Genomic DNA, 288,358 nt, shown 5'->3' on the forward strand with positions numbered 1-288,358 from the left:
GGCCTCTGTGACAGTCTGACCCTCGCACCATGGCCTGGCAGCAGGACGCACGGGGACACAGGTGCTTTCTGAGGGGTATGGGTCCTCGAGCTCGTCCCAAGCTCCTGCCGAGGCACCAGCATCCTGCTCTCTCAGCTCTGCCAGCCCCGCACAGAGCTGCCAACAGGGCTTTTGCTTTATGCAATGTTGAGACTTTTTGGTAGTGAATTTAATTCCAGACAAAGGAAAGGACATACCCTGTCCCAGCCCAGGCCTCCTCTGCCCCCCGCCCTCACCCCTGCGTGCCCAGGGCCGGGCCTATGGCCCATTCCTCACCAAGCCTTTACAGCACCTCCTGCCCACTGAGCGCTAGGACCCACTCAGTCTACACCACAGAATGTATCTCTTCATCCCGTCTGCCTTTGAGCTCCCAGGAAGGCCCGCCCCAGCCTGGTGAGGAGCCCCACCAGAGCAGATTCCCTCCGGTAAGAGCAGGGTCTGCGCTGGGCCGGGGGCTGCTGTGGGCGTGGGCGGTGGCTTTGCTCAGGTGACAGGTGCTAAGGCTTTTCTTACATCCCCCCCGCCTCCCAAGGGCAGGACGCACTCTAGGCTCCAGCCTCCAGAAGCTTGGCGGGGCTGACCTTCTCCTGCATCTGGGTGCTTCCCTTGGCACCCAAAAGCTCCCCTCCCTGGATTCCAGGCCCTTGGGACTGCCCGGCAGACAGCTGCAGGGCCCCGGCCCAGAACCACAGCCATCGGGTCTTCAAACCCTGCACGACCCTGACCGCCCACACGCGAAGGCTCTACGGGGGGCATTCTCCCCTGTTCCAGCCTCCACTCTCCCCAGCAAGGCTGTGGTCCTCCCAGGCCACCTGATCACCAGCTCCCTGTTCCTCCATCCTGAAAGGTCCTTCAGCTGGGAGCCAGTGTTTCCGAGCATTACACTTTTCCGCCAGATACTTCGTAAAGGGGCCAAGGCTTTTGAGCTTATTTTGTTTGTTTGTTGCCCTGAAAAGTCCTCAGCTGCTTCAGACAAGGTGCTTCCTTCATGGGTTCACCTTCTCCCCACGCTGATGGGCTGAGCGGCTTGGGGAGACCACAGCCCCGAGGGGGAGAGAGAGCTTCACCGAGCACACGTCATGCTCTCAGTCGCCAGCCTGGGCACACTCTGCCGTCCGAGTCAACCCTCCTGACACCCCTGGGGGGGCAGGTGCTCTCGGCCCTCTGCAGGGAGCGGGAGCGATGGGGTTGATGATGTGTCCAAGACCGCATGGCTATTCACAACCAGCTTTAGCCTGTTCTCGGCCGCTGGTGTTTCCCGCAGCGTTGGAGGGCCTTGAACAATCTGGTCATTCATTTGCTCATTTCACACTCGATGCCTGATGTGAACAAAACAACTGGCGAGGTGCTGGGGTATTTTGGGGGCTGAAACAATGCACAGAATGAACACTACAGGGCATGCCTCATGGAGCCCTTGCAGCGTCCTGTCCAGCCTAGCGCGCTGGCGGATTCTGTCAACAAGAGGAGCTGAGACAGGCTGGAGGCTGCCCTGTGTGATCGTGACCTCTGAGCCTCACTTGGTGCCTCTGGCCCGTGCTCTCTCCTGCACGATCAGGCACCTGGGTGATGAGGCTGCCAGGGCCTCAAGCTCTCACCGCTACATCATGGCTTCTCCTCGGAGGCTGCTCTGTGTCACAGGGTGGAGGAGCAGGGCTCGCCCAGCTTTGGGAAGAATGGGGAAGGGAGCCCTGCTTCTGTCCCCGCCCCTCGGGAGATCAGTCCCTCCTGGTCCCCAGGCCAGCTTTCTAAGGGAGACTCCAGCCGTGGAAGGATGTGTGCTCACCTCCGGCAGCCCTGCGCTCTCCCTGAGCACTTCTTCACGTGTAGGGATGGATGTGAGGGCCTGTGCCTGGGCCCTCTCTGGGCCCCTGGGGACCACAGATATATTCACCCGTCTTTACTGGGACCTGCCACCGCCGGCCGTGTGCCCCGTGCTGGGAGGGGGCTGCTGGGGCTGACGGTACGACCGATCGAGGGGCGCGGGGACAGGCATTCACTCTGAGATCAGCCAGACGCTCCTCCACCACGTCCCACGTTTTCTTGAGCCCCTTCATGGTCACGTGTCTTCTGAAAAGCATGTTGTTCTCTATCTCCAAACTCCTAAAATATTCTGAGATATTCAGAGTCTACCCACCCAGGTAAATAGATCCTAACCCTAAGCTTGCCCTGAACTCCGGGAGCCAAGGTCAGTTCTCCTTCGGGTTCAGATCCCCCCGGTGGGGAATGAGGAGTGGGCGCCGGGTGGTCATCTGGGTCTCAACTGTGACACACGCCGGCAGTCAGCTGGGCACCTGCCTCCCAGCTGGGTCTGTGCCGCTCGGGACCAGGAAGCCTGGGGGTCGGGTCCTGCATGGGAATCTCTTCTCCAGGCCTGGGCCGGATTGCTTCCCTCTGAGGAAAGTTCTAGATGGCCTTGGAGATGGGTTATATGGACTCCAACTATTTGGAGATAACCATTGCACTGGTATTCTGATGGTTTTTCTTCCTCCCTGATAAGGTTTTGAAAGTAATAAAGGAAGGTGCCCCGAGGAACAAGATAATGGGATTAAAGTGGAGGAAGACACGGACAGCCGGGCAATGTTTCAGAGATGCCCCTGATGACCTGCAGGAAAATCCTTCCTTTTAATTGTCACTAAAGGGATGATACAATTCCCTGCTCAGATGTGAATGTTGTGACCAGTAGCACCTAATTAAAGCGCATTCCGAAGGGAAAGCTGGCGGCTCAGGCAGGCCTCGGAGAGCCCGCCAGGGGAACAATCCCATTTGCGCTCTCTGGCGGCATCCTTATCGGCGGGCTGGGAGACCCAGCCGGGGCCTCGGGACTAGGAGTAATTAAAATACCTTTAATTGGGAGATTCTGTAATGCCTTCTGCAGAGCGGAGCATGATTACCAGTCTGCTCCCTCGGCCTTCTGTGGGGAGCCACTGAGAACACCGAAGCTCTTCTCAGCTGGGAGACGGGTTTGCAAGATGGAGCGGACGGTGGCTGTGTCTACACTCACGGCCGAGCCCGAGAGGCGATGGGTGGGAAGGCAGGGCAGTGGCCTGAAGGTGGAGAAGCACAGCCCGGCCGGTGGGGACACTGACGGTGTTCGGAGGTTGCACTGAGATCTCACTGTTGCTGTAAGAAATGTCCACAAGGGAGTGGTTTGAAACAACACATCGATCGTCTTACAACTCCAGAGAGCGACGTCCAGACTGGGCGGGCAGGGCTGCGCCCCTTTTGAAGCGCTCGGGAGGAATACTCTCCTGCTTTTGTTCCTGGCTCCCAGAGGCACCTGCTTGGGCGTGGGGACCTTGCTGTGTCTTCAAAGCCAGCCGTGTGGCACCTTCCAGTGTGTCTCAAAGCATCCAACTTGTGCATCTGTTGTCATGCCTTCTCTGACCCTCCAGACAGCAAGACCCTCTTTTAGGGATGCTGATGTTGACCTTGGACCCACTGATAATCCAGGATTATCTCTCACTTCAGACCCTCAGCCACATCTGCAGAGTCCCTTTTACCAGGTAAGGTGACACTTGCAGGTTTTGGGCATTAGGATGTGGACATCTTTGGGGGGATGTCAGAACTCAGAACAGAGTTTAGAGGGAAACTCTGGGATGGAGGAAGAAGGAAATACCACCAGAGCCCCGCTGTGTTCCTTTTTAAAGTCTGTGGCAAAACACACGTAACCTAAAATTTAAGATATTGACCAATTTAAGCAGGCTTAATTCAGTGCCACTAAGTACATTCATTCACAATGTTGTGCAACCATCGGCAATATTAGGTTCAGAATATTTTCCTCTCTCCGAAAAGGAATGCATGCCCAGTAAACCCTCCTCCTCACCCTCCCCTCCCCCAGCCCCTGGTGACCACCCACCCACTCTCGGTCCCCACGGATTTGTCTATTCTGAGCATTCCACATGCATGAAGTCATACGGTACGTGGCCTTTTGTGTGTGGTTTCTTTCACTTCGCATGACCCTTTCAGTGCTCATCTGTGGTGTGCATGAGTCAGGCCTTCACTCCTTTTGTGGCTGAACAATATTCCACTGTGTGGTTGGGCCCCGTTGTGTTTATCCATTCATCCATTGTGGACACATGAGCTGCTTCCACCTTTTGGCTTCTGTGAATGTTGCTGCCGTGATCAATCCTGAGCAAGTGTTTGCTTGAATATCTGCCTGCATTTCTCCCGTGTATACCTGGAGGTGTATTGCTGGGTCCTATGGTGACTCTGTGTTTGACATACTATGAGAACTTTGTTGTTCTCAGAACAGCCCTACGAGGTGAGTGTGGTTGTCCCTGACGTTTGGATGTTTCCCCACAGGGTGGCTGCCGGAGGATGGCAGGTCCCGTGCAGAACAGCAGGTACTGATGCTTCTTCCCAAGGACCAGCTGATCTGAGGTGGGAACAGCAGGACGAGGAAGGAGTCCACTCTGATGCGGGCAGGAGGGAGGCCCAGGAGTGGGGGTCCTTGCTCTGTTCCCCTGCTGACCCCATTGCAAACCTGAGGATTTTGATCACGAATCTACCCTCCTTCCAAGGGACCATGATGGTTCGGTGTTATCTGTTGAGAGCCTGGGCTGTACCCGGGGTGGCCTGGCTAGAGACAGCACAGTAGTAAGAACCACGAGGTGGACCCCGCTGGCCCCGCACAGGACGAGGACAAGCATAGCTGGGATCGTGACGATGATATCGGCATTCCTGGATTCTCTGACGGCAGGGACTATGGACCACATCACCCAGAGTCAACAGGAGGTGTCCCGCGTCCAGCAAGGTCACTGCTCATAGCCACCGAGAAAGCCGCCAGGGACCACCCAGGGCCTATGATTCAGTTTATTAAAATCACACTTAAAAATAACTTTTTTATCCCTTTAGATTCAACTTTGATTAATGTTTGATCTTATTTATAAACTGAGATGATTATATTCCCTTAAGTATTTTACATGGAATTAATGTATTGAATATATTTGATTTTCTTTCTTCCTTCCTTTCTTTTTTTTTTTTTTTTTTGGATTTAAAGTGTCTGACTAGCAAACAAACCTCTCAAGCATTTAAATAGTGCATGTAAAGCTAATAAGCTAAGCTAACAACTTCGGAGCATCTTTGATTCTCTGTTTCAATATACTTTGTCCACTTGGTAACATTGTCTTATTTCTCTTAAGAGAATCTTTTTTTTTGAATTGGAGACTAACGTTGAACAGTGCCATTTAAAGTACCACATACACTGGTGTTGCCAACGCAGAGACAGCGTGACCACCCATGACTCCCCCGTGGCCCTCCTGGCTCTGCCCCCAACTGCTACTGTTACTTCTTTCGGTGCAGGCTTTGCCCCTGAGTTTATGGAAGTGTGTCACAGCGTGGGTGCTGGAGTCCCACAAGGTGCACACAGCGCTATGGCTGGGACATTCGTCCGCGTTGCTCCATGTGCCCCCGGCTCTTCCCACCCCAGAGTCTCTGTGGCGGCCCGGCACACACTGTCACCTGTTCTATTGCTGGTGGACATTGGGCTGTTGCCAGTAACTGGCCATGAGATCGCCGCCCTGCTGGCGTCCGGTCTTGCGGGCCACGTGTGCACACGTTTCTGAGGGGTGTGCGCACCTCACGGGAAGATGGCTGGGCTCCGCAGTGTGCACGCGTTCATTTTTGGTAGATGATGTCCAACAGCTCTCTGAAGCTCCGTACCAGTCTCCACTTCCAACGGCGCTGTCTGAGAGTGTCCGCCGGCCCCCATCTTCTCTAACACTTGGTTCAGTCCGTTTTCAAAATTTTGCTATGTAAGCGATGAATCACTAAATTCTACACCTGAAACCAATTTTACCATATGCATTAACTAACTAGAATTTAAATAAAAACTTGAAATAAGAAAAAAAAGGAAGGAAAAAATTTATTTGATTACTTGATGACTAATGAAATGGACATTTCTTCATATTTATTGGCCATTTTGATACACTATTTTGTGTGGTATCCATTCCAGTCTTCTCCCCTCTTTTTATTGGCTGTCTTACTCTATCAAGAAATTGGTTAGACTCATTTTTATATACTGGCCATAGGTTACAACATCCTGCAAACACTTCTTCCTTGTCTGTGATTTATCCCTTTACCCTTTTAAAGTTATTCTTTGATTAAAGAGGTTCTTAATTTGATCCTTGGAAGTCTTTAATTTTAGTGAAGCCCCAGCTTAATTACCTTTATGGTTAGTAATTTTTGTGTCCTGGTTATCACACTAATTTTAATTTATACCAGCTTATCACCAACCACAGGAAACTCTACTCCTATATAGGTCTGTCCCCAACCCTTTCAGTCTGATGGCACAAAATCACATTGTTTTACATTGTGTGTCCAAAAACAGACTAGCAATTGTGTTTTAATGCATTGCGCTCTTGGATTAGATCGCAAACCATGGATTGCCCTTTCCGGAGACCTTTATTTCCCTGCGTGGCTGGGAAGGGCTGCTGGTGCCCTTCGCTTCTCCCGCAAGACTCCCAGAGCGCTGGGCGGGGCACGGCTTCCGTGCAGCTGTGAACACCCAAATTTCCCCACTTCTGAAGCAGTTAGGGCTCCTGGTTGGCTGTCTTCCCTTGGGCACCAGCAACGGTTCAGCCCCCGGCCATCCGCTCCTTCCTCTCTATTGCTCTAACTCGGCTATCACGGGCGATGCCCCACTTGGTCTTACAATGACCACATCAGCCCTCCATGGATTAGTGTTGGGTGATGCATCGTTTCCCAGTATTTTGTATTCAACCTCCACCTGTCCGGATCTTTAATACACATCCTTCCTGAGTGGTATATGTCTGGGTTTCGCGTCGTCACTGAGTCTGACAATTTTGTCCCTTATTTAGAGAACAGTTAGTACAATCCTGGATGTACTTCTACAATTACGTTCATGTAACCACTTGTTTTCTACTTTGTTCCATTTGTTGTTTCTTGGTTTTATGGTTCACATGCCTGTTCAACTGCAGTCACAGTAGTTCAGCAACGGTCATTGTTCCCCTCGGGCTGTGTTTGGGTTTCCTCACACATTCCTTCTTGTTCTTCATCGGTTACGCTGCGGTTAGTGCATTAGAGAAATGACTTCAAGTCAGGACTTCCAGGACAATGGGCGGGTGTGATGTGGCTGGATCTGCCCAACAACAGTGTGGACAGATATGTGGATAGATATGTGGACATGTGTGTGGATGACTGTGGACAGGTATGTGGACAAGAATGTGGATGACAGTGTGGACAGGTGTGTGGATGACAGTGTGGATGACAGTGTGGACAGGTGTGTGGATGACAATGTGGACAGGTATTGGACAGGTGTGTGGACAACTGTGTGGAGAACAGTCTGTGTGGATGTGTGGATGGTCCAGGCCAGCCTGTCCATCTCTGCTCAGCATCTCCTCTCCTGTCCGTAGCTGGCAGATGTGTTTCTGCTGGCCTGGCTCTCCCACCTGGACCAGGACCCCTCATCGGGAGCTCTTCACGAAGGGTATCATTTGCTCCTCACATTATTTCCAGGAGACAGGCCTAATTATCTTGTCAAAGCAAGTGGGCACCACTCAGAGAAACACTGAAGCCAAAAGCCGGGAGTATTTCTCACTAAATAAGGGAGAGTGTTGCCAAGAACAGAGTGACCACTCACGGCGCATGGGGCTAGGGCAGCCAGGCACTTGGGGATTGGCGGACACGAGAAGAGGGAGGATTTGGGGACTGGGTGACCTCGGCTGTGGATGCCTGGTTAGCAGAATGAGGCTGACACTGGAAGCTGTCACTCAGAGGTGTGCCGCTGAGGGGAACTGTCCTCGATTTGGGGACCGGCTTGCATGTTTGGACTTTTGGACGTTACCTAAGAGCCATCCATCTGCCTTCTCTTTCTCGAATTTGGAGCGCAGGACTTTTGTTCTCATTTTCAACACACTCTTGAGAAAACCGAGGCTCAGATGAGTGATTTTCCTGAGGTTGAACCTTGACCAGGAGGCATCCTAAAGTCTTGGACTCTGGTCCATCCCAAGTATCTGCTTTTACTCATATGTTTTTGGTTGGCCATGTGCCCCACACCTTGGTCTCCATCTCCATCATCCCCTATAGCCTCTCCATTGTTTGATTCTTCATCCTAGTTCCTGACTCCCATCCTCCCCTTTCCCACTGAATAGAGTCACTTTTTCTAACATACTTTTACCTATCCTTAAATATTTGTGCAGCTGGGAAAACCTAATTTTTAAGAGTTATGTATTTATCTTAAATTTTCATTATGTCTTAATTTTTTTTTTCTCTCAATACTATGCTTTATAAATGCGTCTACATTTCTGCACGGACCTCTAACCTTTCATTCATATTTGCATCCAGCACCTCTTACTTATTTCCTCCCTCCTGCTAAAGATGCCTGGGTGGTCTCTGGGCTCCCCATGACCACCTGCAAACACTGCGCCTTCCTCATGCTTGAGCCTCTATGGTTTTGCTGGGTTTTCTCCAGCAGGGACTCCACTAGGGACGCTGTCTCTCTCCCTCCCTGGGCTGCCGCGGCAGGCTGCATCCCCACCAGCACTACACGGGGCTTCCTTGTGCCGTGTCCTCGCTGACACTTCCATACTCTGGAAGCTTTGCCAGTCAGAGGGCTGGGTGCGAAATGCCACATCATCTTTGTGTTGACTTGCGCCCCCACCATCCCTGATGACGTCGCCACCTCTCCACACGCAGCATCACTGAGGGTTCCCTTTCTATGAAGTGCCTGTCACTACGCCACATTGGTTTTAAAATCTGTTGTCTTCGCCTTGCTGCTTTTCAACAATCCTATTCTAGATGTCAGGTTCTTGTTTTATTTTTTTTTAAAGAGGCAACTTTTCCCCCAATCTGTTACCCATCTGTTCACGCTGATGGTGCCATTCTACCCTGAACCCCAGTCTTTCAGGTTGTAACCCTGACATCCATTTATTTTTGCCGTAGACGTTATACTTTTTTAGTATTCTGTAAGAAGCCCATATTCAATTCAAGACAAAGTTTTCTCCTACAATTTATCTTGTTAGCCTTATTATTATACTCTTTGCATTTAGGTTTTTAACCAACCTAGAGATCATTGTTCTTACTTAGCATGTGAGGAAGAGTTCCAACTTTGTTTTACCCACAAGATGGGCCAGTCACACTTGATATCACCTATTCACAATTGAGCACTTTCTCACTGATATGTGATGTCACCCCGGACATGCACGGGTCTGTTGTTGAACTTTCTGACTTCTTCCATGTATGTAGTTAATATTTCTATACCGACACAACACCACATGGTTTTAAAACTATCATTTTGTCAAGTTGTTTCATATCTTTTGGTTAGGTCCTTTTACCTTCTCTCTTTTCCCAAAATTGATTTATTTATTTTTTTTCACAGATCTTTTTGCTTCCATGTAAGTGTTAGAATAAGATTGTTGAAGTTTACAAAAACTGAAAAATTTTATTGGAAGCTCATTAAAATATGGCTTTTGCCCAGAAGTAGAATTACCATCTCCCCAAATGTGGATCTATCCCATTATTGGATGTGGAATATTTTCCCTCCATCTTATCTTCCTTTGTATCCTTTAAATGATTTAAAAGCTTTCTTTATAAAGGTTTAGTGAATTCTTTCTTAGACTTATTCTTGTAGTTTTTCTAGCTGTTGTGTTACATTGTTTTTTTTTAATGATATGTTTTAGTTACAAATTCCCAGTGTGAAAAAACACATCACACCATTGGAACTGCACCTCTCAATTTCGTAGAACTTTTGTTAATTCCAATAGTTTGACTATGGATTCTGATGAGTTTTCTATCCAGGTGATCATATCATCTGCAAGTAAGGATGCTTCCACTCTTCTCGCTATGTTCTTCCATCTCTTGTAGATCTGTCTTTTCACTGTTCCCTTGGCCCAGGAATTGCCGGGAGAGATGAGAACAGGTGTGTTTCTCTTGTTCCAGTCTTCAAGGAAGCATGTCTCAAACTAGTCCACTGAATATGGTGTGTGCCATAGAGCACAAACACAGAGCTATCTGTCAGGTGAAGAAAGTCCCCCTTTACTTCCAGCTTTCTGAGATTTCATTTAAAAATATGTAGGGTTATTTCCAAGTGTATTTTTTTCTGCTTCTACTGACCTAGTCAATACTTTTTTTCTTCTTTATTTAACTTAGTATCTTGAGGAGGTAAGTTACATTCATGGGTTTTCTGATGCTAAAACTTGTTTTCATTCCTTTGGTAAAGTTCATTTGTAATGATATATTATTTTTAACACAATGTTAAAGGCAATTAGCGAATATGTAAATAAGACTATAAGTGAAATGAGCCTATCCTTTGCTTTTTGAAGTATTTCTAGCCAGCTTTGAAATCACTATAACACTAGACATTTAAAATTAAAGGACCCACTTTCTCTCTTTCATTATGAGGAACAGCTTGCTGCTTGTGTGGACAGGAATTCTCTCTTCTTTGAACCTTTGCTGTAACTTTCCTGTGGAGTTTTTAGGCCTGATTTTGTTGTTTTGTTTTGCTTTGTCTCATGTCTCCTTGGGGGAGGTTTAATTACCCTTGCAAATTTTAAATTTAAAATTGCCCACTTCTTGCTCCAATTAGGAGTATTATGCTTTTCAAGAAATTTATCCATTTTACCTCTGTTTTCAAATGTAAGCCTCTATTTTTAAAAATTCAGTCGTGTATGTAGTTATCTCCTCTTTTGGATTCTGTATTTTGTAAATCCCCATCTTCCCCTCATTCTATTGATCAGATTTGCCAGAAGTATGTATATCTTACTAATCTTTTAAAAAGAAAACTTCTGATTTTTTAAATTTTCTCTATTTCATTGATTTTTGTCCTTATCTGTGTATTTCCTTCCTTCTTATTTTCTTCTTGAACTGAATGCATGCTCATTTCTTTCATTTTTTCCTACTTTCTGATAATATATTTAAACATGTCCCACTGTCACTATAATGTGGTCCCATTGTTTTGTATTTCTCTTACACTTCAGTCTCTATCCTAAGGTCTTTTTAGCAGAATGATGTTTTTGTTTTGGGACATATGGCATTTTATTTATTTTTAATCATCTTTTGTTACTGATTTCTAATCTTATTGCATTATGCCCGGAGAATATATTACGCCTGGATGCATTGTCAGGGCTGTATCAGAGTTCCCGATCTGGGCGAGGGTCTGTGGCTGTGAGAGCCCCTCCACACACACACACACAAACACGCACGCACGCGCGCACACGCGTGCATATATTTTTGCTTTGAGCTTTTTATTAATCTTGTCATTCAAATTTTATATGTATTTATACTTCTTTGTTTTTTACTTTTTTTCTTTTTCTGTCCCTCTGCTCTACCAGTTTCTAAGAGGGCTTTGGTAAGATCTTGGGCAATAAATTTTGTTGTCTCTATTTTCCCTCATAATTCTGTCACTTGCTACTTTATATATTGTGATGTGATATTTTAAAGGGTATATATATCCACAGCTCCTATATCTGCTTGATCTATTATTCTGCTTTGTCAGTGTACAATACTGTTCTTTGTCATTATGATGCTTTTTGCCGTAAAATCTATTTAGTCTAATAATGGAAAGCATTACCTTGCATTTTTACAAATTTCTCATTGGAACAACCTTTGCAGACTATCCATACGCCTACCTCTTAATGAACTCATTCATCAGCTTACGTAGGTTGCTGTGTCCACTTTGGTTTCTCATTATCAATCAGTAAATCAGGAAGGTCAATTGTATGGTGGTGGATAACAATTAGACTCTTAGGAGTGATCACTTGGCAGCACACACACATGTTGAATTATGATGTTGTACACCTGAAACTTATATAATGTTATAAATCAATTTTACTTCAACTAAAAAAAAAAAAAACAAAACAGCATCTTGTACTTATTCTTGGAATGGAGAGTTTTTCCTTCAGGAAAAGAGCCCCCTGTCTTTCCCCCTAGGGGCCATGTGACATGAATGTCTTTCTCCCCTCCCTCCCTCCCAGCCCCCCTTCCCTCTTTCCCTCCCTCCCTCTACCCTCCCTCCTTTGCCTCCCTTCTTTTCCCCCTCCCTCCTTCCCTTTTCTCTCTCTTCCATTCCTTACTTGAGTTTACCTTTTTCTCCTGAATTATAAAACAGATCCATAGTGAGGGGCACAGAGCCTATGCACCAGTTGGTGAGCCAGGAAAGAGGGGCTCCCCTGTAGCCAGTACCCGGTCATGAACTAGATACCTCCAGCAGCCTGGAGCCCCCATGTGCCTCTGCAGTCATGCCCCTCATTCTAGGTAACATGATCTTGACCTTTGTGACGCTCATGTCCTTGTTCTGTTGTTTTATCACCGTTGTTTGGTTCTGCCTCTGCTGAGGTTCATATGAATGGGGTCATCACATGAATCCTACACGGATGGAGTCATCTCCCTCTTCTGATTTTGCTGCAAGTTATGTTTTGGAGTTTTCATTCCTGCTTTTTCATGCATCGTGCTTCACCCATTTCAGCCAGACTAGTCGTCATTTTGTGCTCACGCTGCATTTATCCATCTCCAGTGGAGGCCACGTCGGCTTCCGCTTCCGGGCATTGCAGGCTGGGTTGCTTTGGGCGGTCTTGCCCTGCGCCCTGGCAGACACGCCCACGAGCGCTTCCCAGTGTGCGCGCAGCCGCTGTCGTTGGGTCATCGGGCATGGCCTGTGCACCCGCAGCCTTGCCTGGGGGGTCACATGCCCTCAGGAGCTGGCATCCTGATGATCGTCCACCCAGAGTCTGCACGCGGTTATGGCCCCACCACTGCAGTGCCACTGGTACCACTGACAGCATCCGTCAGTTATGTCCATACTTCCCCACTTGCTTTTCAATCTGGTGTGCATGTGTTGGCAAGGTTTTATTTTGCATTTCCTTGGTTACTAATGAGAGGATATATGTCATGTGTTTGTTAGCGATTTTGGTTCTGTCTTGCAAACTCTCTCCCTCCCTTGTGTCTCATTTTCACCCTCATAGTGATGAACATAGTGATGAACAGAAGCTCCTAATTCCAGTGTGGTCAAGTTCATCAATCTTTTTATATGCCCGAGAAAACCTTATCTTGTCCTAGCACTAAATCATAGATCAGCTTGACACAATATTCTGGGCATAATTTTCCCTTACATATTTAAAAATTGTTGCCCTACTGTGTTGTTTGTAGTGTTGACAGGCATGATACCGACTTAACTCTTATTCATATTTAGAGAGAAATATTTCTTTTCTAGAAGCTGTTAGATTTTTCTGCTGTATTTTGATGTTTTAAAATTTATTTTAATTTTGTCTAGTTTTGTTTTTTTTCCATATTTGTAATTCTTGTTTGCTTTGAGTTCTTTCAATTCATGGTTTTACATATTATTTCTATTTCTTGCTAATTTTTTCTTGTGATTTTTTTAAAGCATTTTCTCCCCTCCATCACCTTCCCGGATACTGGGTGTGGAGGAGACAGCTCTTGGAGGGACCTCCAGTGTCTCCTTATGTATTATGCCCTTGCACTGTGTTTTAAAAAGCTTCCTGTCTTGATGCTAACAATCTAACCCTGCAGGAGTGGAGAGAGGCATGGGAGAGGTTCCCCTGGGACCAGCAGGTCCATGAACATCTGTGGCTCATTGGACGGGCTCCCCACTGCATAGCTCTTCTTTTCCTACCTACTTGTGGTGCCCAGGCTTGGATGCATTGGGAATGAGTAAAGGTGGAAGCTAAAATGTTACTTTCACCGCAGGTGCTCGTTAGAGCAGAGGTCCTCAGATGGAGAGCAGATGGACAGACTTGCAGCATTACTGGGGAGCTTCAAGCTCCCAAGAGGTCACGGCAGGTGAGCCATGCCCCTGGGTAACCAGGGAGTTTGTGGGTGACCTACAACCTAAGAGAAAAGAGGTTCCCTTGGCCACCTGCTGCTTCACCAGGTCCCTTTTGTATCACAGAGGGTTTTCTGTTCCAACAATCTCCCGCCTGGGATGAGGAGGGACAGCCCAGTGCTGTGGGAGGACTGTGGAGAGGGGCCAGCCGACCTGGCTCCCAGCCCGACCCCAGCTCTCCTACCTGCACGGTTTGTGGCCAGGGTCCGTGTCTCCATGCTTCCTCGCTGGAAAACTCACCCCGGCGAGGTATCTGTGCACGGCAGCTTTGGGCCCCCCGCCAGGTCCCCAGAGCAGGTCCTGCCTGTGCCTTCCTCCCAGCCAACAGAATGATGCCCACTTTGTGGGCATCCGTCCTAATCAGCGGTAGTTTCTGAACATCCATGGTTCCAGGTTGTGCTGTTGTGGGAGAAACAAACCCAAGACGTAGATGGAAATGCAGACCAGCTTTGTTCCATCTATTTCTCTCGCCCAGAGTTAGGGGTCAGCCTTTGTCATCAGATGTGAAGAACTCGCTCCACTCTTCGGGGAAGGAGGTTCTAGGATGCAAAGTCACTGCCGTCAGTTTGTAACGCGACTCCCCAGCCCCACACCACGCAGCCCGAGCCTTGGTCATGCTTTCGCAGAGGCATCCAAGATGGCCCCATGGGCGTTGTGGTTCTGCCTCCTCTGCAGCCTCGTGCTCCCGTCTGTGAGGGAGAGGGGGAGAGAGAGACAGGGAAGGAGGGACAGATGAGGGAGAGGCAGAGGGAAGGAGTCCTCCGTTGTAAGCTCTGCCCCTCTCTCAAGGAGCTGAGTGGTGGGGAAGGTTCCTCTCTGCTCTTTCCTTCAGTTCTGCACCCATGTCTCTTGGATGACAGAGCCATGCCCCGTCAGGACGAGCAGGAGAAGCCCGAAGGCAATTTTAGGTAAAACTCCAGACTGATGTGAAGCAGGTCAGAGTTGCACCCAAGCACGCTGGGGAGCTGGGCGACGCGCACGGGGTCTCCCTTTGCTGCTCAGGCGCGCTCTGATCCTCGGTGGTCCCTTCGGCTCTGCCAGGCCAGTGCCTTGTGGGCAGGGGAAGCCACGGCTGTGCCACGGCCTGTCACTCACTCCTCGGAGGCACTGAAATAGCCACCAGGCAAGACCCCGCCCTGCGGTTCAGCGTTATCCATGCTCAGGCGCGCGCCCACACACCTCTGTTTATCCTCACTTGTTTGCATAAAACACCGCAAGGCTCTCCATGTCTAGATGCTGCCCTCCCCAACCTGGCAAATAAAGTCCTTTACCCTTTGCCCTCCCCTGACCTCTTGAAACCCAACCTCCCGCAGGCCCTCTGTCTTCATGCTCCAAGAATCCTAAGCCACACACAAGTTCCCAAACCCCGTGTTCTTCCAGACATCTGTGTCTGGTCCATGTTCTCCCCAGACGCTTACTTACATCCCAAATCGCGCCCAAACATGACCCGCTTCACAGTGTTCTTGGACCCACAGAGGCGCAGGCCCTAGACAGCCCCCCTCCGCCCCGACCGCACCCCTGCAGAAAGCTGCCATCAGATCATAGATCATCCGAAAGTTGCCCTAGATTATCAGTGATCGCTACTCCACGGTGGTGGTCAGGAGCCTCTCCTGAGAAGCGGGCTGGCCTTCTCCATGCAGGGCCTGGCTCAGGAAGCGGCCTGCTCTGTTCCAGGACGAGCCCCAGAGCTGTGGGCAGGCCTGGCCAGTGGGGACGGTTGAGGGGGGGTTCCTGGCAGGAAGGCCACACCTGACACTGGTTTTTTTCCAGCAGGCTCCCAGCCTGACTCTTTGCAGAGCATTATTGTGAATGCAGGGAGGGTTTCTTACATATTTATTCCCCTTTAAATCTCAGCGGCTGCAAAAGAAGGTGTTTATTTTAAAATTTAAATTGTAGTTGGCAGAGTGTTGCTGTGACTCACTTAATCACTCCACAGGTCCCCCTGGTTTTGCATTTATTTTTCTGTTGCTTCCAGTTCAAACATTTCCTTGTCGGTCAGGTTCTCCTCCATCAGGTGATAGACAGATGGTCTAGCTGTTTGGGCCACTACTGCTAAATCACTGATTCTCGGAGATTAAAAGGCAAAAATAACACACACAACACACACATGCACACACAAACTTCCCCAACTGGAGAAACGCAGGGAACTCCTTTCCTTACCACCGGCCTGGTGTGGGTGAAACATGCTGGCTACCGGAGGTCTCCCTTACAACCCCCTCCACCCCGGGAGAGAAATCCCAGCGCTTCCCACTCCCCGGCTGGCTCTGGGCTCAGGCAGGGCTCTGCAGAACCAGGGGCAGGAGGCAGAAGATGCAGCGGAGGACGGCTCCTTGGCTCCAAGGAGGCGATTCCTGATGTGCTGCGCTTTGACCACGCGGCCCGCACATGGCCATCGACTCTGGGAAACCTTGCTGACTGGTCCTCAGCCCAGTGTCCCTCCTCCATGCTCCTCCGCCCGGCGCATCCTCCACACCATCACCAGAATCATCTGAAAGGCAGATCTGATGGGGTCCACTCTGCTGGAAACTCTGCAGTGGCCCGCGTGGCCCCAGCCCGGCTCCTGCCCGCCTCATCCCGGCTCATCCCCGCCGTCCTGCCCGTGGCGCTCCATCTCCCCCCCGATGGCGCCATTTGTGCCTTTCTCCTCATTGATGGTGGAGGAACGGCTGTTTCCTGTTCATCCCAGACAGTATTTTTGAAAATTACGGCAAAAAGAAATTACTTAAAAAATGAAATCAAAAGGCGTGCAAAGCAGACTCCACGCTTGTATTATTAATTTCAACAGACACGGAATTACTCTGTCAATTTTCTACAAACATTTCTAAATGCTTGCTCACGATTTTTGTTTTCTTCTCATCGTGGGCTGTGGCAGCCAGTCGGGACGGCCACGCCTGGCAGGCAACTCCGAGGGGAGCACTAATGGAGAGCCTGCACAACCCCCCTCACTCTCTCCAGCCAGAGGGATGCTCACGCCGTGCCCGCTGCTGAGGACCGGCTCACGCACCCTAGACACCCTGACTCTCACTCCCTTCCTGGACCCCTTGTCCACGTCCAGTGCCCTTCCTCTGCGTGTGTTCACAGCAGCTGACCCCTGCCCGATCCTGGCGTATACTGTCGGCGCTCGTAGTGTGTTTCCTAAGGGAATGGATGCATGCTTGAGCCAGAAGGATTCAGCTCGTCAGAGTGCAAGCCACGGGGCTGCCGGTGAGTTTTACCACTTGGGGTTCAAGACGCTCTGCTGTAAGGGAATTCTTCCGTGTTGTGACCCGCCCCCCCGGGAAGGACGCGGCTTTTGCTTGTGAGAGTCCATGAGATCATTTACAAAGACATGTGGCACGTGACAGGAAGCTGTGTTGTGCTTTTGGTGTCCATTTGTTGACTCTAATGAAAAACATTAATGTGATGTCCCTTAGCATATGGCAGACATGACATTAAAACAGTTCTTATAACTGCAATCCATATGCTGAAAAAGTTACATGGAAGCAGGGAAGACATAAAACAGACCCAAATTAAACTTCTAGAGATGGAAAGACAATGGAAGGCATGAAGAGCCGGTCAGTCATCACGGTAGACAGTATTCGCTTGAAGGCGTTTCTACAGAAACCATCCGAATGGAAATGGCGGGAGACGAGAGCAAACTCTGGGATGGGTTGATTACTGAGCAGTATTCCACTCTTCCGATACATGACATTTTGTTTGTCGGTCCAGCAGCTGATGGACGTCTGGGCTGTTCCCAGCTTTGGCTACTAAGTGTATTAGCTGCCCTGAAGTTCTGGGTGCAAGTGTTGGTGTAGGAAGATGCTTTCAATTCTTTTGGGTCAATTTTGACATGTAGGGTGGCTGGGATCTGGTAAGTTTATGTTGAATTTTTTAAGAGATTGCCAGTTTTTGTAAAATGACTGTACCTTTTCACAGTCCCACCCATTATAGATGAGGGTCCCGAGTCTCCCTCCGCTCCAATACCTGGTCATGCGCCTCTCATTGATCATAGCTATGGGGTGGGTGTGAAGGGCTCCCTCACTGGGGTATCAATATGCATTTTTAATACCTAATGATGATGCACCTCTTTTCATGTGCATGTCTTCACTGATGAAGTGTCTATTCAGATTTTGACCCATTTAAAAAAATGCGTTGTCTTGTTTTTGAGTTGTAAAGATTCTTTACATATTCTAGACATAAGTTCTTCCCCAGATAAATGATTTGCATATATTTTCCCGATTCTTTGGCTTGTCTTTTAATTTTCTTAATGGTTTCTGTCCAAGAGCACAAGTTTTTAGTTTTGATAGAACCCAATTTACCAAATTCATTTTCATGGATCATGCTTTTGGTGTCATATTTGAGAAATTTTTGCCTCGTCAGAGATCACAGATTTTCTCCTATGTTTTCTTCTTGAAGTTTTAAAATTGTAATGATTACAATCAAGTCTATGATACATTTTGAGTTAATTTTGCATATAGCGTGAGGTAAAGGTCTAGGTTTTCTTCCTCTTCTTCCTCCTCCCTCTTCCTCCTCCTCTTCCCCTCCTCCTCCTTCCTCCTTCTCCTCTTCTTCTGCATATATCCAGAATAGTGCTTTAGCACTATTTCTTGAAAATAAAAATCTTTTCCTCATTTAAATATCTTGGCACCTATTTTGAAAATCAATTGACCATAAGTGTTAGGATTTGTTTCTGGACTCTCAATTCTGTTCCAATTATCTACATGTCTACCCTTCTGCCAACACCACATGTTCTTGATTACTATGGGTTTTGACTAAGTTTTGAAATTGGAAGTGTAAGTCCTTCAACTTTCTTCTTTTTCAAAGTGACTCTTGCTGTTCCAAGACATCTACATTTGCATATATGTTTTGGGATCAGCATATCATAATATAAAGAAAAGCCTGGGAGTATTTTTTTTGGAATTGCATTGGATCTGTGAAACAATTTGAGGGAGAATTACCATCTTAACATTATTGAGCCTTCCAATCTATGAACATGGAATATCTTTTTGGTTATTTAGATCTTTAATTTATTTCAGCAGCTTTATAGACTTTAGTGTACACATTCAGCACTTTTTGTTAAATTTATTCTTAAGTATTTTATTCTTTTTGATGCTTCTTTCAGTGTGATTGTTTTCTTAATTTCATTTTCAGTTAGGTCATTACTGAGATATAGAAGTAAAGTTAACTTTTGTATATGGAAATTATATTTTGTGACCAGCTGAATTCATTTATTTGTTCTATTAGGTTTTTGATAACTCCTTAGTATTTACTACACATAGAATCATACTGTTTTGAATTGTATACATGAAACAGAAATTGGCAATACTAAAGGGAAAAATAGATAGATCCACAATCAGAGGTAGAGATTTTAACACCCATATTTCCATATGATTGAACAAACAGATACAAACTCATTAAGGATAGAGAAGATAAAAAAAATCAACAAACCTGATCTGATATTTATAAAACACTATATTCAATAATATAGTGAATATTGCAGGATACATATTCTTTTCTTCTGCAAAAGTTCACCATGATAGAATGACCACATGCTATGGCATAATATAAGTCTCAGTAAATTTTGTAGGATTGAAATAATAAAAACATGTTCTCTGGTCATAATACAATTAAATAAATGAAGAGGAAAATACTTTACAAAACATTTTATGATGCTAATGTAACCATGGTACCAAAACCTGATTAAGACATTACAATTACATTAGAAATTCATAACAGTAAAATACCCAAATAGTTGGCAATTAAGGTACACACTTATAAAATAACGCACAAGTCAAAGAACAAATCACAATGAAAATTAGAAAATACTTTTAAATGAATGAAAATGAAAGCACCACATAACAAAATTTATGAACTGAGGTTAAATCTATGTTTAGAAAGAAATTTATAAATTTAAATGCATAATTAAAAGGGAAGAAAATTTTAAAGTTAATGATATACCTTGAAAAGCTAGAAAAATAAGAGCAAATTAATCCCAAAGAAAGTAATATAATAAAAATGATAAAGGTTAGAGTAGAATTAAATGAAATAGAAAACCTGCAATTAAGAAAATAACAATGTGAAAAAAAAACTTTTTGAAAAAGTTGACAAAATTGGTAAAACCTTAGCAAAACAGATAATAAAGTACACACATGTGCACACACATGTGGTGGGAGGGCAGAGAGAAGCTGCAAATGATCAATATCAGAATGAGAGCAAGGGTTGGGGCGCCTGGGTGGCTCAGTCGTTAAGCGTCTGCCTTCGGCTCAGGTCATGATTCCAGGTCCTGGGATCGAGCCCCACATTGGGCTCCCTGCTCCGCGGGAAGCCTGCTTCTCCCTCTCCCACTCCCCCTGCTTGTGTTCCCTCCCTCACTGTGTGTCTCTCTCTCTGTCAAATAAATAAATAAATAAAATCTTAAAAAAAAAAAAAAAAGAATGAGAGCAAGGGTCACAAAAGGGTCTACAGATGTTCAGTGGATCGTAAGAGAATATCATGACCGTCCTTATGCTGATAGTTTTCTGAACTTAAATATAATGGACAAATTTCTTGAAGAAATGTAACTTATTACAAATAGAAGAAATAGAAAATCTGAATAGCCCTATATCTTTAATAACATTGAATTCATAACTGAATACTCTTTTATAATGAAAACTCTAGACCAGGGTAGCCTAAATGATGAATTTAACATTAGAATAAGAAGTATTAGCAATCTCACATTATTTCAAAATACAGAGGAAGAAAGAATATATTGCAATTCATTGCATGACAGCAGCATAACCCTGATACTAAAACTTAACAAAGATATTGCAAAAAAATTAAGCTATGGACCAATATCCCTTATCAATATAGACACAGAAATCCTAAACAAGACCTTAGCAAATACAAAGAATGCAGTAATACATAGAAGTATGATATGCCCTGACTAAATGGGGTTTATCCTAATAATGCAATGTTTGTTTAATATTCAAAAATCAATCTGTGTAATTCATCACATTAACAGATAAAGGGTGTTTTTGAAAAACCTACAGCTAACATCATTCAATGGTGAAACACTGAATGCCTTTACCCTAAAGTCGGGAATGAGGAAAAAAGTCTGTTTTTATCATTCCGATCTAACACTATACTGCAAGTCCTAGCCTGAGCTGGGACACAAGAAAAATATAAATGGGTAAATATTTGAAGGGAAAAAGTAGGGGTTCCTGGGTGGCTCAGTCAATTAAGTGTCTGCATTTGGCTAAGGTCATGATCTCATGGGTCCTGGGATTGAGTCCCACATTGAGCTCCACATCAAGCCCCATGTTGAGCCCTATTTTGGGCTCCACACTCAGCAGGGAGTCTGCTTCTCCTCTCCCTCTGCCCCTCCCCTCCCCCCACCCCCCCCACCCCTGGTTTGTGCTCTCCCTTTCTCTCTCTAATAAATAAATAAAATCTTTAAAAAAAAAGGAAAAAGTAAAGCTATCTAAGTCCACAAACAGCATTATTGTCTACATAGAAAGTTCTTTCTTTCTTTTTTTTTTTTAGATTTTATTTTTAATAATCTCTACACCCAAAGTGCGGCTTGAACTTACAACCCCAAGATCAAGAGTTGCGTGCTCTACTGACTGAGCTAGTCAGATGCCCCAACATAAAAAGTTCTTAAGCAATCTAAAAAACACAAAAACCAAAACAAAAAACTAACAGTTTATTAAGTACACTTAACATGGTCACAGGAAACACATGAACATAAAATCCCTTTTCTCTATATAATCAGTTGGGAATGATTTTTTTAAAATAATTTAATGTATGAAAATAAATACAATACTTAAGGATAACTTAATGAAAAAATGTCACCTTTTCATGTGAAAAATACAAATATGGCTTATAAAATTGAAGATGAGCTAAATAAATGCAGAGATATACCATGTTCATAGATCGGGGGAATCAATATTATTAATATGTCAGTTCTTTCCAAACTGATCTATAGAATAAGTGCAATTACATCCAAAATCCAGTCTCTGTCTCTCTACCCCCTCTCGTAATTAGTAGTAAATGACTAAAAAAGAAGCAAGAATAAAGTATTTTTAAGAAACCAAGTTGAATGATTAATAACTGATATCTGATATCAATACTTACTATAAATTACAATAAATACAGCAGTGTGTTGTCATTTGTTGGCATATATTTAGGTACATAGATCAATGGAAAATAATAGAAAGTCCAGATGGACTCTCAAATATAAAGTCACTTGCTTTTTGACAAAGATGTCAAGGTAATTCAATGGAGAAAGAAGAGTCTTTTTAAACAAACGGTATTCTAACAACTGGATACCCATATAGGAAAAAAAATGAAACTCAAATCCTATTTCACACCCTTCCCAAAAATTAATTGAAATTATGGCCCCACATGTAAAATCTATAACTATAAAAGTTTAGAAGAAAACCAAAGAATCTAATTGTGATTTTGGAGCAGGCAAGTTTTCTTAGCAAGATATGAAAAGCCAGATTCATAAAAGAAAATAAAATGACAATTTGAGCTTCCTCAAAATTAAAAGCTTTATCTCATCAAAAGAGCTTTTAAGAAAATGAAAAGTCAAGCCAGAGATTGGGAGAAAATATTGGCAGTACAATATGACAATACAGTACAAACTTTTGTCCCAAGACAAGCGGCTTATTTTATAGAATATATAAGGGTATCCTTTAAGTCAGTTATAAAAGGTCAAGAAAAAGTAGTACAAAATGATGAAAGACTTACACAGTTACTTCACAAAAGAAGATATACCAATATGTGTGAATATGCACATGAAAAAGGGTTAAAAACTTCAGTAATTAAGAAAACATAAATTAAAACCACCATGAAATACCACCTCACATTCAGTAGGATGGCCATTTTAAAGACTGACAACATCAAATATTGTCAAGAATGTAGATTTATGAGAATTCCCATATGTTGCTGGTGGAATTGAAAACTGATATCATCATTTTGGATAGCTATTGTCCATTTCTTGTAAATGTTAATGTATACCTACCCTATGATTTGGCAATTTTTGCTCCAACAGGGATAAAAACATACTTTCTCAGAAAACTGGCAAATGAGTGCTACACTAGCTATATTCACGGTAGCCCCAAATTGTGAACAACCCAAATAGCCATCAACTAGAGAATGAACATGCAATTTATGGAATATTAATGCAATGGTATACTACTTAGAAACGAAAATCATAAACTGTTGCTACATGGAACAACATGGGTGAATCTCAAAACCATTATGGTGAGTGAAAGAAGTCAGGCCCAAAAGAGCACACACTGTGTGACTACATTTATACAAAGTTTGAGAAGAGGCAAAGCTAATCAATGATGATGAAAATTAGAATAATGGTTGCCTACAATGGGGAGGGAGAGGTGGGCTGCTTGAGGAAACTCTTTGAGGTGATGAAAATGTTCTAAATCTTTTTTTTTTTTTTAAAGATTTTATTTATTTATTTTGACAGAGTGAGAGACACAGCGAGAGAGGGAACACAAGCAGGGGGAGTGGGAGAGGGAGAAGCAGGCTTCCCGCGGAGCAGGGAGCCCGACATGGGGCTCGATCCCAGGACCCTGAGACCATGACATGAGCTGAAGGCAGACGCCTAACAACTGAGCCACCCAGGTGCCCCGAAAATGTTCTAAATCTTGATAGGTGTGTATATGTCAACATTTCCCCAACTGTATAGTCAAGATCTGTGCATTTCATTGCATGTCAATTTTACCTCCAATTGTTGAAAAAATAAAATGTGAATAGGCTGACATAACTAACTCATAACGAGCCTATATTTTTTTTCAATTTTCATTATACATTTCCCTTTGAAACTACCGTAGATCATAAACTACTGTCCTTCCTTGACCCCAGTAAAAATCTCCATAAAATAAGGACCTGGTTCTTTTCCTTTGATGATCTCTTCAGTTTTCTCTGTCCCACTCCTCTGATAATCACTGTGGCATAAGGAGGGCTGCTCTTTTGTACTCATTCTCCAGGGGGAACCCCAAACCACAGTGGTGACCACTTCAACCCAAGTTCCTTACTGCTCCTGGAACCAGTGGAAGAGTCTAATAACAGATATCTAGATACCTTGTTTTTTCCAATGCTGGAGGAAGAATCAATAAACTCTCACTTGAAAGTGATGCTACTGTCTTAGGAGGAAAGTTTCTTTAAAATGCAAATGCCATTCTTTACTCCACAGTGAAGAAGTAGGGATCCATGGCTCATTCTCCCAATTCCACCTGAGCTGTTCTGGTTGCTCACCTGGACAGGTCCTATCCTTATGGGGAGCAGCTCTATAGGAACCCTTCATATGTCAAGTGAGTTAACTGACATTAGTAGTGGAAAACAAGGATGAGCCAACGTGCTCTTTTAGTGGAAGGCAAACTTTTACATAAAGGTACAAAGATTACATTTTTAAATAACGTAAATTGAATGAACAGAAGACATACCCTCATGATTCCTTCTTCTGTAAATTCTTCCCACTTTTTCAAAAGTTTTTTTTCTCCTTCTCCCTCTTTTTCTCCATGTGGCAGTCATGAAAATGGGCCACTCTCCTCCCTGGGGGATCATAATTGATTCATATACCCAGATGGTGCCCCTCTGGATGCACCACCATTTGTGACCCCATGCTTTCTCACAGTTTGCTCTAGCCAATGGCTGAGACCACAGAGGTGCTAATTCAGGGCCATTCATGGAAGGCAGGACACTCATTTGATGGACAACTTTGACTGGAGGACTCACCTATCAGACTGACCAAAACTTTCTAGAACTGTGCTACAGCCAGGGACCCTTTCTGTCTAGTCCTCTTTCCTTCCTTTTCTCCTTCATGGGTGTTTGAACTACATCATGGTCTGAAGGCTCTCCTCGCCTTCTCCTGCCCTCTCCTCTTTACCCTTTCCAGGTATTTGTGCAATAAATCTCTTGCATGTCAAATCCAGTCTCGGGCTCTAGTTCTTAGCAGATACAACCTCACGCATTCCTCCTTATCCTCATCCTTCTTGTCTCTCCTCTCCATCCACCTCGTGTTCCTCTAGTTCCTGCTTCTCTTCCTTTAGTTCTTCGTTGTCTTGCTTTGGGTTTTTGCTGTGTTTGCCCCTACTTGGCTATCTGTGGAATTTGCCTTCCAGAGATACAGGAAATCAAACTGTCCGTCGGATGGAATGTGGCCTGTGTGATTACAGAGTAGAGTTGACAATTTTACCTCTTCTAGCTTGCATCAATAAACACGTGTTTAGTTAGAAGTCTAGTAACCATGAAGACGAGGAAAACTGGGGAAGGTGAACCAAGAGGTAAGAAACACCCGGGTGGAGTTTGGAAGAGCAGGAGTTTGTTAGAGTGCACAAAAGTTCCAGGGGAATGGAAGTCACATAGAAGACTGTTTTGACTTAAGATAAGAAAAAGTGTAGGGTAGCAAAAGAAAGTTATACATCAACAAAATAGCTGTCTTAGAAAGCTGTCAGTTCCCCGTTAGCAGGAGTTTTCACATTTAGAATGGATTCAGGTTTTTAAAATATGAAACATGTTTAATTGCAAATGAGTTCTAGGGGGGAAATGTGAGCTCCAAAGCCTCCAAGCTGGAAAGTTCTTTCCCTGTCTTCTGCTGGAAATGGAAGTCCACAATCACCAAGGAAACCTAGATATTTTATAAACCATCTTCATGAATCAGCAAGTGGGTATGTCAAAATATTCTTTGGCCAGGTTGCTTTGAGTGAGGAAACAACAGAAGTGGTTATAATAACCACAAACTTTCTAACTAATGTCACTGATATAAGAAACAATGGCTCAGCTTGGTCTTCTACAGGAAATCATGGTGTGCAACCTACGAAGTAGTGACAGTTTAGAATCTTTAATGAGAAGTGACATGTATGCAGATACATTGCTATTCAACATTGTTTTTCTGAATATCTTGCCCGATGCAATAAGACAAGAAAAGAAGTTATACATAATAAGGAAGAAATAGGCCATCATTTTTTGCATATGTTTGTATAGTTAAAAGCACTAGATATAAGAAAACAATAGAACAACTGAAATATATTTTCATGATAAAAGAGCTCAGTGAAGGGGCTTGATAAAAGATCAGCATTAAAAAAAAAAAAAGGTTTCCTTGGGGCACCTCAGTGGCTCAGGTGGTTAAGAATGCAACTCTTGATATTGGCTCAGGTCATGACCTCAGGATCATGGGATCGAGCCCCAAGTCTAGCTCCATGTTGGGCTTAAGATTCTCTCTCTCTCCCTCTGCCCCTCCTCCTGCTCATGCACTCTCCCCATCCCCTCAAAAAATTAAAAAAATAGAAAATAAATAAAATTAAATTAAATTAAACACAATTAATAAAATGGTTTCCTTACACACAAATCCCCAGATACTTCCTTGAAATCTAGACTCATGTATATACAATGTCTGCTCAGTAGCACTACTCAGACTTCCTCCTTCCTTCTTTCTTCCTTATTTTATCACACAGACATCTACCAGCCCTTACTATCTGCCAGGCCTCTGAGTCATTGCAGAAAGACTATGACAGGAGAGAGAGAGACCCCTGCCCACTATAGTGTGGATCTCCCACCATGAAAACAAACATTGCATACAGCATATTAGATAGTGAGAGGTGCTAAGGAAGAAATAAGGCAAGAGGAAAGAAAGGGAGTGTTGATGGGGAGGGGCTGAATTTCCGGATGGGGTGCCAGGGAAGGCTCGTGGAGAGGGAGCTGGAGTTGTAGGTACCGGCCAGAGAGTGCTGCAGACAGAAGCAGAGAAATGCAGGGACCCAGGGCTCTCCAGAGATTTCCCATCAAAGTCCTTAACCTTTTAAAGAAATAAAAGATCTTGCCTCTGCTGCCTTCCTTCCTTCCTCTCTTCCCATTTACGCCTGGCTCACTCCACTTAGGAATCACTGGCTGCCTTCTGTCTTGCAAATATCCCAAAACATTCCCCTCTTTAAAACCAATGCACTTTCTGTTTTCTCTGCATGGAATGTTCTTTCCCATGATTCATGAGCTCATTTAATTCCAGGTTCACTTCCTGACCGATATCCACAGAGGACACCATCTCATCCATTTGAGTATTGGGAGACTCCTCTCTGTAAACTGGGCTCAAGTTTGTTCCTCATCAGCTGGTTGGGGGTAAGCGAAACCCTGGGAGCCTTGAGGCCATGCTCAAGGAGCTGCTGCAACAAGCATCGGTGCTGGTGGGTCCGGGCACCTGCTCATGTTACCTGTACCGAACACACCCGCCCAGACCCGCTCCTTACATCCATTTGCCCTTGGCAGTGGACCGCTGCTGTCCACACCCAGTCAACGCCGAGCTGACAGTGGAGTGTCTGCCGGCAGGTTGGAGGCATCTGTACTCTGTGCAATCCTTCAGGGTGTTCTAGCCTGGCACTTACTCCGTGAGTCTGTCCACTGTTGTTTAAGACTTAAGTAAGTCTTAAACCCAGCATGAACTCGGGCTAGAAGCCACTCCTTAGAACCCAGAAAAGGACTAATAGGAAGATTTCCCCAGAGGTTCGCAGGCAAGTGTCTGAAAACTTGTCCCTGGTGAAAACTCTGCATGACAAAGAATTTTCTTGCTATTGAAGTATAACCTATATTAGGTCAGACCCTCATTTAAATGCTGCAGTCACTTCCCAATACCAGCCACAGGGTGTGTCCTGACAGGGCTTCCGTATCCCCAATCTGCCCCACCCACTCCACCTCTCCCTTCCCCTGCAGTGGGCTGCCCATCCCCATCCTGGAGGGGACAGATAAGAACGTAAGTAATCAGAGCACCAGGGAGCCACCGTGTTGTGTCTAAGAGAGGCACAGAGTGGGAGCACAAGGACGGAGGGTCAGCTTCTGGCCGGGGACCAACGGGAGGCCACGGGAGGGGGTGGCCTTGAAGAGAGGGAGGGGTGGGGTGGGCCGGTAGAGCCACAGAGGGGGTGCAGGGAGCTGGGAATTGTGGGGCCTGCCAGTGGGCTGCCGGGGTGGGGGGGCTTCTGTCTGCGTCAGAGTGTTCCCTCATTCATCGTTCCCTCCTTTGCTTCTTCAGCGGGTATTTGCTGAGGGCCTGTCTGCCTGAGCCCCGTGCTGGGCGGGCCCCAGGGAACGGTGAGTAAGGTCAGCACAGCCTCGAGGAGTTTACACTCCAGAAGGATGCTGCTTCTGAGAATCACAGAGCTCGCCGGTGAGAGCCATGGGGTGGAGCTACCTGGGGCGTTTGGAAGTGAGGGACTCTCAGAAGTGACAGCAATTTGGAAGCAGACGGACTTGGGTTTGTAATCTGGCTCGTCCACCTACCAGCTCTGCAATCCTGGCAGGCACTTTGTGGGCTTGTCTGGTGGAAGTCCGTGGGGAGGATACCTAAGTGCAGGGAGGGCTCCCGGAGGTAATGCGTGTCCCGTGTCTGGCCCCAGGCGCCACCCTGATGGTAACGCTTCCCTTTTGCGGCTGTGTGAGCGTTCCTCTTGGTCTTAGTGGAAGGACACTTTCCTGCCTGCTTTCTTGTAAGGGAGTCAGACATTCAGATGGGGGGGAGTTAAAAATAGAAAAAAAATAACTTACCTCTGATGGGAATTAATCAACCTTCTTTGGATTCAGCCCATGCTTTCCTTGGAGGGTCCGGGAGGTGTCGAGGTGAAGCGGGGTCTGGGGAGGGCTGGGGACCTGCGGGAGGCTCAGCACCATGCGTGCACGGTGTCAGGTGGGGCGCAGGGGTGGGCGGGGCTCAGCCTGCACAGAGGACGGCAGGTCCCTCAGAAGATGGGGCTGGAGCTCAGTCTCCAAGGATGAAAAGCTCTTTTCCAGGTAGAGGCGGGATGTCACGCTGGACGGCACGCATGTCGCAAAGGCCGGGAGGAAGGCTGGCGCTGGTTCACTTTTTCCTCACACCTAAGACCTGGCTGCAAAGTCTGGACAACGAGGGCCGGAAGGTGGAGAGGTCTATTAAATCGTCATGATTTGCACCCTTAGATGCGAGTGTGATTTTCAGGACCTGGGGCTGGAGAATCGGTTCGGGTCGGCTCGGACAGTTGGGCTCACCGCGAAGTGGTCAACCCAGGGGCGTGTGTGATCCTTCAACTGCAATTTGACTACAATCTTATAGGGGCGAGTCCGCGGCCGCCTGGACCCTCCCTGCCGGCCTCTGGTTGTCAGCGGCTCCGTCTGAGACGGACCCTCCCTCCCGCCGCACTGGCTTCAAGCCTCGGCGACAGGCAGACCGCGAGGTGAGTTCCTGAGGTGTTGACAGAAAAACGCCCACTCCTGCTACCCCCTGAGGATCCAAGACAAACAGAAGCTTCCATCTGTGCTCAGAGACTTCGGAATATGAGTGTTCTCATCCTCAATCACCCTGAGTGATGTCCTCCCCCGAGAGCCAAATGAGGCATCTGTCAGCCTCCTTTTTTCCAAGCAGGGACAGAGAAGTGCCCGTTAATAACGGTCCAGGAGTAAGGATAACATGCTCTTCCAGGCGGCTCCAATCACTGGGCCATTGGCTCTAAATAGGTTCTCAGTCTCCTCTCAGAGTAAGAGTGATTTCACAGAAATTTGCTTGGTGGGTGCCCCGTCCGGGCCACGGCTCCTGTGGGGGCGCGCCGAGCCATGCCCTCCTTCTCTGGGCCGCATCCCGGCGCCAGGACTCCGAGGACAGGTGGGGGAGCCATTTTCCCTGCTGCGGTGCGGACGGGCCCTGAGCTCTGCTAGTTATTTCTGGGTGAGTCAGGACCTGAGGGGCAAGTCCCTGTAATGTGAGCACAATTTACTGGTGGCATGAGTCACCACTGGGTTGCATTTAGGGGAAGAAAACTGGATGGGGAAAATCGAATTCATTTGCTAGGCTGCTCAGTTAAAGCAGAGGGAGGCTCGGAGGGAGGTGGGCTGGGTGCCCTCGGGGCAGGTGGGGCTCGAGGCCAGAGTGAGCGCAGGCCACCCGGCGAGGTCATGAGGACAACAGGCCCAGAGTTTCGGCAGAGCTTCGGTTCACCGCGGCCCCACAACAAGCCTCACCGGATCCAGAAGGTGAGAGTCATATTTCCGGATCATTCCGGGCCCTTTGCTGCGTGTTTCCATGTTCGATGGCTCATCTTTGCCACAGTGCCTCAGTGTGGACATTATTAATCTCTCTTTGGAGACAAGGCAACGGAGGGAGAGAGGAAGTAGCCTCAGAGCCTGAGCTCTTCACACACCCCAGCAGGTGCATTGTCTCTGTCTCTCCGTCTGTCTGTCTCTCCGCACTCCCAGAGCATTTGTGTAGACATCGCGTTGGAGTCTTTTTGCATCTGGCCCTCAGAATGACCTCTGCAATGGTTCTGGATATGACCGTGTCTCTCTGCCTGTTCTCCGGAGCGGGCACTGGGCTCATGCGCCCCTGCCTCCCCTCCTCCAGCCCTCAGTGTGGCAGAAACACACCGCCAACAGTTTTGCTAAAGGGATGTCCACTTCTGCGCTTGTAACGGACCACTCTCGTTGGCCGTCTAGGCTGGCCAAGGATCACAGGGGTGGGGGAGTGTCGTGGGCCGCTTTTCCGTGCCTCTGGACGCGGCAGAGGGCACAGAACCTCGGACCTCAGCTGGGATTCTGGGGGAGAAAGCGTCTTGATTTAGCCCTGGTCACACGCATATGCGGGCCTTGCTTCCCCCGGGGGCGTAAACTCACGCTGGAGGATGGCATTCGGCATTCGTTAGCGTTGGTTTTAATCTGTGTCCCTGTTGGCGCTCACCGAGTGGGCTTTCGTGAAAGGGTATGTAGACCTACGTGGTGTGGGTGCTGGGCCCCAGGCAGACGACGGGCTGAGAGGCACCCCTCACCCTGTCCTCTGAGCCCGCATTTACCGACAGCACGGTACAATTGTCCCATATCACAGTGCGAAAAGTATTTTTAAATGTACAGGTGAGGAATACAATTGTCATTCAGAAATAGTCCATTTTTCCCCTTGAAAGACTGCCATGAACATGGTGAGTTATTTTCCTGATCTTTTTCAGTAAATCAAAGGTTTCACCGTCTTGTAAACCCCTGGGCGACAGAGTCTCACCTGCTCCCCCGATATTGTTCTATGAGATTCCGATGCTATCTTGTTACCAGCAGACCTGACAAAGACGAATTGCGGATGGTTAGCTCCCAGGTGAGATCAGATTGAACCCTCCTTATCACTTCATTGTCTGCTCATCACTCCAGCAGAGGCGCTGTGGTGAGACACTCAGGTTGTTGCTGTTCTTAAAGAGAACTCTCTGCCTGTGCCCTGAAGATCTGGCAGCTGGTGGTCACCCGCCCCTTGACGGGAAGCGAGAGGGACCCATCGCTCAGGGGGCGGCTTGTGTTTGCTGGTGACCTGCTTTTCTCTTGCCCTCAGCTTCCTCAGCAGGGACAGGACATCTCTGGCCAGAGCAGGCGGCCACCAGGTTACTTTACTAGCTGGACTCAGAGAGGGGGATGAGGCAGTAAACGGGTCCCCTGGGATGTCCATCGGATCCTTTCATGTCCTGATGCTGTTGTCTCCCTTCTGGGTGAGGGCCCTCCAGGCACTGGAGCTGCTCCAAGTGGTCACAGATCCTAAAGCAAGGCTGTGAGCATTTTGCAAACCCTTCTGCCTTTCATGCCCTGAGCTCCGACCTGCTTTTGTTGGGACGGGGACACAGGAAGAACAGGGAGCGGGGACTCTGAGTGGTTTGGTGGCTGCCTCGTGCCCTGGGCGCTTCGGGGCGTTCATGATTCCCCCGGGGAATCACGGGAAAATGCTGAATGTAGGGCTCAGGCGGGGGGTTTGGGTCTCATCATTTCCAGCCCACATGCAACCACGCTGCGAGGAGCAGGTCAAGAGGCTTTCTGTGAGCAGACATCACCCAGAACGCCGTTCTCGTGGTGTTTATGTATCCCACACACGCAGAAATTCTCAGGGGACTGGGCCACCGGGAGGAAGGGACAGTTGTGTGGTCTGGGGGTGAGCCGATTCCAGCCGTCTCTCAGTCTCCTTCCTCTGTCCCGGGTTCTGAGTCCCTGTGAGTGGCGGAGTTTTGTCACTCCTAGTGAGAGGGACGCCTTTTGGGAGGGTCCCAGCAGGGCACCAGGGGCGGGGGCACAAGGCGGGCAGGCTGGACGCCTGAGCTCCCCTCCTATTGAACTGTCATCAGATTCCCAAAGTTGGGTTCCTGCTTCTCCTGCTCAGGATGCAGGGAGGGCCCAGGGGTTGGAGCAATTTTCCAAAATGCAGAGTCCTGGTCAGATGCCTGAGATTCTGCACAGCCAAGCTGCCCCCCAGTGTGGTCGCTGCTGCTGGCTGGAGGACCTCTCGTGGCCAGTGAGGCTTTCCATGTGCCAGGCAGGGGCAGGGCCAGGGGTCAGTCCCAGTCCCCACTTCCGGAAGCTCCTTCTCTTCTGCCCCAGGCCACTCTCTGCTGGATCCCTGCTCTGAGCTTTCTGGCTCTTTCTGAATCATAAGTCTGGGCATGTCAAGTCCAGCTCAACATGGCAGCCCGCTCCTGTGCCCTCCACCCCTCAGCTCGGTCCCTCCCGGAGCCATCTGCCCGGGTGGTTCCCTAAGCGAGCCAGCCTCCGTGGCTTTCTCCCTTCACTCCCGTCCTTGCCGTCCTTCATGTTTCCTCACTGGGCCGGTTCCTTTCCTGCGAGGAGGAGATCTTTCCTGAGCACTTCCTATGGGCCAGGCCCCAACCAGACACTTGGGAAACAGTGGGGTCAGTGCTCACCAGCCTGAATGCTCCGTATCTCCCAGGCCACCATCCCTGCTGCAGGCTGTCGGCATCCTCTGTCTCCCTCCCGCAGAGAGGAGGGCGGATGGGAGGCCCTCCAGGAGGGGCGCAGGGCCGAGCTGTGTCTGCAGCCAGCCGTGTGGAGGGCAGGCTGGGAAGGTGGCCAGGACCCGTCCCCCGAGGAAAGGGGACATTTAGCACAGGGAGCTGTGCGTGCGTGCGTGTGTGTGTGTGTGCGTGAAGGCACACACATGCATGCGAGCCCTCTCCCACCAGCACCTGTGTTGGAAAATCTCCCAGGAACTTACAAGCGTCTTTCATTTCCTGCTCTGCTGACTAAGATTCAATCAACATCCATGGCCAAATAGAGAGATGCAGTCTCCTTCCTCCCCTCCTTCCCTCCTTCCTGCCTTCCCTCCGAGTTTCATAGTCTGCTGGTTTACTTATTGCTACTCTGCTTGTTTATCCTAGCCAAAATGCATTTCCTGTGCTTTTCGCCATTCCCATTAACTGTGATTTATACGAACCTGAGCGTTTTCCACCGTAGCATTTTTATGTGGAAGCTGTGAATTTCAGAAAGTAACTTTCGCTCAGGATACACAGGCATGCACACACCACACCCACACCCATACGTGTGCGCACATGAATGCACGCAAGCACACACACACACACACACACCCCACCCTGCAGGCCCCACTGGATCCCAAAGCTGAGTCTGGGGCCGCAGTCTTGCTCCCGACCCCCCAGATGGATGGTGAGGCTCTGAGCGGCAGTGGTCCCGCAAGGCGGGACCCTTCCTGCCGGGTCCTTGCTGTTGTTCTCCGCCCAGAAACCTGCCCAAGGACTGAAGGCCGATGCATGGCCTCCAGCTGACAAACGAGGTCCCGCCTTTTCCCTCTCGGTTCCTCGAGGGCCGTTACTGTAACTTAGGGGAAGATAACGCACTTCTGTCCACACAGAAGATTTGAGGGGACACTGGTGGAGGAACCAGGGGGAGTAGCAGGCTGGCCTCGTCATCCCCCCTCGCACCCTGACCGCCACTTTGCAGGGGTGGAAAGAGGCCCAGGAGGCTGCGGGTTTTCTTGTTCCCGCACAGCTGACTGTCACGGGGCAGTTGCTCAGGGCGGGACCCAGGTGCACGCTGCTCTGGAGCCCTTGTCCTTTGAGTCCGAGCCTTCGGAGCCTCTGGGGTGGGGCCTGGCGCTGGCCTTTCCCTCCCACGTCCAGCCTGGTGGGCACGGGCTTCTGCAGAGAAAGCCTGGCTGGCGGGCTCCCACCTGCTGCTGGTGGTCCTGCTTCCCTCAGAGCCCACGCTGGGCTGCCTCTCTCACAAAGAAACTCCCAGCAACCCGTCAGAGGGGCCTCTCCTCCAAGAACCTTCTCTCCCCATCCTTGGGACACGTGTGACCTGCTCTGCTGTGCATTTATTAGCCCCCGCTGTCTGTACTATGAGCTCCCAGACAGTGGTGCCTGAGCCCCCCAGGGCCTGCAAAGCTTGGCAGAGCTGCTGTGAAGAGCAAATGAGTGTGTCCTTCAGGTTCTGCCGAGAAACAGAGGCTCGGGGATGCCTATGTGAATATACACCTGTTGAGATGGAGAAGGATTTATTTTAAGCAGTTGGCTCATGTGATTGCAGGGCAGGTGAGTCTTAGATCCGCAGGGCAGGACAGCCAGCTGGACACTGGGCGGGGCTCTGTGTTCAGCCTAGAGGAAGAATTCCATCTTCAGGAAACTTTAGTCTTTGCTCCTAAGCCTTCAGCTGATTAGATGAGGCCCACCCACATTATGGAAGGTGATCTGTTTCCCTGGAAGTCTACTGATTATAGATGTGAATCATAGCTAAAAAAAAATACCTTTACAGCCACATCTCGGCAGGTGTGTGACCAGCCAATGGGCACCATGGCCCCGCCAATCTGACATAAAATGAACCATCACTATTCTTCCCACAGTGCCTGGCTAATAGGGCACAGTCAAGACTGTGAGTGAGTTTGGTTAGCTATCACCAAGTGAAGGCTCATTTTTTTTCTTTTTTTTTTATTATGTTATGTTAATCACCATACATTACATCATTAGTTTTTGATGTAGTGTTCCATGATTCATTGTTTGTGTATAACACCCAGTGCTCCATGCAGAACGTGCCCTCTTTAATACCCATCACCAGGCTAACCCATCCTCCCACCCCCTCCCCTCTAGAACCCTCAGTTTGTTTTTCAGAGTCCATCGTCTCTCATGGTTCGTCTCCCCCTCCGATCTGCCCCCCCTTCATTCTTCCCCTCCTGCTATCTTCTTCTTCTTCAGTCTTGCACAATTCACAGCACTCACCATAGCACATACCCTCCCAATGTCTATCACCCAGCCACCCCATTCCTCCCACCCCATCCCCCACTCCAGCAACCCTCAGTTTGTTTCCTGAGATTAAGAATTCCTCATATCAGTGAGGTCATATGATACATGTCTTTCTCTGATTGACTTATTTCGCTCAGCATAACACCCTCCAGTTCCAACCACGTCGTTGCAAATGGCAAGATCTCATTCCTTTTGATGGCTGCATAATATTCCATTGTATATATATACCACATCTTCTTTATCCATTCATCTGTCGATGGACATCTTGGCTCTTTCCACAGTTTGGCTATTGTGGACATTGCTGCTATAAACATCGGGGTGCACGTACCCAAGTGAAGGCTCATTTGAATGCTTACTGAATTGTGTAAGAGATTTAATAGACTTTAAAGGTATTCAAGGAATTTGGTCATTGACCCTGAGAACCTAATAAAACTGTACACACTGTTGTGTAGTATTTCAGGGCATTCAAAGTGCCCCTGAGCAGCAGGATTTTTGTCTGGATGAAGCACTCACTAAGGTGCTTCCTGGTTCTAATTTCTATGATGTTATTATTATATGAGGCTTTTAAGGCTAAAATGGCTTTTGTTTTTATAACAAGAAAAGTAAAGCCTAGAAACCAATTGGATTATAAACACATTTGAGGATTTCCAGTTGGAATCATTATAAAAATGTGTGCTTTAATTTGAAAGTGGGCTGGAGGTCCATCCTCATAAGCAGTTGGATGGACTTTCTGTGACGATGAGCAGAAAAAGTTGCCTAGAGAAATCCTCTTCTTCTATAATCCAATTCTTCACAGAGCTTGTGCTTTCAGACAGATAAAATAATTACCAGTGAAATGGGTGGGGAGTCTTGTGATTTTCTCTTTTCTGTTTCCAGGCTCTTAAAAAGGTTGAAAAAAATCACCAATATCGATATATTTCTTATATTCTTCTCTCCTATTTGTTCAGAGAAAATACTTTTTTTTCTTAAACCAGATTATAGCATGGGTAAATTTCTACACCAGACTTTTACTAACCAAGTGTGATATCAATGTATTCTAGCACAGCCGTGTTTCTTCGCACGAGCTGTCGACGGCACTTGGAAGTTGGTATGGTAGATGCGGACATTTCTAACCAGTCAGACGGGCCTTCAGAAAACACAAAGGATTTTGGAATTACGTATTATTGTTGCTGAAATTGCATGTACTTTGAATAAACAAATGTTTGCTTACATTGAACAGAATGGACTTAACATTTTTTCACTAGTCATTTGCACAAATTCCACAAATATACCTCACACATTTAAACAACTTCAAATTATGTTCCTTGACTCCAGGTGAGGGGATATGACACTTTCATCACTCTAAAAGTTCCCTTGTAGAACGGATGGAAGTTCACCGTTACACTTTGGAAGACTTCTCTGATTCCTCGGGCGTGAGCCAAAGTGAGCAGGCTCCTGCCTTCTTTCAGAACACGGGTCAAAGAGTGAGTAAACACAGTGAGAAATGTTCCCGGTAAAGCTTGAACCGAAGAGATGTGAAATCCCTACAAACTACATGTTTGTGCTAAATGAGTCCTAGTCCTAAGCCCCTAAATCTTTCTTGAGCCCTTTTTCTTCTCTTTACACCACTGCCACCTGCTTTGGTCTGAGCAACCAGGGCTTCTCACCTGGGCTTTTAATTGCCTGGGCTTCTACTCACCTGGGCTCCTACTCACCTGGGCTGCTTCTCACCTGGGTTGTATCTCACTTGGGCTTCTGCTTACCTGGGCTTTTAATTGCCTGGGCTTCTACTCACCTGGGCTCCTACTCACCTGGGCTGCTTCTCACCTGGGTTGTATCTCACTTGGGCTTCTGCTTACCTGGGCTTCTACTCACCTGGGCTCCTATTCACCTGAGCTCCTGGTTACCTGAGCTGCTTATTCACTTGAGCTTCTATTCACCTGGGTTTCTACTCACCTGGACTCCTACTCACCTGGGCAGCTTATTGCCTCAACTCCTGCTCTCCTCCAGTGTATTTTCTACGATACAGCCAGAATGACCTTTTTAAAAATACAATTCAACAACTCTGACCATGCTGTAATCCTTCTAGGGCTTCCCATTACCTCTCAGTTAAATTTAAGATTCGTAATCTGGCCCCAGCTGAACTCTCCTCCATTCTGCTCTGGGTTTCCTCCTAACCGACCTTCCCTTTCCCTGACCGAGTGGCTCCTCCCAGCCTCAGATCCCTTGTGTGTGCCCGTCATCTGCTTGTAAAGAACCCTGCCACGCTTCACCTCCCTAGCAGGACTCAGTTGCCAGGTCCCCATCCTTCAGAGAAACATCTCAGACCTCAGGCCATGACAGGCCTTCTGACATGCTCTTTTGTCTCATCATCTACTTAAGACAACTGCTGTTAAAAGCTACAGGCAGGAGTTTTGATTGAAGTCTTTCCTTTGCTTGGATGGTCAACTCCATAGGGACAGCAACCGTATGTAACTTTTGTTATCATTTAACTCTAGAGTTTAAGACCATGATTGTATGTGAGAGTGTTGGCTGTGTACTTTTTATTTCATATTTGAGGACTTAAAACAGGACCATAGGGAGATACCGTCCAGGCTAGAAAGTCTGTGTCTCATCTGCATGCGACCTCCCAAGGTAAGCAAGACCAGATTTCAAAACCGAATCTCTTCATTGTGTTTTGAGGTTTCATCCTTCGCAGTTGTCTGATGATCTATGGGAGGCAGCAGAGCCAGTGGTAAGAACGAGGATCTGGAGTCAGATTGCCTCAGTCCAGGCAGGTCCTTGCTCTGCTAATTGCTAACTGTGTGACCTTAAGGATACTTCTTAACTTCTCTGTGCCTCATTTCCTTCACATGTAAAATGAGGGTAACAACAATATCTACACCACAGGCTTGCTGTGAGGAGGAAATAATTAATGGGTATAAAATATTTAGTAGTAAACTTGACATATATTAATTGGCTAATACATGTTAGTTACTACTGTTGTAATAATTATTGTGATTAATATTACTATAATACCTACCAAACTTACAAATAACTGTGTAAATCAGAATGCCAATGTATTAAATCAAAATGAGAAATACAACTATCATGGAAGCTGGAAGCAGTATCTGTTATCTGTGTAAATCTAAATTACAATAGTAAAATTTCATTCAAGGTTTTGATTTTGAAATAGTATCATTAAAAATTAATGGAAGTCATCATCACAGTAGCAGTTTTTAAAAATTTTTTTTTTTTAAGATTTTATTTATTTGCGAGAGAGAGAATGAGAGACAGAGAGCATGAGAGGGAGGAGGGTCAGAGGGAGAAGCAGACTCCCCGCTGAGCAGGGAGCCTGATGCGGGACTCGATTCCGGGACTCCAGGATCATGACCTGAGCCGAAGGCAGTCGCTTAACCAACTGAGCCACCCAGGCGCCCCACAGTAGCAGTTTTTTATTATTTTAATCCTATTTTGGTTCTTGCCAAATACTTCCTGTACAGAGTTCTCTGAACCGAATCACTTTTGCTTCCCTGATTTTACTGTCACAGACCCAGAGAGGGAAGAATCCCACCTCCAGCTATGGCAGAGTGGTGTTCCTCCCACTGAGAAAGCTTGAAAATGTGGATGCAATAAAAAAAAAAAAATGTTGGAAGGTGTTGGAGAGACAGATCTGAGGGGCCCAGGTCCCAGAGAGAAAGAATGTTTAGACAAGTAAAACTAACACTTAGGATGATTTTCCCCAAGGCATTTGCCCAATGTGAAGTGGCAGATTGACAACAGTAGAAAGACTGAGGGCTGAGAGGAGGTCATGCCGTCACACTGTGTTGGCAAACAGAGCCGGGTATTGAGGACACGCCCAGAGGGGAAGACCCTGCCAGACACCCCAGGCTGTCAGCTGACCTTGAAGGATCACCTAATGCTGAAGACGACAGAGGTAGCCTCGGTGAAGAAAAGCTCGAACTGTAGTCTCCAATCAGGCCAGAGCCTGATTTAACTGAGGTGTTCTGCCTCCACTCACATTGCTTGTGAGGTAGGATAACATGAAACTTTTCGGGGGAAGGTACCATTATAAGGAATCTCTAAAATTTTCACACACATGGCTGGAGCCAATTGAAAAACCAGTAAGCATATCAGAACATAGAAGCTAGAGATAAAACTGTCAAAAGAATCAGACCCACGGGTGACCCACATGTTGGAGGTATCAGATGGATTTAAAGTAACAAAGGAAATAATGAAAAAACACAAAGTATCAAGAATATACATGAGCATGTGTTGCAGAAGAGTCAGGACACCCAAATTCTTGTTTCAACCTTGTTTTCCATAAGTCTTATGAAAGTGGGCAGTTTAGTTACCCTCCAAAAACTTCAGTTACTTACCAGTAAACTATGGACAATAGCCTTTCACCTACCATGGGGGGTGGGGATGAAAGGAGATCATGAGAATTGCACTCTCCAAACATAAGTTACTGCTGGTGTTGTGACCCGGGGACCTCTAGGCATCTTTGGGCTCACACATGATTTACTAGCTCCTGTTTTTAAGTAATAGCAGATATTCATTTAGGGCATCCCTATCATGACTGTTCAGGCTTGTTACATGCTTGTCTAGTGTACACGATGAGCACTTAATAAAAGTTTATAAATTAACTGATTTTGATATGGGAACTTCTACTTTCTTATATGAGCTCAGGCTCCCTACTTTTGGTTCTAGAATTTTATATATATGTTTATGTACTCATTTATTTATTTTGATTGGATGTCTATATCCAAATGCATATTGGTAATAAATAAAAAAAAAACCATTTTGATAATTCTAAAACCGTTTTTAAAGATTCCCTTTTTTTTTTTAAGATTTTATTTATTTATTTGACAGAGAGAGACACAGTGTGAGAGGGAACACAAGCAGGGGGAGTGGGAGGGGGAGAAGCAGGCTCCGGGGCCTGATGCGGGGCTCGATCCCAGGACCCTGGGATCATGACCTGAGCCGAAGGCAGTCGCCCAACGACTGAGCCACCCAGGCGCCCCATAAAGATTTGGTTTAGTATCTGACTTTGGTAAGTATCTGACTCTTGATTTTAGCTCAGGTCATGATCTCAGGGTCATGCTTGGGATTTTCTCTCTCCCTCTTTTTTGATTGATAACTACTCATTCCAGAAAGAGTTATGAAATGAGTGGATGAGGGTTTTGCTATATGTCAAAAGAAACACCTGAAAGCCTCAGGTTAAGCTAGATGTTCAGAATCTGACTCTGGCCTCCGGTAGTTTTACATTCAAAATAGATTCCCTATTTTTATGCATTGCCCAAAGCTTCTATGGTAATTCCTTTTGTTTCTAAAGAGTTAAGCAATGAAATGTAAATTGATATACTAGTATACCAACTCTGGATTTAATTTTTTTTAATTTTTGTTTTTTTAATTTAAATTCAATTAGCGAACATATAGTACATCATTAGTTTTTGATGTAATGTTCAATGATTCATTAGTTGCTTATAACACCCAGTGCTCATCACATCACGTGCCCTCCTTAATACCCATCAGCCAGTTACCCCATCCCCCCACCCACCTCCCTTTCTGGCACTCTCAGTTTGTTTCCCAGAGTCAAGACTCTCTCATGTTTTGTCTCCCTCTCTGATTTCTTCCCATTCAGTCTTCCCTCCCTGTCCCCATAATCCTCTGTGCTATTCCTTATATTCCACAAATGAGTGAAACCATATGATAATCGTCTTTCTCTGACTGACTTATTTCGCTTAGCATAATACCCTCCAGTTCCATCCATCTAGAGAGAAAGCAGAATTTAGTTGCAAATTTTAGAGAATTTTGAGAAGTAAATAAACCTTAAATCGAATATTTTTTTTCTCCTGTCGAATATATGCTAATTATTTTCGTGCTAAAAAAACGCATGTACTTCTATTTTATTCTGTTGTAGTTAGTCTTCATGTTACTACTACTAATATTTTACTTGCAGGAAGATTTCTAGTTTGTACTCCCCTTGCAGGATGTTAGAGTATGGTGACTTCAGTGGTCACCTGTATGGCACTGGTGGGGATGCTGTGCAAGCAAGTTCTTGATTAAAGAAGGGTCTGTGTTATGAACATAGAGCCTCAGATGAGTCTGTGGGGGAGGCACCAAGCCCTGAGTGGATGATCTTTTGGGATGTCTCACCCAGAGAGGAAAGGAAATGCATATATATATGAGTAAGGGGGTGACTTTAGTGATTATACTATTGTTGGTAAAAATAAGCACTGTCTTCTTCCACAGCTTGCCCTCTTCTCCTTCCCAGGAAGAAATACACTTTCCTGTATCATTAATATTAGACCTGGCCATCCACCTTCCTTTGGCCACTGGAATATGGGTGGAGGTGACATCACACAGTTCCTAACAAAATTTTAAGAGACATTACAGGGGGCACCTGGGTGGCTCAGCTGGTTAAGTATCTGACTCTTGATTTTAGCTCAGGTCATGATCTCAGGGTCATGCTTGGGATTTTCTCTCTCCCTCTGCCCCTCCCCACCACTTGCATGCATGGGTACTCTCTTTCTCTCAAAAAAAAAAAAAAAAAAAAAAAAAAGAGAGAGAGAGAGAGAAGCTCCCATGATACTTTTGTGCTCCATCCTCCTCCAGGACGATATCACAGCCCAGAGAGTGTGTGATCCTCTGGCCTAGGATTGGAATGAGACAATCTACCTAGAGCATAGCTGAACCTCACATCTGAGCTTTTAGTATGAAATAAACATGTGCTGTTTCAAGCTGCTGAGATATTGGGGGGATATTTGTTAAGCAACATTATTACAACAAAAGCTGCGTAATGCAGGTAGATTAAACAAAAATTGGCATTGATGAGATTGGATAGTTGGAAGGGATAATCTTCACTTAACACTGTGCCCCAAGTTTACATGTACATTAAATATGCAACATGCTTAAAGTAAACAAAACTATAAATAAAATATGGGTGCAAATGGTCAACTGACATCAGAACAGGTAAGGACCTTATAGGAATAAATTAATCAAAGAATTCACACAAAAAAATTCAAATAGATTTGACTCTATCAAATATTTCTGTAGATCATGAAAAGAATCAGTAACATTTCAATTCACAAATTGTGGAAAAAAAATCTATGAAGTAAGTATCATTTCATCCATACTTTCCAAATGGAAAAATGAGGATTGGTGCGGTGAAGTGACTTGCAGAAGTGTGTGCACAGGGTGGATAGACATGAAACCAAAGCCCGCAAGGGGACCCCAGACACGGGCTGGCAGTATGATGATGAGGTGCCTACTACCTAGAGACTGGTCCTCCTCCCTCTGGCTTTTTGGTTCCAGCACAATTTCACATAAGTTCCCAATGGATTAGGCACTTTCTTTTGTCAGGGAGTCTGAGTTACCATGTATTAAATTCCACATACACAATTGACTGCCCAGTGCAAATTATATCTTTCAGAAATGTTATTCAGCTGAATAGCTACTCCCAGGATGGAAGATAGAAAGATTTGTTATTATAGACAAACAGAGATTGAAAAACAAAAGCTTGTGAAATTAAGTTTGAGCCTTAGGTTGTTTAAGCATGGCAAGGACCATTCCGGAAATCTCATTTATGGTCATCCCCATTCTACTTTCAACAGAGTCTAAATAAGAACCAACAGCAAGTACACACTTAGTTACCTCTGACTTGAACTAAACAGAATGTTCTGAACAATGAACCTGGGGGACATATCTGTGGACTATTTGAGAACCTTTCATACTGTGGTTGATGACTTTGGAGAACATGATGTAGCCAGCACTGCTCTACTTTGTTTAGATCAGGCCAGAGGCTTACTCCCATAGGGCTCAAGCATGTGACACTGGCCCCCCGCCATCCAATGAGGGCCCTGGCCCATTTACACTTCTATCTAAGACAGATGACACATGGGCCAAGGCACGCGGGATTCCATGAGATGAAGGGAATGAGAAGGGGAGGCAGACTGACCGTAGGGTGGCCCGAGTTCCCACCTCCTGGCAATCATGCCTTTGTATCATCCCCTCCAATCAAGTGTGGGTGGGATCTGCAGGTGCCACCAGCAATGGGACAGGGCAAGGGTGATGGGATGTCACTCCCACAATTCCAACACTTTACATATGACTTCATTTTGCTTTCTCTAGACACTCTCTCCAGACACTCCCTTTGCTGGTGTGGGGATCTTTGTGGCCGTGCTGGGAAAGCCTGTGTGGTAGGAGCTGTGGGTGGCCTCTAGTGGCTGAGAGTGGTCTCCAGCTTACTGTCAGCAAGGGTCCATGGCCCTCAGTTTTGCTGTTGTATGAAAACAAGTCCTCCAGCCATCCAAGGGGGCTGGAAACAGACTGCTCATTATTTGATCCTCCAGATGAGACCCCAGACCTAGCCAATACATTGACTGCAGCATTTTGAGACCCTCAGTAGAACACCTACTTAGGTCACACCAGACTCCTGATCCTTGGAAACTGTGAAATAGTGTGTGCTGTCTTAAGCCATGAAGTGTGGGGTACATGATTCCACAGCAATGGATAGCTATTACCAAGGGGAGAAAAGCAGGACACACAGCCAGTGAGGGAGGCAAGGGTGGGCCTGGTGAACCGAAGGGCCTTCCCGGCAGTGCTCACGACTTGGTTTTGAGTGAACATGGAGTGGTGGTTTATTTTATGTGTCAACATGGATTTGGGATGCCAGATATGTGGTTAAACATTTCTTCTGAACGTGTCTGCATGTTTCCAGAGGAGATTAGCATGAAAATTGGTGGATGAATAAATCAGATTGCCCTCCCCACTGTGGGCCAGTCTTATCCAATCCATCAAGGGCCTGAAAAGAACAAAAAAGGGAAGGAAGGGAGGATTTGCGCTCTTTTCCTGACAGCTTGAACTGAGATACCCATCTTCTGCCTTTGGTGGTGCTGCCCCAAGCCTTCGAGCTGCACCACTGGCCCTCCCGTGTTTCCAGGTGTGGATGGCAAATCTTGGTGCTTCTCAGCCTCTAATACTGCTTGAACTGAGTCCTCATGACAAATCTCCTTCTAGATATCTCTCTCTATCTTATCGGTTCTGTTTGGGGTTCTCTGGAGAACCCAGACTCCTACAGGGTCTGCTACCAAGAATCATTCTAGAGGAATGGAATTTTAAGGATGAAGATTTTTTTTTTTTTAGTTCTGTGGTTTCTGGAATTGGCTCTGTAATCTGATTGATTTAAAGATGGGGAATGACCCTATTTCCAGGAGTAAAGAGAGTTCTGATGGTCTGTGGTGTGGACTAGCAATAGAGAAATGCCAGATGGCTACACCGGGTACTCCTAATCCACCACGTACAAGAAGCCAGGAGCTAGGTGCCACCATATATACTTTCAAATATTTTTGGAAAACTAACGAGTATAATGGTCAGTTGCTCCTAATGTTGCTAGGAAACACAGGGAAACAAAAGGAGGAGCTCAGGGATTCGATTTCCCAGCTCAGGCACAGGGTGAAGTATCTGGAAACTCCTCTGTGTGTGTCCTGAAGGAGACCTTTCTCTGCTGTAGGAGCCAATGTAGGGTTTTGTGCAGAGGGTGAAATGATCTGATTTCTAATTGTTAAAAAGACTGCTGGTCTGCCCAGAAAGGACCGTAGGAAACCAGGTCAGAGAGCCCAGCAGTGGTTCAGGTAGGGGCTGTGGTGGCTGGGCTGAGGCACCACGGGCTGAGTTACAGGTGGAAGAAAGTCTGGGAGTCTGGATCCATCATGAAGAGCGAGCTGACAGTACTTGTCCATGGGTTGGTCTTGGGGTGCGAAAGAAAGCAGTTATGGATGATTCAGGGTTTCAGTGTGAGCCACTGCATGGGAGGATGCATCTGCCTCTTACCACTGTGGTGAAGTCATTTGGGGGAAATGGGTCGAGAACCCTGTGTTGGTCATAGTGAGTCTGCAACGGCTGTATGTCATCCCAGCAGAGATCACAGCTCGGTGGACCCACTGTCATATAAGCCCAGGGTTGCAGGGGAGACATGACTGTGGATCCCCTGAGCAGAGGTGATATCTAAAGGCAAGATGAAATCAGCACGGGAGAAGTGTGAGCGTGAGCGTGAAAGTCAGGTCAGAGCTTCTAGGATGACCTCAGAAAAGGTGGAATGTAATCTCAGATCTGTACCTCTGAAACAAATAATGCGATATATGTTAAGAAAGAAAAAAAGAAGAAGAAGAATGTAGCAGGAGGGGAAGAATGAAGGGGGGGAAATCGGAGGGGGAGAAGAACCATGAGAGACAATGGACTCTGAAAAACAAACTGAGGGTTCTAGAGGGGAGGGGGTTGGGAGGATGGGTTAGCCTGGTGATGGGTATTGAGGAGGGCACGTTCTGCATGGAGCACTGGGTGTTATGCACAAACAATGAATCATGGAACACTATATCTAAAACTAATGATGTAATGTATGGGGATTAACATAATAATAAAAAATTTAAATTAAAAAAAAAAAAAAAAGAAAAGGTGGAATGTGCCCAGCCACAAAGTTGAGTTGGAGAAGAAGTCCTGCGCATTCTGTTGGTCATGGTGGGTCTCTGTCTCTGGGGGTAACTGGAAGGGTGTCTCCATGCACTGCCATCTTTGAAAATCCCAGCCTTGGTTTTATGTACCAGATATGGCCCCTCTCCCCATGGCAACCTTCTTGCTGGGAGGAAGGTTTCGGGGGGGCAGCCAGGAGCTCAGAGATTGTCGATAAAGGGAGGGATATCACTCTTAGGCAGACGGAGGGAAAGCAAAGAGAAAAGATGCTCTTGTTACCGAGTGCTTTGCATAGCCTTCCATCTGAGGAGACGTGTGTCTTTAAATCCCCATCTTCAAATCAGTCACTGGCTGCCAGCATGCTTCCGTACGCAGTCAGTTACCGTGAGATGCGTCTGAGAACAGGCTGTGCTGACCAGTCATGACTCTTACATAAGATTTAGGACTGTCTCGGGCCACCTGTCAGGCTGAACTGGGGCAGCTCCTCGGTGATGGACTTCCAGCCAAATGAGAGACGACTGCCCAGGAACAGGGAGAATGCACCTCCTCGGGTGGGGACTTGGCGCTCCCCCCGAGGAGGCTCCTGTTAGTCTTCATGCTCTGTCACAGCTACCAGACGGGCTCGTGCCCAGTCAGCTGCAAGGTCAGCAGGCAGCACCAGAGGGCAGACGCCCACCGAGTCCAGCTGGCTGGGCTGGTTAGCCGAGCAAGGGGCTGCCCCCGGCCTCATCCTGTACTGGGCTATGCTGGGCTATGCTCACCCAGTGGGGTGACTCACTCCTTCCAGCAAGAGAAGAATTGGCAGGTCGGGGTGGTGAACCCCACGCACCTCGCCAACCGGGACAAGAGACTTAGACCTTTGCCAACCCGAAGATGTGTCCGGTCTTGGATGATTTTGGCTACACTCACTTATGCATGCACCTGTGTTCGGCTGTGGGTGGCTGGAGGCTGCACAGGTTAGGGTGGACGTGGTTGGTGTGTGCAAGAGACTTAGACCTTTGCCAACCCAAAGTCTAGAGGAGGCTAGGCTGGGACTGGCAAAGCCTCTGTAGGAAGCCATGGTCCACCCTGTCGGTCACCAGGCCGCGGGAGTCCTCTTGTGGGTGTTCCCTGTGCCAGCACCGGGCTGGGCATTGCCAAGGGCAGGTGGGCCAGAGCCATCTCCTCACCACACTGGAGTTCAGCACCAAGTGAGTGGCCCCATCAGCTCGGCCCTGACTTCTGCACTTCTCTATCAGGGCTCCGTGGGGTCTTCCTCCAGGAACTGTTGGATGGATCTGTCCAAGTGCAATGCAAATCACATCCCCACTTCCATGGGGGCAGGGGTAGGGGTGGGGGCTCTGAGCCCCATGCCTTCTCCATGACCAGGCCCCATTCCACACCTGCTTGCCTCCACATCCTCAGTGTGCCCATCCCCACCTTCCTCTCCAAGCCCACATTCCAAACACCTGGGCTCCCTGAGTGAATCTGCTTTCTTTTGCCTTCCTTCCTTCCTGAGGGGCCCTATCTTTGAGCCTTAGTTTTCTTTTCTCTCTACTGGGGTGATGGTGATTACCTTCCAGGCTCTTCTATGGTGTGGATTAGAAATGGTGGCCGTGGATGCGGTCTAGCCCGGTGCTTGGCATATAACAGGTGCTCAAAGAGAGTCATTCTAGCCTGCCGAACCTCCCTTTCTGCTTTATCTAGCTGTTTCCTCATTTGTCCTTTAGAACTTGGCTTAAATGACTCCTTGTACAGGAAGCCCCCTCTGATTTCATGGGGTAGACATAGAAGCCTCCCCCAGCTGCTATGCTTACTCTCACAGAGTCCTTGTTCTTTTATTAGCATGTCTAACTTCTCACTGTGGGTAATTTGAGAGCAGGGAAGATTCCTTTTGACACTGTGCAGCACACAGATCAGTTACAAAATTTGTTTGTTGAATGAATAAAAAAAACACGGCTAGCTCTCTCCCATCTGGTAGGCGGCTCGCTGGCTCACCTGTCCCCTGTGCATGACTTCTGAGGGTTTATCCCCAACTCTGGATGTAGAGCACAGTTCCCTGGCCCCAGGGGGTACCTGATTCCTACTGTAACAAATGTGCTAGTAACTGGTTGATCCGTCAGGGGCTGGGGACTTAATTTATCAAGACTTTCTTTTAGAGTGAGACCATTTGAGGTGACAGAATTGACTTTTTGTATCCTGTTTGGGTGTTTCCTTCACTCATTCAGCAAACATCTACAGAACATAAAATATGGGTCCATATGGTGTCCAGCACCGAGGGGGTATCCAGTGAATTCTGACAGAGTCCAACTCATTCCTGCATCTCTAATTTTCCTCTGTTTACTTCCTTTGTCAATATTATGTCATTTAGCTATTGTTGTATAACAAACCACCCCAAAATGCTTAACAAACAGCCATTTATTATTTCTCACAAGTCTGTGGCTCAGCTGAGTGGCTCTTTGATGTGTCCGGTCTTGGATGATTTTGGCTACACTCACTTATGCATGCACCTGTGCTTGGCTGTGGGTGGCCGGAGGCTGCACGGTTTAGGGTGGACGTGGTTGGTGTGTGCAAGCTCTGTCCTGCAGGGCCCCCTCCCCAGCAGGCTAGCCTACACCTGTCCTCCAGATTCTGGGACACGCAGAGCAAGTGCACACGACCTCTGGAGGCCTGGACTGGGGACTGACCAGGGTTGCAGTCAGCACCGTCTAATCAAGAAGATCGGCCAGATTCAAGGAGACTCCGGACTCCATTGCTTAAGGAGAGGGTCTGAGGGTCTGCACGGTCATACTGTAAGGGGAGTGGAAAAGAGAGGGGTGGAGAACAGGGACCGGGTTTCAGTGAGTCTGCCGCCATTGTGATTTACCGCTGACCGAGTTTATACTCTGTGCAGACGGCCCTTCTTCTTTCACTGTCTTTCACTAGTCCATTGTCATCCACCAAGCTATGCTTTCATTAGGGACAAAGCCTGTGTCTTTCTTAACAGACTGTGAAGAGCTGCATGGTAAGGTCATGCACCAGGTGTGCTCCTTCTCAGGTGAGTGCCCTGGCTCATGGTGCCTCCTGCCCCATCCCACGCTTCTGGAATGCCCCTCCCACGAATATGAACACAACTGTTAGACTTTTCAGTCCCCATCCAAGGAAGTAAAGATGGAGCTGCTGGTTCCCGCGTGCACTGGCCAAGATATCCCTCCCTCCTCTGTGTCCACACCTCCATCAGCAGAATGAAATGAGCACTGCATCACTGAGTGCATTTATGGTGAACCCTCATCCCTTGCTTCGTCCCAAACACCAATGACCTCACCCTCCCTCCTGCCTTCAGGCCTCCAGGACTGACCTGCCTGGGTTCTCTACCCTTGTTTTCCTTACTCAGCACCAGACCCCGTAAGGCTCTATCATCCGCTTGGCTGATTCGATCCCACTGCTCTGTGTTCCTGAAACACATCCTCCTGCTCCTGGGTTCTACTTACAGGAATCAGCCATTCCCTCACACCCTAAGCTCCTCTCTGAATACTGCTCAGAGCCGGCTCCTGTCTATGAGGCCCGCCCAGCTCTCACTCGGTGTCTCCTCACTGCCCTCTCCTACATGCCTGTCTCCATCCCTCCTCTTCTGCAAACCACCAGGGACATTCCTGCCCCTGGGCCTTTGGACTTGCAGCTCCTCTGCTGGGGGAGAGCCCTGCCCTCTTTTTCCGTGAGGATTCCCTCACCTTCCCACCTTTTTTGGCTTTAAAAACATTGTATATGTAGTTCATGTACCACAGAAGTCACCATTTTGAAGTGTGAAATTCAGTGTTCTCTCGTAGACTCACGAGGTTTTACACCTATCAGCACCACCTACTTCCAGACGTTTCCATCAGCCCAGAAAGTAACCTCATACTCGTCTGCAGTCAGTCCCCACCCAGCACTCTGCCAGCTCCCGGCACCCACCAACCTGCTCTGTCTCTGTGGACTTGCCTTCCTTGACATTTCATGCACGTGGGGTCGTTCATGATGTGGCCTCTGTGTCTGTCATTTCACCAAGCTCGCTGTTCCCGGGTTCATCCACGCTGTGGCCTGTGTCCATGCGTCACTCCCTTCTACGGCTGAATGCTGCCCCTGTATGGAGAGACCGCATTTTCTCTGTCTGCTCACCAGTTGATGGGCATTTGGGTTGCTCCTGCTTTTTGGCTATTATGAGTAATGCTGCTATCAGTGTTTGTGTGTAAGTCTTTATGGGAGCATATGTTTTCACTTCTCGGGGGTGTGTGGATATATATAGCAGTGTAATTTCTGGGTCACACGGTAACGCGGTGTTGAACATTTCCAGGAATTCCTAGAGCGGCTGCCCCATTGCGTATCCCCAACAAAAATGTACGTCTTTGCCAACACGTTCTATTTCTTGGTGTATGTGTGTGTGTGTGTGTGTGTGTGTGTGTGTGTGAGTGGTGGGGGTGTGAGGTGCCATCTAACTGTGGCTTTGGTGGCCACCCTGTGATGCATGATAAATTTTCCCTAACCCCTCTCCCAGATCGATGATTTCTGCAGAGCACGCGTTACCTTCTTACTTTGCGTATCTGCTCACTTGTCTGTCTACGTGTGTGTATGCACTTCACCTATGTGTGTGTATATACAACACACACCATGTATGTTGGCTTTTCTCCCGGGCTGTCAGGAGCCTTTTCCCCTGGCACCCTCCTCACCACGTCGTGTTCACCTCCACCTTGACTTTCCCACCCCCAGTACCCTCTCTGAGTCCATCCTTGCCCCTCTAGCCTGTAAACCCCTGCTTATCCTTTCCTGTTGCAGTCCAGCCTCCATGACATGGGGTCTGAACCCCTGAAGGCAGGGACAGAGGGAGGAGGTCCAGATGTTTGTAGATTATCTGCATCCAGCCCAACCCGCTGTGGATGAAGCATAAGCTGGGGTATAGTGGGAACTTCAATCATACTCAATCTTTAGGATCTTGCTGGTAAAGGGTTAACATGTGTCCACCTGATCTAGGCAGGTGTCCTACAGTGGCAGGTGCACTGGGCCTGAACAGTGAGTGCGTCTTTAAGGAATTTATGCCTGGTTGCGGCACCCCTGAGAAAGGTGGGGACAAACATGGGGAATGCTGCAGATGGTTGGAGGCTATTAGGGAGAAGGTGTAGCCTGGCCAAGCTGGGAAGGTGTAGGACTACAGGTGAGGTCTTACCACTTAGGCTTGAGGCCACAGGTCATCAGTCTTCCAGAATGTTCTGAGGTCAGGCTGCCACGTCCTCAGGCCCCACGCAGATTGTCTCGCTGACACCATTCTCTTTTCCAACATGCATGTTACCATAAGGCAGAGGCTCCCATTTCTTTGGGTTTTTTAAAAATTAAATTCATCTCTTGTGATTTATTGATTTTCTTAAAAGAAAAGTAAATCCATTTTTTATTTTTCCCAGCTTATTACCAGACACTTGGGTCTGGGACACACTGAGCAAGAATTCTATTAAAAGTGTTCAAAAATATTTTTGAATCAAAATCAATAAAACTACATGGGTATATTTTTTAATGCTACAAAGGAAAAGATGTAGAAAATTTCATCAAGACATGCTATCTGATGCCAACAGGTACCAGTGCTCAGCCCTGGTTGGAACAGACACTATAAGCCACGATGACTGAATAGAAGAACTTAAGAAAAATCGTGTAAGTGTCTCTGTTGCAAAACCAAGCAGACTCAGCTCTGAATCTGGGTTGTTGGATTAAGCACACTCCTCCTTGACTCTCCTGCTGACTGCATTGTAAAAGCTGCACAGGATATGTGGGGAGACGATTTGAAGACCCTGGAAGGTGAGTAGTAGCAGATGCTTTGGGAAGGACCTCCAAAATTCCATGTGTGGTGAGTAAAGCTTAGCGTTTCTCCCACTCTGGTCTCTTCCAGCTCTTTAATGCATTGGAAACCCAGAAATGAGCAGCTACAGAGAGCTCCAGGAGACACTCTGGTTATACCTCAAGGACCAGGAAAGAGAACCCAAAACGCAGAGAAAATTCAGAAACCCCCCATTTTCTTTCCTATTTTTAAATTCTCTATTCTCTTGTGCCCCAATCTCTTGACCAGTGACTTGGAGGCAATACTAGCAGCCAGAAACAAGCGTCCACAGGGACCACAGCTTAGAGACGGGGGGATCACCCTCCCTGCATGGCAGACCTGATGTCCCAAGAGGGGGAGACCAACCCCACATGCTTCTCTTCCTTCTCTATTCCCGTGCTGCTTGACCATGAATGAGAGTGTGATTGCAGCCGTGTGCAGCAGAGCAGGTAATTAATGTCTCAGTTTTCTGGCAGAGGAACTTGGGAAAGTGACCCCATAGGATTGCTTATGAATTCTTGGGCTCAGCACCTCCCTGCTGTGAACACATGGATATTACCCGTTAGAGCATTCCAAACACTCTGAGGACCAAGACCACAGACCAGGCCCTAGATTGGCCACTGAGTGACCATGTGTGGGGCAGATGTGAACAGAATTGCTAAGGCTCAGAAAATTGAACTGACCATGCACCACTGCCAGCCCTGAATATAAGCAGGTCAACTGCCTGCATAAACAAAAACATGACATTCTCCACTGGATGTAAGCAAGACCCAGAGCCTCATAACACAATGTTCAAAATGTCCAGGATGTGATCTAAAATTGCTTAGCATGTGAAGAACCAGGAAAATCTCAATTCTTCTGGGAGGAGACAATCAACAGACCAATACTGAGACCATACAGATATTAGGATCACCTGGCAGAGACTTTAAAGCAGCTATTATTAAAATATCCCAGTGAGCAATCACATGTTTGAAATCAATCAAAAATTAGAAAATGGAAATGTAAGTTCTGACAAAAGGCAGATAAAATTTAAAAAAAAAAGACTCACAGAAAGGCTCAATAGCAGAATGGGGGTGACAGGGAAGAGAGTCACTGAACTCAAAGACAGATCAATAGAAACTATCTGAACAAAAGAGAAAAGGATTTTGAAACATGGACTGACCCTCAGGCTACCTCTGGGACAATAACAAAAGGCTTAACATTTGTGTCATCAGAATCAAGGAAAGGAGAAAGAGCATGCTGCTGAAAAAAATATTGATGAAAACTTTCTAAATTTAGAAAAATGCATAAACCAACAGAATCAAGAAGCTCAGCAAACCCCAAAGAGAATAAACTCGAAGAAATATCAGACATATCACAATCAAACTATAAAAACTAGATACACACAAAATTCTGAAAGCAGCAGAAATTGCCTACAGTAGATAAGCCATGGGAAAGGTTGGGTTTTCTCATTTGAAACCCTGGAGCCAAGATGGAAACTGCATCGCATTGTTCAAGCACCAAAAGAAGAGAATTGTCAGCCCAGAATATGTATCCAGAGAAAATACCTGCAGGAATAAAGACAACATGAAGATGTTCTCAGCAGAAGGAAAATTAGAACATTAGAAATGAGGAAAACACCAGAAATGGTAAATATATGGGTAAAGGTAATAGACTATTTTCTGTTCTGAGTTCTTTAAAATATGTGTTAGTGGAAAGTAAAAAATTGTGTCATTGTCTGGTGAGATTTTTAATGTGTGTAGTATAACGCATAAGATGATGATCACATAAAGGGAGAGAAGTGATAATAGTTCCTCTACGTAAATCATGAGAAGTGAAGTGTGTACATAGCAATCCTTAGAATAACCAGTTTGAAAAATTAATCTATATTAAGAAAAGTAGTAAAAAACAATAGATAATACTTAAGATGTTTAAATACCACCACCCCCCTCCCAAGAAAAATCAGGAAGCTAGAAACAGAAATGAAATGGAGGGAACAAACAGAAAGCAAATAATAAAATGGTAGAACTAAATCTAAATATATCCATTATAATAGTAAGCAAAAATGGTCTGCATATACTATTCAAAGATAGGGTTTGCATAACACAACAGGAATTACCTATATGCAGCCTACAAGAGACTCATTTCAAATAGAATGATCCAAGTAGATTCAAAGTTTAGAAAAAATTATCTATGGGAACGTTAATCAGAAAAGTGGATTAGCTATATTAATATTAAAAATAGACCTCAAGGCAAACAAATCTACCAGGGGTAAAGTAAGACATTACATAATTATTAAAGGTTAATTCACCAAGAAAACATAGCAGTCCTAAATGTGTGTGCATGTAACTAAAGAGTTTCAAAATATATGAAGCAAAACCTGAGGAAGCTGAAAGAGGAAAGAAAGAAATCCACATGAAAGTTGTGGATTAATTTAACTCTCCTCTGTCAGTAAGATATGGAACCAGCAGATAAAAAACCCAGTGAGGATAGAGGAGTGAACAATACCAGCAAACCACTGTGTCTAATTGACATTTAAGAACACTATACTCAACAAGAAAGAATATACATACTTTCAAGTCCACATGGGACATCAAGGAAGATCATTGTAATACTATCAAGTATGTTTTCTGATCATAATGAAATTCAACCAGAAATCAATAACAGAAAGCTAACAAGAAAATCTCCAAACACTTAGAAATTTTACACTTTAAAATAATCATTAGGTCAAAGAGGAAGTCTCCAGGGAAATTAGAAAATACTTTTAACTGAACAACAGTGAAAATACAACATATCCATATCATCCCCACTTACGGGAAGTAGTTAAAGCAGTCCTGAAATGGAAATTTAAAACATTAAATGTATATGTTAGAAAAGAATGAAGTTCTCAGATGGACAATCTAAGCTTCACCTTAGGAAACAAAATGAAGAGCAAAGTAAACCTACAGCAAGCAAAAGAAACGCATTGTAAAAATAAGAGCAGAAATCAAACTGGAAACAAAACCAATGGAGAAACTCAAAAGCTGGTTCTTTGTATAGATGAATAAAATTGAGAGCCTCTGGCAAGGCTGATAAAAAAATAGGAGAGAAGTTAAAATTACCAATTCAGAATTGGAAGTGTGTTTGTTTGTTTTTTAAAACCAGATCCTGCAGACATCAAAAGGACAAGAAGGAAATACTACAACCAACTCTACACATATAAATTCAAGAAGTTATATGAAATAGACAAAATCCTTAAAAAACACAAGCTACCAAAACTCACCAAGATGAAAGTGATGCTCTAAATAGTCCTATCCCTGTTAAAGAAATTAGATTTGTAGTTAAAATTTTCTGGTCAATGAATATCCAAACCCAGATTATTTCCCTGGTAAATTCTACCAAATATTTAAAATAGAAATAGTACCAACTCTACTCAATCTCCTGAGGAGACAGAAATACTTTGTACCTCATTTTATGAGGTAAGCATCATCCTGACACCTAACCCAGACAGAAACAGGACACGAAAAGACATCGACAGACCGATATTGTTCATGAACATACATGCAAATATTCCCCACTAACTAATAGCAAATTGACTCTGGCAATATAGAAAAAGATTAAAACATGACAATCTACTGGGGTTTATTTTAGGAATTCAAACCTGGGTCAATATTTAAAAAAATGTTTCAGTGTAATCTATATGAACTATTTGAAAAGTAATACCACATGGTTGTATTGGTTGGTGCAGAGTAGGCATTTGACAAAACTCAGAGTCCATTCATAATGAAAAGCAAACCTTTCAAAACAAACTTCTATAAGTAAAATTCCTCAACCTGACGAAGGGCATTTACAAAAAGTTACAGCTAACATCTGAATGGTCAAAGACATACTGATTTCCCCCTAAAGTTAAGGATAAAGCTAGGAAGTCCCCTCCCATGAGTCCTATTTGGCATGACAATGAAATTCTAGCCTTTATAATAAGGCAAGAAAAAAAAAACATACAGATTGAAAGGAAAAGACAAAACTTTTTCATAGACAACATGATTGTCTATATAGATAATTTCAAATAATACACAAAAAGCCTTCTAGAACCAAGAAGTGAATTTATCGAGCTTGTGGGATAAAAGGTCAATACACACACACACACACAGATCAATAGATTTCTCCATATTAGTAATAAATAATTTGAAAGTCAAACAAATTTTTAAATATAGCCTTTGAAATAGCTCAAGAAAGTGAAATATGTAAGTATAAATCTTATGTGTGCAGAATTTAAATGCTGGAAAGTATGAGATATGGTTGAGAGCTTTCAATAAAGACCCGAATCGGTGCACCTGGGTGGCTCAGTCGATTAAGCATCTGCCTTCAGCTCAGGTCATGATCTCAGGGTCCTGGGATTGAGCCCCAACATTGGGCTCTCCGCTTGGTGGAGAGTCTGCTTCTCACTCTTCCTGTGTGCTCTCTCTCTCTCAAACAAATAAAATCTTAAAAAAAAATAAAGAAAAACAATAAAGACCTAAATGAATGAATGTCCACACTATACTCATGGCACCAACATGGTGAAGAGGTCAATTCTTCACAAACTGACCCATGGATTCAAAATAATTCCAATTCTAATCACAGCAGGATTTTTTTGTAGCTATAGACAAGATACTTCCAGAATTTGTATGGAATGTCAAAGGAATTAGAATAGGCAAAAACAAATTTGAATAAAATAAAGTTGGGAATTACACTATCCCGTTTTAAGACTACCCTAAAAGAGTATGGTATTGGCAAAGTGACAGACATATGAACCAACCGATGTTATATAATCCAGATATAGATCCACACAAATATGACTATTGGACTTTTTATAATGATGCAAAGATAATTCAGTGGTGAAGGAATAGTGTTTTCAACAAATGGTACTGGAACTGTTGGTCATTCATATGCCAGATGCATGATCCTTAACCTAAATAGCACATTTAGAATGTATCGCTGATCTCAAAGCAAAATACGAATCACTAAAACTTTGGAAAGAAAAACAGGAGACCAGCCATTGGGCAAAGCCTTCTTAGACAGGACATGATACCAAAAACATGATCCATGAAAGAGAAAAAAATTGATAAATTAGACTTCATCAAAATTAAAAGTTTTTGCTGTGAATGACCCTGAAGAGGATGAAAAGGCATGTGTAATGGGTTGAATTATGCTGCTCCATAATTTGTATGTTGAAGTCCTAACCCTGAGGGACTCAAAATATGGCTTTATTTGGATGTAGGGTCTTTACAGAGGTAATCCAGTTGAAATAAGATCAATAGAGTGGGTTCTAATCCAGCATGAATGGTGTCCTTCTACAGGGGAACATTAAACCCACAGACAGACGTGCACAGGGAGGGGGCAATGTGAAGAGACAGGGAGCAGAGGGGCCTGGAACGGTGCTTGCCTCCAGCCCTTGCAGGGGGCCAACCTGGCTGGCACCTTGCTCTCAGAACCAGCCTCCAGAGTCGTGCAAGAATAAATTTCTGTCATTTCAGCCACCCCATGAGTGGTGCTTTGTTACAGCAACCCTAGGACCCTTACACAGCCAATCGCAGACTGGGATAAAATATTTCATATTTGTGAACCACATATTTAACAAAATACTTGTATCCAGAATATGTTCTTTAATAAATTTTCAAAACTCAACAGTAAGAAAATAAATAGCCCAATTTAAAAAGGGGCAAAAGACTTAAACAGACATATCAACTGAAGAGAACATAGGATTGGGAAAAAAATCACATGAAAACGTTTCTAGATCATCGGCACCCAATAAAGCGCAAACTAAAGCCACAATGAGATACCCCATACACACCTGTTGGAAAGTCCAAAATAAAAGGTAGTGATAATCACAAGTTCCAGACAGACTGTGACTGGGTCTCTCCTCATTGCTATGGGCATGCAAGATGACAAGGCCACTCTGAAACACAGTGTGGCAGCTTCTCGTGTGATTACACGGCTAGTCACCTACCGTTTGACCGTGTTGTCCTGCTCCTAGAGGACAGAAGCTTATATTTGCACACATGCAGGTTTCCACAGCAACTTTATCAGTAGCCATCCGAGCTGCAAATAACCCAAATGTCCTTCAGCAGGTGAATGGATAAGCAAACTGATACACCCATGCACTGGGATACTGCTCAGTGTAAAAGGGAACCTCTTATAGACGTAACAACTTGGATAAACGTCAAAGACGTTATGTCAAAAGAAGGAAGGTGATCTTGAAACCTTATATTCTTTATGCGTTCACTTATATGAAACTCTCAAAAGGTTTTCTGTGTATATCCATAGTTCACGGGGGCGTGTTTTGGGTGACTGATCTGGGCTGTATCTTGATGGTCATGGCGCTGACATTGTCACGACAGGTGTTAAAATAAATAATATAAAACAAAGAACCATTGGAAACGAGATACCACTACATACCTATCAGAACGGCCAATATCGGATCCCCGACAGCGCCCAGTGCTGGCAAGGACACGCGGCAGCCGGAACGCGCATCCGTGGCTGGTGGGCACGCAGAAGGGTGCAGCCGCTGTGGGGGACGGTGGCTTCTTCCAAAGGCCGACATACTCTTAACCATGTGACCCAGCAGCTGCTCTCCGTGGTACTGACCCAACGGAGTGGAAAATTTATGTCCACGCAGAAACCTGCAGGTGAGGGTTCATTCATAATTTCCAAAACTTGGAGCCTGCCAAGATGGCCTTCAGTGGATGAATGGAGAAACACAAGTGGTCCATCCAGACCGTGGAATATTACCCAGCGCTAGAAAGCAGGGAGCTACCAAGCCCTGAAGAGACATGAGCAACCTTACACGCACATCAGTCAGTGACAGAGGCCAGCGTGAAAGGCCACACGCCATACGATTCCAGCTCCACGGCATCTGGAAAAGCAAACCGTGCCGACAGTCAAAGGACCGTGGTGGCAGGGGTGAGGGGGCGGGAGGATGAGCAGGGGGAGCCCAGAGGGGGTTCAGGGCAGTGAAACTCCCCGCCTGGTGTTACAGGGGCGGCCACACGTCACCACACATCTGTCCAAGCCCATGGCACGTACAACGTCCGGAGAGGGTCCTGCTGTCAGACCGCGGACTCTGGGGCATGTGACGTATCGATGTAGGTTCGTGGATTTTTATAGATGTCCCTGGTGGGACTCTGGTGGGGGATGTCGATCGTGGGGGAGGCTGATTGTGGGGGGCTGGGGGTAGGTGGGAACTCTCTATACCTTCTGCTCAATTTTGCTATAGACCTAAAACTGCACTAAAATATCAAGTCTATTCTAAAAAAAAGCAAAGAATGACGTGTCTCTTTGGTGGTGCTGGGGCCTCGGGGGTGGTATTTGAGTGTGTACCTCTGAGCCCTGGGGAAGCCCAGAGAGTGTGACAGTGCCTGGAATCGCCCCCCATGCAGAGCATGAGGTGACAGTGTCAGGCCACGTGGTCTTCCCGGAGACGTTCCTCCGGAACAGGAGAGCGGCAGGGTGGCCGTCTCCCTGTGGGCCCCTGCCACCACCGTCACCTGGCCTGTCCTTGTCACAGCCCTCGAACTGGCTGCCCGCCCCCACCTCTCACCCTCCAGCCCACCTCCATCCCTGCAACTGACATGGCCGATCGTACGCGTGCCTCTGAGTCCATCACACCCAGAATTAAATGTGTCCTTCTCTTCTAAAGTCGGGTCCAGATCTCATTTGCTTAACATGCAAAGTCCTCACAGTCCAACCACATGGCCAAAGCGGCCCACAAACCACATGCTCAGGGCACAACGATCTAGGGCATAGGAGAGGCCACGGAGCCGGTCGAAGCTGCTTCAACCCGGATTCCCCCACTTACTGCCGTGCGCGGTGAGCCAGCCGCCGGCCACCCCAGCCCTGCTCATCCTCACCGTCCCCCGATGGGACGCTCGGAACAGCACATCCCAGAGTCATCCTCAGGGGAGACCACGCGATTCCATGCTTCCCAGAACGTAAAGGCCCTTGCTATTTTCTCAGGCAGGGCTATTCTAGAACGGCTGTGGTCGTGAAAACAGGCCCAGACACCCGACGCATCCTCTGCCTTTGTCTCTGAGAACACGGGCTCTGGGTTCACATGCTGATTCTTCCAAGCGCTTAGGACTCTTGCTGTTACAAGAAAGGAAATGGAATTTAAATTGCCTTAAGCAGCCATGAAATGTATTAGCTCATGTGGCTGGACAGTCCAAGGGATGGTTGGCCTCAGGCACGGTTTGATCCAGAATCACTCATGACATTATCGGGGCTCTGGTTTTACATATTTTTTTTTTTTTTTAAAGATTTTATTTATTTGACAGAGAGAGAGACAGCGAGAGCAGGAACACAAGCATGGGGAGTGGGAGAGGGAGAAGCAGGCTTCCCGCCGAGCAGGGAGCCCGATGTGGGACTCGATCCCGGGACCCCGGGATCATGACCTGAGCCGAAGGCAGACGCTTAACGACTGAGCCACCCAGGCGCCCTGGTTTTACATATTTTATTCCTCCACGGGGCCTGCTTGATTTTGTCTGGTCTCATCTTTAGAGCGCTGCATGGGGCAACACCATGTCTGGCAGCTACATTTGCAAAAAGGGACAACAGTTCCCAGGAGCCTGTTAAGAGAGCCGAGGGAGAGTCCTGCTCGGGCCCCCTGCCCACCTGTCCCTGCACCGGGTCATTTTCTCAGGGATCTCGAGTCCTTGTCCATGAGCTGACTGTCCAGGCTGAGGTCACGTGGACACCTCTGTGGCCTGACATCAGGGTGGGGACGTCGGCGGCATTTAAATGTGGAGGAACGGGCAGAGCCAGGATTCGTCATCGTGGTGCTGCCGTGCTGTGGGTTTCTGAGAGTGGAGGGTCCGCTATCAGCAGGGATGGATGGGCTGCCGGACAGACAAACGGCCATAGCTGGTGTGCAGCTGCGTGTCCTGGGGCGGACGGTGTCTAAGCGTGGGTGCGTGGGGAGCCGCGGTGCCTCCGCACAGGGTGGTGGGAGCCCTGGGAAGATAAGGGCACGTGAGGAATCCCTCGAGGCCTGTGCACCGTGAGGACCAGGCAGCGTCCACGGCTGTGTTGCTATCGTCGTGCGCAATTGCTTTTGTATTGCCCAGAATGTCACAGCCACAGCGAGAGCGAATGAAGTCAGCTCCTTCGTGTGCAGCCCTACAGACGTCCCGGGCGCTGTTAAGTCAGTGTGTCTGCTTATTCATTCCTTCGCCGGGGAGGCTCCTGCCCGACCTCAGATGAACCTGTGTGCGGCTAGTACCACAGCTTGAACGGCGTCTGTGGAGGTCTTCCTGCCCTCGGGTCGGCATCACCATCGCCACGCGAGCAGAGGCCCGGCTCTCTTCCTACACACGTGACACACGGGGGCCACCGTCCAGTGGGGAGGGCGGCCTGCCTGGCATGACAGGGCCTGCTAACCCTGTCTGAGTCGGCTCCCAGGGCCCCAGAGGGTAAGACCCAGGGCCCATCCATCACTGTGTCTCGAGAGCTTGGTGCACTGCGGAGGCTCCCAGGAAATCCCCCCATGACGCCGGCCACGAGCTAACACACAGCACAGGAAGCAGGGGCAGGGTGCCCACAGCAGTGGTGACGGTTACCTTCTCTGCTTCACGTCAGTGCGACAGACAGAGAGGCGGAGTCCGCTGGGAAGGCATGGGTCAGAGGAAATCACGGGGTCGGCTCGGCAGCTCCTCAGCGCCTGCGCCGCCCCTGCCTGGGGGTCTTGTGGCCGTCATGGTTCCCTTGAGTCCGTAGATCACTCCCTGGTTCATCCCAGTGATCCCGAGCGCCTCAGGACAGCTGAGAAGTGGACTCGCCGTGCCGGGGGCCTCAGCACAGGTCAAGGGGTAGCGTCGGCAGCTGAGGAAGGGGGTGGCAGAGGCCCTTTTAGGATGCTTCATGAGGGAAATCCTTCAAAATCAATCATTGTCTCTTTTCTTCCCTTCCAGGATGCCTTGCAGTTCCAGGCTCCACAGACAGACGAGTCCTGCTTTGGACCAGAAATGCGGTGTCACTTCTCTGAGCTTCCGTCTCTCATCCATCACACACGGGTAACATTTCCTGAGGATTTAATACAACTGAATGAGAAAGAAGCATATAAACTTGATTTTTATATTTCTTGGAATACAAACGGTACTTAAAAATTGCAATGCTTTTTTTTTTTTTAATCCTGAAAAGGTAGAATACTTCCTCCTGCCCTGAATAGCACTAAGGATGACATGCAAAAATTCAAATATAATAATGAAAGGAAAAATGAATTGAATGTATTATACCAGCTCAGCAGCTGTGTGTCCATTGCTTGAGCCGGATGGATGCTGACACTCAGAGCAGATTCCTCACGGTCTCTGCCGAGCCAAGCCATGTCCACACTGCAACCAAGCGGTCACTGGAAACGCACAGCCGACTGTCCCCCTTTGTTTCAACCTTTGGGTGGCTCCCCATGGCCGTGGTGCTCATGGCATTGTCCCCTTAGGACTCCCAGCTTTCTGGGATCTGGTCCCAGCCACTGCTTCTGCCTTGTAAGATTTTTCTTTTCCTCCAAAAAATAAGACTAAAAGAAGCAAGTAAAAACATTTTTCCACTACTGTTGGCAAGAACGGCCAGAAGGATGGAAGGCGCATTCAACTCAGTTATGCAGGGAAAATGTGCCCTTTGGAGGGAACGGTGACCCCGCTCCCTCAGCCCAAGGCACAAGGGCAGCAAGCAGAGAGTTCGGCCCTGGGGATTTTGCGACGGGAACTTGTGGCCAGTTTTCTGTGCCTGGGAAGGAGCTGGCCTGGGACGAGCAGTCTGCGGGGAGGAGAGAGAAGATGCTGTTCTCCTATGGAGACGCTGCAAGAGCCCCTGCAGACTCGGAGCGACAAGGAGCTTACAGCCGGCACTTGCCGTTTGATCAAGTTGCCATCTGTGGGATTTGCTGACTTTGAGCAAGACTCGGGGATATCTCTGTGCCACAGCCCAGTCGGGACGGAGCAGGCATGCTTTATCTGATCCTCCGGGAAATCATTTTCTGAGTAAGCCAAGCCATGATGGCTTCTGAGGGCTGCCAACTCCCCGCGGCGGAAAGCTCAGTGAATCTTCCGCCAAAAAGGAATAATTGTGGGAGGAACTCTGCACGGCACCTGCCACTTCTGAGTTTCAGAGGGTGCTTGCGATATCACACGGTAAGAACTGGAGAGGGTGGAGGGTGGCGTCTGCGTCCCACGGGGAGACATCTCAGGATAGTGCAAGCTCTTCGGGGCTGGGCTGGGTCCCCTGTCCCCCAGGACGGAGCCTACGCCCTGTGGAGCTGTCGTTTTGCCGTGGGGGCCGTGCTGCTCGCCAGGCGCCATGGTCTCGGGGATGAGGTCGTCACCTGGGGTTGGCCGGCAGCCGCCATGGGCTCTGCTCGGTCAGACACAGACGGACAGCTCACGGGAGGCAGGTGTGTCACCCACCGCTAGCAACTCCCAGCGCTGCCCAGCTTGCCCTTGACCATCCACCGCAGGCTCATTCCATGTGGGGTTCTCTCTTCACCAGCTGGGTGAATTCCTGGCTCTGGATTGTACCAGGCGGGGCTGAGCAGGGCCCTGATTTGAGCTGAGGCGTGAGTGGGCAGGAGCACCTGCCCGGGGCGCTGCAGACACGGCGAGGAACGACAGACAATAAACATTGCCAGCCACCCGTGCTGGTCCGCGGGGGCCTCGGGGCTCCGAGGGAGCACTCACAGGGGTCACAGGAGTTGCTCACCGTCCTCCAAAGCGGACGTGGGCCCGGCCGCCACGAAGGAGCCTCACGTGCTCTGATGTGGTTCACGAGGCCGGGGCATCAGGGCATCTCCTGAACGCCGGGCACCCCGGCCCCGGTTCCCCTCGCAGCGTTGAGTCCAGGGGCAGATCTGGCAGCCGCCCGCCCGTGCCCCCGAGGGCCGCAGGCCTGGGCGCTGGCACTCCAGCCGTTGTCCCTGGCAGAGGCTGAGCCAGTCTTCCTGGGTTTGTGGCCGTGCCCGCCCCGAGCTGCGGCTCCCTGTCTGGGGTCGGAGTTGGAGCCGGCCCATCCGTGAGCACCCTCCCACTCCCTGACGTGGCCAGAGGCAGGGGCACTGAGAAGGAGCGCACCGTGCGGGAAGATGTTCCTTTACTTGGACATGGAATAGTGAAGGGCCTGGTCTCTGGCTCCCGGCCAGGCGGGGCTACGGGTGCAGGAGACAGCGGGGCATGTCTTGCCCCCATGAATTCTTGATCAATCAGAGGATGGGAGACGTGCTGCGAAGGGCAGGGCGGTGCCTGTCACACGGCTGGTGACAGAGGCAGTTGCTGAATGCGCGAACGCCCACGTGAGCGCACAGGTGCATGAATGATACACGCAGAGTGGACACACGGACGCACACGTGAATGACACGAGTCCAACGAGAGCCGGGGTCATAGCAGATGCCCTAGCAGAGGCGACATTGGGCTTGGGCCTGACATGATGAGAATAGCCGTGCAAGAAATTGCAGAGCAAACCGCACCGGGGCTTATCACGGTACCTGTTCTATGCACCGGAACGGACACAGAAACCGCAGGGTCATGTAGGTGGGAAGCTGAGATGTGACCACTGGCCTGTGTTGCTCAAAGCAGAGGAACTCTGGGGCAGACGTCTGCGGGGTGGGGAGGCGGTTCTGTGTCTCTGGGGTGTGCGGGATGCTGGTCAGGGACGCAGGCGAGGATCCCAGCAAAGCTCACCGTGACTCGCCAGGGAGGGGGGTAACTTAGCTGTGGGGTCCGCCAGGACAATGGACATTCCTCCTCAAATGCCCCTCCTCTCTGGCATTCTGGGTGAATGCTTCTGATTGCTGTTTGGCCTCAGTCTCCCAGTTTACTCCAGTCAAGCTCCGTAAATCCTCAAGAGGATTCCTGTGGCCATGCCCTGGGGACATAGGGCAATGAGACACAGCCCCTCCTCTGCAAGTGCCCATTGCCCAGTGGGGACACAGGCATGCGCACAGTGTGGGCAGAGGTGCCTGGGTGAGGAGCCCCCTCTGAGAGCACTGAGCTGTCCTGGAAGCCCCTGGCCCAGGCTGCTCCCCACCCCTGTCCAGTGTGGCTGAGCCAGAGCCACTGAGAGAGTCTCAGCAGCCTCAGAGACCCCTCCCCATGCAGGGCCTTCCTTGGAGATGGCAGCTCCCACTGAATCACCCCCTCCCCACCCTCAGCACTGGGGGAGGGCATCAGGACCACCAGGGAGCTCTCAGAGGTGGGACAGACCAGGTATGCTTGCCCCAGGGAGGACCCGGAGCCCAGGGCAAGGGGACGCAGGTGGACTAGAGCACCCTGCAGCTGTGGCCGGGCCTCAGGCTATTGGAAGGGAGGGTTTGAGACCCAGACCCCTGAAGCTGTGGTGTAGACACTGTGTGACCCCCCAGGGCCACCATCTTCCCCAGTTCCAGACTGGGAACGCTCAAGGCTTGAAGAGAGAGGTCACTCTCTGTGGTTCCCACGCTGACCTGGGGTCTGGTCACTCTCTAGGATGGGGATGTTGGGGTCTGGGGCATGAGGCTCTCCTAGGACGGCCAGCTGGGCACGGTTGCTGGGAGTGCTGAGTCCCCGCTCAGACGTCCCGTGTGTGGTAGAGGGGGGCTGAACCCCGGTTCTGCGTCACTCCCAAAGCTGAAGGACTCATGGCTGCCCCACTGAGCTGTAGCAGTGCCACGGAAGGATGGGGGTGACCCTGCGCCACCTCCCCAGTCTCTAAGGCCGAGCATAGGACTCCAGGTCCCCAGGAACCCCGGAAGCCAGCAGAGAAAGCAGGGCAGTGGCCGTGGGCAATCTGCCCCGGGGCGGTGGGGGGAAACGGTCTGGTCTCCTGGCTCCTGGAGAGACTCTGCTGGACAATGAAAGGACGTGGCTGGGATTCTGCCTTCTTGACCACACGAGGCCCTCTGCAGCGCTGCCCCCGCGGTCCGGGGAATCCCCCCTGCTGGGGTGAGCCCCCCGAAAGTAACGGGGAAGTGCAAGGAGTCCGACTGGGGCCAACTTGCCCAGCGGTGCCGCCGTAAACAGCAGAGGCCTTGGGCACTGATGCAGGACTGATGACCATCACAGAGGATGAGATGGCCAACCCTGCGTTGGGAGGGCTGCCCCCTGTTGGAGCCAGAGTCTTAGTAGCAAAGGGACCCAGAACAACTTGGAGGCCATCGGGGCCAATAATGTACACGGGAACCCTCATAGCTCCTCCCAAGGTCATGAGGGCGCTGCAGTGCAAACTCCGCTTCATTCTCGGAGTGAGTGGCCAGTTCAACAGTCCCACCATGCCTCTCCTGAGTGTCCCCTCGCTGTCCCTTAGATAGCCCATTGGTCTGGATTCTCCACCATTGGGAAGCAGCCATTGGACCCTTCCCCTCCTGACCGCCCCCGGCCATCGGCATCAGTGCTGGGCTTCCAGAAGTTCAGGCCGATGCGTGGGTGGTGTGTGGGTGGCCCTGGCACAGAGCAGCTCTGGGAAGGGCGTGCTCCCTTCTCCTGTCCGCTCTGCAAAGGAGAACCCACGGTGCAGTGAGAATTTGCTGGAAGATGAGTGTCTCCTGGAGGGATGCCCATTGGGAGCCGGGCTCAGAGGCTTTTTTCTAACCTCGTTCCTTAAATCCCCGATGCACAGCAGTGAGGGAGCCCGGAGTGGGTGCCAGGTTGCCGAGCAGAAGCTGAGAGACTCAGACACAAGTCTGTGAACCATGGGAGCTAGTCTGGGTTTTCAATCTTTAATTTGCTTTATTAGCGGGCTTCAGTGATCTAACAAGATACACATGTTTTCTCACACAAGAGGATAATTCTTCCAATCCCAGGAGGGAAAACACATCCCTGGTCCTGAGACAGACAGTATTTTTTATGGCTTTTTTTAATACTTTTGAGTATTAAACTTTTATAGTGTTTTTAAAAATTCAAGAAGGAACTTGAAAACTCCATGCATCCTGTGGCCTGCGGAGAGTCGGCACTCTGGGGGGAGCAGGGAGACACGGGGACTGTGGAATCACATGGCCCTGGATTCGATCCAGCCCCACCTCTGGCCAGTTCTTGTGCTCTCTGAGCCTCCGATTCCGCGCCAACAAAGCGGGCTTAGTGAGGATTGTGTCTGTGTGGCTCATAGAAGTGCAAATGGCACTCACCTTACGATCCCACTGATAGAGCTCAGTGGATGCATCAGTGATTGGTGGGTCAATGGATGTACAAGAACCAACTCAGAGGCCGTGACCTCCCAGCACCTGCCACTCCTCCCCTCACACACCTGCAGCAGGGAGGTCTGGGCCTTGGCATAGCCGAACTCAGACCCAGGCTCCAGGGTGGCGGCGGTGGCTGGGGGGGTCCCGGCCTACCCCCCTCGGAGGAGAATCACACCCGTGTAGTTCCTTTGGGACCATGCTCCCTGCACTGAAGACATGATGAGCTACTGTTCTTTCTCTGGCATTTTCCAGGGGCCAAGAGGGGACAGCAACACATCATCATCTTTGCTCAAATGGCTCACCCGTGGGCCGAGGGCGGAAGGAGCTCTGCACGGCTGAAAAATAGCAATTACGGAGAGGTCCGGTCCAGTGCCGCGGAGCTGCAGCCCTTCAGGGTGGAGACGCTCGTGCAGCATGTGGGGGCACAGGCCTCATGCAAGGGGCCTTCAGGCAGCCCCTGGTTCAGAGACCCGAGTGTGCCGGCCAGCTCTCGTGGACCACTGGAACGGGAGGGGCAGGAGCAGGGCTAGGAGGGGCTGTGTTCATCCCGAGGCAAGTTTCCCAAGCATTTACCACATACCACGCTCTCCATTACTTTTTGGAGACGGTCACAATGCAATCCTAAATCCCCACGCCCAGGAGTGAGTCACGGGCTGGGGTGAAATAAAGGTCCACGAGGAGATGATTATAATAAAATGCAAAAGCTGCTATGACAGAAGCAAGAAGAAGTCGACAGGCGTACCCAGGGTGGGAACGTACGTGCTGGACGGGGCACGTGTCACCGAGGAGGGAGCTGGCATTCCACAAAGTGGGCGCCTACTGCATGTACCTCCTGACTCTGGCGATCGTGGGGCAAAGACAGGGGATGTATGATCCCTGCCCTTTCAGAGGTGGGAAGTCTGGAAAAAGCAGAAAGACCCCAGTGGCCAATAGCAGCACAGTATGGGAGACGCGCCGGCGGCTCTCCGGCTCGTCTCGGGCACAGGGGACGTAAGTGCAGGCCGCGCAGGCCGACATGGGGGATGGTGTGCAGCCTGGGAGAGCACTGCAGTGGAGGAGGCTGGCTGGGCCCTCCAGGGTCCCCGGCGGCAGACACCAGCATCAGCAAGGAACCTGCAGGGCTCCGTAAGGAGGCAACGGTGCGTTGGAAAGACGGCTTTATTGGACCAGAGTGGCCCACCAAGCAGCGCAATCCCTTCTCCTTCCATGAGAAATGCCATAAACATGACAGAATAGGACAGAACAGATGAGAATGAGGGCACGAGAGCAATGAGAACCAGGAAGAGATGTCATGGCAAGAGAAGTGTGGCGGGATTTCTGCAGACAGCAGACAGCACCAGATGGATGGAGACACCAGGGCAAGCCATCCATGAAAATGAGCAGGCGCTTTCTCCCGCAGAGACCAGAGCATCCCCCTCCCAGCCAGAGCCCTGAGCCCAAGCAGAGCGGGGAGCATGGGAGCCACCTCCAGGGCAATCTGGATAAATTGGCGCAGGAAAGACCATCTGAAACTCCTTTCTGAACAAAGCCAGGGGCTGTCAAGTCTCTGCAGCATCACAGTGGGGTCTGCTTTGGATCTGCTTTCCATTCTGAACGCTCGCTCGGCCCCAGGTTCCTACAAAATGGGAATCCTGAGAGCATCCAAGTCCACGTGTCTGGCACGTTCAGCATCAGCCGATGTTGGTTTTCATCGGGCTTGCGTTGGGGGAGATCGGTGACCTGAGGTCCTATAATTCTGTGAGGCTGCAGAAGGAAGCAGTTTAGGGCCCCACAAAGGCCAGAGGGCTCTGCTTACGCAGGTGCCCTCCAACTAAATCTTTAGGAAGCTGGCAACCCTGGGTTCTATTCAGGGGAGATTCCCAGATTACACCCTAGGAAACAAGAATAAGAAGAAAAATCATCAATAAGAATTAGCAGTGTTCTTGGACATTTGATTAAATTAAAAAAAAAAAAACACCTCAAAAGATGGCCAAATAGCAGAATGGCCATAGCCAAATATGAGATTATTCATCCAGGTGATTGGGTTATGGATTTTCACAAGAAAAGACTGGAAAAGGGGAAAGGACAGTTTAATGGGAGAGGGAATGCTCACAGATGAAAAGAAGAATTTGTTCCTGTGCTGAGAAAAGCCATGGTCTTTTAGATTTGAAAGAATCAACTGTGGGACAAAATAGACTAAGAAAAAAATGCAAGCACTTGGATACACTCTGGATAAATGCCAGAACTCCAAAAATTAGGAAACTGTCCAAAAATCGTTAGTAGCATCCCAACAACAAAGGCGGACTCCTGGAACGGAACACGAATCTTCTTGGTGGCAAGTTTCTAACGGCAACACCACACCCTGTGAGAAAATGTCTTTAAAGATCAGAAAGTATTTTGGTTCTGTAATTCTATCCCAGGAAAACGATTACTCAAGCAGAAGACCAAAATAAAGTGATTTTTGTGCATGAGAAAACTCAGAAAATTAAATTTACCTTCTATGGGCTCTTTTTGAAAAGTAACTTGAATATATACCTAAACAAAAGGAAAGGAAATGAAAACCAGGAATCCAGTAAGGAGGACACAGGGTAAAGAATAATGGTAAAGAAGAAACCGGTAAATCTCATAGTTGATTTTAAATTGACTTTTAAGTATCATATTTAAAAAAATGAGAAAGTAATATTTTATTTATTTTCTTTGTTAATAATAATTGCATATATTTAAGATGTACATGGTGATTTGATACATATGCACTTAGTGAAATAATTACTATAGTCCAGCTAATTAATATATCATCTACCCACAGACTTACCACTTTTTTTGTGATGAGAACACCTGAAATCTGCTCTTTTAACACATTTCCAGTATTCAATACGGTATTGTTAACTAGAGTTCTCGTGCTGTAGCTACTTCCCTAGACTTATTCATCCTGCGTGATTGTAACTTTGTATCCATCTCCCCATTCATGTATTTGTGTCTTTATGCATTCTGAACTTCCATGGATGGACACTTAGGTTGTTTTCATATTTCTGTTATTTTAAAGATGGTGCAATGAACATGAACCTCTTTGAGGAACCGATTTTATTTCCCTAGGGTATAGACCCAGAGGAGGGATTACTGAATGATATGGCTGTTGTAGTTTTAAGTTTCTGAGGACCCTCCGTATTGTTTTCCACAGTGGCTGCACCAGCTTGCATTCCCACCAACAGTGCACAAGGGCTCCCCTTTCTCCACATCTTCGCCGACACCTGTTGCTTCTTGTATTTTTGATAATAGCCATTCTGACAGGTGTGAGGTGACATCTCACTGTGGTTTTATTTGCGTTTCTCTGATGAGTAGTGATGTTGAGCACCTTTTCATAAAGCTGTTGGCCATCCGTATGTCTTCTCTGGGAAAATGTCTGTTCAGGTCCTTTGTCTACTTTGTAATTAGGCTGTTTATTTTTTGCTGTTGAGTTACAGGAATTCTTTATATTTTTTTGGATATTAACTCCTTATTGGATATATGGTTTGCAAATATTTTCTCCAAGTCCATAGTTGCCTTTTATTATATTGACGGTTTCCTGTGCTGGGCAGAAGCTTTTTAGTTTGATGCAATTCCACTTATTTATTTTTGCTTTTGTTGCCATATCCCAAAAATTCATTGCCAAGACTGATGTCAAGGAGTTTTTTTGCCTATGTTTTCTTCTAGTGGTTTTATGGTTTCAGGTCTTTAAGTCTTTAACTTAAACTGCTTTGAGGTGATTTTTGTGTGGGGTGTAAGATAAGGGTCCAAATTTCTTTCTTTTACATGTGGCTGTCCAGTTTTCCCAACACAATTTATTGAAGAGATTGTCCTTTTCCCTTTGGGTATTCTTGGAACCTTTGCCAAAAATTAGTTGACTCCTTATGCTTGCACCTATTTCTGGGCTCTATTCTGTCCTTTGGTCTATGTGTCCGTTACTATGCCAATACCATACTTTGTTGATTACCATAGCCTTGTAATATAATTTGAAATCAGAAACTGTGAAGCCTTTAACTCTGTTGTTTCTCAAGATTGCTTTGGCTATTTGGAGTCTTTTGTGATTCCATATGAATTTTAGAATCATCTTTCCTATCTTTGCGAAAAAGTGCCATTGGGATTTTGATAGGGATTGCACTGAATGTGTGTATCACTTTGGGGAGTATGGACATTCTAACAATATTAATTCTTCCAGCCCAGGAATATGGATTTTTTTCATTTATGTATTCTTGAATTTCTTTTATCAGTGTCCTATAGTTTTCAGTGTGTAGAACTTTCTTCACCTTCTTGGTCAAATTTATTCCTAAGTATTATATTCTTTTTGATGCTATCATAAATGAGATTGTTTTCTTGATTTCAGCTAGATCATTGTTATTGCAAAGAGACACAACTGATTTTTGTGTGTTGAGTTTGTATCCTGCCACTTTGCTGAATTTGTTTACTCACGTGTGGAGTCTTTAGGGTTTTCTATGTATAGGATCAAAGCAAATTCGACAGCATATGAAAGAGATTATACACCATGACCAAGTGGGATTTGTCCCTAGGCTGCAAGGTCCTTACATACAAAATCAATCAGTGTGATGGACCACATTAACAGAATGAAGGATAGAAGCCACATGAGCCTCTCAGTAAATGCAGAAAAGGTATTTGACAAAGTTCTGCATTCATTCATGATAAAGGCAGTTAGCAAAATCGGTATCAAAGGAAGTTTCCTCAACATAATAAGAACACTTATGAAGAGGCTACAGTTAGCATCATAATCAATGGGAAAATGAGAACTTTTACCTCGAAGGTCCAGAAGAAGACAAGGATGCCCTCTTTCACAGCTTCTATTCAGCATATACTGAAGGACCAGCAAGAGAAATCAGGAACAAGGAAAAGGCATAAAAGGCATTTCAATTAGAAAGGAAGAAGCAAAATAATCTGTTTGCAGATTATGGGGTCCTATATTGAGAGCACAATAACTGAAATATGAAAAAAGAGGATCTCCACAAGGCTATATTGAGAACCTGGTGAAGGGGAGAAGAGGGGAGAAGGTAGGAGCACGCTGAAGGTCTCATTTCCTTCAACAAAAGGATAGAACAGTCTTGTATGACTTTTAGAAACATATTAGGCTGAATATATGTGCTAAAAAATTGATGGTTTCTGTCTCTTTGTCAATTGGATGCCCGCATTTAAAAAGAAAAAAAAAAAAGGAGAATCTTAAGAACTACTTTGCACCATACTCAAAAAATCAATTTGGTTAGATTGTAGATCTAAAGTTTAAAGTTAAAAATATAAATCTTTTAGAAGAAGCATTGGAAAATATCTTCATAGACTTTGGGTAGGCGGAGTAAAGAGTAATCATTATCATAGTATAAAGACTACTTAAAGAGGCATATTTAAAACAAAATGAAACAGACAGAAAATATTTGAATGGACGAATATATCAGGTAAATGTACATACTTGTAAAATATAAACCAGGTATGTTAATATTAATGCCACACAATGGAAAAATCAAGACAAAATCATAAAGCACTAGTTTATCAGTCACGCTTTATTTTTTTTTAAAAATAGGAAGTAAAAAGAAAAATGTCTTGGACGTTCAACCCAATCAGTTGGCCGAACAAACATTAGTCTGAGAACACAATTACACGCACCTCTCAGAACAGAACAAAATCCAGAAGAAAAGATTACAAAACTAAAAGCAGAAGTTAATAAAATATTAAAAATAGAGAAACTCAAGAAAACCAAAAGAAGGGTGGGGGTAGGGCTGGGAGGATGAGTAATCCAAACTGGAGAGGAAGAACCCAAGTTGTCCTTATCTGCAGACTGGATGAGTGTTTACACAGAGCAGGTCATGGAGAGAATGGACAGAACAAACGCTTAGAATCGATAAGAAAACTCATCGAGATGGTGAGGACCGACATTTGATTGAAATGATGGATGAAACGGAACTTGGGGGGCAGTGGAAAGTAAAATATGGAGCAACAGTATGGATAGAAATATCACAGATAAAACATCTCAGAGCTACAATGAAGTTTGAAAATATAAGGGAATACTGTCTTAGAGCCAATTTTGTGCCCATAAATTTAATATCTATGATTAAATGGAAATTTTATAGGAAACTATAAAATACCAACGTTTTCTAGAGGAGGAAAACATTCCAGAAAGATCTATAACCATTTTATAAATTGCAACATTACTCAGAAATCTTTCTGTTACTTTTCTCCACCACCCCAAGTTCCACTGAGGCACCAGGAAGGGAGGATTTGATAGTAAGTTTCCCAAGACCTTAAAGGAACAAACAATCACTTTCCAATACGGGGAGGGGGAAGGTGAGAACACTTCCCAGTTCTCTTTATAAAACTGAGATGTCCTTGATACCAAAAATGGACAAAGACAATACAAAGAATAAAATTATAGGTAAATTTCCATTGTGAAAATAGATGCAAAAGTCCTAAGTAAAATAAATTGAATTCAGCAGTATATGAAAAATTGCATATGTGGCCAGGTAGTATTTACCCCAAGTTTATTTCAAGAATGCATTGGTTTTTATGACATTAGAAAAAAAATCCATTAATGCAATTTATCATATTAAGAAATTTAAAAAGAAAAATACATATCACAATTCACAAAGAAAGGATATTTAACAAAACTGTAACTCTCTAATATTTAAAACCAAGTAACCAACCAGTGCATAACAATACCAATACCCGAATGCTTAGCAGATTAGGAATAAAAGTGAAAACACTGAATCCAAAAACATTTTTCTATCCAACCATCCAAATATCATATCTCTGGTGAAGCTACAGACCAGGTAGTTCCCTTTATAGATAGGAGCCTGGTAAGAATTGTCCCTTCAACACTGTCTAGAGGGTGGGGGTAGGGCTGGGAGGATGAGTAATCCAAACTGGAGAGGAAGAACCCAAGTTGTCCTTATCTGCAGACTGGATGAGTGTTTACACAGGGCAGGTCATGGAGAGAATGGACAGAACAAACGCTTAGAATCGATAAAAAAACTCATCGAGATGGTGAGGACCGGCATAAATGAGTTCACCATAACCCCAATAAGCAATCAGCATAATGGTCACTTTATGTGTCACTGTGACGGGCTAAGGGAGGCCCAGATGACCGATAAACATTATATCTGGGTGTGTGTGAGGGTTTCCAGAGAAGGTCGGCATCTGAATTACAGTAAAGAAGGTCCGCCTTCCCCAGTGCCAGCTACCATCACTCAAGCCTTGGAGGGCTGGACAGAAGGAACAGATGGAGGAAGGGCGAATTCTCTCTTTCTTTTATGAGCTGGGACACACATCTTCTCCTGCCCCTGGACATCCGAGCTCCTGTTCTCAGGTCTTCAGACTGGGACCAAGTTGCACCGGTGGCCATCCTGGTCTCCAGCTGGTGGACACAGATGCTGGGACTTCTCAGCCTCCATGACCATGTGGGCCATTTCCTATAATAAATCTCTTGTACATATCTCCATGTACCTACGGGTTCTGTTTCTCCAGAGAACTCTGGCTAATACAATCAGAAATTATAATAATCATTAAGCAATAAAAACCATGTTACTTAGTAATCAACCTACCAAAATTAATAAGGGTTTTTTTTTTATTTTTTAAAGGAAGAAAATACACTTCTGTTGATAAACTTAAAGGAGGACTTAAATTCTAGACGTGCACCGTATTTTTGGGTGGTTATTCCCAATATCTTAAAGATGACAATTCTCCCCAAATAGAGAGTATCAATTCAATGGTGTCCAATCAAACTTGTAACAAAATTATTCATGTCAGAGAACAAATTGATCCTAAAATCTGAACAGAAAGTAAATGACAAAAAAAAAATAGACAATATTAAATAAAAATAAGAAAGGGGGATTTATCATATGATAATATATACTAAAAAGCTGTAGGAAGTTAACAGCATGGCGTTCGCTCAGAGTGGACATACAGACCACGCATAGTGGGAAACAGAGCCCATGACGAGTGGGGTACAGCCAACTGGCTTTCCGTGTAGAAAATAAAGAAATTCCTTTGGTGGGAAAAGCCGCCATGAAACACCATGAAGTCCCAAAGAGCCTTTATTTGCCTGTGGTTTCCTGGACATTGATGTGACTCGCTGCAGGTGCCGAGATGCTGCTGAAGGACCTCACCCGGCACAGGGCAAACGCACCCTGTTCCCTTTCTAGAAGATTCTGACTCTGGAATGCATCTGCTCTGAGGGTTCAGGTAGGACGCTGTGGACCTGTGTGAGGGCTTGAACAGTGGTGGTGTGAATGATGATTCTCGGTGCTGTGCATCCCGGGACAGAGTGAGACCAGCCTCCAGAGACCATTCCATTCGTAAGACAACAGAGCACGAGAGCAGAGTTTGGGTCTCCTTGAAGGAAAGATGCAAAGTGCATTTCAGAAATGAAGGACCCTGGTGCATTTGCCTGCCCCCTCCTCCTCCCCCCACCTCCTGCAAACTCAGGCTGAGGCATGAAGCTCCTTGCTCAGAGGGAGAGGCGGCCCTACAGCCTCCTCCCTGATGCTACCTAGGAGACCATCCCTGGGAGCCACCATTTCCATGGGTCTCTCCAGCAAAGGCGAGATTTAGTGCATCCATCAAAGCCCCCCTTCTCTCCATGGGGAGCCCATGCTGCAGAGGTGAGTGCTCCATCTTCAGAGGTGGTAGGATGCCCCTGAGAGTGACATGTTGGGGCTGCACACGGGGCAGCTGCTTTCTTCGCCCAGAAGTGGAAAGGGCTACCAGGGCCTTGGGCAGGAGAACAAAGGGGACAGAAAGAACCCGTCTGTGACAGTCCTATCCCACAAGGCCCCCATCAGCTCTGGGACAGCACTATGCCTGTCTCCCACCTCCTGCCCCCCAGCCACACTTCCCTTCCCTCCTCCCTCAGCAGCCCGGGTTCTTAAACCCTGACTCTGGGGTCTGGGCTTGGATGGGACCACCAGGACAAAATGGCCTGGGACCCATGAGGCAGGGCCCCTCTGGATCTTGTAGGATGCCCTCTGGATCTGGAGGGACATGACGGGTCTAAGCCAATGGGAGCAGATCACAGAGCTGCAAAGGACAGATCAAATCCCACAGTGACTCCCTAGAGGAGACACATGCCGTGTAGGAGACCCCAGTGGTAAGTGTCTTCATTGGTGGGGACAGAGGATAATGTAGAGGACGGACCCCTTTGAAAAAATTTGCCACGTGGCAGAAAAAGTGGTCCACCCCATCTGCTCCCTGCCCAGATGAACACCCCCAATAACAAGGGGGCAGAGTCCCGCCACCGCCTCGCACAGCAGTGAGGGGCAGGGGCTCCCACAGATGGAGCCCATCATTCCTCCCTGCAAACAGCTCTGGTGCTAGAAGGGCCAGGCAGAGACAGCGTTTCATTACCGTTCCCGGCCCCGTGATGCACTGCTCCATTGTCGGCTAAGCGGGGAGGCGCACAGCCAGGATCACACTGAGCTCAGCTCCCAGGACGCAGGATATTAAATCCATCAAACTAAATTAAAAGCTTTGGCCATCTCTTGAACTCAGGGTTGAGAGGCAGCCCTTTCTTCTTATTCCAACTGCTTCCCGGGAGGACGCCCAGCCTGTGGGGATCTGCAAGGATTCAGTGTTTGAATTATTTAAAGATGGAGCAGGGCCGGGATATGGGAAGGCATTTTGCCATAGAAACACTGCGACAGCTTCCCTGCAGGGCTGTGGGGACGCCCCGCTGGTGGGGAGAACAAAGTGTATGTGTGGAGGCATCTGGATGCACTTGTCTGTCCCATGCTGGGGGTCCCAGCTCGGGAGACCCCGCTCAGCAGCAAAGGGGCTGTGGAATCTTGCCCCCAGGACTCAGGCAGCCCTTCCACTGGGGCCCTGAAGGAGCCCTGCTCCGAGGAGCCAGATGTGGTCAGAGCTGTGGGTTCACCTCTTGGCCCCAGTCCTTGGAGCTGCATGGATCACACTGGGGAAGTGGGTTAGACTCTGAGGACCTCCCCCACTGTGAATGACATGCACTGTGCTGGGATCTGCTCCCCTAGACCCCACACCCCACTCCTTCAGTCACCCAAGCACAGAAGTGGAGGGGCTGCTGTGTCCTTTGCCCTGAGGGTCACAGCAGGGAAACAGAGCAGACCACACCCCTGCTCTCAGGAAGCTGCCTCCTAGTGACAGATCCATCACAATGGTGCGGTTCCATGAAGGAAGCAAGCAGGGTGTGTGATAAAAAGTGGGATGAGATCATTAGGGGGGCTGCTTGGACAAAGGGGGCTGAGACCCATGGAACCAGGAGCTGCCTAGGCATGGAGCCAGAGGAATTGCACCCTGAGAGAGGAGAAGGGTGCGGGCCTGGAGGTGGACCCTAGCATGGGTCAGGGAGAGAGAGGGCTGGCCAGGTAGCTGGAGCTCAGAGAAGGAGGGCAAGGGTCACAGAAGGGCCACTAAATGGGCAGGGCCGGATCCCGCAGGCCTTGTGGGTCACTGCAAAGCCAGGACTGGGGTTCCAGGCAGTGGTGCCAGGATCCAGTCTCCCTTGTAATGGGTCCCTTGGCTGCTGTAGCCACAGGCATCTGTCAGCCTTCCCCCTCGCTGTCCCCACTGCCTTCAGCTCCACCAGCAGGTGTCTAGGTGGCTTCCCCCTCAGCTCTCACACCTGTTGAGTCAACATCCTGAAAGGCCATTTCTAACCACCTCAGTTAAAACTGAAGCACCTCATTGCATGATGATAAAGAGGTCAATTCTCCAAGATGTAACAGTCCTTAATGTGTATGCACCTAACAGCAGAGGGTCAAACTATGTGAGGCAAAAATGGATAGCACAGCAAGAGGGAAGAGGTAAACCCACTGTTATAGTTGGAGGTTTCAGCACTCTCTGTCAGGAATGGGCAGATCCAGCAGGGGAGCTTAGTGGCACCACCAACTGGGTCTAATAGGCCTGTGTAGGCCACTTTCTCCAACAACAGCAGAACAAACATTCTTCTCAAGGTGGGATGGAACTTCCACAAAGATAAACCACTCTGGGCCATGAAACACACCTTAACAAATGTTTAAAGATTTATTTATTTATTTTTTGGGGGGTAGAGCAGGAACAGCCCTTTTTTTTTTTTTTTTTTAAAGATTTTATTTATTTGAGAGAGAGAGAGAGAAAGCATGAGCAGGCAGAGGGAGAGGGAGAAGTGACTCCCCGCTGAGCAAGGTGCCAGGTGTGAGACTCGATCCCAGGACCCTGGGATCATGACCTGAGTCAAAGGCAGACACTTAACTGACTGAGCCCCCAGGCGCCCCTAGGAAAGTCTTAAGCAGACTCTGCACTGCGCACAGAGCCCACACCTTGACAAGTTTTTAAAAGTAAATATCAAATCAAGTCTGCTTTCAGGCAATAATGAAATTGAAATTAGAAATCAAGAAGAGGGAGACAGCTGGGAAATTCCAAAAGCACTCAGGGAATTAAACAACACACCTCTAAATGACACGTGTCAAAGAAGACATCTCAAGAGAAAGTTAAAAATATTTTCAATTAAATGAAAGGGAAAATAGAACTTTTGAAAATGTGTGGGATGCAGCAAAAGCAGTGCTTGGAGGGAAATTTATAACACTGAGGAAGAAAAATTTAAAATCAATCATCCAAGCTTCCACCTTAAGAAATTACAAAAGGAAGAGCAAATTGAATGCAAAGTAAACAGAAGAAAAGAGACCAAAAAGAAAAAAAAGAAGAAAGAAATGGAGCAGAAATCATTGAAATTGAAAAAACAGGAACTCCATAGAGAAAACAAGAAAAACTGAAAGCTGATTCTTTGAGAAGACCAATAAAATTGATAAGCCTCCAGCCAGACTAAGAAAGAAAAAGATGACACAAGTTACAAATATCAGAAATGAAAGAGGGGATATTCCTGTAGTTCTCACAAACGTTAAAAGGATAATGCAGGATCACGATGAAAAAGTCTGTGTGCAAATATTAGATAATCTCGATGAAAGGGATCAGTTCCTTGAAAGATACAACCTGCCCAGGCTCACCAAGAAAAAACAGATGATCTGAATAGGCCTATATTGATCAGAGAAAAGAATCAATACTTAATAACCTTCTAAAGCAGAAAGCCCCAGGCCCAGATGGGTTCACTGGTGAATTCTGCCAAATATTTAAGGAAGACATTATGCCAATTCTCTTCAATCTCTTTCAGAGGACAGAAGCAGAGGGACATTTCCTCTCAGCCTAGGAGGCCAGCATTGGCCTGAAACCAAAACCAGACAAAGACACTGCCAGAAACTACAGCTATAACCCAGTATCTCCCACAGACACAGGTACAAAAATCCCCAACAAAATATTAGCAGATCAAGCCCGACCACCTGTAGAAGGACTCATACACTCATCCATCACAGCCAAGTGGGAGTTATCTGAGTTGTGCAAGGCTGGCCCCACACTGGACTCCGGGTGATGAGGATGTGTTCATGCATTAATTGTAATAGATGTCTCACTCTGGGGGGGTGTCCACAGGGAGGGTGTGTGTGTGTGTGTGTTCAGGGAGTATATGGGAAATGTCTACTTTCTACTCAGTTTTGCTGTGAACCTAAAACTGCTCTAAAACTTGAAGTCCTTTTAAAGGAAAGAAGTCAGTCCTACAGCACACCCCCTCCCTGAAGCCCCTTCTCTTCCTTCCGCCCCCACCATGACCCTTACCTCCTCTTCCACCCCACCTGCATATTCATCCCCCCCTTGTTTGTACCTGTTTCCACCACTGCGAGATACGTCCTTCAGTTATGGAGACTTTACCTGTTTGCTCACGTTTGTATCGCCAGTGCCTGGGACGGTGGTTGGCATATGGTAGGTGCTCCGTATGCACCAAATAAATGGATGAGTGGATGAACAGATGGGTCAGTGTTTTCCACAACCACACACAGGATAAGTGCTGCGGACCCTTGTTTCGTGAACGGAGCCTGGCGTGCGTGCCCACCCTCCCAGGCAGGCCTGAGGGTTAGGTGAGCTCACTCCGTGAAAGGCTCACATCAACACGTGAGGCCCATGGGCAACACCTCCTCCAGTCAGGGGTTCAGTCAGTCCTGGGGTCCAGGTGGGCATTCGGGGACCTGTGCCCAAGCAGGGATAAAATGGGTAAAATCAGTCACCTTGATAGGATTCTTCTGCTCTTAGGAAGTGTCTAAACTTCTGCCATTATATGTGGAGCCGGGGTGGGGTGCTGAGTGGGTGGGGGTTCTAAGACTGAAGGCCAAGCTCTTCTTTGAAGTCAAACACTTCCACATGTATCACCATCCTGCTCACCCATATGCTTGGCCCTGCCATGCCCAGCGCCACCCAGCTGTCCCCACCAGGACATAGTCCTGTCCTGTGTTGAAACGAGCGCTGACTGAATTGGGGTGCATATGGACACCCCCACACTGGCCGGGGTCCCCCCAGCCCTAGGTCTCCCATTCAGGGCTCCCATATCAGTCTATCTCATCTCCTTCTTGCCAGTCTGACCTGGAACATGGTGTAGGGCTCTTCCGGGGGGGCTCACTCTGAGCTTTTGTCCTGGTCTCTGGCTCCTGGACCTGACCCACGGCCCTGCCGGGGTGCACGTACCAGGATGGGCTGTGCTTGGCCATGACAGAGCTGCACACCCCTGGCCTGGCCCCTACCTCCCATCCTCCCCTGGCTCATGTCTGCTGTTGGCAGGAGCAAGCATGACTGCTCTCCTGTCTACAGCCACAACGGGCCCTTAATAACAAACCGGGCCGGGCTCCCCCGTTTTCCTGCCCGTGATTCCCTGATGTATCTTGCTGGGCAGTGCTGGCCTCTTGGGATGGGCCAAGCTGGACCCGGGCCCAGAGATGAGCTGATCCAGGAGTCACTGGGCACCCTCAGACTCTTGCAGGCTGTGGGCCACGGACTCTTGCCTCCGTCCCTGCCCCCTGAGTCCCCCCACCCCCACCAGCGCAGACCGCACACACAGTGCCATTTTTCCAGTGGTTCCCTGAAGCCTGGTGCAGACGCCCTTCTCAGGGATGCAGAACCAGGGAGACCTCCTCACCCCTCCAGGTACTCAGCCTCCAGATGAACTCTCAGCCCTTCCGTGGAAACCCAACCCAGCCCAAGGGCTTCAGACCGATGGCTGCACTTTTCCGATTTCTCAGATACCCGCCAGCCCACAAACAGCGGTTTCCACCCCATGACACCCCAGTGGGCTCGCTGGCCTTGCCAGCTCAGCACGCAGCTCACCCGGGCTACGCACGCTCTGCTCTCAGAGGAAGCCGAGAGCCTCTTACATGAAATTGCGGCTTCTCTTTTTCCGTCGATGGCCAAAGCCATGCAATCAAACATTTCTCAAGAACAGGAAGGAGCATAAACCAGGATTGCCTGTCTCCGGGTGGCAGAGATAAAGCACGTGGTGCTGAGAGAGGGAACTTTGTCCTGGCTTCTCAGGAGTGACCTTGAGTGAGGTAGCCAGTTTCTCCAGGGCTGGGGTCCGAGCTGGGCTCATGTGTCTGTGATTCACCGGCAGGGCTATTTGCTGGCTTACCTCCCATGGTCTCCTCTGTGTTGGACGTTGGACCCTTCCGTGCCCTCGGGGGGTGGCCAGGAGCCCCGGGGGGACAGAGGGCACTCTGGGCCACACCCCTCCCTTCCCTCCTGCAGGTGTGTTTCCCACGCTCTCCCGTCCTGGCCACCGGCAGAGCGGTGCCCCGGAGAATAAGTCAGGCTCCAGGCCAGGAGCATCTGTGCTCCAAGCCCCGCTCTGCCATCTCCATGCCTGGAACCATGCAGCTGTCTTAAAAACCCTGCTCCTCCCTGTTCTCTAGTGTATAGAACTGGGGAGACACTAATTCCGGGTGGGACGGCTGTACGTTACGGATCGCGCCTCATGCCCACGGTGGCAAGAGCCCTCATTGTTACCATTGTTCGTTGGACACTTCTTGGCGGATTTTTATTCCAAAAAAAAAAACGTGAGCTGCTAACTATTTTTACATTAAAAACAGAACTGAAAGCACAATCTATAGAAACAGCAGTGTTCCACAGACTTTGGTGTGTACATGAGCTGACTAGAGACAATAGACACATTTTCTAGCCTTTAAAAGGAATTGTGTGCCTTAATTAAGAAAAAAAGAAAGTTTTCTGCAAGCATATTAATTATCTCGCTTGTCACATGAGGTATTTGTTCCAGATGACAGGCTGTAATTAGTGCGCAGAGCAGACTGAGGTTCCCAAGGAGAAGACGCGTGTCTGGGGGAGCCTGGCCTGACGTGGTGGCTGGCAGGGCCCCAGGTGTGGGGACAGCAAGCCTGGGGGAGGGGTCCCTCTGGGTTCAGGCGTAGGAAGGAAAAGCCATTTGTCACCGCCTCCCTGCGGGCACCCAAGATGTTGTTCCTTTTCCTCGCCCCTCCCTGGGAAGAGAGTAATCCTCTTCCACAGCTCAGCCACAGAGTGGACAGCTCCATTCCCAAAGGGACCAACAACCGGAGAAGTGACCTTGCAAGGTCACGTCTGGTGCCCGAGTCTTCCCCGCCAGGCTGCACGGGACTGGCATGATGTCACACAGTAGGAACGTGGCAAAGGCAAGCCTCTGTCTTCCCTGATTGTTGTTGTCCACTGGAGATAACTTATTCCCTTAATGCACACACTCAAGGCATCCCGAGTCCCGTGCTCAATGCCTTCCCCGACCGAGGCAGCGGGGCAGAGCCATGAGCCCGACCACTCCTGCCCCAGCCGGGATCTCTCTGTGGACACACAAGCACCGTCGAAGGGGCAGAGGGACGCTCTGGTCCACAGGCCACCCTTCACTTCCCTCCTGGGCGTGCATATCCCACGTGCCCTCGCCCAGGGCTGAGTGTCTGACTCGTGGCCAAGAGACACCAGCAGAAAGGGGGCCTGCCCTTCCCACACCTGCCCCTACAATGCCCCACTTGCAGACGGGATGCAGAGGGAGGCATGGGTCCCTCCGGGGAGCGTGTGAGCCTGAAGGATGGTCACTGCGTGGAGCAGAGCAGACCCCAGCCATAGCCACAGTGGGGCTGTGACCTGCTTCTGCGTGGAGCCACTGAGATTTGGGACTTGTTTGTTACAGCCATCCGCACGTCCTGACTCATGCAGTCAACATGCCCAGTGCCTGGCCATGAGAGCCCAGCCACGGCGGCCAGGGCAGGAGGCAGGGCCGTCCTCCAGGAGAGGCTGGGTCTCCTTGGTGGCCGTGCACACATGGATCCCTTTGCAAGCTGGCGTGACCCTCGAGGGTGCAGACCTGGCCCACACGCTCGGCACTGAGCAGTGGGGAGAAGACCAGGTGAGGGGACAATCGTGCAGAGCTTCCTTCATTCCCACCACGGGGCTCGCTGCAAGTGCCAGGTGCCCGCCCCACCTGTGGTACCCCAAAGGCTGTTGCCTGATCTCATGGTCACACCGGCACATTGCAGCGCTCACGGCACCTGCGTTAGACCAATGTTAAATACACCATCGAGCTTAAGTGTTATTACGGTATTCGGGGCCTCCATTTCTTCGTGGCTCACCCAGAAAGGTTCTGATGCTTGAGAATATTTCTTTCAAGGTTAATTAAATGACAGGCATGCTGATTCGCCTGAGGGAGGTCTCCACGCACCCAGGCCACCCTGAGTGTCAATCTTTATTACCGGCAAAGCTCATCGCCAACACTCTGTCCCCATAGGTCCTCCTGCCTCAGATCCATTCAAGCAAAGATGCTCCGTGCTTTTATAAAGAGTTTTGACAAGACACGGTTTCCAATAAATTTTATACAATTCATAATGTCGGAGAATCGCTGCTTCAGAAAACAAGTCCTAAATATTAACATACCAAAGAATGTATTCAAAATGTACCAGAACACATAGAATGAGTATCTCCTCAAGGTAATATTAGCACTAGATGGGCTAAAAGTTGTACCGTAGAGGAAACACCAGCCTCTTCTTGGCTGCGTTACCCTGGACGCCCAAAGTCTGTTCGAGCAAAGGCACTTTTCTCTCCAGCTCAGAACTTTCTTCTGAGTCACAGAATATTGGTTCGACCATCTTGACTAATAGGTTACTAACCAATTAAACCCAGACTGAAGCAAAGAGCTGCTAGAGTTTAATTTGTCTTGGTAGGAATTCAATGCAGGGCAGTCATTAGAGAAAAAGTCGATTATCGGCTGGCTTCCGCTGCTGGGTAGAGCAACCAAAGCCTGTCAATAAACTAATTCACCTGGTAAAACATTTAATGACCATCTACTTAGGCCAGCTACTTGTACAGAGATCAATCAGACCCAAACCCGCACTCCGAGTCTGGAGCCAGCCCACGGGGGCTAAGAGGCTGGCACACTGTTAGAACCTTCAGAAGGATGCCTCATTTTTTGGAAGCCATCTCTTCTAGTCCCTGAATAGGGATGCAAGAATGTGAGCAAACTGGTACCCCTGGGGTCCCCAAGAACAGGGGCATCAGAGCCTGGTTCCCTGCTGGACCCCACCACCTGGCACGCCACGGGTACCGCACCTTTGACCCACCCCTGCTGCGTTGTGCTGACCTTTCCCGGGCACCTACCCAGGCCAGGTCTCTTCTGGGAGTTTTCGGTGCGATAGCTAATTCCTCCATAGGGCACAAATGGGCAGAAGGACAGAGGCTGCTGCAACCAAGAAGTGAGGCAGTTCATGGATGTCTCCTGCCCTGGGGAGAGAGGAGGGCGAGGAAGTAGGGGGAGTGGGAGGATGGGGAAGAGGGGAGGAAGGAGAGGTGGAGGATGGAGAGGAGGGGGGAGGATGGGATGTTGAGGGAGGAGGGAGAAGGGAGGAAGGAGAGGGGGAGGAGGGGAGGATGGTGAGGAAGTAGTGGGAAGAGGTAGGAGGGGGAGGAGGATGGAGGGGGGAGGAGGAAGGGAGGGTGGGGAGGAAGTTGTGGGAGGGGGAGGATAGGGAGGAGGATGGAGGGGGAGGAAGTAGTGGGAAAGGGAGGATAGGGAGGAAGGAGGATGGGGAGAAGGATGGAGGGGAGGAAGTATCAGGAGGGGGAGGGGGAGGAGGATGGAGGGGAGGAAGTATCAGGAGGGGGAGGAGGGGGAGGAGGACGGCGTGAGGGCCCTAAAGGATGGGAGGCATTTGGCTGAGGGTGTGCTGAGGGGTCAGCTCCCGGGGTGGGCTCCCCAGGTGCAGGCGGCGGGGGGCGGGCATGGTATTCTGGAGTCTGCGGGGGGCGTGCAGGCGGACGCTGAGGTGGTCTGCTGGGTCCTGGCGCAGACTGAGGTCAGTTATTCCCAGACAAGATGTGCAGAAGCAATTTCTCCGCGTTATAGGTGCAGCCTCTGAACGTCCCCACGGCTTTAGCATAACATTAAATTAAATGTGCTTTTTGTCTGTCTTTTAAAATAAAGCCCCTGAAGGATTAGGTTGTGATTTCTTCCCCAGATTGACTCTCATTTATCTGGAATCCCGTTTGCGGTGGCTCATCTATTGGCCTGCGCTCGTCGACGGGAAGGGTTATCAGTGTAGTTCACTCCCTCACGCCCTCCTTCATTCCTCCTCCCATCCCTGCCACCAGACGACCATCAGAGCAAGTGAGCAGCACTTACTGAGGCCCGTCATGGGCTGCATGAGATTTAGGGATCCACGAACCTTGGTCCCTGGCTTTTAGGACCCAGGTGTCCGAAGCAGGGGCCCTCCAGGTGGACTCTCCTTAGCTCAAACCACACACCTGTTCTGATCGGAGGTTGTTTGCAGGCAGGAGGCCTGAAGCACCTTGCTGAACATGGGCAGGATCTCCAGGTGGAGCCTGGGCCCACCTGGAAGTGAGACCTCAGCCCCTTCCTCCAAGTGCAAAGGAGAAGCCCCCCTCCCTGCGTCTGGAGGCAGCCTCTGAGCGCTGCCCCTCCTGAGCTGGGCCGAGCTGACCTCTTTCCAGATTTGCCGTCCTCTGGGGAGATGTGCAAGGACTGGCTGCAAGAGGGCACGGGCGGGGGTCAGGGGGCCACCCTGGGTGGGGGAGTCTGTCTCCAAATGGCTTCCCACTAGGAGGAGCCTCCTGGAGGTCAGGGACGGAGCTGAATTCAACTCTGTCCCCAGAAATGTTTGACGAGTCCATCAGTGACTGACCAGGCCAGTCGTTCGGCCACACCCCTGCAAAGGTGTGGCCCGATGGTGCAGAGCTTTAGGCCACACTGGGGCTTGGAATCAGGACAGACGGGCAGGAGAATTGGGCTCCTGGCCTCCACTGAGGGATAGATGCCCTTTGTGCTCCCTCTGAGCCATGGGTGTCGGCCAGCAGGAGACCCTCCTCACAACAGGCACCGGGACTCCAGCAGGTGCTTTCACTGGCCTGACGCTCTGCATCTGGCCTCAGCTCTACCAGCCTGGGGGCACTGTGGACACTCATGAGGCCAGAAGGCTGTCAGGAGGCTGAGGATCTGGCCACAAGACGGTGCTGATGCTTACGGTGTATTTCGGGGGTTGCTGAGGTCGGCTTTCAGATGCTGGGTCCTGTGAGCTGCACCCTGGCTCCTCTCCTGGGATCCAGCCTACTTCCCAGCTTCCCAGACAGGCCCCTGGAGAAGGGCACCCTTGGGTTGCTGGAGAGCTCAGGTTTCTCTTCTTTGGGGCCTGTGTCCGTCAGGATGGGTGTGGTTGCGTCGTGCTAACAAGCAAAGTCCACTTTCCAGATTTCTCACTTGGTTGAGTCCCCTGCAAGTAAAGCTATGCCTGTAGCCAGCTCCCTTCGGGTGGTGGCTCCAGGATCCAGAGGCTCCTTGGGGAATCCTCGTTCTTTGGGGTCACCGCCTCTCCCCCGACATGGCATCACTGTCTTCACAGCTCACCGGTCACATATGGTCACTGGGCTCTACCAGCCAAAAGGGCGTCTGGGAAGTGACTCCATGAACCCAGGTAGGAGGCAGAACTGTCCTCACCGCCCGAGTGCTCCCAGCAATATCCCAGTTCTCTCAGGGGAGGAAAAGAGACTTGCTCCCCACTCACTCCACCACCTTCAGGCACGTGTCCCTGGGCAGGAACCCCATCTGTGCTCAGCAGCCACTCTCCTGAACTGAACAAAAGTCAGGGTCTGAGTCTGGCTGTTTTGGAAGATGCCGGGGCAGCCCAAGCACCTGCTTGCAAGGCTGTCTCCTCCTGCAGAGCCCGGCAGAGCAGGCATGGTTGGGAGCAGGAGCCGGAACGGAGACAAGACAGGACTTCACAGCACGTGTCCCCGCCGCCCCACCTGCCTGCAGATCTGTGGTGAGCAAGGAGCGAAGAGGCACCTGTCCTGCTTCCTCAAGGCCCAGGTGGCCCAGTGCAGCCAGGAGGGCAGAGGCCATGGGCCACGTCTTCCCAGAACACAGGGTGGGTCTGGGCAGAAGTGAGGAGGTGCAGGTTCATGCAGCACTGGGAGGGTCTCACGGGTCGGGGAGACCCCGGCGCCAGCCCCTGGGTGCACGAGAGGCTCGGCCTGAGAGGAGCCGGGCATGGGTGGGCCGGTGCTGCTGACCAGCAGCTGGGTGGAGGGAAGACGTCCTCCAGGAGCCCCCGGCAGAGACCAGGAGAGTGGACACACCCTTGGAAACGGGGTAGGGGGGGTGAGTCAGGTGGGGACACCTGAGGTCCTGTAGCCGTGTGGGTGAGGGACTCACAGCAGCAAACGGTTGACAGCAAAATTGGCAGGACGTCACCGGGGCTGTGACACGGACGTCGTGGAGACGTGGCTGCCTATGACATTGGCGACACCGTCCCTGGAGGGCTGGTGGAGACTGTGAGCGAGTGTGTCTTGTCCACGTTGGTTTCCTCCGCGTGGGACAGACACAGCAGATGGGGGTGCGGACCCGGGCGAGGCCAGCAGAGGGGCCACGTCCCACGGTGGGCTGTTCCCATGCCACCCTCGGGCGACGTTCTGCACCCTTTCTCTCTCTCCCTGGTGCAGAAGGGACAGCTGCTTCTGAGCACACTGCTCCGCGTGAGCCTTACTTCTGATGTTTCTATGGCAATGGGTCTTGATTATATTAAGTGCCTGGGCCGCAGTATCACTGGGAACACCGGCCGGGAACTGCTTCGTGAAGCTTGGCCATCACCGTGGGTCCTGGGCGTTTCTTCCCTCCCACACGCCCACCGGAGCCTCCTGTCACCCTCACTTTGCAAGTATGGAGAACCCACTGCTCTTCCAGCCTCCCGTCCAGGGCTCCAGCCCGCGTCCCGCCCCGGCCAGCCTCTCAACGTCAGCACCAACCCCATGTTCCCCAGCAACCCGCCGGAGCGGGGAGCTGGGCAAGAAGGGATGCCCTCGCTCACTGGGGCTGACGTCCTCACCTGCTCCCATCAACGCACCCCCCGCCCACCAGCCCGCTGTGTCGGAGACGTGCACCCACATGTTGTGCCTTCTCGGTCCTCAGCTGGGAGGTCCTGCGGCCTGGCAGGGCAACAGTTCTTTCAAGCGTTTCAGTTATTTCCCCGGACGCTGCCGTGTTCTCCGTGTTGATGCTCGGCGGGCCCACGACCGGTCCGGTGCTCCGTGATTGCTGGATATGGATACAAAAAGATAACCCGTGCACCGTCCCATTGTCCGCTGACTGAGTGGGTCCTCCTCCCAGCTGCTGGGGTCTGCACAGTTCGTGTGCCCTGCAGAGAGGTAGTTAACCCCCCTGCCTCAGTTTCCCCACCTGTGGAACGGTGCCATTGGTGGAGTCTACAGTACAGCAAGGACTAAATGGGAGACTGTCTGGCACACCTCTGACACTCAGTAAATACACCATCGTCATCATCAGCACCTGGATGGCGCCCACTGGACACAGTAAGTGCCTCTCATGAAGGCCCCACGAAAGGACACAGAGGACATCCTGGCCCTTGGTCCCACGTCATCGGTCTGCTGCCAGGGACCCCACGAGGGCCTGCCTTGCTCTTTTGCCTTTGCTTCGTTTTCAAAACACATTTTATTAGCTAGGAAACCTATCTCTCAACACTGTCTTTTTAGTGCCAAACATCTGTATAAAGGTGCAAAAAGTAGTAATTGAGACAGTCACAAAGTCATATGAATTTATAGACACGGCCCCGCATTTTCACGTACGTGTTTGGAGAGTGAGTTTGCGTAGCGAGTCTGGAGGGTTCTGACTCCCACAGCTCACGGGTTTTCGTGAGGAAAGTGCACAGAGGGGTGTGGGGGCAGCTAGGCGTGTCCTCAGGACGAGCGTGCGTGCACGTGTTTGCACAGTGTGGACAGTGTGTGGTCACTCGAAGGAGGCTGGGTGGACATGTGCGTGGGCTCTAGGAGAGCCTGCTACAGGAACCCCTCCCGAGGCTTGCACATGGGTAGTTGCTGGAGTGAGACTCTGGGCATGACTTGGTGGGTCCCTAGCGAGTCCTCCAACCAGTGCCATCCACGGTGTCCTCCGTGGACCACAGCCCGACGCTTGTCCACGCCGGCCCCCACGACCACAGGGAGCCCAGGAGGCTACTCTCTGAGTACCGATGTGGAACATGACTCACACTTGACCCAAGAACGTTGAAGGTTTACCCCACGCAGATGTCCCTTTGGTCATAGTTCAGTCGGGATCAATGGAGTTAATCCACAGGAGTCCAATGATGAACTTTCCCCTTGATTCCAGATCTGTCCCTTGCGCCTGCCGGCCATCTGGTGGGACGGGCTGCAGTGGCCTCCGTGTGTTAAGCTGACTGAAGTATCTAAGTTGTTAAAGATACTGCCTTATCCCCAAATTCTTGCAGGTCATGCAGGGCTTCTGGAAGCCGAAACAATGCAGAGACGGAGCTCCCCAAATACCCAGCTGCGTGATGGGTAATATGCCCCTCTGGGCAGCTGACATCTCTCTGGGGAGCACCTCCCACAGCCAGGAGCTCCCAAAGTGGATCGGTCATCAGGAACCTGCCCCGCTCTGGCAGCAGGGGCGCCCCGGCCCGTTTCCCTTGTGCAGAACCCCTGTCCTGAGCCCCAGCCTCACCATGCTTTAGTTGTATTATTTTTCCCCCTAGGCCTAGGTCTGTTTGTTGGCCTGAAAACAGGATAAAATAATGCCTCACAGCATGTTGTAGAGGTCTGGTAAAACAATGCAGACCACGCCTCTGCACAGGGCAGCACAGAACAGGTGTCTACCCTGTGACCGTGTCCTCCGCAGGGAAACACCCCTGGCTGGGTGGGGTCTGGTTGGGGCCGGGCCACACAGCAGCTCCGTGAGGCTGTCACTTTGTCCCGATCCCCTGTGCACCCCCAGCCCCTGCACTGGAGCCCGAAGTAGAGCCTCAAGAAAGATTTGTTGAATGAATGAATGAATGAATGCTCTGAAAGCAAGCCCCTTTAGCAGGAGAATAACCGAGGAAAGAGGAGAGAGGACAGAGCGGGAAGGGGGCAGGACTGGCGACACCAGACCTGCAGTGAGGTCCGTCAAAGGATCCGAGAAGGGGTTTGTCAGGGTCTGACTTGTCATTTGAACATATCAGATGGGTTCCTGGAGTCAGTCACTGTTAGAGAGGACAAGAGCACGGGGGACAGCGCATCTGGGAGCCTATTACCAGACTCCTGGTGGCAAAGAGAAGGAACTAGTGGGTTCCTGAGGTTTAGGAATCACATCCCGGGTTGTGCATGCGTGCGCGTGTGCAGGGGCCAGAAAAAATGCAGGGCGCCTGTTAAACTTGAATCTCAGATAAACAAGTATTTTTTAGCATCTACCACGTAATATTGGACCACACGTATGCTAATACATTTTTAGGATTGTAGGTTTTGTATTTTTATTTGGAAACTCTGACAACCTGTGTCTGTGTGTGTGCATAAAATTTAATCTTCCAAACAGCCCTACCAAATAAGTTCTATTATTATTTCCACTTTCCATTTGAGGAAACAGAGACACCCAGGGATGAATTAACTTGCCTGAGATCAACAGCCAAAACTTGGTTGAACCAGGAGCTCCTCCCAAAGCCAGTCTGCCAGGCTGAGCAAATTGGGGGGTTGAGATGCGTCCTCCCAGAGGTTGGGGGAGACTTCAGGGGGCCGGCGGTGAGGGTGGGAGAGTGGGGCATGGGAAGGCCCTCTGTCCGCAGCCCACCACTGCCTTCCTGGTCCTTCCTGCAGTGTTCCCGCCTCACAGGTGTTGCCAAGGTGACAGGCTCAAGTTCAGCTTCCACCTGCCCACGGAGCGCTCGCCTGGCATGTCCTTGGGGGAATCAGCCGGGGTGATGGGGTTCCGCATGGGGTCTGCAGGGCTGGAGGAAGGCCCAGGTCCCTCGTCCACCTGTCCGTGTTGGCCAGGCAACCCCCAGGGCTCACCGACCTTGGCAGCCCTTAGCTGACCCTCCCTTCCCAAACCCTGCCCCTTCCATCTCAAGCATCACCTCTCCACCCCGAAGCCCCGGAAACTCAGCCTGAGCGGGGACCGTCCTCCAGCCTTGCCTCCAGCACACGCTTCCCCAGTTTCCCGGGGTGGACCTGGTGTCTCATCCCTTCTCCCAGCTGCCACGTGACGGCTCACTCACTGTGGAACGGCCTTGATTTAGGGTGATTTATGTGTGTGTCTGTCACCGGGAAGGCTGTGGGCTCCCCGCGGGCAGGGACCCTGCCTGACCCATGCTGTCCGTTCTGTGCTGAGTGCTTATCGGCGTGAATCATCTTGGATGGTTTCCATATGCAAATCATCCAACTAACCCAGCGTCTCCACACCCCCGTCAAGACCAGCTTCTCCCTGACATAGCTTCTCACACAGCAGTGTAGCTGAGCAGTGTTCCAGTGGCCGCCGAAATCCAGGGGACAATTTTGTCCTTATCCCTAATCATAAGGAACATGGTGGGTTGAATTATGTGCCCTCAAAAAAGAATGTCTAAGTCCTGGGATGGCATCTTCCTCGCAGACCAGTTGGTTTATGCCACCCGGTTTGTGCAGATTTGTTATGGGAGCCCCGGGAAAGAGCACAAGGAGCCTACAAACTTTCCAGAGAGAAAATCCCGCAGCCGGCTCTGGGACGCCGATGACCAGCCACACATCCGAAGGCGAAGAACGGCGACCTACCACTCTGGCCTTACGATGCAGAGCCGGCTGTGTGGGGGACCCACCAGGCCCACATAGGGCCTGGGTGTGAAGTGCACCCCCCCGTAACAACACACGAATATTTATTTGCCACACGTGCGACCCTCACAGTCAGCCCGTGGTTACCTTTCGGGACACATCTGCTGGGGTGGGTTTGCTCGCCCTGCTCCAGCTAATCTAATGAAAGGAGCGGGGTTGATTAATCCCACTGGCATTTAATCTCCGCGAATGTTAGACAACAATCTCATTATGTGTTTGTGTCTTCAGCATGATAGGCAAGGAATGAAATCAAGCCATAAAATCAATTATTTCTGCAGAAATTGTCATATAAGACAAAACATCATCAGGAGACAAAAGCGGTTATGATTATGGCTTAATTTGTCCTGTGCTGGTCGTGAAGCGCGGCCCACACTCTGCTAAGCTCACCTGCCCTTCCTGCAGTGAGTCCCGGGCCCGGGCACGAGGTGGGCAGCGAGGGCTGCTCCCAGAGACACCTGTCTCTCTCCCTCGGCCTCTGTCTTTGTCTCTTTGTCTCTGTCTCCATCTCTCCGTCTCTCCCCCTCCTCCTCTTCTTCTCTCTCCCCCCACCCCAGCTCCCTCCGTCCCTCCCTCTGCTCAGAGTATGTGTGACACACTGGATAGTGGGGCCGGTGTAGAAAGTCCTGTTTTGGGGGTGGGTGTCCCTGCCCTGCACGCCCCCCGGATCTTGGGGTTTGCAGGGACCGAGCTGCACACAACTATGTGATTGTGTATTCTCTGAGGCGACGAGCAGCCCAGCAAGGAGCAAACACTGACTCGAAGTCAGGAGGCTGCTGGTCGCCTTAACTCTGTCTCTCAGGGCCATGGGTTTAGAGCCTCAGTTTCCCTATCTGCCAAGCGTGGGGTTGTGGGGGCAGGTCTCTCAGCTGGGCAGGACCTTGCGGGAGCCTCGGGCAGCGTGTCCTCCATCCCAGCAGCACCGAGGCCAGAGGAGTCTTGTCTTCTCGCTGCCACTTCTGTCCCCCGAGCCCACATACGGTGAGAGGGGCCCTGGCTGCAGGGACCCCCGCAGGCCCAGCCTGGTCGCCGGCATCGGGGTTTGTACATTGTGCGGGAGGACAAGCAGGACGGACTTGAGCACGACACATCGGGGCCTCCTGCCCCGCTCCCCTGCCAGCCAGGCCGGGGCCGGGGAGCAGGGACCGTCAGGCCGGCCTGCACGCTTCTCCAGCCCCGTCCCCTCCTCCCCGCCCTGTCCGCTCCTGCCAGAGGCCCGGCCCACCTCTGCACGGCCGGGAAAGAGCTCTCCTGTCCCCACGGCTTGCAGTAGCTGCTTCGGACAATTCCAGAGTCTGTGCAAATGCAGGAGGGGCCTCAGCTGTCCCCCAGAGCCACAGGGACGCCCCAGCGCAGAGCCCGGGGGGGCTCTTCACCTAAACACAGGCACGGCAACTTCTAGGCAGCCCAGAGCCAGAAAGGCATATTTTCCTAGTGCCAGAGCCCAGCCCGCCTCGGAGACAGAGGGCGCCTCCGCGGACGGGCCGTCCACTGCCCTGCCCTTCACCTAGTGCGAGCCTGCTGGGAGCCAGAACAGCCATAGACAGAGGAGGGGATCCAGAAATGATTAGGACCCCCCGGACGCCCCGTGGGGTGACGTCTGCACTGGTCTGGTTCCTGATCAGTGCCGCGGTGACCACGACATGCAGTGGGCCACATGCTGCCATCTGCCTGGTGAATTCCCATCCACGAAGGGAAGCTTTTGGGGAGCAGGAACATCAAATACACACACAAGCCTGGGCATGGCCTACAGAGGGTGTGGGGCCGTCTGGTGGGAAGGACAGAGGAGTCCAGGCCAGGTGCAGCTGGACAGACTGATGGCAGCCTGGCCGACGGGCATGGAGGGGCTCAGGCGGGCAGGCAGCGACGGGGCCCTGTAGACACAGCCCAGCACAGTCAAAGCCTGTAGGCCGAAAGTAAAGAGCACACGGGACGTGTTGCACTTAAACATTTATCGAGTGCTTACTGTCTACCAGGGACTGCGTACAGCCTTTGGAAGAGGAGAGATGATGCCCTGAAGGGTAGGGAACACACAAGATTCGCCTGCAACCCCCATTATAGTGAGAAAGGCTTGCACAGGGTGTCGGGGGCGAGAGGGGGGAGAGACTGAACCCAGGAGGAAATATAGCACAGGAGCTGAGTCTGGGCTGTAGAGGGAGGGGCATGGTTCCAACTCCAGCTCTGTCTCCTAGGAGCTGGGGACTCGGCATGACCTGCACCCCTGCCCTGGGCTTCTGCCTCCTCACCTGCAAAGTGGGGGCGATCGGAGCCTCAGCTGCTGCGTTAGGGTTCCTGGGCTAGCTGCTGGGAAACATGAGCAGCCGACTCTCTTGAACAGACGTACCCCTGCCCCGTGTGTATGTGTGCACGTAAGTTTATAGTGAATGTTATTACTAAGAAATGATCAGTTACAATCTGGTTCAGAAAAGGAATTGCCCGCATCCCTGACAAGGGAGTGTAGTTCCAACGTGAATGTTGGCTGTTGACGTCTTGTGTCAAGTGAACAAGTAAGACCAAAGGGAACAGAGACGCGTGGGGCAGGGGGGGCGTGAATAAATTCCCTGCTGGAGCAGCTTCTACTTCCCAAACGCATGGAGGTTTTCTCACTTTATAATTCTATTCACAGTACGTGAGCTGCAGACAGGACCTCGTTTCAGGTTTGCTGTGCATTATTAACATTTTCCGCACGAAGGTGTGAGATCTAGACCATCACCACACGAGGCCACTAAGCTCTGCGTGGCAGCGCGTGCCGACTCAGTGGTGTAGCGCCCGGGGGACGATGGGCAGACTGTCACACTGCCGCGGGGGGTCTTGGAGGCGGACAGGAGGGAGGGCCCCGGGGACAGTGACCGCCTTCCACCGCGGGCCACAGGGCCTCAGCGATCTAAAGAGCACGTGGTAGTCAAGGGTGGAAAAAGCAACTGGTGAGTTCTGAGTGTTGAATACCTTTGCTCTCGACACAATCTGTTCGCGTTTATGTGAGTAATTGTGAGTTTATGTAAGGCAATTTTTAATGTATGTAACGACCGGCTAGTGAATTTCCCGGAAGTCTCCCAGGTGCTCGGAGAGCCGGCCTGCTGGCCGGGATCGTGGCCAAGCTGCCCCGGCCCCGAGCCGGGCTCAGGGGTCCAGCGAGCGCTCGCACGTCTCCCGCTCAGTGAGCCCCAGCATCTACAAGTTTAATATCTGCTGTTATTACTAGTTTTTAAAATCTGCCTGCAGGTGTCAGAGAATGTTTTCTCGAGCACAGGACATGTGAGCTGAGTCCTGGTGGACAAGCAGGAGAGCCACATACAAGGAATCCAGTGGCACGGTAAAGGTCACTGGAGGCGGGATCAGAAGACCACCGGCAGGTGAGACAGACGCTGTGCTTGCCCTGGCAGGATCAGCACGTGGGGTGGGCGGCAGACGTCCTGGGGGTGGGTGGGTGGGCAGCGCTGTGATGCCGTGGGGGGAGTGGGAGATGGCAGGTGACTTCCACCCGTCCTGAGGGTCATCCCACGTGCCACTCGTTATAGTTTAGTTACTGCTCCACGTGCCCGTCTCCTCCTCTGAGGATGAGGGCTCTGTCCATCTTCTGTTAGGTGTTCAGAACATCTGGTGCCCACGGAACCCCTGGGCTGAACCTTGATGAGACAAAACCCAGGGACCAAAACGGGGATGGAGGAAGTCACTGGTACCCCACATCCATGCAGGACTGGCTGGTCAGATGGACTGGAGAAGCCGCCTGCACTCTGGGGCCTCCCGGGCACGCAGGCAGGCCCGTTCATCTAGGCTCAGGAGAAGCCCGAGAGGACCCCTGCGTCTGCTTGGCCCTTTCTGAGTTGGAGCGACCACCCGAGGAGGGGAGGGGAGGAGGGAGGGCACGGGCATGCTGGCTTCATCTCTCTGCCCAGGGAGACCAGACACAGCGGGCCTGGCCCTTTGGAAGAGTTTCGGACCCGGCTACTGGAGGAGGGCAGGCAGGCTGCCACGGGGCAGGCCCATGGTCAAAGTAATCCAGGGGCCTGTTCATCGTACGCCAAGGAGGATCACAGCGCAGGGAGGCTCGGATGCTCCGTCCCGCAGCCCCATGCTCTGTCCTACGCAGGCCCAGAGGCACAGGGCGGGAGCGAGCTCTGGTCCCGGAGATCGTGGTGGGCTCACCCCAGTGTCCTGGAGCCGCTCAGCCAGGGGCGGCGCTGGAGCTCCCCCGGCAGGTGCTGACCCGCTCCGAGGGCCCAGTGGACACGGTGACCGCTGACGCGACTTTCCCCGACACTTGGCTTCCATCAGGTTCTGGTTTTTTGGCCTTGCATAAGGTACACCCCTTCTTTCCCAGAGCGGCGGGCCATGGCTCTCACGTTCTTCTCTGTTTCAGTTCTTACAGCAGTGGACTTATCTGCTTCCTCCTTCAGTTCTTCCTCCTGCGCCCTGTGCAGGACCAACACGGTGCGCTGGTCTCAAGGCCTTCCTCCACCTTCCCTGTCCCTTCCTCCTGGGCCCATGCTGGAGTATTCCTTCTTCCACGCTTCCTGCTCGCCGGCAAAATCCCCTCCCCACCCAGACCCTGCAGTCCGGACCCCAGATGATCAAAGTGACAGACACACAGGGGGCTGGCCTGCGCTGGACACGCCACCTCTGGGGGGCACGGCCCATCTTTAGCCTTATCCCCAGAGTTCACGTTGCTCAGTGGTGACTGCAATCTTTCTGCTGGAAAACAAATGTAGATACAGAGCTTGGTGGAAAGCGAATTTCAGGAATTTGGGATAAACGATGTTAGAGCTCCCGTGCCCTAAACGCCTTCTTCGGGCTGTGGGTCTTAGATCACTCTCCCCACAGCTTCTGGTCTTCTCATCGGAGTTGTTCCAGGGGAGGGTCTGAAGCTTACTCCCTGGAAGAGAATAAACGCAGAAGAGCCGTGGCGCACACACCTGGAAGGCAGGTAGGACCCTATTGCTCTGGAGGCCACCGTGGCCTCAGATGTCCTCGGAGGTGTTCACTAGGGAAGAGAGCCTCGGGGGAACCTGGCCTGGTCGGGGCTGAGCTTTCAGAAATGGCAGACGGGGGTAAACTGTGCCCACACCCCCTCAGAACAGAGCGGAAAACACCCTGCTGCTCCCCACCAGCAGCCTGCCGCCACAGACACCACTGGGTTTAGGTTCTCTGGTGTTATTCCCGCAGAGATGGGTTCTCTTTTGCTGTGTACATTCTGCTGGGCCCGGAGTGAAGCGACGTGGAGCACTGTGCAGTGCGCAGTATCAGCTCTGGGGAGAGAAGTGGGCTGCCTCTTAGCTGCCCAGCAGGAGAATTCACCGGGAGGGGATAATTCCGTCCAAACACCTGGAATCCTGAACAGCAAGGTGGAGTTAACTGTTTGGGGCAGAAGTGATCATAGAAGGAAAATAAGGGGAACACCAGCTCTGCATCACAACACTAGACTCGCTCAGGAAACAATTAAGCGGTACCTAGAAGAAACTGGGTATTAGGGTCAAAATGCATTCTCATGGCTAAGTGGCCTTTCCTCGTTCTCTCTTCAATCCTATATTCTTATGTTTTCAGGTCTTGCGAGCTCTGGGGCGCTCGCGGTGGGGACAGTGCACAGTATTTGTAGACTATTAAGGGGTGGTGTTTCTCAGAGTTCACAGGTAATTTGGGAGTTGAGCTGCTTCGTTGGGAGCTGAGGTGCTGCAGTGTGTGATCTGGCCTCCGGCTAGTGTTGGGCACTGTGCAATGCTCATGAAGGTCAGCAGCAGGGCAGGAGACCCGGGGGGTTTCTCCAAGGCACTCCAGGCCTTTGCCAAATAACTGTGGGAGCGGACTGGAACCCGGGACAAGGCTGAAGGTTGGAGAAACATCTTCTGAGGTGCAAAAAGCTGGAGAGACAAGAGAACCCCAGGAGCCCCCAAAGCTGGCTGACTGGTTGAAAAGCAGAAAAAGTGATGCGTGTGGTTTGGGAAGCTCATGCATGGTCTCTAAAGCACAAAGAGATCTCTGGAAACTGCCCCCTTCTCCCTTGTGCTCAGGTCACAGGTCATGCTAAAAGCGTGGTGCCAACACCACCCTCAAGATATCCCAACCCAGTAGTGAACTGAATTCGGTTGAAGCTCCAGCAAACCCAGACACAGCTCGATGCTGAGAAGGTTGGTTCACCCCTCACCAACCCCCAACCAATGACCTGACCTGAGGAGGAACATGCTTCCTTCTGGAGGGAAGTGTTATTTATATGTTATTTACTGTGGTCTCTGCCTTTTTTTTTTTCTCCTTTTTACAATCAATGTCTAGGATAAAAATAGAGATTACTTGATGCATAAGGAGAAAAGAAAATGAGACCCATGGTCGTGAGAAGATATGGCCGATAGAGTCTTGCAGAGATGATGTAGATGGTGAAAATCTCAAACAGGAGCCTGGAATGCCTCCGACAGCTGCCCAGCACCTTGGAGAGAGGCAGGAATAAACAGAATTTTGTCAGATAGGCAGATCCAAACAGAAATGCTAGAAATAAAAATTGGGTGATCTAAAGTGAAGATTAAATAGGTGGGTTTACCAACGGAGTGGGCACACTGGGCTCCCCTGGGTCTGGCCCCAGGTCTGGGTCTTCTCCGCTTGTGGATGTTCCCCTTGGGCTCCCTGGATGGTGAGAACACATCCCCCATGTGGGGAATGGATGAAGCGTGCCTGGAACGATGGAGAGCACTTGCTGCTTGGGGAGGTGCTGTGTCCGTGCTGGTCCCCTCTGGCCCACCCACCTTCCAGAATATGTCACATGGCCCAGCTGAGTGTTGTGGCTTGTGGACATCGACTCCTCCCTTGGAGTGGGAGGAATTACAAAGGCATGTGGTAAGTGGCATGAATTATAATGCACTTACAGGGAGGGATGGGAGAATCAGCAAAGAACTGAGAACAATACTGCATAATACAGCCAAAAGGAGGCAGCTGGTGAATGACATGTAAGCATTGTGAGATCTTGTCCATGAGGTAGTAAAACTACTACTTTCAGGCACTTTGTATCGTGTTGGAGATTCCTGTTATAATAATCTCCATTTCAGTCACTAAAATAAGAAAAGGTTGTATAACGAGCTAATGGCAAAGAAAATGGAATAATAAAACATGCCAGATTAATATAAATAATTCAAGAAGAGAAAGAGAAGGGGAAAAATACAAGACAAATAGAAAGCTAATGGTAAGATTATAGATTTAAACCAAATACATAGCAATTGCTATGTTGAATCATATGAAATTGTCTTTTTGTTGGTGAAAATCATCAAATATTGGCAATTCATGACTCAGTTCAGTACATTAAATGAAAATTAACTGCATGTTCCAAATACGAGACAAAGTTTAACAGAGTAGATTAAAAAACAACAACAACAACAAACAGCCCAACAACAAGAATAGCACAAATTACATTGAAGAGAAGAACAGAGGCAGGTTGATAGCTACATGACAGGAAGAGGACCCCATGCAAATCCTGAGTGAAGGGAGCTGGGCAGCTGAACTGACATCCCCCATGGTGGACAGCAGGCAGCAGGTGCTGACAGGAGGAGGGACATCTCACCGTGGTCAGAGGTCAACTCGACAGGTAGCTAAAGCAACTACAAATGACATAGCCATCCACCTACTGGAGCCTCAACATTTGTAAGCCAGAAAGTTACAGAACTCAAAGAAGAAACCGAGGCATCCACAGGCACAGACCCCCAGGCATGCCCTGAACCAGCATCGTGACTCTCACATCCACGCTCGGCGGAAATGGAAGCACACACATTCCAGAAGAAGGGCAAACATGCTCACAACAGCGTTAGCTGTAAAAGCCTAAACTGGAAACTGTGCAAATGTTGTGAATGATAGAATGTATAAATGAATGAATTCTGGACTATTCATGCAATGAAATATATAGCAACAAAAAGAACACGATACTGGGGCACCTGGGTGGCTCAGTGTGTTAAGCGTCTGCCTTCGGCTCAGGTCATGATCCCAAGGGAAGCCTACTTCTCCCTCTCCCGCTGCCCTTCCCCCCCACCCCCACTCATGCTTGCTCGCTCACTTTCTCTCTTGGGCTCTCTCTCTCTCACATGAATGAATAAAATCTTAAAAAAAAAAAAAGAATACTGCTGATCACATCAGTGTGGATGGATCTTATCGATATGGGGCTGAGCTGACTCCCCTCATTAACACAAACTCCACTAGGTGATGCAGGGAGGGTCACGAGAAAGGCTCTGGGGTGCCAGGAGTATCCTAGTGTTTTAAATCTGACTACGCATTTCCCTTTAGAAAAGAGCGGTGAGCTATACACATAAGATTGGCAGACTGTCCTTCATTTATACTCTAATTCAATTAAAAAGCCAACAAGGAAGTTTGATAGGAGGACTTTTTAGTCACTGTGTCAGACATCACGATCTGACTGCTTGAAAGAATACAGATGGTGCAAACTTAAGGTGACATCCACGGGTCTATGCCTAGATTCAACTTCACAGGCTGCATCTCTACAGGGACTGAGTAAGAACCAGCTAGGAGATTTATAATCCCCAGGTAGAAACCCCGTTCAGCATTCCTTACTAAAAAAGAAGTGGTTGGTTAGATCTTGCAAACCAGTCTTGACAGCGCCCGGGGGCCTTTGGAACTCGTGGTGCTTCCTTGTCTGTCATCTCCAGCCATTCTCATAAACTGAAGCAGGTTGTAGTTTTCGCCCCACTCTGCACCCCTCCTCTCAGGGGAGGGGGGTCCAGGCTGGTCCAGACTCCCTTGGGCTCACAGGTGGCCGAAACAGGCTCCTCCTCCTTCTTGAATCCCCGAACGAGGAAGACGCATGGAGCAGTAAACCCACAGTTGACAAGTAATGTGGGAAAGAAACAAATGTTTCTTGCCTCAATCCATCGATACTTTGGGGTTGTTTGTTACTGCTACACAACCCTCCTGAGCTGACTTACAATGACTTACTCCACCAGGAGAGATGGGGCTGCTGGAGACGCTCAGCTCACTTCCCGGTAAATAGCTCTGTGACCCACAGAACAGGCCTTCCTCACTCCCTCAAGCTTAAACTACACAAAGTAACTATACCAGGTGTCCACTTCTGGAACACGTTGCTGGCAATGGAAATGCTTCCTAAAATTACCCTGGAATAGGGAATGTGGCAGACAATCTTGAGACCAAAGGGAGTACTCTTCTCTACAAATGCACAGTTTAACATGAAACGTTGTCCAAAATATTCTTTTATTTGGATAAACAGACAACAAATATACACTAGAGTTATTGCAAGAGGCCAGGAGTTTGACTGATTGAGTAGTTATTCAAATCATGATATCAAATAATGGAATGGCATCCCCAGGCATGGTTGGAGAAAGGAACCCAGATGTTATATTATCATGTGAGGGATTTTAACTGTTTGTGAACATTTCCCAGTCTGTGCTGGGCTGGTTTTGAGGCATTTCCTCACTCCTATAATGAAGAAATGCTAAATATCATGTGGCCTGTGAGACTCTCTTGAGATCCATCCAACCAACTGGTCTTCACCTGTTCACTCTGGGGTGTCACTGCCCGTGGTTACTGAAGAAGGGGGCACTTGTGTCTACTGGAATGGGATGCATTGTCTTTGTCCTTGACTATGATTCTCTTTATTCTTCATTAACAAATGGTCCCATAATCTACCTGGTTTTCCAAAAGTGAAATCTAAGAGTCACCCTACTCTCCTATCATAGCCAATCATGTGTTAGCTTCCTGTGGTGGTTGTGACAAACCGTAATGCAAATTATTAACTTACAGTTCTGGAGTTCAGAAGTTTGATATGGGTTTCCTTGGGTAAAATCAAGGTGCTGGCAGGGATGTGCTTCTTTCTGGAGCACATCCTTTCTGGAGCAGATCGAGAGACCTGAGATGCCTTCTGACTTCAAGGAGCTCACTCTCAGGGAGGGAAAGAGAGCACAGATGTCTCCCTTATCCTCTCTACATTTAGTCACGGAATCCTGTGTGAGGAACAGCATAGACTGATTAAACATGCCTCCTTGGAACCAGACAATCCAACAAAAAACAAGACATAGATGTTTACACTTGAAGGATGAGCTGAATTTCCAAATGGATGTAGGATGGAGTACCCAGCCCACACAGAAGGGCAGGGGCTGCAGGTGTGAGGCCATTCAGTGTCACTGGGGAGACCCTTCCAAGCGTCCAGAGGCAGTGTGCTTTTGTGGGCTTGGGGCCCCCTCTGCCATCTTCAAACCCAGCAGTGAAGGATCCAGTCCTTCTTCTAACCACACTTCCACAGACACGTCTCCCTCTCTGACTCTCCTCTTCTGCTCCCCACTTCTACTTGGGCCTTAGTGATTACCCTGGGCTCCTCTGGATAATCCAGGAAATCTCCTCATCTAGAGTCAGGCCATTAGCAACTAACTCCATCTGCAATCTTAATTCCCCTTGGCCATGTAACCTGACATATTCCCAGTTTCTGGGGAGTAAGGACATGGGCATCTTTGGTGGGGGGATGTTATTCACCAAAACATGCCAATCAAACACCAACACCCTATTATTCTGCCAAAACATGCCAATCAAACTCCAACACCCTGCAGATTTGTTTTCTCAACAGCTGGGTCCTGCCTGCACTCATCCTTGCTAAATTCTCCAGTCTCATTTTCCATCATCCCTACTCTGAGCCACGAGTTCACGGAAACCAACCTGGCTTGCTGAGATAGTCCCTGATGTAGCATTTTCAGTCTCAAGCAGGTCCTGATTTGGAGGAATAATTACATGGTTACCCTGTCCTGTTCCATCCACACCAGACCACTGCTCCCCAGTGACACTGTATGGCCTCATACCTGCAGCCCCTGCCCTTCTGTGTGGGCTGGGTACTCCATCCTACATCCATTTGGAAACTCAGCTCATCCTTCAAGTGTAAACATCTATGTCTTGTTTTTTGTTGGATTGTCCGGTTCCAAGGAGGCATGTTTAATCAGTCTATGCTGTTCCTCACACAGGATTCTGTCACTAAATGTAGAGAGGATAAGGGAGACATCTGTGCTCTCTCTCCCTCCCTGAGAGTGAGCTCCTTGAAGGCAGAAGGCATCTCAGGTCTCTCGATACTCACTCAAGAGCCCTGTGCAGAGTCAACCCTCAGTAAACATGGACTCGGCATCCACCCTCTTCTACAAAAGTGCAGAGCTAGACAGGATCAGCTCCTCTTCCGTTGCACATAAAACCAAATTTACCTACAAAGATGCCACCGAGTACGTGTTATAGTTCCTTTTCATTTTATTCGTTAGAAACTTTAAGCTGTTAAATATAGAAGGAATTAGAGAGTTTTAAAAATCACTGTTTTGCAGCCTCTGAATTAATTGGCAATGTCTATCAGTGGATGAATCCAGTAGCTGAATGGCAGATGAGGAAGCGGACAAGATACCACCACCCAGAACCACTGGTGGGTCTTAGCGTCTCTAAAGGTGGGACAACCGCAAGGTGCGTCTCCTGATGTGATGCACTGGGGATCACACAGTTCTACTTACGAAATACTCCAGCCAGAAACCTTACATCTGACACTACCCAAACCTCTGCCTTCCATTTATAAAAAATAGGGAACAGAAGATAACATCACGGCACTGCAAGGAGCAGACACTCCAGTCCTGTGTGGTTGGCATTCTGCAGGACAACCGCTCTGATTTCTGGAACAAGTTAACACCCAAAATAAAAGGGGGGGAGGGACTTCGAGTCTTTTTTTTTAAGATTTTATTTATTTATTCATGAGAGACAGAGAGAAAGAGAGGCAGAGGGAGAGGGAGAAGCGGGTTCCCCGCTGAGCAGAGAGCCCGGTGGGACTCGATCCCAAGACCGCGGGATCATGACCTGAGCCAAAGGCAGATGCTTCACCAACTGAGCCGCCCAGGAGTTCCAAGGGACTTGGAGTCTTAACCACCGAACCAGTGTATCGGCCTTGTAGGGATTCTGGTTGAAGCAGGCTGACTCTGCAGCACTCATTAGCACTCAGGGATATTTGACTATGGAGTGCATGTTGGATAAACATCATAGATCGTTGTCAACTGTCAGATGTGATTGTGGCACTTGGTTACAAATGAAAATGCCCATTCTTCAGAGATACACACTGGAACGTTTAAGAGTGAAATAATATAATATTGTCACTTGCAAAAAAACAGATCAAAAAAAGAAAAAAATTACCAATGAAGCAAATGTGAAAAATAATACCTCCCTGCATGTAGATATGTTTGAAATCCTACACAAATGTAAAAAAAAAAAATACAGATCATTAATTATATGCCTAAAGTGATTACATTAGTGAATGAAATAGTTTTCTCCCAACTATGCAGCAAATATTTTCGCCAGCCTGTGAGCAAGCCAGGCCTGGGAGGCTGGGATTATCCGGGGAAGTTCTGAGCCCATCACTGTGTCTGCTTCAGACTTGCACAAGCAACCAGCATTGTCTGTAAGTTGCTGTGAACTCTGTTTCTGGTCTTTTCAAACAGCAGACAAGCCTCCCTCCCCGCCTCCACCCTGCATAATGCCCCGCAGGTCCCCCTCCAGACACCAGATACTCAACACCTGCCCCTGGAATGAATGAGGGGATGGATGGCTGAGTCTTTGCACTGTTGCAATACCATAGCTTATGAATGAATGGATGAGGCTAATAAAAAAGACCATGTTTTGCAGTGAAATTGCTTCATGGTCCTTCTGAGTCCAGAGACTCTTTTTCCATAGACATTGTGTCTATAAATCCATACCTACCAGACCAGGCTCTTGAGTGAATGACTTACCAACTTCCCACTGCAGCCCCAAAGATTCTGAAAGACTCAGAGACCGTTTGAAATCAAAGGGAAGATTATTTCCCCATTGAGAGCTACACACACTGAAAACTAGGGAGGCAGAGGTAAAAAAAAAAAAATGTCTTCTGCTAGATCTGGTGTAGTTCAAGTTCATGAATCTCCACACTGATCTCTCAGTCAGTTTTCCGCATAAATAATAATAATAATAAAAAAACCCAGAGCGCTGGTTTGCATTAGAATCTCATAATATGCTATAAATCCATGCCAGAGCCAGCATCCAATTTGAGAATTATTTCTCTATTTTATGTCTCCCATCCTGCCTCTGCCTCTTTCTGCTTATTGGATTCTTCTCTTCCCTCTCCCTACCAGGCTTGTCTCCCTCCCTGCTGGCTCCTCTCTACCTCATCCCCAGAGTTCCCCTCCCGCCTCTCCTCTTCCTCCATAATGAACGTAGGGACCCTAGTCTGATCAGTTGTCTGTGAGCTGGTGGAGTCAGGACAGGTCCCATGCCCAGTGCCCTCACTCAGATCCGGGGCACGTGTGGTAGTGGAGCTTCTGTTCCTTCAGAGCTGGTTTAGAAACACAGCTGCAGATACAGGGTCTCCGGAAATCCGGGTGCCGGGACAGGGTCTGGTCTGGACACAGCCAAGTCAGCCCCTCCTCCATCCCAGTCCCTGGCTCTGCTCCCCTGCATTTTTCACTCTCTCTGTCCACTAGAGAGATGGCCCCAGGGTGGAGGGGAGGCTCACGTCCGAGGCGGGAGGAAACCAGGCCATGGCAAGGAGCCTGGGGACTCCGCTCAGAGACCTGGCATGGCTCCCTCCTGCCCGACTCACACACCTGAGGTTTTCATCAGCTGCACTCTCTCCGCAGCCGGAACTTACTCCTGCTCTGTGAGAGATGGTGGGTTCTGGGGCTGCAATAGTGACAGATGCCAACAGGGTGGGTCCTTGCAAGAGGAGGTGGTAGTAAGCACATTAAGTAAGTAAACAAAGAAGCCGATGTAGAGCGCTTGCTGTGCTTTGGGAAAGATAGTGAGGCAAGATCCCAGACGATGGTCCTGAGGGTGGGAAGGAGCACGTGTGCTCAGTAGGGGCTTGAGTCCCCAGGACAAAAGCTTTCTGTGAAGGTGGCAGTCACAGGAGATGTGGGGAAAAACAACCCACAGAGAGAGAACATGAAGTGACCCCTTGAACTGGCAGAGTTCTGCGGGGTTTGCGGCCAGAAGTGTGGCCAATGTGGTGGGGGAAGGATGGGAGAAAGGGAGGGTCACCACGTTGTCGGTGACGGGAGGAAGAGGTAATGCAATCGCAGGAGGGTGAGGCCTGGGCCTGTGGGCCGTTGTGGCTTTTAGGCTTGGTGTGGTGGGAAGACCCCAGGCTGCTTTAAGGAGCATCATGACCTGGGGTGCTTCACTCACTCGGGCAGCTGCAGAGAGAAAGGAAGCAGTGACCCAAGGGGAGCCTGTCCTGGTGATGCAGGCAACTGTGGCCATGAGTAGAGGTGATGGGGACACACTAACATGGCCACACTATCAGGCCACACACGTGTGGGCTACAGAGACCTGCCTTTCGAAGACCACTCCCTGGTTTCTGGTCTGCACAACTGGGTGGCTGTCTACAGTTTCCCAAGATGGAGAAAGCTAGAGGTGGTGGACCCGGGGGCTACAATCAGTGACACTGCTTTGCCAGGTAAGACGTGATGCATGCTGAGCATCCACTGAGGAATCCTGGGAGAGTAGCTGGTGGGTGCATAGTCTAGAGCTGGAGGCTGCACTGCAGAGAGAAATGTGAGTCGTGAGCAGAGAGAAGTCACTCCCAGAGATCTTGTAGATGGTCTGGATGAGACGCTGCCTCTCTGCTAAGCACACTACAAATCTGGAAATAACACGGGGACAACCGCTGGGAACTCTGAAAAGCAGTGCAAGGAAGAAAGACTGGTTAGGAAGCCAGGAAACAGGGGACAGCACAAAAACGGGTGGTCCAGGTCTTCCCACCCACAGGAAAATGAGACCCTGGTGCTTCCTGTCCCCCAGCTGAGCAGAAGCAGAAGGGGCTCAGCCGGCTCCTTTCTCCCCTGGATCTGACATCAGCACCCCCAACAACCCAGAAACCACCACCAAGGGGGATCCATTGGGACATTTGCCAAAAATAAGTGCCCAGGGGAGATATTCTCCTTCCCCACCAGGCCTGAGACTGCCCCGCTCTGAACTAGAGATACAGGAATAGCTGGGAACAAGGGCAAGAAGGACCCCCCAACAAAACAAATGGTGCAACCTGGTGACCCTCTTCATCCCTGAGACAATGAGGAGCTTGGGGGGCCCCCACCCTAATGATTTCCTGGCCAGGGAATCCTGAGACTTCCCTCCCCCATCAAGAGACACAAGGGAGCCTGGTCTGCAGAAACCCCTTTGCTCCCTCAGGCAGATCCAGGAGGGACCAACGGGGACCCCACAGGCACCAAATTAACCGAGCAGCCCAAAATAATACCACAAGGACTCTGGAAATTAAACTGCTAGTGGAACCAAGCCTCCCAAAAGTAGGCCAGGACCTGTATGCTAACATAAGCAAAGTGGTAGCCTGCTAAAATTAGAGATTTAAATAGGACCCAGAGTCTCCTCACATAACAGACAAAATGTCCACAGTACAATTGAAAGTTGCCTGTCGTACCAAGAACCATGAAAATCACAACTTGAATGAGAAAATATAACTGATAAATGTTGCCACCAAGGTGAATCTGATGTTAGAATTATCTGACCAGATTTTAAGGCAGTCGTCATAAAAATGCATCAAGAATCAATTACAAATTGTTTTGAAACAAATAAGGAAAATCTCAGGGGAGAAATAGAAGTTGTAAAGAAGAATCAGGTGGAAATCTCAGAATTGAAAAGCACAGTAACAGAAACTTTACAAACTTGCTGGAGAGAGGCCACAGTAGAGTGCAGATGCGGGAACATAGAGTCCATGAACTGAGGACAGAACAAAGGAATTTTTCTGTTCTGAACAACAGAGAACAAAGACAGAAACACATGGGCAGAGCCTCTGAGACTGTGAACAATAAGCAAATCTCCAACATCCATAAGCCAAGGTCCTGGGAGAGGGAAGGGTGGTCAGAGAAATAAATTGCTGAAAAAGCCCCCAAATGTGGTGAGAGATATAAACCTAGAGATTCCAAAAGATGAGCCAAACCCAAGTTAAATAATCCCCAGAACATCCATGTCTGGACACATCGCAATAAAGCTTCTGGAAACAAATAATGAGGACAAAGTCTTAAAAGCAGCCAGAGAGAAATGGCATGTCCCCTACAGGTGAGCACCGATACAGGTGAGTGAATCGAGTGAATCGAGTGACAGCAGCTCATCAAAGGCCCCGGGGGCCAGAGGGACATCAGTGGGGAGAGGAAGGAACTGTCTCTTACCCATTTTGTCTTGGTGAAGCTGTCCTCCAGGCGAATGCCCAGGACATTCCCAGATGTAGGCACACAGAAAGGAATTGTCGCTAAAGACCTGCTTTTAAAGATTGGGCAGAGGGAATTCATCAAACAGACGGGAAGTGATAAGTGAAGAAATCACATTGCACCAGGAAGGAGGAGAGAAGGAGAGAGAAGACAGGACTATGAGTACTTAGAGCAGATGTCCTCCTCGTCGTGGATCTTCTAAATCATAGGTGATGATTGAAACAAAAGTTGTAATAGTTTGTTTTGTCCTCACTGCTGAATTATGGTGTAGACAGCTGGAAAGGGATGTGCGTGTTTGCCGTTAGCTTGCCTCAGCACATTCGATATATATTACAGACTTTGTTCCATTGTGCTGTGACCTTCATTATCTACCAGTTACCAGCATTTATTGTAAATCCATGGTGCTTGAGATAGGATGGTCCTGATGCAGGGATAGACAAATCTAGAAAGGGACCAAGTAAGGAGCTCCAAAGTAGGTCCACATCTGTTGGTATAAAATGGATTGGTTCCACACATGGGCAGATGAAGGATGAACCATTAATAAATGGTGTTGAGGCAATAGATTTTCCATATGAAATAAAAATACAGTAGATCCCTACCTCACATCACACACAAATGTAAATTCCAGGTTGATTGAAGATCTGAACTAGCCCCAAAACTTTCAGAACTGAACATAATACCTTTATGTTTTCTGCTAGGGAATTATATAAATAGCACAAAAATTTGCCAATCATAAGGGAACATTTGAAGTATCAAAACTTGTTTGCAAACGTCTAAGCCTCAAAAACATAATATTGACTACAAGTATGGATTTCAATGTATATGTACAATATGCTACAGTGTACATAATTCTTTCAAAATTAAAATAATTCAGAATAACAAAATCTGTGGTTTCTTGGTAAATATATGTGTCACAACACAAATTCAGGATAGTGGGTGTCACTGATGATGGGGGTTGGGATTAGGGAGGAGCAAGTGGAATGCTTCAATTCTCTTATTAACATTTTATTTTTAAAAGAAAAATCATCTAAACCAAGTACATAAAAATATATTATGTTTTGAGAAAACCAACTGGTGGGTATGAAAATATTTTATTCTGTAGACTTTTGTCTGAAATAGGACCCTGAAGAAGGGAGGAACATTTTAAATACATACGTAAGGATGTTGGAATTGTTAGCTGCAGATCCTAAGGTACCTGGAATCACACTAGTGACCATATTCCCGAGTTTACTGTTTATTTCTTATAGAAAATGTCTAATGAGTTGACATTTTTTCTTTAAGCAGCATCAGGGTGAGTATTTGTTGCTGCAGCCAAGCGAGTCTTGACTCCTAGAACGTCCTTCTGCTCTAGTGAGCACAGGCGCTGGGGGCTCAGCAACCTGGTGCTCACGGACCTCGTTGCTGGGAGACTCAGGGCCCTGGATTCTACTTCTTGATGGATTATGGACATTCTAAACCCATCCCTGTGAACCCGTGGACAGCCAGGCATCTCTAGCAGCTCTCTGGGAACCCACTGCTGCAGTCGTGACCCTCTTCCAAGGGGCTTTGCAGACCCCAGCCATTTACGCCCCAGGACACTGGGAGGCGGCTCCCCTCCAAGGCTCTGCCCCCAGTCTCTCCTCGCAGGGCAGGGTGGGAGAGCTGGGCACTCCTTCCTTATTTATTACATGTACTGCTGGAACTTAATGCTACATACATCTCAGATTATGAAGTCACAGCTCTATATATTCCTGGCTCAAAATGGTCCTCAGGATAAAAGTGCCAGGGAAGTAAGCAGGAGGGCACTTTGTAGGTGACAGGGCGCTCATGCTGGGTCTTTTGAGAAATGAGTCTTTTCTCCCCTGTTAACAACTATAGAGCATGTGATTCAAATGCTTGAGCGTTTATCCACCCTCGAACAGATGAAGGAGCAAAAGAAGGCATCTGCCGAAGGGCACGTGGTGTGGTTGTTCACAAGCTTACAGAAGAACACAGAGGCTCAAAGAAATAATGGTGTGAGCTCACGAAGCTAATGGGGGGCTGGTGGGGAAGTTGTGAGTTCTCTGGGGGGCACTGTCGGGTGAGCCCACGCGGGTTTCAGCCCACTCATGAGTGGCCACCTTCCTGCCCTAGGCTCTGTGCGTCCTGCAGATAAGCTTGGGCACATCCCTAGGGGCTTTCTGCCTCCTCTAATTCCCCAAAGTCTTCTTCACCTTCCCTTGCTCCCCTAAGACCTCGGGTGGGGTTTCTTTGTTCTGTCTCTTAGACTCCGATTTATTCTTGCTCTGGCCTTGCTGTATTCCCTTAGCTTCCTGTTTTCCATCTTTCCTTCTTCCTCCTGACTGAAATCCGGCCTTCTCTCCCTTGTGCCTGTCTCCTGCCCCAGCTGGCCTCCCCTGGGCAGACACTGGAGACCCCGGCTGGGTGGGGCTGGCTGGGCGTCGCTGCCTGCCTGTCCCGTACCCTTGACCCTAGCCCGTTGGTGGCTGGCGGGCTCTCTGCCTCACTGTCCTGAGGGCCCTCACTCCTTGCCCCCTGCAGGCTCCCAGTCCCGGGCCACTTCCGTTCCCTGTCCAAGGCAAGTGCCGGGTGATGGCCAGACCCGGGGGTGTGGGGTGGGGCGCCTGAGGACCGGGCTTGGACCCGGGCTAATCTGGTCATGCCCGGTGCTGTTTCAGGGGGCTGCGCTGACTGCCCGAGGCGCTGGTGCCCCTCCCGCTTCTGTGCCCCCTCTGGCTTCCCTCTCTGCCCTCACCAGATGCCCAGAGTGCGCCTTTGACTTTCCCTAGTAGAGAAAACCAGAGCCGGACAGTAGTGAAAGCAGTAAAGACTGATTTTATTCTGGAACTATTGAGATAGGAGTGAAGGGACGTCCGTGTCGAATGGGTCCAATTCCTAAAACAACAAAGGAAAGTGGAGATTTATGGCCTGGGAGTTGGAGGGGGGTGCCGCTGGAACTTGCTAAGAGGGCAGGGTAGTTCTTGGCTGAACTGACCCTACAGGATTCTTGCTGAAGGCAGGCCACCTGCGGGTGTGGTGGGGAGCCCGATCAGGTATCGAGGGGAAGAGAGTCTGGCTACACCATGTGAGTGGGATTTCTGCTAAAACTGGGCAATCTGAGGACTGACCCGAAGCCCAGAGACGGGCCCCATTGGGAAGAGGGTTCAGGGAAGGTGACTGAAGCTGGTCAAGGAGGGTGTCCTGTCACCCCACAGCAGGTTGAGAACTGAAAGCCCCTTCTTTCCCTCTCCGCAGCAAAAAAAACCCAAACCCTGTGTCCTCTTCCCGGAGACAATGAATGCACCAGCATCTTTGTGACCAGAGCGCCTTCCCCTCTGGCCACATGTCCTTCTGGAGGAGAAGGGAGCATCCTGCAGGTGTATGACTGGTGACATCTCCACCTGACCTTCCCTGTGCACCTGTGCTTTCTCCTCCAGGCACATCCTCCAAAATCTGAGGCTGTTCTCCTTGACCACGAGCTCAGACCAAGCACTGGGTTGTTGAAGATGTGGTTCTTGGGTCCGGTCCAAGCAAATTAGTGATCGGTGACCCGTTACACGCCCTCCACTCCCTGGTGAGATAGAGCCTATGACCAGTTCTCCCACGAAGGCGCAGGCCGGCACTGGCGGGCCCATGGCATGATGCCATGCGAGTGCTGCAAGGGAGGGGGCCCATCTTTCTCCTTCCTTCCAAGTGTCCTCACGAGCACCCAGCACTGGCTGCCCCGCCCTCACAGGAGGCTCCATGGGACCGTGCATAGCAGCCCCAGCTCTCCTCTCTACAGATGAGGGGAGATGCAGGCCTTGTCCAGCATCACACCTTGGGCCGGGGAGAACCCAGACCTCCTGACCCCCAGGCTTGCCTTCATCTCTTCATGTCCCTCCAAGGTGAGAGCCCCCTGCATAGGAAAGAGCACATGTTTGGGAAACAGGTTCTTGCAACGAATTTGGTGCTGACACCATTTGCTGTCCCAGCTGGACCCCATAACCCCACTCGAAATACTTTGGGACAGATACCCCATTCCTTTTGCTCTGGCCTGGGAATGCTGGTGCGGGGCCTTCCGTGATCCAGGGGAGGCTGCTGTGGTGTTCGAAGCACCCCAATAGCTCAGGCATCTGTTCAAAATCACAAATGGTCATCCTCAGTGTTAATTATGGCAAGGACTGGGGGTGAGTGCCAGCCATCAAGGCACACGGATCAGTCAGGGGCCTGGACAGGTCAGAAGGAGGTGGTAGACACACTGCTCGCTCCCCCTAAGAGAGCAGGTAGCTTCAGTGGGACTTGTGCTCAGCGAGCTGGCTCTGATTCCTAGACCCCTTTGCTCTCTCCAGCAAACCACTATCAGGCAGACACTCACCATCCACGGGCAGAGCTGCTCCTTTCCAAAGCTTGCACGCGCACCTTCCTATTTCAAACTCCAAATACCCTGGGAAGTTGTCTAAGGTGGCCATGGTTATCAGATGGGGAAGTGGGGCGGGGGGGGCTCGGCAGACCCGTGGCTTGCCTGGAGTTACACAGCCCCCGCAGGGAGGAAGCAGGCTGCTGGTCTCCTGTTTGCTTCTCCCCTCTTGAGCCACTTAGCAGAAAATTCACCACAATCTCTGCCCAGGGGATTTGACTGTGGGGCACCTGCTGGTGCATGAGGCAGAGGTCCTTGGAAGAGGCCACAGGACCAGGAGCAGATAGGCCTGGGTGGCTGACCAGCAACCCCTGGATTGAGGGCACATCCTGGCCCCCAGCTCGGCTCCCAGCAGCTACCTCGGGGCGCCGGCAGTGCTGATGATGGAAGTTTCCAGGGCATCTCATTCCCAGTAAAGGATGGTCCACAGCCAGGGCATCTCACTTCCCAGCGGCTCAGAGTGAGTTCTGCAAACCTCATCTCTCTCTTGCTCTCAGACAGGCAGCCCATAAATTGTGCTTCTCGTGACTTGCAGGGTAGAGGGATCGCTGTGAGGGAGAATTGCTGAATGCACCTGGGGGTCCTTAACAGAGTGAAGAACGGTGCCAGGCGGGGAGCTCGGGGGCCCGCGGAGGCCTGTTGTGCCAGCGGAGCCTCTGAGAGGCACTTCTTCCCTCTTTTACCCTTCAAGTTTATAAAGTTCTGTTCTCCTGAGTTGTGAAAGGAATTAGTGATTTATTGGAGAAGGTTTTCTGAAAAGTCTTTTTCACAGATAGCCAAGAACCAGCCTGTTGGGGAAACAGATGAACAGCTCGAGTCATAAAGATCCCTAAGTGACATTTTTGGGAGAGTTATTTTCAGGGGGGGTCATTGCCGCTGAATTGCAAGTGCAAACCCACGCTTGGCGTCTGAGTCTCTTAGAAAACACTGCAGCAGAGACCCAGCCCAGGGCCATGAGCAATGAAGATTTTCATTTCTGCAGGTCACCGGGAGATAGACACATCCATCTGACCTCTCAGACTCATAACTGGCCCTGGCATCCTGCACAGGAGGGGCAGGACTCCAGGCCGACCTGTGGGGACAGAGTGGGGCCGGCACAACTCTCTTCCTCTGGGACCAGATGGCAAGGGTGGGCTTTAGATCATGTGGTTTAGACCCCAAGTCCCCAGGTCAGTATCTTCCCCCAGAGACCTGGGCACGACCTCAGGGTAGGAAGGATGCTATGGGGTGGACAAGGACTCGGGAATAAGCTGAGGAATGAGATCGTGGCCCGTACTTATTGGCCTCATTATCCTTATACCCTCAGTTTCCACATCTAAGAATGGGTACATGACAGCTACGTTGCTTTGCTGTTACTTATCCATTAGATCTAAGGCACCGTTCATTGTCACTGATTACTCTGACGTACAGTAAGCAATCCTACGTGCATGCAACACTCTCCTACCACTTAGCGTTAGTATACATATGTACGTTTTTATCCTACACCACTTTTGTGTGTAAATAAGGAAAATGGAAGTGAAATCAATTTAGTAATGTATTTGTGTTGTTTCCAATCCATGTGTAACAAATGATCACTAATTTAGTGGCTTAAAGCAAGACAAATGTATTATCTTTTGGTTCTGTAGGTCAGACAGCTGACGTGCATGTCCCTGCGCTAGAATCAAGGTGTTGGCAGGACTGAGTCCCTCTGGAGGCTCGAAGGAGCACCATCGCCTGGCCTTTTCCAGCCTCTAGGGGCTCCACATTCCTTGGCTCCTGGCCCCTTCCACCACCTTCGAAGCCAGCCAAATGCTCTCCCTATTTCAAGGTCAGATGATTAGCATCTTGAATTCCATCTGCAACCTTAATTCCTCTGTGTCATGGAGCCTAACACGTTCATTGGTTCTGAAGATTAGGACGTGGACATCTTTGGGTGCCATTATTCTGCTGACCAACCACCACATTCCTAAGACTGCTTCATATTTATAGTCTGGTTCTCTGGAACTTCTTGATGAAGAATTGCCTGTATTTCTGATTTTCCACACAACATTCTCCTCTGTGATCTCGAGCAAGCACATAACATTTCTTAAAGGGATGATCTGCTTGGGGGTCGGGATTTTCCAAGCCCGTGCACCCCTTCTGCAAGCTTCAGTGCACACGTCTGGGCAATGACCACTGTGATCAGACCACCATCTGGCCAACCGGCATGGCTAAGTACATCCAGATTTCCAAGGCGCTAAGAAGCGAGCAGCGATTCAGCCTCAGATTGATGAAGTATGGCATTCTTTTATACGACGGACGACGAATAGCTAAAGTACTTGAGAGTCGGCATTCCATTATAATGCTAACTTGAGGACAATATCATTTTCTCTATGGTTGATGCTGCGTCTCTGGTACCTGGAGGGATGCCTGGAATGAGGTAGATGCTCAGGGTGGGCTGGATGGATGGATGCATGAACAAATGAGGTCAATGAGACCTAGCCACGGTTATTACTCCGGTAAGAGTTATGTAGAGTCGTCAAAGGTATTAAATGAGACAACGCCGGCATGTTGTCTGCATAAAGGAAGTCCTTGAAACATAAACAATTCTCCCGTCCTCTTGCCTGCCAGGCAAACAGCAGGACTGAGTGACCCACGGCCCCCAGCCCCTCGAATAGAGTGTGTGCAGACGAGTGTCCCAGTGACTGGTGTAGGGTGGCCGCCTGCCCATGTGGACAGAGGGACAGATGGCTGTCATCATAAAGAAATGGTAGTCACTGCGGTGTGATGCTCTTTCTGGCTCCTCCAACCCAACGGGTCACATATGATGTGTCACCTGCCTGGTACTCTTCGTGTCTTAGCAAGCAGCAAGACGTCCCCAGGAAGGAGGCTGAGGACACCTGAGTCAGGGAACACAGGGGCCCAGGACCGCCCCTTCGTGCCTCCCCCCCCTCCCCGTGCTGGCCCCCCCTTCCAGGCAGGTGGCATGTGTAACCTCGGAGGGAGCATCGAGGTGTGTTGTCCGAGTCAGTGAGCGTCGGGGCCGACCAGGACGCGGCCCGTCCACGTAAGGATGTGTGTGACCTCGTCCCATGTGGGCGTAGGAAGATGCCTGGATGACTTTACCTACTTCTGCATGGCAAATAAATGTTTCAGGGGCGACAGTCCATGATTTATACTTCCTATCAGCTCTCAGTCTTCAGTCTAAAAATGACTTCCTATGCAAAACCCTCCCCTCGGTGCGTTTCCCGCTAACGTGCCCCTCCCCGCAGGCTGTGATCATAGTGACTCAGCGAAGGAAACGTGGCGATGCGCAGCCGGCCGGCCCGTGCGGGTGGAAACCTCGCTCTGACTCAGGGCTCCGCGACCTCGTGAGCTTGTGTTTCTGGGAAGCCCGACGCGGGGTCTGCGACTGGAAACTAGTAATTTGTACTCAAGTAGGGAGGGTGGGAAGGAGCACTTGAGACCTGTTGATCTAGTCCCCCAGGCCCTTCTTTCCGACACGGCTGAAGAAGGGCCCTTCTGGAAAGAGGCCACGTGGGCCCAGGGGAGACCCCCGTGTCAAGTAGATGTGCCCACTCCTCCTCGTCCTAAACCACGACGCGGGGGGGCGGGGGACAGAAAGAAACCTGAGAGTCGCTCAAGATAAACTGGAAGCATAGACTGAATTTTAGGACATATTAAATGCAGCTTCTTTAATTTTTAGAATTTCATTTTGGGGTCTGAAACCTTGAACACCAATGAAGGAAACCACTTGGTGTTTCCAGGAGGGTGGTGACCTTCAAAGTTCTTTTTCCAGGGGGATAAAATTTAATTTAATCTCGTCTCCTCATATTTGTTCACGTTAGATTACATTAAGTGAGTTATTTTTAATCATTGTTCATAAATCACAGCAAGGGTATGCCCTGAGGCACAAAACATTTGCATAAAGATATTAATTGCCGCTATCTTTCCTTTTGGGTTCATGGGAAATTAGATGCACGTGTAAGAAATGGCAGGCACAGGGGCTAGACAGGGAAGGAGCGAGGTCGGGGCAAAGGAACGGGCCCTGCCCAGGTAGCCTATCCTTCCTCACAGCCTTCTTCAGTTCACAGAGTGAAACTCAGAACCTTAGGATCCTCTCCAGATGTCTCCTCCTCCATGAAGCCCACCTTGATTTCTCCAGGCCAAAAGATGGCTCCCTCCTCTGTCACATGTGAGCTGTGACCAGACTTCCTTAGGAAACTGGTGGGCTCACCCACAGCTGAGTCCTTGTGCAGACTGGGAGCTCCTTGCCTGTCTCACATGGTGGACAAGCTTCCCACCTGCTGGACAGAATGAACAAAGGAAGACTTGGGGTAGGAGCGTCTCCTCAGTGTCCTGGCAGGCTGCTCTCGTGGTCTGTGCTTATTAATAGATGCTTACTGATCAGGCATTCAGAGAATCGCTTCATGCTGTAAAACCATGCTCTCTCTATCCACCTCTCCTCCTGTGTTTGGGGCTTTTCCTCTCATTTCAAACCTACACCCCTGACAGGGATCCCTGGCACTCCCCACCCTTGGGCACTGGATCTACATGGGAAGTCCCAACCACCACAGAGGAGTCTTCCACACTCTGTGCCCCTGGCGACACACCAATTCATGAAGTGGACGGTCCCCCTCCTTTTCCTTCTCACTTGGCTGTAGATGCACCTGCTCATTCCCGCACCCCTCCCCCTCTGTCCTGGTGCTTGGTCTGAGGTTCACACGGAGCGAGCACTGTGCTATTTGGGAGGACCGTTCACATGAGGGCTCTCCCTCTCACCCTCCACCCAGCCTGTCTCTGCAGCTCCTCTGCCCACCCGCCCCTCTGCCCACCTGTCCTAGGAGCTCACCTGTCCCTCTGCCCACCTGTCCCTCTGCCCACCTGTCCGTCTGCCCACCTGTCCTAGGAGCTCACCAGTCCCTCTGCCCACCTGTCCCTCTGCCCACCTGTCCGTCTGCCCACCTGTCCTAGGAGCTCACCAGTCCCTCTGCCCACCTGTCCCTCTGCCCACCTGTCCGTCTGCCCACCTGTCCTAGGAGCTCACCAGTCCCTCTGCCCACCTGTCCCTCTGCCCACCTGTCCTAGGAGCTCACTTGCCCCAGGAGCCCACCTGCCCCTCTGTCCATCCACCACCGGAGCCCACCTGCCCTGGGCCTGACTTCATTCATCCATCCAGTCCCTTATTCAGTAGCAACAGCACCACCTTAAGTGCCAAGGACTCTGCTAGATGCTGGACCAGGCGAGGTAAAGCCGGTGTCACCACCTGTGGAAGCGGCACTGGGCTGGAGGACGCCCAGGGGGTCAGAGGGCCCAAGCTCTTGTCACTCCACTGTTGCTCCCCAGAGGCCAGGGAGCTCCACCCTGACTCCCACAGGGCCCCCAGCGCTCCTGGGGGCTGTTCTGGTGCGAAGCGTGGCCAGTTAGACCCACATCCCCAGCCCGGATACTGGTGGGCCTCCGTCCAAACATGTTGGAAACACTGAGTCGAGCAGGTTTCTCCCTGGCAGGGTTTCTCAGAGCTCCTCAGATGCTCGTGTGGGTTGTGATGTTCCTCATGGGGAAGAGAGGCAGTGCGTGTCCAGGTTCTGTTCTAATTTAACGCTCTGTTTCTGTTCTGTTTTAATGCTCACAGGCACATGCCCAATATCCCCTCGGGTTGGCACAACAGGATCACAGCAAAGAAAATGATACGTGGCAGCCCCTGACACATGAGGACGCACATCCTGAGTCCAAGCCCCACACTCAGTGCTTGCGGTGTTTCCCCCTTTACTGCCCACGGTGGCCTCGTCTCAGATGCTCTCTGAACCTCTGCAGAGCGAGTGAGGGACCCGAGGGACAGAGAGCCTCAGAAACTGGGGGCACGTCCAGAGCTGAGCTCACAGCACTGGGGTCCCCAGGCCCTTGTGCCTTCGACTCAAGAACAGACAACAGAGGCTGGGTGGAAGGAGGCGTGTTTGAGATCCGAGTGTTTTCACTCCACTGCCTCTGGCTCACGGCCTGCCGAAGAGCAGAGACTGTTCCTCCCGATTCTGTGTGCAGAGGGGGCGTTGCGTCCCTGCCCAGCTGAACCACCTGCTGCCCAGGCCACTGGCTGGGGCTGCCCTAGACGGGACCTGACACAGCCTGAAGCCATGGCCCCAGTCCTGCGGCTCAGATGGGTGTTTCAGGGGACGGAGGCAGCAGCTTGGTCCTTCTGCAAGAAGGCGGGCTTGGAGATGATGTGCAGTGTGTTCACGTCCTGGCTAAAGACTCCGGTCTCTCTGGTGCCTAGTCTCTGTGCAGCCCCGAGCCGGGCTGCCCCTGCAGGGGCCTGAGGGGCACAGGAGGGCCGGGGAGGCGGGCAGCCCCGCCACGGGCTCACCACAGCATCGAAACAAGCTCTTATAGGCCAGGGTGGCTGAAAGAGAAGCAAAATTAAGAGCATTTTCTCTGGTCTTTTGACCCAAACACTGTGGTGCTATCTGAAATACTCTAAGAAAAAAATGTGGCAAGAGCAGGAGGCTCCTGGGGAGGGGGTCGCGTTTGGACGATCTGGACGGACAAACGGAGCCGGCTCCTGTCTTTGCTGGGCTGTGGAGCCCGGATCAAAGGTCCCCTCTCTGCCTCCAGTGCGGCTCTCCCAGGACATCATTTACCGGGGATGTGGCCATTTGTCAGCGTCCGTCCTCAGGTGTCCACACACCCCGGCTTTATTGTCTAGCCTTCTTCTTGTCCCGGGAAATGTCCTCTGTTTTACCAGGCAGAGCAACAGAATCGTAGGATGAAATGGTCATCATGACAATTAACCCCTTTCATCAAGAGAGTTAGGAAAACATTCAAGGAGCACATATTAATGGTGATGACATTCTGTCCTGGGAAGAAGCGCTGTGTGTTGGTGCAGCGAGGTGGGAGCGGCCGGGCGGGGTCTGTCGCCGATGCTGCGCGGGCTGGGTGTGCCTGGCGGGGGGCACACAGACGTTAATTAGGCCCCCGTACCCTCAAGCTCCATCCCAAATTGCTGCTATCGTTCCCAGCCTTCTTCCTGGCGGACATTATTCCATTTGTGATGATTCAAATAGATTTTCTGCAGGCATTAAATTTTTAGTAAACAGACCCAAATTAACAGCTATTTATGACATTTCACTCCAGGGATCAAATCAAAAGCTCTCATTTCATATATAAATATCTCTTCTTCCCTGCTTTTAATGAACGGAGATTATTTTTGCCGCTGTTGTTCTTGAAAGCAAAATTAGACACACGCGACCCCTCCGGGCTCTGTCCTCACGTGAGCTCCATCCCTCCAATCGAGAGACCATCGTGGGCCTCCGGAAGCGAAGATGGCAGCGCGTTAATTTTCCATAATTCAGGGAAACGAGGCGTAGATCTGAAACCCCCTCCGTGGAGCTCCTTCTCACAAACAGCAATGGCTACATTTTAATGAGAACAATTTAGTCTGTTTTCATGTCATCATCAAGGCGACATGGGCCTCCCCAGAACCTGATTTGGGAGATGGTCTTTTCATTATTTTCGGTGTCGTGCAGGCGATAAAGGAACGTGAGTCTCTCCGAGTGACCTTGCTGGTGGCAACGTGCGTTGCACTTAGCGCTAATGAGGATGGCTTCACGGTCCAAGGACGAGAGGGCTGTTGGGGGCACAGCGGCAACTGTGAGCAGCCCCCCTCCCCCCACCCCACCGCTGCCCACAGTCACGTGGCCCGCTCAGTCATTTACTGCCCGCAACAATGAGACACCGTCATCTTCGGACAAAGCTAACTCTCTCCTGGCATGGAGACCTACTTTTGGACTCCAGTAGATTTTGAAGAATCACAGGTGACAGGTCAGAATTGCATTTTTCCCCTTGAAGAGGAGAAATGACAAGTCTTCATTCATGTATTAATGCATTTGTTAACGTCTTCATGAACGGACAGACAGCTGGGCAATGTGTTGCCGATATCCTGAGGATGAAGGAACGTCTTCTGGCTAAGATGGCAAATGGAACACGTGTCCAGTTCTGCTCCTTCTCAAAGGCTCATGGGAATGACAATAAAGGGACTCTTCAGAGGCCCTAGCCCACAGAGGACAGAGAGGAGGGAACAGGGTGACACGATTAGCAGGAAGAAGGAGCAGATCAGTCCAGGACATCATACACCGACCTACCGATGAGTTTCAGAAGGAGAGAATTTCACATGGGGTTGGGGAGGGAATTAACCAGAAGTAATTGGGGAACGTTTCCCAGCACCGGAGGCCAGGAGGCCCCAAACTGAAATTTCTTTTGAGCCAGGTACAGAGTAGCACCTAGGACAAACACTGCCACCGAAGTCCTCAGTTAAGTTCTTGCACCCGCAACAGATGCGATCAGCAGCAACCTGTGTTTGGGTTGAAACCATCCTTAGTCCTTCAGCATGCTTCTGGCTTCAAGCCAAGGAGTGGAGTGAGCCGGGCAGATGAGACAAAGCTCCATCACCACACCACGTTCCCCGTCCACTGATGGGGCATGGGGCAGAGTTCTGCAATCCCCCAGGGGCATGGCATTGCTTTGATTGTCTGGATTGTGGAGAGAACAGTTCAGGACGTCGACTTGGCCATCCTGCCATAGGACTTCGCCTCAGGGCTCGGGGGAGGATGCGGGGTTTATGCAACTTGCTATAAATGTCTCTTTCAACTCCACATTCAGAACCTGGACAGATAGCCACAGGATGGTCTTCCCGGCCCACTGACCCTGAGGGAGACCGATTTAGGCCAAATCCTGTGTACCATCTGACCCACCCAGGTTGGCCCCTGTGGTGTTCTGGGTCTCCAGGGGTCAGCATCAGCTCTGAATTGTACCGAGCATTTCCCTTTGTTGACAGCTGTCCTGGTAAATGGCCACATTTCCCTCTGGAGAAGGACTGAGGGACAGTCCAAGTACACAGAGGTAACTGCCCTGCGAGGTCCTTCCCCAAAGTGCCTGGGTTTTCCTCAGAACCTTCCCGGGTCTGTGAACTGGCTGAAGTCTAAGCACAGGATGTGAGGTCATGAATTCTTATTATGGGGACACAAACCAGGTTTCCTGCACCAGAACAGGACTTTATTCCCAGAACATTGAATAAGAGACAAGTTAGAGAACTGCCTTATTTCATTTACAGGGAAGTTGGGGTCAATGAGCGGCCACCACTGTTCCCTACAGATGAGCCACTCTGGAGCGACCCCATGCCCTCCGTCTTTGGGATGACCGCTTGGAGCCCACTGGCAGAGCCTGCCACCGTCACGCCAGCCTTCGGAGGATAGCCACCACTTGGCCAAGGGTTTCTTAATGCCTTGGGGAAAGCAGTGGTCCCTGTATGGTTTGGGGAGGCTGAACAAGCTGCATGTGGAAGAACCACTCCAGTGTCACACTAAGGTGACCAGCTGTCCTGGTCTACCTGGGGTGGAGGAGGTTTCCAGCATGCAGGCCTTTTGGATTTTCAGACTGAGCAATTCCCAGACAAACTGGCCCAAGCATGTCACCTCACTCTAACCCACGGCAAGAAGGATTTCTGCATCTCATCTTCAAGGAGTGTGGTGTCCACTGAGTATCCACACAGAGCCAATGCTTAGAGCTTCTAGCTGCTCAAGTGGAGACTTTTGAATCCCAGTGTGATGCATCCTTACTAATCCATTTGCCCAGATCCAAGGTTAAATTTCATTGTTTTTGGTCTAGCTGCCAGAATCCATTCCTAGGCAGGTTTCTCAGGTCCCTGCTGATACAAAAGAGTAAGATCTTATGATTGCTTTGGGCCTACACTATCTTCTCCCAGAGCAGACCATGCAGTCGTCCCTTTGGGCTAAGCTGAGATGTAAGTACATCAGGGCCTTGGAGGGAACAAAAAGCTTTGAGAAAATTGGTGTCCCCTATGACATAGCTGAAGTGAAGGCACTGAAAGGTCTTTATCCAGCAGGATGTTAACTCAGCAGAAACAGGAGCCCCGAAAGCTCCACCAGCAAGAGACCCCATGAGCACTGGAGGTTCAAAGTCCCCAGGTACTGAGCATTCTTGAATGCTTCCTCAGCCCTCATTTATGCTAAGATGAAGAACTTAGCATGGAGGCTAGGAAATTCTGTGAGTTACATGGACTGTCAAGTTTGAATCCCTGCAAACCACTCAATGATGTGATATATGTGATCCTCAGTGATACCTGCCCTGGGGCCACTCGAGAGAACAGATTCACTTATGGCTGCCCTGGGATCCTTCTGGTTAGCCAACCCCCTTCACCTGTAGGTGACCCTTAATTTAATGCACTCTAGCGGTCTCTCCAGGGATGTGATCAGAAGCAAATGTACCCCACAAATACCACAATCTCGGTCATCGTTCCTGGTGCCATGGTATCAGGGGCAACGGTGGCTCAACGACCCACAACCTTGCCACATCCCAGCACTCCATCTGTGTCCCTTCCAAAAAGTGTGGCTTGCGCATCAGGTGCGACTACTCACAACTTTGTACCAGCAACGAGGCCCCCAGGCATTCACCCTTTATGGGAGAATCCCAGTCCCCAAATCCCATTTTGAGATTCTGGTTACAACAATTGTCAATCGGGATCTTGGTAGAAAACGGGGTTCACATGGATGGTGTAAATGGAGAGACTTTAATGGAATGAAATTGAAGGAATTAGAGTTAACTCTTGAACAATGTGGGGTTAGGCGTTCCAGCCCCCCGTGCAGCCAAAACTTTATGCATAACTTTTGACTCCCAAAAAACTTAACTACTAAGAGCCTACTGTTGGCCAGAAGCCTTACTAATGACCCAGACGGTCTATTAATACGTATTTTGTACATTATATGTGTTATACACACTGTTCTTATAATAAAGTGAGCTAGAGAGAAGAAAGCATTATTAAGGAAATTGTAAAGAAGAGGAAATGCATTTACAGTCCTGTACGGTATTTATTGAAAATAATCCGAGCGTAAGTGAACCCCCATAGTTCAAACTGTGTTTTTCGAAGGTCAACAGTGCTAACAAAAGCATGGGGGCATGGAGGCAGGAAATGAGCAATTAGCAGCAGGAAGGCCTTGCTGCCTTGGGAACCCAAGAGGCAAGAGAAGGGGAGTGTCTCCGGGGTCTTCGGGATCTGGTGCTCTGAGAGGGAGGGCCTTGGAGGCATGGCCTTGCAGAGAAGAGGTGCTGGGTACAGGAGGGAGTGGGGACCCTCCTCCGGTCAGACCAGCAGAAGGCAGGGGGCAGGCCGGCTGGTCCCTAGTCTGCAGGTGTCAGGACTGGGAAGGCAGGCAGAGAGCCCAGAGGGGAAGTGCGGGCGGCATGATGATGGAGTCTACCTCTTCTCTCTCTCTCCAGCGGGTTTTTGGAGGCTGTTTTTGTCACATTGGACTGCAGTTTCGCTAAAACGATCCCTACTAGGTGTGTGGGGTTTCTTTTATCCTGCTTGGATATGCAGTGTTGCTTCTGTTGGTGGGCTCATTTCTTCTAACATTATGGAAAATCAGCTCCATGAGTATGACTTCTTCTTTATTCTCTTTCTCTTTCTTTTGGGGGGGAAAATATTAGACTTTCTCATTTTGTCATCCAGAGACAATTTCGAATGATGTTTGAATGCATAATCTCGGAAGACTGCCTGGGTTTAAGTCCTACTTCTGAAAGTTCTTACCTGGGTGACCTTGGACACACGACGAAAACCCTCTGTGCCCCTGAAATCTCAGTGATAAAACAAGGATGATGTTGGCAGTTTGCACGACTGCATGACTTCACCACGAACAGTAGTTTTCCCTAAACAGTGACTATAAATCCTGCCTGCTATTGTGGTTTTCTAATAGGGGTGTTACCCCTCGGGTCTCCTGGGAAACTTGCTACGTCCCTATCTCTCTGAGCTGCATTTGGGTCATGTTCTCAGATGTGTCTTCTGGGTTCCTATTCTAGATTCTCAGTCCCTATTTCTTCCTTTAAAAAAAAAAAAAAAGCTATTTCTAATTTGCTCTTGAATGCACATTAACTTTTGTTCAAAATTACCTTTTTATCGGGGTGTCTGGGTGGCTCAGATGGTTAAACGTCTGCCTTCGGCTCAGGTCATGATCCCAGGGTCCTGGGATGGAGCCCTGCATTGGGCTCCCAGCTCAGCGGGGAGTCTGCTTCTCCCTCTGCCCCTCCCTCTGCTGAAGATTTCTCTTTTGAGTTGTCATTGGCATGAGGTATCGGTCATAAATTATTTTGTATCTTTTTAATGTCTGTAGGATATGCATTAATACCTGTTCTTTCCATATTTATTTAATAATTTGTATTGTCTTTATTTCTTGATCACTCCTGCAAGGTGTTAAATTTTATTAATCTTAAAAAAACAAATTCAACTTTCAAAATTGTTTTTTATTCAATTATTTCTGCTCTATTGTTTACTTCATTCTATTTCCTTTGGATTTAATTTTCTCTTTCTAACTTCTTAAGGGGAAATTTAAATCATCAAGATTAAATCTTTCCTGTTTTTAATATAAGCATTTAAAACTATAAATTTCCCACAAAGCCTTGCCTTGGTGGCATTTCATAAACTTTTGATTTGTTGTATTTTCACTTTATGTTTGGAAAATATTTCCTAATTTCTCTTGTAATTTCTTCTTCACTCATGTTTTATTTAGATGGCCACAGGATACAAGACCAACATAGAAAACTCAATTGTATTTAATTTTTTAATTTATTAACCAGCAACAGATAATCCAAAACATTAAATTAACCAAACAATTCCATTCACCGTAGCATCAGCAAGAATAAATACTTTGAAATAAACTTAACCCAAAGGTACAAGACTTGTACAACAACATTGATAAAACATTCCTGAGAGACATAAAAGACCTAAATAAATTGAGAGGACACTCCATGTCCATGGATCCGAAGAGTCAATATTGTCGAGATGAGAGCTTTCCTCAAATCCATCTGCAAATTCTACACAAGCCCTCTTAAATCCAAGTAGGTTTATGCGTAGAAATGGACAAGCAGATCCTAAAATGTATATGGAAATAGAAGAAAAGTGGGAAAAGAAGAACAAAGTTGGAGGACACGCACTACTCTGTTTCAAGACATGGAACAGAGCCACAGTAGTCCAGACCGTGTGGTCCTGGTTCAAGGAAGAGCATATCAATGATGGAGCAAACTTGGGAATCACGTATACATCCATATACTTGTAAACAACCGACTTTCTTTAAAAAAAGGGTTAATCAAAGTATAGCTCACATACAATGTTACATTAGTTTCAGGTGTAAAATATAATGAGTTCTCTGCATTCTACGCATTACAAAATGCACATCATGTGAAGTGTAGTCAACCGTCTGTCACTGTACGAGGTTATTACAGTACCAGGGACTATTCTATCCCTGCTGTACTTCTCATCCCCGTGACTAACTTATTTCATAACTGGAAGTTGGTGCCTCGTAATCCCCTCCACCCTACTTTGCTGATCCCCCCACTCCCTCCCCTCTGCAACCACCAATTTGTTCTCTGTAATTATGAAACTGTTTTTGTTTTTGACAAAGGGGTCAAAATAATTCAATGGAGGAAAGAAGAGTCTTTTCAACAACTGGTGCAGGGACAATCGAATATCTACATGTATAAAATAGAGTATCTACATATATAAAATAATATAAAATAAAATATACACAAAAATGAACTCAAAGTCACTGTAGACTTAACTATAAAAGCTAAAGCTAAAAATCTTCTAGAATAAAGCATAGATGAAAATCCTTGTAACTTTGGATTGAGCAAAAGTTCTTAGAGGTACAGTAAAAGCATGATTCATAACAGAAAAAAATGTGGTAAATTGATTTTATCAAATTAAAAACTTTAGCACTTTTCAGAAGGCATTCTTAAGAAAATAAAACAGTCACATATTGCAAAAAATATTTACAAATCAAATATCTGACAAAGGATTTGTGTCTAGAATATATAAGGAACCCCTGCAGAACCCTGACAGTAAGAAGGCAAATAATCCAATTAAACAAAAGCTTTGAATGGACATTTCACCTAGGAATCTACAGATATGCATAACCAAAAATGCAAGAAACATGCCCAATCTCAGTAGCCATGTGGGGCTTACAGAGTAAACCACCGAGAGACCCCATTTCACACCTGGGAGGCCAGCTCTACCGAGGATGGTTGAGGATGAGGAGAAATTGGAGCCTGTTAGAACACTGGGAATGTGGCAGGGTGCAGCCACTTTGGAAAACAGGTTGGCAGTGTCTTAAAAAGTTAAATCTACAACCCCACAATCCCATCCCCTTCAAATTGACCGGAGACAAATCAAAGCTTGTGTGCACACAAAGGTACGTGCATGGATGGTCACGGCAGCATTATTTACAGAAGCCCCTAAGTGGAGACAATTTAAATGCCCATCAACTGGTGGATGAAGAAATAAAAAATGTGGTCTAGCCATTCAATGGAATATTAGTGATTAAAGGAACATAACTCTGCGAGAGGCGAATCTCAAAAACATCATTCTAAGTGGAAGAAGACAGATGTAGAAGACTCTCTGCTGTGTAACTCCCTTTACATGAAATGCCCAGAAAATGTGACAGAAAGCAGGTCGATGCTTGCCTCGGGCAGGTGGTGGGAGTGAGGATTCGCTGGAACGAAGCCTGGCGAAACGCAGTGGCGCTGTTGTTCAAAACCGGATCGTGGTGATGTCTGCACAAGTCTTTTAAATGGCAAGAAAAAAAAAGAAAACAAGGAGGTGTATTGTTCAATTTCCAAATACTTGGAGAATTTTTATAGATCCCTTATTGTTATTAAATTGTAATTTAATTTTCTTGAAGTCAGATAGCATACCACGTAAGGTTTCCACCCTACAGAATTCACCGAGACACTGAATGACCCTGACTGACCCACTGGATGACCGCGTCAGGGACCAGCTCATGGGCAGCGGGAAGAAGTATGCCACGCGGTTGTCTGGTACAGTTTCCATCAATCAGTCAGCTTGTCAGCTTGAAGGTGCTCTCCAAACCTTTAATAACCTTTTACATCCTGGATTTGTTTTTTGAAAATTTACATTGGTTTTATTTTGTTTTTGCTATGTGTTCTACCCAGCCGTGATTGTGGATTTGTCTGTTTGTTTCTGTCAGTTTTTGCTTCCTCGACTTGGGCTCATCACTGGCTATTTTGTCATGATGGAATTTCCTGTTTCATCTCTAGTTACAAACCTTACCTTGGATTGTGTGTCATCTCATATATTCTCGCCACACTAGGAGCCTAAAGTCTGCGTTTGCATGTTGATCTTTCCTCCAATTTTTTGCTTTCAAATGATTGTCTTTATGTTTAGAAGTTTTCTCTTATAAATAGCGCATAGTGAGTCTTGCTTCTTGATATGTTCTGATAATCTCTGTCTTTTAATTGGAGTACTATTTCTCATTTACATCTCATGTAATTACTGATACGGTTGGGTTTACTGTACTTTTTTTGCTCTTTGTTCTATCTGGTGTTTATTCCTTTATTTCTCCTGTCCTGCCTTCTTTAATATAATTTAGAATCTCTTTTGATTTCCTCAGCTGACATTTTAGTGTTATGTGTATGTGTCTATGTGTGTTTTAAGCATTCAAGGATTTCAATATGCATCCTTAATTTATCCCAGTCTCTCACGGTTAGTATTAAACAGTTTCACCTAAAATAAGGTACTAACCCCACAGCAGTGGCTGTTTGAGGCCTACCCCCTGCACTTTGTGCTGAAGCTGTCATGTATTTTACACCTCAGTGAACTATAAATCCCACCACACAATGTTATTACAACATTGCTTCTTTTAATAGTGGCTCCTTCATGTTCCTCGATTCTTTCTGAAAATCTGAGAAGAACTCCCATTAGTGTTTCTTATGCTTTGGCTCATTGGTGACTAATTCTCTCACCTTTCTTTTATCAGAAATCACCTATCTTTCACATTTATTTTGAAGTACATTTTGCTGGTTATGTGATTCTGGTGTGAGAGTTTCTTTTTTTGTCAGCACTTTGAAGGCACTGTTCACCTTTCTACTCAGCTCCGGTGTTTCTGATGGGGAGTCGTGCCATGGATCCTCTGTATGCGGCTAACACACCTTTTCTCTCGGTTACTTTGAAGACTTCCTCTTTAAATTGGACTTTCATCAGTTGTCTGTGATTATGCATAAACATAGTTCTCTCTGAATTCATCCTGTGGGGAATTCACGGATCTTCTTGGATTTTATTCCCATCAAATCCAGGAGAAACTTGACAATTATTTTTTCAGATATTTGTTTGTACCCCATTTCCTCTCTCCTCTCCTGCTGGGTCTTCAAATACATGTTTAATCCCTTGGTATTACCTCAGAGGCCATTCAGATTGTTCATTACTTTTTTTTCAACCTTTATTATTTTTTTTTGGTCTCCAAATTAGATAACTTCCATTGTTCCGTCCTCAGTTCCATGCGTCCTTCTGCAATATGTGCTCTCTCGTAATCCCTTTCAGTGAATTTTAAAAATTCAGGTATTGAACTTTGAAGGTATGGAACTTGTGTGTGCTCTTTGCTACCACCTTTATTTCTCTGCTGAGATCACTATGTGTCACTCATTATAGCCATCCTTCACCGTAAATCACTGTACATATTGAAAATTGCTATTTAAAAGCCCTTGTTTGCTATCCCAACTTCGAAACCACTCAGCATCCCTTTCTCTTGATGGTTTCTTCTATCGCTATGGGGTACTCATTCCCATTCCTTCTCATAGCTGGTAATATTTTTATTATTCTCTGGACACTATATTGATACATTTCAGGGAAAGTAGATTATGCCCCCTTCCTTACAAGGGTGGTGAGTTTTTTGGGGTGTCCCCCCCAAGAAAGAAGGCAGATCTGTTTTATTTTGTCAGGCTCTTTTACTTCATTATAGCAAGTGAACTTTGGTTGGGTCCTCAGTCCTAGTGCGTGGTTCTCATCCTAGAGTGTTTCCTTTACTCTTTGGCTAGGGTCTGCTGGGCTCTCCACTGAATGCCCAGGATGCTCAGCGGGTGTCTATACTGAGGACCCCAGGAACCCCAATCTACCCCAGCATGACAGGACCCCGGGACTCCAGGCACCTCGTGGCCCCCAGCTGCCACCCTGTCACCCCATCACCCCATCAGACTCTCACGCAGGTATCTGTAGCCCAACCATTGGCCGAAGGACTCACCTCTCCATTTGGAACCCATCTCAGGGCCACTGGCGGGAAAGTGGCACGGGAAGGAAGCTGGGCTACGTGGTGCTCGCCTCCTGCCTCTGCCTCCCGGACCCCGGCTCTGGTCAGCCTCCGGTGTGGTGCCTGATGCCGGCTTTCTAGCTGTTGGGGGCAGAGAGCAGTCCTGGACAGTGACTGATGATGGCCGGACGCAAACGTCCGTAGGATGACTTGTAAGTCTCTAATTGGTACCTTTTGAAAAAACGGGGCTTGTCTCTTTAAGTGTAGTCCAGCGTATCTGTTTGGGTTGATTTAAAAGCCCCTGTTTGCTACCAGACACTGAAATACCTCAGCACGTTTCTCTTGATGACATTCTGTTACTTAAGCGAGGCGTTTTCCTGTTTCTTCTCACTGTTGAGAATATTTTTATTCCGCTCGGGCTGTGTGGTTCACTTTAGGGAGAGCAGCATGCTCTTGTCCTAGAAGGTAACCTCGTGTGCATCTCCAGCTTGGCGACTGACCCCTGCACGCTGTGGGGGGACCTCCACCGAGTGCCTTGTTAAGCTCCCCTCCCTGCTCAAAGCTCCTCTGTGGCCTGGTGGCATCCTACCTGCTGGCAAGGAAATGCAAGGCTGCTGACGCTGGCTGGAGGCCCCACTGCTCGGGACCTTGCCTGATGCGTTCACCCGCAGGGGCTGCCCTAACAGAGGACCACAGGCGGGAGGCTTCACCAACAGAGCCTTATTCTGTCCCAGTTCTGGAGGCTGCAAGTCTGAGACCCAGATGTCGGCAGGTCTGCTTCCTTCCGAGGCTGTTCCTTCTTTGGTTTGTCCCTCATGTCTCCCCTTTGCACGTCTGTATCTGTGTCCAAATGTCTCCTTTTCATAAAGATACGTCATTGGATTAGGGCTCAGCCTAATGACCACATCTTAACTTGATCACCTGCAAAGACCCTGTTTCCAAATAGGCCCATTCACAGGGACTGGGGTTCAGGATTCAGCATCTTTGGGGGGCACATCTCAACCGGTAACATCTGCCTCTCAGGTTCTGCCTCGTCACACACTGCCCTGCCCCCTTGGTCTTTTTTCTGTGCCTGCACCCATGAGTGCTTGTTTGCCAGGAGGGCCCCCAGTGCCTGGGATTCACCCCTCCCACCCACTGCATGGACCCACTAACATCTATGTCTCCTGCCGGTCTCAGCCTGAAGGTCATTCCACTGCAGAGAAATCCCTGGACCCCAGTGTCTGCCTCCGCACCATGTCTACACGATTCCCTGCTGTCACACGCACTCCCCTCACCTGTCACAGAGCTTCTCCTGATTTGTGATGTTCCATCTAGAGCCAATTAGCTGTCTAGTGTCTTGGTCAACTGATTGCATACTGATTGTATTCACGATTGTTTCTCTGGGGCCTGGAATGATGTCTAATACACACATGCACTCAATATGAGGTATAGAACGGGCCTTTGTATGAGTTTGTTGAATTAAACTAGAGTGCTCGTTCTGTGAGGATTTGGTAGAGGGTTGGTCTGTCACACCGATTACTCTATGAGCCTGTAAACGTAATAAAGAGGGTCAATATTGTGTGTAATTGCCCACTGCCCAGGGAGGATCATTCTTGCTGCCGTGTTCATCTCATGTCCCACCAGGGGCCAGGCAGACATTCCTCGCGCTCTCTGGGGAAGCATTTCCTTGGGACATGAGAAAATGAAGCGTTGTCATTTCCTTCGGAACAATGTCAATTAGAAGTCCATGAGAGAACCAGCACCATTTCTGTGCTTTATTTCCCCTGGGAATATGCCTGCCTCATTCGGAAACCCAAAGGGTGCTGGTGAGCCCAGGGTTTGCAGACTGCGGCTGTCAGTGCCAGGCAGACACCAGAAGGAAGCAAAGTGCCTCCAGGACGGAGGATGGAGGGGCTCCTGGGTGGCTCAGTCGGTTAAGCGTCTGACTTCAGTTGGGGTCATGATCCCGGGGTGCTGGGATCAAGCCCCGCATCGGGCTCCCTGCTCCGTGGGAAGCCTGCTTCTCTCTCTCCCACTCCCCCTGCTTGTGTTCCCTCTCTCGCTGTGTCTCTCTCTGTCAAATAAATAAATAAAATCTTTAAAAAAAAAAAAAGGATGGAGGATGGAGGGTGAGGCTCCACCAGGACGCATCCAGGCTGTTGCAAGGTGCCAGGGGCCGAGCTGGAGAGCGGGTGGGCACTCACAAGCCAACAGTCAGAGCATCCCGCCGCGTGAGGATGCAGCACCCAGTCCAGGAGCTGGCAGCAGGTGGGCCGGCCGACTGCAAGCCTCATCATCACAGTGGCACCTGCTTATGGAAGATGGGGAAATGACTCAGAGGTCCACCGGGGGGGATTGGTGAAAACCATAGCTGCCCACCCAAAATCAGAACCCTGACCAGGTGGGAAATGTTCATTCCAGAAGGACAGTTAATGATAGAGGAAGTGTTCACAAATATGTCTATGGCAAGCGTTACATTGTATTACAATATTACACAGCGTATTTTGATTCTAGTGTTGTTGTAATGATGCACACAGCCCTACATGCCCGCTTGTACATATACGACATGTGTCCTGATGTCATATACAGCCATCCTGTGCAGGAACAAGGATGTAATGATTCAGCAAGATTGCTTTCTTTTCCCACTGGCCCTTTCAATTCACTCTGCAGGGGTGTTTATTCTCTTGCCCTGGATGAAAGCACAGGGAGCACCGTGAATTTCCTTGTCTCTCTCAGGTAATAAAAGATACTGAAGTCCATCGTTAGTGTGCTCGCCCAGTGTGATAATCAAAACTGTAAACGTGATTGGAAGTGGGGGCTTCTCTCAGCTCTGTACTCGGGTATACCCGTAGCAGGTGCGGAGGGCAGGGCCAGCTTCTGCCTTCTCTCTCATCTTGCTGGGAGCGTTTGGGCTTCTTATTTGACTGGTACTACCGTGTGCTGGCTGGAGAGGGGCTGGAAGGCTGCAGGTCTCCCTGGCAGGCCCTCTGGAGGGTTTCTTATCCCTCCTTAGTGGCTGGGGGCTCATGCGGCAATCTGGAGGAACTGCCAGTGCATCCGCCCTCCTGCCTTCTGGTTCTTTCTGTGACAGCGAGCCTGACCTTCCTGAGGGAGAGATGGGAGATGATGCTCCCCTCTCTGGCTCCCCTCCACTCTGCTCACGTGCATGCACTGCACACCTTCCTGCTCTCTTTGCACCCAGAACTTCTGAGCAAGCAGGGTCAGCCCAGAATCTGAGGTCTTCAAATCTCCTTGGGGATGCAGGTGGGTTTTCTGGCTTAGAAACACCTTGCGTGCATCCAGTGTGACCCAAGCTTTGGGACCAACAGTAGAGGTCTGAAACCTGTGTGTGACCCCCAGGGCACCGGCTCAGAGCAGAGGGGCTGCTTACATTTTAGGTCTTTCCTGCCTGGGTCCCGCTGAGCACGCCACAGCCCTCTGGTGGGGGCTGAATGTTCTGGGTAATAAAACGTGTTCACTCGAAGGTCGTTATCTCCGAGGCCGGTATTTCCCTCAAGGACGATGAGAGAAGGGACGGACCGGAGTGACACGGGAGGGTGTACTGCCCCGCACTCAGCCGGCGCTCGGTCCTCATCATCAGGGGCAGCAACAGGGACCCTGAGCGGTCGTGTGTTCGGGGAGGGACCGTACAGATGGTCAGATTTTCACTGCAGGGAGATCCCAGGGGTGCGGCCCAACCGATGTGTGTTCTGGATGAAAGAGCCTATCCAACTGCAGTGTGACTTCCTTTAACTAAACTATTAAAAAAACCAAACAAAACGGTAATGGATTTTCAGAAAGGTGGCAGAGATGGCGTGAAAGTGTCCCCTCTGCCCAGGCTCACTTCCCTGCTGCCACCAGCACCGGGCCTCAGATTCGTCTGACGTTTTCCTCGGGGGTTGGACTGGGGTCGTGGGGTTGGGAGGAAGCCCACAGGGGCAGCGCCCTCTCATCCCTGTCAGCCTCACTGACCCCCACGGTGTCGACCGTGGTCGCGGGGCTGCGACCCCGTCGGTCAGGCTTCTCCACCGCGAAGCCCCCCTCTCCCCGTCCACGCTGCCCTCTGAGGGGAGTCCGTGTGCACGGCGCACGCCGAGGGGGGTCCTGCCCCGGCTTCTCCAGGGCGGAGTTTCTACTTTATTTGGAATTCTTCTGTGTGGGAGTCTTGTCTTCTCCCCATTTACTAATGTATTCAGTCTTGTATCAGCGCCCCCAGGCATGGGCGGGGGGCTTGGGGACGCGGCCTTACCTGGGGGCACGGCGCTCCTCCCGAGGGCTCTCGAATGCCCTCCCAGAATAGCTGCAGTTACATGCAGTGTCTGATGAGGAAGTGGAGTCTCAGGGAGGCTGAGCAAGTGTCCCAGGCCCCAGAACGCTTTCGTGGCAGATCCAGGACAGGAGTGAGCTCCAGGGAGGGGGGCTCCGGGACGTGCCCAGTCAGCCTCCTCACCTCGACCTTGAAGCGGGGCTCCAGGCCAGGCGGCGAGTAAGTGAGGCGCTAGGCTCATTTCTGAGTGACCACGCAACTGCAAGTGTGTGGATTTAATGGGATTGTAATTCCTGGGGGTTTACAAACCTCCCTCGTTTAGGCCTGGGCTGTGGCATTTGGGCTCCATCGTCTGCAAGGAGCAAAGCACAGAGGATCCTGGAGGGAGTCATGTGGGTGGCGGCCTCTGGATGGGCCCCCCTGAAGACCCTCTCCCCGAGGCGGGGATGGGGTCCAGGGCAGGACATCTCCTCTCACGTAGGCGCCCCACCCACCGCCGATCGATGTCTCCTGGGCTTCCCTCCAACAGAACACTTAGACCCTTTTAAGGCAGCCTGGGGCGATGCCCTGGGTCGGTCCCTCCAAATCCTCGACACCTGCCAAGGACCCCTTGCAGCTGCTAATTGAAGAACACTGAAGGTTAATGGCAGGGCCTGGCACCATGGGGCTGGAAGCCAACTCTCAGATCGGGGCGGGGGGGACCTTCTGGAAGCTTCCTTTTTAAAGGGCTCGGGTAACTCTCTGCTTGCCTCCAAGTGGAGGGATGGGTCATTTCCGCCCGTGACCTGGCTTTGCCTCACAGCCATTGCTGTGATAATACCTGGCATCGCACGTGCAGCCTACGCGGACCGTCCGAGCCCCGCATCGGGTGTCCCTCTGCTGTAGAGTGGACAGGTGGACGGGGCAGGGGCCCCACCTGCTGCAGGACAGGCATGGACGGGCTCAGAGCAGGTCAGCAGCCCACCCGGGATGCATGGACGGGCTCAGAGCAGGTCAGCAGCCCGCCCGGGACAGGCATGGACGGGCTCAGAGTAGATCAGCAGCCCGCCCAGGACAGGCATGGACTGGCTCAGAGCAGGTCAGCAGCCCGCCCGGGACGCATGGACGGGCTCAGAGCAGGTCAGCAGCCCGCCCGGGACACATGGACGGGCTCAGAGCAGGTCAGCAGCCTGCCCGGGACACATGGGCTGGCTCAGAGCAGGTCAGCAGCCCTCCCGGGATGCATGGACGGGCTCAGAGCAGGTCAGCAGCCTGCCCAGGACAGGCATGGACAGGCTCAGAGCAGGTCAGCAGCCCGCCCGGGACGCATGGACTGGCTCAGAGCAGGTCAGCAGCCCACCCGGAACACATGGACTGGCTCAGAGCAGGTCAGCAGCCCTCCCGGGACGCATGGACGGGCTCAGAGCAGGTCAGCAGCCTGCCCAGGACAGACATGGACGGGCTCAGAGTAGATCAGCAGCCCGCCCGGGACGCATGGACTGGCTCAGAGCAGGTCAGCAGCCCTCCCGGGACGCATGGACGGGCTCAGAGCAGGTCAGCAGCCCACCCGGCACATATGGACTGGCTCAGAGCAGGTCAGCAGCCCTCCCGGGACGCATGGACGGGCTCAGAGCAGGTCAGCAGCCTGCCCAGGACAGGCATGGACAGGCTCAGAGCAGGTCAGCAGCCCGCCCGGGACACATGGACGGGCTCAGAGCAGGTCAGCAGCCCGCCCGGGACGCATGGACGGGCTCAGAGCAGGTCAGCAGCCCGCCCGGGACGCATGGACGGGCTCAGAGCAGGTCAGCAGCCTGCCCGGGACACATGGGCTGGCTCAGAGCAGGTCAGCAGCCCTCCCGGGACGCATGGACGGGCTCAGAGCAGGTCAGCAGCCTGCCCAGGACAGGCATGGACGGGCTCAGAGCAGGTCAGCAGCCCGCCCGGGACGCATGGACTGGCTCAGAGCAGGTCAGCAGCCCACCCGGAACACATGGACTGGCTCAGAGCAGGTCAGCAGCCCTCCCGGGACGCATGGACGGGCTCAGAGCAGGTCAGCAGCCTGCCCAGGACAGACATGGACGGGCTCAGAGTAGATCAGCAGCCCGCCCGGGACGCATGGACTGGCTCAGAGCAGGTCAGCAGCCCTCCCGGGACGCATGGACGGGCTCAGAGCAGGTCAGCAGCCCACCCGGCACACATGGACTGGCTCAGAGCAGGTCAGCAGCCCTCCCGGGACGCATGGACGGGCTCAGAGCAGGTCAGCAGCCTGCCCAGGACAGGCATGGACAGGCTCAGAGCAGGTCAGCAGCCCGCCCGGGACACATGGACGGGCTCAGAGCAGGTCAGCAGCCCACCCGGGACGCATGGACGGGCTCAGAGCAGATCAGCAGCCCGCCCGGGACGCATGGACGGGCTCAGAGCAGGTCAGCAGCCTGCCCGGGACACATGGGCTGGCTCAGAGCAGGTCAGCAGCCCACCCAGGACAGGCATGGACGGGCTCAGAGCAGGTCAGCAGCCTGCCCAGGACAGACATGGACAGGCTCAGAGCAGGTCAGCAGCCCGCCCGGGACGCATGGACTGGCTCAGAGCAGGTCAGCAGCCCACCCGGAACACATGGACTGGCTCAGAGCAGGTCAGCAGCCCTCCCGGGACGCATGGACGGGCTCAGAGCAGGTCAGCAGCCTGCCCAGGACAGACATGGACGGGCTCAGAGTAGATCAGCAGCCCGCCCGGGACGCATGGACTGGCTCAGAGCAGGTCAGCAGCCCTCCCGGGACGCATGGACGGGCTCAGAGCAGGTCAGCAGCCTGCCCAGGACAGGCATGGACAGGCTCAGAGCAGGTCAGCAGCCCTCCCGGGACACATGGACGGGCTCAGAGCAGGTCAGCAGCCTGCCCGGGACAGGCATGGACGGGCTCAGAGCAGGTCAGCAGCCCTCCCGGGACGCATGGACGGGCTCAGAGCAGGTCAGCAGCCTGCCCAGGACAGACATGGACGGGCTCAGAGTAGATCAGCAGCCCGCCCGGGACGCATGGACTGGCTCAGAGCAGGTCAGCAGCCCTCCCGGGACGCATGGACGGGCTCAGAGCAGGTCAGCAGCCTGCCCAGGACAGGCATGGACAGGCTCAGAGCAGGTCAGCAGCCCTCCCGGGACACATGGACGGGCTCAGAGCAGGTCAGCAGCCTGCCCAGGACAGGCATGGACAGGCTCAGAGCAGGTCAGCAGCCCTCCCGGGACGCATGGACTGGCTCAGAGCAGGTCAGCAGCCCTCCCGGGACGCATGGACTGGCTCAGAGCAGGTCAGCAGCCCGCCCGGGACACATGGACGGGCTCAGAGCAGGTCAGCAGCCTGCCCAGGACAGGCATGGACAGGCTCAGAGCAGGTCAGCAGCCCGCCCGGGACACATGGACGGGCTCAGAGTAGATCAGCAGCCCGCCCGGGACGCATGGACGGGCTCAGAGCAGGTCAGCAGCCCGCCTGGGACGGACTCCAAGCCCATGACTGCATTCACCCTCACTGTCTTCCTGAGCGCTGGCTTCCATGCGTCTGATTCTCGATGGCCGCCTTCCCGTCATCGGCCTGTCCCTGAGTTTCTCATGGTGCTTGGGTTCTGGGAGTTTCAGGCCTGAATCTGCGGCTCTGCGTGCACCTGCACCGAAGCCAGCATCGGCGGCTTTAGAAAGCAGAACACGGGATGCTGATGCCACAGGCCAGGATCCACAAGCCACTCTGCCCCGGGTGCACTCATACTGTCCTTTCTTGGGACCCTCACAGTTCCTGGGGTCCCTCTGGGTGCCTTGTTCTCAGCCCCAGCCACCACCAAGCCCCCTCCTGGTGGCCCACCTCTCTCCACCTGCTGGCTAACAATGGCATGCCCCGCTCACACCTGTCACTGGCCCTGCTCCTCACCTCCTAGCACCTCCCCAAACCCAAAGTCCCTTCTTTACCATCTGCTGGGCTCCCCGAAAGTCGGCTCTGCCTGGAACTGCCCAGAACCTGGTCTGCCTGGTCTCTCGACTTGTCTCTGCGTCTCAGGGGCCAGAAGAGCACCTGTTCATCACTTGCTCAGTGAATGCAGGGGTGAATGAGTGAACGAGAACAAGGAAGTGAGTGCTCCCTGTCCTGCCTGATCCCAGGGCAGGAAGAGCGGTTTCACGGAGGGTCCTTGTCATGAAATCCGTGTGCACACATGGCCACTTGAGGCCGAAGACAGTGATTTGAAAGCTGTTCTGTTGGAGGGCGATTATGCCTTCTTGTCCTGACTCTGAGGTAGGACCCGGCAGGTGGGGAAGCGGTGGGACCGAATTTCTTCCTTCCGTCTGTATCTCAAGAATACCTGCGCCAGCTGTGTGTGCATGTGTGAAGGGGGTGGGTACTGATTTAAAAGGGAGAAAGTAATCATTTTCTACATCAGGTGATGGAAAGAAACACAGGGTGGACACGTGGTCAGGACGAGGTGCCCCCGTGCATTTCTGCGAAGGTGATAGTTTATCAAGGATGCAAGTGCACAGGAGAGCAAGCCCTGAGGGTGTCTTGGAGACTAGTGTTCCTGGTGGGGGTGGGGCAGTATATGCAAAGGCCCTGAGGCAGGCTCCCCTTTGGTGAGGCAGGGGCAGAGCCAGGAGGCCCAGCCACTGTGGATGACTGGGCGGGGAGGGCCTCAGGGCAGCGGCAGTGAGCAGGTGGGGCGCTATACTGAGTGACCCTGTTGCCACCAGGGGCCGGGCCAGGAGGGTGGGACGGGTCACCATCAGCTGCTGTGTGGAGAGCAGGCTGCAGGTCGCGCTGGTCTGGGTGTGGAATATTCGCAGAGTCCCTTCTGATGCACTATCCATGCATTTTACCTCTTCCATGCAATCTGTTAGTTGATATTTCCCCCATAATCTATGATTTCAGACCTGCATCACAGATTCTAGAAAACATCTATCTTAATCCCCCTTTGGTTTCTCCCTTCATCTACTGCCTCAACTTCTTTCTTTGACTTTTTCTTCTTCTTTTTCAGAATCAAGCTAGAGAGTTGTTGATTAGAAAACCACTTGGATTATATATTTATTTCATTTCTGTGCTGTGATTTTGCTGTGGTCTATTTATTTTTGTCTAACCTGTGTTAGTGCTTGTTGATCCTTATATTTCTTTTTCCCTTTTATTAACTTGCTGAGTTAAATTCACGGTATACTCATTTTGTTTTGTTTTGGGTTTTTTTTTTTTTTTTTTTTACCAGTTCTTGAAATGGAATCACTTCTCAGAGGTGCGTCTGCACATTAATTCTGTCTACTGCGTTGAGATCTCCGCTGACGTGGGAAGTTCAAGGAGGTTTCCTGTCATTACGTTTTTTGTTTTTTAACACAGTTTCCACAGCATTGGACGTGTGAGGACGGCGCAGTCGGATCCCTCGGTGTCCCCGGCCCCTGAGCTCTTCCTCAGTGTTTGCTCTTCATTCTGTGAAATGTTCTCCAGGCTTCTTTCCTGATGGGCATCTTTACTTTCTGCTCTTATTAGAGCCTGATTGATATGTCTGTGGATTGGCATTTTTTCAAATGTCTTAACCACAAATTCATCTCAGATGATCATCTGACCACGGTAATGTTTGCCCTCTTTGATAGAAATCACCTTTCCTTCTATTTCCTGGAAGGTCAAGTGCAGCGGCCGTTTACAGGTGCATGCCGGCCCCTTGGTTCAATGCGCGTCTGACATCTACCAACAGTGATACACTGGGGGCCTCCTGTGGGTGGGGGACATGGCAGGGGCAGAAGAGGGCCCCGCTCTCCTGGGGCTCCCGCTGGAAGAAGGAGGCAGAAGCACTTGCACAAGTCAGACTGAGTTAAGATGGGTGTAGACAGGATCCAGCATGAGAGGAATGTGGGGTGGGTGCAACATGTTGGTTGGGGTGGGGGGGGCTGGTTCTGGCTTCTGTGCGAGGTCAGGACAGACTTCTCGGGGTCAGGATATAGGCTGGGTCTGAGTTATGCACAGGGTTTACTACCCCTGAAACATCGACGGAGGATTCGAGCAAAGGAATCGGCTAGTTCCCAAGCCTCACAGAAGGAATGTAGCTGGTGTGAGAGTCGAGAAAGAGAAATAAGCACTGTGTAGAATGAAAACAGCATTTATCTAATCAGTGGGCACCAACCCCCTACATAAGCAACAACACTGGAAGGTGGGAAGAGGGAGAGAGGTGGGGAAAAATAGAAAAAAATATTATTATGCTTTGCGCAGGAAGGAGCCAATACATATGATTTTACTCTTGAGATTGATACAAAAGAAGGAGTTCAACTATATGGCTTATTCAAGAGGTAAAGCACTAGCAGAATGAGGATCAGCACGAATAAAAATGGTTTCCATATACCGGTTGCATGGTATCCGTCTACGCTGTGTAATACGGTCACACTGCGTTTTTCCTCTGTTGGCTTGTCCTTGCCTGAGCCCCACATCTGTCTGGGTCTGCAGCGGGCTCAGGGTGCTCTGTGGCTCGCCTGGGGCATCTCTCTGTTCCCCATCTTCACGGAGCTTACATTTCCAGTTCATTCCTCAGGAGCCGTGCGGCTGAGCTTCGGGGGCAGCTCTACCTCTGGCTCCCCACGTGGTCCGGCTTCTCAGTGCGCGTGGAGCACAATGGAACCACGTTCTCCCTCCTGGATGGGTTTTCTGGGGTTCAGGGTACCGCTCGGATTTCAGAGAGCACTTTCTACCATCTGGCTCAACATGCCACGTAGAGAGAAGGTGGGTCACAAACACGCGAATATCAAACACACTTTTCTCTTGGATTTACTTTCAACTGAATTAAGTGTAGCAAATATTTATTGAGTTCCTGCTGTGTGTCCAGGAGTCCCAGGAGGACTGAGCCAATCAGAGGCCTCCTTCAGTCGGTTGAAAGACTCAGGACCGAGGTCAGAGGATGCAGAACTCCTGAAGGCAGGCCAGGCGGCGTCGGGGCCCCGCTGTGCTCGGCACTCTGCACGTCACGAGGATGGGGGGTCAACCAAGCCGAGAGCAAGAATCTCCCCTCCATCAGACATTGCAGGGGAGGGACTGAGAAGCTGGGAGGCCACCTTCCTTTCCAGATGGGCAAGCCATCACCTTGTTCCAGGCGGTCAGTGTCAGAATGATGCACGGAGGGCCACCGGGGCTGGGGACGGACTGCGGAGTCCTGTAGGGATGCCTGCAGCCGTGATGAGCTGCCACTCTACTGACCCTGGTAGTAAAGGCAGGAGCAGATACCACCCAACCATGAAGGCTTAGGGCTCGCTTGGTCCATGCCAGGCACGGTGCTAAGCACGTCACTAGCATCCCCTCCGCACATTCTGTCCCCGGAGTGTCCCTGAGGCAGGGCTTACCAGTTGACTCGGGAGAGGCTCTGGCTTGCCTTATTTGGCATCGCTACCGAGTGGAGCCCAGATCTGCCCCACGCCAAGACTCCAGGTCTTTTTTCTCCAGGGTGATGACTCATTGCTTTTGTGAGGCTGTCTGTGTCAGATTGAGACTCAGCTGACACTGATCAGCCAGCATCTGCCCCAGGCCAGACCCCAGGACAGAGAATGTACATCACTTCCATTAGAACCTTCCGGTAGCTTCAGCGTGCGGCTCACTGTTCCCATTTTGGAGATGGCTCTGGTGTAGGACCTCCACCATGGCCAGGTTTGGAGAGACACGCGTCTCCATCAGCAGAGCCCACCTCCCTGAGCTGATGGCCAATATGTTCCCATGAGCGAGTTGAAGGGAGCAGGTACTGAGAACAGCTCCCCAGCCCTGACCCCAGACTGCGGGAGGCTTGGGGCCACTCAGGCGACTGAAGAAGACAGCCGGTTGTTCCAACCTTCCCAGCAAATGCCATTCTGAAAACGTTTTCCTGTCATCTGCTATTCTGGGTTGCCAAGAGTACTTTGCATGTCATTCTTATCTGCTCAGGCTGGGCAATTATCGCTGATCGCCAAGGCTCCCCACTGGCCTGCCCCGACGAGAGCCCCGACGAGGGCCAGTCAGTGTGCTCCCAGGGCTGAGCTTTCAGAAGGAAATAAAAGGGAATAAAACAAACCAACCCTTGTTTCTGATTCTAGATAATGGCTTTTCAAAGGTTCTTGGAAACCACCTCTCCACCTTTCTTCTCCCAGGTGAGAGCAAATGGTGTAACAAACACAGCAGAGCAGTCGATATTATGGGTTCCCACGAGGCGACCAGGGAGGTGCATGGAAATGTCGTAAAAGTGGATTTCTGAAGAAAGACTCTTGCAGAACATCATTCCCTCTGCCCTGCAACAGTGCTCGGACGTGAGGAAAATGCCTCCCCTCCAGGCTGAAGACCCCTCTGCTCTCCTGACCCAGTGACCTACGTGATATTGTTGTGGGGGGAGCCCCCGAGGTCCCGCCAGCTGGAACAGGGAAGAAAGCCCAGGGTCATCTCCCCCCATCTCGGAGTCACCTCTGCTTATCCCAGGTCATCTCCGCCCACCACGGGGTCACCTCCTCCCAACACGGGGTCACCTTCCCCCCATCCTGGGTCACCTCTGCCCACCCCAGGGTCATCTCTGCCCATCCCAGGGCATCTCCCTCCCCATCCCAGGGTTGCCTCTGCCCATCTCAGGGCCGCCTCCTCCCGTCCTGGGGTCTCCTCTGCCCATCCTGGGGTCTGTGCACCTTTCAGCTCCTACTCACGGTTTCAAAGAAGTAGAGGGCGCAGACCTTGGATCAGATGGAAACGCTACTCTGTGCAGAGATTAAACTTAGGAAGATCCAGGTTTCAAGTTCTGTGTGAGGTCATTCATCTCACTTTCCTTGTTTGCAAAAAGGGAAATAATATCTCGTCACAGATTTCCTGTCAGGACCAGATATAAGGGAAAATGTGAAAACACCAGTTATAGCATGTAATCACTAAATTGTGGATTTCATTGTCCCGTGACCCCACCCCCAAGATGTTGGGGCAGCAGGTGTCCCTTATCTCAGCTTCCTAGAACTGATTCAGTGGCCTAACCCTTCACCAGTCGATCCAGCCATCCATTATCCATCCATCCATCTCCACTCCTCCATCCCAGCAGCGACTCTTCATCAGGTGCTCAGCATGGTCCGGACGCAGCCCTCAGGGCACCCTCGCTGAGCTCCTCACTGCTAAGTGCTGTGTCTTTCCCCTGCCTGGCGAGACTGGTCCCTCTCCCAGTCCATCACCCGGAATCACTCGCAGGAGAGTGACCAGCACAATTATTAGGTTGTCTTCGGAGGATGCGGGATGAAAGCTTGAATCAGCTTTGATAACCCCACATCATCTTGCCTCCACCACCCAGCCTGTTCTTAATGGAAACTGAGCGTTTGTTCCCCAAATATTTACAGATTTCATTTTGTGCACCAAGCCAGATAAAAGCTCCTGCTCAAAGGCATTCTTTCTGAACTCGAAGCTGTCCACTAGCTAGCTCCTGATGGGGTTGCTGCCACGCGCCAAATGCCTGCTCTCCCCGCCTCCAAGGCTTAGCAGCAAAGAGGTGCTGCCAGGTTCTAGAACCACACGTCAGGAAGATGATGGGCTTTGGAAATGGGACCCCACTTCAGACAGCTTTTCAAAGTCACACAGCTAATAACTGCTCTAAGTCTTTCTCCTTTCCCAGAGAATAATGATCGTGACACCTACTTTAGGGTCAGGGTGAGAATAGAATGTGGTAGCGTTTGAAACATAAATACCTGGGATTTCTGCCCAAGATAGAAGATGGAACACAGGCTGAGAATCCTCTGATACTGCTTCAAACACACGTACACTGAATGTAAAAAATACAGATCAGATTGAAAATAAGAAGGAGAATCCATCATGTGCCTGAAATACAGACATAGTTTCTAGCCAGAAATTAAGACAGCGTTGGAGTTTCATGGCCCACCACTGGGTAATGACATACTCATGAGAGCGTGACGTTGAATCATCTGCAGACAGACCCCACATGGGGACTGGCTTCCTGCATAACGTACAGCGTCCTTTGTGAAAAGGGGCATACCGTTTATACTTGGTGTCTGGCTCTTTCGAATCCGAAGTGAGCCAATGTCCCCAGGCTGTCAATGGACACAAAACATGGTTGGTAAAACAAAACCTGAGCCTGTGCTATTAGTGGGCACATAGATTTTTTGGTAAATGTGATGTGGACACTCTGAGTGTGCTCATGGACACACACACAGGACACACACACACGTACCCCGGGGCAGTGAGCCAACAGTGCCCTAAGACCAGCAATGGTGGAACCCTGGACGGCACAGAGCATCCGCTGAGGATGAGAAATAAAGACTTGTTTCAGAAATCCACCCAAGAAACTAAATAAATAGGGTAATATGAAATAGAATTCAAGAAAAGAATATTTAATGCTGAAATAGGCAACACAGACACATCAAAAGAACACTAAAAAACACTATAGGGTTTACTTCTGGTGATGATGGGTGAGACGATGTGGGCCAACATCTCATCAAAAACAACCTGACAGTCAGGAGAAAACATTTTAAAATCACTTTGACCGTATCGGAGAGATATTAAGGGAGAGAAGAATTTATGGGACCAAGATGTGGAAAAAGGAGCAAACTCACGGAGGGGATCCTGACGGGTAAGGCCAACCACGTCTCTGGATTAGCAGTGGTCAGCAGAACCTCCCGTGATGTTCCGTATCCCTCTGTCCAGCACGGCAGCCGTGAACGACGTGTGCCTGTTGAACGCCAGCAGTGTGCGTTCTGTGGCTGAGGAACTGATTTTAGACTTTGTTTAATTTTAATTAGTTTAAATTTAGATACCTACATGTGCCTGGTGGTTACCGTATTGGAGAGCACAGCTCCACAGACATTTGTCAAATTGGGAGAAAGTAGGGGAGACGCTGAGAGACAGATGGGAGTTTTAGCTGAAACCGGAGCGTGGGGAGGGGGCAAAATGTAGAGATCAGCACCCGGAGCCTGCTCAGGGTGAGGGTGAAACTGGTGGTGTTATGAACCACTGAGCCTCCCGCCGTGACCAAGGTCAGGGGTCAGTAAATGAGGGCCCACGTGCCAAATATGGCTCACTCTCTGTTTGTGTAGGTAAAGTTTTCCTGGAAGACATCCATGCACATTTGTTATACAGAGTGGCTGCTTCCTCATGGCCCCAGCAAAGTTGAGTGGTTGTGGCAGACCATATGGGCTGCACAGCCCCAAATATTTATTCTCTAGCACCTTGGAAAGGAAGCCTGTCAACCTCTGACCAAGGCGCTCACCCCCAGCTTCCTGAGCGGTGGCCGGAGACAGGGCCCAGGTGAATTGTCTTAGCTGAAGGGAGCTGCTTTGTGCCAGGCTACAGATGCTCCCCGGAGCAGTAAGGACTCATTGCCTCGTTGCTGCAGAGGAAAGACTTGGCCCCTCATCTAAGTTGCGGACAGCCATGGGGACCGTTGCAGCTGTAGATCCCCCTGTGGGACCAGCTGAGGCTTCGTTGCAGCCCCACGCTGGGTCAGCTTCCCCTCTGCGTGAGCATGCCTCCCTTGCGCTCACAGAACTGTTCCCAAGAGCACTGCCCAACAAAACTGCACACAACTGTGTCTCCGAGTCAGTTTCCTGAGGAGCCCTGCCTAAGAAAGGGGTCTGGAAACTCCCCCAGATTGGGGTTCTGTGCCCAAGGGGACTATACGTCAGCTGGAAAGAGAGGCCAGGTTTGTGTTTGCCTTGACTAAGTGTTGTGAGATGACTAGTGTCTGCTCCTGGCCAGAAAAAAAAATATAATTCCACCCTAGAAGGAGATGACAAAGTTATCTGGAATGTCAGATAATCTCAACAATTTTCAGAATTCCATGTCCAGCATTTGCTAAAAATAACCAGGCATAGGAGAAGACAATGTGACCCCAAATCAAAGAAACAAAAGACAATAGGAACATGCGCATAGAGGATTCAGATAATGAGTTACCATGTAATCTTTGGAATAGATATGTTTGATATACCCAAGGAAATAAAAGACAAAACTAATCATGTATGTAGAAAATTGGCAACTAATAAAAGAAAACTAATGAAAAATCTAGAATTAAAAAAATTAGCAAAGCGATTAATGATTTACTAGAAGGGTTTAATTCAAAATTAGTTGCAGCTGAAGAGAAAATTAGAATACTGGAAGAGAGGTCAGAAAAAAATATCCAGGACATGCACTTAGTGATAAAAGAATTTTTAAAATGCATAAAAGCAATAAGAGGCCTGTGGGATGTGGTATAAAAATTTAACATATATGTAATTAAAATCCCAGGAGAAGAGGAAAAAGAATATTGTAGGGGGCTAATATTTGAAAACAATAAGGATAAGTATTTTCCAAAAGTGACTATAGATATCAAATCATACTAAACATGAAACTGGGGCAGAATAAATAAAAAGAAAATCACAATTAATCACAATATAAAAGACTTCTGAAAATTGAAGACAAAAAGAAAGGCTTAAACATAAGCCTATCAATCAATCAATCAATCTGATTTCCTTCAAAGAAATAATAATAAACTGACAGCCAATTTTTCAAGAGGAAAATGAAAGCCAAAAATAATGGAAATGTTACCAAAGTGCTGAAATGATAAATTAATGACAAAAAGATAAGTAGGAGATCTTCACATGTGTGGAAATCAAACAAGACACTTTTACATAACTTTTTAGCCAAAAAAAATTAAGATGAAAATTGGAAAATATCTTGAACTAAATGCTAATAAAAATAATACATATTGGAAGTTATGAGATAAAGCTAAATTAATGTTTTGGTAGAAATAAATTTTATTGACTGGAAATACGAGGAAAGAAAGTATACATTTGTCAATGTAAGGTTTAGAATATACTTTATGTAATAATTTTTTTGCTTGACTTACATTTAATTATTTACAGTATGCTTTGGGAGTCTTCCTTTGTACTTCTAATGTGGGCTCTTCATATGCTATGGATGGCTGGATTTGTGACAGAAATGGTACTGTAGTGAAGTGTGGATAGAATATCTTTTTAAGGAATGGTTCTGGGTCATTGGATACCCATAGAAAAAATTGTTTTGATCTCCTACCCCACATAATTATATAAAAAGCAATTCCAGATATATTTTAAATTTACATATGAAAACAAAAAATTTAGATATGAATGCTAAATCACTAAAACTTACGAAATTTATCAGAGGAATTTTTGAATGAACTTGGGTGTCAAAAAGATTTCATCTGGACACAGAAGCACTAACTTTAATGGAAAAGAGATGAAGTATTAGAACTTTCTTTTTCAAGGGATTAAAAAAGCAAGTCATCAAGTAGGAGGAAAGTGTTTACTATCTAATATCCTGACCTTGAATAGGCAGAGATTTAATAAAGAAGATACAAAGATGTTTATAGCAGCATTATCAACAATAGCCAAACTATGGAATGAGCCCAAGTGTCCACTGAGGGATGAACAGATAAAGATGTGGTATATATACACAATGGACTATTATTTAGCCATCAAAAAGAATGAAATCTTGCCATTTGTAATGATGTGGATGGAACTACAGGGTATTAGGCTAAGTGAAATAAATCAGAGAAAGACAAATATCATATGATTTTACTCATATGTGGAATTTAAGAAACAAAACAGATGAACATAGGGGAAGGGAAGGAAAAATAAAATAAGGTAAAAACAGAGAGGGAGGCAAACCATAAGAGATTCCTTTTTTTTTTAAAGATTTTATTTATTTATTTGACACAGGGAACAAGATAGGGAGAGAGGGAACACAAGCAGGGGGAGTCGGAGAGGGAGAAACAGGCTTCCCGCTGAGCAGGGATCCTGAGGCGGGGCTCAATCCCAGGACCCCGGGATCCTGACCTGAGCTGAAGTAGACGCTTAACGACTGAGCCACCCAGGTGCCCTGCCATAAGAGATTCTTAACTATAGGAAACAAACTAAGGGTTGCTGGAGGGGAGGTGGGCGGGGGATGGGCTAAATGGGTGATGGGCATTAAGGAGGGCACATAATGTAATGAACACGGGGTGTTGTATGTAAGTGATGAATCACTAAATTCTACTCTTGAAAGCAATACTGCGCTATATGTTAACTAACTTGAATTTAAATAAAAAACTGAAATAAAAAAATAAAAAAATAAAGTGTGTCTTTTGTAAACACCAAAAAAAAAAAAAAAAAGATACGAAGATCATTAATGGAAAGCAATGGTGAACCAGTAAATTACACTCAACTAAAGTTAATAACTTAAATTCATAAAAATCATTCAATAAAAAAGTAAAATGCAACCCTCAACTACTTTACAAATAAGAATTTCCAAAGGGTCAATAAGCATAATGACAGGTGCTGAACCTGTTAGTCATTAGGGAAATACAAACTCAGACCACAAACAACTCCATATCCGGTGGATCAACTAAACTTTAAAAAGCTGGAAAGTACCAAGTGTTGGTGAATATACGGAGAAACTGGAGCTCCCTCACAGTAATGGTGCGAGTTTAAATACCTTATTTCAATGACTACACTCGTAGATATACACGTCTGAAGAAATGCATACACACATAATCCACCTGACAGCGCTTTTGCAAATCAACAATTGGAAATACCATTAACAGCAAAAGAGATGAACCCATTATGGTAAACGTAAATAATCCTATATTAGAGCAATTGTAGAATAACAAGCCACAGTTACGTGGAACAATACAAGTGACCCTCACAACGTTATTTTGAATGAAGGAATAGACATGTGCACAAGTGTGCACAAATGTGTGTTAGAAACAGGGCAAAAGCAATCAATAGCATCAGAATTTGAGACAATAGTTAAGCACGGGGAAGAGGTATATCATGGGATGGAGCTACAAGAGATTTCATGGGATACTGCTAATGCGCTATTTTTCACCCTGAGGTGTAGGTACATGGATGTGTCTACTGATGGCAATTTGTTAAGTGGCTACATTATGACATATGCATCTGTATGCATGGGTATGTGTGTGTGATAATTTCATAGAGAAAGTCTTACCTAACTCAAATGTGTAGACGGGGTTATGGTGGTGAATTTTCCACAAATTATTTTAGGCATGAAGAATGAGATACCTCTTAACTTAAGAAAAAATGAAAAAGTATTACAAAACACTAAATGGCTCGATACTGGACTCATATTATGTAAATATGGAATGTAAACCTAAAGTGGAATTATTATATATGCATGTAATAACGAGTCTGGTTGGAGGGAAACTGTTGTATGTGGGCTTCAGGGCAATCATAAGAAAATCAAATCCCCAACTTCTTTGTTAGGAAGAGAGTAGTTAATATCTAATGATAAAGAATCAAAAATTGCAGGGGCACCTGGGTGGCTCAGTCGGTGAATCAGCATCTGCCTTTGGCTCAGGTCACAATCTCAGGGTCCTGGGATTGAGTCCCACATCAGGCTCCTTGCTTAGCCGGGAGCCTGCTTCTCCCTCTGCCTGCCTCTCTCTCTCCCTGACAAATAAATAAAATCTTTAAAAAGATTTAAAAAATTAAAAATTGCGAGAAAAATGCATTACTCAGGTACAGAAAATCTCAAAAGGAACAGCTAAAATAGATTAGGTGATTGCTTCTGGGGAACAGGTAGGAAAAGCATTGTCACAGGGGCTGCTTTGTTGGTATAAGAGACTTGTAGAATTTTCTAGCTTTTAAAGCTCTATATGTGTAACTCTGATAAAAAAGAAATATTTTAGAAAAAATCTACAGCTATATCATACGTATACATATAGCAATGAAATCTATAGGAGGAGTGGCTAAAAGGAGCAAATATACATTTACCTTAGTAAGTGCCCACACACATTTAATAACTCACAAGTTTTGTAAGCTTTCAGAGAATAAGAAAGGAGGGATGGATAATCATTTCATTAAAATAGCCGGTGTAATTAGGACACCACTAGACAAGCAAGCACACAAAGAAAAATCTATCTCCAAGGCTACCGTAAACAGATGAATAAATCCTAAATAATATTTAATATCAAGATCAACCAAGTATTAAAACTAATGCCTCACAACCTCACAGAGTTAATCACAGGAATATAAGAATGGTTAGAAAAACCTAGCACTGGGGTTTTTACACCCAGAGAATAAAGGAGAAGCTTTAATGATGTCACTAGATGCTGAAGAAGCATTTGATGAAGGTCGATGCTCATTCCTGACAAAAACCACTTAGAAAACAGAGACAGTAATGAAACACTCTTATCTTGATAAAAAGTATTTACCAGAAAACTGAGGCAAGCATCATACTTAACAGTGAACATGAGTGATATTTTCTAAAAATCAGCTCAGCAAGGATGCCCACAATACATCACTATTTAATATTGTGCTAAGGGTTCTAACAATGTAAAAATGAAAAAAAAATAACATGAGAAATATCACATTATGTATATGAGAATGTTCTTTCCTACAAAAATGCAAAAGCATAAACTGATAAATGGCTCGAACCGGTCATGAGAGCTCAGCAACCTGAGACCGAATATATCAACCTACGAAAATCAATAGTTTTTCTAGAACCAACAACAACCAAATAGAAAATGTAATAGGGAAAAAAAAGGATTTTATTCACAGCCAAAATAATAATATAAAAGAACTCCAGACAATTCTAACTTATTGAAAAAGTAAAAATTGGCCTGAATAAGTGAAGAGACACAGACCACTGATCAGAGTAGACCAACACTATAACAACAACCCAAAAATCTCTGTGGCTTAGCAAAATATAAGCTATTTTCCTGCTCAGATTTCCAGGGTGTGGTCTTCCACATGGCAATCCAGGGGCCCAGACCCCTTTTATCTTGAGTTTCTAACATCCTATGGTCCCAGGTTTCCCTGACAGGTCTTGGCACTCAGGTGGAAGATGGTGGACCGGGGTGGACACAGAGCAGATGGCTTCTGTGGGTCAGCTGCAAGTGCATGCAGGTGGAAGATGGTGGATCAGGGTGGACACAGAGCAGATGGCTTCTGTGGGTCAGCTGGAAGTGCATGCAGGTGGAAGATGGTGGATCAGGGTGGGCACAGAGCAGATGGCTTCTGTGGGTCAGCTGGATGTGCATGCAGGTGGAAGATGGTGGATCAGGGTGGGCACAGAGCAGATGGCTTCTGTGGGTCAGCTGGATGTGCATGCAGGTGGAAGATGGTGGATCAGGGTGGACACAGAGCAGATGGCTTCTGTGGGTCAGCTGGATGTGCATGCAGGTGGAAGATGGTGGACCAGGTTGGACACAGAGCAGATGGCTTCTGTGGGTCAGCTGGATGTGCATGCAGGTGGAAGATGGTGGATCAGGGTGGGCACAGAGCAGATGGCTTCTGCGGGTCAGCTGGATGTGCATGCAGGTGGAAGATGGTGGACCAGGTTGGACACAGAGCAGATGACTTCTGTGGGTCAGCTGGATGTGCATGCAGGTGGAAGATGGTGGATCAGGGTGGACACAGAGCAGATGGCTTCTGTGGGTCAGCTGGATGTGCATGCAGGTGGAAGATGGTGGACCGGGGTGGACACAGAGCAGATGGCTTCTGTGGGTCAGCTGGATGTGCATGCAGGTGGAAGATGGTGGACCAGGTTGGACACAGAGCAGATGACTTCTGTGGGTCAGCTGGATCTGCATGCAGATGGAAGATGGTGGACCAGGTTGGACACAGAGCAGATGACTTCTGCGGGTCAGCTGGATGTGCATGCAGGTGGAAGATGGTGGACCAGGTTGGACACAGAGCAGATGGCTTCTGTGGGTCAGCTGGATGTGCATGCAGGTGGAAGATGGTGGATCAGGGTGGACACAGAGCAGATGGCTTCTGTGGGTCAGCTGGATGTGCATGCAGGTGGAAGATGGTGGACCAGGTTGGACACAGAGCAGATGACTTCTGTGGGTCAGCTGGATGTGCATGCAGGTGGAAGATGGTGGATCAGGGTGGACACAGAGCAGATGACTTCTGCGGGTCAGCTGGATGTGCATGCAGGTGGAAGATGGTGGACCAGGTTGGACACAGAGCAGATGGCTTCTGTGGGTCAGCTGGATGTGCATGCAGGTGGAAGATGGTGGATCAGGGTGGACACAGAGCAGATGGCTTCTGTGGGTCAGCTGGATGTGCATGCAGGTGGAAGATGGTGGACCAGGTTGGACACAGAGCAGATGACTTCTGTGGGTCAGCTGGATGTGCATGCAGGTGGAAGATGGTGGATCAGGGTGGACACAGAGCAGATGACTTCTGCGGGTCAGCTGGATGTGCATGCAGGTGGAAGATGGTGGACCAGGTTGGACACAGAGCAGATGACTTCTGTGGGTCAGCTGGATGTGCATGCAGGTGGAAGATGGTGGATCAGGGTGGACACAGAGCAGATGACTTCTGTGGGTCAGCTGGATGTGCATGCAGGTGGAAGATGGTGGATCAGGGTGGGCACAGAGCAGATGGCTTCTGTGGGTCAGCTGGATGTGCATGCAGGTGGAAGATGGTGGATCAGGGTGGACACAGAGCAGATGGCTTCTGTGGGTCAGCTGGATGTGCATGCAGGTGGAAGACGGTGGATCAGGGTGGGCACAGAGCAGATGGCTTCTGCGGGTTGGCTGGAGGTGGCTTATGGCACACCTGTTTACTTTCCACTGTCTGGAACTTCCTCACGTGGTGACATCCAACTGTGAGGCTAGATGAGAAATACCATTCCATATGTGTCCAGAAGGAAAGAGAAAAATGGCTTGGGACACTAACAAGTGTGTGCCCCCCAGGACAGGACTCCATGTCCTGTAATTTCTCCTCAAGAATCCATGCATTCCAACTGCATCTTGAGCAAATTCCTATAGGTTTTACAATGAGACTGATGAGCTAATGTCTGGTTTGAATGGACAAGAAGAGGATGGGAGCAGCCAGCACCATTCTGAAAAGATACACTGTAGACATGGATGTAGATATGGGTTTGCCCTGCCTGATGTGCCCCAAAGTAGAATAAGAAGAGCAGCATGATGTCAGTGCAGTGCAAACAGGTGATGGAGCAGAACGGGCAGTCTGGAAACAAAATGACACAGCAGGAAATTTGTTCATAAGATTATAATAGATAATAAAAGTGATGTTTCTGTGAAACTGAATGTCTATCTAATAAATGATGCTGGGATAGTTGACTACCCACTCGCTAAAAAGAAAGTATAGATGGACCGTAACTTATAGTAAATGTAAATAAATTTCAGTTTAATTAAAAATATAAGCCTGAAAAATACCTCTATGATCTATGGTAGGGTAAAGCATAGTAATATGAGAAAGTTAGAAGCCATATGGAAAGAGGTTGATAAATTCCCTGTGATAATGACAAAATACACAAAGGTAATGACAGCTGCCAGAATGACAAAAATATTTTCAATAGAAAAACCAAAAGATTAATATTCAAATTTTACAATGGATCCATACAAATCAACACAAAAACACAACCCAGTAGAAAATAGTCAAAGAATATGGACTGTAGGTTCACTGAACGTGAAATAAAATGGCCAATAAACACATTAAAAGATTCTCAAACAGAAACTAAAGATTTCCCCCCCCTTTTTTTAAAGATTTTATTTATTTATTTGACAGAGAGAGACACAGTGAGAGAGGGAACACAAGCAGGGGGAGTGGGAGAGGGAGAAGCAGGCTTCCCGCAGAGCAGGGAGCCCGATGTGGGGCTCGATCCCAGGACCCTGGATCATGACCTGAGGTGAAGGCATACACTTAACGACTGAGCCACCCAGGCGCCCTTTTTTCCCTTTTATATTAGGGGAAAAGTATAAAAAATCATAACAGGAAGTGTTGGGGAGGATGTGCTGTCTTTGTATTTTGCTGGAAGGTTGCACTGATGAGACCTTTTAAAAGGGCAGCTTGGCAGTCAATTGGAAGAAAAATGCATAGACTCTTTGATCCAGGACTTATATTTTAGGAATTTATGTAAAAGAAGGGCCAACCCATATGCATAACATATGTATGCACATATGTACAAAGAAGTTCTTTGCAGTGTTATCTGTAATTGCAAATGCATGAAAACAAACTAAATAATCATCAAGAGGGATATAGGTAAGTTAATCATGGCAAATCCAATCAATGGAATCCTATAAATAGAAGTTAAAAATGGAGGTAGACCACAGGGCTTACTTGCAAAATTTGTAGGAGAGATTGTTAAGTGAATAAAAAGCAAGTCATTGAAAGGGTATAATGTGATTCCATTAATATTAGGATGCACACACACAAGCACACAGACAAGGAGGGATGAGGAGAGCATTAGGATACACACCAAATGGGGTACTTTGATGGTGTCTAGTCAGATGAGTGCAAATAAGAGATAAGGCATGTGTTGAAGGAGACTTTTAAATTTTTCATTGTGTATTTCTAGAATTCTTTTAAAATGGAAATGCATCAATATGTTAATAATAAACGTGAATAGTAATGGGTGCATAAAAAAAGACAAGAGAATTAAGCCCATCACCTGCCTCCTTACTTCTCCCCTCTTTCTCCTAAGAAAAATCCCTGTCTGTATTAGCATTTCCTACAGCAAACCTCTCCCTCCCTGCCCCTTCCCCAGCTCTAGGGTTCTTGTCAACTCCTTGGTATCCATGTATCTATCCATTCCTGTGTCTTGCTATTGAGGGCAGGGAAGTGAAATCTTAGAGTCGGATCCATCAAAGGAACCTCCCTCAGCTCAGGTCCCACTGACCCATCCCCTCCAGAGGCTGCTCCAGAACAAAGTGGGGCGTCTGGGTCCACAAAGACCAACCAACCTGTTAGCATTGGGGATGTTTCTCCTCCGTGTTTCCCAAAGGGATGTGAGGAGTCTTCATGCCCCCTTGGTGCCACCCTGCTGAAGCCTGCTTTCAAAACTTCCCTTGGTTGATGCCTGTGGGACTGCGCTGGCCTGGCTAGTCTTCAGCTCTTTGATTGTCTTTTTCCTCTTTGGGAAAATTATCTAAATTCTTTTAGCTTCAGTTTAGAATTTGGAGGTCCTTGGGATTACGCCAATTTTATAAGTAATTATTGTGCAACGAGAATGTGCCTGGTGCCACGTGAGGCAGCGTGGCTCAGAGGTTGTCAGATACAGAACCATGCTTCCAAGTTTTCACAGCCCGTGAGTAAGAAAATCAAATGTGGACAAACGAAACAAAGTCCTTGAATAACTATTAAGTATCTCTGCCATGAGGGTCACAGTGATAAGTAATCAGGATCCCGAGATCTGTTTTAAAAATCACAGTGATGTGATGGAGACAGAAATTGTTTCAACATCAGGAGAAATTAGGCATGTCTCTTAACTGTATCAGCTTTGTCACTTGGGAAAAAGGACTAAGATACTCTCACTTCATACACTTACATTTTCAGTGATTCTCAAACAAATAGACCAGACAACTTGAACATTTACCTTCTTATATAACAATCATGGCATATGTGACAAAACACAACAGAAATCTTTATAAGCACAGCTGAGTTTACATGAAATAAAGGGAAATCCCCTGGGAATAGCAAGGTTTGATAACACGTAGGCTTATGCCAGTGTTTCCCTAGGGGTATTTTCCAACTTATAAACTAAAATACTTTATTTTAAACCAAAAAGACAAGTCTTTGGGTCCATGCAAGGGAAGGAGATCTAAAAGTGACTCCTGAATATTCAAACTCTGGAAACTAAAAGGATTTTACATTCAGTAGAAACCTACCAGAAATTAAAAATCTACCTGCCAGCAAAGAGGGGTTTGTGAACAACCCAAGCAGGACTTAGGGCAAAAAAAAAAAAAAAAAAAGTACCAAATGATCATTTATAATATTAATCATTGACTCATCTAGATTTGGGACCTGAAGTTACATTTACTATCTGGTTTAGGAAACTCTAAGTAATATGAGATAGATCTTGGTCGGTAGTACCTACAAAAACTGGTAACAACAACCTAAATTTTGTCTGTGAAAACCCTCTGTCTCTCAAGTTTATCTACGGGATCTCCACCAGAGAATCTTTACCAAACATGAAGTTACAATCCACAATCCCAGAGAATCTGCCACCACCATGGAGAAGAGCCCTCCCCACAGGTGTGGGTTTCAGCTACTAAACTATAAAATAATAAAACTGTCCGAGAAACAGAGTATAAAAGTGCACGTGTAAGATATACAAACATTTAAAAGATATAATTTAAAACACCAGAAAGAAACAGGATAATATTAAACAACAACAACAATGGACAGATTTAGAGAAACAAACCAAACAAAGAGAAATTTGAGAAATAATAAATATAGTTCATAAAGTTAAAACTCATTAGGATGCATTAAATGTCCAGTTTGACACAGATAAGAGAATTGTTGAGGAGATACCTGAAGAGATTTTATATGGGGCACTTCAAGAGAAAGTTCTGGAATACATAAAAGAGTAGATCAAACAATAGAAGTTGAAGAGGTTGAAGATCTAAAAGAGTGTCATTGGATTCCCAAAGATATAAAATAGGGAGAATGGCAGATAGTTTTTAACACAAAAATCTAAGAAACTGATGCAGAGAGAGCTGATGAGGACATAAATTGGGACATGCATGGAGGACACCACACAAATACTGGCCACATAAACAATTAACTTACCTAATTGATTCCTGAGCTTAAAACACATGGGGGGGTGGGGTAAAGCATGGGAAAATTAACACACTATTTGGGAAGAAAGGTAACCGGAATTAAGCCTGTAGAGTCTTGCGGTTGTTGAACAGGAGGGTGGCAACCCTGAAAAATTCTAGACTTGATCATAGGTGTACACCAGTGAAAACCTTTAATTTCAAAAATGGTAGAGGGTATAATTTCAATAACAGTAGAGAGACTTCAAAAACCTGTATTGGACAAAATTGTTGAAGTAGCTGCTCAGAGTGTCAGGATCAAAAAATAAAGCAAGCACAAAATATGGGGAAAATGAATCCAACTATATCAATAATCAGAATAAAAGCAAACAGGTTAAATTCACAAGTTTAAGACAGAAAGGTTGAAATTCTATTACAAAATGTCTAGGGGAATAATCTTTATGAGGGACACATTTAAACCCATGCATATGCTGAAAAGTAAAAAGAAAAATATCAAAATAGTATATCAGACCAAATAGCAAACAAATGGGAATAGTGCATTCAACAACAATGTAGTTCACATTTTTCCCATGCCAGGCCGTGGCGGCCCCCCAAAGATTAAAATCAGAGCAAGTTATCTGAACACAAAGGAATTCGACTATTAAATTAAAAAAAAAAGAGCAACTGGAAAAGTCTTAAGTTCTGAGAACTTGAACAATGCATATCTAAATAACCTCAGGTCAGAAAAAAAAATCAAAGTAGAAATTAGAAAATATTTTGGCTATTAAGACACAACATGCCAAGCCATGTGGGATGGAGCTGAAGTCATGCTCAGCGGGAGAGTTAAGCCCTGAACACATATTCTAGAAAAGAAGAAAGGTCAATTTTAAGAAGTAGATACTTAAAAGAAGAGTAAAGTAAGGATCCAGTAGAGGAAAAACCAATAGTAATGGAACAGTTTTAAAATCAACAACTTTATGTCAATACATTTTCAATGTAGACAAAAATGAATAATTTTCCCCCAGGATACAACTTATCATATAGGCTCAAAAAGAAAAAGGAAAACTGACTCTGCCCAAAGGCTGTCAGTGATTTCCACTTCTGGTCAGGATTTAGAAGATCATGAAAGACCTTACCTCCCAGGGTAATAGCAGGAAGAGCTAGGACAAATAGTCACACGTTTCTTGATGAGAAGAGTAAAGCGCCATGTATAAAATCCTAGGGAGTGATTTTCAGAGAGAGGTAAGTCTTTCATGAGTCCACAGGGAACCCAACACCTTTCACACCTGTATGCCTGGGGCAGGTGCCTGCTCGGAGCATGGGTAGGGTCCCATAAACCAAAGATTTTCAGAGAATGAGGGCATATTAGTTCAGTTTTGAATATCAGTGTGAGCTGGCGGGGGGAGTCTGGAAAAGCTGCAGAATAATGGTTTAAAGGGAAATGTGCATAGATTAGATAGATACATAGATCATATATATAAGTGATAGATAGATAGAAATTATAGATAGTTGGATAGATAGATAATGGATGGATGGATAGATAGATGATAGATAAATATAAATGATAGATGATAGATAGATAGATAGATAGATAGATAGATAGATAGATAGATAGAAATAATAGGTAGATAGATAATAGATGGATGGATGGATAAATAGGTAATAGAATAGATAGGTAGATAAAGAGATAGATGATAGATGATAGAAATGATAGATAGTTGGATAGACAGATAATAGATAGATGGATGGATGGATAGATGATAGTTTAGATAGATAGATAGATAGATAGAGGATGGATGGACAGATAGATGATAGATAGATATAAATGATAGATGTATTCAGTAGATAAAGGGATGGAGAAGAGTATTTCAGAGCAAAAATGGAAATTCTAAAAAGGACCAAATGAAATTCTATACTGAAAAATATATATCTGAATTTTTAAAAAAAAATTACAGAGGCTTAAATCAGATCTGATACTGAAGGAGTAACTAGCAGTGAAGTTGAAGACAGGTCAATATAAATTATCCCATGTGAAGCAGAGAGGAAAAATATTGAATAAAAAATGGAGCAAAGCATCGGTGGCGTGTGGTACCTAATCTAGGTGAAACTGGAGTAGGGAAGGAGGAGACAGTAAAATATTTGAATAAATACTTGCTGAACATTTTTTTCCCCCAATTTGGTAAAAAGGAACTCCACAGATACACGAAGCTCCAGGAAGTGTAGGGTATTGATACAATCAGAGTCCAGCTGCTGAAAACATCAGACCAAGAGACAGATAGTGCCAGTGGCTGGGACAGGGGGAGGCTGCCTTGTCCCACAAAGCAGAGCACTGCTTCGGATGACCACTGACGACTCATCAGCAGCAGCACCCGCCAGAGGGGAGGCACTCGGTCTTCAGAGTGCCCAGAGGATGAAAATACTGCCAACCCCGACTCTGTGTCCAGTGAGGTTGTACTTCAGAGCACAATGCCAGTCCAGAGACATCGCAGTCCACGCTACAAGACACACCACAGACGTATCAACCCGAAGGGAAATTTTGCCAGATGGAAGCTCAAGTCAATAAGAAGGAGGGGAGAATGCCAGGAAGTCTATGGGTAAATGAAAAGACAGTATGCTTTCTTCTCTGGTCTTCCATATGTAAAAGGAAGTTGACTGCGTGAAGCAGAATGGTGGGAAGTGTGGTACAAGGTGCAGTAGAACGTGTGGGAGTGAGACAGAAGAGCGGGAGGGGGTAAATACTCATCTTTGCGGGTTTTACTACTTCACGTTTTTACACTAAAAGGGGTGTTCACATTGTAATTCAAGGCAGCCTCTGATAAATTAGGAATGCCTGTTGTAATCCCTGGAGAAACACTGAAAATACAGGCATTCAACTAAAAACCAAGAGAGTAGGTAAGCGGAATGGAGAATTGCTTAATGGAGAGGAAAGCAGGAATAGGAGCGCGTGGGGTCTGCATGCGCCAGGCGGCAACACACGGGGCTGAAGTCCGGCCACACTTGCAACCACGAGAAATAGAAATGCTATAGAATCTGCCATCCTATCATGAACAACAAGAAAATGGAAAAAATGATACATCAACCGTTTTAGGACATCAGACAACAGGTCGCACAGGACTGCCGGTCAATTGAGAGAGGGAAACGAATCAGGTGAATTCCATGCTCACCCTGGGTTTCTGCCTGGAGGCGATTTCTAAGCCCTGGTGGAGGACAAGGGATCCCACCCCAAACCCAGAGATCACGCTGTGTTGAGGAGCCAGCCTCAGAGCCACAGGGGCCCAAATTGCTGGAACCTGCAGGTGGGGCTCCAACACACAGTCAAGGAGGGAGAGCTGGAAAGCAAGTCGCAACACAAGGGGAAACAAATGTTGTAAGGATTACAAAAAGGAAGAGACAAATTCTCTTTATTCACAGAAAATATTATGAGATACATGGGTAACCAAAGGAATCCACAGACAAATTATTAAAATGTATGCACCATGGGGCGCCTGGGTGACTCAGTTGTTAAGTGTCTACCTTCAGCTCAGGTCATGATCCCGGGGTCCTGGGATCGAGCCCCGCATCGGGCTCCCTGCTCAGTGGGAGGCCTGCTTCTCCCTCTCCCACTCCCCCTGCTTGGGTTCCCTCTCTCACTGTGTCTCTCTCTGTCAAATAAATAAATAAAATCTTAAAAAAATAAAAAAATTTAAAAAAATGCATGCATCGTTAAAAGGTGTAGGAGCAATAAAGAAGATCAGCTGCATTTTTGTGGACTGAAAACAACAAAAAATGACAATCACAAAAACAATAGAAATGACAAGACACCTAGGAATACATTTAGCAAAAGACATGCAAACGATGAGAAAAAAAAACATAGGTCTTGCTTAAGGGCATCAAGCGGAGCCAAATTGGCAGGGTGGCCCATGTATAGAGACGGCTCCGAGTGGAGTGCATGTCCCTTCCCCGGACCATCCACCAAGGTGCAGGACGCCTGGCGAAAGCCCTGCCAGGGCTCCTCGAGGGCTGTTTCCAGCTGATTCTAACCTCATGCGGGAGAGCGGAGGGCTCACGACATCCGTCATCCGGGATGCTTTGCCACATCGCATGTAACGGTTTAGTACAAAAGGGCCCCTAGTACAGCCATGTGCTGCTGGCCAGTGACAGAGGCGGAATTTCAGCTCTCAGAAAGAAATGTAGGAAAATGCCATCTCATGACTTTACAGTGAATAATGCGTTTTTACATTCATCTTAAACTGTAGGATTCAGGAAGGAAAATAGGAACAAATTCGGTGGCAGTAAATATCAAAACCTTCTTCTAACCTTCTTCTTAAAAGGACGTTATAAAAACAAAGTGAAGCCAGGGCCACCGTCTGGAGGCAAGTATTGGAGGTGTGTGTGATTGACAGAAGATCAGCATCGGCTGCACAAAGAACCCCCGCTGATCAGTGAGAACAAAGAACCGCCATAGGAAGTAGGGCAAAGGATATGGAGAAGCATCTCATAGTAAAAGAATCCAGGGTTTTAGATAAACATATGAAAAAATATCCAGCTTGCTGGTAATTAGGGAAATACGCAGTATTATCGCTGAGTTACCATTAATGGGTTCTGTAGTCTGAACCCCTGAGTCCCCCCCAAACTCCACAGTTGAAGTCCCATGCTCAGTGTGATGGTGTCAGGAGGTCGGGCCCCTGGCAGGTGATTAGGTCATGAGGATGGAGCCCCCAGGTGGGGTTCGAGTCCTTAAGAAAGAGACCCCAGAGAGCCCCCTGGTTCTCCCACCATGGGAGAACAGCACAGAGACAGCAGTCTGCAAGGTAGAAGAGGGGTCTCACCAGAACCGGACCAGGCTACCACCCCGATTTTGGACTTCTGGCCTCCGGCGCTATGAGAAATAAATTTTTGCTGCTTTTAAACCACCCAGTCTGTGGTGTTCTGTTACAACAGCTCAGAGGGACTAAGACAGGACCTATCACAAAAGCTAAAAGTTTCTATTTCCCCAAGGGCTGGGGGAGATGTGAAGCAATGGGATGCACCAATGCTTGGCAGGAGTATGAGTGTGCACCCCTGCTTTGGAGCTAAATTTATCAATAGCTGGTAAATTTGAGATGCCGTGGTCCTATACCCTGACGATTTCCCTAAGTCACACACCCAACCTCTGAGCAAATGACGAGGAGCCCCGTACTAGATTGGTCACTGCAGCTCAAATTAGTTTGATATAAGAGAAAATCAGAAACCACAGCAATCCATCAAGAGGAAAGTGGATAAATAAATTGTAGTATATTCATACAGCAAAATGCTCCATGGAGAAAATGAATGGCTGGGATATTGTGTAATGACATGGACAACTCTGACGAACCGAATGCTGGCAAGGAGGCAGGCCGCTGATGGGTGCGTGTGATCGAGCCTCGTGTGGACAGTTCCACGGGAACACAGGCCGCGGCGCACGGGGCCAGTAAGCAGCAGACCGGGATGCAGCGCCCCGAGGACCAGGCGGTGGGGGCGATCAGGAGTCCGTGCACAGGCCCTCACCTGCGGGAGGGACGGTTCATTTTCTGGGCTGAGTGGCGGACAGGCTGAATTCCTTTTCTTTGTATCTTTACTCCTGTCTGCCCTGCCCCCCACCCCGCCCCCACCTGGGCTGGATGCCGTCAGGTGTGGAAGCTGGTGCAGCTGCTTGATCCATGGACACACTTCCTGCCCCTCCAGGTCACTTCCCTGTGGGTGTGTCCTTCCTTCGTGCACGTCTCAGCCCGGAATGCCCACGTCAGGGAGGCGTCCCCAAGCAGGAGGCTGAAGACGCCGCACAGTGTCCCGGGCACAGGGCCCTGGCTGGGTTCCTGCAGAGCGTCTATGCCCCCTGCCCCAGGAGCTCCCTTTTGTGGCATTTGTCTCTGCGGGGCTTTCCTTGACTCCTGTCTTGTCCCCTAGAAGGGGAGCAAGCGGGGCGGAGAGGGGAGGGCTCCTTGCAGGAGGTGGGGGGCAGGGGGCTGCCTCCCACGGGTCCAGGGGGCTCAGCCCAGCAACAGTGAGGAGGCACATGCTGTGCTCACACAGGGCAAAGCCACCAAGCTGCCATCACGGATGTGAACATAACGTAAGAGAGGCCTGTGCCGAGGGGCATCGTCCCCAGGCCGAGCGGCAAGGACTGAATGCACAGGGGGCCAGGGCTTCGAGGAAGGGTCTGTCTCTCTGCTGATAGCCCATGTGTTTCTGCATCCTCCCTGGGGCTCCTATTTACCAAGCATTAAGCAGGTGGCAGGCCCCGTGCCAAGCATTTTATATGCAGTCCCTCATTTCAATCTCCCACCACCCCCAACTCCCAGGCGAGAGAACTGCATCTCGCTGGGCAGGGAGATGAATGCCCCAAGGTCACGGAAGCTGCGGCAGCCTCCGTGCCTGTTCTGAACTCCGCTTCCGTCCCACACACTTCCAGAGAACAGCGCGGAGCCTGGAGCTGTTGGGGGCGGGCCACGGAGGACAGAGGGGTGACCCACACCGCTCACCGGGCCGTGGACTCGGCTGTGAGCCGCCTTGCAGCCAGACCCAGATAAAAATTGCCGTGTGATTCAGGGTCTAAGAGAATGAAAAACATCTTCGGGAGCTGGTCTGAGTCGGTCCGTGCCGTGGCCTGGGAGAAATCCCTCTGAGGCCATTATACCAGAACGTGTGCGACAGGGTCATTTTCTCCACAGCGTCCCCGGACGGGAGTTATAAGAGTAACACATATGTTCCTTTTTCTCATGATGTCCCATACTGTCATTACTACGACCCTTCCCCGCTCCCTAGGCGGTTGCCGGGGCTGAAGGGCAGGAGATGTGATTGGAACAGGACCACCTGTTAGGTGGTGCTGGGAAGTTCCAGGTTGCCTGTGAGAGCAATACTAATCATTGGGAGCCAGCCTGCAAGGGGACCCCCAAAGATCCATGCCCCCGGTGCTCACGCAGTCGTGATACTGCGATTCCTAATAAGAAATACTCAGCTGGTCTTCAGGCCATTTCTGGCCCAGAGCCCCCTGGGAATTTCCTGAGCGCCCAGAACCACAAAGTGTCTTTTGTCATGTTAACCTGGGGGCGGGGGCTGGCCCCCAGGAGACCCCCTGGGTGGTAGGGGGTGGGAGTGGTCGGTCTCCGCCCTCCCCGCCCCCTCCCCGGACCCCTAGAGCAGAGCCGCAGGGCTGCAGGTCCGATGGGTCACCAGCGGCCAGTGATGTGGTCACTCAGGCCCCAGTAAGGAAGTCAAGACCCCGGAGCACCTGCTGGGAGAGCCTCCAGGAGCAGGAGCAGGAGCGGGAGAGCGGCGCCCCCTCCCCGCAGCCCGCCCTCTGCCTCCTTCCCTGCAGCTGCGGCTGAGGACACCGTGGCCCGCAAGCCTGCCGTCTGGCGAGCGGGAGGTTTCTCGGAGCCCTGTGAGCCGCGCCGGCAGATTCACGGAACCCGAGGAGGGGGTCACGGGAACCCCTGACTTGTAACCGTCGGTCAGAAGCACAGGTGACGATGGGGACTTGTGACTGGCGTCTGAAGGTGGGGGGCAGATGTGTGGGATGGGCCCTCCACCCGTGGGGCCCGACGCTGTCCCCTGGTGGGCCGTGCCACGCCCAGTCCAACGGTAGGATGTCTGGCTGGTGTCCAAGGATTGCTTGGTGGTGTGGGGTAAAAAAACCCACGTTGGAACTAGAGTCAGAATCCTACTGAATCAGGGTGTTGGACCCATAGAATTCGAGAGAATGGCCAGGTCTTTTTATTTAAAACTTTTTTTTTTAAGATTTTATTTATTTGAGAGAGAGAATGGGAGACAGAGAGCATGAGAGGGGGAGGATCAGAGGGAGAAGCAGACTCCCTGCCGAGCAGGGAGCCCGATGCGGGACTCGATCCCGGGACTCCAGGATCATGACCTGAGCCGAAGGCAGTCGCTTACTGAGCCACCCAGACGCCCCAGAGAATGGCCAGGTCTTGCAGGTCATTTCGGATCCCACTTGGATCTCTCACATTGCTCGCTCTGGGGAAGTTGGCTCACCTACTGTGGAGGCCCTCAGGCAGCCCCATGGAGAGTTCTCCACGGAGGGGACCCGAGGCCCCCAGACAAGAGCTGGCACCAAATTCCACCCACATGGGCCCCTCAGTCCCTGTCAAACCTTCAGACGTGCACAGCCTGGCCAACATCTGACCGCAGCCACGCAGAAGGCCCAGGCGGGGACTGCCCAGAACTCCCAGCGTCTGTGAGCATCACGCCCGGTGGGAGTGCTGGGCAGTTTGTTACGCGGCATGGGGCACCGCGATGGACACTCACAGTGCTTGGGACGCAATCAAGGCTCAAAGGAAGTAACTGCTGCCATCAGCACAGATAGGCAGTCCCACTCTCCCACGGGGTCCCGGATGACCTGGGGACGCCACTCCTGTCCAGGCTCAGTGCCCGCTCTGACCCAGGGCCCCGAGTCCCAGAGCGAAGGCCACGAGAGCAGGGCCCACACGGCAATCACAGGGCAGGAACCAGCCTCTGTGCCTTTGGAGGATGCGGCCAGATAGTTCAGCCACAAGTGTCAATGACCTTGAACGCCCTCTGCAAGCTCCTTCCTCTGTAGCCGCCTCTGCAGAGGTTCCTACGCTCCTGGTGCCTCCTGCAGCCCACAGTGAAATTTCATGCAATTCCTTCTCTGGGAGTTTCTTTGTTCTTTGAGCATCTCTTTGTTTCTCTGATCCACAAAGAGTCTCCGTGAAACAACAGGGTCAGGACTGAGGAAGGGTTAAGGATGTCTGATTTAGTCTTAAAGAACCCAATCAAGGCTCCTGCCTGGATGGGATGATTTCTGCACAGCTTCTCGGGAAGACAAGACACGGTTTCTCTGCTCTGCCTACTAAGAAGGCCTGGATTTCCCTAAGTACCTAGATAAACACAACGCGCCGAAGGTGGACGGGGAAAGCAGGAAAGAACACACTATTCATTAACTTCTCCCTCCCTAATAGGATCACAATGGGCTGAGCACTGTTTCTGCTTGAGTATCCCAGCACAAAACCCCATCTGGGCCTCAGCCACCTGGGGATTCCAGATTAGGCTCCCGGCTGCAGCCGAGTCTGGCTGTCGGCTCCTGGAGGGACAACCCGTCCAGAAGGGCGCCATAGGTGTGTGCGGGTCCCAAGCCCCTTGTGAGCTGGGCTCGCCCAGCAGCCTCTGCACTTAACCTTCCAAAGGGAAGCTCTCTGCGCCTGTGGCGAGGGTTGGGGGGCGTGGAGCTCTGCTCACCGCCGGCCCCACTCCCCAGGTTTGCCAGCCCAGCCAGCGGGCAGCCAGCGTTTCTCAGCGGTGGGCGGAAGCAGGCCTCCCAGGAACGGATCAATAGACGCCGCGTGCAGAAAGACTGTGAGCAAGCATGCACGTGTGCCAGGGGTGATGGGGGTCTGAGCTGTGAGCACGAGCCCAGAGCAGCACGGAGCTCTGCAGATGATGAGCACGGCCGGAGCAAGCACGCACGTGTGCCAGGGGTGCTGGGGATCTGAGCTGTGAGCACGAGCCCAGAGCAGCACGGAGCTCTGCAGATGATGAGCACGGCCGGCCACGGGCAGAAGAAACGCAGCCCACGCGGCCCCGGGACGCCGCCGCATGCCTACTCCTGCCGTCCCAGAGTTTTTGCTGGAAACAGTGGAAGTCGACGTGAGGCCCCCTGTGCACCACGCCGGGTGGAGGTGGTGGTGTTCTCCTGCTGCTGACTTCAGTGCTTTGGAGCTCTTCACCACATTCCGGGAGAAAGACTCCGTGCACCTTTTGCACCCAGGTGACGGCTGCATGGCCCCCAGGAGCAGGGTGATGGAGCTCCGAGTGGCGCGGCCAGGTAGGTGTCACCCACCTTACTCAAGAGTCCTGTTCTAGACATGCTTGCTCCAGCCTGTGGGTGCAAGGTGCACCCACACAGTGAAGCTGGAAATTGGCCTGGTCCTCTCCTACCTGAGCGGGAGGTTCTCCTACCTGAGCAGGGGGCTCTCCTACCTGAGCAGGGGATTCTCCTACCTGAGCAGGGGACCCTTCCTACCTGAGCAGGGGGCTCTCCTACCTGAGCAGGGGCTCTCCTACCTGAGCAGGGGACCCTTCCTACCTGAGCAGCGGACCCTTCCTACCTGAGCAGGGGGCTCTCCTACCTGAGCAGGGAGCTCTCCTACCTGAGCACATGCCTAAGAGGGCTCCAAACCCTCTGCCAATCACGTAGGCTGTTCGGAGTCTGTTCCACTAGGCTAAGAATTATTCACTGGTGTCCCATCACCAGCTTGAATTAATTCCTGAATCCTCAGCCTGCCCTTCAAAGCCTTCTCTAAATCACCCCTGCCTGTAATTCTCAGGTTCTTCTCTGTACGCTTCCCACAACACCCAACGTGACTGATTATCCCCATCACCATCTCCTCTCCCCCGGTGACCCAGGGTCTCCTGCCTCCTTCTTCTGGTCCTGCCCCTATTCACCCCCTGCCTTCCCAGTCTCTGCTGGCATCTCCGAGCCGAGGACCCTGCTACCCGCAGCTCAGGGAGCCTGGACAGACCAGGTCCTCCTGCCTGGAGCGTCCCCCTTGGAGGGAAGCCTGGGGCAGGGTCAGCCGGCTGGAGGCTGGCCGGAGCGCAGACAGTTCCTGTGACAACATTTAGTGCGGTGTTCTCCCGAGTGCTTCTCTGAATGTCCACCAGAATCCAAGTCTGGCAGCAAAGCCAGAGGCAACATACAGAGGAAAGCAATGACTGTGGGCAGATACAGCAAAATGCCCACAAATCAGAGCCAGTGAAATCTACAGGCAGATGCTGAAGTTTGGAAACACTAGTTCAGTGGGGATCGTCATCCACTGTCCAGTGTCCTTTTGTGCAGGTGCATCACGGGCAGTTTAGAGGTGGGGACACTGAGGCATGGCGAAGTCACTCCCACGGCGCACCAGGGGGCAGGCCTCAGGCTTGGACCCCATGTGGGTGCTCCTTCCACCACAGTGGAGGCAGTTTTAAGCCCGGAGAAAATCAGGCCTTGCCTGTCCTTAGAGCAGGGAGACTTTGCAGAGGCTTTGCACCCTGCCTCCTGGGGTGGAGCATCCTGATATGCAGGACCCGGGGTCCTGGTTCCTGGCCTGGGCCGTCCTGATGTATGACCTGGGGCATCCTGATATATATGACCTGGGGCGTCCCGGTTCCTGGCCTGGGCCTTCCTGATGTATGACCTGGGGCATCCTGATATATATGACCTGGGGCGTCCCGGTTCCTGGCCTGGGCCTTCCTGATGTATGACCTGGGGCATCCTGATATATATGACCTGGGGCGTCCCGGTTCCTGGCCTGGGCCGTCCTGATGTATGACCTGGGGCATCCTGATATATATGACCTGGGGTGTCCCGGTTCCTGGCCTTCCTGATGTATGACCTGGGGCATCCTGATATATATGACCTGGGGCGTCCTGGTTCCTGGCCTGGGCCTTCCTGATGTATGACCTGGGGCATCCTGATATATATGACCTGGGGCGTCCCGGTTCCTGGCCTGGGCCTTCCTGATGTATGACCTGGGGCATCCTGATATATATGACCTGGGGCGTCCCGGTTCCTGGCCTGGGCCTTCCTGATGTATGACCTGGGGCATCCTGATATATATGACCTGGGGCGTCCCGGTTCCTGGCCTGGGCCGTCCTGATGTATGACCTGGGGCATCCTGATATATATGACCTGGGGTGTCCCGGTTCCTGGCCTTCCTGATGTATGACCTGGGGCATCCTGATATATATGACCTGGGGCGTCCTGGTTCCTGGCCTGGGCCTTCCTGATGTATGACCTGGGGCATCCTGATATATATGACCTGGGGCGTCCCGGTTCCTGGCCTGGGCCTTCCTGATGTATGACCTGGGGCATCCTGATATATATGACCTGGGGCGTCCCGGTTCCTGGCCTGGGCCTTCCTGATGTATGACCTGGGGCATCCTGATATATATGACCTGGGGCATCCCTGTTCCTGGCCTGGGCCGTCCTGATGTATGACCTGGGGCATCCTGATATATATGACCTGGGGTGTCCCGGTTCCTGGCCTGGGCTGTCCTGGCTGAACACCAGCCCTGCAGGCCACTGGTGTCAACAGATGGAGCTTGATGAGAAAGTTGGGTTTTTGGGGGTGTGCAGAACTAAGTTCTCAGCCAGTCCAGCTCTGCTCAGACCAGTGTCCCCAGAGCCACCTGATGAGCCCAGTGGCGGCACTGCATTTCCAAGAACAGCCTGAGTGATATCTCAGGAAGTCTGGACCTCAGGAGTGGCTGACGTGCCCCATCTCCCTCCACTCAGGAGCCTGACTGTCCCACACACAGGCTCTTGGACCCCGAGGACCCTAAACTGCCAGGCTTGATAACCAACCCCAGCTTCCTGCAGCCCCAGACCCCAGCACCATGACTGTCCTTCTGACCTGGCACTGACCCCCTTCCACCGGCTATCAGAGCCCTGTGAACCCTAGACTTACCCCCTCCTGGAACCTGAGTTCCTTGAGATCAGGGAGCTGGACACGCTAAGCATAGAAATGGTCATTTCTGAGCCCTCTCTTTGCCCCCACAGGGTCTCTGGTGCTTTGCATGGAATCCACTGGTCCATCTCCCAGCAGCTGGTCCCGGAGGGCATTCCGTGTTCCGAGGCTCGGCTACTCATCTATGGTCCCATAGGATGGATGCCGGGGTGGGTGGGGTGGGGGTAAAAGTCTCTCCTATCAGACAGACATGGCAGGCAGGCAGGCAGGGAGCCCCAGAGCTGGGCGGCCACACAGGCAGTGGGGTTATCAGAGGCGGTGGAGAGCTGCGGAGGGTAGCCGGGCACCGAGGAGCAAAGATAGGCGGGTGCGACTGACTACTTAGCTGGCTGGGCCTGGGTGAGGGGGGCCCTGGGCACAGTGGTGCCCCCTGCCATGCCGCTCACACGGTCGCCCTTGGAAGGCAGGCCGGGTGCCCATCAGAGCCTGCACTGACGTCCGGCGGCTACCGGGGGGAAGAATTTCCTGCAGAGGTGCTGATGGCCCCCAAGGTCCCCAAGTCTCACATGTGCACACGTTCCACCTTGTTCTTAGTTGCTCAGTATCTGTTTCAATTTCCAACGCCTCCCACACCCTGTTTTGGGTTTAAATACTGATTATGGGTACCTCTGTCATCTGGCCGAGGCGGACCTGGTTTTGGCCTCTGTGCGTTCAAGGCCGCTCCCTGTTTGGATCCCACCGTGGTGAGGAGGCGCTGGTCTTACATCCCCTTGTGGGGTTTCCCCACCTGGTTTTCAGGGGGCTTTGGAGCCCACATAGGTTGGAGGGTCAATCATCATGTGGTCATTAGGCTTGGGTGTTATTCTGGGAGACTTACAGCAGAATTCCTGGGGGAAATGACTTAGGGAGAAGGGGATATTTTGTCGAACCCTGTGGATGAGGGAAACAGAGGCAAGAGACATAGAGCTTAAATGAAATCTCCCTAGAGCTTGCAGCCCACTGATGGATCCCTGAGACTTGCAGTGTGACCTGCCTCAAGAAACCCGTGGCGCCTTCGTACCTTCGTGTTTATGTTTTATTAAAGACTAAAAGTAACCTGATCTTACAGCAGCTAGCCCCTCAAGGTCCTGAAAACCTTCCTTCCAAATTCCTTAGAGATTTACGTTCTCCCTGACCCCCTCCGAACTTCAAAGTATATAACGGGCCACTCCTCGTGACCCTGGTGCGGCTCTTTCTGCCCAGGGGTCCTGTCCCTGTGCTATAATAAAATCACCTTTTTGCACCAAAAATGTCTCAAGAATTCTTTCTTAGCCATTTGCTCACAAACACAAAACATCTATGAAGCTGACCGTAGTGATTGCCTGAGATTAGGTGGAGACGGGAAAAGACCCCCTCATCGGTGTGACCCTCACCTACGTAGCTGGGAGGCTCCCAGACATGGAGTAGAAACAGCCCGGCCTCCGGAGCCGACCTTGGCCGTGGGGGCTCCTAGGCTACCTGGGGAGGAGCGGGCTCAGGGCGCTCTGCCCCTGGGAAGGGCTTGACCTGCTCTGTGCCGCTCGGACCGTGTCATTGGCACGCTATGGCTCCGATTCCCACAGACGCTTCTCCTGGGTGGAGACCACGCACGAGGAGTCTCTCCTGTTGGCCCTTCCTGGATTTCTGTCTCATTTCTTATCGATATGGTGTCCAGAATCACGATGTCCATCCCCGATGTCCCTGAACGTGCACTGCGAAGTCACATAGTCAATTCAGCTCTGCTTTTGAAGATGTTGTGCTACTGAAATTGCATCTGGGGGGGCTGTGGAGGGAGGGGAGGCGTGTGCTTCCATCGTGCGGCCATGAATCGGGGCGGTCCAGGCGCGTGCAGCAAGGGGCAGCAGACGGGGGAGCTGCTGGTTTCCAGCCACAGGGGGAGGCCCGAGGGGCTGAGCAGGGAAGACAGGAGCTGGGTGAGTGGTGAGCACAAAGTTCGGAGTCTCCCGCACCAGCTCGAGGTTATTCTGGGCTTTATCCTCAGCGCACTGGGAAACGCCCCAGGGCTGTCCTCGCAGCAGGAGACCCCATCCTGCTTGAATGGCAGTGGTCCATTTCCCCATCTTTCTTTTTTCTTTCTTTTTTTTTTTTTTAGATTTATTTATTTATTTGAGAGAGAGAGGGAATGAGAGAGAGAGAGAGAGAGAGAGAGCAGGGGGACGGGCAGAGGGAGAACCGCAAGCCGACTCCAAACTGAGCTTGGAGCCCGACAGAGGGGCTTGATCTGAAGACCCTGAGATCATGACCTGAGCTGAAATCAAGAGCCAGACACTTAACCGACTGAGCCACCCAGGCGCTCCATTTCCTCATCTTTCTGACCACCGTGTGTCCACCAAGGCAGGACCATGAACGCCGTCCCCAGCCCCATGAAGATTCCTGCTGTTGTTCATCTGTCTTCACAAATAACAACAGCCCACTAGTCCTTCTTGACATTGTGTGTGCTGTTCGGGGAGAGTGCAGTTTCTCAGGAGAGAGCACACCTCTTGAGGGCAGGTTATTTTCATCTGTTCTTTTAAGGCCGACTCTCCAGCATGGGGAATGGTGGCCCTTCAGCTGCTGATGAACCCACTGAGCCTCTGGCCTCGTTTCCTCCCTCCCGTGCTGGAGTCTCTGTCAAAATCCTTCAGAGCTCAGCGAGGACTGTGTCCTGAGTCCCCACCGGGTTGAGAAGCACAGAGACGCATCAGCGGGCGGGCTCACGACTGTCTCCTGCACGCTGTGTTACAGACGGCAGAGGCTAAGTAGATATTATTAAGGGAAAGTGTAATTTACAGCTTCTCAAGACAGTTTGAGGTTCAGAAAGAGAGAGAGAGAGAAGAAGAGAAATAGAACCAGTAGCCGCACTAATTTTACCAGACGCCCTGTGGTCTGAATTTTTAAGACTTGCATTTCAAAGAGATTTGGAACTTCTTCCCAATTCATTGAGCTGCTACTTTGCAAACTCTGCTTGATTCCTGGGCTTATCATGAATTTTATGAATTTTGTATTTTTACGCCAGAGCTCTTTGAAGTTTTATCCTTAGAAAGCAAAAACAAAACCAAAGTGGGACTTTTCCTTTTTTTTTTTTTAATTAGGAAAGTGTGTGCAACTGCTACAAAGTTCGTATTCAACAACCACTGAAGGGTTGAAACATAAACTTGAAAGTAATAGCTTTGTGGAAATTCACATCATGGTGGCCTGCAGTCATTCAGGAGAGTCACTTCAATCTCTGCAGGGTGATGCTGGGTGGGGGTGTCCTTGGCAAGGCAATCCTGAGCTCTGAAAGCTAGATGCTCAAAGGTGTGGGTGATACAATTTATTGTTGCAAAGCAATGACAAAACCTAAAGCCTGCCCATTTACGTATGGGTGTCTGTGTGCATCTATGCATTTACACACTCGTGCACTGTGTGCTCGGACATGTGACAGACGTGATATGTGTGCACGCACGTGTGTGTATACGTGAAGAGCAGACGGTATGGATTTGCCGGAGAGCGCGGGGCGGGGGGTAGTGGAGATTGGGAGCGGAGGGAGGGAAGTAGAGGGAGAGGCCAAAAAAGAAAAGAAGTTAAGAAGCGATGCATTTGGAGAAATAATGTGCTCTTCTGCATTTGTAAACTATGCATATGAGTATGTACATAATAAATCAAATTTAAAATTAAAAGGAAATGAGGGCCGGGTACCTCTCAGAGGATGAAATAAAATGAACGATGTCTAAGAAAGTGCTTCGTAAATGGTGAAACGAAGTTTGGCTGAAATTATTATTATTGTAGTCAGACTACACTGTCATCGTTACTAAGGACCATGCTCAGGCGGGATGAGGACGCTGGCCTGTGGTCAGTTCGAGGCAAGCATTAGCACTGGATGTTTCCCTGTTGTATCTGGATGTCCCCAGGCACCCCCACCCCATTAATTTGTCCACCCAGTGTACAGTCTCTACCTTCTTCTCCCCAGAAGCCTCCTCTAAAGTGGTGTTGGGCTGGCCAGTGGCTCAAAGCTCCCTCTCCCCGAGGAAAGACTGACCCACCTGTAAGGCTCCTGGCCATCCGTGGGCAGCGGGCGAGGCATGCTGGCAACAGGCCAGGAAGGTGACTTCTCATCTGACCTGGAGCTGTCCCCAGCCACTGCACCCTCGCTCACCCCCGATGTGCCCATCGCCTGGAGTTAGACACAGGTCTGCACTCGCCTCCGCAGTGCAGCAGCTGGCTGGTGGTTCTCGCGTATAAGCGGAGCAAGGGGCACTGAAGGTCTGTGTTGTAGTAACGGGAGATCGCAGTGTGGTGTCGGAGGAGAGGGGGGCTATGCTCCTGGCAAGATACCCCTGTTTCCTCCAGGCCAAGAAGAAAACTCCCAAGGGGCTGGAGGAAAGCATTAGGAGACGAAAATGGGAAAGAAGATGGACAAATGCATTAAAGGCCACAAATAAGACCCGGATCATGTCTGGGACAAAGGAAGTCACCACATTTTTTGGAGCAAGGAGGGCTCAGAGCGCACCTGCTTTCCCAGCAGCATAGAAGGTGGCTCAGAGGGGCAGAGCTGCAAAGGACGGGGGGACAGCAGGCCTCAGTCAGCCATCAAGAGATGTTTCTTTAGGGATTGAAAGTACACTTATGGTGGAAACCACGGAGTACGAGCTGTTGAATCACTATGTTGAATACCTGAAACCATTATAACATTGTCTGTTCATCACATTTTGAAAAACCAATCAATCAATCAATCACCTCTCCCACCCCCCAAAAGAGAAAGATTTGTTTAGACCCCAGTGGTCTCCTCCCCATGGTAACAAAACTCCTCCCAGAAACTTGTATCCTGAAGCTCTCTGTGTGACCCCAAGATGCTCTTGTTGTCACTGTCATTAGGCAGGACGTTGAAAGCTGCATTAGGCAAACACCAAGCCATCGCTCTGCCCCTTGGCTGGGTTGACGAGATTCTGTGCCACCACCACATGGCCATCCTGTTCCTGCTGTATCCTGTTCCAAATGAGTCCCCAAGGTGGGCTTCTCTGAGCCTGTAAGTGAGGAAGTATTAAATCCCAAGACTTCAGGATTGTTGTCTTGGATTACTTGGGCTTGGGAACATTCAGGAAAGGACTCCAAGCATTGGTACAAATACAACAAGGATGAGAAATTTCTGACGCGCACATGACAGAGGAACAGATGAATTTTCCCATGTAAAACCAACAAGCAGGTTGGAACGTGAAACAATGGTTTTCAGGACACTGAGCCTCTGGCAGCACTGATGCTGGTTCCCGAGAGATGTTAAACAAACACGGAAGGCCAGTGATTGCTGAAGATTTACCACCCAAAGGTGTTTCCAGATAGCAGCAAAGCCCACCAGCTCCGGGGTCCAGAACCCAGGGCTGACCTTCCAGGAAGGCCAAGGCAGCCAGAGTTTGCCAGGCACAGTGTCAGAGAGACAACCCAGGAGAGGAGAAGCTCGTCCTCAGGACTGAGTACTGTTCTGCACCTGCGTGCCCACAGGGAACTGGAATTGCCCAACACGGGGCAGGGGTGGGGGGAGGGAGGAGGCAGGGAGGGGGGAGGAATGAAAGTTCCAGCAAGAACAATGCCCAAAGTTCACACGGGGCTGGGGCTCCTGTTCCACCCACCAGAGTAAGAAAAACCTATAACTTACGGGGCATGCAGTACAGCACTCAGAAGAATTTTGACTTGGTAATGAGAAGAAACGTCAGTCACTGAAAACAGACCTAGTACCGCCAATGAGGAGAGCGTCAGTGGCCAAGAACGTGAAGATACTGACTGAGGTACAACCTGTGCTGCGGAGGGTCTGGAGGAGAGACTGCACCTGTTCAACAGAGACATGAAATAGCAAACAGATCTCCAATGAGATGAAAAACTACAATGTCTGGCATGAAAAGTATTCCACGAAGGAATAGCAGCAGATTAGACAATGCAGGAAAAATGCTTAGTGAGCCTGAGGAGATGTCTATAGACATGATCTAAAATCAAGCAGAGCATCAGCGGGCCATAAGAAACGTCAGGAAACCTGATTTATGTGCGACCGAGTCCCTGAGAGACGGTGGACAGAAGGATAGAGAAAATATTTGAAGAAACAGCAGCAGGAAAGCAGTTCAGGTTTGATGAAAACTATAAACCTACCAATCCATGAAGCTCAAGGAACCCCTAGAACAATAAACATGAAGGAAATCACACCAAGGAACATCAGAATCAAACTGCTTCAAAGCAGAGACTAAGGTAACTCTTCACAGTAGACATAATCTTCCTTATTCCTTCTGCTAAGAACACCTAAAAATCCTGCCTCTTATACATCAAACAAACATAATACAGTTCTGAAAGTTGAGAAGACAGACTGGCTAGCAACCTTGCGACTGACAAGAGGACACAGCACTGAGTTGCCAGTATTTATTTATTCATTTATTTTGCATCATTTGCCCAGACTGGGTACCAGAGAAGCTGTGACCCAGAAGCACCAACAGGCACAGATAAAAAGCCCCAACAAGACCCTGCTCCTTCCAACCAAAGAACCAGGAGGACCAGGAGGGAGTGGCCCTGCGAGACAGAAAACATTAGGCAAAAAGTGCTCTACTTCAGCTAAATAGGATAGGAAAACCTGGGGCCTGCCCCCCGCCCCCCCGCCCCCGTGCCATCGAAGATGAGAGGAGACCATAGACTTCCTATCTCCGTGGGTTCTAACACGGTGCTCCAGCCCCTCCAGCCCACTGGGGTCCTGTCCAAGAGCTGACTAGGACAACCCTGCCTCCCCACCCCCAGTGTCAGTGGGAAACCCCACACCCACGAGTGGTGATGAGGAACCTCTTCCTCTCCCCTACAGCCCAGGTGCTGCCCACAGAGGCCTAAGGGAGAGTCTGAACTCCCATCCCCTCAGTATGAGGAGCACCTGCCCCTCAAGAGTCAGTGCAAGCCAGGTGGGGATTCTGAACTTCCACCCAGTAGTGAGGTGGGGCCCACCTTCCTCCACCAGAGAGGCCTCCCAAAACACAGATTTAAATAAGACTGAGAATCTCATAAAGTAATATCCAGAATGTCCAGTTTTCAATCGAAAATCACTCATCATGCAAAGAACCATTAAGATCTCAACTTCAATGAGAAAGACAATAATAGACAGCTGCCAACATTAAAAGGACACAGAGGTTAGAATTGTCTAAAAGGGATATTTAAAAAGCCATCATCAAAAATGCTTCAAAGAGAATTTCAATCATTTAAGACATAAATGAAATACATATATATATATATATATATATATATATATACACACACACACATATAAAGTCTCAGCAAAGAAATAGAAAAGCTCAGAGCTGAAAGTTCTAGAATAAATAATTGGAAATTATGAAACTGAAAATTAACTGAAATAAAAATCCTCACTGAGTTCAACAGCAGGATGAAGAAAACAGAAGAAAGGCCCAGTGAGCTGGACATAGAACAATGGAAAATACACAATTTGAATAACAGAAAAAAAAAATTAAAAGAAATTAAATTTAAAAAATCTCAGATTTTCAGGGGCATGGGGACTGTGACAAAGGATTTAACATTTGTGTCACAGGAGTCCTGGGAGGAAGGAAGAAAGACAATGATGCTAAGAGGTATTCAAATTAAAAATGGCTGGACATTTTCCAGATTTGTCAAAACACATAAATATTCAGTTTCAGTAAGCTGAGCATATCACAGCAAGATAGACCAAAAAATGATATCTCTAGGCCAAGACGTTTTCATTGGAGAATTCTACCAAGCATTTAAAAAATTAATACCAGTTTTAGACAATCCCTTCCAGAGAATTGAAGAGGATGGAACATTTCCAGCTCACTTTCTGAAGCCAGTATTATTGATGCCAAAGCTAAAGACAGTTAAAGAAAAATTAAAAATAAAAAAATTGCAGACTAATAACCTAAGATGAATATATAGATGCAAAAATTATTAACGAAATACTGTCAATAATTCTGAACAAAATACAATGATATACAAGAATATTATACACCATGATCAACTGAGGTTTATTCCAGGGATCAGAACTATTTGAACATCACATTTGAACAGAAATATGTGAACAAAAGTATTTGAACATCAGTAAAATCAATACACTATATTGATAGGCTAAAGAAGATGTCACAATCATATCAATTGATGCAAAAAGCATTTGACAAAGTTCAACATCTATTTAAGATTAAAAAAAAAAAAACCTCTCAGAAAAATTAGAAATAGAGGAGAACTTCCTCAACTCGATAAAGAAAATCTACAAAATGTCCTCCAAATAAGGTCCCCTTAATGGTGAAAGATGGAATGCTTTTCTCCTAAGACTGGGAATAAGCCCAAGATATCTTCTCTGGTCACTTCCACTCAACATAGTGCTGGAAGTGTTACCAGTGCAAAATAAGGCAATAAAAGAAAATAAAGACCATATAAGTTGGAAAGAAATAAACATAATGGCTGCTCTTTACAGAGACATAGTGTCTACCTAGAAACTCCAAAGGAATACATACACACGCAAACACCACACACACAATCTCCACTTCTAATGACTGAATCCATCAATGTCATGGAATACAGATCAACATATAAAAATCAATTGTATTTCTATACATTAACATTGCACATGTGAAAACAGAAATTTAAAAATGCAATACCATTTATAATTAGACAAACAAATGAAACATTTGGTGTAAATCTAACAAAACATGTATAGGACATGTGTGCTGACATCTATAAAAATGCTGGTGAAAGAAATCAAAGATCTAAATAAATAGACATACCACGATCATGGATTGAAGATTCAACATTGCAAAGATGTCAGTTCTCCCCTAAATTGATATATTAGTTTAATCAAATCCCTATCAAAATCCCAGAAAAATATTTTTGTAGATATACACAAGTTTATTCAGAAATCTATATGGAAAGATGCAGGAATTAGAAAATGAAACAGTTTTGGAAAAAGAAAAGTAAAATGGGCAAATCATTCTGCCTGATTTCGAGATTTATGACCTACAGTAATCAATACTGCCCAGTATTGGCAGAATGACAGACACACAGATTAAAGGAACATAATGGAGGACCTAGAAATAACTCCATCCAAGTATCTCCCATTGATACATGACAAAGGTGAACTAATGCTGAAGCCACTGGCAATCCCCACAGAAAAGGGAAAAAGCCTAAACCTCACAGCTTACACAGAGATCCACAAAAGTGGATCACAGATTTACATGTAAAATGCAGAACCATAAAGCTTTTAAAAGATTATAAAGAAGAAAATATTTGAGATCTAGGGCATGGTAAAGTCTTCTTAGAAACGAAGCCAAACACATGGTTCAAAAAGAAAAACAATGATAAGCCGGTTTTCATCCAAATTAAAAACTTCTGTTCTGTCTACATAAGACCCTGTGAAGGGAATGAAAATACAAGCTACAGATTGGGGGGAAATATTTGCAAACCACATTACTGACAAAAGACTGGTATCTAGAATTTATAAAGAACTTTCAAAATATAACATTACAAAATTCATTTAGAAAATGGGCAAAGGCATGAAGAGACATTTCATTGAGGGGCACACACAGATGGTGAGTAAGCACATGAAGAGATATTTAATATTGCTACCAATAGGGAGATACAAATCTAGACCAGGATGAGATGTCACTGCACACTCACTGGAACCGTTAGAATAAAAGTAGTGACAATACCAAAAGATGGCAAAGATGACAGAAACTCTATCACTCATGCATTGCTGGTTGGATGAAAAACAATACAGCTGTTCTGCAAAATATATGACCATTTCTCGAAGAATTCAACACGCACGTCATTTGACCCAGGAATTACACTGTCAGGTATTTTTGTCCAGGGACATGAAAACTTACATCTGCATCAAACTTATAAACAATTGTTCATAGCAATTCTATTTGTAATATCTAAAACCTAGAAACAACTGAAGTGGTCCTCAATAGGCAAATGGTTAAAAGCACACAGTGGAATGTTCATATCATAGAGTACTACTCAATAATAATAAAAAATCAGACTTCAAAACATGCAAATCTTGTGTGAATGTCAAGTCTCAAGGGCATTGTGACACATGGAAAAAAGCTGGTCCCAAGAGGTAACATTCTCTACGAGCCCACTTATATGACATTCTAGAAATGGCAAAATTGTAGATAAAAAGAGCAGACTTGTGGTTGTCAGGGATTAGGGATGGTGTGAGAAAGGAATGTCCGTGTAACAGCGAATGTGTAGCACAAGAGAGATCTTTGTGGTTAAGGAACAGTTCTGCATCTTGGTGGCTCCGTAATCCACACAGATGATAAAGTGACATGAAACTATACACATTTTACCAATGTCAGTTTCCCGGTTTTGAGACGTACTATAATTATGTAGGATGTACTCACTGGGGGGTTCTGAATACATGTGACCTCTCTGAAATATCTTTACAACTTCTTGTGAATTTGTAACTATTTCAAAATAAACGTTTAAGAACCGTAGCCAGATTAAAGTGGCACAGTGCATAGATAGGAACAGAGATGAGGACACGGGACCTCAACTCAGAAATGATGCAAGTCGTAGACACTCAAGCATCATCTTTAGAGTGTTGAATGAAAGAAAAAGCTGTCAATTTTTAACAAGTTTGAATACTTTCCAAAAAATGGACTCTTACAAATGAAAAACTGAAAGAATTCAGGACTGACAAACCCATGCTCCAAGAAATGTTAAAGGAAGTCCTTCAGACACATGGAAAGTGGTAGAGATGGAAATCTGTATCTACAAAAAGGAATAAAACATGATAGAAATGGAAGCCAAATGGGGAAATATTAAAGGCATGCTTTTCTTATTGTTTAAATTCCTTTTTTAAGAAGTTGACTATTTGAAGCAAGAATAGCAACGGTGTGTTATGAGGTTTATAACATTTATAGAAGTAAAATATAGGACAACAAAATCTGGAAGGAACAAGATAAAAGTGTATTGCTGTGAGGTTCTTCTACTCTAGGGGAATAGATGAAGGTAGACCATGAGAAGACAAAGATCACACTATAACCATAAAGTGACTACTACAATAAGACAGCCATGAATTACAGGTAAGAAGCCAACAAAAGAGATAAATGGAGTCATAAAAATAATCAGTTAATCCAAAAGAAGGTAGCACATGAGGAAAAAAGGAGTCAACAAATAAGACAAATAGAAAGCAAATAGCAAAGAGGTAAGTTAAATCCCAACCATACCATAAACCCATCAAATGCAAGTGATTTGAATACTCCGATGAAAAGGCAGAGATAGAGTAGATAAAAAAGAAAGATACAACTTAATGCTGCCTACAAGAAATCCACTTTATATTAAAAAGCGCAAACAGGTTAAAATGTAAAAGCATGATTAGAGATAGACCATAGTAACACTCATCAAAAGGAAGTTGGAGAAGGTCTATTAATATCAGACAAAGTAGATTTCAGAACAAAGACAATTACCAGGGATAAGTTAGTCATTTCATAATAATAAAGGTGTCAAATCTTCAAAGCAGACACAATCCTAAATGTTTATATGCCTAATAACACAGCTTCAAAAATCATAGAGCATAAACTGATAGAAATGAAAGGAGAAGTAGATAGATCCACAATTAGAGCCAGAGATTTTAACATCATTTCTCCAGGGATTGATAAAACAAGAAGACAATATCTGTAAGGACATCAAAAACTTGAATGACACCGTCAACTGGCTTGATCTGATTGATATTTACAGAGCACTCTACCAAATGACGTCTGAATTCAGTCTTTTCAGGTGTACATGGAAAATTCAAAATGGTGGAATGTATTTGGGCCATAAAACAAGTTCCAATAAACGTAAGAGGATTCAAATCATACAAAGTCTGTTCTCTATCCGAAGTAGAACTCTGTCCATAGAAAAGATGAGTAAGATGTCTGGAAAACCCCCAAATATTTGTACACTAAGTAACACACTTCATGTATCAAATAAGAAATCAAAGGAGAGATTAAATATTTTTAACTATATGAAAATAAAACATAAAGTATCAAAACTTGTGGGCCACCCCTAAAGGAAGGCTTGGAGGAAAATTTATAGCATTAAACACCCATATTAGAAGAAAAGAAAGTTCTCCAATCGATGACCTCAGCTTCCACCTTAAGAAATTAGGGGGGAAAAGCAACAGAAAACCAAAATAGGCAGAAGAAAGGAAATAACAAATATCACATAGAACTCAGTGGAATAAAAAATAGAAAAAGAATGCAGAAAGTCAATGAAACCAAAGCTAGTCCTTTGAGAGCATCAGTCAGATTGATAAATGCCTAGCCAGGCTGATGAGGAAAAGAAAGAGAGTGAGCAAAAATTGTTGGTATCAGGGAGGAGAGAGGTGGCATCACTGCTTACCAAACTGTGCACTTTATTTTTTTAAAGATTTTATTTATTTATTTATTTATTTATTTATTTATTTATTTATTTATTTAGAGAGAGTGCAAGAGCAGGGGGAAGGGCAGAGGGAGAGGGAGAAGCAGGCTTCCTGCTGAGCAGGGAGCCCAGCACAGGGCTCGATCCCAGGACCCCGGAATCACTACCTGAGCCGAAGGCAGACATCCAACTGACTAAGGCCCCAGGCGCCCCTACCAACTGCGCACTTTAAACATGCAGTTCAGGATATGCTGAGGGTTGTTAGGGACAGCTGTTAGGGACAACGTGAAACTGAACAGAATTAATCATGACAAATGTTTCCCATTTAATGCTGTGCCCCCAGAATCTGGGAGAGCCCCTGGCACGTGGGGCACACTCCAGCCATGTTTGATCAAGGAGTGTCCATGATGATGACTGATCCAGCCAGGACACAGAAGCTAAAGCGCTCGGCTCAGTGAGGACACGGGGAGCCCATGTATAACCACTCCGTCTCATTCTGAAATACCGCAAGCCTCCTCGGCAACCTTCCTCCCTGCCACCAGCTCGCGTGGAAGCCGCTTCCCAGTTCAGCACCAGCATTGTAATTCCGTGGCCCCACACCCACATACAGGCGTGTGAAGGGCACGGGGCAGGACCTTACAAGCTGGAGGCTGGGGGCTGCCGAAGGCCACCTTCACAGGAGAGGGGAGCAGAGAAGGAGGTTGGGAGGAGGTCACCAGCTGGAAACAGTGCTTGACCTCTAGCCAGTGCTCAAAAATGCTTTGTAGGGTTATCATGTCCACCCACCTGCCCTAACACCAGACACTGAGAAGAACACCCAGCCCTCCGTGCTTCTTCCAGACGGGGATGCTCTTGGCCCCAGAGCCCAGCATTGCCCCTCGCACACAGTGGGATTGCTCAGGAAGACTTCTTACCCTCGAGGACCGCACAGTTTTTTCCTATAAAAAATTGGATTTGGATTCATTATTTCTATTTCGAGTGGTTTCTAATTATAGTTCTCTATCTGAAAATCAATGTATAGTTTTGGAGTTTTGCGCTTGGCTTTGAACCTAGCCCCACATAGGGCCTGAATTTTAATTTGGCACTAATTGAAACAAATCAGGAGTGAGGATGACCTGAAGGGAGTGTGTTTGTGTGCGTTGGGCGGGGCGGGGGGGGAGGGCAGGGGCACACGTGTGAGTCCAGAGGGAGGTGACGTCTGCATTTCTGCATAACTTTGCTCCTAATGGTCCTGGAGCAGGTTGCTAAGAAATTCTGTCTTAGGAATTTTGACTTCAGGAGATATTTTATGTTCCAGAATTTATGCTCCTCCATGAAAACACTGAGGATATCAGAGCCAGCATTGCCACCTGTGGGTCGGGGGACGGTCACCGGAGAGCTCCTCTGCATCGTCAAGAAGACATGATCTCTGCCTCTGAACGTGACCGCTGACAGCCGACTCTGAGTTTAGCCACCTGGACTTCACGCTTGAGCTTTCTGGCCATCAGCACAGACTCTACGGGTCCTGCAAACTCTAAATAAATAGCAGATGAATTGATTTGATTATCAGACTGATTTTATTCTCTGTGCTCTAATGAAGAGCCCGCATTATGCAAATGTGCATGATTATGACAGCAAGTTTTTTAATTGCAAATTCATTCCCCAAGCCCAAAATAAACTTTTGCCATGCCAGGGGGCTGCTATAACACAGGGCAGATAGGAAAGCTCATTTCAGAAAGAATGCGTCCCAGGGGGGAAAAAAAATAATTAAGCTCCTTAGAATTAATTTGAGGTCCTTTCGTATTTATCTTTTCTGACTCATTATTGAAAGTTAGAGGAACCAATCAATGTTATTCTGCTGTATGGGATTGAGAAAAAGAAAGGAAGAAAGGAAGAGAGGGAGGGAAGGAGGGAAGGAAGGAGGGAGGGAAGGAGGGAAGGAAAGAAGGAAAGAAGGAAGGAAGGAAGGAAGGAAGGAAGGCAGGAAGGCAGGAAGGCAGGAAGGCAGGCAGGCAGGCAGTCAGGCCCCAGTGGGAGAGAGCTACCATTGTACTCAGGCTTCTTTGGACGTGGCGAGATGGTGTAGGTGGTGGGGTCCCGTCTGACCGTCCTTGCCTGGAGACTAGGGAGCAGCTTCTTCTGCGGGGGTATTGCCTGGGCGGAGAAGTATTCCCGGGTAGATGGGCGGCCCCTTCCTCCCATCCCTGAGGGAAAAGGAAGGCAAAATCAAATTGGCTTCTTACTCGTGAGGTCGATTTGATGTGCAGGTGTTTCTCCTCCACTGTGGAGGAACAAGGACGAGGCAGAGCTGGAGATGGCAAACGCCAGCCAGCTGTCGTGAACGCAGCTCTGTCCTCCAAACGCAGGTGGCCCGTCCACGTCCTTGCCAGCGCCTTTAGCAAGGTCACCTGTGTCATTGGCAAATTGAGGCAAGGCCTCCCCTTTCTGGGCCAGATTTTTCTGGGTTCTCAGGGGCAGTGAGACCTCAAGATCCCGGGACAGAACCGAACGTCCTTCTGCGGGGTCTGCGCCCCGACGGCTCTTCTCCACACACAGACTGCAGCTGGGTGTGCTTCTCAGTTTCACCTGCACCCACAGGTGCTCACCTGGCCTTCACGCCACTGCATCCCGGGAACCTCATCTTCCAAGTGGCTCAGGCTCAGGCCAGACTGCAGCCTAAACAAGGAAGCAGGAGTCTGTGGGGTCAGCTGCTGAGTCAGTGGTCCCCGTGGGCCAGGAGCATGGAGAACGTGCGGAAATTCTGTCCCCGCACCCTCACCTCTACCTTCCTAGCCGTGGGTGGGTGACAAGGATGGCGTGGCGTGCATTCCTGGGGAGGAAATCCGTCCCGCTGACCTCCTTGGCCACGTCTGAGTGAGGCTCCCAGCCTCTTGGCCTGGGTTGGATTCCCGTGGCTACTGGCATGACCGCCGTCCTTGTCTATAGCTGCTTGTGGCTTTGACTCGGGTGACCCCTGGGGCAGGGCTGTGATGACTCCGTTGTTGCCGTAGGTGTGGCCGTGGCCGCGGGGACACGTCCCTGTCCGCAGGTTGCTGTGCTGAGCACGGAGCTCCGGCCACCCGTGGTGGGTGCGCGTGGCAGGAGGATACACAGACCACACCGTCTCTCCCCTGGCCCTCGGTGACTTTGGCAGGTGGGCGGCGGGTGGGACCTGAGTGGTGCTGACTCCCTCCTGCTGAAGCAGCTCCGAGCCCCAGGAAGAAGCCAGGCTCACTTTTCCTCTGTTTGAGGCAGGCTGCTCTTTCTGTCCTGCTTGGAAAGTTGTCATGGTTCTGACGCTGCGATTCACCTGCTCACGGAGCTGTGCACACTTAGATGCTGTCCTTCTTTCCTTCAGTTGCCTGATAGTTAAGGAGTGCTTTTTTTTTTTTAATTTTATTATGTTATGTTAGTCACCATACAATACATCATTAGTTTTTGATGTGGTGATCCACGATCCATTGTTTTCGTATAACACCCAGTGCTCCGTACAGTACGTGCCCTCCTTAATACCCATCACCGGGCTAACCCATCCCCCCTCCCCCCTCCCCTCTAAAACCCTCAGTTTGTTTCTCAGAGTCCATGGTCTCTCATGGTTCGTCTCCCCCTCTGATTCCCCCCCGCATTTTTCCCTTCCTTCTCCTAATGTCCTCCATGTTATTCCTTATGTTCCACAAATAAATGAAACCATATGATAATTGACTTTCTCTGCTTGACTTATTTCACTTAGCATAATCTCCTCTAGTCCCATCCATGTTGATGCGAAAGTTGGGTATTCATCCTTTCTGACGGCTGAGTAATATTCCATTGTATATATGGACCACATCTTCTTTATCCATTCATCTGTTGAAGGGCATCTCGGCTCTTTCCACGGTTTGGCTATTGTGGACATTGTTGCTATGAACATTGGGGTGCATATGGCCCTTCTTTTCACTACATCTGTGTCTTTGGGGTAAATACCCAGTAGTGCAATTGCTGGGTCATAGGGTAGCTCTATTTTTAAATTTTTGAGGAACCTCCACACTGTTTTCCAAAGTGGCTGTACCAACTTGCATTCCCACCAACAGTGTAAGAGGGTTCCCCCTCTCCACAACCTCTCCAGCATTTGTTGTTTCTTGCCCTGTCCATTTTTGCCATTCTGACTGGTGTAAGGTGGTATCTCAGTGTGGTTTAGAATCCAGATCAAGGAGTTCTTTTGATCTGCAGATGCAGGTGCTCTGGAGCCTCTGAGAGCATGCTAGGTATGTCTCTGAAGATTCCCTCTTTCCTGTTAAACCCATCAATGGTTCTTTCCCACTTGCAGCCAGAACAGAATCCATCCTCCTCCCCAGGTTCCTTTCCCCACCGTGGGCCCGGTGGGGAGCTCACACTCGGCCTCCCTCCCTCCGGGTATCCCGACCTCCTGCCCCCACTATTTGGGGCTCCTCACTGCTTCCCAGAGACCTGGGGACTGGCCCATTCAGGAGGCCGTGACCCCTGAATCCCCACACGTCATATGGCTGCCTCCTTGCTAGTCAGGTCTGAGAACTTCCCGGAGCATCATAGCTGAAGGGATGCTTGCCCCACCCACAACTCAGCCACTCTGCTTCACATTAGCTTCATAGCATGTAACAGGGACCGAATTTATCCTGTGGATTTGGCCCCATGTTTTCAGCAGCCCGCCCACCACCCTGGGGGCAGGGACCCCGGCTTTCCTGCTCAGGACTCTGTCCTGGTGCCTGAAACGCGGTCTGTGCTGAGAAGCAGGGGCTGCTTCTCCCTGAGCTCCTCTGCAGAGCTGGGGCTTTCTTTCCCACCTGCGGGGTGTCTCTGTGGTCCTCCAAGCCCGTGTGTGCACCTGGCAGGACTTGGGATCCTTCTGAAACCTGCATCCACCTTCCCGCTGGGCTCATCACTATTTCACTGCATCTACCATTCTGATACCCTGGGTTTGTCTTACAATTCGACTTCCTTTCCCAGCTGGCCCCGTACCGTGTCCCGGCCTCTCCACCTGCCCCTGACTGGGTACTACGTTGGTTTTCAGCTTAGAGAATCTTTGCTGCTTTTCTGAGAGCCTTCCTTAGAGCACTAACTCTCCCACTGACATCAAATTATATGTTTGCTTTGTTATGCGTCTGTTCCCTGCCGCCCTCGGGGAGCCCGTGGTCCCCTGCGGTAGCTGCCACAGAGCAGGGGGCTGGCCGGCTCCCAGGGAGTGTCCGCTGGATGGGTAAATGAACGGACGGGTGGCCGAGAGCGTGCATGGCGGTAACTCCTGTCTTGCCATATAAGACACTTCCCGTGCTCCTATGGCTTATGTCCCCACGAGGACAAAACTCTGCCTGGATGTGACAGGGGGCCTGTCCTCCCTTGAAGCCACACTCTGCCCTCCAGCTGACCCCTAACAACGAGTGAGTGAATGAAAGCATGCGGGAATGAAGGAGCGATACATTAATTATTCACAAGGAAGAACATCGTCTTGAGCACCTCACTTAGCCCGCAGATCCTGTCCCAGACCTGCCATCAGATCTTCCGTTGACTCTCAGTTGTTAGCAGTCTGCTGGCTGAGCTGGACAGACGCCCCCGTGGCCCCCTGATCCTCACCTCTTGGTGGGGTTGCTCCCCTGGGATGTGGGTGAGCCTCTGCCTTGCAGGGACTGAGGGCAGCCCCTGGACGACGGACACTAGGAGACCAGGGCCCCCCCTCTGACGGCCTTCAGGGAGCTGAATGCTGCCGCATGAGCCCAGGCTCACATCCTCCCCCGTGGAGCCTCAGGGGAGACCCCAGCTGTGCCTGGCACCACACTGCAGCCTCGCAAGGACCCGGCCACGCCCTGCCCCGAGTCCCAGGCAGGACCGTGAGGTAATAAATACGAGCTGTCCTGGTCACAGGCGTGCCCCGGGCCTGGCCTTCCCAGCCAGGGCTCAGCCTAGAGTGACCAGCTCTGTCTTGCTCAGGAACGGCCTCTCCTTGCCGGTCAGCAGCCAGCTCGTCACCAAGCCCTGGCCCACGGCAGAGAGGTAGGCACCCGTGTCCGTGGGCGGCAGCCGGGCTGTGAAGACAGTGTCCATGTTGCAGCCCCAGGCCCCCGCGGGGACCGCCATGCCGTGCCCTCCCTGCCGTCCAGTCTGCCGGCCCTGGGGCCCCCAGAGGAGCCTCCCCCTCACGCAGCCCTCCACCCAGAGCCTCTTCCCCGCCAGCCCGGGCTTCTGGGACCCGGACTCTGCTCTGCGTGTCCTTTCCAGGGATGTGTTGGTGGTCCAGTCTGTTCTCCACAGAGAAGGCCGTGTGATTACACAGGTTTTCACTTACCTGTCTATTTTCTGGGTAACATTTTATTTCACAATTGTGCAGGGGAGGAAGGGATCCAATATATGTGCTCAAGCATTTTCCCAGAACTGCAGAAAATCTATACAGTGTCTCGTCTGAGAAGAGAGAGATAAATCTGAAATTAAATAGCTAAAGCACCAGACCCCACCGCAAGCCCCCACCGTGGGTGGAGCCAAACCTTCTGTGATGGATCCCACCTGTATTTACATATTCCAGTCCAGAAGCCAGTGGGGTGGACCATGCGATAATCATCACCATTGTCATTATTTCGGATAGCATTTCCTGGATGACAGGGTCTCTAGGATGGTAGATAGATCAGAGCACTGATTTTTTTTAAACCCCGTAACAATTTGGCACAATTCTGTAAATACATACTTTATAGACTTCCTGAAACTGCCCAGCATTGTGTGGATTTATTGCCCAGGGCTGACCTAACCGTGTGTACTGGGGAATTACACCTGCGATCCGGACCTGACTCAGAGCCCAGGGCCCCCTGTCCCCACTGCTGCACGGAGGGAACACGGGCATTTGTCCTTAACTCAGAACTGTCCCAGACGTATCGATCGCAGAACCAAATGTCAAATACCCCACTTTCCACAATAAATGTCTCTCTTGAAAGTTCTGTGTAAATTGAATTTTTATAAATCAAACTGTATTGTAAAGCCAGCAAGTGCTGTTTATGGGAAACTTGCTTGCCTTCCTTTACAAATGGAAGAAAACGATGCCAGGGATAAGGAAATTAGTCACCTTTATTTAAAAAAAAACCCCTATTTAATCATTTTTACTTTTTAAAAAAATAATATCAGGTTTTTTTTTTTTAAAGGGGGATTACTTGTTCTCCGAATTCATGTTTGAAACACTAAGGAAGTGGTGAACTTGAGCCGCAGCGAGATAATTTAGGCTTCTTACACCCCAGTGAAAGGTCTGGAGAAATAAAGACTCCTTCCAATCGCCTGTCACTCATTTATCCAACACTTCCTGCTGCTGAGGCTGCTGGCTGGGGTTCCCTTCGAGAATCACTGCATAGGTGCTCAGTCCTAAAGAGCGGATCACACACCTGCATTATGGGGCTGCAGGGATCTGGTGTCAGAGTTTCCCAGAAAGAACCTATGTGTCATTTTTTATTTTGGAAAAGATAATTGACAGAAGTTCAATTTGGCTTGCTGGAAAAACATTGAGTAAAGAATGCGTAGAGGTGGGTCTGAGTTCTGATTCTGCCAGATCCGCCTCTGTGATCTTGGGCATCACTCCCGCTAGGGAGCATTTACTGCCTTTTCTATGAAATTCAACAAGTTTTTCACTCATTTCAACAGATAATTACAGAGCACCTACTGTGCACCATGAGCTTTGTGAGCTACGGGAATACAGAAGGGGGCCCTTACAGATGGCATCCCTGCATCGTGGAGTAAGAATGTTGCAGAGAAAAACAGGCCTGCAGAAATTAATCAGAAAACTAATTTTAATGGCAATCAACGCTGGGGAAAACAATTCGTCAGAGGCGTGACTCCCTCGAGGGACCAAATCATCTTACTTTTTGTCTCTCCTGCTCCTTTGTCAGCAGGGGAGGGGTGTTCCCCCCAATAAAAATCAGGTCCATGACTTTTCTGCTCAGTAGAGGGGATCTTACACACAAAAGAGTGTCTTGATTTAGAAACTAACATGGCGAGTGTGCAAATCATGTGTCACTGTTGGGAGTTGACGTGTCCCTTCCTTGCACTCACGCCCCCCACGCCCCACCGGTGCTAAGGCTGCTAGTGGTTGGGACACTGGGAAGCCAGAAGCCATTCCAGGCATCTGACCCGAGATGGTGACAAGGGTAGGTTGGTTTACATCAGCAAAGAGATTACGTCGGAAGAGAATCCGAGGTGGATTGGGCTCCCTCGGGTTCCGTTCTGAGATAACTGTCCTTCTCCGAGACCCCTCCACCTTCTGCACAGCACAGAGTGGCCGAACCCCCACCCCCGCACGTTCAGGCCTCTGAGCATGACCCTGACCATTCTCGGCAGTTGTGCGAGAGCTGTTGACTGCTCCTCTCGCCCTCGGAGCACGAGAAGAAACCACAGCCTTTCGCTTACTTCTTGCCTCTGGAACGGTACCCGTGCCCCAGTCCGGGGGGCCGTGCGGGGTCCTGCCAGTTGTCAGGAATGTCTACTCTCACTGAACACCAAGGAACTGGGAGCACAGTGTGGGGACATTCCCTGCACCAACCAGGCCCATCATCCCCAGAGCACCCTAGCTGGAGGACTGCAGTGGCATCTGGCCTCCAGGAAAGCAGTGCCTAATGCACAGAGAAGACCCAGCTCATCTCCCACTGCCCAATGCACTCTGTCCAGTCAACGGCTGCAGGGCCCCGGGAACAAGGCATGGAGGAGTATCCACAGTGTGCACCTGAGAAGCACTTTAGGGCCCTCTGCCCAGGGACGTGACCTCCCTTTCAGTCAAGGAGCTCTGAGTTTATGAATAGGGTCCAAGGTGGAAACAGAGCTAGAAAGCCTGACTCTGCATTGTGGCCTCTAAATCAAGTGTCTGCCCACTGGGATGTAGTGTAGTTTTGTGTTCTATGTGTTGAGTGATATTGGGTGAGCTTTCCAGGTGAGCATCCTAGAGACGTCATGATCAGCAGCCTCCATGGAAGATGGAGAAAAGTGGCCTGAGCTTTGTCCCTTCTGACCACGGTGGCGATGTCTCTCTCACCGGGATGTTGCCTTCTGGTCTCTCCTTCTCAGGAGTCCATCATCCCTAGTCCACGGTGGTACCCCAACGGGCACAGCAAGCTGACCAAAAGCCTTTTGAGAACATCACTGTCCTCCAGCAAATGCATTTCTTGGCAAGCGTCTTTGGGGCTCTCAGGGAGGACCGAGGGGAGATGCAGAGCTCACACGTGACAAACCCACAGTCCAGCACCCCCACCAAGCTCGGTCTTTGTATCCCTTTTTCTACATTATGCCAGGGAAGATTTGGCATCTCCAGCAAATGTGGGTCATCAGTGATCCAAGTTGCAATCAGTCCATCAATCAAGAAAATTGTTAGGAAGTCTTTCAGCTTCTGGAGCTAACACATTAAGCCCAGAATCTCTGGTGAGTACTGGCGACTGGTAAGATTGGCCTGATCCCAATTTATCTCCCATCCTCTTTGGTCTGACACCCTTCACATTCATTTCCACACATTTTCCTCACATTTCTGCTGGTGAAAATTAGCAAGTTCTCGTGACTCTTTCATGCTGTAAAACTACATTCTTCAGGTCAGACAGGACACTTACCCCTCCAAGGATGGAGAGAGTGGACTCTGGTCGTGGGTGAAGAAGTAGGGAGGACGGGCTTGGGGAGGACAGCCCCTCTCTCAGGTGAGGCACTGAATCAGCCACACTCCTCAGCAACGGAGAGAGGAATGACTTCTGCCCACAAGGCATCCCTGGAGAGATTCAGGGGTTCAGGATTCTCAGCCTCATCGAAGTCCATCCAGATGCACCCACTGCAAGTCTCCAAATCCAGTGACCTCCCAGGCCATCCTCCAGTGTACACTCAAGACAGTCAGTACGTGTATGAATTCAATTACATTATGATTCTGCAAGCTGCATGGTTATATTTTGCACCTGATTTTCAATAAGCTCCTTACTGCAACTACGAGAAAAAAAAATACATTATTTTGGGGCTGCCCTAGAATCTCTTTGCTTCTCCATGACTTCCACTGAGCCATGATGGCCTTGAGTTTACCGTTTGTTTTTTGTTTTCTAGAAGCTCTCCAATGTGATGAAGGTGAATTCTTAGTGCAGGATCGTTGCACAGCCCTACTGGGACAATGGGGGAGTGGAGCAGCCACTTGGGGCAGCAGCCCCATAGCCCTGGGCTCCCCAGGTTCTGCATCATGATCAGCAGCAGGCGATTCTTTCAGTGATGCCATAACACACCACAGATTTGGTATCGGACTGTCGGATGCTAATGCGCTCAGCTTACACTCAAGGCCAAGCACGTGACAGGCCAATCCCAGGGTCCCATCTTTGAGGGTCTGCTTCCCAGACTGGCATTGGTCCTGGTACCAGATGCTACAACAGCCAGGATCTACCAGGAAAATACGACCTGCCCAGGCATTTCTGCAGATGGGATTTAACACAAGGGATTTGTTGCTTGGGTATTAGAGGCTGAAAGCCCAAGAAGAGGACACTGGGGCAAGCCAGAAATAACTCAGTTAAAAACAACCACCCACTCCTGGAGCTGGGGGAACAACAAGGCAGAGGCTGGGTCACCGGGTCCTGGGAGCACTGAGGGGCGCGTGGAGCTGGGGAACAGAGTGCGGAGGATGGCGTCTGCTCCAGGTGGAGCTGCTGTGCATCTGTGAGGGACCCTGTGCCCCCCTCCTTTGTGCCCCCACCCCCCAGTGGAAGGCAGCATTTGCCTGCCTGCTTCCTGGACACATGGGTGCAGAACTTGTCTGAGCCCGAGAGGGAAGAACAGACCCGAGAGTGGGTGGTTGGCCAAGGGCATAGAATTCACTCTCCAGAAAGAAGAAAGGCAAGAACTAAGTGAATCGGGGTGATTTTGGAGCTGGACAGTGAGGGTGAGGAAGCAGGGGATTTTGAAGGTAGCTGGGACAGGAATGTGGGGGACACCAGCAGAGAAAACATTTTTGAGGGCGCTTTGTGGGGATTTGAGAACACTCTTGGATCGAACTGAGATTGTTGTCCATTTTTTTTCTTCTGGGCCTCAGGTGCAGAGAGGGTCCCCACTGCGCTCAGCTCACAGCCAGCTCCCGAGCACGCTGGGTTTAGGCAGGACCCCGCTCTTCATTCTGTTCAGTGTTTTCTCTTCCACTCTGGGTCTCACCACCACCCTGGCCTCTTGGCACGTGCAGCGATGTGTTTGATATATGCAATTAGATAGATGCGTAACTTTGAATAATAGGCAGTGTGTGCATACATAAAAATATATTAAAAATGTATGTAAAATAGTGTGCTGTAAATCTCATTTGGTTCCTGGCATTTTGCACAGAGCACCTCGTATTTAAGCTTTTTCCTTATTGCTCTGTAGCTCCTAATCACAGGTTCTGTCTCCTGCATAGAACGCTGTGTTATGTGTCCTACAGCGTCCGTCAGTCCAGCCCCATGGGTAGACATCCAGGCTGCCCACAAACTCTGACACGGCCAAGGGCCCAACACCACATGTAGATTTGTCTACAGGGTACAGCTAGGGTGGTAATAGAATAGAGTATTTCTTTCCTTTTATTAAATTGAGATATAATTTACAAGCCATAAAATTTACCCTTATAGAATGTACTATTTAGTGGTTTTTAGTATATTCACCAGTATATGTGCATCACCCCAATCTAATTCCAGAACACTTTTATTATCCCATAAAGAAACCCCACACTCATTAGTGGCCATCTTCCCCCACCAACCACTGGTCTACTTTCTGTAAGGATCTGCCTCTATTTCTTTCCTTTTAAAATTTTGTTTATTAACTTATTGACCTTCAGATGACAGAAGTTAAATTAATTAACATGTCAGTCCAGAAAACATGAGCCTGTTTCTTTCCATCTTCCTTTGTTTTTCTTTCTTTTTTTTTTTCAATAATCCATTTCTTTGGATTTCCCTTCCACTGACATTCACCCTGATGTTTGGGGGTTAACTATGTGTGATGTTAACTATGACATTGAATTACACTTATGAAATGTAGAGAATTATTTTTTTGTACTTTTTAAAAAAGGTTTTGTTTTTGGTTTTGTTTTTTTGTTCTTGTTGTTTGTTTGCTTTACTACTCTCCACACCCAACATGGGGCTTGAACTCATAACCTTGACATCAAGAGTCACTTGCTCCTCCAACTGAGCCAGCCAGGCACCCCTAATGTTTTGTACTTATTAAATGTACAGAGTGATATTTTCTATCACTTTGTACTTTCTTGCTCAATTCCACGGTTTGGGAATTGGAGGGATGGGCTGTGCAGTGGTTATGACAGCTCTGTCTAAATACCGCCTCCCATGAAAAGGAGCTAAAACCCACTGGAGAAATTGCTGATTTCCAAGTTTGGGGCAGAAACTATTTGAGGAGAGCTTAGGACCCCTCTCCGCACCTGACAGCAGGCAAGCCATGAGTCAGCTGAGGTCCCATGAGACGTACTCAGAAAACAAATTTGAGATAATAGAGATATTAACTACCAAGCACTGGCAAACATCAGATAGATCTAAATTTGTGATTTCATAATAATACTGAAAAACAACTCATTGGTCAGGTTCAGAAGATCTTGGGGAGTGAATGCCTCCAACCTGAAGGTGGGAAAGCACTGAGAGAACATGATATTTGCTTTGCTGGGCTTGTTTGAATTGACCTCAAGGTAACAGAAGAGTTGATGAGGGGAAGTGTCTCCAGCTAAGGAATAGACCAGAAATTGTGAAATTTCGATATTACAACCTTAAAGTCTTGAATGAATGGACAAAGGCAGTGGTCACCGAGAGCTGCAGACATCCCCAAATGAGAGACAATGGACACTGTGTAACCCGCACTAGACACGCAGAGGTCTTCTGTGAAACACTCCTGCAAACCCTAAATCTGATCGGGTGTGTAGACCTATCAGTTTACAGAAAGTACAGGGGACATCTGAACACGCTAAATGCCACCCCTGGGCTGCAATCAGCGGAAGTCAGCCCGTGGGAAAATATGAGACAAACATCCTGCGTTCATCAACAAGTCACATCCACGGGGGGGGCGGTGAGTGGGGAAGTGTGAAGAGAAGCCAGCATGGGATTGAGGGAGGTTTGATAGGCAAACCGATTGCAGAGCTTGCCCTTAGATATAGACACACACACACCCGTGCAAACACACACGTACATACAAGCAAATAAGTGACTAAAAGCCACTTTCACTGCTTGACTTAATTCACTTAGCATAATCTCCTCCAGTCCCATCCATGTTGATGTAAAAGTTGGGTATTCATCCTTTCTGATGGCTGAGTAATATTCCATTGTATATAAGGACCACATCTTCTTTATCCATTCATCTGTTGAAGGGCATCTCGGCTCTTTCCACAGTTTGGCTATTGCGGACATTACTGCTATGAACATTGGGATGCATATGGCCCTTCTTTTCACTACATCTGTGTCTTTGGGGTAAATACCCAGGAGTGCAATTGCTGGGTCATAGGGTAGCTCTATTTTTAAATTTTTGAGGAACATCCACACTGTTTTCCAAAGTGGCTGTACCAACTTGGATTCCCACCAACAGTGTAAGAGGGTTCCCCTTTCTCCACAACCTCTCCAACATTTGTTGTTTCTTGCCCTGTCCATTTTTGCCATTCTAACTGGTGTAAGGTGGTATCTCAGTGTGGTTTTGATTTGAATTTCCCTGATGGCTAATGATGATGAGCATTTTTTCATGTGTCTGTTAGCCATTTGTATGTCTTCTTCAGAGAAGTGTGGTTTCATTTATTTGTGGAACATAAGGAATAGCATGGAGGACATTAGGAGAAGAAGGGAAAAATCAGGGGGGGAATTGGAGGGAGAGATGAACCATGAGAGACTATGGACTCTGAGAAACAAACTGAGGGTTCTAGAGGGGAGGGGGGAGGGGGGATTGGTTAGCCCAGTGATGGGTATTAAGGAGGGCACGTACTGCATGGAGCACTGGGTGTCATACGAAAGCAATGGATCGTGGATCACCACATCAAAAACTAATGATGTATTGTATGGTGACTAACATAACATAATTAAAAAAAACAAAAACAAACCACTTGCAGACCAACCAGGGAAATGCACACACCATCAGTGCCTACGATGGCAGCAAGCACTGACTGTTGGAAATTGTGTGGTGAGCTCCTAATAGTGTGATGTTTCCAAAAAGGGAAAACCTGTATTTCTGAGTTGCAAACCATAATACTTGAAGATGAAATGATATTCCCCTTGGATTTGTTTTACAAATCCTATGACACAGGATCTGGGTGAGGGCGTGGAAGCAGCTTCAGGTTTCGTGAAAGCTGGGTGGATGCCCACGGGGGGGCTGTGTTGTTCCAGTTTTATAGACATTTGAAATTTCTATAATAAAATTAAACACAAAAGGTCTCAGTTCAGACCTATCTCTCCTCGCTGGGGGCCGTGGACACTTCCTTAACCCTCTCCGCCTTTAGGGTCCTCACCCGAGCAGGGAGGGCGGCCGAGCCTCCGCGGTGGGTTCAAGAGAAGTGACCAGCACACAGCGCGCGCGGTGTCTGTGGCTCGCCACGCTTGGCTTCGGTGGTGCCCAGTGGCTGGTGGCAGTGGGTTTTGGATGTCCACACCTCCAGGGCCACCTGGTGGCCACCATCCGTGAGCATCCGCGGTTCTGTCCTCACTCGGGGACAGTTCCCAAGGGACAAACAGAACTGAGGGAAAACCAAGGATGAGGAAGGGGATTGCTGGATCGTGTGGCGACCGTCCACCAAACTTCCCTGGGTATTGCCAGGCCGTTTGTCACGGAGTCTGGACCCCCACATCCTAGTTCCTGTCTAGAATCGTCTCCTGCTGTGTTCTGCCGTCCTGAGTCTCGTTTTTGGGAGTGTCAGCTTCTTTTCACCTGTCATCCATTCGGTTGTGCCTTCCTGGGAATGACCCGCTGCCCTCTGCCAGGATTTCCATTTATTTGTTGGCTGTTTCTGCGTGCATTTGCCCATGTGCCTCGTGTCCGAAGTGTTAATCTGTTGTCCATTCTCGATGTTAGAAAGACCTCCCCTCAGGATCTCAGGGGTCTGCATTCTTTGTCACGGGTATCACACGTCAAAGAAAACCTGATTTTATTCTACGCTCAGACCCTCACTTTTTACCTGGAGATGTGTGCCTTTTGAGTCTTCATGAAGAGTCTGTGGGCACCAGGAGATCACAAACATGATCCCACCACTTCTTTGATTCATTATATGATTTACATTTGCCGTTTTAAAAATCTATCTAGAGTGTCCTCTGCTTTTTTCGTAGACACGAAGTGTACTGATGATAGTTTTTTATTTATGCTGTATGACTGACTGTTGTCTGCGTTATTCCTCATGCTGTTTCTATTGGCTTAAATTTCTTCTCTGAAGTTTGGGCTTATATTTTCCTGTTTCCTTGAATGGCCCGCAATTTTTTTGTTGGACTATAGACACTGTGCTCTTAAATCGATGGGGGCTGAATTTTGTTTTGCTTCTTTAAATATCGTTGTACTTTGTTCTGGGGACAAATTTCCTCAGTATCTGCTTGATTTCTTTTCTTTTTTTTTTACGTTTGGTTTTAAGCTTTGTTAGGGTACAGCTAAGTGAATTGTGGCACAAGCCTCCCGATAAACAGTGTAATGCTGTGAAAGTCACAACCTCAGGGACCATGTGATGGGTTGGGAATACGCTTGCCGTATAATGTTCTGCAAAAAAAAGGAAAGGCTCCAGAATTGTGTACGGGCTGACTTCAACACTCCTGATTTTAAATGGAGATTGAGTGTCAATAGATGAAAAATCTTAGGAAAAATAGAGAGATTTTGGTCATTAGACATTTTTTTAAACTTCCTCTGTTTTTTACATTTTTCCTCAGTGTATGGATATTATATGTTTTAGAGGCAAAGTTAATACTTGTGATAATAAAACATGCTTGGACCCACTGTCATGACTAACACGACCGTGACAGACAGTGTGGAGTGTTGGCAGGGACGTGGGACAACTGGAAACTACATACGGGGCTGGTTGGAACGCAAACTAGCATAAACGTATTCCGACCCTTTAGAACCAGGCACGGAAGGCACATGTATGCTCTGCAAGCCGGTGGTTACATTTCTAGGAAGATAATCCAAAGAAGGTGCAAGCGGCCGTGCACCGAAGACATCAGCAAGCACGTGTCTGGCAGCGTTATTCACCACGTCCTCAAAGGGCTGACAACCCAAAGGCAGAGCGGGTGAGTAAGTCAGGGTGCGTCTGCGCAGAGCAATGCCGCCCGCAGACGTGGGAAGCAGGGGTGAGTCTCACAAACGTAACGTGGAAAGGAAGAGTCCAGACACAAAAGGGCACACGTTACGTACACATCAGGACAAAACGAATGCACCACGTTCGAAGTCAGGACCACGGTGACCCTTGGTGAGCAGAGCGGGCGCGAGAGGAGCCTGTGGGGTGCTGAGCATGCTCTGTGCGCATCTTCCTCCTTTCTGCTCACCCAGAGCCAAGCCCTTGGCAAGAAAAGTGCTTAAGAAGTGTTTTTTGAATGAATGATTGGGTGGATGGTGGAGAGATGACATGGCCTTGATACTCAAAACCATAGTTTTTGTCTGTTCTGATCTGGTCTCTGTACCTTGACCCTCTACATGGAGATATGCCAGGATTTCCATCTCTCCGTGGCCTCACCAGAATAACTCTATTACAGTAGAATCCAATCCGATACAGTTATGCTCCCCATTCTGCCCCTGCCTGGACTCAGGAATAAGCTCCTAAAATAACACCAGGGATAATCGTTTGCTCCTTTATGCTTCAGGGCTAATGCTCAACTACGTCTTCCATGTCTGTGGAAAATACGCCAGGACAGAACACCCAACAAATGAGCTAGCATGGATGTAGTCTTTTCTACAACGGAACACAAAGTAGGAGGAGATGAGCTACTGAACCACCCAATATGTGCCTGAGCTCACCTGCGAGAAATGGCATTTTTGCTTAAAAGTATCCAAAAAAAAGAAAAGCCCAGTGGGGCTCTGGGGTGATGGCAGGAGTCCTTCTGGGAAGAGAGCACCTAAAAGTCTGCATGTTCAGGGACATATTTCATCCGCAGAGAGGCGAGGAGGTGAGTGTAGTGCGGACAGGAAAGGCATCTGGGACCATCACAGCAAACAGACAAGAGCAGTGGTGGGGAGGCGCTCCATCAAGTCCAGGAGGACTGCATCTGGCAGTCACCTGTCACGGGGGTGGTGGGGGTGAGGATGAGAAAGCCAGCCAGCTTTCTTCCACCCAGCGCTTGTTAAAAAACAACCCCAAGGAAGTGTGGTTATAGGATGGCAGAGCTGGAGAGCGGCTTCCTCGGACCTGGTGTCATGGTCCTGGATGGGAATCTGTGTCTGGCAGGGGACAGGAGGGCGGGCCAATGTCTGCCTGCTGTTGATCGCTGCAGGACCCACATTTTAACTCAAGGACCCCGGTCCCAGGCCATGGCTGACCACCCCTAAAATGAACTGGGAAGTCCTTCCGGGCCAGAACATTATGGGAAAGTCGTTGTCTATTCCTTAACAAGACCTTGGGGAAGGTCACTTTCACTGGCATCCTGTTAGACGCCCCCTGAGCCCCACTGCTTAGGATGCTTTACTCCCGTTTAGGTTTTAGAGAGAAACATGAAAATGAAGCACCCCTGCCATTCTCCTCGAGGTCAAGAATGACCCCACCCCCGCCCACTGTTTTTGGTATAGAATTCCCCACTCACTGGACACGCTCCTATGGACACGGAGATCATCCCGGGAGTGCGGTGGGCAGAAGGCCATGGGTTGAGGAGGAAGATCACAGAAACAGACCAAGATTCAGAGGTCTCGGGCCTTTGCCCTGAGCCCCTGTGGCCCACCCTGCATGCCCTTAGCCTCCAGGGAGACCCCTGACAGCCTGGGTTCCCCTCATCTCTCTTGCCCTGATAGTCCGTTCTTCCCACACTCCTTGAATCCCCACAATTACTCATCTGCAGACATGCGGTGTTGGCTGGAACTTTTTGAGTAATATCGCTGTATCCTGATGGAGAAGGGGAAATGTCAGATGGCAAAGAGGCAATTAAGTCCCAAGACAACTTCAATGATTTGTGTTTTAAACTTTCGATTTATCTACACCTCGATTTGAGTTCATTTCCAAGGACTCCAACAATTGCCTGATACAAAGCAAGGGAAGGAATGCCTCCAGGGGCTTGAGATGGGAACAGATGGCCAGTGCAGGCAAGAACAGCCCACGTCGTTCCGTCTAGTTGTTCCCGACCATGGTGAAAAGTCATTAAAGATGCATTGACGAATCTAGCTTTATATTGATCAATGGCAGGGTTACGGAGATGTCGAGCTTCGAGAGAGCAAGAACTGCAAGATGAACCGAATGATTTCTTCTTGTCTGATGGGTTATTAGAGAAAGCGTGGTCATAATATAATTTTCCAGACAGTTGGATCAGTGATGTCAACTATTACCCCAAGTTTTGAATGATAACTCAGATTTGGGCATTCTGGATTAATGGATGGGGCAAACAGTCACATCCCTGCTAATGGACCGTATGGAAACGCCCAAAGTGACCCAAAGGAAATTATTTACCCTACACATCCCGAAGACAAAAGCCATAGTCTTCCTTCTCTGACTTAGAGTCTCACTTTAAGTGTCAGTGCATCATCAAAAATTTATTTTATGCAATGAAAGGTCCGCACTGAGGTCATCTGAGAAATGCTTTTCTGTGCACGTTGTCACCAGTGATGAAGGATTTAGAGGAAGTCCGTGCATCAGAACGCACAGCACGGAGGAGGCCAGCCCGGGAAGAGGTCTTCTATGTCTGACTCTCTCCTCCGTGCCTGGCACCACATCCCTCAGCTTGAACTAATCTCCTTGCCTCCACATTGCCCACTGACATGGGCCACAGAAGGCCGTACCCCATGAGCACCTGACGGTCACCTCGCTCACGTAAGGGCTCAACATACCTTTATGGAATACGGAGATAGATCTCCGTTTGCCACAGGACAGGTGGGAGCACCCTGGGAGGTCTCCCGGCCATCACGGTCTGTAGACTTTCAGTCTCAGCCATGTTCGAGATCCGGCAGTGGATCTGCTGGAGGGAGGTCCAGACGTGCTCTCTGCAGGTCAGATGGCCAGGGAGGCACACGCACCTCTTTACTCCCTACGTCCGACCTCATGGGCTCTCGCGCCCCTGTTCCAGCAGATAGGGGAAAGGCGCAGAGGTCAAGGGGGGAGGGAGGAGCTTGGCAACAGAAGACATCTGTTTCTCTGGGTGTAACAATGTGTCTCTTGGTTAACTCGGTTTCTGTGGAGTTAATTCTGAATTCTAAATTCAAATCTTTTACTAAGGCTGTTTCCTTGATTTGTCTCTTGGGTTTTTGCCCCTTCAGCCCCTCCCCGCAATGAAGGAGCAGGTGCTGTGGGAGCTGCAGGTGTCCTGAGTGATGTAGACGGTGCCTCCTCATGGGTTAGGGGATGTTCCCTGCCCCAACAGCAGCCAGTGGGTGAGGGTTCCCACCCTGGTTTCCCTGGTGTGGACTTAGGTCCTTGTCATCCCACCTGCTGGCATGCCCATAGCTGTTACCACCTTGACCTGTGGTCTTGAAAAGGAAAATGCGGAGGAGAAGCCTGGACTTGGTCTCCCTGTGTCCAGACCGGCTGAGGTCGGGCTCTGACCCACATGAGATCCCGGGTCGGGGGTCCGCCCTGCAATCTATGGCTGTGTGCTCACTGTGTCCCTTACCTTGGCTGGTGACCACCTGGTATGCTTGGCTCCTTCTCTCCCTTCCCCAGGATCGGGGAGACTCTGGATGTGCTGTTTACTCTCCATGATATTGGGGTAGCCACCTACCCTGCCTGCACCCCGGTTCCATCAGCTATAGAGTCAGGACAGGGCAGACATCAGTCTTGCAGGGTCACGCTGATGATCAAATGAATGGGTGCCTGAAAAGTTCCAAGAGCAGCGTCGGACACATAATGAGCCCTCGGCCGGGGATGGTGCTTGTTACTGCTTCCTCCTCAAGACAGCGGTCGCCTCTGCGGGGACAGAAGGAAACCAAACATAACAGAGTGGGGATAAACACACACACACAGACTCCGGAGCAGAGCTGTGTCCCCCCACCCAGGATTCATATGCTCAAGTCCTAACTCCCAGTTCCTCAATTTAATTGGAAGTAAGGACGTTGTAGGTGCACTTAGTTAAGTTGGGATCATACTAGAGTAGGTAGGGCCCTAATCCAAAAAGACTGGTAACGGGGAAATTTGGATGCAAGGACACACGCCCAGGGAGGACACCATGTGAACGTGAAGGCAAAGATCGGGGCGATGCAGTAGCAGTGAAGGAACATCATCAGCTTCCAGCAAACCACCAGGAGCCAGGAGACGAGCCAGGAGCACAGTTCTCCCCCCAAGCCTCCAGAACTGGGAGAGAGTACTTTTCTGTTGGTGAAGCCCCCAGTGTGTGGAGCCATGTGACAGCAGAGACACACGCAGAGTCACTCTGGCTTCGCTGACACCTGGTGCTTCTATCACCCATGCTCCCCAACAGACCCTTCTGTGAGCTTCTAGTTGTGGGGTCACTGCCTGCAAACACAGAGCCCCCCTGCTTCTGCAGCTCTCGAGTCCCGACGCATCGTTCAGGGCTTGTGGTCACTCGGCGCGTGTTCGCCAGCTGACCCCCTGTGCTCAGCCCAGGACCAGGTGCCTGGGAGGCAATGCAAAGCAAGCCCCTGTCGTCCAGGGGCTCCAGGCCACCTTCAGGCTGGACTCCACATCTCCCCCACTGAGCGAACCTCTCCTGCCTTGTCCTCCCACTGCCCAGTGCCCCCACATCCCGACTCGCACGGGCGTCTCCTTGGGTCTCACTCCATGGTCACCTCACCCCCAGGACCATCAGGCTGGGGACGGCAGCCTCCGTCACTCAGACCACTGCCCCCCGCCCCCCACCATCCCTGACGGAAGATGGACTCAGAGAAGTGGTCCAGGAAACGTCCAGTGCCTTGACCAAAGTTTCCGCTGGAAATCTTGTGTCTTGACTAATGAATACTCTAGTTTGAAAAATAATCCTGAAGAGTGGTTGCACATCAAAATGATGGGCAGTTATAGGCACTCAATGGATATTTTCTACATTTAATGGAATTGAATTTCCGAGGAGCTGAACATTTCCTCTATTAAATATCCAATACATCCTGATCATGCACAGTAGATAATGCAGCATCCAGCTCTCGGAGTGTGTGGCCAAAGACAGAGTAAGTTTGTGTAACAAACAGAGACAACCGGGACAGGGGCCTTCCTGAGAAGCCATTCGGGTGTTCTCGTCAGTGTGGCACATTTGAGAAGGGTCTCGCTGGACACTGACAGAAGCTGGGTCTTCACCCAGACTTAACACGTGCTGACCGACCTTCTCCAGATGGGCTGTGAGGTCACACTGGCTTTTCCACCCTCACCGGCACAGCCAGGGCTCTGGGCGGGAGGCCCCGAGGACGAAGGCAGCAATGCACCTGACTATCCATGTCTCTGCTAAGCTCATGTCTGCACTCAGCCTTGCTTTTATAAAAGTCACTCTTGCAGCTGATGGGTGAAATCAGTAAATATTAAAGGAAGGCAACTTGCGGGTCCAAGTTGGTGCACATTTACTGATGGTCTCCCCGGTGTCTGTAAGAGCCGGGCTTCCAGTTAAATACAGGAAGCCCGATTAAATCTGAGCTTCAGAAAAGCAGCAAAAAGTTTCCTAGTATAAGTATATTCCAAGTATTGTATTCTTGTTTTGCTAATTCTGGGAACCCTAACAGGCATAATGTGCCATATTGATTAGAACAATGCCTTTGGCTGATTGCTTGGGCACATGATTGGATGTTATCGGACCCTTCCTTCTCCATGCACTGCGCTGGTGGGTCTTCACCAGCCCTTCAAGCATGCAAGAATGACATGATCTCTCTGAGTGTTATTTCGAGAATCAGTAGGAGGGGGTTTACAATGCCTACACACACTAGTCTGTGTGCCCGTTCCCGTGTCTGCCCTCCCTCCTTCCTCCCGTCCTTGCATCCAGTTTTCCATCCGATCATTCATTATTGGCCACCAACCAAGTGGTAGGCTCCTTTGCAGGTGCTGAGTAAGATTCACTTCCTGCTGTGTGAATGGAACATGGTAACTCTATAACAACAGCAGCAAAAATCACGCAAAGTAACTGTCAGGCTGCTCGTGCTGACCTGCCCAGAGTTTCTTTCCTGGCTGCTGACAACTCCCAGATGCCCTTACTCTGGAGGATTTCCTTCCAGACGAGAACCAATGCAGCCTCCCCTTTCCATCCTCCATGACATCATACAGAGTTCTGCAAAAGCCTGGCCCACATGGATCACGAAATGCCAGGACCTTGGCCTCAGGGAGTGGTGAACTCTGGAGTGCAAACTGCTCTCTGGAGCTTACCTATGGGGCCGTGTTTCTGGTCAGCTCTCTGCCGTGCCCCATCCTACTCCCTGGGTCCCTTCATCCTGCTCCCCAAGCCCTGTCCTGCTCCCCAAGCCCTGTCATCCTGCTCCCTGAGTCCCATCTTCCTCCTTCAATCCTCTCCTCCCTGTGTCCTGGTCATCCTGCTCCTCAAGCTCTGTCCTACTCCCTGAGCCAAATCCTGCTCCCCAGTCCCTGTCCTGCTCCCCGAGCTCCATCCTGCTCCCTGAGCCCCATTCTGCTCCCTGAGTCTCATCATCTTGCTCTCTGAGCCCCATCCTGCTCCCTGAGCCCCATTTTGCTCCCTGAGCCCCATTCTGCTCCCTGAGTCCCATCATCCTGCTCCCTGAGACTCATCATCCTGCTCCCTGAGCCTCATCCTGCTCCTCAAGCCCTGTCATCCTGCTCCCTGAGCCCCATCCTGCTCCCCAAGCCCGACCCTGCTCCCTGAGCTCCCTCAAAATCAACCCCTTCCTCTCAACAAATTTCTTGAAGAAGTACCAGGCTTTGCTAGGGGACAAGCACCTAAGACCATACTTCATTTTCTTGATTTCAAAGCAGCATGATTTATTTTATCCTATTTGCATTCAAAAGGTAGGCGAGAGATATATATTGAGCCCCAATTACACAGGGAAGAAAACTGAACTCAGACAAGTTGAGGAATTTGTACAAGGGTGCTGTAGGTCAGCTGAACCCAGAACAAGAATCTGAGCCTCTGGCCCCAGGACCATGTTTCTGCCCTGAGTGACAAATTCTCAGCTATGGGCAGTGGGACCGGCTTCTCCGGCAGCCTCCGCCGAGCTCCACGCAGGAATCCAGGTTAATTTACAGCCTGTGTCTCCAGCAAACAGCTTTCTCACCTGTCAGCCCGCCCTGGGCGCCTGCAGGGCCAGACGGTGGGCAGGTGTCCTGAGCTCTCAGCGAAAGGAGCCTGTGATAGGCGAGTCTTTACTCTGCTAATGGGTTTGAGACATAAACTGTTCTATCTCAAACCGTTCTCCAGAAGAGGATAGATCCGCGTTTCTCCGTGGGGTAAAGGCCGAGAGCTGAGAGGCGGGGTTCAGTCACAGGCTAGGGGAGGGCATGCAGCCCGCAAGCCTGAGCCGGGGTCCTGGGAAGGGAGTGACGGACACACCCATCAGGGCCACTGAGAGGGACCCCCCTCCCCTGAGACCTGGGGCTGCAGGGGGCGTCGTGCTCTCCGGGTCTCGCTCCCCTCTGGGTGTGTGGTCTTGTCCACTGCACATCAGTCCAGCCACAGAGGCAGGGGGACTTCCTGGGCCGGCCTGGGGTGTGTCGTGGCCTGGTCACCGCGCAGAGGGGAGGCCTGGTTCAGGACACTCCACCCCCACCCGCCCCATGCCTCAGTTTCCTCCTCTAAATTTGCCTTCTTCCTTAGGGCGCCACTAGCCTTATGTGGCTTTTTACATGTCGATTAGTTATCATAAAATAAACTATAGTCCAGTCTAACTAGTCATATTTCAGGGGTTCCATAGCCGCGTGTGGAGGACGTCGAACAGAAAACAAGTCCGGACTCTGTAAGGAGATACTCTGTTCAAAGGGTATTGAGAATGTGGGGCTCGGGGTGGGGAAGGAATCCCTACGAGGGGCGGGCAGGCCCTGGCCGTGGGGGGACCGCGCTGACCACACGGTCTGCCCGGGGCTGGGCAGGGGTGCTCTCTGTCAGAGGAGTGGACGGTCCGACCCATGGCCGAGGGGTGGATCGGGGGGCCGATCCTGGGCTGTGCAGGGTCCCGAGAGGGGAGAAGATTCTGCGAGGTTTGGTGAACCTCCATAGGAGCACAGGGCTCGGGCGAACGTCAGCCGGGTCTCTGGTCTCTCCCTGCGGGGGGCACCGCACTCGGGACAGCCCACTGTCGCAGACTTCTTCGGGCAGCGGGCTCTGCGAGTGGTGACAGGAACTTCCCCGTGCGGATCTGGCCCGGGGCACAGGCCCACAAGCCCACATGCAGCATCTCCCCATCTCGACAGCTCAGCGGGCAGCAGTGCCGTGTTAACTCATCCAAGTTTTCCCAGACCTGCTTTGGGATCGATTCTGCTGCTCACCAGCCTCCCCGGCATGACCCTCCTTCTGTTTGCAGGATGACCTGGCGCCCGTAAGCCCTGCAGTCGTCCTCCACTGACCCTCTTGCCGTCAGTGGCCAAGGCTGTGGACTCCGTCCCCTGAGACGCCCCATGCCCCCCCATGGCCCCCTTCAATTCCCACTCTGTTCTCCCACTGAACACCTCAGTCCCTCCATCTTAGTGGGGTCAGCTCAGCATGAACCCAAGCCTCTCTCCCACGCAGTGTCCCCAGAAGATCGGCCGTGTGGCCTTTCACAACTGCCCGGTGAGGTTTTTCTCTGACAGCTCAGTGTCCCTCAGTTGGCAAACCTCCCCAGACCTCCACTGGGCTCCCCAAACCCCTCCCTCAGGCACATCCCAGCCGACGGTGTCCTCGGGCATCCTGTCCCACCCGCACCAGCTGCTCGACAGGTGCTCATAAGCAGCACCGGGAGGCTCTCCCGGGACAGAGAGCCAGGACGCCCACTCTACCTCGAACCTGACTACATCCGGGGTCCTTCTGACCCCGCTCCACGCTGCTCGTAGGGCGTGAGTAACGACTGTCGGGGCCCGAGTGGGGTTGGCTCTCATGGGGTGCAGACTTTCCAAAGCAACAGTCCTGACATGACACTGAGCTTGTCTTGTGCTGTTTGCTTAGTTAGCTGGTTAGCCAGTTAGTTATGGGGGGTGAGAGGCAGTGGACAGAATGCTGTGGTGCGGTCCTCCGAACCCCGTGCGGGATGGAGGGTGCTCCCAGGAGGCCACGCCTGTGTTGGATGCTTCCCCCTCTCCCTCCAGGGAAACCTCACACCGGAGCCTCCAGCACTGAGCTGCCTCCCGGGAACAAACTGCCGACCTGCGCAGCGGGTTCGGGAGCACCCACCCCGGGCTGGGAGTCGGAGCTCAAGTGCATGACATAGGGTGCTCGCCTCTGGGCGCCCCTGCCTCGTCCCCAGGGCTTCCTAATGCGGTGTCGGAGGCAGATGTCACAGTTGTGATCGGCGCCTCTTCCCTTCATTGTTTGCCTAATTTCATTTCAGAAAATCACTGATGGGGAGAGAGATTCAGAGCAGAGACTAATTCACAGCTCATTCTTTAAAACAGTCGTGATCAGCTGAGCACAATGTGGTGGATGCCTTTTATTTAACTTCTAAGTTTGCATTAAAGCCAAGAGCTGCAGTTGACAGGCTTTGCCCCCAGGTCTCTGATTGGCACGATCTCTGCGTGGCACAGGGTGGCGGAGTTGGGAAACTCAATGGATGTGGACATTGCTCCCTGTGGTCAGCCAGCTGGAAGGGCTTGGGCAAGTCCATCACAGCCCGAGGCGCCCCAGATGCTGCTGTCTCCTTATTTGAGATGCCCCCCCCAGAGCACTGGGGTGCTGACGCCGTCCAGTTTTGCAAGATGTACGGCTCTGGACAGAAGGAAGTGTGCCCCCGGGTCCTCTATGACACTGGGGTCACCGGGCTTACCTGGTCAGGGCAGACCTCCGACGGTCACAGATATAATAGTAAATGGGAGGCCAGGTCTACCAAGCAAACCTAATTTTCTGTGGCTGTAAGTGCTTTTAAAGAAAATCAGCAGGGCGCTGATAGACATTGACAGGGCAGGTGAGGACGGGCAGTGGCCGTTCAGAGAAAGCCTCTCTGGGAAGATGAGCTTCGGGCGATGACCAGAAGGTCTGCGGTGGTTAGTAGCAGGGGTCAGCCTTGGCCAGCCTCTCATTCCTGATTATTCCGTCAAGTCCTAACCTAGCCATCACCACGCAGGTATTCTGTAGATGTGCTTAGTACCTGCCATCAGCTGACTCTCGGTGAGGCGGATTATGTCTGTGGGCCACCCCATCAGCCGAAGGGTTTAATCCGGGTTTCCCCAAGAAAGGGAACATCACGCCTCAAAACTGCGGCCTCGGTTTCTGCCTGAGCCCCAGCCAGCCCTACAGCCTGTGAGCCACTTCCTTGCACGGCTCGCTTTTATTTCCTTTTACTTATACTTCTATTAAAATTATGTTTGTTTTATTTCTATTTTATTTTATAGTAAGTGTACGCACGCATGCACACACGTCCTCTCCTAGTTGTTCCGTTTCTCTGGTGAACCGTGACTGATCCTCACACAGAGTCCAAAATTGTGTGTCTCCGTCTGGGTTTATGCGCGGCGCAGTTTGGGTATCACTTATTCACCCGCGGCTTCAGCTGCTCAGACGTGCCGAAAACCTTCAGTTTCCTCCTCCTGACTCCATAGCCACACGGCCTGGGAGCCAGCTGGATGCGACAGCGTGGACGCTTCTGGGTGTTTCGGCCTTGCAGTGCTCACGATGAGACAAGGAGACATTCCCCCACTGTGACTTTCTCCTGTGGCCTTCCCCTCTCTTCTTCTTTTTAACTCATGACTAATATTTAACTATAATGTCACATACACACACAGAGGAAAGTACACAGATCGTAAGCATACAAATGCAGAGTTCAACAAATTTTCACCAAACAAACACAGCCACAAAATCCGTCCCCCCTCCCATCTAGACCATCGCATCACCGGAGCCCCGGAAACCCGTGCCTCGTCCAGCCGCAGCCACCCTCCTCTTTACAAAGTCACCAGCTCTGACTACTAGCCCCCAGGTGAGCTTTCGCCTGCTGTGAATCCTACAGAAATTGGATCATATGGTAAATTTTTTTGTGTCTGTTTCTTCCACTGCATGTTATGTCTGTGGGATTCTCCCCTGTGGTTTTATAGATTCCGAATGTCTTCGTTATTCTTACTGCAGAGCGCACCACTGTATAATAATCCCACGATTTATGTAAACATTCCACTGTTGGTGGACGTTGGGGCTGTCTCCGGGGTGGGGCCGTCTACACGTGCCTCTGCTGCAGAGCGAATGCCGCTCTGCAGGGCACAGTACGGGTGTTACCGAGGGCAACGGCTGGACCCACCATCGGCGCACGTCCACCCGCAGTAGACAAGCCGTGAAACCTAACACCCATGCCAGCTCACCTTGCCAACACTTGGCGATGTCTGACCGTGGATGTTTTAATCCTTCGGGCTCCAGGAAATGGCGCCATATTTCGACCTGTAGTGGCCTTTTCTTGATTACTAATGGGTGTGGACACTGTTTCACGGATGGCTTGGTCTTTAGGACCTCTTATTTGTGCCGCGCCTGTTCAGCTCTGCCACCAACATTCCTGGTGAGTGTTTCTGTGTCCTCCTTGTTGGTTTTGGAGTCCTTAGTCACAGGTACTGTGCATATCTACTCCCGTTCAGGGGTTTGCATGCTTGCTCTTTTTAGTCTCTTGATGAACACAAGTTCCTAATTTTAATACGGAAACCCATCACTCTTCTGCACTGTTAGTGCATTCTGTGTCCGGCCTGAAGAATCTCTGCCAACAAAACGTCACTAAGATATTCTCCTAACTTGTCCTTTTTCCACACTCAGATTTACAACACTTCTGGAAATCAATTTTGTGTGTGATGGGAAGGGGATGAGATTTATTTTTTCCATATGCATATCCAATTGACTCAGCATCATTTATTGAACGGACGTTTCCCCACTGCTCTGGACCACCGTTATTATAAATTATTTGTCTGTAAATTGTGTATCTGTTTCTGGACTCCTTTCCCTTCCACTGGTCTCCTTGTCTGCCCTTGCCTTTCAACACTAACTTAATCACCAGAGCTTCACAATAAATCTTGATTTCTGGTGCGGTAATTCCTCCCACTACATTCTTTTCTAAGATTGTCTCAGCTATTCTTGGTCCTTTTCATTTCCATATATGTTTTAGAATTGGTTCAGAATGATTTTTAGAATCACTATTTCCAAAAACATATTGGCCAAGATTTTAAGATTACATTAAACTTATAGATCAATTTGGAAAGTACTGATATTTAACTATGATATATTTCAATCCATTATTTTGTTTAATTTCTTCGAAGAATATTTTGTCATTTTCTGTGTAGAGATCTTTGCACATAATTAGTTACTTTTAGGAATTTAAATTCTTACAGCCATGGTTAATGGTATCTTTTTAAATTAAATTTTTCATTGTTTTTTGTAGATAGAAATAAAATTGAGTTTTGTACATGGGCCTTATATCCAGTGGCCTTGTTAAAGTTACTTATTAATCGTTCTGGTTTGTCCATAGAAACCTTAGAATTCATTACATACAAAATATATTGTCTGAGAATATTTAACCCGGTCTTGCAACTCTAATTTCTTTTTCTTGCTTTGTTACAGTGGCTAGAACTTCCAGTGCATTTCAGAATAGAATTGATGGTAGCTTGTTTTGTTCCCAGCATCAGATAAAAGATCATCACTGTGATGCTCATTGTGGTTATTTTTTTTATGGTTTTTATTAAATTAAGAAAGTTCCCTTGTATACCAAGATTGCTAAGATTATTATTTTTTTTAACCATGAATAAGTGTTGTATTTTGTCAGATGCCTTTTATCTATCTAATGAGACAATCATACAATTTCTCTTCTTTGTTTGGTTATTATGGTGACTTACAATGACTGGTTTTCAAATGTTACCTTTGAATTTCTGCCCGTCTGGCATTCCTGTGATAAACCCACCTGCACTGTAATATACCGCCTATTGTTAGAGATCATGGGTTTGAGTCTCTAATATTTTCTTTGGGAGTTTTTACATCCATGTGCATTGGAGACATTGGTCTCTGTATTAGTTTCCTATTGTTGCTGTAACAAATTTCCACAAACCTGATGGCTTAAAAAACACAAATTTATTAACTTACAGTACTGGAGGGCAGATGTCTAAACTCAAGCTGTCAGCAGAGCTGGTTCTTTCTGGATGCTTCAGGCCAGAATCCATCTCCTTGGTCTTTCAGTTTCTAGAGGCCACCTGCCTTCTCTGGCTTATGGCCCTGTCCCCTCATCTCTCCGACTTCTTGTCTGTCATCACAACTCCTACTACTGATCCATCTTCCTCTTGGGAGGGCCCTTGTGATTACCTTAAGCCCACCCAGACAATCTGGGAAAATCTCCATAGCTCAGATGCTTAACTTAATCACTCCTGCAAAGTCCCTTTTACCATATGAGGTAACATATGCACAGATCCAGGGATTAAGAAGATGGAGATATTTTTGGTGGTGGAGTGGGGGTATAATTCAGCGACTATAGTCCCCATACAACTTTTATCTGTAAAGTGCATGTAAGGATTTTTTCTCAAGATGGTTCTGACCTCATCAAGACAATTGAGAAATGTTTCCTCTCTTTCTAGAAGACCACTTGGTATATAAGAATCTTGTATATTTCATTATTCTTTAACATTTAGAAGTATTTAAAGGTATATGGGCTTGGAGGATTTTTTTGGTATGATAAATTTTAATTATAGATTATCCAACACTTTAACAAATACAGAACTGTTTTGATTTTTCTATTTCTGCTTGAGTCAGTTTTGGTCAATTGTGGTTTTGATATAATAGTTTACTTCTTTTACTTAATTTCTGATTTTATTTTTATTTTGTACTTAACTATCATTTTAAGTTTCCCTTCTTTACCGTAACTACTTGAAATGGATATTTAGATTGGTTTTGAACCTTTAACCTTTTTGAATATACAAATTAGGTCCATAAATCTCAGTGCAAGCTTAGCTGTAGCTGTCACCCATGTGTCTTTCACTGTGGTTATGAAATCACATACATGACAAAATATTTCCTGATTTCCTTTTGCAGTTTTTTTCTTTGATCTGTGATTTATTTAGAAATGTGTTTTTTTTCCCTGCTCGGCAGGGAGTCTGCTTCTCCCTCTGACCCTCCCCCCTCTCATGTGTTTGCTCTCTCATTCTCTCTCTCTCAAATAAATAAAAAAAAAAAAAAAAAAAAATCTTTAAAAAAAAAAAAAAAAGGGCGCCTGGGTGGCTCAGTTGGTTAAGCGACTGCCTTCGGCTCAGGTCATGATCCTGGAGTCCCTGGATCGAGTCCCGCATCAGGCTCCCTGCTCGGCAGGGAGTCTGCTTCTCCCTCTGACCCTCCCCCCTCTCATGTGTTTGCTCTCTCATTCTCTCTCTCTCAAATAAATTAAAAAAAAAAAAAAAAAAAAAAAATCTTTAAAAAAAGAAATGTGTTTTTTTTTTTTTTAATATTTGGAAATTATCTACTTACTATCATTCTTTTGTTGTTAATTGGCTTCCAGCTCAGCTCTGTTGTGGTCAGAGTATGTGGTAGGCCTGATTTCAGTCATTCAATCATTTCTTGAGACTTGCGGTTCAACACATGGGTAATTTTAGTAAATGCTCCATATGCAATAAAAATGTAAAATCTACATTTGTTGGATGCATATATTCTGCATATATCAATCCCATTAAACTTATTGATTATATGGTCAAAGTTTTCTGTACTGTAACTGATCATTTTGTCTGTTTTTGCTTTTAGTTGCAGAGTGAGGTTTGTGAGGATCTCCCATAATGACTGTTTCTTTGTCAATTTATGGTCTTTGCTCTAGCAGTTGGCCTCGTGAGTACTTGGAGTCTATATTCAGAGGTGACAGTATCTTTAGAATTTTTATCTCCCCAGAGGAGTGACCCTTTAGTGGCTATAAATTTTTTTATAACTAGAAATCCTGTGTACTTCCAAATTCACTGTGTCTGATACTTCATGGCTACATCACTTTGTCATTATTGTGATTAGCATTATTATTGTGATTATTAGCTATAATTTGCATGGTACATCTTTATCTATTTTTTAATATCAACTTTTCTGTATCTTTAATTTTTTGTAAGAATATATGGTGTATATTTTTCCTTAGTATGAAAATCTGTATTAATCATTGTACTTAGTCCATTTATATATGATATAAACACTGATATTTTTATTGGAATTTTCTGCCTTAATATTTCCACATACCACATCTGATCTGTGTTTCTATTCCCTGTTCTTTTCTTTTTTTTTTTAATTTCTTCTGGTTTATTCCGGCATTTTTATCATTCTTTCCTCCTTTTCTTAACTCTTATTTATGCTTCCTTTTACTATGTGCTTATTGACTACCCTGTGGCTTATTATTTGCATTCTCGATATGCCAATTTTTAGAGTATGATATCATTTCTTGAACACTGAAACTGTACAATACATGACTCTTTCCTTACTTCTATACCATTATGGCCTTATATTTTAATTTTATATATTTTTAATTCCCACAATATCACAATATATAATTATAGTTGCAATTATAGATACGATCTGTAGATATTCTATTTCTGCATTTCTATGCCTACAACTGCAAGTCACTTTGTTTTCCATCTGAACAACTTCTGTGGTTGTTCTACTAGTGTATGATTCGGTAATTGTCTAATTATGTCTTCATCTTACCTTTACAGTGGGAAAATATTCTTTCAGCCTACAGAATTATGGGCTGGCAGCCCTTTCCTTTCGGCCCTGTGTGGATGATGTGCCCGTGTCTTTGGGATTTCTGCTCTTCTAGTTGAGCCCTCTTTCTTATTACTGGTTTTTCAAGGTGATGCATTTTGTCTATTTTTAAGATTTTTCTCATTGTTTTTGGTTTCATAAGTTTGACTCAGATACATCTCGGTGCATGTGTGTGCATTCACACACATTTGATGTTTGGGGGGGTTAATTTGGGAAAAATATTAGACGTTTTTTTCTTTGACTCTCTGATTACTTACATATTGGATTTTCTAATCGTGTCTTTGGATGTCTCCCACGCCCTCTTAAAATGTTTTCCATCCTTTTTTTCCTTGATGCTTTAGGCTAGATATTTTCTGGTAAACTCTCTTCTCATTTACGCATCCCCTTCTCTATGTGTAATATTAGTTAATTTGGGTTTTTTTATGACCTATTTAGGACCACACATAAAATGTCTGGTAACGTAGAGATATTGCTTAAAACATTTTCAATTTCACATTTCACAACACCATTTTATTTAAATTCTTCATGCTCCCTTTGACATCATTGTCTCCATCCCAACTCAGGGGACACTTGAGTGATGTGAGACTATCCTCTGAAACACACTGCCTAGACTTCCAGCAAAGCTGGGTTCAGATTTTTTTTAACTCACACATATACTATTAATGAAAATTCATTCTAAACCTCATATACCCAATTGCATAATATTAGCGAAGTTGATTGTTTATCCATCATCCAGATGTATTTTTATGATCTCTACAAAATAACCCCATGACTATTGCTTTTTGTTAGTGTTTCTTTCCTATTGTTAACTGACATATGACTTACATACCATAAAGTTGTCATTTTAAGTTCCTTCATTGTTTTATATGTTTAGGTACTCTTATGAAATTATCCATCTTTTCATTCACCCGTATTCTCAAATTTTAGTAAACTTAGAGTTTATATAAAATGGCTTCTCCACATGGAGATTTGTGGATCTGTTTCTAACGTTTGTTTTGTCTCTTGGCTTTGTATTCCGGGCCACTATGCCTCACAAATTTCTGTTGCATGTCAGACATGATATATAAAAATCATATAGATGGTTTGGTGGTACTCTTTTTTCCTCAAAAAAAGCATTTACTGTTTCTTCTGGCAGGCTTTTATGCTGGGGCTAGTTCCAAGCTATGAACTCATTTATTTGAAGCTGGGTTTCAGTGTTTGCAAATTTTGGTCTAGTTTTGGCTTGTTCTTACTCTTCTGTAGCCCCTCCAGAAATTCTAAATGAATGTTTGGATCATATTCTAGGGCTTCTCTCTTTAAAGGGCCTGAGAAATAAATTATATCTCCTGGCCATTTAAGAGTTCCAAAAGCTCTGTTTGGCATCTTAGTCTCTCAGCTGCCACTCAAAAATCTAACACATGGGCAAACCCAATAGCAGCCAAGGCCGGTATAGGTGAGCCCTCCCTCCCTACACCACCCACACCTAATGTGCCAGTATCTCAGTGAAAAACAAGTAACTTCTGGGGTAGTGTGTTATGCAGAATCTGGGATTAGCAGCTTGATATAAAACTTTTCTCCATAAAGAGCTCTTATTCTCTTTGTGCGCTAGATGTGCAAATACCTTTTGGACAAGACTTTTGCTATGAGGCCATTTTCTTGTTCAGCTGGAAGTGTGGATTCACCTCTCCTAATTATTGTATGGCTGGTGCCCTCTGAAGTTTGTTTCTAGATTCAGCTCTGGAAAAGCTCACGTGGATTCCTTAATCCACCATCTGACCCCTCATAGCCTCAGTGCACAAATCTTTTAAGACTATTCTGACCTTGTAGTCAACTGGTAGCTTGTATGTCCCTTCCTACCCCTATATTGAAGATGCATGCTAGGGACCTGTTATCTTTGGGTCCTCAGCACAGTGTCTGGCATTTGTTATGTACTGAACACACGCCCGTAGGAGGAAGGACAATAGTCCAAGGAAGGATGGCGGTGCCCGGAACCTGCATCATATTTCAGGGTATATGAAACACTTTTACAAGCATTTTGAGGTTCACATTGAGTGACTGAAGCTACTTACCTTGTCACGTAAGGTAGATGCAATCTTTGGCACAGGTTTTGTGACCCCCTCAAAAATGAGAATATTAAACATCAGGGAGGTTAAGTAACTGGCCTGAGATCATTATAAGGCTTTTAAGTAGGAGGACTGGCATTAGAATCCATGCTCTTTGCATCTTGCCAGCTGGCATCCTGATATACTCTGGCTTTGATGCCCGCACAGGTGGTAATTTAAACAAGGCCTTTGGCACCAAATTTGGCTTCCCACCACTGCTGGGGATTCCCACAACTTTTACATTCACCGCATAGAACCACAGGCACCTTTGAAATTCAGAACTTGTCCACTGGATATCTGGGTTTACAGATGCTAATCCCTGTACTCACTTTAACCAGGAACTTTCACAAAGTAAAGCAAAGTTGCAAGCTGTTTTTCTATGCTTTCATGCAAGAGGGATGCTTGTGTTTGTGAAGAATTATGCCAGGAAGCTGCTGGCAGCTTTTGTCAGATGACATAGGAACATCTGTTCCAATAGAGTCCTCTTCACAGACTCACTTGCGGGGAACAAGAACCTCCTCTGGCAATGTGAGAGCAGACCTGGTTAGGTGGTCTTAGATGGAATTCGGTTATTTTCTGAGTGTTCCCAGTTAAGTACCTGGGGTCTAGAATTACAGGTGATCCATGATCTGGAGGTAGTTCAGCATGGTTGGGAGTGCAGGTGCCTTGTCAATGATAGGGTCAATTTGTTTGGTGCCCCCACAAAGCAGGATACAGCCATCTCCAGAGGAACTCCGTGCCCTCAGGTCAAGCCTGATGTCACTGGTGAGTCATTGCCAGGGCGTGTCACCCTCTGCCATTGATTAGCAAGTGTGTGTTGAGCACCTGCTACATACTAGGGATTTCCTGTGTTGAGTGAGAGTGTAGGCTCTGCAGATGCATTAGCAGGGTTCAGAGAAACAGAGTCAATAGAAGATAATAGAAGGAATTGGCACACGTGGTTATAGAGGCTGAGATGTCCCAGGATGTGCCGTCTGCAAGCTGCCGGGCTGCTGATGTATTTCCAGTCCCAGGAGGGAGAAGACCAGCGTCCAGCTCAACAACAGTCAGTCAGTGGGGACATATGCCCTCTTATTCTATGTTTTTGTTCCTTTTTTTTTCTTTATTACAAGTGCCTGCTTTTCTGCATCTTTGCCAATTCAGATATGTCATTAAACTTTTTGATCTTTACCAATTTGTAGGTGGGATTGGTTTGCATTATCATTTATGATGAAACTGAAGACCTTCTCATTTTTATAAGATCCATTTACATTTCCTTTTCTAGGACTATCCATATTTTATTTTTTGGCCCCCTTTTCTATGGTGGGTCCGTGTTCTTATTCATTCGTAACAACTCTTAATATATTAGGAACATAGCCCTTGTGTGGTCCGTAACTTGCAAGAATCTGGGAATCTCGATGTTCGCTGAAAAGTCACATAAGAACTGCACTCCTCCACAACAAGTGCGTAAACCTCTCTCAACCACTGGGAGAATACTGCACACATGACATGCTGCTCCAGAACTAAACTTCCCAATGAGGCTTGGCTTAGACGATTGTCATGCTTTGGGAAAGGATCAGATGTACTTCGTTCTGAAACAAAACCAAAATGCACGTCTGTATAGTTGACTATACAATCTATGAATACCCACAAGGATTAAAGGTTCATGTTTTGCTCTATATAATGTAGCCGACCTGGGTTTCCCCAACTGATACATGTGGATATCCACCAGGTCATTCCAGACACACGGGGAGAAGAGAGAAAAGTCTCCCTTTGGGCTTCTTGACGTATCTTACCAAGATGGTTGCATCATTTAAAGTGAAGAATAAGTTCACCGTTTTGGTGACCTATCTCTAAGCTGCGCAACAATGTCCCACAGAGCTATCCATGTCTTGGGTGACAGAGAAAGGCTGGGGTGTAAGGAATTCAAAAAGTGTCTTATTGTCACATGATGCAGAGAAATAAAATGTGTGTTATTTGGCCCCCAGTACAACAGAAGACAACGTATGATCTAAAAGTGGGGCACAGAAGACTCTACTCGGTTGCTTTGGATAAATACATTCGTGGAATGTTTCAGAGGGAAACCCCAGGAGGTAGGTGGTGGAACCCGAAGTGGATTGGCGTCCCTTCCTGCATGTGGGACAAGGGACTTAAGCGTAATGAAGAGCTTGAACCAGGCGAGTGGTGCTCACTGGCTTTGTGGTTTCTGTATCCATACTGAGCGTTTCATGTGCTTCCTTCCACACTGGGAGGGCACCTGCTTTACTTTGTCCACGGATTCAAATGCTAATCCCATCCAGAAACACTCTCACAGACACGCCCAGAAGAATTATTAGCCAAATCATGCTGTGCCGTGGCATATCAAGTTGAAGCATCCCAGTGGGACCAGGGGCTGGGTTCTAATCCACATCCCACCACTCCCCTGCCATGTGATGCGGGTGAGTTCTGAGCGGCTCTGTGCCTTGCTTTTCTCATTGGATAAAGGGCTTAGTGCACGTCTGACACAGCAAGCGCCAGTGAAGATGCACCAGGAGCTCCCATCCTCATCGCTGTAATCCCTTGCAAGTGCGTGGGCCCCCTGATTCCAGCGCATCTTTCCCGAGTTGTGGGACACACGTGACAGTAGTCCCCCCTCTCCCCCCAGATTCCCCAGCCAGGTCACGCTCTGAATTGATGAACCAAGTCTCCACCATCTGTCTAGTGAAGTCAGCTACCGGAAGTAAAAAAAACATATTCCTTTTATCTGGAACGCCCAACAAATAAGCCTTAATTAAAAAAAAAAAGATAAAGTTTTTAAAGCAACCAAACGGAAATACATAAACTGTCTATAGAAAGTACTTAGTAGCAACTATTACACACATAAAGGATCATCCTGATTTATCTTCCTTCTGCACAACCCAGAGGGGAACTGTGGCCGGCGCTGCTGGCCAGGGAGGATGGAGAGAGGTGGACGTCGCGTGTTAGAGACGCACAGACCCTGACCTACCTTTCACTGCTCGTTGGGATGATTAAGATCACAAATGAAATAACTGTTAATTGACTCTATAAATTCTATATATGAAAAGAAACACTCTTAGCAAGTGCAAGTTTGTAATTTGGTTTATGTTTTAATAATGGCTTAGAAAATTAGAAACGAAAAAGATCGTTTCGAAGCTGGGCCACGTGAAGCTGATGAGCTGGGCCTGGGCCTCCGGTGGCCGGAGAGCCTGATGGAGGAGCAGCTCCTGGCCGGGCCCTGACGCGGCTCTGCGCGGGTGTGGGCCTGCCGGGGGAAACCGCGTGGCCCAGCAGCGGCCTCACCAGCCTTTCCTGCTGGACCCTGGCCCCCTCCCACCCACCTGTCTTCCCGTGTTCACCGCTAGCTTTCACTTTGCAAGTGGACTCATTAATCTTCATTCATTTATTCAAATTTGAGTAAGTTTTTGGCAATGTTTATTTCTTCATTTGTTTACGTAACAAATGTTAAGTACACCTTCTCCTCTGCAGAGTACTCTGCTGCGCACGGAGTTTTCGGCGGTGGACCAGTCGCCACAGTCTTGCCTCTTGGGCGCTGCATGGGAGTGGGGGGCAGGGCGGGAGTGAATGCAGTGTGGCTCATGTGACAGACACGTCCCATGGCGGGCCACCCTGGTGGACCCCACAGAACACAGGGCTCCCCGTCCCCTGGCCGCTACCCCTAAAAGGAGAACATCATTCCAGACTCACGCCTGGCCTGGAAAACAAACCATCCCAAGGCTGTTGCATGCGTGAAGGTGCATTTTCTCCTTGCAGAGAGCAAAGTGGCCAGACCCCGCGCTCAGCGGGAAGCGTCACGGGAACCCAGTGTTCGTGCTCCTGGTCGCCTCCTGCCCTGCTCCCCGTTGGGGACCAGCTCCATGCGCCCCATCCACTGGCAGAGGAACAGCTCGCCGGGCCTGAAGGACTCACGCGGGGTCTGCAAGGAGATCTCCAAGACACGCATCCGCATCCACATCTCTCCTAGATGTCAAAATGTTGACTTGGTCCCCGCTAAAACGCAGCTTTGGGGGGAAAAATCACATCTTTTCAAATTTTCTGCAATCCCTGTCATTTGCGGCATATGCTTCTGCATAATGATGTTCGTAAGTGAAATGACATTTCAGAGTAATGAGGCATCCGTGACATCGTGTGAGAGATGTGACAAGTTTTCTCTAATAGGAAAAAAGAGTGTAGACACACGGAGGCCCAGGGGCGAGGCTGCTCTTGGCTCAGCCTGGGAATCCGGGATGCAGGGAGCATTCACAGCCCCATGTAGACCTCCCTGCACATCCCTGAAAATTCACATTTGTCTTTCAAAAGCGATTTCCTGACATTTGCTTCCTACAACTGCGTTCATTCATCCCACAGACATTTGTGGTGTCCCTGTCAGGTGGGGAGACACACAGCGCCCACCCTCTGGACTGAAGTCAACAGTGCAAAATCTGAGAAACAACCCTGGGGAGCAGAAGGGACAGAGGAAGGGCCCCATTTTTCGAGGCGGGGGAGAAGGAGGAAGGGCCCAGCCTGGAGAGCGGGCGACCACAGTGGCAGGTCCCCAAACGTGCCTGTGCCCCGCTCCTTCCCCAGGTGCAGCTTGGCCTCCTGCCCAGTGCCTGCAGAGGGGAAGGCAGAGGGGCTCACACCCTCCATTGTGGGGCTCCCATCCGGAGCTTCTGCTGTCTGGGGAGCAGTGTCCCCGCATACTGGCATTTACACGGCACTTCGAATAACCTGCATTTCTGCACATGTCCCGCTGGGGCCCGAAGCACCCGTCTGCTGCCTCACCCCGCGTGCCGAACCTCCGTCCGTCCTGGGCTCCACGAACAGGGCCAGAAGAAACCGAGTCTTCTGAGCTTCCAGCACGTGAGCAGCCAGAGACCCACTCTTTCCTCACCTGCATTTATTGCTCACCCGGAGGAGTGGGATCACAAGGCGGGCACAGCTTTGCTTCATTAGGAGACCGAGATTTTTGCCACTAAGGGGATGTGGGGCTGTGTCTAATGGCCTCGAGGAAATGAGGGCCCTCCCGACAGTCCAGCTCCAAAACAAGGCAAAACTGGGTGCCGACCCCCAAAAGTGAAGGCGACAGGGTGTTCATTTTAGGGTGGCGCAGGCTCTCCCCGTACCTCCCTGCCCCCAGGGCGCAGGTGCTCTACCCTCCACCCCATTTCTCCCATACACACCCCGATTGGGTTCACAGCCGAGGTGGGTTGAATGGTGGCCCCCCCAAGATATGTCCATCCAGAACCTCAGAATATGACCTTCTTTGGAATAATGGTCTTTGCAGATGAGAGTGAGGTCATGCTGGGTCAGGGTGGGTCCTGCTTCCAGTGACAGTGACAGGAGACAGAGACAAAGAAGGCCCCGTGCCGGCGAGGCAGACAGCGGGTGACGTGTCCACGGCCAAGGGACACCAAGGACCGCCCGCCAGCACCACCTGGAACCGACTCAGAGACTCGGGGGAGCCCACCCTGCCGACACCTTGATTTCTGACCTCTGGCCCCCGGAGCTGGGAGCGGTTTCAAGCCTCCGTTTTCGGTGCTTTGTTACCGCGGCCCCGGGAACTCACGCAACAGTGCTCGGAGAGTTTCCCTTCTGTTCTCCGCGTCCGCTTCCCCAGGAGACCGCGAATCTCTTAAGGAACGTCCTCCCACTAATTAGCCATCTCTGTATCCCCAGGTCCTGGCCCCGAGGCAGGCACACAGTAGGTGCTCATTAAGAGCCCGTTGAACTGCACTGAGCTCTGGGCACTTGATCACAGGGAGTCTCCCCGGATGTCACCCAGCGGGACCAGAGGGGACCCTCGGTATTTTCTTACCAAGGAGGAAGGAGCTTGGGAAGAATCAGCTGGTGGCCGAGAAAGGAAGGGAGCTTTTAACAGACATTTCCAAACGCAGGCGCGAGATCCAGGGCAGGCGGGCCAATGAGGAGAGTCGTGTCAGTTATGAGACCCGAGTCTCTACAGCAAGTCCTGATCTTCTTTCAAGGAGCAAAATTCGCCCCCCAGACAGGACAATGGGCTGTGTGGCAACTGATGTGGGGGGAGTGACCACCTGCCCAGGGCCAGGGTGATGAGGAGGGGGGCCGCTGCGGGTCCCCCCCAGGGTCAGCGGCCCGAACCGTGTCACCTCGAAACAGCCTCTGCCATCTTGGCATCTTGGTGTCGTTCAGCACCCACCAGGACTGCTCTGCTGCCCAGACCCCGGAGCCCCCGCCCCTCCATCCGGGACGACGCTGGGGGGGCGCCCTGCACCACTGGATTCGGGCCGGCCAGGGCTCCAGTGGAGTGAGACCATCCGTGCTGGGTCCTGGGGGCACACAAGGTGCCCCGGGAGCCTCAGCACCTCCTGCGGGGAGCTCCCCGCCCCCTGCCCTGTCTCCGCCAACACTCGCTGAGGTCCCGCTGTATGCAGGCACCTCTCACCCTGATCCTGCTTTACACGTGAGCCCCTGGGGTCCCCAGGCCCCTGCCATGGGAAACTAAGCTGCAGGACGCTGGAGCTGAGCGGCTGCCCGCTGCGGGGGACCCAGCGCCCCGCCCCGTGGTCTCAGGAACCCCGGACTCCCCCTCGTGGGTGCTCAGGCGTGTCCTCCTACGTTCTCGCAGCACCTGCCCACCATCATTCCCCTGCTCAGCCGCTGTCCCTGCCGTCGGGGATCTTTCTGGGGCCCCTGCAGTGGCCACAGGCTGCCTTCCCAGTGGCGCCACCTTCATGGACTTGGAGGGAAATGTCCAAGGGCCTCTGGTCTTCCTGGGCTGGGCCTCTGCTCCCAAGTCCCAGGGAGCCTCTGTGGGCCAGCCGCCTGCTGGCTTCCCTGGAGGGAGGGTGTGTGATCCCTACGGCCCCTACCTCTCCTGGCTCCAGCACTCCCACCTGGGGGACTGGGGGTTACAGGGACGGGTCTTTGGTGTGGGTCCCTCCGCCTTGAAAGCCCTGGCTTGGAGACCCCTCAGTGGTGCCTGAAAGACACCCATCCTTCACTGTCTCTGCATAAAATCCCACTGAGTGGCGGCTGCACTTGGGCTGTGCCCAGCTTGGGGCGCCCAATGGAGAAGGACGGACCCTGCCTGGTGCAGGGAGATGGGCAATAGCAGATAAATAGAATAATTAAGGAAGATGTGGCTGGAAGGAGGGGAAGCAGGGGACACTGCGGTGGGGAGAACCTGGGGGGCACCACTGAGGGGAGGACCATGGTGGGGGTGGATGCCGCAGAGGGGAGGATCCCAGGTGGAAGCGCTGTGTGGGGAGAACCTGGGGGGGGCGCTGTATAAGGAGGACCATGGGGTGTGGGCACTGTGGTGGGGAGGACCCTGGGGGGCACCGTGGAGGGGAGGAACGTGGGGAGGGGTCACCCTGCAGGGATGATCACAGGGAGAGTGCTGTGCCTGGAGGACCATGGGGGGTGCCTCGGAAGAGAGGACTGCAGGGGGCACTCGGAGGGGGGGAGCCTTAGGGAGCATTGTAGCGGGGAAGACCGTGGGGGGGCATGCAGAAGGCTCCTTTCTCTCATCGACCCTCCCTAGCGGTAGTTGTGGGTTTCTTTATGCCCTTGTTTGTTTAACACTTGTCTCCTCCATAAACCTAGCAAGAAGCACATTAATATTAGTTAATATTTATTTAGTAATTTGTGCCAGACTCCAGGCTAAGAGGTTGACATGGATTAGCTCATTGCATTCTCAGGTGAGTCTCGAGGAGGTTCTATTGTTTTCTCTGTAACAAAGATGAGACAAGTGGGGACTGGCCACTAGCTGGCGGGTGGAAGCCCTGGGTCTCTTGGAGGGTCCCCTGCCCCTGACGCAGGACTCTGGTCACCAGCAGAGCACCTGGCCACTGAGTGCTAGGGAGGGGGGTGAGTGGGCAGCCGGCTCCATTCTCCCTCTGTTCTAATTGTTCCTGCAACAGGAACCCGACCCATCAGGTGCAGCCCCCATCTCCCCGTCCTGATTACTCTAAAAGGCCTGCATTCAACAACTGTGTTGGGAGTGCCCATGAGGGATAGGGACAGGAGGACCCAGAGCACCCCCCTGTGTCGTTGGAAACCCAGAGGGCACCCTTACAGTCCAAGGCACTCGGATCATCTCCATCAGACCCCCAGGGAGGCTTCCCAGAGGAGCTGGTTTTTACGGGGGATCTTGGAAAGGATGTACCATATCGACCTTCACGAGGGATTGAGTGCAGCCTCCCAGCCGCCGTCCTAGAAGAGGCATGAGCAACTCGGGGCACTTTGACCTGGGCTGGGGCTCGGGCTTGGCTTGCCACCTGTGCTGGTGCTCAGAACGAGTCTACCTTCTGCTTGCACCTCCCAGAGCCACACAGGAGCCTGGCTCATCCAAAAAGAAGCCAGGGTCCTCCAGGATGATAGCATGGACGCAGCGTATTTCAAGAAATGTTTTCCTCCAAAAATGTTTAAAAGAGCAACTTCAAGGATTAAGGGCTACAGAAACCTAGCCATCCAGACACATTTACTCTTTGGAGATGACCTTATAGCCAAGCGGTGGGCAAAGCTGGAGTCATTGTGCCCAGAGGTGGTGGCCAACACCTCTTCTCTGGAGCAGCAGGAATTGGGGAGCCCCACAGCTGCTCAGAGGCAACTCTTCATCTCCCACGGTGTGCTCTTACCTGAATTGATCTCTTGGTAAAGAAAAAAAATCTTCGCCAGCTCGCAGGTGCTCAGGCACGAGGCAGGACTTTCTGAGCAGGGACTGGTAAAAAGGAAGCTGTTCCCAGGATTTATGCAACCCCTTTCCCCCAAGGAGCTCCAAGGCTTACAAATTCCATCATTTTAGCCTTTTATATACTCATTACAGTGGTTTGGGAAACATTTCAAAATTAGACAAGCATTAGCTTAGCTTATAAAATTAAAAATAAACTGTTAACAGCCTTAATGATGTTGTATTAAATGCCAGAGCTAATAATACCTCACATTTCTTTAATACTTTATGGCTTTAAGCACACTTTTAAATAACTTCTCATCTTGGGAGATTTTCACAGCAGACCCCTCCGGGAGCACGCTGCCTGCCCTGTCTCACACGCGGGGCGTGGATGGGCTGGTAGAGGCTGAGGGCCGCACTCCCGGCTAAGGGTCCTCGTGGTGACAGAGGCCTGAGGTCTGACTGGGGTGCCGGAACTGTCCTCGGGTCCGTTCTGACCTCAGACCTGCGTCAGTGACCACCTCCCCGCTCTGGTCCCACAAGTTACGGCTCTGGTTCAGCTTCATGGGGAAGGCCACCTGGGGAGGGGACGGGGTAGTCCCCAGGCTGGGAGCTCAGGAGGGCAGAGCCTCACACTAAAGTGTGCGCAGAACCCAGGGGAGATACCCAGCTCCCACCCCTTGGGCTGTGGGCCGTAGCCGGCAAAGCTCAGGTGTCGGGTCTGTCCCCGTCCACTCCCTCCCGGTCTCTGCCTCTCTCCAGCTGAGGCCAGCCGGCGGAGCTCAGAAGGCCGCCTAGCCCTGAACCCTCAGGTTTTATGCAGACTCACTATATGATTCCCAGTTCCCAACACAAAATGAAAATGCGGGTCCTTTGTTGAAAAATGATTACGAATTTCAAGATAGCGGCTGAATGGGGCCACGGTACCACTGTGACTTCTGCCCTGGTATAAAGACTCAGAGTCTCCGGAGGATGAGGATGTGGGGTGGGGGGAGAGGGTCCTGGAAGGGAGACAGGCAGGATGAAGGAAGAGCCCCTGTGGGAGGGTAGGACCCCCCTCAATCACTGCTGCCCCTTTCCTTCCAAGAGAAGCCCCGGGTCCCCACAGGTCCGCATGCAAGCTGTCTCCAGCGGCCTCAAGGGACCTGCACACCAGCCTGTGCCCCCGTAGGCCCCCGCCAGGCTTTGCCAGCCCTGAGCACCTCGTGGGAGAGACCCGGGAGAGCGCCGCTGTTGGCTTCCATCCCCCCCAGCGACAGGGCCAAGCGATCACCGGGGAGGGGGGGCCCTCAGGTCAGGGGCTGTGCTTTGCTCTCCCGCTGGTGAGCAGGATTTCATTCGATTCCCAGGTTCATAGATTGGAAAGCAGAGTCTCAGGGAGCCTGAGTGGCTTGCCTGGGCCGCAGAGAATCTGGGCTTGGCAGGGCCCTGCCTTGAACCCAGGCCCTTTACCACCTGTCCTCTCCTGTGTGGATTGAGGACGGACACCTTGCCGAGCAGCCTGGACCCCGGAGGGACACGTGGGGTCAAGCGGGCTCCATCCACACTCCCCTGTTTGTTCCTTCTGTGGCCTTAGAGCATTCCCACAGCTTTTCCGGGCCTCTGCCCTCTTTGTGCCTCGCAGGGAAAGCGTTCAAGAGGCGAGCTTGCAGGGAAGACAGAGAGAGAGGCAGGATGGGGTGCTGGAAGCACAGGGCCTGCTGGGCTGAAACCTCGGCCGCGGGCAGCCGCTGCCTCTCTGCCCTGGGGACAGGCCCAGGCCCGCGTGGTGGTTTCCACCCTCAGGCGTCCCACCTCCGACGTACCCCCGCGGCCGCCCATGCTCCCTCCGGCTGCCGACAGCCTCTCGCCACCCCCCCACTGGCCCTGGCCTCCCAGCAGGAGCGGATCCGGGGGCAACCACCCACTGGGGTCCTCCGGGGGCCCCTTGTTCAGGCTCTCTGCGGCTATTTTACTGGAGACCAGACGGAAGCCAGCTGGGAGACGGGGGCTTCTAGCATGCTCCGGCTCTGACCTGGGGAGAATTGTATTTTTCTCCTTTTCCACAAGCCTGACGTGGAAACGAAAAGTGGATGTACTGTCAGCAGGACTCTGAGCTGGTCCTGAGAGCAGGTGCGTGGGTCCCGGCGAGGCCTGGCGACGAGCACGCTCTCGTAACGTTTACTGACCACCCGGGTTCTTCAACTGCTGATCGGCTTTTTAAAGCTGTGCTAAGCAGAAAATCATCCCGTGGCTCTAATATAGAGAAATCTTATTAGCAGCGCTGCCCACAGTGATCTCCAGGTCCGCGTGCGGCCCTGAGTGCAAGGTCTTTAGGGGAAAGACCGAGAACATTTCCTGAACCCGTGAACCTACTTGTGACCACGTTCACCTTGTGTGGAGTTGACATCTGGTCTCAGGGTCCCCTCAGCTCACCAGGGACTCACTTTGCCGAACCCGGGTTGCTGCACAAACTCTGTTCCCTGGCACTGTCCCCAGGAGCCCATACTGAGGGGCTGATCTCCCCTTGTTTGCAGGGGGACACCAAGCGCCTGGGAGGGGTGAAGCGGCCCACATGGAGAAGGCCCTGGGGGTGCACGGAGTCCCCTGTATCCAACCCCATAGCTGTGTGTTGTGTGATACTGCGATTCCTAATAAGAAATACTCAGCTGGTCTTCAGGCCATTTCTGGCCCAGAGCCCCCTGGGAATTTCCTGAGCGCCCAGAACCACAAAGTGTCTTTTGTCATGTTAACGAGGCGGCTTCTGGCCCACACCTGGGGGCGGGGGCTGGCCCCCAGGAGACCCCCTGGGTGGTAGGGGGTGGGAGTGGTCGGTCTCCGCCCTCCCCGCCCCCTCCCCGGACCCCTAGAGCAGAGCCGCAGGGCTGCAGGTCCGATGGGTCACCAGCGGCCAGTGATGTCGTCACCCAGGCCCCAGTAAGGAAGTCAAGACCCCGGAGCACCTGCTGGGAGAGCCTCCAGGAGCAGGAGCAGGAGCGGGAGAGTGGCGCCCCCTCCCCGCAGCCCACCCTCTGCCTCCTTCCCTGCAGCTGCGGCTGAGGACACCGTGGCCCGCAAGCCTGCCGTCTGGCGAGCGGGACGTTTCTCGGAGCCCTGTGAGCCGCGCCGGCAGATTCACGGAACCCGAGGAGGGGGTCACGGGAACCCCTGACTTGTAACCGTCGGTCAGAAGCACAGGTGACGATGGGGACTTGTGACTGGCGTCTGAAGGTGGGGGGCAGATGTGTGGGATGGGCCCTCCACCCGTGGGGCCCGACGCTGTCCCCTGTGGGCCGTGCCATGCCCAGTCCAACCGCAGGACGTCCGGCTGGTGTCCAAGGATTGCTTGGATGAGTGGGCATCCCCCCCACACACACACACTGGAACTGGGTGCTGAGAATCATTATTATGATGTAAATGCTGTCCTGAGTAAGCTCAGGACTAACAATAGCCTTTTCCACAGCCCATTGTCACACAGCCTTTGCCCCCAGGTGACCTGTCCATTTCCTTCCGGGGTAGACGCTGGAGCTTGCCTCTTCTGACCTACCACCTTCATGCAGGTCAGAGAGCAGAAGACCCAGGTCCTCGGCTGTCCTGCCCTTAGCAGCCACAGGACTTGGGCACAGCTGTTGCTCCATGAAATGGACGCAGTGATCCTTTTCATTAGGATTTTTGTATCATTTCCCATGAATTTATTTCTTTGCTTTAATGACGTATCTCTTGCTCTAAGCCTTATAACCCTCAGATCAAAGTTCAAGTTGATTTCCAACTAGCTGGTTCTATAATATTTAGACTGTACAAGTTACAAAATGAATTTTCATAATTCTTGTGAGGAATAGTTTACCAATTATACTGCTGGAGCTAAAGATTACGATTTTACAAATATCATAATATTATAAATATTATAAATAATTTTTGTCATTTGAGTATAACAAAGTACTATAATGTAACAGATTTTTTAGTATGACAATAAAACAGACTAATATAAATTGTTTATTTGGGGAATAAATGATCCAGAATAGGGTTTCAAAATACCTGTGTAATTATCAGAATGGTGAAGCAATTTTTAGTCCATATCAGAATATAGATTTGTTTTTGTTTGTTATAAATGCTTAGCAAATGCTGGTTATTTTATATTCTTTCCTATCCTCCATGATCAACATGGTGTTTTCAGTGACCTTTCAGTGAATAACAATATCATTTGAAAATAAACTTAAAGAATAATTTTTACCCAAAGTCTTATTAAAGCCTAAGCCAATCAGTTGGCCAATCAGCCAATTAGTCTCTAAAATAATTTATTTTTATTTTCCTTTTTTACAGCTTTATCGAAGTATAATTGACAAATAAAAATTGTATATATTTAAAGTGTACAACGTGTGTTTCGATACACGTATACAGTGTGAAATGATTATGGCAATCAAGCTCATTAACATAGCCATTCCTTCACATAGTTGCTTTCTGTGCCTATGTGGTGAGAACACTCAGGATCTACTCTCTTAGGAGATTTCAGATATACGATACATTATCATGACCGTAGTTACCACGCCCACATTACATCATCAGAACTTACTCTTCCCGTAGAACTGCAACTTTGTATCCTGTGCCAACAGCTCCCTATTTCCCCTGCCTGCAGCCCCTGCAACCACCATTCTAGTCGGCTTCTCTGACTTCCCTTCAATTCCACATGCAGTATCTGTCTTTCTGTGTCTGGTTTATTTCACTGAGCATAACATTCTCCAATTCATCCATGTCCTCAAAAATGTCAGGATTTCCTTCTTTCTCGTGGCTGAGTAATATTCCACTGAGTGTGTAGACTGCATCGTCTTTATCCACTCGTCTGCTGCAGACGTGGGCTGTTTCCACACCTTGGGTATTGCCAAAGATGCTGTGATGAACGTGAAGGTACACATACCTCTTCAAGGTGCTTATTTAATTTCCTTCGGATATATACGCAGATGTGGTATCTATCTGATCATATGGTGGTTCTATCTTTAACCTTGGGAAAAACTTCCATATTGCTTTCCATAGTGGCTGCACCAATTTATATCCCACCAATGATGCTCGAGTGTTCTCTTTTCCACATCCTCACCTCTAAAACATGCTCAGGGTCTCCAACTTCTCACTTTCTGTTCATTGACAAATATGAGGATGTATCTCCTATGGTTGCATACTTATTGCTAATTTTGTGATATTTGAATGGCTTTCTTTTCATAGAATACACTTTGACTCTTATTTATTTTCCCTTTTTGATTTTTTCCTGCAATCATTACTATCTCATTTTTAAAATAACCTATTAATTTTAGAACAGTTTTAAATTTATAAAACCTTTGTGAAGACAGTGCAGAAGGTTCCCATAAGCCCCATGCCTGGTTTCCCCTATTATTAATCATACATTCATGTAGTATATTTGCTAAAATCTATGAACCAATATTAACACATTATTATTATCTGAAGTCTGTATTTATTTAGATGTCCTGAGTTTTTACCCAATGTCCCTTTACTGTTCCAGGGCCCTCTCTAGGATCCCACACCACACCAGTTACCATGTCTCCTCAGGCTCCTCCTGGCTGTGAATTCCTCACTTTCCTTGTTTTCAGTGATTCTGATAGTTGTGAGGATCAGGCGTTTTGCTGGAGAATGGCCCTCAAAGGGATGGATCTGATGCTTTTACGAAAGTAGATGGGGTCATGGGGTTGGGGAGAAAGACTGGGGAGGAGAAGTGCCATTTTCATCCCATCCTCTCGGGGCTCTTTTTCTGGTAATTTCTAGATCTGTTATTGTCTGAGAACAGATTGTGTATGATTCCTATAGTCTTTTACATTTGTTTAAGTGTCTTTATGTCTCAGAATGTGGTCTGTCGAGGTGCGCATGCAATGTGAACTTGAGAAGAATGTGTGTTCTTCTGTTGGTGGATGAAGTAGTCTGCAGATGCCAATTAGATCCAGCTGAGCGATAGTGCTCCTCAGGTCAACTATACCTTTAATGATTTTCTGCCTTCTTGATCCATCCATTACCGACTTAGGGGTGTCGACGTCTCCAATGCAATAGAGGATTTGTCCATTTCTTCTTTCATTTTTTACCTGATGTATTTGACATTCTGTTGTTACATACAGACACTTTGAAGATGATGTCTTCTTGGAGAATTGACCCCTTTATCATTATGTAATATCCATCTTCATCCCTGATTATTTTCCTTGTATAGAAATCTGTTTTTTTTCTGAAATTAATGCAGACACTCCAGCCTTCTTTTAGTTACTTTTAACCTATCTGACTCTTTATTTGTAACATGGGTCTCTTGTAGATAATATATACTTGGGTCTTGTTTTTTAAACCACTCTGACAATCTCTGTATTTTAATTGGTATATTTAGACCATTCATATTTAAGGTGATTTTTAAAATATAATTATATTAATATCTATCACTTTTGTCAAGTATTTTCTATTCTTTGCACTTGTTCTCTGTTTCTTTTTAAATTTCCCCCTCTGCTCCCCACTCTTCCCTGGTTTCAATTGAGTATTTTATAAGATTCCATTTTACTTCTGTTCTTCCTGTGAAAAAAAAATTAGTGGCTGTCTACTATTTTTAACATTTTTGACAAATCTAAGCCCACCTTCAAATAACACACTGCACCTCCACGTACGTGGGGCAGGTGCCTTGTAACTGAATATTCTCAGTTTCTCCCCACCCCTCCTGTCACTCCACTAGTCCATGCGCTATAACCACCTGGTGGATTGTTACTGTTATTACATTGAACAACAGTTATCTTTATGATCAATTAAGAATAAGAAAAATAGAGGTGCCTGGGTGGCTCAGTCGTTAAGCGTCTGCCTTCGGCTCAGGTCATGATCCCAGGGTCCTGGGATCGAGCCCCGCATCGGGCTCCCTGCTCAGAGGGGAGCCTGCTTCTCCCTCTCCCACTCCCCCTGCTTGTGTTCCCTCTCTCACTGTGTCTCTCTCTGTCAAATAAACAAAATCCTTAAGGAAAAAAAAAAGAATAGGAAAAATAGGGGCGCCTGGGTGGCTCAGTTGTTAAGCGTCTGCCTTCGGCTCAGGTCATGATCCCAGGGTCCTGGGATTGAGCCCTATGTATCATGCTCCCTGCTTGGTGGGAAGCCTGCTTCTCCCTCTCCCACTCCCCCTGCTTTTGTTCCTGCTCTCGCTAGCTCTCTCTCTCCCCGTCAAATAAATAAATAAATAAATAAATCTTAAAAAAAAAAAAGAATAAGAAAAATAGGAGATTTTGCTTTCTCCTCATTTATTCCTTCTCCAACAGCCTTCCTTTCTCCATGCAGTCTGACGTCCTGTTCTATATTACTTTCCTTCTTCCTGAAGAACTTTACCATTTATCGTGGGTCAGCTCTGCTGGTGATGGATTCCCTCAGCTTTTGCTTCTCTTAAAAAGTCCTTATTTCTTCTTCACCATTTTTTTTTTTTTTTAAAGATTTATTTACTTATTTTGGAGAAAGGGAGAGAATGTGGGCAAGTGGGGGGGAAGGGCAAAGGAAGAGAATCTTCAAGCAGACTCCCTCCTGAGAGCAGATGTTTTTTTCCCCCCACTCAGGGTTAGTTTCCCCCAGTTTATGGCTCCAACAACTTTTGCTCCAGGCAAGCAGCTCCACACTTATTATTACTTAGATTCACCCATCTCTCTGGATGTGAGGGTGCTGGTTTGCACTGTGACCTCAGTTCTCAGGTGGGCCCCCAAAAAGCCATTGATTTTCAGTTTGCTCAGTTTTTTCTTCTTGTAGGGACAGGTGTGATAACTTCCAAGCTTTTTATATGTCACAGCAGAAACTGAAAGTCCTGTTGACAGGGTTTTTGTGAGAACCAAATGAGGTCAAAGCACTGAAAACATTTTGGAAATTGTGTACTGGAATGCAGAGTCAATAATTATGAGTTTATGTATTGATTTTTTTTTTTTAAGATTTTATTTATTTGACAGAGAGAGCACAAGCAGAGGGAGAGAGAGGGAGAAGCAGGTTCCCTGCTGAGCAAGGAGCCCTATGTGGGACTCGATCCCAGGACCCTGGGATCATGACCTGGGCCGAAGGCAGCTGCTTAACCGACTGAGCCACCCAGGCGTCCCTGTATTGATTTTTTAATTAAAATTTAAAGATGTGCCAGTGCTTGTATTTTGACAGAATTTAAGATGTGCCTGCTTTTCTTTTGCCTCATGGAGCATGTCTGACCCAGAGGATGCCCGTTCTGGGTCAAGGGCCACAGTTGTGACTGCCCTGCAACATAAAAGCACCCTCTGCCTGGCCGCTGGTCAAGTGAAATTGTAGGGAGGCCCATGATCGTCCTGGGGAGGGGGCTCCTGGACTTGCTGGAACGGAGGCATGGCGGCACCCTCATTAGTCTGAGCAGCTCGGTGGCATGTAAGTGGCTCCCACAGACCTCAGCGGCTGCTCCTCCAGGGCTCCAGACCTGGTGAGCTGACAGATGTGGGCATGCCTGCCTGTAAACTAGGCCCCACACTGGGGCATCTGCTGCTGAGGCTTTTGCCTCTACCTCCCCAGGACTCTCCCAAGACCCATCATTTGATGACTTGACTTACAATCCCTGCCCATCCCAACCCGACCCCAGAAAATGTCCGAGAATAGCCATGGGCCCTGCTTCTGATTTTTCCCGGCCTGCCTGCTTCTGTTGGCCCTTATTTCTCTGCCCACTGCCCCAGACCCAGGTGACAGCTGGCCCGGGCAAGTCACAGGAGCCGCCACGTCTTCCCTGCAGACAAATGACCTGTTTGGTCCTGTTCCCACAGCCCTGCTCTTGTCCCTTTGCCTCACCCTCTCTACCCTTGGCCACCACCTGAAGGCAGCGTACTGCAGAGGAGGGGCATGCTCAGCAAGGCCCCGCCTTTTCATCTCTCTGTGTGAATCAGGGGACACTGCTGGGCCCTTCTGAGCTCTACACTCCTGTTCTCTGAATTAACTTCACAGAGCTGTTGTGAGGATCAGTCACGACAGGCGAGGAGTCCAGTTGCGTGGTCGGCGCCTGGCTCAATAAACGTAGCTCACACGAGCTGCCCTGCGTCTCTGGCCCGGCACCTGTGTCATCTCCGGCATCCCTCCCTCACTCTCCCCTCCCCAGTAGGCTGGCACTGCCCCAGTGGGCGACGTGCCACTTGAGTTCTCTGCCTACTTGGTGTGAATTCTAAGTAGCACAAAGCACCCCCCTATGCAAGTGCCCTGACCAGGGTGTGAAGATGTAACCTTTGGCCCAAGTCTGATCTCCCCAGAATCCAACCAAGGGTGCGCCGTTGGAGCTGATGAAGGAGTTAGGAATCTCTTCCGTCTCTACCAGAGGCATCCCCTTAAACTTCATTTCCATGGTTGCCCTCTCCATTTGGCTTCCAAATACACAAGCCAACGTTTGGGCTGTCCCACAGGCTCATTGATAGGGGTCATAGAAAAGGGGCCAAAGGAGCACCCATGGGAATCTACAGTCAGATAAGCTTGGGAAATGGCAGGTTAAGTTGAACAGATTTTTTTTTTTATTTGCTAAACTCTTTTCAGAGCCTTTATTCTCATGACTGAGTCCTGGGCTTTCCAGGATGAAGACATTGTGCATCAGATTGCTCAGACACAAAGCTTTCCCCACCCCTCCCCTCTTGCTCTCAGATACCCTTTGGTTTTCTCCCTATGATGTCATCTTGCAAGAATGAAGCCCAGCATGGAATCCTCTTTGAAAACACTGGCAGCAGTTCCAGAGAGACCAGGGCGAGGTTCCATTTCCCTTCTTGGTATTATACCTACAGGGCTTCCCAACCTAGGATCCTGCGACTCTGCGGCCCTCAGGCTCAGGGCTGGTGCCTGATGCCTGCTCGTCCTGCCTGAGTCTCCGTGTACTAAGCCCTGCCACCTACCCGCAGCCTGGTGTGGGAATAGCAGAGGCTGATGGCTGGTCAGGGAACAGGTGGCAGTGGATGTCCTCAGAGGACAGGCTCTGCTGTTGGAGGTGCCAGGAGGGGAATCCTGGGCAAAGCAGGAGCCTCTGAAGATACTTAAGATACTCCATTAACACTCAGTTTGCTCTTTTTTTTTGGAGCAAAATACATGGGCACAAATTACTAAATGTATATGCTTGTCAGCACACGTCTAATGTATGTTTGTTTTAACGAGTATCTTGCATAGTGCGTATTACAGGATGAGCATTTAGCAAATGTTGTTGAATGAAGGAATAGAAATTATATCCTGGAATCTTGAAAAATACCATCTTGGGGATGATGGTGAACAGATAGCCTAATTAAAACCAGATGCCAAGGAGATTTTTAAATGTCTCAGGGGATGACATTCCCATCATTTATTTGGTAAAAATTGCTCTCTGCTCCGTCTTGAAGCCAGATCTTTCCTGGCACTGGAAACACAAACTAAATAGCATTTAATTCTAGTGAAGTTTTTCTCACTTCCTGCTCATGATCCAATTTGACTTTAGGCCAATCTAGATTGGCTCAATTCACTGCAAGTCTTGTCTCCTCTTGAGTTAACCTTGCTGGGCAGCCAGGCTTCTTCTTGCTGTCACAAGCCACAGTAAGGACATGGAATAGGTAGCTTCAAGCATCATTTTGATGGTGGGTTCTACTAGGTGACAGGCCACGCTCCTTCCATGGTTTTTGCTTTACTTCCAAGATTGGAGGATGAGATGCTTCCTGGAGGCTGTAACATCTGCACCAGCTGATGGCAGCTGAGATGGAAAGATGGGGACTGGTAAGATATTTTGGGGGGAAGGGGTGCTGCTGATATTGGATGTGGTGGTGACGGCAGTGGAGAAGGGGGGGAAATGTGAAGAATCAACAATTTATACGTTTGGGTTGGGGCAACAGGACCGCCATGCCATTTGTAGGGGTAGGGGAGACTCACAAATGCACAGGGACCCAAGAGTTCAGTTGTGGACATAATGAGTCTGAGATGACATTAGAGGTCCAGTATCAAAAAGGCAGTTAGATTGACTAATTCTGGAGTCCAGTGGCCAATGTTGGGATCCAGGGAGTCATCAGTGGGTGGAGGTATTTGAAGCCTTGGGACTGAGTGGAATTCTCTAGGGCATGTGTGGAGAAATGGTGCAGGGCTGAGCCTTGGGACACTCCAGGGCTGGGAGCCCCAGATGAGAGGGGCTGTCACTGAGAGGAGGTGACTGCTAAGACCATGTGGTGTCCAGAGGCCACGAAGGTAGGGTAGTCAACTAAACAAATTGACTTATACAAAAAGACCAGTGGCTTGAATGTGCCAATAGAGAAGTCACTGGTGATCTTAAGAAAGGACTGGGTCAGGTGGGTGGCAGACAGAAGTCAGAGGGAAATGAGTTTAGAAGAGAACGTAGAGACAAGAAGTGAAGGTGGTGACGTCACTGACACACATGACCACATGCTGGAGGGACCAGCAGCTGGAGGGAGACGGGGGCTCAGGGGAAGTTTGGTATTTTTTATTTTTGTAAGATAGCATATCTACCAGGGGTCACATGTAGGAAAAAGTCGATGACTTCACTGGTCACAGTGAGCGCATAGCCTTGTCTCTAAGGCTGGGGAGACAGGAAAAGGAGTGGGTTTCAGATCAGAGTGGGCACCCTCTTAGGACATAGAAGGGGATGGCAGCATTGAGCACAGGGAAGCAGGTGGATTTGGGAGTGCAAAGAAAGACAGCTCCTGTCTTACCAAGGAAATATGAGGAGCTGGCAGGCTGAGGAGGTAGGTGAGGGTGTGGAATGTTATTTTGCAGAGAGGAGAAGTAAACATTTTATAAATGTGTTTGAATTGCTGAACAATTTTGCCTGCCCTCTTGATAAAGAATTTAATGAAAGTCCTGGAGCCAGGGCTGAGTGTTTGACTATAACTGTATGCAGTGCCCAGGTCGGGTGCAGCGTGGTACAGAGAAGGGACTGATGCCAGAGGAAATGAGGGGTGAGGGGGCTGAGATGGTGATGAGGGTTTAGGATGATGAATCACAGGATCTAATTTGAGCAAAGGGTGAAGCCAGGACACAAGGGGGCTGGCGGATCTCAAAACACTGATTGGTGGTGCAATTAAGTCAACGTCAAAATGCTGTGATCTTGACTTTGACAGCAAAGACATATGAAGTGGGCACTAGACAAGGATGCTGGAGGGAGGCAGCAGTCCAGGGGTTCTGGAGTCGAGAGTACAACAGACAATGCAAGGGAGAGGATGGGGTGCAATAAGACACCCCTGGAACCTGGAGACCGATCAACCAGAAGAGCAAGAGGGACATTGTTTGGCACAGACATCATGGCAGCCCCCAAGGTGGAGAGGCAGGCTCCGAAGTCTTCAGTAAACACTGGAGAGACCTGAATCTCAGGTGATGGACACACAGGATGGGGAGCTGATGGAATGACATATGCTTTAATGAAACTAGGATTTTGAATAAGGAAGTAGGTAAAAATGGGTTTGGATGCAACAAAAGCATAAAAGGACACTCGCCCGACTCCCAGGCCTGAGGTCCAGGTGTGTGGGGTGAGTAGTCCCAAAGTGACAGGGAGACGGGTTGGTGGAGCTCTAAGGGCACAGCTAAATCTCAAGCCCTAAGAAGGAGAGCGTATCCACAGAAGGAACTGAAGACTCAGAAGATTTTGGCAACAGACAACAACCACAGAGATGCACAGCAGAAGGGAATTTTGTGCAGCAGGGGAGTGTGGAGGATGGATTCTCCCATTAGGCAATGTATAGGGCTGTGTGAGACTCAGATATGGGTGATGAGGAGGATGTATCTTCAGGACATGACCATTTGTTACCACCTCATTCATGCTAAACCAAGCGACCATGATTTCTTGTCTGGACCATCTCAATAACCTCCTGGCAAGGCTCTCTGCTTCCAACTGTCTCTTGTCCTGTGCTATTCTCCACACAGTAGCCAGCAAGGCTCCTTGGCTCAGAGCCCTCCAGTGGCTCCCGTCTCACGGAGAGCAAAAGAGCTTTGGCTTCTGTCCAGTCTGGTCACTGCTTCTTGGAATTCATCTCCTCCTGACACGTGCCTCCCACTGTGTCCAGCCCCACTGACCTCCTGGTCTTTCCTTGTGTGTCCTGGGCCTTGGCAGGTGCTGCAACCTCTGCAAGGAACACATTTCCTCAGACAGGTGCATGGCATGCTCCTTCACCTCATTCGGGTCTTGGCTCAAATGCTGGTTTTGCAGTGGGATCTCCCCTGACCCCCTTATCAACACATACCACCCCTCCACCAGCAATTCCTCAAATTTCCTGCTTAATTCCCCACCCACCCACAGTTCTTCTCATTTGGCATAGTATGTATTTGCTTATTCTGTGTCTGTCTCTACTAAAAGGAAATCTTTTGGACAGATTTTACCTGTTTTTGTCATTGTTTTATCCTTGGTGTTTTAAATGGAGCCTCGAACATAGAAGGCGCCTTACCCATACTTGTTTAATAAGTGTTCAGTGTATAAAGGTTGCTACTTATGATGATATTGATGATCACACTCTATGGACCATAGGCAATTTCCTCTTTCTTTAAGTCAGAGAGGTTTACTTTGAGTTTAAGAATGATTTCATTGTGTATCACATAATGTTGTAATAGGGATTATTCCCTAGTAGCATTGTGTTGTATTTCATAATAACTATTATATACATTGAATTATTTACAATAATTAAAACTCTTCTATCCCCATCTACTTTATTGCCTACTTGACCTATCAAAGAACAAAAGAATATTCAGCTGCTTTTGGGTACCTGACACATTCTTTTCATATTTCAGTCTGATCTTTGTCTGCTTTGATTCTGTGTTATTTGGCACATAAAGTTTCATAACTGTCATCCTATTGTATCAAAATGAACACTTAATCAATAAAACATTGCCCACTTTGTCCTGTTTCAATTTTTTTTAACCTTGACTCATACTTTATCTTAGGTCATTATTGCCTCCTGTACTTTCTTTGAGATTTGCTTGGCATACATCTGTCCACTGCTTCGCCTTTTATCTCTCCAAACCTCTTGGCTTTAGTCAAGTCTCTGGTTAGATGCCATGTAGACAGACTCTGGGTTTTGTTCCATTTCAAGAGTCTTTAGCAGTGAATTTAATCCCTTTAAACTTTCTGCCAAAAGCAATGAGCTTGGTCAGATTTTTATCCCATTGCTTTTTGTGCTTTTAGTCTCTTTTGTTTTCTTATTGTTTGTTGTCTTCCTTTTATCTTTGTCATTTGGTCTTTCTCTTTGTGAATACTGATTTTGAGGGCGTCTCTGCAATGCTAATTCTTCAATTTTGTCACCTTTTACATGGTTTCTAAGTCTTACAAATTTCTCTAGTTGTCAAGGTCTACTGAGTTTCTAAGTGGCCCCTCCGCCTCCGTGAGATCCAGAAATCTTCACTCTTAATTTCTTCCAAAATTCAATTTCCCAACTTTCAGGTTTTATTGCTAAATTCTGGAATTAGACAAAGCTCATTGATTTTTAAACATCTTCTCTATATAGATTCTATTTTAAGAATTATCGATGATATATAACTTGGAGCCATATTTTCAGCAAGTGTGAATTGTATGTTTGAATTGTTCCAGGGTTCACTGTTACGTTTTTTACCATGACTTCTCTTCCTTGTTTAGTTTCGGTAGCCCATCTCACAATGGACTAGATGCACTAGGAGGTGATTTGTCCAGAGAGGGGACACAGGTGCTCTATGCAAAGATAGAGCCTTTGCATATCTGAAACTTAACTTTTCTTGACTTCATTGCAAATGCCAACTAAGCAGGATATAGTATAATTGAATGCAAATACTTTTCTCCCAGAATGCTTTAGACATGACCCCACTGCTTCCTACATGACAAAGTTGGAGACAAGAAACCTGACAGAAGGTAGCCTTGCCTACCTTTGTCAGCAAGTGCTGCCCCAGGACCAAAATCTACTCATCCTAGGGGAGAGGACTCAGTTCGAGCTGCTGATGTGACCATCCCAGCCCTTTCCCCACACTCAGCATCTTGTCGGAATGTTGTAAATAGAGAGGTAGAGCTCAAGGAGGTGATGTGAATTGTCCAAATCCAGCAGCAAGAGCAGGGCGGGGTCCCAGGCTTGAATCCAGGTCTTTTTACCTGAAAACACTGTTCCCAGGGTGCATGTTCTCTGGGCCTCCTCCCACCTTCATCCAAAGGAAACTTCTGATCAGTGTATCAGCCACAGAGAAAATATACCAGCATGTGATGAACATCAGGATAGAGGAAATAACTCAAGGCCATGGGTTCAAATATGGCTCTACTAAGTAAATATGAAGATTTGTCACCACACTGTCATTTAACACAACACTCTGGTTGTTCCCACCGCTGCTAAGATTCCACTAAAAGGGGGCCGGGGCTATGCTGATACCATCTCACCGGTGTACGTGATCACCACTCTGCTAGAAGTTTCTGCCTTGTGAAATTGGGAAGAAAAGCAGGCATAGACAGATAACAGAAATGAGGTGGAGTGATGAATAAGAATTAAATAAGCAAACCATCCTTTCCAGCCGTGTTACAGACATCCCTCCTGGTAAACCACAGCTGCAATTCTGGGTAATATGGTTTTTTTTTCTTCTTCTTCTTCTTCTTCTTCTTCTTTTAATTAAGCAAATGTATGACAGCTTAGTAAAAGAATTCTAAGTCTGAAAAAACCAGGAAACATATCTGGAAGAGGAAGCAAGTATTAGATGTAGTGTTTGCTTTCCTGAGGATCACAACTGACCCCTGCTAAGGATTAATTGTGTGGGGACACAGGAAAAAGTCCCTAAGCTTGGGGATGGGTGGGTAGGGCGGGATTAGTCAGATTTCTGCAGAGAAACAGAACCAGTAGGATAGATAAAAGATTTTCCTAAGAGGGGATTTTCTCCCTAGTTCTATTGAGAAATGGCTGACATATATCGCTGTATAAGTTTAACGTGTACAGCATGACAACTTGGTTTAAGAGAGCAGATTTATGGTAGGAACCGGCTTCCACTGGCTGAGGATACTAAGAAGTCTCATGATCTGCCATCAGCGAGCTAGAGGACCAGCAGTGAAATTCAGCCTGAACCCAAAGGCCTAAGAACTGAGGGCCAGTTGTGTAAATCAGAGTAAGAGCTCGAGTATGAAACCCCAAGAACAAGGAACTTGGATGTCCATGGTCACATAGAGAGCTTGAATTTGCCTTCTTCCACCTTTTCATTCCATTCAGATCCTCAGTGGATTGGATGATGGCCACAGGCCTTGGTAAGGGGGATGCTTACAGGAATCTACTGATTCAAATGCTAATTTCTTATGGAGACCCACCCAGAACTAAGGTTTCACCAGCCTTCTGGACATCCCTTAGCCCAGTCAAGGTGACACAAGATTCACCATCACAGGGAGTTACATCAGAGATCCTCTGTGTGAAACCAGGGGGGATTTTCAGTGCATGTACTAAAAATAAATCTCAGAGAGAGATACTACCTCACTGATTCCTGGTGTTTCATAAAGCAGGAAGGAAAAGAAAAAAAAAAAGACCTCCAATCCAAGAATTCATAACACAAGTCTTCGTAGCAAAATTTGGGGTGTGACATCCTATTAACTGTGTGATCTGCAAAATATCACATTGAGAATTTAGTTTAAAGGAGGCTGAGTTTGTAGTGACAAAATTTCCCGTCCAGAAACAAAAACAAATCCCCATTGAAAAAACACTCTTTGAATCCAATCTTAAGAGAACTCTCGTGGGTAAAGATCAAAATATAATCTCACAATAAAAAAAGAGTCACCAGACACTCTAAGAGTTAGCCAGTCTACCATGAACTAAAGCCAGTAAAAACAGCAACCACGTAATAAATCTGGCACAAAATGTGGAGCCAGAAATTATAAAGTACAGAATTTAAATAAATGATAATTAAAGTGAATTACATTTAAAGAAATAAGAGGACATTGAAAGTAAATAAATAAGTATCCTAAATATCCAGAAGTTACAAGAACATAACTCAGACAGACAAATGAGAAAGACATTAATTAAGAGGCTTGGAAACGAGGCTAGGAAACTTCAAGCATACCTCCTACTGGAGATTCAGAAAGCTAGGGAAAAGAAAATGGAACAGATGTGATATTCCAAAGAGAGAACAGCCAAGACTTTTTCAGAGTTTATGAGCAATAACGATCTCCACAAATCTCAATCAATGTAAAGCAAGGTAAATACGATGGGGCAGCTTGTTTTCTTCTTGCTGCATCTAGTAAAATGTAAAAGGAATGAACAGATGAAGGGCAGAACTAGGAAGGAAGAAGGTCAGGGCTTGATGATTTCGAGTGCTCCAGATTGGAAAAGAGGCTGAAGCTAGGAGATTCAAGGTCAGGAAAGCATGCTCTAGAGAGAAAGCTGGAGGGGTGGCCAAATAACCCTTTTGCTCATGCCTTGGAAGGATCACAACATCAGAGTATTGAGTCACACAGGGGCTCTTTGAGGAAATTAAGCATGCTGCTCCTGGATTCCCCTCAGTCAGCTCCACAGGAACTGGAAATAGAGATGGGATTATCTAGGGAAGATTTGTGGAGGGGTTATTGTCTAGTAGAGTGAATCCCTGTGACATACATGGGAGACCAGTAAGATTCTTGAGAACATTGTACCAGCAGAAACACTGCCTGGCACTTGCATTAAAAGGGACAAGAAGGAAGACTGTTGGACCCCCAAAAATCTACAGATGAGGAATAAGCTCATATAACGATTCAGCTCAAGCATGTGCTAGCTTTCACTGGACAACAAGAGTGTCTTTGAAGGTGGGCTGTGGGCCCGAGGGCAGAGCTGGGAATCACAGAACATCCCCTAATCCTTGAAAACAAGTGGAGTTTGGGGCACCTGGGTGGCTCAGTCAGTTAAATGGCTGTCTTCAGCTCAGGTCATGATCTCAGGGTCCTGGGATCAAGCCCCCTTTTGGGCTCCCTGCTCGGTGGGGAGTCTGCTCCTCCCTCTTCCTCTGCTGCTCTCTCGCTCCCTCTATCTCTCTCTCAAATAAATGAATAAAATCTTAAAAAAAAATAAATGATATGACTTAATCACTTTTATTCTTGCTCTCTGTGCTTCCGCCTGAATATTTCCTACTGAGTTATATTCCAGTTCTATTCCATCCAAATGAAGTTTGTCTGGCAGGATTTTAAAATTGCTTGGGACCCCCTGGAAAACTCCTGTTTTCCTTCCATTTTCTTCCTTTTTAAAGGGAAATACCTGTAAGTGTTATTCTATGCTTGTTGGCGATTGGATTTCAAGAGCCACCAGCTTGTTTCTTCAGTTTCATGAGTTTACAGATGGAGAATTTTGCCCCAGCATGGATGAAGTGCAGATCCTCACTCTAAACCTTAGATGATTTAAATGATAAGGTTTAGGATTTTTGAACTGATGAGATTCAGATGAGATTTTGGACTTTGTGTCCAAATTAAATTTACCCACAGAGCTGCGAAAGAGTTGGAGCTGTCAAAGCTGGTGAAGGTGAGCACACTCATTCTGGAATGAGCTCATTGACAAAGGAGTCAGTGGTATGGCTGTTGATGCCTCCATCAGATTTCTCCTCTTGGCCACACACCTCAGTCTGCCCCCCAGGACTTTTCATGGTTTTGTATCTGCTTATCTTGCCAGCCTCATCTCCTTCCATATCCCACATTTCCCTCCTCATTCCAGCCTCACCAAACCCATCAGAAGTTCCTCTTCATCCTCTGTACCTTTGCACCTGCTGACCTGTCTGTCTGAAACATCATTCCCTTCTTCCTGTCCCTGGAAAGTTCATGCCTCAAACCCAGCTAAAATGCAGTGGAAAGTACTAACACATTGAGAATTCAGGGGACATGGTGGGGTATGAATGTGTTTTCATGTGGGACAGAAGTGAATCTCTGGAGGCCAGGTAGTGGACTGTGGTAGGCATACTGATGCCCATCCCCAGACGTACTCATCCTGATTTCTGAAATCCTCAATGATGTGATGGTACAACGAAACATTGTGTCATGATAAATCTGCATAGTTTTAAGCCCTTAGGTTTGTTGTGATTGATTACAGCAGCAATAGGAAGCTAATGAAATGGAGATTTTTGAATTAAAATATTAATAATTAAAATTATGTACTTAGTAAGTGAGTTTAACAGCCGATTCTTCTCATCAAAGAAAGGATTAGTGAACTGGAATATAACTCAGTAGGAAATATTCAGGCTGAAGCACAGAGAGCAAGAAGAACAAAAAATAAAAAGTTCATTGCTGCTGCAGATTTAAAAAGAGAATATTATTAATTATTTCTTAATAAAAGTGATTAAGTCATATCATTCTTTTTAGAAAAAAAATATGAATTACCAAGCAAGTCAACAAGAAAACATAGAACATGAAACAATTTTAAATGTCTCTATAAAGATTCCTCAAGGTCCAATCAGTTTTAGAGAAGTAATCCAAATATTGTGGATAGAAAAAAAATTCATTCTTTTCAACCTCTTCCAGATTATGGAATAAGAACAAACCCTTGACATTTCCCTTTATGAGCTTATTAAGACATTGTTACTAAGTCCTCACACAGATAGTACAAGAAATAAAATCACAGGCTGATCCAAATGATGAATCAAATGCAAATATCCTAAACAAAATATGACTAAACTGAATCCAGTGACACATACAGCATGTAATCCATTGTGTCAAAATGAGGATTATTCCTAGAACAGAAGCTTGGTACAACATTAAAGCGCAATTAATTTACCACGTTAACTGGTGGTTAACAGGATCATGGAAGAAGATACAGTGAAATAATGTTATAAAATCAGTATCCTTTCATGATAACAAAGAAATTCCTGGCAACTGAGAATAAGAGGAAGCTCTTCACCAGGATGGTGGTGGAGGTCTTGATCAGCCGGGGCAGGTGCTCGTGGAAAAGCTGGGGGTCAGGCCAGGCTCCGGGACCCATCCGCAGACTAACTCACTGCACTGGCCCGGCTCATTCCTACAGCGTGAGTTCCTTCTTAAAGATTCAAAACATGTGAAGCTGAACTTTGTCTCTAAAGAATACCTTCATATATGGTCAAACCATTAAGAGAAGGTGGGGGATGACTTGCACAGAATTCGAGTTAGCATTAATCTCTGGAGGACAAGGGTGTCCAGGCACAGAGACCAACACTGGTTACATTCCCCTTTTAAATGAAGTGATCCATCCTGGAGTGTTCCTCTCATTAACTTCAATCTCCTTTTTATATTGAGCATACACCATATAGACACTTCTTACTATGCTTCTTTCAAACTTGAAGGGAAGGTTTTAAATATCTTTAAAGAAGACTGCAGGTGGCCCATTTGGAGGTACGGTTCCTCCCTCCCCACGAAGGCTCAACAACCATCTCTCCCTGAGGAATGCCTGCTGGAAATAGGAGGTTTACCCACCCCAAGGTGCCCATCACTGTGGGCATTTCTATTTGGTGCTCCTTGAGGGTGAGAGCCTCTTTCCCTCTTAGTTTAATCTCCATATCCTGCTCAGCAGCCAGGGCAGGACCACCAACAGTGCTGGCCTCACAAGAATAAATCTTTCTGGAGCTGGGGTTTTCATTCACGGGGCATTACCACTCTGGACAGGGGCATGAATAACCGGATTCGGAGCACTGGTGCTTGTGACGGGAGCCCCTGGCCAGATACTCGGAGAACCATTAATGCTGCAGCTCATGAGGAGGGTTGGTGGCGCTTTGACAGATGGAGAAATCCTTTTTCAGCCGGGAGCCGGAGCAGAGAGGTAGGGGACAGCAGGAATGGAGGGACAGGTCCTACACCCGCTGGAGGGCCCCTCGCGGCAGGGACTGTGGTTAGGTGCACTTCTGCATCTCCGTTTCTGCATCTGTGGGAGTGGGATAATGTCTAACTCATGTCTCTCCTTGTGATGACTTAGCAAGAGTCATGTCATGTGTGTTGCACACGGTCACGGACCCCTAGCTGGAAGTCATTTTCTCTCGTTATTATACGAAGCTGACCCATATGAAACTGCTGATGTCCTCGTGTATGTAGTATGCAGAGACGGCGGTGTCATGGGGTTCACCCTGACAGATGCTGTCTGCATGTCTGCGCGGCTAGGATGTGCTAACAGGTGTCTGCAGAGTGACCGGGGGATACGTGGCCTGTAAAGCAAGACTTCCAAATTTAAATATCTTGCATTCTAAGATTCAGTGTGTTTTCATCCACATTTTAGTATTTCTGACATTGGCAGGTGTTTTACAGACAAGGTTTATGTGAACTATCATCTTGCCTTTTTCATCCAGGAAAGCCATTATTAAATTAATGATGTATCTTACAATCCATGCTGTCTCAGCTTCAGCTTCAGGCTCAGCGTCACGGTATGGAAATGATGCCAAAGAAGGAAAAACAGTGATACGATCTGCTAATATTTGTCGGCATTTGATTATTGGACACTTGAATCAAACATGCCTGCAAACATCTTCTCTGAGCCGCCCCGAGGTACGGCTCGTGCAGGTGGACTGTGCCTGTCCACCCTTGCCCAGTCCCCAGACGCCAGCCCCTCTGCACCTGAGGGATCCAGGGCATTATTCGCAGACAAGCAGAATCTGAATCTCTAATATTCCAACATCTCAGAAACTAAATGCAGGATAATTCCCTCTTTCTATGAAGTCCATGGAGATTGCTCTGAACTAAATGAGGTTTTATGTCTTCCTTATACATGAGAGATATTTAATTACATATACCTGCAAAATATATCAGTCATTTTCATGAATACATCTAGACTCACCTTTGTTGTCAAGGGAGACAGGAGCAGTCTGTCTGGACAAGATTTGCTCAGCGTGGCCGTGCTGGGACTCACCTGGGACAGGTCTGCAGACATCCGGATCTGACCCCGGGTCTGTCTGTACTACATAGGACCATCTGGGACATCCTTTAATGGGATGACCACATGTCCCAATTTGCCAGAGGGTGTCTCATACCCCTGTCCTGCTTAGCATTTTGTGCCAGATGTTTCATTGTTAAATGACCTATTATTAATAGTTGCATTAAAATGAGCCAGGTGGATTCCAGAACCTTCCACCTTGCACTTCCAGCTTCCACTGTGCTCTTATCTAGAGCTGTAGCTGAGACAGTGATTAACTATGAAGAATTCTTCACAGGGCCTGGCCGATGAGGGGAGTGTGAGAGGCGTGTGGGGAGTGAAGGCGGGGTAGCTCTGCCATAGAGTATGTAGACAGCAGTCCGAATGCTCTTGACAGTTTGTATTTTGCTGTACGGTATAAATCTATAATTTATTATATTGGTTGAAGACATTTATTTTGCAGTAACTTTCACTGTGCGGGCATTCAAAAATAAAGCACCTATTGAATGAAAATCAAGACCTGCATTTCTGCTTCTCAAGACATTTTATAGTGAAATGCATCTTCGATAGGATTTTGAAACCACTCTCCACGTGCTCCTGAAGGAGCATCTGCGTCTTCTTCAAACGCTGGTCATTATTTTAAGCAATGTGTCCTCAACAGTGAAAACTGGCTCTGTGCAGTTGCGAAAGCAGAGTGCCATCTCATTCCAAGAAGCACGGCTGTTCTTTCTGATCAGTTGACTCTTCCTAAGCTAATTTCACTCATTGTCGATCACGTACAAAGTAAAGCAACAGCTAGTAACACGCTGGGCAGATTATCAGGAGAGTGTTACAAATAGTTAAATAATGCAAAGCTTTATGCCAACACCATCAGATCCTGAAAGCAGTGAATCAGTTCACTTACTTTTTAAGATGAGGTCTTATTAATACAATCAATAAAATTAAAAGAAAGCTTTGGGAAGATTTTGGTGCCAAGATCTTCTTAACTTACTGTGAAAATCATTATAATTCTGTTAAAACTTTAACATTGAAGAGAAAGCCATTTGGTTTCGTACAGAAATTTTTAATAAAGTTTGATGGGGCACAGAGTTATGATAGAAGAATATTTCACTAGATTAAGGAACCATGGAGCTTGGAATTGACTGTGGTGCATCTCCAGTTCCTGATGGCACCAACCAAAGATTTACAAATACTCAATATATGTACGCAATTCAAGTAAACTGTGACATGTTTTGTAAGGAAGCTGACTGTGGGTATGAAAACTTTATCAGCACTGCTGGTGTAGCCTGGACTTGGGTCTTAAACATATTTGACCCTTGAGGTGTTATATAAATCAAGCTAAGTGCAGAGAAATCCTCTACATTCCAGGTACATTATGTTCAAAATTCTTGGATTTTAGAAATCTTTAATCAAAGAATTCTACATGCAAAGTTCCAAAAATAATTTGAGATTTAAAGCTCTCAGCAATTTGTGATTATTTAGATGTTTACCGGTCCTGAAGCAAGCAAGAAACTGATGGTATTGAACACCGAGAGGTAGTTAAGACTTAATTTTGGGAACGCTACAATGGCAACTTGGGGTTTATCAATATGTGAGAAGAAGTTTTGAAGAAGTTCTTGCTTCCTCAACATTTAATTACGGAAAGTTTCAAACATACAGAAAAGATGAAAGAATTTTACAGAGAACACCCATACGTGTACTAACCTCTGTTGTACCATTAACAATTTATTATACTTGCTTTTCACAAAATTATCCATCTCTTTACTCATCCATCCCCCTTATTTTTTGGATTCTTTTTAATGTAAGTTTTAGAACTCAGTTCATTTCATCCTTAAATATTTTAACATGAAGATTACTAACTCAACTTTATATATATATATATATATATATATATATATATATATATATATATATTTTCTTTTCAGTTAGAATTTGCATACTGCATACTGTTAAGTGCCCAATTATTAGGGTAGTATTTGATGAATTTTGATAAATTCACTGGTTAAGCCAAAAAAGATACAGAATATTTCCACTTCCTCATTTCCTTCCACTGTTTTGATTTATTTCGCCATACATGAGTGCAATCCATTCTAGGACCTCATATGCATTGAATCATCTGGAATAGACCTTTTTGGGGGAAAGGTTTCTTTCACTCAGCATGATGACTTTGGGATTCATCCATGCGGTTGTGTATCACTGTATGTTTTTTTTTTTTCCTTTTCATTGGTGAATATAAAACAGTGGGTTTATGTGATGAATCTACTGCCAAGGTTTGTTTCTCAGTTACCCTGTTGATGGATACGTGGGCTGTTTCCAGTGTGGGGCTATTATGAATAAAGCTGTTAGGGACAGTCCTGAGTAAGCATTTTTGTAGACATATGACTGCCTTTCATGGGGCATATGTTTGTTTTAGAAGAAACTGCCCAATATTTTCCAAAGTGGTTGTAGCGTTCTAAAATGTCACCGAAAATATGTGAGTTCTGACTGATTTTCATCCTCACCAATATTTTGTGTTGTGAATGGTTTTAGTTTCAGCTGTTTTATTATTGGTGAGTGAATGAATCTCTTTATTTTGGTTTAAATTTCCATTCCCTGAGGGCTAATGATGTTGAGCACTTTCTCACGTGAGTGCTTACTGACCATTTGTATATCTTGCTTAAAATCCATCGCTCGGTTTTAATTAGGTTATTTCATCTTTTCTTCACTAAGTTTTAGGAGTTTTTATAGTCTTGATAAAAGTCCTTGTCAGCATATTTTCCTTTTTTTGCAATGTGAGGCTTGTCTATTCAGTCTCTTAATGCTGTCTCTTAGTAAGAAGGTATAAATTTGATGAAGCCAAATTAATTACTTTTTGTTCTTTTATAGTTATTGCTTTCTGTGTATTAAGAAAACTTTGCATATCCCCAACTCATGAAGACATACTGTTGTGTTTTCTTCTAGAAACTTCATAGTTTTTTATTGTTATGTTAATCCCCATACATTACATCATTAGTTTTAGATAGAGTGTTCCATGATTCATTGTTTGTGCATAACACCCAGTGCTCCATGCAGAACGTGCCCTCCTCAATACCCATCACCAGGCTAACCCATCCTCCCACCCCCCTCCCCTCTAGAACCCTCAGTTTGTTTTTCAGAGTCCATCGTCTCTCATGGTTCTTCTCCCCCTCCGATTTCCCCCCCTTCATTCTTCCCCTCCTGCTACATTCTTCTTCTTCTTTTTTTCTTTCTTAACATATATTGCATTATTTGTTTCAGAGGTACAGATCTGAGATTCAACAGTCTTGCACAATTCACAGCGCTTACCAGAACACATACCCTCCCCAGTGTCCATCACCCAGTCACCCCATCCCTCCCACCCCACCCCCCACTCCAGCAACCCTCAGTTTGTTTCCTGAGATTAAGAATTCCTCATATCAGTGAGGTCATATGATACATGTCTTTCTCTGTTTGACTTATTTTGCTCAGCATAATACCCTCCAGTTCCATCCACGTAGAAACTTCATAGTTTTAAATGTTTGTGTATAGTGTGGGATAAGAGTTGAGGTGTGTTTTTTGTATTTTTTTCCTAAAGATTTCTTGTGGTTCCAGCACCATTGTTGAAATGACTTTCCTTTTCACATTGTATTGCTTTGATGCCAGTGTTCAAAAATTAATGGACTCTGTTTGGGGGCTCACTGTTCTATTTCAGTAATCAGCCTTTCTATTCTTACACCAGTACCATATAGTCTTCATTGTTATAGTGTTAGAGTAAGTTTTGAAGTCAGGCATGTAAATTTACTTTGTTCTTTTTAAAAGATCTTTAAAATGTATTCTAGATGTTCTCCATCTCTTTATAAAGTTTCAAACCAAGTTGGCAAATTCTACAAAAATGCCTTGTAGGATTGTTTTGGGGGTTGCATGGAATCTAAAACTTGATTCAGGGAGAAGTGATAATGTCTCGCATGGGTTGAGTCTTTAATTCATGGAAAAGATACATCTCCCTCATGGGTTGAGTCTTTAATTCATGGAAAAGATACATCTCCCTTTCATTACAGATTTTGGCCTCTCTTATTCAGATTCATCTTGAGTTGATTCTGATACATTTTGTTTCAGTAAGTTTACCTGATTTGTTAAATGTATTGGCAAAGATTGTCACAATACTCACTTGTTTCCTTTTAATATCTGTAGAATCTATGGTTATGTCCTCCATTGCATTCATGTTGCCCTTCTCTCTCTCTCTCTCTCTCTCTTTCTCCAGAAGCTTGTCAATTTCTTGTTCTTCAAAAAATCAACTTTTGGAATCATGAATATCTTTGATTTTCTTCTCTATTTCCAGATTTCAGTTCTTGTCTTTATTATTTCCTAATTCTTACTAACTTTGAATTATCTTTCCTTCTAGTTTTAGCTTCTACTGATGGAAATTTAAATCGATTGTATACCATTATTATTTTTTGATATGAGAATTTAACACTATAAGCTTCCCTAAAAGCACTGCTCTAATTACATCTTGTAGATCTTTAATATGCTTTATTTTCATTAACATTCTGATAAAAAAATAACTATCTCTTTCCTCTGTTCTTCCTTTTTGACCCATGATTATCTGGGAGTGTAATATCTAATTTCCACATGTATGGATTTGTCTGGATATTATACTACTGTGGAGTTCTAACTCAACTCCATTCTAGTCAGAGAACACATTCTGTATTATTAAAATCATTTTAATTTTACTAATTCTTGTTTAATGGCCCAGCATATGATCTATCTTGGTGATTACACCATGTACATATTAGAAAGAAGTCGTTTTGTGTAGTGCTTTGTAAGTATCAATTTGGTGAAGGTGATTGATAGTGTTGTTTAGATCCTCCCTGACAATATTGATCTTTTTGGTCTATGTGGTCTATTAATTGCTGAGAGAGAGGTACTAAGATCCTCAACTACGATTGTATATTTGTCTATTTTTCCCTTTGATTTTGTGAGATTTTTATAATTTACGTTTTTAAGCTCTGTTTATAGGCATATCCATGCATATGGTTGTATGTCTTCCTCAAGAATTTGCCCTTTTTTCCTTATGAAATGTTCATCTTTATCTTTGTGACTACACCTCATCTCGAGGTGGACTTTATCTGACATTAATACAGCCATTCCAGTCTTATGCTGTTTGCATGGTCTATATTTCCACCCATTCTCCTACCTGCGCTATTATATTTAAAGAACAGTTCCTGTAGAAAGCATATAGTTGGGGACTTGCATTTTTATAGTATTTTGAAAATCCCTGAATTTCACTTGAGTGTTTAGTCAATTTACATTAATGTGGTCACTGAAATGGCTTGATGATTCCATCAATTTGCTGTTTTCCCCACCCGGTTCCCCTCCGTTTCGCCTTTCACATCTTACGTTAAATGGATGCAGATATGGATGCAGGCGCAGAGGCATGTCTTGGTCTATCTGTCATGATTGCTTTAGACGTTCCTACATACGTCTCGGATTTTTTTACAGTAAACTTCATGTTACAACTGCACCACTTCGTATCCGCTACGAGTCTTGCAAACCTGGAGGTCCATTTACAGTCCACTGGCCTTTTGTGTGACAGTTGTCACACGTACCAGACCCGTCTGCAGGTGTTACAAATCCCGTAACCAATACTCTACATTTTGCATTAAACCACCATACGTATTTCAAAGCAAGAGAAAATAGTCTTTTCCGTTGATCCACATATTTTCTCGTTACTCCTTCCTAAACGTTCAAGTCTTCATGTCGTATGCATTATTTCCACTCAGCCTAAAGCATCAGACACAGAGTATGACTGAAAATACACGGGGTGACATATTTAGGTATGTCAATGAAAAGCGAGGCATGAGAATATCCACATTTAGCAGAAATTGCTCTGAGCCAACTGGGTACTTTAGTACCCATAGAGAAAATATTTTGTCAATAAAGAGTATTAAGGTATAAAGAGAAGGGTCAAATGAATTTTTCAGCACTTTCTAGTGTATTACCCCCAAAATTCAACTTTGAAAAATTATGGACACTGTTTTAAATATATAAAAGTTGAAAACACATTAAAAATACATTCTTCAGAAAAATACTAGTAACATATGCTTGACAGAGATACGGCTAAGAAAGCTCATGGATACGTACCAGTATTACTAAGCTGCAGTGTTATTTTAAAATTAAGACAATCAATATAAAGAAACTCTAAAAATTGTGCTTTAATGATCACAACGGTATGCTATTTTTAGAGTATATTTTATTTTTGAAAATGATTTTTGCACAGAATTATTATATAGGCCTATCAATATAATAAAACCAATTGATTTGTGTATGTGTGTGTATACATACATATTCATACATATACACACAGACACATACCCATCTTTGTTTTTTTTAAATCATGTATATATGGTTATTTGTCATGCTCCCCTGCCATTTACTCTCAAATGCGTCTTAGTTTCACCGATAAATTATATGGTCATCTTACCTGTAATTTTCTAGCAACCACGAGAATGAAAATATTCTTAATGATTGCTTCCATAGACAAGTACTCTCTATTCCACCTGAAAATGTCAAATTACACTTCTGTTTAGGTGGGGGCTCCGGACCAGATGGCGGAGCAGGGCCGCGGGTGGGGCCCTGACTTCCTGGACAAAGATCAATAGCATCGCCTATCTCCAGGGCACTAAACTGGACCTGGCGCGCTGTGAGAGGCATCCCCCGGGCCCAGAACGCAGCAGGCCCGGCCCTGCGGGGCAGAACGCCTGGAGAATGCTTTCCCTGGGCACCGGACCTTGCTTCTGCCCAGCCGTGGAGGAGGCCCTCGGGAAGGTGCTGTTAACACAGCTACTTCCACCCGCACACCCATGAGCGCCAGGGTGATGGAAAACCTCCATATGACGGGCGAAGAGCCTCTCTCTGCAGACCCAGGGGAGTCTTGGGTCTATGGGCTGGTGGCATTTTTATTATTGGTGCTTTTTTTTCCTTCCTCTGGTGGGTGGAGGGCTAAGATGAAGTTGCAGGCCGAGGAAGTTTGCCCTTGCTCTGTGCAGCGTGCTCGTCCCACTTTTTCTGCTGCTAAGTTCTTGTATCTTTTTGTCTCGTTGGAAGAGGTCATTTTGTTTAATTAATAGCCTTTATTTTTTTTGGAGCACATTTAGGGTAACAGAAAAATCAAAGGAAAGCAGGGGGCTCCCATATATCCCCACAACACAGTCGTCCTCTTATGAACATCTTGCATCGGTGGGGTGCACTCGTTAGGACGGATGAGCCCATGTTGATACATTTTTGTTAACTAAAGTCTGTAGTTTACGCTAGGGCTCACTCGGTGTTATGCATTCTGTGGGTTTGACGTGTGTATAACGATACAAATCCACCGTTATGGCACCATGCAGAATACCTTTGCGGCTCTAAAAATCCTTTGGGCTCCGCCTAGCCACCGCTCCCTCCTTCTAAACCCCAGGCAACCGCTGCTCCTACCGTCTCCACAGATCTGCCTTTCCCAGAATGCCACAGAGGTGGGATCCTACCGTGTGTGTGGCCTCTTCACACTGGCCGCCTTCACGTACCAATGTGCACTTACATTTCCGCCATGTCTTTCTGTGGCTTGACAGCTCATTTATTTTTATTGCTGAAGCTCCTGTATCTCTTGCCTGTATAGAGAAGCGGTGTGATCCGCCTGATACCGTGACCTTTCCTCAACTGCACGGGTACACACAGAACTTCCCGTGCTGCCCACAAGCCCAGGAGACCGGCGTCCCTGCCATCGTTTGGGGACGTGAGCGGAGATGTCACATGCCACAGCCACATAGCTGTTATCCCGATTCCAGGACCCAGGCCAGGTGCTATGGATGTTCCAAGAGCCTCAGCATCTGCAGCACCAGGATCCTTGTTAGAAAGGCAGAATCCCAGGCCCTTCCCTGGCCACCGCATCCCAGTCTGACCCTGAACGAGACCTGGTGCGCCTCTGGCAACCTCAGGTCCACCTTGCGGTGGGAGCACCAGCCCCTCCCATTCGCAGACGCGCGAACTCGAGAGCTGGTGCGGACCTGGGGCATATCTGCCTCCATGCACATTTCCTCCCACACTCAGCATTAGCACAGTGTTTGGCAAGATGACCAGGGGAGAGCTTACCTTGGGGTGGGAAGATCCATCTCCATTTTGGGAAGTACCAAGAAAGGGGACTATAGACCTCGAGCTCCGAGACCCAGTGACAGACCCACAAGCATTGAAGCCCAGGCTCCGCCCGACCCAGCTCAGCAATAGGGAGATGAAATGGACTTAGACCAGCCTGAGTGGCTTGGAGCAGGAAAGCTCGAGAGAGGTGGGAAGGGGCGGGCAAGGTTCTCCCTGGATGTGGGAGGTGGGAACGCCCCCGTGCACGAGTCTCACCCTCGGATGCCCGTCCAGAGCTCCCTGCCTGTGGGTGGGGGATGGGAAGGGGCGGTCCACACGGCCGGGACACGGCACAGAGGTGGGAAGTCACAGCCTCAGTGGGAAAGTGTACATAGCTTGGGGGGTCACCAGGAGCCTTGGGAGCAGGAACGGGCCCCTGTCTTTAAACCGAGCCTCCACAAATGAGAAGGAAACTTCCAATCCATGAAGCAGAGAATAGTGGCACCTTCATCTCTGATGAGAGTATCTGTTCTGTGAGACTCCCGGGCCCTGGCGGAGGGTAGGCAGCCTGTGAACAGGTAGGGCACCCGACGTGTGTCAAGCCCTCGCTGAGAGCAAGCCCTTTGGCAGACGAGCCTGACTCGCTCGACTCCTAAACCCCATAACTACCAGTGAGGTGGGATTGTCATCCCCTTGTTGGGTGGGAAAAGTGCAGTCCAGATCCACCCAGAGCTGCAAGTGGGGGTGTGTTTGAACTGCCAAACGTACCACCGGTGAGTTTTAGGGCTGATTTCAGGCTCCATGTCAGTCTGCACTTTTCCACGTGGCCCCGTATGGGTCCCCTGTGGATATCCAACAGGTGAGCAGGACTCAATTAGCATGGAATTTAAAAAGCATGACGTTTAAATTTTCAATAAAGGAAACAGGGATAAAAGGTGCTCTAACATTAACTCAGTCAGTTCTGCTTAAGAGACCCACTAGCACCTGTCATGCCCCGGTCTGTCTGTGAGGGGTTAGGGCTATCCCATCAAACAAGCTACTTTTATGGCAAAACATACTTATCAAATAGGTATTGAGTATCTCTGACGTGCCCGGCTCTCCAGACGGAGAAGTGAACTTGGCCAGGACAGGTCGACGTTTTATTCCGGAGCTGAGCAGTCCGCTCGGGATAGCTCTTTATTAGTGCCCCTGCGTTAGCCCAGCGATTCGTCCTCCTTGTCTAGGGAGAGGGGACGAGAACGCGTCCTCGTCCCACTTCAGGGACATGCCGTAAAGAGCCGGAATCGTCTTGGGTACGAAAGCCCTCTAAGATTTATGGAGCGCTAAACAAATGCAAGCCTTGGTTACTTTGTCGGAGATATTCTCCTGTCTGCAGCTCACAGCTGAATAATACCCACAGGATTCCTTTCACCTCCGTGAGTCTTACAGGGGTCACTTGCAAAATTGCAAATCCAGGCCTGTGGATGTCAATCGGTCGGCAGACACAGCTCGTGAGGTGGATGGATCGTTTCGCGGGACGTGGTTGGTCTCCCTTCCTGTGGTGAGGGGAGCTTTGGGGAAGGGAATGAGCCCGGGGTGGGCGATCTGCTGAGGCCGTAAATTCTCAGACCCATCTCCACAGAACCCGGAGTCACATTTGTAAAGAGATGGAAGTGCCAAGAAAGCCCGGGTCCTGCCCTCGGACAGACGGAAGCCTGTCTCGGTGTACGGCCGTCGGGGGGTGCCCGGACCCCAGACAGAAGGGGCTCAGGCCGCCCTCGGGCCACAGATGCAAGGTGGCGTCCATGCTGGCCGTGCGGCGTCCCAGGCCCGTCACCGTCCAGCCAGTCCCTGTTACCACCGGCTGCGTGGCTCACGGCCCACATCCCGGGGGCTTCAGCAGCACCGCGCCTTTGCTGGCAGCTCAGCCGGGACTGCTGGCTCCCCTGGGGGTCGCACACGGGCCATTCCTGGGACGACGCTGAGCTGGCGGACCCGCTGAGGCCTGGGCCCTGCCTGGACCACGGCGGCTCTCCTCTGCCCCGTGTGGTACATGTGTGAGGCCATGGGCAGGAAGGTCGGTGTCGGGACAGGCCTGGGCTCCAGGCCCCAAGGCAGAGCCCGGCCTTCGCCCCCTATGGGAACCCCGCGAAGCTGCGTCTCTGCCCACCGCCTGCCGCTCTCCTGGGATGTTGCATTCCTCCTAACGCTTCCAAGACAGACCGACGGCTGAGGTGGCCCAGACACACCGCGGACGCCCACCCACTGGGGCTCGGTCTCCTCCACCCCTGCCTTTTGCGGGAGAAGCAGAAGCAGCTCCGTGGTGGGTTTCATCCCCTTGCCTCCGATCGGCAAAATCTTCTATGACTTCCCACTGTTGTCATGTCCACATTCCCCGAAGGACTTGTGTCCGGGCCAGACGGGGCCTCACGCAGGATGTTCCCGGGGAGAAGCTGGCGGTGGAAGGACAGTGGGAGGCGGTGGGCCCAGGCAGCCCCGTTGTCACCCTGCGGGCGAGGACAGCAGGGGCTCCGTGCACACGGGAGGCAGACAGCCCGGCTGACGCCGATGCTCAGCTGTGACTGGTGGATGGTCGAACCCAGGCCGCCCCACAGGGTTCAGGCACTACTTTGGCTTCTAAATGCTTCTTTCTCAGAATGACCTCCTTCCCCATGAAAATAAGAGACAAATAAACAAATACATAAAATGCATCAACACCCCTAGCTTTTCAGTGGCACCAGCGAAGACTCTGAGGTCGGGACCCCCGAAACTCCCGTGCCTTTCTGCATAGTGACCTCGAGTCCTGGGCCGGGGGGCGGACGCCTCGCTGGCCCCCAGACGGAGCCTGAGTTTAGTGGGGCTGGCTGTGTGTTGTTTTTTTCCCTAATATAGAATAAAGAAAGCCAGGGTAGTGGGGCGATGCTGGTTCCAGGAGTATTTTCCAGAGACGTTAGTAATTACGGCTTCAGTGAAGTGACAGTGAAATGCTGTTTTCCCTTTACTGTAATTAATGTTGATGGTGGTGACAATCCCCAGTCCTGTGTTTATGTGACACGGAGCAGAGAAGAACTCCCAGAACTTCGCAAACAGCGTGTTCCTCCTTGCAGCTCCCAGAGCAGCAGGTGGGAGAAGGCGCCAGGCGCTCATGCCAGAGCTTGGCGGGAAGATGGGGCTGGATGGGGGGACGGGGACTGGTTTTCGCTTCCTGGCGCCGCTCCCGTGTACCCACAAGGCCGTGGGCGAGGAGATATTGGTCCTCTCTGAACCTCAGTTTCATCTTCCAGGAAATGAGAAGATGATAAAGCAGACCAGACAGACCCCTCCCGTCCAAACCGACCTGAAGTCTCAGGCTGAGGGGGTCTCAGATGAAAGAATTTGATAAACACACCATTGCCACGACTGTTCCCTGATCTGTAAAATGGGTCTCGTAATGACCTTTACGGGTGTCCTGAGATTCAAAGAGAGAAAATCTTCCAAGTGCCTAGCTCAGCGCCAAGCACATAGTAGACTCGAAATTGAAGACACTTGTTATTAACTCTGTGTTCGCGCCCAGACCCTGGCACTGTCCAGCCGGGCCGACTGCGGGTCCAGAGGGTGAGTCCCGTCCAGCCACCTGGGTCCCCACGACAGTGAGGGCCCAGCGCTCAGCAAGTGCGTTTGGGCCGCTGAGCAGGAGACCTGAGCCCTGGGCTTACCTGCCCGTGACCCCCGGGGCTGGCTCCCTCTCTCAGGCCTCAGTTTCTCTGCCTGTCACACGTGGGCAGGAGGAAGGTGGGAGGGGGAGGCCTAACCCTGGGGTGACAGTGTTCTCCATGGCTGCTTTTCAGGAATGCAAGGATCCACAACCCGGCAAGGACGTGGTGCTGCTTCGAGCTAAGGATCCGGAACATTCCCCGTCTGTAATTCCCCTTTCTGCATGATAGCTGCACCTGTTCTCACGATAAGAAGATGTGGAAAACAGTCCATGAAACTCATGATTTGGGGCCTTGGGTGTGGATTCAGAGTCCGTGAGCCCAGGGGGTGACTCACCCCACCCGAGCCCCTCTGCACTGCCCTTCAGGGCTGGACCCCGGACCCCTGCCTTCCCGGCGGTCAGCTGTTCCCTGGAAGCCTCCTTGCCAAAGTAGCGACAGCCGCCCGCCCACTGGGGTTCCCACAGAGCAGCGTGGCCCTTAGCCGCCTCATGGCCAGCGCCAAGACCTTACTTTGGAGTGTGTACGAGTGACGTTCTCCGCCACCGGACACTCCTTGCATGGCGGTCTGTGTGACTTTAAAATCGATGTTCGCAGCCCCCGTGGTTTTGCAAAACGGTGAGTCACCACTGAGTGTGGTATGCAGCTCGGAGATGAGGTTATTATGGAAGACGCTGGTCTGTGCATGCGCACTGCTACGCTCCTCGTGATCCCCCTGGATGGGAAACCGAGGCAAGATTTACTATTATTATATTACTGTTAATAATGGCTCCCATCCTTCAAGTCATGAAACTGAGGCTCAGAGCTGCCTGCTGGGGGTGGGCTGGGGTGTGGGGGTCATCCCTCTCCCTGCAGTGGGGTTCGGTCTTGCTCCTTCTAGTGGCTTGAGTGTGCCCCCCACCCCCAAATATACATCTGAGTCCTACCTCCCAGTGCTGGGGGCTGTGACCTTATTTGCAAATGGGGTGTAATTAGTTTGCAGGTGTAATTAGTTCAGGACCTAGAGATGAGATCCTCCTAGATCAGGCTGGACCCCAAGTCCAGTGATGAGTGACTTTCCAGAGAGAGAGGAGAGAGGGCACAGGCAGAGACTGCAGAGATGTGTCTACACCCCGGGAACACCAACGGTTGGTGGGAGCCCCAGGAGCTGGGAGAGGCCTCAGAGCCCCCAGAAGGAACCGAGCCTGCCGACCGCCTGCTCTCAGACATCTGGCCTCCGTGAGAGGGTACACTTCCGTGGTTTAAGTCCCGCGTCTGTGTGAATTTGTTACGGTGGCCCCAGGACACTGACATGCCCTAAGCCACAGTGGAGCCTCCTCCCAGCACTCCCTACTCTCTGTTGGGTTCACCTGTCTCTGGGACGCTTTGGGGGAGGGTCTGCCTGCTCGCAGTGGGGGCTGCCCCTCGGCACCACGGGGACACTGAGCTAAGTGCAGGCCACAGGTCCTGCCCGGGATCCTGACCACTGCTTGCCCTTGGCCGGTTCCTAGGACCCCTCCCCTTTGCCAACTCTGGGCCTTCCTGGTGGGACCTGATGACAGTGGCGGGGTGAACTGGGCCCCACCTGGAGTCTCGTTTAAGCCTCAGGGGCTTGACCCTGGGGCAGTCCAGCAGTAGGTGACGTCCTCAGGCTGTCCTCGCTGTGCATGAAGACACTGATGCGTGCAGACATGAAGTCTCTTCTGCAAGGCCGTGCTCTGGGAAGGAGCAGAGCAAGGCTCAGCCCCGGGGGCCGCCCGCTGAGCCCCAAGAGTCAGCCAGGCTTGCGTGGTGGGCAGGTCCCGCCCAGTGGCCTGGGAGCTCTGCACCCGTGCTCACAGACCACGCTGGAGGCCGCGAGCCCATGCAAGCTCCCGCAGGGAGCAGTGAAGGTTCCTGACCCCTCACCCAGGAGTGAGGTCCCCTTGCAGCGTCCTGGCCAATTAGGAGAACGCTTCCCTCTCCTGTGAACACCTGTCAGGTGCTTGTGCCGAAAATGCACGCTCTTTGATGCCTCTCACTCTTGTGACTTGGGACGTGTTCGGGAAAAGATAACAAGAGGTAAAAGAAAAAACGTATGCATTTTAGAAAATGTGATATTTAAAAGGCAGTTTGTCCTCAGTCTGAAAATTTGACATTTGAAAGCCACCTTCGATTTTTCTGAAAGAAAAAAAAAGGGTCTATTTCTGCCTACAGAAAAAATGTATAAAACTGTGAGTTTTGCCTAGAAAAAGTAACATTTCCATTTTCTGTCTTTGAGACATTGAGTCGCACCAGGGGAGGTAAGATCCTGTCCTGCAGGAGGCCTGGATGTCGGGAAGGAGACACCGTGGGGACGTCCCTCTGTGCCCTGAGTCCTTCCTGGGCTGCTCCTGGAGGCTGGGACCCCAGATGCCAGGAGGAGGGGACACTTAGAGACTGTGCAGCAGGTTCTGAAGTTTGGACCTAAAAACAGCCTTTATGCTCTGGGGCCCCGGAGGTGCGGTCAGATGTGGTGGGCTGTGGGGCTGCCCTGGGTCTCACCTCCGCTTCACGGGATGCGGCAAATGCAGTTCAGAGTGTGGCCCCCGAGGTCAGCCATGCTCTACCACGCGGCCCCAGTGAGACCCTGGGGGACGCAGCCCACATCTCTGACCCCAGTGTCCTTATCTCATATAGCCCCGTCGTGAAACCTCCCACGCGGGGTAATCCGCCCAGGCAGCCAGCGATCAGACCCCAGCACGGGCGCAGAGGCTCCCAGGTCCTTCGGGACCCCAGGCGGGTGCAGAGCATGATCTCACACACCTCTGGTAAAGATGGACACGGGAGTCCCCCTTAAGGGTTCTGGCCAAATCGGCTTGAACACTGAGTGTCATCGGGCGGTCATGTGGACAAGATTCAGCAAACTCTTGAGTGCGCGGCTCTCCACAGTCGCCCGCCCGGGTTCATTCAAAGACCGTCGGCACCTGCTCGGGGACGCCCGTTGTGTCTCTGGAGGGTCTCCTGCTTCTGTCCCCAACTTGCTTTCCTGCCGCCCCCTCTGAGTCCGGGCCTCGTGTTGCTTAGACCCCTGCAGCCGGCTCCCACCTGGGCTCCTCCTTCTTCTCCTTCCATGGCTTCTAGAGAGATCTTTCTGAAGCCCAGGTCTGATGAAGCCACTCCCCATCTCCAGCAGTTGCTGGGTCCCCGGCCGGGTGTGAAGGCCCCACACGTAGGCTCCCGCCCCTGCGGCTCAGCCCAGAGGGCCGTTCTGCTCACCAGCGGCACCCTGACCGGTCCGCACGTCCAGACGGGCCTGGCGCTTTCCAGAGTCCGGCTTCTACTCGCAGCGTGGCCTCCACTTTGAATGTCATCCTGCTTCGTGATACCCACTGTCTGCTTGGCCACTGCCGCTCACAGCCGCCGACTGGGCGGCTCACCCAGCAGACCTGTGATCCCCGCTGTTCCGGAGGCCGGAAGCCGAACACCAGGCACCTGCGTGGGCCTGTTCTGATTTGCAGATGGACGCCTTCCCTCTGTCCTCACATGCCCGTCACCTCTTAGCACCCGGTGGCCTCCCAGAGGCCCGTCTCCTACTGGGGAGTGCCTGGGACCCTGCGTTTCTCCCTACTTCTCCCCTGCAGAGTGTCCGTGCCTCTGTGGGCATCTGCTGTGACTTCGTGTTCCCTCCCACGTCCCTCCATCCCTCAGTCTCTCTCCGTCTCTCTGGGTCTCAGTCTCCCTGTGCCTCCGCCCCATGTCACCTAACTCCCCTTCATGGAAGGGAACCAGAGAGGGTCCCAGGAGTGTGTGCCCCCAGCTGTTCCAGCCCCTGATGGGTCCCGGAGGCCACTTGAGGGACACCCAGGGCCCAAACCTGCAAAAAACCAGAAACAAACCAATAAGACCACCCCACTGGGGGTTAGGGCTTCAACGTGAGATCTGGGCGACACAGCCCGTGTCTACCTTAAGGCTCAGCATAAACATCAACTCCTTCATAAAACACCCACGGGTCTGAAGCTCCGTCTTGCAATTTACATTCGAACCTCATGGATCTGTCCAGGAACCCGGGGGCGTCAGCCTGTGTGTGCTCACAGCTCCCCCAAAGAGCCCACCTGCCTTCTCCGCAAACACGAGGACTTGGTGGACACTCGCTGGATGGGATCAAAGTCGTTGTCCTTCTCCCCGTGAGAGGCTGAGCACTCAGTGTGGGGACCGTGCCTGTTAGTGCCTCTGTTTCTCCGAGAGGTGTCTGGGCCAGAGACAGGCCGCAAATAAAAACTCTTAGGGAAAACCACCACCTTGGAGGTCCCGCTGGCTTTACGTACGGGGGCTCTGGGTCCTCTGCCAGGGCGGTGGGTACGTGATCCTCATTTTACAGCTGGGGACGTGAGCGTGTATGCTCAGCCACTTGGCCCCGCTTAAGTGGCCAGTAAGCGCTACGGCCGAGGCAAACCAGGTCTGCCCGACCTCACGCGGTACGCTCTCTGCACCGCTCACGGCGGCTCTTCGTGACCACATCAGGTCGCCAGGCACGGCCCTGGCTGCACCGGATGCCCGCGAGCCTTCACCCCGAGAGGAGTAGGGCTGACATCAACTTGCTTCATAGCAGTCTGACCCGAGCTTAGCACAGAGTAGGTCCTTAATAAATATTTTAAAATGAGCGAGTAGGCAGTGGGGCGCCCAAGCTGGGGGAAGCAAGAGCCGGGTGTTTAGCAGCAAGCAGTGAGACGGGCAGCCCGCGAGTCTGAGCTGCAGGAAGATTTTGACGAGCGCGGCCCTGGGTGGAAAGCACTGACTCATCATGCGGGCACACACACGCAGAATCTGGGCAATACCAAGGCAGGAGAAACCATTTAGCATGAAATAGGAAGGGAGGGGAATCCAAGAGCGAGCAAGAATTGTGCAAAAATGAAGAAAGCAGTAAATGTACAGAAAACCCATGTTCATTATCCTGAGAGAGCACGAAACGATTTCAGCAACGGGAACGGCATGACACTCTGAATATTTACGGGGCTGCAGAGAAACCTCCCCAGGGCAGAGCATCAGCAAGGAGGCTGCTCTGAGCGCTGGGGGGGGGGGGGTTGCATGCCCCCCCCGCTCCCCGTCTCTCTGCAACCTGAGGTGTGAGGATGCCCAGCGCCAATGTCACGGGGGCAGCAGACCCCCGCAGCGGCTACGCGGTGCAACAGACGTGACTGCCGAAGACACACACCTCCACTTGTGGTTCTCCACCGGACTCGGGGGTTCAGAAGCCTTCCCTTGCCATTAAAAATAGCTTAGCTTCCAAATGCTCTGAGCTATTCCAGGGGCCCCTTGGAGCTCTGCTCCCGTGGTTGGCTTGAGATGAGCACCTCTGCTTTCATTCTGCATTTCTGCTTATTTTATTTCTTTGCCTACAAACCCAGGGATAAGAGAGCAGGCTCTGCATCCAGGAGCGCATTCCTGATCCCCACATCTTACCTGGACCTCCTCTGGCATCGCTTTCTAGCTGATATTGGAAGCGTGCGTGTGCGTGCGTGTGAGAGGGAGACTAGTCCCGACAGAGGGACCGCAGGGCGTGCCCCCCGGAAGGCCTTTGGCTCAGGGGACAACTGCCAATTTCAGCAGAATGCACCCGTCCTTCAGCCCAGAGGCACCAGCTGCAGGCTTTGTGCTTTGGTGAACGTGTAGGGAAGCTTCTCGGCGCAGGAGACAGGCCCAGACGTTGGGAATGCAGCCAGAACCCAAGATGTACTTACTCCTTTTCTTGCTGTGATGGAGCAAAGGCGAGGTCTAACCATGATGTAATAAGAGTGATCGTTTAGAGCATCCCAGATGAGACCGTCAGTTCCCGGCCTGACCTGAATCACTGGTCTTTTCAAATGCAATAGTGTCCCTTAAAATAAATACTGAAAATGACTTCATATCAAGGGAAAGGCAAGTCTTGGCCATTTCCTTATGGCCTAGAGGTTAATGAATGAAGAAAATATGCTCCGGCTGAACGGTGGGATTATTTTCAAATTCTGCCCTGGAAGGAAGTGTGCCGTTTTTCTGACCCAGCACTTAGAATCTTGTCTTGAGTGTGTGAGGGCTTTGTGAACACAGAGGACGCAGGACGCCAAAGATCTCTCTCAGCTGGCGGGAAATGAGCCAGGCCCTCCCCCACCTGTGAACTGACGTCCGTGGGGCTGAGCAGGTGCTCTTCGGCCAGGCGCCCCCCAGGCCATGGGCAGGGAGGGGAGGAGACGGTTCTTCAGGGACACTTAGGTCGGAGTGACAGAGCGCCTGAGTCAATGGCCCATGGCTGCTTGGTGAGGAGAGAGGCGTGGCGTTGCGTCCTGGGCCCCTGGGGACGGCGGCACCGTTCCTGAAAGGCTGGGGGCAGGGTAAGGGCTGAGGGGAGAAGGTGGCCGGTCTGAGCCTGCAGACTTGAGATGTCTGCATGGAGCCATGGTCCATATCAGGGGCTGGGAGACACGTGGTCACGTGGAGCTGGGGGGCGTCCCGGGACTTTGGAGCAGCATTGCAAACCGTCCCCACCTGGCTGAGAAACTCCCCCCAAGTGGCCTGTGGAGTGGAGAGAAAGGGAGGGAGGCCGGGGCCAGATGCGCCCCCCCATCCCCATGCAGCTGCACTGGGACGATGTAGCCAGAGAGATAGACGAAGAAAGTCCATGACATAATTGGATAACCAACAAATGAAAACCAGGAGCAGACAGAACACTTAGAGATTTCTGGGAAAAAGAGGGAGGTGGAGCCTGATTGCTGGAGAAAGTCAGAATAGAGAAAAACCCTCAAAATAGGTTAAAAAAAAAAAAGAAAAGAAGAGAAGCTACTTTCTCTCCTCTGAAGGGAGGGCCAGAGAAACTGCCCGGGCAGAAGCCTCATGGAGAGCACCAGGTGGGCGGGGGCTGTGGCCGTGGATGGTGCTCGGCAAACCTGCCGCTACGGAGCCCGGGGCCAAGTGCTCGACCTCCACCTGCCCCAGGACGGAGCCCCAGGAAGTGCTTTCCATACAAAGCAAGTCCCCCGTGTGGAGGGGACCCCGGGGTACAGACAACGTCAGTTGGCCGAGGGTCGCAGACCAGACCAGGGGCAGCCTCTGACCTGCAAGCCAACCCCCAGGGAGCAGACCCACGAGGCAGGCAGGACTGAGCTTGAGCCTGTCCAGGGCTAAGCCCAGGAGGACGGATCTCTGAGTCTCAGGTACAGGAGACCCCTCCGGCGGCCTCTGCGGCCAGAGGAGCGGGGTGTCTTCCGAGACTAGCAGCCCCACCCTTGGGAGGCCCACTTCCCCACACCAGCCACTCGGATGTGGGCGGTGGACCATCCGCCTGGCCTCCCCTCGGAGCGTGAGACCTGCAGGGTTTAAGCTCCAGCACGAGAACCCCCTCCCCCCGCACACCCCCCTGAGAGTCCTGTGCACATTCCAACCTGGGATTCCATGCGGACCCAGAGGAAGGACCCTGCCCCCAGCCAAGGCCGGCAGGAGCGTTTCACTCTTGTCAGGGGAGGTCTTGCAGAAGGGACGGGGTCGTCGGGCCAGAGTCGGGGCCCCAGATCTGCTCTTACAGGTGTGTGAGCTCCGAGAAGACCCAGTTCCCACTGCAGTGGGGGTGGGATGCTCACGGTCCCCCTCATGGGTTTAAAGGAGAGGCTCTGTGCAGAGGGAACGGTCTGGTGGCGGGCCCACAGCTAGTGCTAAATACACATTCGCGAAGCTTGGCAGCCGTTGACACCGCCCCCCTGCCACGCTCCCCCCCACACCCAGCCCCTTCCAGAAACGCACGCCCGCTGGCTCCAGGCGCCGGCTTCGGACGGTCCTCCCAGCACGAAGGTTCTGCCACATCTCTGCGCGCTCGTTACCGCCCCCGCCCCGCCCCCAAGCCTTCCCCCGAGCTTCCCGAAGGCGTGGCTCTATCCAGCTCCTCTTCGTGTGCTGAAGCCCAAGAAAGAGTGTGCACAGGGACACTGCTCGTGAATGCTTCCCAAGGAGAAGACGAAAGAAGGAAGAATTGCTATCCGTTGTTTACAAAATGATGCGCATGCACCCACAACTACATTTTGGGTTGGGGGAGCCTCTTCCCTCCCCCCACATTTATTACAAGTTCAGATTCTTAGAATGTGCCGTGTCCATCCTTTGCCTGGGGACTTAGACGTGCTTCTGCCCACGGTGGCACCGGCAGCGGAGGCGGGGGCCGTCCCTCGGGGACCCGGGGCGCCCACGGCAGGTGCGGGGCTCTACGCGCCCCGGCCCTCTGCCTCCGCTCGAGCGCTCCTTGTCATCAGATCCCCGCTGCCCAACACACGCACGTGCACACGTGTGCACACGCAATCACACACACACAGAGGAAACCTTTCCGTGGAGAGTGACTTACACACAAACCCACCGTGTCAGCCCACTCCGTGTTAAAATTCTTTGTTGGGAATTTCTGTTTCTCTAAGACAATGGATCAGTCAAACTGCACTCAGCCTCCAGGTTTTATGAATCACAAAGGAGGACAGAAAGCACTACCAACGTGTCTCGGGAAACCCAGAAAGCCAGTGCTCCCTGGGACTTGAATGGTTATGGAGTCTGGAAATGTTTAATGTGCTCAGGAGAACACTTGGAGCTGTGTCTACTAAGCTTGAGAAAGAAGAATGATTAACTTGTCTGAAAGCAGGTGCCCTCTGGTCGCGGCTTCTGACGAGCCCTGAAGTGCTGGCACCGGGGGCCCGGGAGGGGTGGGGCTTCTGAGGGTGGAGGAAGTGCTGTCCTTACGTTTCCTTCCCTCCTGTTTGGGGAAAGGACAGTCCCCGGTGTCGTACGTGGCACCTGTAGGCGGGGGACAAGGCCTCCCTCAGAGGCCTGGCGCAGAGCCTCCCTGCAGGGTGGCAGGCTGCGGGGGAAACCAGGCGGTGCTCCACGCCACACGCGGGCAACTCAGTCCCCCTTCGACCACCAGTCTTGCCCCCTGAAGTCCCTCCAGCTCGCTCCTCCTGAGCCCCCAATTCTGGGTCCTGTGAGGCTCGCGATGCCAGTAGGACTTGCTGCCTGGTATGCTTGTCCTGACTTCATCCCGTGGATGGGGCTGGAGAGCACACCTCAGGAATCCTTCCTAATAACCCCTTAGGTTTGAATCCTATTTTCGTGGGCAAAGACGCCTATCTTTGAGGTTAAATGAAGTGCACATCATTGACTACCAGGGAGAATGAAATTATTTACAAAAAATGGTGCACAGCCACACATTTATATTTTAGGGTGGAGGGGTACTCTCCCCTCCCTCTTCTTAGTGGGTGGGTGTGCCTGCCTGGTCTCCAAGTCCGCTCTCCGCTTGGGGAGAACTGCCATCAGACCGGCCCAACACACGCCGGCCTAGGCAGGGGCTGGGTGAGCCTCTGTTCAGTTAGATCAACAAGACTTGAGCGGCCTTTGATCCAGCCTCTCCTGGGAGTCAGTTACCCCAACTGCAACACTATACAGGTTCCCCAGACATAGGAAAGGAGAAGCTCCAGATCATTATGGAAGGCCAGGGTAAGCATGATGCTAGAACTGGGAAAGAGAAACAGACGCGCGCACACACACACACGAATACACATACACACACTCATACATGCACGCATACACTCATATGTACGTACACAGACACATGCGTACACTCATGTACATACCTAGTACACACACGCACTCGTATGTACATGCACACACACATACACTCATACATGCATGCACACACATATGTACATGCATAGAATTAAAATGATCTCATTGATGATAATGGGTGCAAGACCCTGCCTTGTTTTGATGTGACTTTGCAGACCCTCACATCAAGAAGGGGGGTCAGTGTCCCACCCTCCGAATCTGGGCTGGCTGTGGGGCTTTATCGGAAGGGTCCAGGGTGGCGGCAAAAGTGGCGAGTGCCAGTCCTGTACCAGCCTCAAGATTCCTCACAAGCCCTCCTTCCCTCTCTGGAAACCCGGAAACACCCTGTGGGCAGGCCAGGTGGGCTGGCTGGGGGGTCCGCCTGCCCCAGCTCAGGCCCCCCCACAGAGCATGCTCATGCGGGATCAGCAGAGCTGCTGCTGAGACCAGTAACTCCCTGTGGGTTCCTGGGTCCCCCAGCTGGAGTCCAGCCCTGGCGGCAGCACTCCCAGCCCACACCCAGCCAGACTCAGGAGCAAGGATGAGCCGTTGCTAGGCCTCGGGATGACAGGTTTTGCGGAGACAGCTGACAAAGGCCAGCAGTGTTTGGCATGGAAACCATGATACACAACCACCTAGCAGCCCTCATCCCAGGATGAGGGGGGGATTGGACCTCTCTGGGGCACCAGCCCAGACACTGCGGGCCTCATGGTTCCCTGTCCCAGCCACCACTGGGGCAATGGCCTGTGTGGGATTCGGCCAGGTGCGTCACACCCGCCCCCTCGTCCTGTCTTTGTTTGGGCTCTGCTGAGGCCCTGCAGGGACCCGGTCGGGGCCCAGGAGCGCCCGCATGGAAGCGAGAGGCATGGGCGCCCATGCAGGGACGCTGGACCCATGGAGACATGTGCTGTCACTTACACACAGCCAGTCCTCACCCGAACTTCGGCTGCTGACGCCAGACAGCACCAGCCCCATTCCACATTCCCACCATGTCCCTGGAGCTCCAGGCCCCTGCTCAGCCTGTCGTTGGGTCTGTGCACCTTGCCACTTACTTTTCAGTTTCTCTCTTATATTCGGTGGTGACCCCAGGTCCTCGACTCTGGGGAGGCCACATGACTTGCTGTGGCAGTAAGTGGGGTGGCAGGGTGCTGGTTCTGAGCGAGGCCTTCGGGGGCCTTGCTTGATTCCACTTGTGCTCAGGTGCTTCTGCTATGGGCGGGAGAGGCCTGCACCCCACAGAGGGCGAGAGAGAGGGTCTGAGCCCAGCCGCAGATGGGAGGCAAGCCCAGGCAGGTGTCCAGGCTGAAGCAGGGCTGTCCACAGACTCCAGCCCGCACAACTGCCCTCCCTGCCAAGCACAGACACGTGAGGAGCAAAGCCCAGTCGTCTGGCACTGGTCTGCTCGAGCTGGCTCGCCCTCCTGCCCACCTCAGCCCAGGCCTCACTCCTGCTGTCTGGGACTGCACCCCTCCTAAAGGTGTGGTCCTCAAGCTCCCAATTCTGGGGTTCCCAGGCTAACCCATTTAGTGCCGAGAGTGGCTCGGGCTCGGGTTCGGGGAGGCAGCATCACAGGATGGATTTTGAAGCCGGGCTGTTCACCAATCTGTTGCCAGTGATGGGAGGGACAGCCTTGGCTTCAGCAGATTCAGGTTCTAAGGGCCCTCCTACTTCACCCCACTTGAAATGATCACTGCCCCCAAATGCCATAGCCGCCAGGTTGCATTAATTGCACTGGAAGTCCAGAAAAAAGAAAACAAGTGTACAAATGCCATCTACCAACTCAAAGCAGACCGAGAAAGCTGTTCACCTAGCACATCTCTGAGAGTACCTAGCTCCCTCGGCCACGGCGTGGATGGGACTTGGCAGGCCCCCTACAATGATGGGAGGGCCCTGATGGGAGGGTGTGGGGTCCTCAGACCCTGCATGGGGGTGTTTCTGGATGGGCCCCAGAACCCTTGAACCCTCGGGGTTTTAGCAGAAGCCCCTCCCCCTTGCCTCCCCTGGAGATCGTGGCAGGGCCTGGCTAACAGGCACCACGTGTTAGCTTCAGGACGGCCTGTGGAGGTGACTGATGGGTGCTCGGGCAGGGGAGGCAGAAGACAAAGCTGGGGAGGGGAGAGTGAGTCACCATGGGTGCTCACCCAGGACATGGAATTCAGGCTTGCAGCGCAGGCCTCTGAGACCGGACGTTACAGTCTGTTGGGGAGGCTCAGTGAAGCTTAGAAAAGTGATGGGCGATCACAAGGAGTGGCTGGGCCAGAGCTCCCTTGTCAGAGCAGGAGGAAGGGCCAGAGGCTAAGGAGGGTGTGCAGGAGAGTGGGGGTCAGCCTTCTAAGAACGCTGGTGGTGCCTGTCCTCCCAGCCAGGGCTGGCAGCCCGAGACACCACCCAGGTGTGAACGGGGACCACGGGATCCAGAGCAGCACAAGCAGGAGGGGCGCTGAGCCCTCGGAGGCGAAGTGGACATAACCACAGTCCTGGGCAGCATGGCCAGCCCGGCAATGGTGTTGGCTGCAGGGACGCCCGGTGCTGGCCCAGGGGTCTCTGTGCTCCTGAACGTGAGGTCTGGGCAGTTGGCCAGGCACTACTTACATCTACTATTATCAAAAAAAGAAAACTCAAGTGTTGTAAGCCATAGACTGATGGCTTTCTCAGCCACCACACTGGAAAATGATGATCCCTTCCCAATTTCCAGACCTTAGTCAGTTTACAGACCCAGGTCCCATTTTTTAGGTTTCTGGAAGAAGGTGGTTGAGAAAAGGTTGAAGTTAGACAGAGCAGAACAACCACAGGGGTTTGGGAACCGCCCAGGGTTGAGGAAGAATCACAGGCAGATCGCAGACCGCGCTGCTGTTGTCGGACAAGAACTGGCGCACACGACAGGTGAGTAAGCACTCGGCATCGTTAGCACTTCAGCATTCAAGCAGCCGCTGGGGTGGGGACTGTCATGATCCCCTGTTTGCAGGTGATAAGGAGACCTTGAGAGGTGGACAGGAGCTGCCCAAGGTGTCTAGGCCAGCCCTGCTCCAGACTCAGGCACGTGCTAGGGGCTCAGGGAAGGTGGGCTAGGTGGGTGCTGGGCCCCGGAGAGATGTGAACGGTGGTCGTGTAAAGGAATGCACATCTTGAGCTTGTAAGGCAGCAGAGAAAGCCATGAGCTTTGTGTCTCTGGAGTAGATGGAGCAGGATGAGGTTGCGGGTGCAGCTCAGCTGGCCCGACAGCCAGGGCACAGGTAGGGCGAGCACGACTGGGGGAGGCAGGCACGCCCCGGCTGAGCGGGAGACTCGCGCCTGCGCCCGATCTTGCTCCCAGCTCCACGGATGCAGACTATTGTGGAGTTTCCTTGACCTTTGGAAATCTCCGGGCCCAGAACATTGTCTCATGGGACATCCAGTGATTTAGAGAGCTGTGGGGGCCTTGAGCCTTGCGAATTTCTAAAGAAAAAGAGGGCATTTGCAAATGAGGGCATTACCCCCATCACCAAGGAGAAGATCAAGGAACAAAGGTTAATTAATTTTCTGAGGTCTCACCGAGACTTAACTACATAACTGGATAAGAAAATTCACTCTAATGACTTTACGAGTGATGTGCTCTGCATCTGTCCCCCGGCTCCTCACGTCACTTCAACACGCCCTCCGCATGCCCTCTACATGTCCCTGTCAGTCCTGCATCCACGCCCTCTGCTGGTCACCCCACCGGAAGCCCTTGACCCCATCTTTAGGCTGATGAAGCTCCTCACAGAGGCCACTCCATCTGATCCTGGGAATAGCCCCATGTGACAGGCTATGTTTGCAAACAGCTGACACGGACAGACCTTCTATGCACAGGGCTCTCCCATGGTGGCAAGTTTAGGTGGGTGCTGCCCTGGTCACCCTGACCGGTCACTGGGGGGACTGTGGGCTGAGGGAGGGAGGGTTCCATGCTGCGTGCCTGTGCGTGGGGTGTGGGGCTCGGCTCCGGGTGTTTGGGCATGAGATTCTGAGCGATGGGTCAAATGTGCCCAGGCGTTTATATGTTTAGAATTTGTTCTATGGGAAAACAGAACATACAGGCAAAAGCTTACATTTCTTCAGATTAATACTATAGCTGTATTTCCTACTCACAGAAGGAAAGAGTTTGAAAATCCACAATCATCCTAACATCTACCTGAAGTAATCTGTGCTTGTGGAGTTTGATTATTGGTCCAGAAGTCTGAACAGGCTGCCCCCACCTGGGATGCATGCCCCACTCCCGGGAGGGCTGGGAAGCTGTCAGTAGGGAGGTCTCCACTCCCATACATAGAGTACATGGGCTCATCTGTCCCCTACATTCGAGCACCAGAGCACCCCAGTTCCCTCCTCTGAGTCCCTCACTTCTCCTGTTTAGCTGCCAACTCGATCTGTCCACTATTAAAAATGCAGCAGATGGTACATAAAATATGAAACCACTTCCAAAACTACATACACTCCAACTCTGGGAGGCAAATAAAGACTGATTAATCATCTGGAACAGGAGCTTCAACCTCCAGCTCATTGAAAATGTGATTCTTTCCATACATGTTTGAGTACTTTCTGGAATAGCAAGAAAGTGCTCATTTAGGGCATGACAGCTTTGGGCTGATCAGGAGCAGAACGTGACTGCTGTTTGCAGGCACTTCTCTCTAGGACTGCCCATCCATCCCCATCTCCTCCTCGTCCCTTTTTCTTTTTGTTGAGCAGCCATAACACCATGGCAGCGTCACCCTCTTCTTTCCTTGTAGAGAGAACGCGCACGTGCCCACAGCTCTGTGGCTGCCATCGGTAGGAACTCCTCCCAGCTGCTATAACAAATTACCACAAGCTTTGTGGCCTGAAACACCAGGTATCTGATTCTCATAGTCCTGGAGGCCAGAAGTTGACAATCGAGGCTCCAGGGGATGGTCCCTCTTGCCTCTTCCAGCTCCTGGTGGCTCCTGGGCTTGTGGGTATGTCACTCCAGTCTCTCTCATGGCCTCTCTCCTGTGTGTCTGACTTCCCTCTCCTCTTCCTATAGGGACACTTGTCACCGAATTTAGGGCCATTGTGATCTGAGATGATCTCCTCTCAAGATCTTTAACTTAATTGTATCGGCAAAGACCTTCCTTCCCAAATAAAGTCACATCTAGAGGTTTGAGGCTAGGATGTGGATATCTCGGAGGGGTCACATTCAGCCCCTATGCGGTCCCATTAGTCTTCCTGATGCTGGTCAGTGTGCATTCATGTTAGGGGGACAGCGCTATCCTGTGTCCTGTTAAAAAGGGAGCATGCTTTGCCTGGAAGTGAGCACAAAATTTCTCAGAGAGGAGGGAGCTGGTTGGCTCCTCCAAGGCATACACGTCATTTTGGGTCCTCGACACTGACCGGCTGTCTAGATGACTCAGAACCCCGTGAGAGCACCACAGACCCGGAAATTAGAAAACCATATATGGCTTGAAATCGGGCAACGTGATGCCCCCAGCTTTGTTTTTCTTTTTCAACATTTCCTTGGCGATTCGGGGTCTTTTCTGATTCCATACAAATTTTAGGATTGTTTGTTCCAGCACTTTGAAAAATGTCATTGGAATTTTGATCGGGATGGCATTGAAGGTATAGATTGCTCTGGGCTGCATAGACATTTTAACAATGTTTATTCTTCCGATCCATGAGCATGGAATGTTTTTCCATCTTTTTGTGTCTTCTTCAATTTCTTTCATGAGTGTTTTGTAGTTCCTAGAGTATAGATCCTTTACCTCTTTGGTTAGGTTTATTCCAAGGTATCTTATGGTTTTTGGTGCTATTATAAATGGAATCATTTCTCTAATTTCTCTTTCTACAGTTGCGTTGTTAGTGTATAAGAAAGCAACTGATTTCTGTGCATTGATTTTGTATCCTGCCACATTACTGAATTGCTGGATGAGTTCTAGTAATTTGGGGGTGGAATCTTTTGGGTTTTCCACATAAAGTATCATGTCGTCTGCGAAAAGAGAGAGTTTGACTTCTTCTTTGCCAATTTGGATACCTTTTATTTCTTTTTGTTGTCTGATTGCTGTTGCTAGTCAAAAAGTGGGCAGAAGATATGAAAAGACATGGAGGGGTCTGAAGACATACAAATGGCTAACAGACACATGAAAAAATGTTCATCATCAATAGCCATCAGGGAAATCCAAATCAAAACCACACTGAGATACCACCTTACACCAGTTAGAATGGCAAAAAATGGACAGGGCAAGAAACAACAAATGCTGGAGAGGTTGTGGAGAAAGGGGAACCCTCTTACACTGTTGGTGGGAATGCAAGTTGGTACAGCCACTTTGGAAAACAGTGTGGAGGTTCCTCAAAAATTTAAAAATAGAGCTACCCTATGACCCAGCAATTGCATTCCTGGGTATTTACCCCAAAGACACAGATGTAGTGAAAAGAAAGGCCATATGCATCCCAATGTTCATAGCAGCAATGTCCGCAATAGCCAAACTGGGGAAAGAGCCGAGATGCCCTTCAACAGATGAATGGATAAAGAAGATGTGGTCCTTATATACAATGGAATATTACTCAGTCATCAGAAAAGATGAATACCCAACTTTTACATCAACATGGATGGGACTGGAGGGGATTATGCTAAGTGAAATAAGTCAAGCGGAGAAAGTCAATTATCATATGGTTTCATTTATTTGTGGAACATAAGGAATAGTATGGAGGACATTAGGAGAAGGAAGGGAAAAATGGGGACGGGGATTGGAGGGAGAGATGAACCATGAGAGACTATGGATTCTGAGAAACAAACAGGGTTTTAGAGGGGAGGGGGGAGAGGGGATTGGTTAGCCCGGTGATGGGTATTAAGGAGGGCACGTACTGCATGGAGCACTGGGTGTTATACGAAAACAATGGATCGTGGATCACCACATCAAAAACTACTGATGTATTGTATGGTGACTAACATAACATAATAAAAAAAAAAAAAAAGAAAGAAAGAAAACCAGATATGGTCTCACAGCTCTGAGGCTGGAGGCCCAAACCCAGGGCGCTGGCAGGGTAGGTTCAATTCTCTTGGCTTATAGCTGGCCACCATCTTGCTGTCCTCATATGACCTTGTCTTTGTGCAAGTGCAGAGTGTGAGCTCTGGGGTCTCCTCTTTTATGGACACGAGTCCTGGGGGATCAGGGCCCACCTTCATGGCCTCATCTAACCTGAATTACTCCCTTAGGGTCCCCATCTCCCCATGCAGCCACACTGTGGGTGAGGGCTTCAACATACAAATTTTGGAATAACTCCTAATTCAGTCCAAAATGAGGTCCCAGATATTGCATGGGATAAAATTATACTAAAATATGTTCATTGTTTAAATGGAATTCAAATTTAACTGTTCAACCTGTATTTTATTTGGCAACCATAGCTTAAACCCAACCTTCCTTCCGAAAGTCAAGCTGGTGCTGTTGGGCAGTGTTAAGGGCTCCGCAGGTCCTGACCATGGCTTCCATGCAGCACACAGACCTTCTGTCCCCTGAAGACAAAGCCTTTTGAACACCCAGGGGCTCGGTTTGTGTCTGGCCTGCCCGAGGTACAGGCCTGGAGGCAGGTGACCTCAGGTTGGGTCCCTGGTACAAGTCCCATCTCCACCACGAATTTCATGGTTTTCCCATCCATTTTGAGAGAACACGCTTTTGACGGTCTAATGAGAACTATGGATATTAGGTGCGTATCTCTTGACACAAATGTCTGGTCTGCTGCTGTAGGTGGCCCCGCGCCCTGCCCGGCCCCCGACCCCTGGGCGAAGCTCACTCACCAGCTGGCCTGACAGACTGACCCCAGAGCGCATCTTTTTCACTGCCCCCTCCCCAAATTACAAAATTATTTTCAGTCATAACCTGTGATTATCTCAATCCATTCTTTAGTTCTAACGTGATTCACTGTTTTAAAAGAATACATTTCCATTTTAAAGATATCCAAACTCAGTGAAATAGTTCATGTGGAAAATAAAATTTGCAGGTACCAAAAAAAAAAAAAAAAAGAAAAGAATCCCACACATGCCATTTGCAGACTACTTCCCTGCTTTGAATTTTAAATGCAAAAGGAAACTTCAAATGGCCACAAAGAACACAGAATTGCACTGGCTACACCGTGCTGCATATTTCAGATCCGCTGCTCAGACGTCAGCCCGTGCAGGGGCGGGGCGGTGGGGCCCAGACTGTCCCCACTGTCCTGAACCTCGGCCCGGGTCGAACCCGTGGGATGAGGGCACCTGTGCCAGGGCCAACTCTATCACTGGCATTAAAAAAAATCACAGTCCGTGTAGAATATAGCACTTATTAAAGGTTGAATAATACCAATAAGCAGATTTGGAGTTTACATGGATGTGCGCCCCTGTGTGAGTGTGCATGAGTGTGCACACCGTGCAATTAAAACTCGACCGATAATAGAGCAGCCACTTAGAACCTAGGCCAACACAAGTTTGTCTTGGGGGTGGAGGGTGTTCTACCGCTCAGAGTGTTCAAAATTGCCTGTCTAAAGGGGCAATAAAAAGCCCACTGACTTTTCCTTGGTTTTATTCTTGTTTTTAAAGGCTCTGCAGACAAGCCTCCTTCTACTCCCTGCCCTGGTGGGGGGCAGCCTTCCTTACAACCCACTCCTGGGCTCGTCTCTGGATCTTCAGAGTCTTGGGCAGGGAGGGTCACAGACAAGAACGGTAAACGCATTTGGCAATTGGACATTTATAAAATGGGACCCCAAAATCAAATGCTTATGGCAAACACAAGGCTCCATCCCAGGCTCCCTCCTGCCAACAACACGCTGGGGCATTCCCCGTATCCCCCAGACACTCTACTTAGGTTATCACCAACTACAGTCTTTGGGGCAGAGTTACTGTTCCCATTTCACAGGTGAAGACACTGAGGCTCAGAGGAGGTGGCTTTTCTAAGGCCGCAGGGCTGTCAGGCAGGGGAGCCGGCTTGGTGTCCAGGCCAGCTGCCTCTGAGATCCAGTTCTGTCCACTCCAGTGGGCCAGCATCCTTGGGGCCCGGCAGGGTCTGCCCCTAGATCCCTCATCTGTGGGCTCGCCTAGGTGCTTACCAGTTCCTCTGCCAAGCTAGCACCTTCTTCGGGCTCCACTGAGAAAGGGTGGGAGACACAGGCCTGGCTTTCTTGGCTGAGTGCCGGCCATCCCTACCAGCGTCTGTGCACTTCCCAATTCCCTCTGCGCTGACACTGGGACAGAGTGACCATGATGCAGCAGAGGGTGGAGGGGGTCAGCAGAGAGCCGGGGGGCAGCCAGAGGGCTGCGCCAGTGTGCGGGCCCTGCTGGGGCTGTCCATCCTGCCTAATCAGATCACCCTGGCAGCCCAGATTTGTCAGAGATGTCTGGCTGCGTCCCCAGTCAGATTGGTGACAATATGCTGCCCTGTTCCCCAAAGCAACTTGGCCAGAGAGTGATGTCTGGGGCAGGACAGCAACCTGGAGCTGAGACAGGTTGGAAGGAGGCTGAGGCCAAATTCGAAAAGCGAGGGCATCAGAACTGGATTGTGTGGCACCAGGGACCCCTGCCACGGCCAGATGACATGGGCCAGGCTTGTCTAGCAATTCCAGGGCTGGAGGCACTTTGGGCCTCATCAGGTGATGGGCAGGGCAGACCGGGCAGCCGCTCTGAGAGCAGCTAGTAGGATTCCTAGGGATGGTAGCCTACTTCATGTGCAGGCAAGCGCATATCGTAAAACTGAAGCCCGCGATTAGACCCTCCCCCACCAGCACTGCGAGCCGGGGGCAAGCCTGTCCTTGAAGATGAGCAGGATGGGCCCTCTGCACATACGTGTCTGTGCGCTCTGCAAAGGCAAGGGTCCTGCTCTCAGGACATGGGAACCCCTCTTCCTTCCATGAGATAAATGAGTTGGAGGAACACCCGAGGGCTATGGTAGTGGATTTTGCTCCACCTGGAAAGCACAGGGACCACAGTGATGAGAGGCAATGTGCACTCTTTCCACAGACAGACCTGTAACCCAGACCCTCACCTACAGAAAACATGCAGCCAACATGCATTTGCCATCCTGCAAATGTGCTTTGTGTTCTGATACGGGGGTCTAGTCTACATTGTGTTTTCTTCTTCATTTTTTGCAAAGCAGAGGAGGAATTTTAAATATCTGACAACCAGAGGAACCACAGGAATAGCCCCTGGGCCTCCTGGTGCTCTGGGCATTTCTATAAGAGAAGACCTCACCTCCTCCCAGTCTGGGGCTGCCAGGAGAATGCACCAGTTCAGAGGCATAGTTAAATTTGGATTTCAGGTAAACATGAATAAAGTTTTAGTATAAATTTGACTTTGACATATATAGGGCACTCTGTATTTTTATTTGCTGAATCAGGCAAATTTTCCCGGCCTCCTTGCTGTGGATGTCATGAAAAAGGAAATGGACTACAGGTGTGTCCTTGGGAAGGGGTAGGGTTAGGGAAGCTTTAGAAAAGGAAGGGAGTCTTAGCAGAGGCTGGATGCTGGGCAGGCTGGACACCTGGGTGCACACCAAGTCATGGGGATTGGATAGGTGATATATTATAACCAACCTTCATGTTTCTGTATCTTCAGCTGACCAACCTGAGCTTGACTATAACTCCTTTCATGAACACTGAGCTACCATGGGGTAGAAAACTGAGGCTACCTGAAACTCTGGACTTTTCCATGAGCAGAGGGAGTGGAGGAGCTGGGCAGATAGGGGGTCTTCTGTGGAACCCAGAAGGGGTCCTTCTTGCTGAGCTTAACAAACTAGATCTGGAGGCCAAGGATAAGGACAAGTCATATATAAACCAGATGTGCATTCTGCACACCATCTTCTGTCCAAAATCCAGGTCTTAAAAAATAACTTTCCAACAGCTGGTACTTCTCCACCATGGAATAAGCTTCCTTGTGGAGTAGTTAGTTCCCTGTCCCTGGAAATGCTCAAAAAGGAGCTAAATAGCCAGCAGAACAAACACATCGCCCCAAAGATTGGAGCAAAAGCCCACTAGGGTCTCTTCTAGCTTCTGTTTTCATTCACTCATCTATCCACCCACCCTTCTACCCATCCATCCATCTATCCACCCATCTATCCATCCACCCATCCATCCATCCATCATTCATCCATCCATCCATCCATCCATTCATCCATCCACCATCCATCCATCCATCCATCCACCCATCCATCCATCCATACATACATCCACTCATCTATCCATTCATCCATCATCCATCCATCCATCCATTCATCCATCCACCATCTATCCACCATCCATCCATTCATCCATCCACCCATCTATCCATCCATCCACCATCCATCCATCCATCCACCAATCCATCCACCAATCCATCCATCCATCCATCATCACTCCATCCATCCACCATCCATCCATCCACCCATCTATCCATCCATCCATCATCCATCCATTCATCCATCCATCCACCATCTATCCACCATCCATCCATCCATCCATCCATCTATCTATCCCTCCATACATACATACGCTCATCTGTCCATTCATCCATCATCCATCCATCCATTCATCCATCCACCCATCTATTCAACCATCCATCCATCTATCCACTCACCCTTCTATCCACCCACCCACCCATCCATCCATCTACCCTTCCATTCATTTATCTATCTGTCAATCCATCTATCTATCCACCCATCTAAGATTTACTTAGAACTATTTTGTATATGGCTAGTGTATTTGGGAATACAAATTTATTGATCTCTGCCTTGGAAAAGCCATCTAATGGGAGGTGGGGAAATAGATAAATAAACAATCAGTTACAAGAGAGATTCGTTATTTTGTTAACTTCATGAATGCAAGGACCAAGCTTGGATTTCTTCTCAAAGCATTCATAATTTTTTGTTGATTGAATGAATGAAGGTAATGGGAGTGTCATGGCATAGTACAAGAGGTATGGGCTTTGTTTCTGACCAAGCTGGTTTCAAAATCCAGCTCCAAGTGGCCCTTGCCAATCCCTATCCTCCTTCCTAATCCTCAGCGTCTTTACCTGTAAAATGGGAGTAAAGAGGTATATTTTGCAATATAATCTTAAGTATCAGAATGACATGTGTGAAATGGCATTGTTGTCAGTTGCTTGTGGTGGAGGAATGACTGTGATAGCTATCACGACAGCGAAGGTCAATGTGGAACCTAAAGGAACCTGCAGAATGAGAAAGAGCAAGAAACTGGAGAAGGAGTCCACTCTGGGCAGCAAGTGCAAGGAGTCGGGGACATGACAAGGGTCACAATGGCATCTGGAGCTAAGCATTTGGAGCTGGGGAGATAAGACAGGACGTGAGTAGGTTGGGAGAAGATGAGGGGAGGGAAGGAAGATGCATAAGCAAGAGCATGGAGCAAAAACCCATGCTTCCATTCCATTTCCATGTTTCCCCAGAAGCATGCTGGCTCAGCCTGGGTCCAAGGATCAGGTACTGGACATAAAGTCAGAGGCCCCTCAGCTTGACATCGCATGGCTCCCCTGTGCAGGATGGTCAGGATGGGTCACATGCCAGGCCAACTCCAGCCACCTCTCTGGAGCTCCACATGAAGGATCTCAAGGGGAGTTAAAAGTCCAAGGAAAGGGTGTAGAGATTGCCATGGACAGCGGCCGGCGCAGCCACAACAGTGCATGCTCTGTTTTTACTAGACTCCGTGGGTGTGGTCCCAGAAGATTAGCCCCTCAGGGTCAGACCCACAAGACTAATCCCACATGGCTGAAGCAACATAGAACAACTCATCCTCTGTGGAGCACTCACTCACACACAAGTTAAGTGCCCGCATGGCCAACATGATGCCAAGAAAGTCGCCAACAGATGTAGGGTGATAGATGCTCGCACTTGGTGGCCCTCCATCCCGCACAGCTGAGGACAAGGCAGGCAGGAGGCTCAGGCTGCTGACTCCTGTGCCCTGTGGTTGGACCCCCAACAGCCCTGGGCCTGCCCTTCTCTGTTGGGCCCTATGTTCCCATATATGTTTCCTTTTAGATGGTGTGTCCCAGGGACCTAGATGCCTGGGACCTAGTGGTCTGGGTGGCATCTTCCTTGTCCAGCTAGAAGCTGCTTGTCATTGTGTGTGTAAGCTATGTCCCCAAACCCACATTTTTATCATGCTGCAAGTACCTGATTCTGTCTGATCATCTACTTCCCCAGCCAGACTGAGTCCTTCAAAGGCGAGGACTGTGTTTTATCTACCTTTGGGTTCTGGGCCCAACATGGAGCCCGGTACGTGGCCGGCTGTTTCATGGTGGTCCTGCGGCCGGTCAATCCTACACCATAAAAATATTCCTGACTACAAGTGAGGACTCTTGTTCCCAGCTTTGCTTCATCTGTTCCTTTATTCCTCTGACAAAAACAGCTCTCTGAGCAAACACCGTGGCAGAAAGTGTGAGCTCCCAGAGCGGGAGGACGTACCCCTGACCACACCTCAGGGGTGGAGGGAGTGCCCAGCGCCTGGAAGGTTTTCTGCAGGATGGGGCATCTCATCTGGCCCTGGAGGGTGGGTGGGTCGGGAGCGGTGCCCTGACGGCTCGCCCTCTACATGAACATCCCCACCACCTGCACTATCAGTGGCTGGACCCCGCTGCTCGGATTCCCAACCCTGTGGAGAAGAACAAGCCACGGATTTCCTGCTTTAGGAGTAGGCTTAAGAGCTTGTCATTTTAACACACTGTAGAACAAATTATAGTTATTAGCTAAGGGTAAAAAGAACTTTCCAGTCCAGTAGTAGGTATATTAACTTGGACCTATGTGTATTATCTTCTTTTCTGGTGTTCCAGGTGCTCATACGGAGACAACCTCATTTGTCCTCATAACATTCCCATGGGACAGGAAAGGGCGGGAGGAAGGGCATGTCACAGGGAGCAACTGGGGGAACCTCAGCTCAGAGAGCTCGAATGTCCTCTTGAAGGTCACGCAGCCCATCAGCAAAAATGCCAGGTTCCCATCCTCACGCGTGCACATGACCTTGTGCAAGGCTGGGGTGGTGGCATGGGATATTTACGTGGCCTCCTTCTGTGGGGTCATGCACGAGGGTACTAGGGGATCGTCCAGTCCCGCTGCGCCCACCAAGTCCCATTCCGTGGGTGGACGACAACGTTCCCTGTGTCCATGTTCCATCGGGCTCTGCTTGGGCAACATCTCGAGCAGGTGCCTGACTTGGTGTGGGCAGCGCTCAGGGCAGCGGCCCTTTGTGAAGAGCTAGTTAGCTCATCCCCCGTGTTCACACAAAGGCCTGGGACGAGTGTTGAGACCTGAACACCGCAAGCCTAAGTGCTGGTGTGTGTGCGCCCCGCTCCCCATGTAACAGCCACCCACATGGAGTAAGTCACACCCTGTGTCTCCTGCTGGGGCCGTGCAAAGTGTCATACACGGGGTGACTGAGAACACCCGTTCTGAGGGTTGGGAGCCCAAAGTCAAGGTGTCAGCAGGGCGGCATTCTCTCCGGGGGATCGGAGGGACTCGGTCCTGGCCTCTTCCAGCCTCTGGTGGCCCCAGTGGCCCTCCACCTGCGGCTCTACCACTCCCGTCTCTGTTCCCGTCTTCATGTGCCTCCTCCTCTGTGACTTCTTGCAGCCTCTTCTCTCCAAGTGTGTCTGTCCCTGGGACTCTTCTCCCCCCATGCCACAGGACCCCAGTCATTGACTTTAGGGCCACCCCACCCCAGGGTGACCCTACCTCAACCTGATCACATCTGCAAAGACCCTATTTCCAAACCAGATCACAGTCCCAGGAACCTGGGTTAGGATTTGGACATATCTTTTTGAAGGACACAATCCAACTCATAAGTGGTGGATGGGAGGAGAGATGAAGACCTCCCCTCATCATGACCCAGCCTGCGGCGTGTCTGTTCGAGCATCACAGGATGGGCATGACGAGCCTAGTTAGATGAGCAGGACTTCAGGGTCATCCAGACCTGGGGGCAGAACCAGGTCACAAGCCTGGTGTCTGGACCACAGAGCTGGGCACTTGCCTTCTCTTCCTGAGACGCAACTCCGTTCCCAGGTCCCACCAGGGCCAGCGTGGTCAAGGACCCGTGGATGTGACTTTATTTGTAATAGGGACTTTGAGAAGTGGTCAAGTTAGGATGAGGTCACAAGTGTGGGTCCTAACCCCATGACTAGTGTCCTTGTAGGAGGAGGGCCCGCTATGTGAACCCTGAAGCAGGTGTCAGAGGGCTGTGTCTACAAGCCAAGGAGCACCAGCACTGCCACAGGCCAGGATGGAGGCCTGGGGTGGACACTCCTGGAGCTCCCTGGGAGCCCACCCTGCCCACACCTTGACCGCGGGCTTCTGGCCTCAGGAGCCCTGATGGCTCAGCTGCCTAGACCCAGCACCACAATCACACAGCTCTTCCCTGGCTGGATGGTAAACTCCCTCGGCTGTGTTCTGTCCCACATACGTGGGAGGGGGCACGCACACGCACAACCACACAACCACACAACCACACACATAACCACACAACCACACACACAACTGCACAGACAACTGCACACATAACCACACACACAACAACACAAACAACCACACACATAACCACACAACCACACAACTACACACATAACCACACAACCACACACACAACCACACACATAACCACATAACCACATAACCACACACACAACCACAACAACCACGCACATAACCACACACACAACAACACAAACAACCACACACATAACCACACAATGACACAACCACACACATAACCACACAACCACACAACTACACACATAACCACACAACCACACACACAACCACACACAACCACATACATAACCACACAACCACACACATAACCACACAACCACACACACAACCACACACAACCACATACATAACCACACAACCACACACACAACCACACACAACCACGCACATAACCACACACGTAACCACACAACCACACACAACCACACACAACCACATACATAACCACACAACCACACACACAACCACACACGTAACCACACAACCACACACACAACCACACACGTAACCACACAACCACAGACAACCACACATAACCACACAACCACACACAACCACACATTACCACACAACCACACACATAACCACACAACCACACACACGAGCACACACGAGCACACGACCACACACACACAAGCACACGACCACACACACACGAGCACACGACCACACACACATGAGCACACACCCAGCTAAGCCCTGCACACAGACGGGGCCGCCCCGCGCTCGGGCAGTTGAGTCGCACGGGCCGTAGGCAGGCGGTCCGGGACAGGTGTGCGCCAAGCCCCGCCCTCCACAAGCTGGCTGCCTGCTGGTCCTCAGGCCTGTCCTCTCGGCCGTTTATCCTCGTGTCCCTCCAGAGCATAACTGTCAAAGCCGTGCCTTTGCACAAGGGCGTCGTCATCGGCCGTGTGCCTGCGTCTCCTCAGTGGGAGCTCCAGACGCCCGCCCCCTGGCCCCCACCACCCCACCTGAAGTCATCAGCAAGGAGACCTTACAGGCTTGATTTGTCCCAGGTAAGTAAAACGGGGTGTTTCCCTGGAGCCCCATCCTGGAAAGGTGATGGAATCAGCAAAAAGAAGCCTGCTCCCGTATTGGGAACATTCCAGAACGGTTAGGGTCTGCAGAAGAACGTGGGAGGCTGGCCCCAGCATCCCACAAATTCCCCCGCCCAGTGCACGCTCCAGGACGTGCCTGAGAAGAGGTTTCGATGCACCTGCCAGCGTGTGTGCCGAGGGCAAGGTGGGGCCACGGCGGGGGAGGGCGTGCCCCCGTTTCTCGCCTGCCCTCCCCCAGCACCGCCCTGCCCTGTGTCCTGCAGGCTGACCTGTGTACACACGTCCCCAGCACTCCTGTCCTCCGGTGCCCGGGGGCTCAGCTAAGGTGAGGACAGTGGAGATACAGAGGACCAGAGGAATGAAGCGGGTTGACCGCCAGCGACCTCCTGTGGGTCGTCACTCTGCGTCACCTGTACTCTTGCCTTTGGGCCCAACGACGGCACCACTCCCTGCGTGGTGAGAAAGAGTCCTCGCTCACCTCTGGCCACGGCGGTGGTACGTGTCCCTGCGAAGCCAGCCGCAGGCTCACCTTCCGCACTTCTGTGAATACGGCAAGTATTGACCGTCCTTAATTATCATTGATTCCCAGCCTGCGCTCTGATTAACATCACGTCTTAATATCAAGTCTTTCATAAGACGTTGGTTAGCGATGGTGGCAGAATCCATGCGGCTAGCGGATTTGAACAGGTGCATCAGTCAAACACGGGGTTCATCTCAGAGCTGGGAAGCCGCTCTTTCCTGAAACCGTGAAAGTCAGAGGAGGTATGTTCAGGCCTCTTGACCCGGGGATAATTCTCTGAGTGACAGGCACAAGGACAGTGACAATGGCCACCATTCCTCGGGCAGTGCCAAGGCCCAGCCTGGCCGGCTCGTGGGCCTGCGTCCTCCTCCTTGGAAGACCTACCTGCAGGAAGCAGCTCTAGGGTGAACCTGAAGTTCACAAAGCCAGTCGGTGAATCAGTGGTGGGTCCACTCTGCCAAGGGCTCTGGCGACACCCGGCACCCGTGTCCACGGCCTGAGGGAGGCCCTTGGTCCTGTATTTTCCCAGCGGGACCTTCGTGCCCGCACTGACCGAGAAAACAGGGCTGCCGGGAAGATCCTCTTCTCCTTATTAAGGCTGCGAGTGCCTTTTCCCTTGCGAGGCTCACAGATGATGAAAAATGCATTTAATTGTACCGTGTGTGCATCCATTCCCACCTCGCTTAAGATGGCCAGTGGAATTAATGTGCACCTAGGTGAATGACAATTTATCAATAAAAGGCCCTGGTCTCTATACCTTTGAACTCTAAGAAGAAAATTAACCATTGTCATGAGGGCCGTGCCCTCCCACTTCCAGACTCAGCGAGGTGACCGAAGTCTATTGATCCCATTATTGCTCCACTTTAATTAGCACCTGCTGCAGGCCTGCGCGGCCCCGCGGTGCATCACCAGGAAACGGGGGGAGGGGGTGGGGGCCTGTGCGCCGGCTTTTTAATTTTAGCAACGACCTGATGTGTATGAGGGTGTCCATTTTACATATTTATACTGATTACTTTTTCATTTAGTCCCCTTCGCATTATGAGACGCACGTGGAGCGGTGTCCTCGAACCGGCTTGATTGAGTTCAGGTTGTGTCGCCGGACACGGAGCGGTGTGAGAAGCACGTTCTGTTTCAGCTAAGTTATTATCTGGCCCTAAAACAAATGGATGTCAGTTGTTCAAAGAGAATGCATTGAAAAAAATGCATGTGGGGAAAAACACAAAATCGCGGCGTTCGCCCTGAGACAGACGGTGGCGGAGCGCGGGGATCAGGCACAACGCACCTTCCCCATGACGCACGCGGCACTCGGGGCGCGTCCAGGCTCTCGTCGGAATAACGACGCTTTGCAGCTGGAGTAGGACACGGTCTAGCCGGGCTCTGCCAGGCCGGACACGCGTTACCCCGCTCACGCGACAGCCCCCAGAGACCGACGGTAGCATGTGCACGTTGAGGGCGGGGGCCCAGAGGTGCCGGAGGGCGGGGGCTGCGCGGGCCACCCAGCCAGTGGGGGTAGAGCTGTCCAGGGTCTCCCCAGCCACCCCGCCCCGGGGTCCTGGCTGTCAAGTTAGCAGCGTGCTCGTTGCTGCAAAGCCTGCCCCACGTCAGGGCTCAGTGAGCCACGCTGAACCCAAGGGGGCTCCGACTCTGTAGGCTGGGTCCAACTGAGCCTTCAAGCGGGACCCAGAGGTCACTGCCTCTGACTCAAATGAGAAGGGTCAAAGCCGGACAGAGAGGCCAAGCAGGCCACAGGAAGGCCTCCCTGGAGGAGCCCCTCCTCTGCTGTCAGCTGTGGGAGGCCAGGCCAGCAGCCACGGCCAGCCAGGGCCTCCATGCACGCTGCTCATGGCCTGCAGCCCTAGCTGGAGCCTTGGCATCTGCTCCTTGAGCGGCTAGAGAAAAAAGGAAGGAGGGAGGGGGAAGGGGGGAGAGAAGGAGGGAGGGAGGAGGAGGAGGAGGACAGGGAGGAGGAGGAGGAGGGGGAAAGAAGGAAGGAAGGAGGGGGAAGGGGGGAGAGAAGGAGGGAGGGAGGAGGAGGAGGAGGCCGGGGAGGAGGAGGAGGAGGGGGAAAGAAGGAAGGAAGGAAGGAGGGGGGAGGGAGGGAGGAAGGAAGGAGGGAAGAGGGACGAAGGAAGGAGGGGGGAGGGAGGAAGGGAAGAGGGAGGAAGGAAGGAGGGGGGAGGGAGGAGGAGGGGAGGAGGGGGGATGGAGAAGGGGAGGAGGGGGAAGGAAGGAAGGAGGGAGGGGGAGGGAGGGGAGGGAGGAGGAGGGGGAGGAGGGGGAGGAAGGAAGGAAGGAGGAAGGAGGAGGGGGGAGGGAGATGCTGGCTCGCGCTGGCCCAGCACCAGCCTCAGAGGTCAGGGTTCTGGAACAACGCAGGCCTGTGGCTTACTCACATGCCCTTTCCGAAATCCTGCGAGACAGGGGTTCTCAAAGTGTGTTCCCTGGACCCCAGGGGACCTCAGAGAAAATTGCAGGTTGTTCATGAACTCACAACCATTTTCTTAACCTTTCTAAGAAGTTATTTGACTTTCTCGCTGGGTTGAAGTTTGCGCTGCTGTCCAAATCCCACGGCAGCGGCCACACTGATGACCTCTTGGTGTCGGTCCCAGTCGCGTCCCCAGCTGCATTAGGGCCGCTGTTTGCCCCTGCACCGCACACCTGCCATGGGCAGTCAGGAACGTGGGTGGGCGGTTGGACGGACAGACGGGAAAACACCAGTTTTATGTAAGAATGTCCTTGATTGAGCAGTAACAAAATACTAATTTTAATTAACTCTTGACCCTGGGGTACACATCTTTCTAAACATTTTTTTTCTGATAAAGTGGGAATTAGACACAAAGCGCTTGGGCCGCGCACGGAAGTGAGGAGGTGGACCCAGGGAAAAGCAGGTGTGACATTCGCGGGCCGACCCGGCCGCCTCCTTCAGGGACAGCAGTGTTATGGAAAGAACGTCTGAAGCACAAGCCACAGGTCTTCAGACCCGAGTATTCGGCAGACAGTTCTCCGCAATGAGCGGAGGGAGCCCATCAAGTCAAGGCAAATGATGACAGTCCCCACCACCCATGATGGGTTTAGAGGCGTCAAAGCAATAGTTGGAATTTCAGAAAACTTGTGTCTGCCCTTGAGAGTTGACACCTTCCCGATATTTAAAACCTTCTCTGATGAGGTAAGTGGTGACTTAAGAATGTGACTTTTTATGTGGATAAGGCGATGTGTTGATATTTGGAAGATCTGCATAAACCAGGGAGCCAGTATTTTCCAAATGGCCGTTCCCTACCTCTTGGGAAGTTTGGGTGTAGCATCATAAAAGGATATCCAAAAAAAAAGAATATTCATAGTTATCTGCAATGTCTATTCAAATACTCTTCCATTCCGTGTCCAATTACATATCCACATGAGGCTGAATTTTCTCAACTACGTCCCCAAATAGCATCCTGCCACGGCGTGAGCGCATCTGTCTTCCGTTAAACCTGACGCCGCGGAGATTTGCAGAAACATAAAACAATGCCACTTGGCTCATGGACTCTTTCTTTGTTTCAGAAAATGCTTCATTTTCATTAAAACTCAGTTTTAATGGGTTTACAGCAATTTTTAAATACATAAATAAGCAAACATTGTGGACATTCCTCAGGGCTGATTTCTCCTTTGGTAAAAACCGGCAGGTGTAACCCAAGTGAACAAAACTTCTTCAGGTCCTCACTCATGTCAAAGAGTAGAAATTATTTCTGAGACTGAAATGTTTGAGAATCACTGCCCTGGGGTGAGCAGTGAACTGGCTGCCACCGTGCGGCCTCAAGGTATCCGGAGATATGTCTGGGACATGGTCCCCCTCCTTCCTGCTCCACAGGGTGGTTGGAAATGCGAACTATGACCGTGGATGTTCAGCTGCTTCTTAGTTCCCCTCCTACCCAGAAACAGACCAGAGGGGCTGGGAGAGTCTTCCCGGAGCAGGTGAGGCTGAGCTGGGCTCTGGATTGGGGCAGGCACGGGGCTGACGGGGAGGGAAGAGGGGCTGGGTGCCTTGTCTGAGAGCCCAGAGTGTGTTTCTGGAGAACAGAGCACGCTCGCTGGGGGAGGGGAGGGCAGGACAGGTGACTGCGGGTTTGGTAAGTTTGGGGAGATAGGTGGAGGCAGGGCACCGGGGCGGTCATAGGGGTCCACGCATGCTAAGGAGCTCACTTAGACTGTGCACACTGCATGCAAATCCACAACGCGTGGGAGCCCAACACATCCCGTTCAGGGAACGAGATCTGTTCCCGGTGTCCAGCTTTCTGGACCTTGAGTTCTCCTAGACAGGGGGTCGCTCATCTTCCCCACAATATCAGGAGCTCTCCTTTGTCCCAATTCTGGCTCAATCACAGCCCTCCAAGTGGCCAGGGAAACTGAGGTCATCTGATGCTGAGGGCCATGCAATGTGGTGCTGGCCCCAGACTCAGCCATGATGGCTGCTGGGCTCTGTCCAGGGACCATGCAGACGCAGAGTTGGAGGACTGCCCTCTGCATGGTCCTGGGCACCTGCCCTTCTGGAAGGGAGGCCGGGCGCATTGGGCCAGTGGCTCTCTGAGTGAAGGACATGGATCCCTCGCAGAATCCCCGAGGCCGAGGACAGTCACAGAAGCCTGGGCTGGTGCTTCATGCCTAAGCCCTAAGTTGTCTCCAAAGGCGTGTAATTAAACCACCAATCAGATCATCCAGGGGCTCTGGTTGGTTTTGGTTAGTTTTATCACACGCCACGGGTCTGGAGCAGTAAGCAGCCGGTGGTTACCCACAGTGGGGTGCCAGCCAGAGCAGTCCCCAGTCAGACGCCCGAGCGTGGCCAGGTACGCCTCGGCTTTTCCTAGGTTTCTCCTTCTGTAAAAGGGTGCTGCGAACAGCACCTACCTCTCGGGGCTGCCGAGCAAGGACGCAGCAAACACTCCGTTATTCTCGGTGCCCAAAGCAGTGTGTTTCCTGTTTGCGCACCAGTGTGTTTGTGGGGACCCAGGACAGGGCCGGGGCCTAAATGCCAAGACCTGGAGAATATCTCTGGGTGCAGCCCCCTTCTGGACAAACTATGGCTTCTTCCTCCCCAGGGTCCCCGTTCCGCGCCCGCGCTGTGCTCCGGCCAGGATGGAAGAACAGGAAAGGAGTAAGCGAGGCGGCCCTGCTCGCGCCCCAGGCTGACTCACACGGCGCGCAGCTGGAGGAAGAGCCCGGGGTCCGGGGAGCAGCTCTGGGATTCACAGCCGGCACGGGCTTGTGCCTCCAAGTCCCCTCGTCACCTGTGAAGCAAAGCAATCCCAGCAGACCCGAAGCCCCTCTGTCCCACAGGGCTGCCTGCTCCACCTGACTCTGTCTCAGAGCCGGCTCTGGCCCGCCCGCCCGGAGACCCCGTTTCCCAGCTGCTTCCATGCCGTGAGCTGGAAGCTTCCTTCTTGGGATAGCAGCTGATCCTGCCAGGGGTTTAGGAGTTCTGTGTTCACACCATCCTTCTATCTTGGATTCTGTTTTAATCTGCCTGAATTACTTAGATTAATTTTTATTTCTATCAGCTTACTTAAAAAATAATCACTAAAAATCA

Source organism: Halichoerus grypus, chromosome 6 (assembly GCF_964656455.1).
Source record: "Halichoerus grypus chromosome 6, mHalGry1.hap1.1, whole genome shotgun sequence".
Lineage (NCBI taxonomy): Eukaryota > Metazoa > Chordata > Mammalia > Carnivora > Phocidae > Halichoerus > Halichoerus grypus.